The sequence below is a fragment of the Barbus barbus genome (assembly GCF_936440315.1).
Source record: "Barbus barbus genome assembly, chromosome: 3".
Taxonomy (NCBI): domain Eukaryota; kingdom Metazoa; phylum Chordata; class Actinopteri; order Cypriniformes; family Cyprinidae; genus Barbus; species Barbus barbus.
Window position 1 is genome coordinate 27,536,650 of NC_136731.1, and position 288,358 is coordinate 27,825,007.

A 288,358-nucleotide genomic window follows, 5' to 3' on the forward strand; every position below is an offset into this window, starting at 1 on the left:
CACATATTTAAGAAAATAAAGAAATTAAATAAAATTGACACATGCATATAACAACATTTAAATAATAAATATATAAATGAATAAACTCAAATAAAAAGCGCTACTTCTATCCCTTGCCGATGTCCGGTGGAGTCGCACGGTAGAGTTGATGGTCTTCACACTAAGAGGGCTTCACACGACGACTGCCGCGACCGCTGCCACGGTATAATAACCTTTTTTATACCAATCCAACAAATCACCATTTCAATTCAGCTGGACTCACTTTCCTGTTTATCAACTAAAAATGGCCAAGCAAGTGCACACACTGACAAGATACGCGATACAGTACGAGACCAAACGCGATTTCAGCACCTCTCAACACAGTAAACAAAATAAGCGTTTCCTAGCAACGGCAAATGCGCTAAACACTGAGACAAGTAAATACACTTACGAGCTGATTTTAAACTTCCGCTGATAGACTGCTTCTCTTAAAGACTATTTCATTACACTGCCTTCTTCTGGCGTTTGAACCCACTTTTCTGTTTATCAACTAAAAATGGCCAAGTAAGTGCACACACTGACAAGATACGCAGATACAGTACGAGACCAAACGCGATTTATTACAGTTATAGAATTTAACAGACCTATTTAGCAAAGCAAAAGAAGCGGAAAAAGACCAAATCGCTGCTAATCGAATGGCATTAAATATTAAATAATTATTAAATTAATAATATATTTTTTTTATTCATACATTTTTAATGTTAATTCCCTTATTTATTTATTTTTTAAATATACATTATGTTTTAGCCAGCAATGGTGGATTGGGTTGTCTTGAAGTAGGAAACACTGTGACGCTTCAACACACAATTACGATAATCTAAAAAATGTCTTAAGATAAACAAGTTTGTGTTGAAACTGGTGTGCGTAATTCAGTGGTCCATTGTCAATTATTACTTATAGGTCACATGCATTTTTACTTGATTCTGTTCAGTCATGGCCAATATTTCTGTACAATAACCACTGAACTATATTTGACTGTTGTCCATGGCAACATACCATTGCAACTTTTGCTATGTTGCTATATTATTAACAAGGTGACATTGACACAAACATACACTGGACACTAAACACAGGAAAGGATGAACTTAAATACTGAAACAAACAAGGTAAATATTGATAATAATTGATTAAGCTGATAACAAGGAACTGATAATAACTGTAACCATGACAGCCAAAGAGAAGTGGGAAAATCAAAGGAACACAGGAATGAATGAAACAAACTACAAGTACATGAAACTGAAACTAACTGAAAATATATGCGACAGTACTTTGTGTATGTGTGTGTGTGTGTATATATATATATATATATATATATATACATACAATATATATTTAGAAACAATTTACTTGTGTATATACATTTATATATTTATTATATTTTATAATATATATATATATATATATAATATATTAACATAAAACATTTTCCTTAAATCAAGTCAAGTCAAGTTGAGCTTTATTGTCATTCCGCTACATGTGGGGACATACAGTGGAACGAAATGTCGTGTCTCGCAGGACCACGGTGCTACATAAATACAGACATACAACAATGAAGTAAAAAAAAACACTATAAACCTATACACAACTAACCTACTGACAGATTTAACTATAAGTATACTATATATAAGTATTTATCAAACTAAAAGAATAAAGGATAAAAAATACAAACTATACGAATGCTTCACATAAATATTACCCTATACAAACTAACAAATAGAAGATAAAAAATACAAACTATACGAATGCTTCACAAATACTGTACATGTGCAAAGAGAGACATTTGAGTCAGCAGCTGGTTGGGGAACAGTGCAGGATGATTTGTAGTGCATGAGCATGTAAACATACATATATTGCTGAGTCTTTTGTGGGATTGTGCACACGCAGCAGTGTGTGTAAGTGTCCATAGTGCACATAGTGTAAAGTGTAAAGTGTATATACATGCATGTGTTTGTATTTATATATACATAATTAATATACACAGTACACACTCATATATTATGTAAACAAAAATATTTAGGTTGCACTTAATCTTTTGACAGCACTAATGAATAAATAAAAAAAAAAAAAAAAAATATATATATATATATATATATATATATATGGATATGCTATACAATACAATATGGATGTAATGTTCCTTTTATTCTTAGACTGTTTTCTTCACTGTACTGAAGTTTCACCGTTCAGTAGCCTTGTAAAAATCTGGAAAATATATAGTGATCTGGTCATTAAATAAACCCTTTCAGAGTGATGCAAGACCCTTGCGTGTTTCTTTCGCGATAATGACTGGCTGCCTGCACGTTATCTCTTAATTACAGAACATTATGGGATTTTCTTTGTTTGACTTTGTTTAATATGCACCTTGGTTGACTACTGTATGCGGGCTGTACGGCGTTTCCAAGGCCACCACTTCCTGTTATTTTCACCTTTGACAGTCATTGTGATCAGCATGACTCAGTGCCGCCCTCAGGTCAACTCCTCATCTGGGCATATGAACGGTTTGCTCGGTGAGACAGGATGTTGATGGGAGACAGCACAATCCGTCCTTGTGCCAGGCCGCCATTTTGCTGCGATCACAGCATCCAGCCAAGCCGCATTGGCATTCGGCTAATGGCGCCAGGCTGCCGTTTTCACATGTGTCTGAGATTCATTGATGAGCGCATAGGGCTGCATCCCGAGCTTAGCCTTGGAACGTGGCCAATTCATTAAAGCCAATTCATTAAAGACTGGCTGTCTTCCCTGCACTCAGTGCACCGGGCACACCTGTGTCACTCTGAAGAGGCCTGTGCCTTACTCAGTCGGACAGTCCGGACAGGAGGGATGGAGCCACTCTCACGGTCACTTTACATTTGCTTGTAGTTCACTTACACTGATTATCTGAGAGGATTGCTCTGACTCTTTATGCCACTAGAGTTCCTCATAATGGAGCCACAGTTCTGCTGCATAAGCAAGAATCCCGTGAGGAGGATATACAGTACCACTGACACGATGAAATGAAAAAAAAAACTTGATGGATTAAAACAAATTAAATATTGAAACAGTAATATATATATATATATATATATATATATATATATATATATATATATATATATATACTGAACAAAATTATAAATGCAACACTTTTGTTTTTCCCCCCATTTTTCATGAGCTGAACTCAAAGATCTAAGACTTTTTCTATGTACACAAAAGGACTATTTCTCTCAAATATTGTTCACAAATCTGTCTAAATCTGTGTTAGTAAGCACTTCTCCTTTGCCGAGACAAGCCATCCACCTCACAGGTGTGGCATATCAAGATGCTGATTAAACAGCATGATTATTGCACAGGTGTGCCTTAGGCTGGCCACAATAAAAGGCCACTCAAAATTGTGCAGTTTTATCACACAGCACAATGCCACAGATGTCGCAAGTTATGAGGGAGCGTGCAATTGGCATGCTGACTGCCGGAATGTCCACCAGAGCTGTTGCCCGTGAATTGTTATGTTCATTTCTCTACCATAAGCCATCTCCAAAGGCGTTTCAGAGAATTTGGCAGTACATCCAACCAGCCTCACAACCGCAGACCACGTGTAACCACACCAGCCCAGGACCTCCACATCCAGCATCTTCACCTCCAAGATCGTCTGAGACCAGCCACCCAGACAGCTGCTGCAACAATCGGTTTGCATAACCAAAGAATTTCTGCACAAACTGTCAGAAACCGTCTCAGGGAAGCTCATCTGCATGCTCGTCGTCCTCATCGGGGTCTCGACCTGAGTGCAGTTTGTCGCCGTAACCGACTTGAGGGGGCAAATGCTCACATTCGATGGCGTCTGGCACTTTGGAGAGGTGTTCTCTTCACGGATGAATCCCGGTTTTCACTGTACAGGGCAGATGGCAGACAGCGTGTATGGCGTCGTGTGGGTGAGCGGTTTGCTGATGTCAACATTGTGGATCGCGTGGCCCATAGTGGCGATGGGGTTATGGTATGGGCAGGCGTATGTTATGGACAACGAACAAAGGTGCATTTTATTGATAGCATTTTTAATGCACAGAGATACCGTGATGAGATCCTGAGGCCCATAGTTGTGCCATTCATCCACGACCATCACCTCATGTTGCAGCATGATAATGCACGGCCCCATGTTGCAAGGATCTGTACACAATCCTGGAAGCTGAAAACATCCCAGTTCTTGCACTGTATATACATGTATATATATATACAGTGCCCTCCAAAAGTATTGGAACAGTAAAGACAAAATTGGTCTGTTGGCTGTGGAGTCAAGACATTTACAATGATTAAAAGATGAATATGAGACAAAACTGCAGAATGTCACATTTTATTATTGGGTGATTCAACACATAGATGTTTTACCAGCTAAGAAGTTCAGCACTTTTAGTGTTTATCCCTCTATCTGATGTGAGCATAAGTATTGGAACAGTTACTTCACAGGTCTTTCTTAGTGATCAGCTGTGTCCTGTTGCATTAATTCTTCAAATATTAAAAGCAGGGAATGTGTGGTATCAGTTCTATCCATTACTTCTGTATTCTGAATCTTACATTCGATGATGACACATACAAACCAGGATGAAGATGAGGGAGCTGACTTTGAGAGAAAAGCAAGCAATTTGGATGTGAAAAGAAAAAAGGAAGTCAATTAGAGCTCTAGCAAAAACAAAGGGCATGGAGAAATCGAGTTTGGAAACCACCAGCGACACCAGCAGCCAACAACTACCTGATCGACTGAGAAAACAACAGTAGTTGATGACAGACAAATCATAAAAGCTGTGAAAATGAACCATAAAAGATGTGTCTGTAAAATCACCAACAACTTCCAGAAAGCTGGGGTGATGCTCTGACAATCTACTGTCCTCAGGAGACTTTGACACAGAATTACAGATGCTACACAGCAAGATGCAAACCTCTGACCAGCACCAAAAATAGAAAGGCAAGATTAGAGTTTGCAAAAAAGCACAAAGGTGAGCCAGAAGAGTTTTGGAACTATGTTTATGGACTGATGAGACAAAGATGAACCTTTATCTAAGTGATGGGAAAGACAAAATGTGGAGAAAAAAGGGAACTGCAATGATCCCAAGCATACAGCCTCATCTGTAAAGCATGGTGGAGGTGGTGTCATGGCATGGGCATGCATGGCTGTCTCTGAAACAGACCCTCTCATCTTTACTGATGACTTAATGTATGATGACAGTAGCAGAATGAATTTGGAAGGGTACAAAACCATCTTACCTACCAATATTTAAGAAAATGCCACCAGATTCATCGGGAAGTGTTTCATATTACATCAGGATAATGACCCCAAACACCCTGCCAGTTCATTCAAGGAATTTATAAGGGCAAAGAAATGGAAAGTCTTAGATTGCCCAAATCAATCTCCAGATTTAAATCCGATTGAACATGAATCTCCAGCAACAAATCTGTACTGATCCTGCAAAATGAATAACTCCAGATAAGTAAAAAATATTACATATTACAAACACAACCAGTAATGGAACATCTCACTCTTCAAATGCAAAAAGAAAATAAAACAACAACAACATTATTTCTAGAGGTGGCTCATATATGGAATATTACTGGTGGTTATACATTAAATATTACAAGTTCGGATCTTTGAATTTTGTTCAGTAGTGTTAAATTGAATTGTAAATCATTTAGTTAAAAATACAATATTGTATTTTCAGCAGTCAAATTTCTTGTTCCACGCTCGCGATTCCCGAGTCCATATAGCAAGAACTGCCGGGTGTGAAAGCCGTAGGAATGGCAAAATTAAATTAAGAATAAAGAAAGCTTATATCAAGATATACTTACTTGATTCTTTATATGCAGTACAGAAAATCTCATCTTTAATAATCCAAACGCGCCGCTCCTCTGTTATCGTTTGATCAGCTCACGCGTCGCGACTCCAGAAACATGGCACGCGGTGCATTTTTCAAACTCTGCTGAAGTAGTGCGCCATCATGACGTAATATTTTTGGCACATGCGCATAAAACAAGAGAGATACTTTGTGCATGCTTACATGTTATTTCAGGCTTTTCATTTCTGTTCAAGTTCAAGTTGTCCTAATTCATTGTGTACTGTACAAATACAGTACTCTCATAAATTACACTGTATGTCAAATGTTATGTCGAAAATTAAACTTCATAGAGTTCATAGCGCAAGAGCTGGTGATAAAATTTCAACAATAAGTTTTATTGGAGTATACTGTACAAGAAAGTATATTTAAGTTTAGAAGAAAAATGCATTAAAGTACATTAATGCACATAGACTAAATGCATTTAAAATACATTAACAAATTCAATTTTGAAGAACAAACTTAAATTGAAATTAAAATAAATTATTTTACATGTACTTTAGTATATTGATAAATATATGAAAATTGTGTACTTATTTAAAACACAATAAAATCATAATTATGTAAAATGTATGTTTAAGTAATGGTTAATAAGACATTATTATAAAGTGCAATTTTAAAAACTGCACTTAAGTATGTTAAGACCTATTGTCATTAAAGTGTACTCTTAAGTACACTTAAGTGTACTCTCTTTAAGTACACTTAAGCACAATTCTTTTTCACAAGGGCTGTCACTTCTTTACCAGCAGGTTTACTATTATGACCAGAAATGTGTCCACCTTGTTGCGAAACAACCACCTCATTGCAATTTGTTAGAATGTTATTTATCTTAAAATGACTTAAATACCCAAGATTTAACAAACCTATATTTCAAACAAATACTCAGTGTTGGGAAGGTTACTTTGGAAATGTAATAGGTTACAGATTACAAGCTACCCTATTTAAAATGTAATAAATGTAAATTTTCAATTACTTTATTAAAGTAATGTAACATCACATTTGATTACTTTTGGATTACTTTCTAAATCTCTAATGTTTTCAACTGTTAATCATTTTCAAACATGTGAACCAGGCAGGGTTAAGGTTAAAGTAGTGCTCAACACTGATTACTGTCAGACTTTCGAAATCCTTCATCACCTGATTTAAGATTATAATATTTTAATTTTAAAGGAGACATTGGATGCAAATTCACTTTTACATGGTGTTTGCATATATTATCTTAGCAGATAATATCTTAGCAGTGTGTGGACACAACCACCCTACAATAAAAATCCATTTACTCCTTTTTTTTTTTTTTTTTTTGTTTAATCCCCCAAAAACTTAAACCTAAACCTAAAGTCTCAATTATCAAGCTGTTTTGATTTTCTGAGCAGTATGATGTCATATTTGCTCTGGCCCCGCCCACAACAGCTGACGTACTGTCCAATATTAGCGTATTTTTGCCCTCAGCCAGTTATAGGAAGTCCATCATTTTCTTCGTGCTCGAGCAGCTGTAGCAACAATGTCTTGTAAGCAATGGATTTGTTTTGTAGTTTTGTAGTGTAGAAGAATATAAGAGTGTTAATTTTCTCCCGACATCAGAGCCACTGAGGATGCAGTGCATTAGTTTTGTTTTTGATGGTAATGCACCAATGAATACACCTAAATTCATTTATGTCTGCACAGCTAATTTTACTCCAGACTGCTTTCTGGACGAGGGACATTTCAAGGCAGGTTTTGCTAAAAAGTTAAAACTCAATGATAGATCAGTACCCATTGTTTGTGATCCAGCTGCACCTCCAGAAGAAGAAAGTATCACACTTTATATTTTTAATGATTATTTGCAAATTGCCTTTGCTCTTTCCGAGGAAGAGAGGGGCGAGTGAGCAGAGCTCATTAGCATTTAAAGGCGCATGCCCCAAAACGAGTCGCTGTGAACAGAGCAAGGGAAAAATGGTGTTGTTTTACGCGACCACTGAGGAATTTTAACCAAAGAATGTTGCAAACCTTTCATGAAGACCCTAAAGAATCATACCAATTTGTCGAAGTTGGGCATCCAATGTCCCCTTTGAAGCTCAGCCACCACAAATTCAGACTTACTTTGAGATCATTCTGAGGTTAAATACATGTTTAAAATCATAACAAGAAATATTTTATTGGCTATGATGCTGTTTTTGAAAACAAATCTTTGCAAAGCTATGACAGGAAGCACTGGAATCTAATAATGCCTTGGAAAAAACAGTTGAATGAAGCATCGCTATACATGAACCCATATAGGAAATAAAAGAGTTATCAAATAAGCATGTTCTAAACTCCTGAAACACTGGTGTTTCATATTTTAGAGCAGTCACTGCAATTTATGAAAGAAATACATCTGTATGTGGGAGTTAGTGTGAAAAAATCAGATGCAACCCCTTTTTCATTTTCAAGTAACTAATTTAATTACACATTTTTTCTTAGTAGCTGATTACAATTACTTTTATTTTGTAATTACATTACATAATTCCGTTACATGTAACTAGTTACTTCCCAACACTGCAAATACTGTATATTAAAATTAATTTTCTAAAGTGCCTAAATGTCAAAATTAGTACAATAATGAAAATTGTTGTAAGATGTTGTTAGATGAAGTGAGAGAAAAGTATTTATTACGTTTGAAATAGAGCCGTGTGAGGCACATTTTATTATGGATGTGCACGCTTTATTTTTCCTCTTGTGGACTATTCAACAGAAACACCCACCCCACTGCAACGATAAAGCTTGGAGTGCCAGGATAAATTTTAATATAACGCCGACTGGTTTCGTCTGAAAGAAGAAAGTCATATACTCCTAGTATTTTTGGGAGAATTAACCCTTTAAGTAGTCATCAGATGCCATGTTCATTACAGCACGCGCAAGCACGCACACACGGAGCAGTGGGCAGCCATTTATGCTACAGTGCCCAGGGAGCAGTTGGGGGTTCAGTGCCTTGCTCAAGGGACTTACCTCAGTCATGGTATTGAGGGTGGAGAGAGCGCTGTACATTCACCCCACCCACCTACAATCCCTACCGGCCCGAGACTCAAACCCGCAACCTTTGGATTGCAAGTCCGACCCTCTAACCATTAGGCTACGACCCCACTACCTGCATATGACGTCATTAAGGACTGTCCTATATTGTTGAACCAACTTGGTTCAAACAATGGAGGTGCGACCATGTTCGGGAAACAGTCAAGTTAGTTTCTACAGTGAAGCATTATTCTCTGGTGGTTAAGGAGCAGATTATGTTATTGTATAGGAAATGCACCCCAGAACGTGTTAGAAAACTGCACAACAACGACAATAGGCAGTTTGATTACACTAATATGACTGCACCTCAAGGCAGTGAGCACAGGCAGGCACCATTCACTTTTCCTGCAGAAAATGTAAATCTAGTTATTCTATTTTGTTGTGACATTAAAGGAGCATTTTTCAAAGATATCACATAGAATTTTTGCTTACTCAGAAGTGTTCACAGAGCAGAAAGAAAAAAGGTTATCTCTATTAACCAATCATTTTCAAAGCTGTGAGCTCAGAAATGGCCGGACATTAGCAGATATGTCCACCTGTATATGTTTAGTCCTGCTGAGAGTGCAACAATTCACTGGTTTGTAATTTGAGATGGTGAGCTAAGTGAGAATTTGGGCTCTTTCACTCATAAGGCCAAATGCAATGTGCAGTTGTCAGGTTCATCTGCAGAATGGATGTGACCAGCGCTAACTCCTGTATCCAGTAATTGCATTTCACTCTTAAGTAATATTTACAGCGAATGCCCGTAAGTACTTAGCACCACAGCAACAAATGTAAGAGGAAACCGTGATATATATGACGACAAAGGTGTACTTCATTTTCAAATCAATTATGAGTCAATTATGGGGAAATACATTCCTTCCAGAACCAAACAGACGTATCTGCTGCCCTAATGAATGTTTAAACAGTTGCTGACTGAACTAAAATGCCATGTCCGATATAAAAAAAAAAAAAAAAGTTCTTTTATTATTTTAGGACTTTTTTTATTTATTTTTTTTGCTGAGGATGTGAAAAAAGGTTTAAATGTTTAAAACAACTGTTTACCCCCATGGTTTATAGATGTACATTACAGGCATAGTTCACTTATTTTTTTTTTTTTAAATAAGCAAGAGTCTAAACTAAAATCACATATTTTCTGTCACTAAGTTCTGCCACATAAATCAAAATCATGACATGTCAAAAGTCATAGTAAAAAGTTGAAATTATGAAATCCTAATGACTATGTCAAAATAATCACTTAAATCATAATTGTGATTATTGAAATTTGAATTTGATATATTACAATATAAAGTTATTATGAGATAAAAATACACAGTTATGAGATTACATTTTTTCAATTTATGTTATGAATTAAACTTAATCATACTGTAATTATGTCTTTATCATTTCATAATTATGATACTGTAGTGTCATAACTTTGACTTGTGATAATAAAGATTAATCAAAGCATAATTTTCAAACAAACCAGCACCACAGATGCCGTATTTAGTTTGAGAGCTGCAGCATAGGTGAATATTATATTAATTTAGACATTTTAGCACACAAAACTAATGTATTGCTTCAGAAAACTTTGCATAGTCCTTTCAAGTACTTTTATGCATTTATAGGTGATTATATACATTTTGGATGAACTGTCATTGACCTGAAAAGTGGAGAATCTAAATTTACCTTCCTTATTAATTTTCAGACTTTAAATTTGATTTATCTCTCTGGGAAATTTGTCTGTAGCTTCAGCTCAGTTGTTCATTTAATAGTTTAACCTGTAATGGTTTCCTCCACGCTATCAGCCGTGGCCTCAGATTACCTCTTGTTCTGGTGCCAGGCAGAGATTGGGAAGTTGTGGTGAGCTGTTAAACTTTTCAGGCCATCCGTTCTTATTGAGACAGCTCGTTGCCCTCTTACTATCTAATTGATGTGTGGGTGAGCGATGACTTACAGTAGAGACTTTCGACAGACAGAGTCTCAAAGGGAATACCAAGGAAGGCAAATCAATATCGATAGCAACTGACTCAAATTAGAGGAGCTGACAGCCTCTGCTAAATAGTCTGGACGTGGTGCTGCTGGATCGCTATCACTGAGATTTTTAATAGTGGACAGTCAATATGTGCTGCATGGAAGCCATGTGGAGTTTAGGTAATGCATGAATATGATCAAAACCAAAACTTCCATACACAGTGCTGGGGGAAACTATGTTTTCTTTGCTTCAGGGGATCCATTTAACCAGAACAGAAATCTATTTTATAGGTGTCAAATGTTTATCTAGTCTTTTCTCGGTTAATGGTAGTAAGGCGACTTTTTAAGTTTTCAAACAAAATGGCATCGCTTTCAGTGTTAGTTGAAGAGTTTTCACTCTGTGCTTAACTCGGGGTTACAGCCTCTTTTCACACTTTCAGGGCACTTTTTAAGATTCACACTTGTACTTTCCAAAGAGGGTGAGTTTTGAGATGCTTTTAACGTTGTGTTTTGAAACCTTGCTAACAATGAATTGCTAAAGGTATACAGTATGAAATGATGTGATACAAGATGTTCTGTCATTGAAAATGACTGTTGGATGGTTCTTCTTTTCTGTTCCACTGAATTATGAAATTAGTACAAGTCTGGAACAACATAAGACAATTATGATAGAATTTTCTTTTTGGGTAAACTGCTCCTTTAATGGTGTGCATTAAATATTTACATACTGCAATTGAAGAAACTTCCAGTTCCCTATCGATACTCCACTCGTACTGCGTCTTGCTAAAGACGCTATGGGAAAAAGCCTTTTTTCTCCTTTACTGAAGCCTTATTCAATCACGCAGTGAAACTGCACGATCATTGGTTTGTGCAGTGTGATAAAACGAACCAATGTGTCGGCAGCGGAGCTGCACGAGCCTATGGCGACGGAGCCCGCCAGATCCCGCCAGAATGGGCGGGGTTATCTGGCTATATAATCAGCCGTCTCGCCATAGGATCCTCAGATTTCTTCTCCTTCAGCGACGACATCTCGCCTTCGCTGATCCCAAGAAGCCGCCTCGCCGTTGACACGCCTCGCAGCTGAGCCAGAGACCTCCTGCCAGCTGAGACGCCGCTTTCACCGCGCTCCAGCCCCGCAGAAGCCCCGGTCTGTTCGCTGCCGCCATCCGGTGAGTGCTATAAAAATGCATATTTATCGGCGTTGTTGCAAATGCCGCAACAGCGAGTGTGGCTCGTGCAGGGGATCCTGCACGATGCAAAAGAGCAGTGAGCGCGTGCCGCCTGTCTGGGTCTCGCCCACGCACTGACTGCGCGCTTACTGAGACAGCTCGTTCGAGTATGAGTCTCGCTCTTCCCGCTCGCTGTCCGTCTCTGTGGAGGCAGCTCCGCTCTCCCGTTTCCCCTCTCTCAGCAAAGCTCGGAGAATGAAACATCAGAGCCACGGAGCTTCCTGCAGCGCTCGGATCCGCCGGTGTTCACACGTGAGAATCAGAGCTCCTCCTTCATTGGGCGGCTCTATTCTCTTTGGCGGACCGGAGTGGAAAGTTATGTGTGTGCGTCACTGAGACTGCGCTCACACAGGCAGCCTGCTTTCACCGAAAGCCGGGCTTTACTCTGATTTGCTCGCGGTCCTCTATGTAGCAGGCCCCGCCTCCCCCCTTCTCTTCTCCCAGTCACCTCGGAGACAGGAACAGCGAGTGAGGCTGAGCAATCAGGTTGAGTGATTTTTCGCGCCGGCTTAGCCCCGTGTGTTTCACTCTGCATACAGCGCTTTGATCTGCCAGCGCGTGTGGATTAGCGCGCCTCATTACATTGAGTGGCTCAATCCTTCTGCGCGCATTGTAAAATGCTGCGCTGGGCGGCCACCCACTCACGTTTATTTTCTCCCAGTCACCTCGGAGAAAAAGACGGTAAAATCGCATGGCTGGGCGTTCAGGCTTGAGTGATTTTTCGCGCCGGCATAGCCCCGTGTGTTTCACTCTGCATACAGCGCTTTGATCTGCCAGCGCGTGTGGATTAGCGCGCCTCATTACATTGAGTGGCTCAATCCTTCTGTGCACATTGTAACATGCTGCACTGGGCGGCCCCGACTCTCGCGTTTCTCTTCTCCCAGTCACCTCGGAGAAGGAGACGGATAAATAAAAAAAAAAAAAAAAAAAGGCTTGAGTGATTTTTCGCGCCGGCATAGCCCCGCGTTTTTCACTCTGCATACAGTCTTTGATCTGCCAGTGTGTTTACACTAAGTATTAGCGCCTCTTGCAGCTCTTTGATCTGCCAGCGCTACTTTCATTATGAAAGCTTCAGTCTGTCCCTGCCGCGCTCACGGTCCCTTTCTTCAATGAAGGTGGCCACGCCTCCCCTGCTCTAGTGTTTCTACTCTCCCAGTTATCTCGGGGAAGAAACTGCAAGCTCCAGGGTTCGCGCGATCAAGCTTGAGTGAATTTACGCCAGGGCAGCCCCGCGTTTCACTCTTTGATCTCGGCTCGCCTTCTTCAGTGAAGATGGCCCCTCCCCTCGTCCGCTACGAGCGAATCTGAGAGGATGCGCGCGGCACTTTTGATCTGCTGGTGTGTTTACACAATGGTAATTAATACCCCTCTTCTAAGAGTGGTTGATCCTTTTAGGCAGATCGAAAGCAAGTTGTCACTATGATTATAACTGACAGCTTCAGACTCCTGACGCTTCTGGGCTGTGCCCACGGCCCAAATGGCCTCTGTCATGCCTCCAAACACCCCGTTTAGCTCCGGGTGCCGATGGCAATGAGTTTGTGGTAAATACTGTTGTGAACACTGGGCCCTTTCAAAAAGCGCCCACACAACTGATCGCTGTTATAGCAAGGAAATAAGACACAAACATTTTCAAAAGGGAGCACATTCCTCTCCCTCTTATCACGAGCTTCAGGTCCCCGCTTGGCGGCCTGCCACTCGAGTTTATCCAGCCCCTTGCCACGCGGGCCAAGGCCTGGAGGGCCATCCCCGGAGTGTCAGAATGGGTTATACGGATAATAGAACGAGGTTACTCACTCCAATTCGCTCGCAGACCCCCGCGCTTCAGCGGCGTGGTCTCCTCTTCTGTAGACGGCTAGAACGCTCACGTTCTACGTTCAGAAATGATGATGCTGTTGAAAAAAGGAGCCATAGAAATGGTTCCTCCAGCTCAGAGCGAATCAGGCTTTTACAGCCATTACTTCCTCGTTCCCAAGAAGGATGGCGGCCTCCGGCCCATCCTCGATCTCAGACGCCTGAATCGCGCCCTCGTGAGGAGGTCGTTCAGGATGATCACACTGAAGCAGATCCTCTCGCAAATTCGCTCAGAGGACTGGTTCTGTTCCCTGGACCTGAAAGACGCATACTTTCACGTCCAGATAGCCCCCCCATCACAGACGATTCTTGAGATTCGCCTTTGAGGGAGTGGCTTATCAGTACACGGTCCTTTCCTTTGGACTGTCCCTGGCCCCACGCACTTTTACGAAGTGCATGGACGCGGCTCTTTCCCCTCTCAGGCAGATGGGAATCCGCATTCTCAATTACCTCGACGACTGGCTCATTCTGGCCCAGTCAGAGGTACAACTACTCTCACACAGAGCCCTCCTCCTCAGCCACCTAGAATGCCTGGGGCTCAGGGTCAATTTTGCCAAGAGCGCGCTGTTTCCCAGCCGACGGGTGTCGTTTCTGGGAACAGTTTTGGACTCAGCTCAGATGAGAGCTGTGCTAGCGCCGGAACGCGCTCTGGCCATTTAAAAGCTCGCAGCCTCCTTCCAGAGCGGCACCGCTCGCCCCGTCAAAGCGTTTCAGAGGATGCTGGGCCTCATGGCCACAGCATCGCCGGTGCTACAGTTGGGCCTGCTTCGCATGCGGCCCCTTCAGCGCTGGTTGAAACCACGGGTTCCACCCCACGCATGGCGACATGATCGCCTACATATCAGGGTGAGCCAGGCCTGTGTAACAGCCCTGGTCCCCTGGAAGAACCCACGATGGTTCAGAAAGGGTGTGGCCATAGGGATGGTCTGCAGCAGGAAAGTTGTCACAACAGACGCCTCCAACATGGGTTGGGGGCGCTGTGCGAAGGCAAACCGACCTTTGGTCGAAGGCGGAGCAGAACCTCCACATCAACTGCTTAGAAATGCTAGCAGTGTGTCGAGCCTGCCAGTTTTTCCTGCCAGAGCTAAGGGGACGACATGTGCTGATCCGCTCAGACAACATGTCAGTGGTGTCCTACGTAAATCACCAGGGAGGTCTCTCCTCGAAGCGCCTCTTCCTTATGGTAGAGCGACTTCTGGAGTGGGCTCAGCTCAACTTGCGCTCGCTGAGAGCAGCACATTTGCCGGGCAGATTGAACCAAGGAGCGGATATGTTATCACGGAGCAACGTCCCCTCAGAAGAGTGGATGCTCCACCCGCAGACGGTTCGAATGATCTGGAGAATCTTTGGCAAGGCCGAGGTAGACCTTTTCGCCTCCAAAGACAACTCTCACTGCCCAGCCTATTATTCGAAGGTCAAGGACGCGTTGGCCCACGACTGGCCCAACCTCCTCCTCTATGCATTCCCTCCGATCGCTCTGATTCCTCAGGTCATCAGGCGAATCAGGGAACAACGACACAAGGTCTTGTTGGTGGCCCCCCTGTGGGAGAACCAGCCTTGGATGTCAGAGCTGACCCAGCTGCTAACCGCAGCCCCCTGGCCCGTGCCCCTGAGACGAGACCTCCTCTCTCAGGCGAACGGTTTATTGTGGCACCCTCGTCCCGAACTGTGGGCGCTTCACCTCTGGCCGCTCAACGGGAGCCTACCAGCCTCCCAGAGCGAGTGCTAAATACCATTTCTGAGGCTAGAGCCCCGTCTACGAGACGCCTCTATGCCCTTAAATGGGTGGTTTTCTCCGAATGGTGTCTAAACCGCGGTGAGGACCCCCCTACATCTGAGTTGGCGGTGATTCTGTCCTTCCTGCAGGAACTGCTGGATAAAGGACGCTCTCCCTCCACACTCAGGGTGTTCGTATCGGCTATAGCGGCCTTCCACGCCCCTATCGCGGGCCAATCAGTGGGCAGGGACAATGTTATCGTCCGCTTTCTAAGGGGTGCCAAGAGGCTGAATCCGCCTCGGCCCCTTACTGTCCCTACGTGGGACTTACCCACTGTGCTGAGGGCCCTGAGGGGCCCTCCTTTTGAGCCGCTCCAGTCTACGAACCTTCGGTCGCTGTCGCTGAAGACTGCTTTGCTACTAGCACTAGCGTCAGTCAAGCGAGTAGGAGACCTGCAGGCGCTCTCTGTGAGCCCTGCCTGCCTGGAATTTGGGCCAAACGACTCCAAGGTCGTCCTAAAACCAAGGCATGGATACGTACCTAAGGTACTTTCCACTCCGTTCAGAGCTCAGGTCATCACACTCTCCGCGCTTCCTCCCTCTGAGGAGGACCGGGAGTTCATTCTGTTATGCCCTGTTAGAGCCCTACGGATCTACTTTGAGCGTTCCGCCTCCTTCAGGCGCACGGAACAGCTCTTTGTTAGCTTCGGTAACCGCGCCAAGGGGCTTCCGGTCACGAAGCAGAGACTCTCTAAGTGGAAGGTGGATGCCGTTACGCTGGCTTACTCTTCCTTGGGCCTTCAATGCCCCATTGGAGTACGAGCCCATTCGACTAGAGGCATTGCCTCGTCGTGGGCCTGGTCTAGCGGTGTGTCCATTACAGACATTTGTGTGGCGGCCGGCTGGGCCTCGCCGTCCACATTTGCAAAGTTTTATAAGTTGGATGTACCGACCTTACAGGCCAAGGTCCTATCTGCTTAGATGAGTATGACTTATGTTGTGGGAACATCCCTAACGGAGATCTCTTGACTGCATGGGCACTCAAGCTCTCTGATGGGTTCCTTACATATCTCAGCCCTGAAAGTGCTGAGTATGCGAGGAATACATGGAATGACCCGGGCCGAGCGTGACCTCTATGAGCTCAGCTCGCTTTAGCCCGAGTATACTATTATACTTCCCTCTGAGCATGTAATGCTTATGGAGATATTTTACACAGTCGTTCCTCTACCATAGCACGGCGTGATTGAATTGTGTTCCCATAGCGTCTTTAGCAAGACGCAGTACGAGTGGAGTATCGATAGGGAACGTACTCGGTTACTATCGTAACCTCGGTTCCCTGAGATACGGAACGAGTACTGCGTACTTTGCCGTGCCAGGTAGCTGCACGACTCAGTCGTCGCTTCAGTCGAAGTAAACCTGAGGATCCTATGGCGAGACGGCTGATTATATAGCCAGATAACCCCGCCCATTCTGGCGGGATCTGGCGGGCTCCGTCGCCATAGGCTCGTGCAGCTCCGCTGCCGACACATTGGTTCGTTTTATCACACTGCACAAACCAATGATCGTGCAGTTTCACTGCGTGATTGAATAAGGCTTCAGTAAAGGAGAAAAAAGGCTTTTTCCCATAGCGTCTTTAGCAAGACGCAGTACTCGTTCCGTATCTCAGGGAACCGAGGTTACGATAGTAACCGAGTACGTTGCTGTGTTTAAAACTTAAAGGCACATTGCAAAAACAATTCGATTTTTTTTTTTTTTTTTCAATTATCTGTTAGAATTTAATTTTGCTCTCTTGTGGATGATACTGTTTAAGATGTTCCTGAAATATTGGGCTAATCTTGAGCAACAATTAACAGAACTTCTACATAAAAGTGCCCCCCCCCCCCTCTCGGAGAGAGAGAGAGAGAGAGAGAGAAAATTTATATAGAATTCAAAAAATAGGCTTAGCCTCTCATCCATAAATCTCTAGTGACGTACCTGCATGTTACTACTAAATGGAAATAATGATAGACGCTTTTTACAATGTTTTTATTTTTTATTTATTTATTTTCTTACACTTTTTTAGCACTTGTTTTAATATCCACTGCCAGAATTAAAATGTTCCATTCAGAGTATAAATCAGTTCAACTGAACCCATGACCATGGTTGCCTTTGCTAAAAGGCTGTCTGTATGCATTATTTGAGATGCAAGAGTAACTTGCAAGAGCTAACACAGATCTACATAGAGTGTTTTCAAAAATATACGTACAATTATTTAAACTGATAGCAAGTCTGTCACAAGCTGTATTTGTCCAAATTCTTTGACATCAAATAAAGCATATTATGAAGCATATTATTACAAGAACCAGTGAAATTGGTTAATTATTGTGTAGCACCTTTGGTTGTAACTTTGTGAGATGAATTTGGTGTGGGATTTACTTTTAAACAAATTCCACTCAGGAACTGCTAGTAAATTTTGCAGTGTGAAAGTATTACTAGAGAACGTATTTCTAGTAAAACATACTTTAGTAAAAACCTTTGGTCCCACTTTATATTAGGTGGCCTTAACTACTATGTACTTACATTTAAATTAAGTTAAATTAACAAATTAATCATTTGATACAATGTACGTATTGTGTACATACATGTTTTTACATTGTACTTATATTTCTAAAAATATCTATATGTAGTTACTTCTGGAATTCATTTCTGTAATTACATTTATAATTACACTGTTGACCCATCCCTTACACCTTAACCCACCCTAAAACCTACCCATACCACCAAACCGGTCCCTGAACTTACCCGTATCCCACCTCAATAGCAGCAAAAGTGTTTTGCAATACAATATGACCACAATAAGTACATTGTACTTATTTTTTTGATGTAAGTACATAGTAGTCAAGGCCACCTAATATAAAGTGTGACCAAACTTTTATTTACAACTTCTTCAATTTTTTTTTATACTGTGTAGATCAGTGTTCAGTGCTGTGAAAGTGAAAATTGTCCATTTGTGATGCTTGACAGATGGATGTGGAATCTGCCAACACATCTGATCCAGCTGTTGATGAACTTTCTAGCTCTCTCCATTTCATCGTGCCAGGTTGTTTCGGACCCTGTACACTCCAAACATCCAAGCTTCCACCCAGAAGGAATGATAGCCTGTGTCTGTTAACACCGTGCTGGGCCTGTCAGTGTTGATAAAGGGTCTGTTTAACAGTTAAACAGCTATGGCTGAGAAGAGAATGATGGATGGGGATTTGTTTGTGCCCCAGTAGGCATCCTAACAGTGACATTGCAGGCACTGCATATTTCATCTCGACATGGAAACATTCTGTGCAGCACAAGCCTGTAAGGTACTTCTTGATGCTGAATTTGTTTAAGGACTAATACTCCTGGTCTTTCTCATGGCAATTAACAGGCTTACTTGAGATGCTACACTTGTTACATAAAGGTTGGATTTTTTTTGCCTTGTTATCCGGCTCTATATCTTATCTTTGATGAGTCTTGAAGCTTCATTTAAAACACTGGCTGCCTTTAAAAAATCCCTTCCCATATCAGTTGAGTTCAAAGTGTGCAACACCACAAGATTTCCCAAAGGAAAAAGCATGCTCTATTTCATAGTAGGCCATGCATTACATTATTTCTGGGTGGTAAAATGGATACACGTGGAATGTTCTGGAGCACATGACATATGGACCTGTTTATATGTGCTGTGCTGCTATGTTTTGTTTCTTTCTCTTGGGCGAGATACATCTCAGGTAGTGACCCATTAATCTTGTGGAGAGTGGTAATAATTGCTGTCTAGCCCCCTCACAACATATCTCTGGCACTCAATACTTCTTGTTTGATGTGAAAATAATTAGTGGGGGCCTGAAGTTCACGAGGCTCTTGAGTATCTTTCTACCATGAGAGGAGCGGTTTTTGTAATCACTAATGAGATACCTAAACTCAAAACAGCAAATTGTAGGTTAGCAATGGTCAAAACAACAAATTGCAGATGCTTTTGATTGGGAAAGGATGAATTAAAGGGAGGCATGAAAGCAACTTTCTTGATTACCGTAACAATAATTAGGGGTGTCAGTTTTCAGGAATTTACAGTAATTAACTTAATGATTAATTATGATAATACCACAAAACATGTGGATGACTTTGATTATTTTTTAAAAATAAAAATATCTATCTATCTATTTATCTGTCTGTCTGTCTGTCTGTCTGTGTGTATATTATATATATATATATATATATATATATATATATATATATATATATATATTCAGTAATATACTATATACTACAGTTTTTTACAATAATTTTTGCACTAATAACAGAACCTTCATGTAATTTTTCAAAACATCTTGGAAAAATCTGCTGGCATGGCAAATACACTGCTCTGCTGTCTGTGATATCATTGCACGCATCATCCATGGCCTGGAGAAGAGTGACTTGTTCATGAGGGTGCCTATCTTCTGATATAGCCGCACATATGGTGATATTGGCTTCACGTTGTCCAGGTACTTCGACGGTTGCCCGCTGGCCAATTAAATTCCGACCTCTCCTCCTTGTCTTGGCTAGGTTAAAGCCTGCCTCATCCAAAAATATGAATTTGTGATGGTTTTCATCAGTATCCAGCTCCATAACCCACAAAAAAGACAAAACCAATTACTGATTACAATCATATAGAATGTTTGGGGATTTTTTTCTCCCCCAAAACAGGCTAATTGATCATACCTGAACATACTCAGTCCTCAGTTTCTTCACTCTATCTGTATTTCTTTCAAAAGGCACATGGTATAGTTGTTTTAAAGACACCTGATGTCTTTTCAGCACCCGTGCAATAGTCGGCAAACTTATGGCTTCCACATTGCTGAATACGCTGTCATTGTCGTGTGTTACCGATTTTCTGTAAGGCGAATAGCATTTCTGGCCCGAACCAAACTGACCACAGTCTGCTCTTGTTGGTCAGTCAGAATTTTACTTCTGCCTCCCCTATTTGGCCTAGTCTCTATTCTGCAGGGAGAAAGTCACAGTAAGAACAAATTTACAAAAATCACATCACACTCTGTGGTACACACTGCCATGCTGTAATTTTGCTGTAACAGTTTCAAGTAGCTTAAAGTTCAATGGGTTCTGAAGACTTACCGGTTCTCTTTGTGGAAACTTCTGATGATTGAGGCCACAGATGATCTTCTGAGATTTGGTTGAAACATTTGTAGCTGCTGCACTCATTGTCATGCCATGATTTATGACATAGTCTACAACTATAGCTCTGAATTCATTCGACACCCTTTGCTGTTGCTGTCGGTGTCTAGGTCTGTGGTCTCGTCCACTACCACTTTCATCCACACCTCTCAAACGAGGCCCATGACCACCTCTCTGGTGAGGCCTAAACCCTCCTCTATGATGAGGCCCACGGCCACCTCTCAAAAAGGGTGCTTGTCCCCTTCTATTCCTTTGACCACCATGTAATCCTTGCCTTTCACCTTCCACTTCTGGCTCCATGTCCTCACTATGTTGAATAGGCTATTAAGATACCCCTCATCTTACTTAAATATGCGTACAAATATGTGAAATCAATCAGCAGTAATGAGTAGCCATTAATTCATTAAAACCACAAACGCAATTACGTAAAAGTGACATCTTGCATACAGTAATGTTGAATATGAAAATGTGATCTGTAAAAGTAGTACTGTTATGGATAGCCGGACACAAAGGGAAGTGTTAACACAGTGACTTTTATTGACAGCTTGGGTGCAGGGGATTCGTGCAGCTGAGTGCGAGAGGTGAGGATTCTCAAGTTGACGTGCGTGGTATCTTGGGTAGTGATTCTGATTGTGTCTTCGTGTTTTCCAGGAGTGAGGAGCAGAGTCGATGATCTGAACGGGAACACAGGTGACACTGACCACCGCAGCAGACGATCTGGGTACAGGGGAGACAACGAGGTGGAGAACAGGAGGTAAGTACAAAAGGTAAGTATTCAGAGGTTATACTCATCGAACGGCGTCCGTAGAAGTTGAGTCCACTTGGGATTAACGAGATCAGACAACTGCAGTGACTGTGGTGAGTGCCTTTATACTGTTCTTGATGACGGTTGTGACGAGGTGCAGGTGCGGGTGATTAGAAGTCAGGTGAAGTGGATCGTGGTAGTTGACTGGGTGGAGAGCCTGGCCGTGCTGTTACAAGTACATGGGACCATAGAAACCGTATCTGATAAAGAATGAAATATGACATCCATAGATAATGTAGTCCATCTGGGTCATGTTCTGTGGTAATTGGTGTCAAATGATCTATCCTGAAACTTTCATGATCTAAACATAGAATATTGTTCATCAGTTTCCATAAAAGCTATGCATCAAGAGTAATGCAACAGTTACTTATCATTTTAAGCAGTTGTATCAGTTGATAGTTAGATCATTGTAATGAAATGAATAGACACTCCATTCAGTAATTCTGTAATGTGAATTTTGAGATAGAAATACTTTGATGTTAAGATGTGTCATTTTGAACCTGTGATTTTAGTTCAATGAACAAAAGATCTTTGGCTCATACTGTATCCAAGCATTTTGAAAAAGTGTTAAGTGTTTTTAAAAATGTGCATTTTGTGAATTGTCTAGTTTTGAAAAATTACATGAAGGTTCTGTTATTAGTGCAAAAATTTGTGTAAAAAACAGTAATAGTAAACTATTCAGAAGTTGGTAAGATTTTTTTTTCTTTTTAAGATTCACCAAGGCTGCATTTACGTTTTTTTACAATCATTTTTGCTCTAATAACATGTCATTTTTCAAGATACAAAGCTCAAAACAGTCATTATTTGTAACAAAGGCTGTCCAATGTTCAAAACTTTGCATATTGTGTTCATATCTTTAAAGAAGCCTTGCATTTGCAGAAGCATTGGTTAAAAAAGCTCATTTATTATGAAATATCATAGGAACATTACTTTAGATCACCCACACACAAGATAACCATATTTTCACTGTGTAGTTTTTAGTACAATCATTAAATATAGTTGTTCCAAACACATGATGCAGCTTTCATTACGGTTCTACACCTTCACACATCATTGTGAAAGACTAGAGAGTACAAGTACAAACACTGGAATCTTGATGAAAAATATTGATGAAATAATCAACTCACAACAGGTTTTAAAAAAAAACTTTAAATTAGAAAAAATAGATAAGAAAAAAAAAAAACTACAGCAGGCCTACAGTAAAATGTCAACTGGAGTGTTCCTTCTTGCACTTCTATGTTTTTATCAACCCTGTCTTGTGGATTTGGCCACAGGTTCTCATCCACATCATAATGGATGTTTTCATTAGCTAAACATATTGGAAAAAATCTTCTGGCATGGCAAATACAGGCCTGACATTGGTCTGACTCTGTGATGTCATTGCAGGCATCATCTATGGCCTGGAGAAGAGTGACTTGTTTGTGGGGGGGTGTATTGTGAACCTTCCACCTCCATGTGTAGAAAAACTCCTCAGTCGGGTTACAGTAAGGAAAGGAGAGTATGGGGGTAAATACAAGGTGATAAACTGTGGATGGGTCTAAAACTATGATTGCACTCGGTGGCATCGCTAGGAATTCTGGGCCCATTGCACTGATTTTGCTATGGGGCCCCCTCAAAATCACATTCAGTGGGGGGTGGTCAGGCCCCCCACAGAACATCATTCTGGGCCCCTCTCAACCGCTGGCCTCTCAACCTCCCCTCCATGTCTTGACCAAGTTAAAGCCTGCTTCATCCAAAAACATAAATATTTATATATATATATATATATATATATATATATATATATATATATGAATACCAGCAGCCATATCACCCTGTAGCCCAAGAAATTAAGCAGGGTTGAGCCTGGGCAGTACCTGAATGGGAGACCTCCTGGGAAAACTAGGTTGCTGCTGGAAGAGGTGTTAATGAGACCAGCAGGGGGTGCTCACCCTGTGGTTTGTGTGGGTCCTAACGCCCCAGTAAGTGACGGGGACTCTATACTGTAAAAAGCACCGTCCTTCGGATGAGATGTTGAACCAAGGTCCTGACTCTCTGGTCATTAAAAATCCCAGGATGTCAAATTCGCCCATTGGCCTCTGTCCATCATCATGGCCTTCTAACCATCCCCATACACTGATTGGCTTCATCACTATGTCTCCTCTCCACCAGTAAGCTGGTGTGTGGTGGGCGTTCTGGCACAATATGGCTGCCGTCGCATCATCCAGGGGGATACTGCACACTGGTGGTGGATGAGGAGATTCCCCCCTTTCATGTAAAGTGCTTTGAGTACCCAGAAAAGTGCTATATACACTCTAAAAAAATGCTGAGTTAAATACAACCCAGTGCTGGGTAAATATTGGACAGAACACATGCAGGGTTGTTTTCAACCAACAGTTGGGTTAAATGTTTAACCCAACCTTCTGGGCGGTAACCCAACCGCTTCAACATTTTTATTATTATTTATTATTATGAATGGTTTTCATCAGCTTCCAGCTCTATCACCCTCTAAAAAGACATTTACTGGATAACAATGATATAGAATTTTGGGGGATTTTTTTCTCCCAACAACAGGCATCTTGAAAATGATCATACCTGAACACACTCAGTCCTCGGTTGCTTCACTTTCATAATCTAAATGTGTAAGATTGTTCATGATTTTCAATAAAAACTATGCTTCAAGAGTAATGCAACAGTTACTTAGCATTTTGAGCAGTTGTATCAATTGATAGTTAGATCATTGCAATGAAATGAATAGACACTCAATTCAGATGTAACGTGTGAGTTGCATTTTGAAATAGTAATACTTTGATGGTGCCATAGAATGAAAAACTGTCTTTACCTTGGCATAGTTAAATAATAACATGTACATGGAAATAACATACAGTGAGCCTCAAACACCATAGTTACATCCTTCATATGTAAATCTCGTGATTAAAAAAGACCACAGAAAAACAGGCGAATCAGAAAATAACACAGACTGTGATGCAACAGTTGGGATCACTATGCCCCCAACATTTGCATATACCCACCCTTGTTCTAAGCCAGCCACCAGCTGAACCATCAGAAGTTCTGCAGGCATTGTGAAGAAACAAGCGAGGACAACAGTGAAAATGGCAGACCATGGAAATAAATGTTATGTTCCAGGCTGTGCAGGGGATGTGAAGTGCAGGGATGGGTTGGGGTCTGTATTCAGAAAGGCAAGGAAAGCAAATAACACGTTCTACTAAATTAACGCGAGCCACTAAAGGGACATGGTTAGCTGCTAGCTGTAGCCTGTTACAGTACATAAGATTTCACTTACCACACAAACAGAGTAAGGAGAGATGACTGAAGAAGATGGCGAATGATTTACAGATCCTGAGCACCACTGACAAGCATCTGATCTTGTGAAATGTGTGTTAAGTGCTGCCGCTCCATAATATAAACAGAGTTTGTGCGATTGCGTATCTTGAAAGTGAAACTATAATGTGATCGACCGATCATTCAAAAGCAGTTTCAATGCCTCGCATATTAATAACGGCTCCCTGATGCCTGCGTTTTATATACAGTATAATTACCCGACAATATAACTGCGAGAGAAAGTATTTAAATATATTTTCCTCCCTGTGTTTCCTTCTTCCTGATGAGCCGCACTGTGAAACAGCCAATCAGAGCAGAGAACATTATTATTCATGACCCTGCCAAATAAGCCAATAACAGACCGTTTCATTCTAGGAGAAATCCTAGAAAGTTGTGTCATTTTGAACCGGTGATTTTAGTTGAATGAACAAATGATTTTAGGTTTATGTGTATTGTATCCAAGCATTTGAAAAATGTGTTAAGCGCTTTGAAAAAATTGCATTTTGATCATCGGTTGTGAATTGTTTGTCTAGAGTTTTGAAAAATGACATTCCGATATTAGTGCAAAAATTATTGTAAAAAACTATTTTATCAAAATTACAGTAAATACAATAATGGTATGAAATTTTAATCCAATTTATAAATTAATATATAGTTTTCTATTTTTAAATATTTAAAAATGTAATTTATTCCTGTCCATGACAAAGATGAAACAGTCATTACTCCAGTTTTCAGTGTCACATTATCCTTCCTTTTCCTGATTTTGCTGCTCAAGAAACATTTCTTTGTATTATTATTATCAATGTTGAATACAGTTAAAAACATTTTTACAGGTTTCTTTGATGAATAAAAATGTCACAGCTAGCCAGTCACAGACCGCCCATCTAGACTCTTCCCTGCATTAATCAGTTGCAGCTCAGTTTGTCCAACACATGACCCCGGGCCTTATGGTGGCTTTAATGGTGCGCCAAAGGTTTATGAGTGGAATTCTGATGTCGGCCATCGAGCGGTGGTGGGTTTAAAACACAATACAGTTGAAGTTTACGGTTGAGACCCAGTGGAAATTGATGGTGGTGAAGCTGGGCAGTTTATAATGTAGCGTAGCTTTTATGGCAGCAAAGAAGGTCACCCCCTCAGATGCTAGTTTGAGAATGGGAGGACAACCTCAGGGGGTAATTTACAGAAAGACAGATGGTAGCCCAGCTGCTTAGTCACTTCCTCTGAGGGAATATCGGCAGGTTTGACAGGTGTCCGTGCACAGCAGGCACACCACTCCACAGCAAGCTTTTTTGATCATTCCATAATCACGAACATTGCAAATACAACGTATGTAATAACACTAGAAAAGCCGGATGCAGAAAAGATGACATGACAACACGATGCATGAACAAGCACTCTATATTTGTATCACTGGTCACCCTATATGATGCAGCATTTCATAAAACATTTGGCACAGTATAATTTGTTTTAGCAGAATTGAATGTCAAGCAGTTGACAGATCCATTAAAGATTTATTTCAGTGGTATCACACTTTGGCTTTGTATGCCTTTATTACATTTTGCAGTCAAACGATTTCTTGACGATGACGGTTTTGTCATTTATGCATACTGCAGGCTGGGATTTTAAGCATATTGTGTTTTTTTAGTTTTTTTTTTTTTTTCGCAGTCAGAGCAGACACATCCTCTTTGAAATACCTGAATAACTTTTATTCTGTGAATCTTAACCATGTATTCCCTGTTTAATGCAGTCAGATAACATCTCCTTGCATTTTGCATTATTCATTTAGGCAAAAGCAGTTGAAATTAATTATCAAATTTTGCTACTGTTTAATATTTAAAAAAAAATTATATTCAAAATCTCTTTCAGAATTTCTTCAAAACCATTCGATGCCACTGTGCGACTCCAGATCAGAAGGCAGCGCGACACAGTCCCATCCGGACACATATCTCTGATTCCTCTACACAGAGATGGTACTGAATCTAATTAAGTCTTTGAAAATCTCTAAAATTAATCAAGTCTAGCACACCTGTAGTAGGTTTTCAGGGACTTGTTAGTTGCTTGTCTAGGGATGTGCCTGAGAGTAGACTAGCTAAATGAGATGATTAAACCTCAGGGTGTAGCTGATGAAACCACGGGTGTAGGAACGATCTGAAAAGTTGGGGAGATTAATTATTAGTCTGCCTCATGAATATTAATTAGCTGATGTAACATTCACCAAGTAGTCCTGAATGATTCGATGTGAGGCAGGTAAGTGGGTGCTGACCTTATTAGGATTATCACTAACTGCTTGCTCATTTCTAAAAGGTTTCTGAAAGGGGGACACGTCCCCCCAAGATATAATGGTTGATACACCCCTGTGTAAAATGCTTGTGATCCTGTAACTTTCTCTGGAAACAGAGTGAATCAGAAAGACTCAGGAGACCAAACCACTTGCTCTACATGAGGTGTGCCTTGTATTTTAACACAACACAAATCAAAGGAAAGGGGTCCCTAAAGATACAACAAAGCAGATTTTATTGCTGTCAAGATCAGACCAGCTTTTCTACAGATATGTCACTTAAAGTCAGCTTTTTGTATACACACTTTGAGAGTTTCCTTAAAGCTTTTTTTGCATTGTTGTATTTCAAAACTGTACTAAAAATATGAATATGTGTTCTGCTCGGTTATAAATAAAATTTGTGGCCATCCAAGATGTAGATGAGTTTAATTCTTCATCAGAGAAATTAAGCATTACATCACTCATCTGCAGTGAATGGGTGCCATCAGAATGAGAGTCCAAACAGCTGATAAAAACATCACAGTAAAATATACAAGTAAGTAACTAACAGAAGTATGTTGGAAGCAATAGGTAATAGGTAAACTGATGTGGTGTACTCTGTCTGTTGGACTGTCATGAAAGTCCTAAACAGGAGTGAAGTATTGGTAGTGTTTTGGACAATTTAATTTCATTTTGCCTTTTATGTGCTTTTTTCATCTCAATGACAAATTGAGAGCTGTTAATGAGAAAAGAAAAGGGAAAAAATAGTTTAAAATAGAAATTTAATATTTAGATTCACGTTGGTTCATATGGTTTTGAAAAACTTTTATACCTTTTTCAAACCTTTCAGTCTAATGAATCATCAGACAAAACATTAAATTTTTTTCCCTTACACCTTGTATACATGTGAGTCGGCACATCTTCAATTATTAGCTACTATTATTATTGCACATCACAACATAATTATCTAAATATTTAATTCATTACAAAAATTTAATTTAGAATTTGAAACATTCAAATGTTTCAGTCAGTAAGATTTGTTTTTTTTCAGTTTGAAAAAAGAAAACGGTTTTATTCAGCAAGGGTGCATTAACTGAATAAAACATGACAGTACAGACGTATAATATCACAGATCTTTCATTTGTTTTTAAAATATACTAAAATAGATGTTATTAAAATTGATTTTAAATTGTAATATTTCATTATATTGCTGTTTTTTATGGTATTTTTTAATCAAATAAATCAGTAAACATTTGACATCTTTGCTTTGCATCAGGAAAGCTGTTAACCTTGCAAATCTAACCACTAAATCATAACATTTTTTCCCCCTCTGTCATTTTTAGGTGTATATCCCAGAGTAACGACAGAATCGGTACATGCAATTGCCCGGGAACTGATACGATTTTAACACTGTTTCACTTGGGTGATCCTTTTAAATACATTATCGCATGCTGAATCCAGTTCTCCTCGGCTGTAGTTGTAGTTGACTGATGAGCCTTGACAGATTTGGACAAACAGCCGTCCCTGGTGACATACAGTCAGGGATCAGATGCTGTTCAACAAATAGAGGCGAGACTTCAAAGAGTGTGACAGATCCAGCGTTACCTGTCATCTTGGCCTGGACAGCCATCAATTAAGTTCAAAGAGAGGCTTCTGCGAATTGTTGCACTCCGGAAGCGCTCAGGCAGGTGCTAAGGTGATGCACTTACATTATTTTGCCACTTAAACATTCACAAAATGCATTAAAGGGATTACGTATGCTTGCAGACTGTGGAGAGGAATGTGAAATGTATCTCGGTGAGCCACAGGAAGTGGACCGGAGTAATAATAGCATAATAGTTTATTAAACCAATAAGTAGGTTATAGCAGTCAACCAAATTTCAGCCCTTTACCACTCTCTAACTAACCCATGGCTTGCTCTCTGTAGTCTTGAGCAAAGGGCATCTATTATTTATTAAATAGACTCCTGGGGAGATGGGCTACATTGTAATGTGTGCTCATCTTATTAAAATTGGCCACCTGGAGTCAAAGATTTACAGGTTTCATTTCACATGAGCGTGTGGACGTCAAGCAGAGCGGACCAAATGGAATAGATTACTGGCCACTACAGCACAGACTTTTGGGTGTTTTGTATGGTGCCTTTATAGCTCCAACCATGTGATCAGAGACCTGTGAACGTGCTGTGGCGGCTGAAACTGTATGTCTGCACCAGTCTGAAGAGAAACAGACTCTGAAATATGGAGCGGGGCTTCATCAGATCACTAGATTGCTGGAAAGGTTGATTGGAAATATGGATTGAGTCCACCGGAGAGATTCGTTCAATCAAAGTTGTTAGAACGTTCCCCTCCTGTTGTTTGATTGGTGGTGTTGTTTTAAACCACTCAGCTTCAATGAAACGATCAGCACTATCAAGTCTCGCTTGGCATGTTTTATTCATCATGTGATATATTCAACTTGAGTTGTTCTGTTAATGTATCTTTCTGAGTTAGTGGGAATACAGTAAGTGTGTTCCCTTCCAGGAACTTCGAGCTGCATCCGAAGACGCTATGGGGAACGCCATCAGCATGACCATGCTCTGAATAGCCTGTGCAATCAGTCCGAAGGAGGGCGAGGCGTCACGGGCGGGGTGACGCCACGACCAGGAAGTATATAAGCACGTGCGGCGGAGCTGGCGTCAGCTTTTTGTCATTCAGCAAGCGCTCTGTGTGTTGTCAGTCCGATTTTTGTCTGGTGTGAGTCTTATTCAGTGTTGTCTGTCCTAAAAGATGCCTAAATCCAAGGCCAAGACGATGGGCAATCCCAGATCGCATTTCAGGTTGTGTGTTAGTCCCTGCCCTCGCTACATCAAGAGTGGGGACACACACAATCTGTGCGTGGTCTGCTTGGGTGCGGAGCATGCGGCAGCGGCTCTCGAGGGAGCCGATTGCCCGCACTGTGAGCAGCTCTCGTTGCGCACACTCCGCACCCGGAAGGCTCTTTTTGAGGAGGGAGCCTTTGTGAGCACCCCACGCGGTGCTGGTCCCGCTTTTTGCCAAGGCAGAGCGGCGGCTGCACTCGTGGGGCTCGCACATGGATCATCAGATCCAGCGCCCACTCTCTGTGTTCGGAAGCCGCGTTTCTTCCCCCAGAGAGAGGGCTCGACGCCCCGCTTGTCTTCCTCCGAGGAGGTGGATGTGAGGGACGTCATGAGCTTTGCAAGCTGCAGTGTTTGCACAAGCATAAAGACTTCTGCCGTAAAAAAAAAAAAGAGAGAAAAAAAGGCAGAGTGGCGGCTGCGCTCACGGGGCTCGCAGAAAAGGAAAAAAAGGCTGATCTGGCTGGCGAGAGTCAGACGGGCATGTCCCTATCTCCTCCCGTATCCGCAAGATCTGACGCCCCGTCTCTCGGTTGGAAGCGGTACTCTTCCCCCCGAGACGAGGGCTCAGTGCTTCGTCTCTCTTCCTCCGAGGAGGTTGATGCGACGAGCCTTGGCGTGGAACTGAATGAGCGCGGGTACGGGGCGGTGCCGCGGGTTGTGCAGATGCTTGCGAGCTATCTGTCTCCCTCTACGGCATCGTCTTTGAAGGCTCCTGCTCTGCTTACAACATCTTTGATGGGTAGAGGGTATGCGCGCTCTCTAACTCAGGTGGCTGCTGGGCGGGCGCAGCCTCCTCCGCAAACCAGCTCCTCGCGCAAAAGGTCCTGACGGGCGAGCCCCAGGACCGTGGAGAGCGACCCCTACTGTGGTGGAGCGGCTTACACCGCGGTACACGGTGACCGTCTCACCTCAGTGCCCTTCAGGGACTTGTCTGCCAACCCTGCCGTTGTTCCAGGGCGCAACGGGTCCCAGCGAGTATTTCTCTCAGGTTTTTCCGCCTGTGAATACAGTGGGCCTGAGAGACTCGCCTCAGCCGCCAGATCGCGCGTCTCCTTCCGGTGCGCCGCATCGAGACAGTGGTCTGGCCACTTCTCTGACACCAGAGGTCAGTCTCGAGAGACTGATTCCCCTAGTAGATCGTTTGGCAGCCTGGCAGCGACTGCCGAATGTGTCTCGCTGGGTCCTGCAAACCATTCGGCGTGCCACCGCCGCCGTTCAACGGGGTTGTTGTGACTGAGGTCCTCCCCGAGCAGGCTCTGGTTTTGGAACAAGTCGTCGATATTTTGCTGAGGAAGGAAGCCATCGAGTTGGTTCCTCCTCATGAACTCACACCGGCTTCTACAGCCGGTACTTCATTGTTCCAAAGAGGGCTGTCTTGTCGACCAAGATGTCCTCGGCAAAGAAGTCCTGACGGGCGAGCCCCAGGACTGCGGAGGGCGACCCCTACTGGGGCGGAGCGGCTTACACCGTGGTACACGGTGACCGTCTCACCTCGGTGCCCTCCGGGGACCTGTCTACCAACCCTGCCATTATTTCAGGGCCCTCCTTCGGACTGATTGCACAGGATATTCAGAGCATGGTCACGCTGATGGCGTTCCCCATAGCGTCTTCGGACGCAGCTCTCGTTCCCTTCAGGGAACCATGGTTACATACGTAACCTGAGACGTTTCTTGTGCTCGTGTTTATTTTGTTTTGGAGCATATGACCCTCACTGTGACAGTTAGGTGCTGTCCAAGAGCAGTAATTTACAGCTGACACTAATCTTTCCTCAAGGCTGTAGTGTTGCCCTCTCGAATTCAGGGTCACTTTGACTCCTCTGCTGCCTTGACTGTCATCTTTCTGTATTCTTGTTCACAGTAATAACTGATCTCTAACCTCTGTCCTGTGGCAGAAGCGATGAAAAATGTGGAGTGTATTCACCAAACCGTTGTGCACAAGAACCTGCATATTATTCATTATGCACTCAGAATACATGATTTATTAGGTAAAAATTCTCCACAATGGCCAAGACCAAAGAGCTGTCCAAGGATGTCAGGGACAAGACTGTAGACCTACACAAGGCTGGAATGGGCTACAAGACCGTCGCCAAGCAGCTTGGTGAGAAGGTGACAACAGTTGGTGCGATTATTCGCAAATGGAAGAAACACAAAATAACTGTCAATCTCCCTCGGACTGGGGCTCCATGATCATGAGAACGGTGAGGAATCAGCCCAGAACTACACGGGAGGAGCTTGTCAATGATCTCAAGGCAGCTAAGACCATAGTCACCAAGAAAACAATTGTTAAAACACTACACCGTGAAGGACTGAAATCCTGCAGCGCCCGCAAGGTCCCCCTTCTCAAGAAAGCACATATACAGGCCCGTCTGAAGTTTGCTTATGATTCAGAGGAGAACTTGGTGAAAGTGTTGTGGTCAAATAAGACCAAAATCTAGCTCTTTAGCATCAACTCAACTCGGAGTTGTTTGGAGGAGGAGGAATGCTGCCTATGACCCCAAGAACACCATCCCCACCGTCAAACATGGAGGTGGAAACATTATGCTTTGGGGGTGTTTTTCTGCTAAGGACAACTGCACCGCATCAAAGGGACGATGGACGGGGCCATGTACCGTCAGGGCCAGGGCACTGAAGCTGGCCAGGGCATTGAAAATGGGTCATGGATGGGTATCCCAGCATGACAATGACCCAAAACACACGGTCAAGGCAATGAAGGAGTGGCTCAAGAAGAAGCACATTAAGGTCCTGGAGTAGCCTAGCCAGTCTCCAGACCTTAATCCCATAGAAAATGGAAGGAGCTGAAGGTTCGAGTTGCCAAACGTCAGCCTTGAAACCTTAATGACTTGGAGATGATCTGCAAAGAGGAGTGGGACAAAATCCCTCCTGAGATGTGTGCAAACCGGGTGGCCAACTACAAGAAATGTCTGACCTCTGTGATTGCCAACAAGGGTTTTGCCACCAAGTTTTGCGAATGGGTCAAATACTTATTTCACTCATTAAAATGCAAATCAATTTATAACTTTTTTGAAATGTGTTTTTCTGGATTTTTTTGTTGTTATCCTGTCTTTCACTGTTTAATAAACCTATCATAAAAAATAGAGACTGATCATTTCTTTGTCTGTGGGCAAACATCAGCAGGGGATCAAAAAATTATAAAAAATCCCACTATTTATATAATCTATAACAAATTTTAGTGTTTAGTGTACCTTCTTTGTCACTTATTTTCATTAAAGATTTGCATTTTTGTTATTTTTCTTTCTGATAAAATCAGACAATTCAGTATTTTTATTAATCTCTAATAATATTCTTTGAACACTGGGAGTACACTGTAAATTCTTCCAGTAAATTTTAGCTGAAATTGCACATTTGTCCACTAACATGCATCTTTTTCTTGTGATGAAACTGCACTGTACTCGACATATGATAAAATAACACTGCACCTTGAGTTTTTTGAGTCACTGTCAGTCTTTACAGTGCAAACACACCTTGTTTCTAAAGTATTCAGTTAATTTTCTAGCCAGTGTAAATAATTCTTAGCCATTTTCCCTGTGTCTACCGCTACAAAAAAGGGCCAATACATAAAAAAGCCTGAAAAATAGCTAAGATCAACTGAATAATGCAACGACTTTCATAGTCAAGGCCTGGAGGGGTCTTCTGAGATAAGAAACATGACTCAGAGTCATGAGTCATGACTCAGTAAATTTGTATGAAAACGTTTAAAGGGGTCATATAATGCCATTTTTGTACACGTTAATATGATTCTTTAGGGTCTAAATGAAAAGTTTGTAATATACTTTAATTAAAAATTCTTGTTAGTATTGTAAGAAAACACTAATTTTACCTGGTCAAAAACAGCTCTCTGTTGAGCACGCCATTTCAGTGCATGTGCCTTTAAATGTTAATAAGCTCTGCTCACCCTGCCGCCTCTGCTCTGTGGGGCATGACACAACACATGTGGAGTGTTGCCTTGACAACAGTTGAGGGTATCTTTTGGCGCCATGTCCAATTCTTCTGATGTGCTAGCCTATACAAAAGCAAATAAGTGATCAGATAACATAACTTATGTTGTTATATTGGAAAACATAAATGAGAGTATTTATAGTCTTGAATCATATGCATTTGCAGGATGTAAACAGTATTTTGCAGGTATTGTGTTAAAATTACCATTCATCTTCATGCAGTTATAACTGTTACAACACGTTTTTTTTTATTACTTATTAATCAGTAACAGACACCGTTATAAACCATCTACAAAAGTAAGCTTAATGTACTGTTACCACGTCAACTTTACCACAGCGTACACAGTTTATAATAACACAATAACCATAGTTGTTACTGTTCATTACAAAAGTGGAATTATGAATTATATTGAGAACGTCGTACATATTTCATGTAATGAAAGTTAGTGTAAACTTTAGCCACATTCATGGTGAAATAGGCAAGCGATTAGCAAAGATTAATATAAAGGTTAATAAAACGTTACACTCACTTCTTCTGGAGGTGCAGCAGGAACACACATATTTGGTACCGATCCTTTTTTCAGGAGCAGCTTCTTGGCAAAACCAGCTTTAAACTGATCCTCGTTTATAAAGCAGTCTGGTGAGAAATGATTCGTGCAAACATGAAAGAATTGAGGTTGATCTGGGGGACTATTCCCTTCGAAAACAAAACTCAGCCACTGCGTCTTCAGCGGTTCTGATTTAGGAACATCAAAACGACTGCTGTGTTCGTTATTACACCCAAGAACAGAACACCACGATCGCTTAGATGCCATTCTGCTCCAGCGTATAAACAATGGCAGACTATGATGACAGCTCGCTCAGGGTGAGTCTGTGTTGAAACGCTCCTATCAATCAACAATCGTGGGAGGGGTCTCCGACCTTGTGATGTCACAAGATGAACAGCTCGATTTGAGACAAGGGAAAACATATTAGGAGATTAAAAAAAAAAAAACACTGGATGGATTTTTATCATTATAGGATGGTTGTGTACAGGCACTGCCAATACACATCTCAGTACAATCAACTTGTAAAAGTGGATATAGCATTATATGACCCCTTTAAGTGAGACTTTAATCGAATATGCTGATGATTCTGTCAATGAGTTCTGACTCCGTAATAAGCAACAGGAGTAAATTCTTAACCCGTTTACGGATTGTGGTTGCACAGCATTCAGAAGTGGTGCGTAGGAGCCTCTTGTATAGGTTAATGGATTGGATTTTTCAGTCAAGAGAAATGTCTATTCACAGATAAGGCATTTTAAATGATTTCAACCCCGGAACCCTTATTAGCATAGGCTTTACGTACAAATTATGAAATCCAATTATCAAAGTAGAAGTATATAATTTGCACATTTTCTATATAATTAGCGTGTTCTGAAATAGGTTCTAAGTGAGGAGGTCTCACTTAGTGTCTCTGGAGTGAGGAGGTTAAAGACCTTTCAGCACTACAGCAGTTTCGAAGCCATATGTGTGATTTTCATCTCAGCCAAAGTGGATTTAGTACCTTCTTTTTCGTTGCGGGACTTCACACAATCTCCCTTCACGTCTCCCAGGATCCACTTATCAAAAACTCTCCCCCTAAATCAAATCATTAGGAATTCTAACCCTTGGAAATTTTTGACGAGGCTAAGTCAATGATTCATTCGTAAGTCAAGGTCATGAATGTTTGCTGGACAAATGAACCTCGATACAATTTTCAGGGATTGTCATACACTCAAGTATTTCCATTTCACAGCTGATTTCCTCAGACCATCTCGAAGAGATTGCCAGCTCATTCACCCCCAACTATCCTCGGCATTTTTTGAGGAGGAGTCAGAATGGCTAGCTTTGTACTGCTCAATATTGTCTTCTCATTAGAACCAGCAATTTGGCAAGTGCTTACTTCCACTCTCACGTTTCCTCCCTCGAGGCCTTTTGCTCTCAAGCTATTGTATGTAATTGTCCAATGATCAATGCAGTAATCACACAAACAGGCCTGATCTATAAGGAGATCTATATGCCCGCCGAGGCCAGCGTGTCGTCCTCGGCATGGGAAAATAGAGTGAGAGTTGCCCGCCACACAGCCCGAGGAGCTTGTTTTCGCTCAGCAGGGATGGCAGCTCCTTGCAACGAAGGGGAATTTTTCTACAGTTGGTGGGGGTGTTGTTGAAGCGCAATTACTGGCGAACAGAAGCTTTGACTACCTGCTCCCCAGGTAGCTGCTCACTAGCCGAGAGATAGGAGCTCAGCCCGCCTCTCGTCAAACCTCACACGGTTGTACAGTAGTCAAGAAACGAGGAAATTGTTCTTCACTGCTATTTCTGACATGCGTCTGGTATTAAAAAAAATAACAAAAGGCTTTTTGTGGCTTTAGAAGCTGCTTTTGTTGAGGATGTCGAGCAAACGGCTCATCCGTTGAGCTGAATGGGGAAAAGCGGTGATTTCATGTAGAACATCTGAAAAGACACTCAGGTCTCTGAAGACTTGTCTCCTGACGGCGAATAAATGACTCTCGTATCTCACGCACCTGGTAAAAGGAGCGTTCCAACAGAGATGGCGACATGGCATGTGTGAAGTTGTATTAAGAATGGCAGCCGGCAGTTGCCGGTGACAAGAGAGGCTTGTTGAGGACGAAATAAACAGCTGGTGGTGTTAACCGGGGGGGGGGGGGTGTCCCAATTGAAGTCTGTTAGAAAACACCGGGATTATGTAATGGAGGATGGACTAGTGGCATGTCTGAATCTTACATGTAGTTATGTCTGTCAAGCAAGACTGTCAGGGGACAACAGATCAGCTTTGAGTCTAATGGCTTCTGACAATTTTGCTACATCTCTTCATTTGCTCTGGTGCTGAGCATATGTCAGCTGTCCCACAGCGGTAGCGGACAAGAACACTTGTCAGGGGCATTTTTTCATTTACAACCATGAAAAATTAAAGATTAAGGAAACTCTTTGCCAGAGCCTACAGGTATGATTTAGGTGAGTAGACAGATATTAACATACATTTTTCATTAGCATGTAGCTCAGCTGCTAGAGATGAATGTAGCTTACAAGCTACTTTTGTCAGCAAGTAGTAATGAACTGAGTCAATAATTGCATGAAATGCTGATCCCTTCTAATATTATGTGTGAGCATTAAGTCCACTACACTTTAGTGAATTAAGCTATTTCGGGATGTGGATGTTATTTGCAATAGGTGTTCGCTGGCTCCTGGTGATCATACCCACATGTTTTTTTTTGTTGTTTTTTTTTCTTGTGCAAAGTTGGAAGATTTTTGGTATTCCTTTTTTGACACTTTTTCTAACGTTCTGATATTTTCCTTGAACCATGCCCTTTGATTGCTATTTTTGGTGTACCGGCGGTTTTGGGTGAACTTTCAAAAAAAGTGCGCTAATGTTCTAGCTTCTGCCTCATTGAAAACTCACTGATGAATTTTATTGCACTGGAAGTCTTCTAAACCTCCTCCCACATTCTCGTGGTTGGAAGATTTGATGTCTTTTCTATATATTGAAAAAATTAAGTTTTCATTAAAAGGTTCCACTGACAACTTGACAAAATGGGACTCTACTTCATTTTAGTGTATTTTTTAATGTACTATTATTAATATTGCAGCACCCTTTGTGTATTCCAAAAAATTCCACTTCCAAATCCACCACTAATGTACAAACCCATAAACCAGGTAAAATATAAATAAATAAATAAATAAATAAATACATACATGCATACATACATACATTTTAGTCCCTGCTCAGAAATCTCTGTTTTGCTGAATTTTTTTCTTTCTAATTTTATTTGTTGCATGTAAAATTAGAAAGAAGAAAATGTAAGTTATCGCATTATGGCCTTAATTATAGAATGACCACTTTTAGATTAAAAATATATAAAATTCAGTGTTAAGCAATAAATAATAAAATTATTTATGGTAATACCTCTCTGTGTTTATATTGTTACAGTTTGAAAAATACAACACAATGATGTACACCTGAAAAAATAAGTTCATTGATCTCAATACAGTATATTGTGCGCTTATTTTCTTTTTTTTTCTCTTTTCTTTTCTTTTTGCGTATTTTGATTGACGGAAATGTAAAAGTTTCCAAAACTGTTTTAATGTGACATTCATATAACAAAAAGTTGAAATCTGTTTGAATAAGTTTTAATAAAAATCAACCCTAGGGACATAAAAGTCCCTGAATTCGAAGAAACAGCTACATACTGTATCATCTGATAGTTTAAAACGATAGTGCCCCTTCAAGAGCTTAAATGTAGTCTTTTTTTGTGTGATTTCCTTGACTTAAATTAAAAGTAGTAGATGTTCAAACTATCTTCAACAAGAAAGATTTTTACTTTGCACAAAGCCAAAATTAGGCTATAGACCATTTTCTCTACATTTTGTTTATCTGGCTCTTGCATGGTAGGATTTGTGAAATAATAAGTTAAAATAAAACTATGGAAGAGTGAGTCATGTAAAGTGAGAAGGGTTGACTGAACAAGTTAGATTAGCCACAGGGGAAAACTCACAAAATACCTCCAGCCGAAGGAGGTCATTGAAGAATTTGCAAACATTGGTGTAAGACTGATGATCCTCTGTCCTGGGTGCAGCCACTGTGAAGGGACCTGACAGTGCATTAATATCTACATGGCTGGAATCTGTTCTTGTGAGAGGCTGAGAGCTCAGGCGTGGGTGGAGAGGAGACTATATAGGCGGACTGCGGGGTAGAGAGTGGGCCAAACTTCACAAACTCCAGAAGTAATGATTTGTTACCATCATCTTGAGAGGGCACCTCTGGTCTGGCTTTGCTTCTTCAGAATAAAGGAGAGTAAACAAACTTAAGTAGAACTGAGGGTGGGGTCCAGGGTTATTACAGTTATCTAAATCGATAAGGATACATTTACATGACAACAGTTTGCTAAAAATTGAAATGTTTTTCTTTGCGTTTTTGAAAATGTTTGCATACAGTCAAAAGTGTTGTCAAAATGATCCCTGTTCACACAGACCAGCAAAAATAAAAAAGTTTACAGATTTGAAAAAACGTAACTGATTTTTTTTTTTTTTTTTTTACATTCATGGTAAATTTCAGCTTTTCACTCGAATTGTTATGCTGATGCTGAACATAATTTATAATGAACATGCATGTATTAAGTTAGAATGTTTTGAACCCCACAGTATATGAAACCTGAAGCTCCATGAAATCTGAGAGGTTTATTTTAGTCACAAACCATGCAAACTCACCTTCAGGGTTGTCAAGTTCATTTTGATTCTACTCCACCATTGTTAATGTAGTAGGAGGTGAGGAGGTGAGCTGCTATATGACAACTTGTACACCTTATGTCTCTGGAATGCATGGAGAGGGAAAAAAAACAACAACTTTGCATTGGGGTTGGTGATACAAGAAGGCTCATATTTGTTTCACAAACACAGTTGATTTGTGGTGCTTTTCCAAGAGTCTTCATGAGTCTTCAAGAGTCTTAACGAGACTTCATTCTGGGAAAGCACCACTTTGAGTAAGTTTTGCCTCATCTGGGTAAATGACATGGCAATTAACTAATGCATGTCTGGATGAGGTGAGACAGTGATGTGCAGAAGCACGATTAATTGTGATTCACAGCAGCCTGGCACTACTTAAATCTTTGAATCTGAAGGTTTTAAAGCCAGTAAATGGAGGAGATGCACCCTGAGGCTGTAGATCACAGGTGGTTGATTTGGAGGGTTGATAAGGTACCTCATCACACTTGATGGCAAAGCAAGCGTAAAATGAACTGTGCACCCAGTGCCACAAGGGCATTTCAAAGAGGCTGTCATGCGCGTTGGCGTTTGTCTCTTTTTATCTGTAAACTCGCACAGATTTCACGGCCTGGGCTCTAAGAATAATTGTGATGGTGGGGACGGGAAAGTTTGATCTTGAAGTATTAATACCTTGGATAATGATGTTGTGAGAGAAGCATGTGAAGATCAAAGGTTTTAATTTGTTTATATAGCATGATGTTATGTCTATCATGAGCTCTGATGCTGTCCTGAGTCAAAAAAAAAAAAAAGAACTGTGTTAGCAAATACTTGTAGAATATAAGAGGAACAAATGTTCTGTAACTGTTGTAAATGCATATCTGCTGAAACCATTATTAAATCAGTCTAAGATGGGTTGCTGGACTTAGCTGGTCTACTGGTCTGGGTAGACTGGTCTGTCAGCTGGTTTTATAGGAGTTTTGTGCAGCTGAAGCAACTAAGACCAGCAAACCAATTTCCTTTATTTTTCCTTTTTTTGGAAAAAAATCTGATAATTTGTTGTCAGATGTATTCATATTAAAATTCTATATTGTATTATCACACATGATTACACATGTAATTGTAATTAGATATAATTCTACATCGGTAAATGGTTTTATAGGGGTTTTGGCCACTTTTAAGCTTGTTTTGCTAGACCAGCTAAAACCAGACAACGACCCCCGACCCGTCTCGGCAGTTTATGGTGGCGGTGGATGCGTCCGAGGTGGGGGTTGGGGCAGTTTTGTCTCAGAGATCATCTTCAGATGGAAAAATACATCCCTGTGCCTTTTTTTCTCATCGTGTAACCCCCACGGAACGGAACTACGACATCGGGAATAGGGAGTTACTAGCTGTCAAGCTGGCACTGGAGGAGTGGCGTCACTGGTTAGAGGGGGCGGGGTTGCCTTTTATCGTTTGGACTGACCATAAAAATCTGGAGTATATCCGCACCTCTAAAAGAATAAATTCCAGACAGGCTCGCTGGGCATTATTTTTTGGACGTTTCAGGTTTACCATTTCGTATAGCCCAGGCTCTAAGAATGGTAAACCTGACGCGCTGTCGCGGATCTTTGAGGCTAAGGCTAGTCCCTCCCCTCCTGTGGCTATTCTGCATCCCGAACGGATTGTGGCAGCGGTCACCTGGGGGGTGGAGTCCAAGGTCCGCACTGCGCTACACGACACTACTGTTCCCGCTGGGTGCCCAGAGAGTCTGCTGTTCGTGCCCGAGTCAGTCCGAACTGCCGTCCTACAGTGGGGCCACTCCTCTAGCCTAGCGTGCCACCCTGGAGCAACTCGTACGTATAGATTAGATTAGATTAGATTCAACTTTATTGTCATTTATGCAGAGTACAAGTACAGAGCTAATGAAATGCAGTTAGCATCTAACCAGAAGTGCAAGAATATAGTGTTTTATATACATATAAGTGCAGAGTAAGTGAAGATATGATTTACAGAATGTACAGTGGAATTGCTATATACAGTATTGAGCAGAGTATATACAGAATATAAATAGGAATGCAATGTAGGGATTGTATGTACATTCCCTACATTGTATAGGTTAATCAAGCAGCGTTTTTGGTGGCCGTCCGTGGCGCGGGACACTCGACAGTTCGTGTCGGCCTGTCCGATTTGCGCTGTGGGTAAGGGCTCCAATCGACCCCCAGTAGGGCTACTCCAGCTGCTGTCGGTACTTCGCGACCCTGGTCACACAAAGCGATGGATTTTGTTACTGGCTTGCCCCCCTCAAATGGCAAGATGGTAGTTCTCACTGTGGTGGACAGGTTCTCAAAGGCAACCCACTTTATTCCCCTCCCCAAATTACCATCAGCGAGGGAGACAGCGACTATTGTCTTGGATCACGTGTTCTGTATTCATGGCCTCCCGATGGACGTGGTTTCTGACAGGGGTCCCCAGTTTGTGTCTAAATTTTGGACAGAATTCTGTCGACAGCTGGGGGTGACTGCTAGCCTATCCTCCGGATATCACCCACAGACTAATGGTCAGGCTGAGCGGGCCAACCAGGACTTGGAGAGTGTGCTGCGCTGTGTGGCGTCTGCCGAACCGTCATCTTGGAGTTCCAGGTTAACCATGGTCGAGTATGCGCATAACTCCCTCCCTGTGTCGTCTACAGGTTTATCTCCCTTCCAGTGCTATTTAGGCTACCAGCCACCATTATTCCCCTCTCAAGAATCCGATGCCGTTGTTCCTTCCGCGCATGCGTTTATTCAGAGATGCCTCCGTACTTGGAGGATCGCCAGAGAAGCCCTCACTCGGACTGGCGAGAGGAACAAGGCGTCGACGGACCGTCACGGATCAGGGTGCCTTCTTGGCTCCTCGTGCTGTCTGTGTTGTCCTGTCTGTTCGGCAGCTCATGGTCTGGGCAATCAGTGCTGATTATGCAGCGGGAGGGCACGGATCACAAGCTGACTCTCCCCCACCTGTCGCTCATTCCCCCACTCCCATATATGTTCCTGTTTTTACGTTCCTCGTCGTGAGTTGATTGTTTTTGTCCTTACTCGTGTTGTGTATGAGAATCTCACTTCTCGTTTCTCTCACCTTCTGTTCCTGTGTCCTTTAGGACTCGTAGCACGGAGATCCAGCAGCTTGTGTGGTCCGCAGACGCTGCCGGCCAGCTCTGGAATCTCCGCTTCTTTCAAGCCACAGTTATTGTTTATGTTATTTTGTGTTTTTGTGGCGAAAATAAACTTTTCTCCTGCTCCACTCTGCATCTGAGTCCTCCATCACTCACGGCATGACACTATTGTGCCACTGTATTCCTGCAGTGATGCTTCTTAACTTTCATAGTCCAAGCAGATAGGTCATGAATATCAATATTAACATAAGAGAAAGGAGCGATAACAAGCCGCAAAAGAGTGCTCTCTAAGCTCCCAGCCTACAGAATATGTTCTCATAAGCACTTTTATGCAGAATATGATTTGTATCAAGCGGGAAAGAAAACAGGCTGACAAACAACTGCTTTCAAGTCTACAGTGCAAATCCCCAGCTCCATCCCCTCCAATTGTGTGTCTGGGAAGGAGAATGATGAGGAACGGCTTCTAGTGTCGACAATGACTTAATTTCCCCTTTTATCCTCTGCTGATGTGAGCAGATCTCAAGAGGAAATGCACTGAGACCATTTAAAAGCAGCTGGCACCCAACAAGGCTTCTTGAAAGGGCTGCCAGCTAAATGTGCTCATATATATGCCTCTACTATAAATAATATTTTGGAGATGGACCACTCATTAGTGTTTATTGTTCTCGCAACTCCAAAGGAGTAGACTGCATTCAGCTGGAAAACTCAGGTTGCATCCTCACAGTCTGAATGGCTCTGACAGAGGCGAATAACCATGTAAATAACTCCTCTGTTGATTCAGTATGTCTTGGCTTTAAATGCAGATTCATTCATGCTTTTATTATTTTAATAGCATATCCATCTATAAAAAATGAGTGCTATTCATAATGAATTAGAATTATTACCTTTGGGGCCCACATATGTATTATTCAACGAGAGCTTTTCTGATACAGAGCTGTGTGGATTGATGCAGCCTGAAAGCATATTCTCTATTCTCTTACTTTTGTCTACAGCATCTCATTAGCATGTCAGTTCATGCAGCTGTGTGTGGTATTGCACTGGGGTGCATTTACTAAAGAGTTTCATTTGCATGATAAAACAAGCTCGCTGATGACATGATGTAGATATGGTAATTACACCTTTATAAGCACGAGACCCTAGTCTTACAAATGTCTGAATGTAATAATAGAGCTCTTGGATGCATTTTCAGGATTGTAGATGCTTTGGCTCTGGATCCCACTTCATTGGATTCAGTAGTCAAATACAGTCAACTGAAAGAGGCAAAAATAAATGAATACTGCTATAGATGGGGGGGGGGGGGCAATATACTATTTCCAAAATCAGCTAGTCGGTGGGTTGTCTGAATGATTATGTGACTCATTGGACAAAGGTAGTCATGTATAATTAAGCTGATTTTGAACTAATTCGGACATAGGGCATTTACATAAGCCACTTTGTATTTATTTATTTTTATTATTTAAAACCATTTAGACAAGGGAATAGAGAACAGGAGTACAGAAACATGATGTCTAGCTATTTTTTTTTAAGTTTTACTAACTATTTTTAACTTGACACAAAATTTAAAAACACGCAGCCTGCATTGGGATGGTTTAAAAACACAACACAGCCAAAAGCATCCAGTTGTTGATGGTTGAAGTGGCAGTGCTAAAATTTAAAAAAGAGAAATGGTAATATTGTGAAATATTATTAGAACTTTTAAAAAACTGTTTTCCATTTAAATGTATATATTAAAATGTAATTTATTCCTGTTATGTAAAGCTGAATTTTCAGCAGCAGTTGCGTCACATGGTCCTTCAGAAATCATTCTAAAATTATGATTTGCTGCTCAAGAAACATGTATTATGATATCTCAGTGTAGAACAGAATTGAAATACAAATCTTTTGTACAATAATTTGAAAACATTTACTTTCTTCTTTTTTTATTGTGCTTAATAAAATTATTAATTTCTTATTAATTTCCCCAAAATTTTACCTCACTAATCGATAAGACAGTTGGGTGACTAGCTGTCCATCGTGACCCAAAATGCTGTCCTTTTCTTTTTCATGTTGACATGAGTGCATTTCAAACTCACAAACAGATACAAATTTCTTGAAATAAGATGAAAATATCAAGTGCCTCCCAAAAAGCATCTTGTGAGTGTCTATAAAATGACTGTTCGATGGGTTCCTTTATTTACTTCATAATGTGCCATTCCATTAGATTAAAAAAATGTCACTTGTCTCATGAATCCTTGTCTATGTGTTTTTGAAAGAATTTCTTGCCTAGGGTGAATGAAACAAACGTTCCCCGATCATTAGCAATGATAATCAGAGGTAGCCTAGTCTTCTCAGACAGCCTGATTGAACAACGCGCACATAAGAGCAGCCACTGGCTGACACATCAAGATGGCGGCCAACTGAGGGCAAATTATACAGCGCAGCAATCACCAAATGGCTCCTCCAGGGCCAAATCAAGATGGTGATTGCAGGGCTGGATAGATTATCTCAAACATAGGCAGAGCAATAACATGCCCATACTTGCTCATTAGAATTTGTGGATTGTGCTCACCAAGCCATCGGATTGCGTCTGATTAGAAAACCAAATCTATAATTCAGGGATATTTACATTTGCTCTTGTCTGTCCTGTCTATTGACTGTAGTGTCCAGAGTTTTAAAAAGGAGGCCTGCAATACCTAAACCCTTTGCTAAATGTTGCTTGCAAATGTTTTTATTTTGTCAGACTGCATGGCTACTAATGATGCTTTTGCCCCCAAATGGAATTGTTACGGTGTTGTGAACAATTGTGTCCTTACCGGTTGGGTCGAGTCAACAAAGTAATTGTTGTAGTATAAGGCACTGAACAAAGTTGTTTTATGATATATGTAGTGTGAACTAAATTATTATGATCATTAAAACATTACATACAATAGCATACAGTAAAATCAAGTTTGTGAAATTAAACGTTTCTCATTATTTTCTTAATCGTTATTTGTATTTGTTTAAAGTGAAAATGAAGAATGAACTGATGTGATGTCATTTCAAACAAAATCAGACCAAAACGCAGTTTGCTTGGAGGTCGTTTGGGGAGTTTTGAAAAAGAAAAAAAAAACTTGCCAAAGTGAACATCCTGGAAAAGTTTGCACTTGCGTTCCGCCTTCTGTGATGTGGAAATCTTCCCGTTCATTTCTTCCATTCAGTTTGTTGAGGTCAGATGTCAGTAAAAACACTAGAGAGCTGCTTTATGGTAAAAAAAATAAAAAATCTAATTGAAAGTAACAGTACTGTAAAGCTGCTTGCTTTCAGCAATTTATTGTATAAAGCGCTGCATAAATAAATGTGACGTGACTTGATTTTACTGGAATGGCGAATTGCAAACTTGGTACAAACATATCCACATCGCTAGGATCAGATGCTTTCTTTGCTGTTATTTCACTGCTGTCATTTATGTTGTTTATTTTTTTTTATTGAGAGGAAAGTGGACTAACATTACATAGTAGCGTGGGTGGTGTCGGCATGTTCTTAAACACTAAACTGCTGCAAAGTTATTTTAACCTACTGTTTACCCCTAAGCGAAGAATAAAAAACTTCACCATGCATATATCAGGGCCTTAAGCTTACATTTTTCAAGGTAACCGTCTGTTCAGTGTTCTATTGTAGCATACTGTTAGCAGAGATGGGCACAAACACATCAAAATGTATTTAAAATACAAAATACTGTGTAGGAAAATGTATTTAAATACAAATACAGTATTTTGTATTTTGAAAATACACAAAATTCATTTGAAATTGGCCATCCAGTGAATTAACACTATTAAGGCCTGTTTACACCAAGAACGATAATTATCTACAGATGACACAACTGCATTGTATACTTAGTATACAATGCAGTTGTGTCATCTGTCACTTTAAATGCTCAAGCTCTTTAAAACAGAAATTATTCAGATTGGCTGTCAGTGTTTTTATCATTCATCATTTTTGGTGCTGTTATGGTTATAGTTGTGGTGTGCTATCTGCTATTAACTTAGATTTAGGATGTGCTCACACTTGGGGATCTGATCCATGCTTGAGCATGATTGACCCCCAAAGTCCAGTTCATTTCACAAGTATGACTGCTCTGAACCGTGTCCAGTGCGGTTCGTTTAACCATGACCTGGCCCGCTTGAAGAGGTGGCTCGGGTGCGGTACATATAATGTGATCGCTAACCGCGCCGGAGCATGGAACAGTTAATTTACTATTTTTGAATGCACTTTTGTTATCGTTATGGCAGGAAAAATTCTTTATTACTACTTGGATATCACAATTTTCAATTAATTTAATTTCGAGTACATTTCGATTTATAGTGGGTCTGGTTCTCATCCTATTGATGAGCAGGTGTAGTTTGCGAGTAAAGCTGCAAATTCCACCATTAACCTTAGTTGCCTCTGTAATAATCCTGTGATAATCCTTTAGTACATGGCAACTGTGCCTAGTGTGAGTACATTTTTTTTTTTAATTTATATGTTTATTATTAGCATTATAGTTATCTTTGTCTTGGGGTATATACACACAGAAAGATGCTTATTACTCATTTATCCAAGATTCAAGATTTTTTATTTGTCACATACACAATTATACAGAGTTTAACCAGCAGTGAAATGTAGGTAATGTGTCGTAGGTGTAGGTAATCCATGTGTCTTTATCGCTCTGACATGTCAGTATCTCCTGCCCACAAAAAGCTTCCCAGATATATTTGCATATCACAATGATATTGTCACGGTTTGGTTTCAGTTTAGTTCCTGTTTGTCCTTATTTGGTCGGTTTCCTGTCATTAGTTAATCATTGTTTATTCCTTTCACCTGTCTTGTATTAATCATCTTGTTTCCTCATTAGTTTGTGTTCTTTACAAGCCTTGAGTTCTGTAGTAGTCTTCGTTGTGTCTTAAAGTTATGTTTATGCGTTTATCTCTGTTGTGGAATATGTTCGTACTATTAAAGAACCTTATTACTCCGAATCCCTCATCTTCCTGCCTCCTAATGCAGCAACACTGTAATGAACTTGTCAGACACAGCAGGTTAGTGAAAGAACAAAGGTGTTTAATAGTGAATCTGGAATCGGAAGAACTGAGGGGTTGGTATTCTTGAGATGAGTAGACGTCAATGGAGTTACAGGAGACCCGTGAGCCGGGATAAACTCAGTCACTGTGTCTTTGACAGGGATGATGACAGCGGGAACCTCCAGCGTGCAGGGGAGTGCTCTGTGTGCCGTGATACGTGTCCAGTGAGTGGTAACCACAACAGTGTCCGTCGTCGAGCGTCTGGATCTGCGGATGGGGAAGATGAAGAGGAGCAGAACAAGAGGTAAGTTTCAACAGGTAAGTATCGTCAGGTAGTATACTCAGCTATGAGTCTTGAGAGCGTCGGTCCTTGTATGTTACAACAAGATCGGACACTGTTGTGATTGAGGAGAGTGCTTTTAAGTGTGTGGTGATTGTTCGCTGATGAGGTGCCGGTGCGGGTGATTAGAACTCTGGTGACGTGGATCGTGGCAATTGGTTGAGAGGAAAGCCTGGTCGTTCTCTGACAGTACCCCCCTCTCCACGGCCCGCTCCTGAGGGCCGACCCCGGCGTCGTGGTGGTCTACCTCGTCCTCGAGGAGCAGGGCGATCAGGATGGTTGGAATGAAATTCACTTAATAGATCCGGGTCAAGTATATCATCCCTGGGAACCCAAGCGCGTTCCTCTGGGCCGTACCCCTCCCAGTCGACTAGATATTCGAGTTGACCACCCCGACGCCGGGAATCCAAAATCTCCTGGACTTTATAGATAGCACCGTCGTCAATGATGAGAGGGAGAGGGGGTTCCTCGACCGGACCAGGCTCTGGGGAGACAGAAGGAAAATACGGCTTGAGGAGTGAGACGTGGAATGTGGGGTGGATCTTGTAGTGTGCAGGTAGTTGTAGTTTGAAGGTTACCGGATTGACCTGTTCCAGAATGGTAAAGGGGCCAACAAATCTGGGACTAAGCTTGCGGCAAGGCAGGCGCAGCCTGACGTCCCGTGTGGAGAGCCAAACCCTTTGTCCTGGATGATAATCAGGTGGGGTCGAGCGACGAGCATCGGCGGAGATCTTTTGCCTGCGCACTGCCTGCTGAAGATGGTGATGAGCCGAGTCCCAGACTCCCTCGCTCTCCCGGAACCAGTGATCTACCGAGGGTACGTCAGATGGTTCTCCTGACCATGGGAATAGGGGAGGCTGGTAACCGAGTACGCACTGGAAGGGAGTGAGACCAGTGGCGCCTTGCCGAAGGGAGTTTTGAGCGTACTCGGCCCAGCCTAGGAACTGGCTCCAGGAGTTCTGGCGGCCGTGACAGAAGGTTCTCAGGAATCTCCCTATTTCCTGGATTTTGCGTTCAGTCTGCCCGTTGGATTGAGGATGGTATCCAGAGGTCAAACTGACGGTCACACCTAGGAGAGAGAAGAATGCTTTCCATACCCGTGATATGAACTGTGGTCCTCTGTCGGAGACGATGTCCTCCGGGATTCCAAAGTAGCGGAAGACGTGGTTGAAGAGTAACTCGGCAGTTTGTATAGCGGTGGGTAGTCCAGGGAGAGGAAGGAGTCTACAGAATTTGGAGAAGCGATCAATGATGACGAAAATGCAGGTATTCTTATCTGAGAGTGGTAAATCAGTAATGAAGTCTACTCCTAGGTGTGACCATGGACGATTGGGAATGGGTAGTGGTACCAGTTTGCCAGCAGGGAGATGACGTGAGCTCTTGGATATCGCGCAGTCGGGACAGCCCTGAACGAACCTCCTCACATCCCTTGCCATGTTTGGCCACCAGAAGCGATCGCTTAGCAGCGAGAGAGTAGCGTTGGCCCCTGGGTGGCCTGTACCAATGGATGTATGCGAGGAGTGGATGAGAGGCGTGCGTTGAGTCTGGGGTACATACTGGCGATTCGGGGGACAGCCCGGCGGATTGGCCGGAGGAGGATCGGAGACAACTGGAGGAGAGGTCCATACAATGGGGCTGGCAATAATGTTGGTAGGGAGGATCCCCTCGGGCTCATCGGAGACCTCTTCTTGAGAGTGAACCCGGGACAGGGCATCAGCCTTGATGTTACGAGGACCTGGACGGTATGAAATTTTGAAATCAAATCTAGTGAAGAACAGCGCCCACCGCGCTTGACGAGGATTGAGCCTCTTGGCGTCTCGTAAGTACTCTAGATTTTTGTGATCTGTTAAGACTAGGAAGGGGTGGTTGGCTCCCTCCAACCAGTGTCTCCATTCTTCTAACGCTAGCTTGATAGCTAGCAACTCACGGTTTCCGATGTCGTAGTTCCTCTCCGCCGGGCTGAGTTTTTTAGAAAAGAAGGCACATGGATGGAGTTTCGGAGGGGTCCCCTGCTGCTGTGAGAGAACCGCACCCACTCCGGTAGTAGAGGCATCCACCTCTACGGTGAAGGGTAAATTGGGTTCGGGATGGACTAGGAGTGGTGCGGTCGTAAAGGCTTCCTTAAGGCGGTTGAAGGCGTCGGTCGCATCTTGGCCCCAATGGAGAGATTTCTTTCCTCCCTTCAGGAGGTCAGTGAGGGGACTGGTTATGGTGCTGTAGTTACTAATAAAGCGACGATAAAAGTTAGAAAATCCTAAAAATCTCTGTAGTTCCTTGATGGTAGTGGGTTGGGGCCAAGAGGTGATGGCTTCCACCTTCCCCTTGTCCATGCGAATGCCACCATGACTGATGATGTACCCCAGGAAATGAACGGTTGTTTGATGGAATTGACATTTTTCGGCCTTCAGATATAACTGGAACTTTCGTAATTGCTGGAGGACCTCCGCAACGTGTTGGCGATGTTCGGCCAGGCTCCGGGAGTAGATTAAGATGTCATCAATGTAGACCAACACAAACCGGGGAAGGAACTCCCGGAGCACCTCATGCATGAACCCCTGGAAAACGGAAGGGGCGTTGACGAGGCCATAGGGCATGACCCGATATTCGTAGTGGCCAGTAGGGGTCACAAAAGCGGTTTTCCATTCATCCCCTTCCCTGATGCGAATGAGGTTATACGCGCTGCGGAGGTCCAGTTTGGTGAAGATGGTGGCACCGCGGAGTTGTTCCAAGGCTGCTGGGACAAGAGGAAGGGGATAGCGAAATTTGACAGTTATCTGGTTGAGCTTACGGTAATCGATACACGGACGTAGACCTCCATCCTTCTTTGCCACAAAGAAAAAGCTGGAAGCAGCAGGGGACGTGGACGGTACAATATAGCCTTGATGGAGGGCTTCCTCGATGTACTCCTCCATGGCCTTCTGTTCAGGTAGTGAGAGGGGATAGATCTTTCCTCGTGGTACAGGCTCACCCGGAACCAGGTCAATTGCACAGTCCCATGGCCGATGCGGTGGAAGTCTGGCAGCTCGCTGGGGGCAGAAAACGTCACTGTAAGAAGAATACTCAGAAGGGATATCCACGGATCTTTGATCCACAGGACTCTCGATAGTGGTGGCATGTAAGGGAAGTGAAACGGTTGCCCAATGAGTAGGTCGAGGTAAGTACGGGAAACATTGAGGGAAACAGGACGAACCCCACTTTAGCACCTCGCCAGACTTCCAGGATAATATTGGATTGTGTTTCACCAGCCAGGGCAGACCCAAGATGACATCAACAGTTGCCTCTTCCAGTACCAACAGGTGAATGAATTCTTGATGGAGTTGCCCTACGCGAAGCTGCAACGGTCCAACACAATTCTCAACAAGATTGGGAGTGAGTGGCATACCGGTTATGGACTGGATCTGGTAAGTGGTCTTTGTCGCGGCGATCGGGAGGTCGAGCCTTCGACAGAGATCGCCGGAGATGAAGTTCCCGGCCGAGCCGGAGTCGAGGAGGATGGTAACTGGGAGTGGAGTAGAGTCTATTATCAGATGTGCATTGGAAGTTAAAGGGTTCATCTTGGGAAAGGTAGGTTGGATGCCACTCACCGCAAGTCGAGTAGGACGTTGTGGGCATGATGAGATTCGGTGGTTTGGGTCACCACAGTACAGACACAGGTTGTTAGCGATTCTTCTTTGTCGTTCTGAGGGGGACAAGCGAAACATGTCTGTCTGCATGGGTTCCGGTGAGGGTCTGGCCTCTGGCTGGGAAGTTGGAGGAGTAGCAATGGCAGATGGTGAGGGAGTATCAGAAAGACATGCCTTCATACGGTTCGAGCAGCGGATGGCGAGCTGTATAAACTTCTCGAGCCCATAAGTATCATCATAAGCAGCGAGATGTAACTTCAACCGGGGGTTTAAGCCTTGTCGGAAGGCAGTAAGTAGTGCAGGCTCATTCCAACCGCTCGTGGCTGCCAGGGTGCGGAACTTCAGAGCGTGTTGATGGATAGTCGATGAGCCTTGACGTAACTTAAATAATTGTTCGCCTACCGATGAGTCCCCCGGTGAGCTGCTAAACACTTCTTTGAAGTGGGCGAGAAACTGGACATAGGAATGTGTTGCGGGACCGGCTTGGCTCAGGATCGACTCGGCCCAACTGAGGGCTGGTCCCCGGAGCGAGGTGACCACAAAGGCAATTTTTGCTTGATCGGAGGTGAACATCTGAGGATGCAGATCAATAGTTAGTGAGCATTGTAACAAAAAGCCATTGCACTCCTCGGGATCACCTGAGAACGGCGCTGGTCGGGCCATGGGACTGGCGAACATGATCGGCGAAGAAGAGCTGAATGCGGAAGTGGCTGGAGAAGGTACTGGAGCTGGTGCGGGAGGAGAGGTGGAATGAGTGAGGATCCTCTTGAGTGTGTCGACAAGTTCCTGGAAGGGATCAGCTGTACTCATGATGTTGCTGTCCTGGTCCGATCTTCTGTAATGAACTTGTCAGACACAGCAGGTTAGTGAAAGAACAAAGGTGTTTAATAGTGAATCTGGAATCGGAAGAACTGAGGGGTTGGTATTCTTGAGATGAGTAGACGTCAATGGAGTTACAGGAGACCCGTGAGCCGGGATAAACTCAGTCACTGTGTCTTTGACAGGGATGATGACAGCGGGAACCTCCAGCGTGCAGGGGAGTGCTCTGTGTGCCGTGATACGTGTCCAGTGAGTGGTAACCACAACAGTGTCCGTCGTCGAGCGTCTGGATCTGCGGATGGGGAAGATGAAGAGGAGCAGAACAAGAGGTAAGTTTCAACAGGTAAGTATCGTCAGGTAGTATACTCAGCTATGAGTCTTGAGAGCGTCGGTCCTTGTATGTTACAACAAGATCGGACACTGTTGTGATTGAGGAGAGTGCTTTTAAGTGTGTGGTGATTGTTCGCTGATGAGGTGCCGGTGCGGGTGATTAGAACTCTGGTGACGTGGATCGTGGCAATTGGTTGAGAGGAAAGCCTGGTCGTTCTCTGACAAACACGTAACAGATATAGAAATAATAAAGAAAAAGTTTACACTTTATCATCACCGACATATAAATTGTCATATCGCCATAGCAAGCCGTAATGATTACAGTTTAATGAAGACATTTGACTATCTAGTTGATAAAACCAAAATCTGACCAAAAAAACCTAACAAGAATGACTAGTGCTAATGCTATGTTACCTTTGCTAGTGCTCTTTCTTACCTGCTGGGACAGGTATGCTTTTTTTCCCAAAAAAGCAAGATCACCTTGTTTTAATGTTAAAGTCAGGCACATAGTAGTGCAATGACCATTTCAAGCATTTTGCATGGTTTATACACAGCAAAACAGCATGTATTTGACTGAAAATCCAGAATCATCAACAAGCTAACTGTAAAAATAGCACTGTGAATGATGATACTTGTCAACAAATGGGATGCTACATTTTATTCAAAATTAAATATCTTTAATATCGACGATTTTGGCTTTAATAAGATTTTCCCAGGAAACCTGGCGTCCTCCATTCCTGTTCTTTCCAACAGCAAAACACTTGAATGTGACATGCTTGTAATCAGGACTTCTGGAATTGGAAATAGGACATTTTGATAGAACAAGAAGGCAGTATTATGCCTTATTTCCTTACAGGAATCCAGAAAATTTCATTACCCAATTCTAGATGAAGCCATACAGCTGCAGCTCACATGCATGAAAGTGGCATGTTTGAGGTTTGAACTAGTTGATCAGCAGTCTAATAAAAGGGTTGACTGGCAAAAAAGTATTTTATGTATTTTGAAAATACAAAAACACTAAGATTACATGTATTTATATAAAAAATACATTAGATTTTTTTCAAAGGTATTTAAATACAAAATAATATTTTGTATTTCAAATACGTATTTTAAATACATGTATTTGAAATACTGTCCATGCCTGAATGTTAGCATGTAGCCTGCTAGGTTATACATTTGTCACAAACTCAGCCTCTGTGGCTCCCGCCGATCACCACCAGAGGGAACCCTCACCTGAGTATTAACTCTGTCATTCAGACTTCATTTCCCATCACACCCCGTACCTGAGACTGATTACCTGCACAGGTGTTCCCCATTGACTGGTCTATTTAATCTGCTCCACCATTGCTCTCGTTGCGAAGTCTTGTTCTTGCCATGCAGACATTTCTGAGCGTTTATCCTGTGTTTGATTTCCTGTTGCCAACCTGGACTGTTTACCCGTTTATGAAAGAACTCTGGCTGCCTAATCTGACTCTGCCTGCCTTGCTGATCTGTTTTGTTATCTGTCTGCTGCCTGCCCAGAACTCTAACCCGAACTCTGTTTGATTCTGACCTACCTACGTGGTACCTGACGCCTGTGCTTGACTTATGCTTGGATGACCATTCTTGTGTGATAATAAAGCTGCACATGGATCTTAAAGACACTGCCTCCTCGTTACAGAAGACTTCGCCACAAATCGATCCAGCAGCGTTTTAACATTTCACCACTGAGGTAACTGCTCAAGCTACAATCTTAACCATGCAGCAGCAACAATTTAATCACCTTACCCTGGTGACCGAAGAAATGTTACAGGCATGGCGGGATCTTCGTTACCAGACACCCGTAGTCCAAACACCTCCCTCAAGCTCACCTCTCCAAGCCCTTACCCTATCTACATCCCAGTTCCCAGATAAGTTTGATGGCACACCCACGAAGTGTAAGGGTTTCCTATTGCAATGCTCGATGTTTGTTAGTCAACAACCCATGCTATATCCCACCGATGATAGCCGCATCGCATTTGTTTGCTCGCTGCTCACAGGCAGAGCACTGGAGTGGGCCACTGCTGTATGGAGTGATGATCATCCGGTCTTTCCCACTTTCATTGCCTTTATCCAGCGGTTTAAGGAGGTGTTTGAACATCCTGCTGGTGGGAAGGAGGCAGGCGAGCAACGGATTTCGCTAAAGCAGGGAGGAAGTTAGGCGGCGGATTATGCCCTCTCCTTTCGCACACTCACAGCTCAAACAGGATGGCCAGACGATCCGTTGAAACTTCACTTTCGAAAGGGTCTGAGTACGGAACTACGGTCTGAGTTAGCATGTTGGGATGATGGCAAAACCTTGGATCAGTTCATTGACCTGGCCATTCGGATTGACAATCTTATTCGTTCCTGATGTCAACCTCGTTTCTCCTCGGCCCCAGTCGGCACTCCAGTTCCGTTCTCTAACTCTGAACCCATGCAGATCGGATTCACTCACCTCTGTGAGGAGGAGAGAGACGTATGCGCAGGAATCTATGTCTGTATTGCGGACTCTCAGGACATGAGGGCTACCTGTCCCACTCGGCCATCTCGCAACCCCCCGGCGGTCAATTCTAATTTGAATCCATTCACTGTTCTAGAAATACCAGTCACTAACTTTCGACGGGCAGATCATGGAGGCTAAGGCTCTAATAGATTCTGGAGCTGCGGGAAATTTCATTGACGCTAGTTTTGCCAAAGCTCACAACATTCCTCTTGTCCCCTGTGTATCTCATCTGGCAGTGGCAGTGCTAGACGGTTGCCCGCTGGTTTCTGGCCGGGTTCAATTCATCACCGAGGACATCCAATTAAGCGTTGGAGTTCTTCACACCGAATCCATCAGCCTATTTGTTTTCTCATCACCGCAGACTCCAATCATCCTGGGATTACCCTGGCTAGAGAAACACAATCCTTCAATCTCCTGGTCCGAAAGGCAAATTACTCAGTGATCAGAATCCTGCCGACAGAATTGTCTCCCTTCTACCTCAGCCAAAAAAGTGACATGCACGCACAAATTACCACTCCTCTCAATTCCCAATCAAGAACTCCTCATTCCATCCTCGCACCCATTCAATGGGATATTATGACGGAAATCACTAACGCCCACAACACTGAACTTCCACCAGCCGAGACTCCACCTAACCTCACATATGTGCCCCAAGCTCTACGACAACGAGTCCTTAGTTTGTTCCATTCATCCCCCAGTTCAGGACATCCAGGTATCACAGCCACACTTCAACTAATGAATAACCGGTTTTGGTGGCTTTCCATTCAGCTTGAAGCGATCGCCTTCGTCAAGAACTGTTACATGCAACATCTCCAAATCACCAAATCCAAATCACAGCAAAACACTTGAATGTGACATGCTTGTAATCAGGACCCAATTCACATCACAAGTATGGACCGCATTCTGCCAGAAACTCAATATTCGTTGAGTCAATAATAGTTCGTCGTTCCACTGAACAAGCCAATCGTCGCCGACGCATCAATCCAATTTATCAACCTGGTCAGTGGGTCTGGCTGTCTACTCGGGACCTTCATCTCCAACTACCCTGCAAGAAGTTCCGTCCCAGGTACGTGGGTCCATTCAAAATCCTCAGACAAATAACTCCTGTTTCCTTTCGTTTGGCTCTACCTGCTCATTACCGTATCTCACCCACTTTTCATGTATCCCTGCTCAAGCCCGCTGGTGGTCCGAGAGGAGCGGAGGTCCAGGAGGAGGCTGGTGACCAGAGGGCTCCTCCCATGATCATAGATGGCGAGGAGGCATATCAAGTCCGAGAGATTCTGGACTCTCGTCGCCGGGGCAGGATACTTACAGTATCTAGTGGACTGGGAGGGATACGGCCCGGAGGAACAATCATGGGTCAGTGCGGAGGACATCTTGGACCCTTCTCTTACCGCAGACTTTCATCGAGACCATCCGGATAGGCCGACCCCGTGGAAGACCCCGGCGTCCTTTGCCTCTTCGCATCAGGAGCCGCTCACAGGGGAGGGGCTCTGTCAAGAACTCAGCCTCCGATCACCACCAGAGGGAACCCTCACCTGAGTATTATCTCTGTCATTCGGACTTCATTTCCCATCACACCCCGTACCTGAGACCGATTACCTGCACAGATGTTCCCTATTGACTGTTCTATTTAATCTGCTCCACCCTTGCTCTCATTGCGAAGTCTTGTTCTTGCCATGCAGACATTTCTGAGCGTTTATCCCGTGTTTGATTTCCTGTTGCCGACCTGGACTGTTTGCCCGTTTATGAAAGAACTCTGCCTGCCTAATCTGACTCTGCCTGCCTTGCTGATCTGTTTTGTTATCTGTCTGCCGCCTGCCCAGACCTCTAGCCCGAACTGTTTATGATTCTGCCCTGCCTACGTGGTACCTGACGCCTGTGCTTGAATTATGCTTGTATGACCATTCTTGTGTGATAAAGCTGCACATGGATCTTAAAGACACCGCCTCCTCGTTACAATATTACTCCGTTAAAATCTTTGGGAACAATTTGTTGGTGTTTTTAACACTATTTTGCTATTCTTTTGAACTTCCTATTTATCAAGGTCCATTTGTTTTATTTAAACTGCCGTTCAAAACTTTGGGTAAAGTTAAAGAAAGCTGTGTTGGGAAAGCGGAGTGTATTTTAAAAGACCCAACTCATCCTCTGTGTGATCAGTTTGTTTTAATGCCCTCTGGGAGACGATTTTTAGTGCCTAGAGCAAAGACAAATATTTATAAAAGGTCCTTTTGTACCTGCTGCGATCGGATTTATTAACCAAAAAGTGTGATTCAGTATGATTTTTATGTGTATTTGGTTTACGTGTGGTAACAGACAAAGTTCAACCATGGTTGACAAAGATGTATTGCATTGGAAAGAGAAAAATGTTTTTATAACATTGCATTAAACTGAGCAAAAGTGAACGTAAACATTTTGATCAAACTTCATTTTAAGGTCCAATTCTCTATCAAACCATTAACTATGACTTTTGCCTCATACTCCCAATGTGCTGCTTGTTAAAAGTTAGTAAGCTAGTTAAGTTTAGGTATTGGTTAGGATTTTAGGGATGTAGAATATGGTCATGCAGAATATGTGCTTTACAATTGCTAATAAACAGTCAATATGTTAATGAGCATCATAAGCAAATAGTAAGAATTGGTCCATATACCAAAGTGATGCCTACATTTTCAAATTGTTAATTTTTTTCTTAATATTTTTCTTAATATTGATGAACTTAATATTCATCAATCCTCAACATCAATATTCAATTTAATGTTCAGTCCTGAAAAACAATGTATTACAGTTTCCACAAAAAATAAATATATGAAATAAAAAAATTAAGCTAATTAAACTATTTTGAAATATTTTTAAAAAGAAAAGTTATTTAAAATTATAATATTTTACAATATTGCTATTTTATTTTTTTTAGTCAAACACTGTTGGTGAGCATAAACTCGTATTCATATATTTAGAAACAACTTTGAACTGTAGTGTATTATACTGTACATTTTAGTATAAACTCATCGAGCTGACTGAATTGTTCATGACAACAGCATATTCTAGCTGAGGCTAATAGCTGAGTATGCTAGCCCATGCTAATAGTCGAAAAAATGGCAGGCTATTGATGTAAAATAGAACTAAATTCTGCTCTCATCCTTTGTGTTTGAAATGTAAAGTGATGCACAGCAGATAAAGAGGGCGTGGGAGAGTGTTGCTCGTTTAGAAACGACACTAAAGTATGAGAGCTTGAACCATGTCAGATACAGGGACACTGGGTGGATCCCATTTGCTTGCACTTTGTCTCCGCTGTTTAATGCCTTTGCAAATTAACACTTTTCTACACAGATGTAGAAAGTGAAAACGTTTTATCTTTGCTGAGCATTCACTGGGAAGTTTTCACCTCTGTATCCAGTGGTAAGCAAACTCATAAAACTACAATGAGGAAATAATTAAAGCCTAAAAGTGTTTTATCTCATAAAGGAACAGAGCCATTGATTTCCTTCTCTATCTTCTTCTCTGTTGCGCCACTGTGATCAGAGGAGCCTTTGTATGGCAGCATAAGAATAAAATGAGGATAGAAGACAGCCATGCTCATTATCAGCAGAAACAAAAGTTCCTGGAACAAAAAGTCGTGTGAACTGTGTGGGAAACACTCCTTATTTTTCCGCCTTCTGCTGTGCGAGGCTTCTTTGACACACTCACGCTTTTATATCTTAATGAGCAATATGGTTAAATCCCCTTCGACCTGTTGCATGCTCAGCGGTACCCTGCACATCTCTACTGCCTCTTATGTCGATGACATACGGCGTGACCCCTGATCATCGGAAGAAGGGTGTGCTTATTCTGGCTATTCCTGGTTGTGATAATTTTCCACTTACTGTGTCGTTTCTTATGAAGAAGGTTATTCAACTTAAAGAGTTCACCCAAAAATGAAAATTCTGTCATTAATTACTCACTCTCATGTCGTTCCAAACCCATAAGACCTTCGTTCATCTTCGGAACACAAATTAAAATATTTTTCATGAATTCCGAGAGTTTTTGCATTGTACTCTCATGAAGGGCAGCAGACAGTGACTGGAAAAGAAGAACTGTTGAATAAAGTCATTATTTTTGTTTACTTTGCACAATAAAAGTATTCATGTAGCTTCATAACATTAAGGTTGAACCATGGACTATTTTATTGATGTCCTTACTACCTTTCTGGGTCTTGAACGTGTCAGTTGTGTTGCTGTATATGCAGGGTCAGAAAGCTCTCGGGTTTCATCAAAAATATCTTAATTTTTGTTCCGAAGATGAATGAAGGTCTTACGGGTTTGGAACGATAAGAGGATGAGTAGTTAATAAAATTTATTTTTGGATGAACTGTCCTTTAAGTAGGTAGAGGGTTTCAGTTAAAGGCAGGGTAAGTGATTTCTGGAAGCCAATGTTGATATTTGAAATCACCAAAACAAACACGCCCCTACCCCAAAAGGGTCTCGCCCCTATTTTGATCGATCCGCCCCACATATACGTAGCCTACGCAACCCAGGCAACGATTAGTTTTGTGAAACATAAGCCGCCCCACATATACATAGCCTACGCAACCCAGGCAATGATTAGTTTTGTGAAACATAAGCCGCTTTTCTGCTGAAATTACCTGGAACAATATGTCCCAGAAACTTTTTTCCCCAAACTTTTTTTTACCAGTTGCTGTCTGCGTTTCCATCGCAGTCTAAAGTACCAAGAAAATTAGGCAAATAGTCTGGTGACGTAACGTTGGTTCTGTGCACGTTTCTCAATACCAAGTACGCAAATTTCGGACTTGCATCCTCTGTAGTTCGGACTTCATGAGTTAGACTCGGGAGAGTGAACTCCTACGGACGGGACAACGCAAGTCCGGTAATTATGCAAATGGAACAGCAGCGTACTTGATAACGTCAGTCAGCTCGCCTTGGTTGATTCAACCTTCCTCACTGTATTTACATACGAAATATATCAAACACCACTGCCTCTTTTCGTTTTTATTTAAACATATTAATAGCCGCAGAAATGTAGTTCAGGGAACATACATACATTACAATGAAACGATATATTATATCAAACATTGCCTGTTTTCATTTTCATTTTAACATATTAATAGAATAATAGATTAAAGACCAACGATTACCTGTTAGATTTACCCAAAACAAATTATATCTTATGTTTAACCACTACAGAGACATCAGAGCCAGCGGCAAATGTCAGAAGGACTAGCCGAGGTTATGCTCCTCTCTTCGGGATACATGAGCACTGAGTGCCAGTGATCACGTGGAACTCACGTCTCCGAAATCGGCAAAGCACATTTTCAAATAGGCGCTGTTTTTATAAATAAACCGCAGATTTGAGTTTTAAACAACTACATTCTGAAATACATGTGTCTAGTGTTGCTTTCGTCAACGAAAATTATGACTAAATATCGTCGTCAACGAACCTTTATCACGTGACGAAAACGAGATGAGACGAAACGTAAATCCTGGTCATGTGACGATGACGATAACTAAATGTATAATGCAATAAATGCAATATTGTTGACAAATAAAAACGAGACTAAATGTGGTTTACAAAATAAAAACTATGCTAAAATGTCTCTTCATTTTCGTTGACTAAAACGAGACGAAACGAAATGTTATAACGTTATTTCGTCTCGTTTAGTCGCGTTATTATTATTATTTTTCAGTATTTCTGTTTCCGGTGTCTCACTTCAGGTCGCACTGCGCAGATGCAGGCGATGTCACTTCGTCAAGCCCCACTCGCGGCATTATTTAGAAGACGACAACAAAGTTAATTCTGACACAGAGAAAGGGACCGATGGCCGGCCAGCCGGGATTCGTCTTTGGGAGATGTGTGTGTACTTCTAACATGGTTGGTTGGTAAAATAAATGTTGTAAATTCAAATCAGAGCGTCTTCTGTGTCTGGAATGGATGTATTCTTGAGTCTATAAGGTAACAATACTATAATAAGATAACCTTGTTTGAAATGGGTTTGGCTAAAATAAAATTTTGGTTTTGTCTATACTACTAGGTACTTATACTATATTGAATGGGTTAAATAGAATTGTATTACTAAAAAGAGACTAAAATACAATTTTCATTGACGAAAACTAGACTAAAATGTCATCAGTTTTTGTCGACGAAAACTAGACGAAAATAGTCATGGATAATTCTGACTAAAACTAGACTAGACTAAAAAGAGTATGAACGTGACAAAAACAAAAATGACAGCTTCACACAAAGACTAGACTAAAACTAAAATTAAAACAGGCCGTCAAAAACAACACTACATGCGTCCAGTGTAGGCAGACATTAATTGTTGCGGCACGGTGTGTAGACACAGTGTTACTCACCTATGAAAAGTGAGTGAAGTAACATACTGCCAAGAGTATGGTGACCCATACTCGGAATTCGTGCTCTGCATTTAACCCATCCAACGTGCACACACACAGCAGTGAACACACACACACCGTGCGCACACACCCAGAGCAGTGGACAAAGCAACCTTGCCGTCCGATCGCAGGCCTTCCGCTCCTTGAGTTCTCTCCAGCGCTGGAAAGCTGATCCGATATTTACACGGATCCTACTTCTTGCCTTATCGTTCCGCAGACGTTTTCCTCTTTTGTTTTTTATCCGCCATTTACAGCTTTCGGTCACTCGGCTGTTCACTGAACGCTCTCTCCTCCATATCATGAGTAGACATGCCCCTTACTGCTGATTGGTGACAAGTTTGTTTTGGTACTCGTCCCCGACTCAGTTTTCTAAAACATTTTTTGAAAAATCGCTTACCCTGCATTTAAATGTTATGTAGCTCATTTTACATTTTCATCCACTTCTCTCAACACTAATAGAAATGTATACTTTGGACTGGATATTTTAAGCATCTCACTGGTTATGATTGATACAAAAAGTTTATTCATCTGCTTTCACTCCATCAGAATGTGTGCAATTGTTTTGCTGAACTTTATCCGCCATATGCCCTGCTGATTTAGGAGTCTGACACTTCAGTTACTGAGCATTATATATCCAAAAGACTTGGATGGTGTAGAGACGGCATGGAAAAGGTCATTGAAGCCTCTTAACTTAGGATTTTCAAACACCTTTAGCTTCATCCATAAAAGATCAAAATCTACAGTACATTGTCTGTCTATTTGAGAAAAAAAAAAAAAACGGCTTGATGTTACTTCCAGAAACATCATGGGCATTCAAAAAACTGTTTATTTTGGATATATATTTAGACCAGTATATGGCCAAATAAACTATTTTCACATTTGAAAAACAATTTGCATGACTGATTGGTGGGGAAAAAAAGGGTATAGATGTAATGGTGGCAGAAATAATAATTTCAGATTACTACATTCAGGTAGGTAAAATCATTTGCTTTAAACCTCTGTTTGCTCATCAATTTAAAGTTTATGATAAGGTTTTTATTTAAAAAAAAAGTCTCACCAAGGCTGAATTTATTTAATCAAACATACAGTAAAACAGTAATATTGTGAAATATTGTTATAATTTAAATTAAGCGTTTTCTGTTTTAACATATTAAAATGTAATTTATTCCTGTGATTTTCAGCATCTTACTGTAGTCTTCAGTGTCTCATAATCATTCAGAAATCGTTCTGATATGCTGATTTGCTGCTCAAGAAACACTTATTATTATTATAAATGTTGAAAACAGTTGTGCTGCTTAATATTTTCATGGGAACCATGAATGAATAGAAGGTTCAAAAGTACAGCATTTATTTGCAGTAAAATTTTGTAACATTATTAAATGTCTTTACTGTTGATCAAATAAATTTTTTTTTTTTTGGAGAATAACCCCCCGGCCCTCCCCCAAGATGCATGTTTTTCAATAGCAGTGAAAAGTGTTTTTTGTATTCAGGGCTTTAAACAATTCATTGAAGTAAAAATTGTGACAGCTAGAACCAGTCCCCTCATGTGCATGCTACTCTTTTCCAATTGAGTTTAATTTTTCTTAGCAGAACAAGTACAATACATTTCAAAGTATGTGCATACCCTTTTGCCTTTCAAAATAAGTTTTTTTTTGAAAGCAAGAAATCTGAGACTTTTGATGTAGTACTGAGAATGAAGGACACACAGTGTAATTAATTTATCATTATCACTAGCAGCATTATCATTAATGTTTCTCTCTATGTTTAGACTGGTATTAACAGCAACAAATGCTATTCAAAGATTTATAAATGGCCCTGCTTCCCTGAGAGAACGAGATAAAGTACAACCTTGTCACATGATGCACAAAGTCGACTTTGCCATCCTTAAATAATTAATCTCTAAAATACATATTTTTTCTATTAAGTGGGAGTCAGAAATATCTGCTCTCTTTGCTACCCTGTCTTTACTTGCTTACAGAACTGTCTCATTATCAACTCCCTGAATGAATATTACGGTCATTTGATTTGACCAGCTCCGTCTGAGGCCACAATTGACTGTTTTCCGTCCAGCCAATCACCCGTGTCCAATTAAACGATATGTCTCAGGAAAGTTGGGGAGCTTCTCAACCTTTCTTCTTAGGCACTTTAAGCTAGTCAGTCTCTCTGAGCTGCAGTCACGCTCTGTAGACACCTGATTAATGCTCTCCATACCATGTCCGAGCAACAGGGGAAGCTCATCGGACTCCACCTCCAAACACGGCTCCAGGAAGGACACAGGAGCTTAGAGGAGCAGAGCTTTGCAGCGACAGGCCGAAACAGAGTGATTGCGTTTACTTTTATCATCGCACCTGATATGTCTGCAGACCACTACAGCAAAATACCATAAGACCTCCCGCACAAGCGCTGTTCATTTATTCAGCATCCCTGATGTCCAAATGAAATTGGAGTGTATTGATTTTTACTTGCTTGAATCCTCCATTGTACAATTTTTTAATTCACTTAGACTGTAGGAGGGTGTTTATAATACATGTATTCCACCCACACTGGGGAGATGGAGATCCAGAGCAAGAGAAGAGTATGGTTTCAAATTAAATACACAAATACAGTGAGCTGATAAAAAAAAAAAAAATGAGGTTGGTTTTATTCAGAAATCCCTTAAATTCAATTGCTCATTACTGCTACAGCAGTAGCTATTTTTCAGTCCTTCAAATTTATTATATACGGTATTTATAATTGATTTTATATAATTTAATAGTTTATGAATTATAAGATTGAGGAAGATGCCCCCTTAAGAACAATGTGCATTTACTTTTAAATTGTAACGTATTTAGATATAAGTTTAGCCTGTGCAGGATGATGATGTATCATCCAATGTGCTTTTATAGAAAAATATATAGAAATATGTGCTAATTTAGTTGTTATAGGACAAACTGTAAAATTTTTCAAAGAGGCTACTTTTTGGTAAAATGGACCTCTGCATGGGGCAAGTAGCCCCTTGGATTAAACTTTTATGGAATTTATAAATGGATTTTTATATAATTCTTATTAATGTTTTTATATTTTTAAAGTATAGTTAATGTAAAATACTAAATTAATTATTCAGTTTAATCACTTATTATTTGTAATAATTATATATTATTTGACTAAGTTCAATAAGTAAGTTCAATAATTGAATAAACGATGACAGACAAAGCAGACTCTCAGTAATAGAGATTCATCTGAAATGTAAATGTATATACAGGCACATGAATAATTACATTGTTACGAATGAGCACAAGTAGGCAACAGGCAGCAGGTCCAAATGCAGTTTAAGATCCTTTAATGATAATCCACAGAGATATACGGCCAAAATACATGACGGAACCAAGAAAGGGTCACAAGAAACACATGAGGTAACACTTATCAACAACTCACACAGACAATAGCAAACCGGGGCTTAATATACACAAACACACAACAAAAAAAATACACAAAAAATATACAAAAAAAAAAACCCCTCACTCTTTCCCTCTCTTTCTCTCCCTCCCTTACTAGCTTGTACTTATTTGAACAATGACTGAGACTTGGTGTTACGAGCACTTCCTCTGTCTGATTGCCTCTTCAAGATGAATCGCTTTTTGTATTCCCCAATTGTAAGTCGCTTTGGATAAAAGCGTCTGCCAAATGACTAAATGAAATTAAATGATTAAACACAGGACCAAACAGGAAATGGAACACAGCTGAACCAGGTAGACACTAATGAAAACACAGCATGATGGGAAATGGAGTCCATGACCAGAACAACAGGCAGGAACACAAAACACATGAATGCCCTCTAATGCCTCACAGTGGTGCAAGCAACTGGGCGTGACACATGCAGTATGTAATGTCTAATTGCTCATATTTTAATTGAAGATTAAAATAAAATGAACCATGACATAATAGCAGGATGGTAAAAAGATGGTAAAATCTCCTAAAGGTTTGATACTTAAAAAAAAAAAATCTTGCCCTGAATTATCAAATAATATTTTTCAGGTTTGATGAGTGTTCATGATGAATCCTTGGGCTCTTCCACTGTAACCTCTTTTTTTGTTTTTGCCATCTTTGTTTAAAACGCTGGTATATTTTGTGGGATGTCCCTGCTGTCACCGTTGCTCTATTGCATTGCTGTAGGTGAAGTGAAGCCTGTGGGCCTTCTGATTGGGGTGCTAATAAAATTTATTTATTCATACATCTGTGTGCATGATTTATTCACCCAGAATAACATTCTTCCCTAATTTTGTCATAATGCTCATCCAATAATTGCCATCATTTTTTTTTAAATGTCATCTGTCTTGATTTTATGTCTCGTTTAACAAGCAAAACACTCACATCCACCCACATTCTCATTCACTTTACCTGGGTTGTGTATGTGAGACACATACATCCTCAAACCTGTTTAATTGGCCGCAGTGGTTAGTGTTAGTTAATTGATATGACTCATAAGTCCTCATGGACCTGTTCTCCTCAATACCATTTTAATGACCTTTGAAAGTTTTGCCAGAAACAACTCATTAATTTTCATAGATGGAGATCAGGAAGTGTTAATGTAGTCATGTGTCACTGCATGATTTAAAAAAATGCAGTGGTGGTGCTGTTTATTGAACGATTCGTTTAGACAAGTAGAATGTCTTGTCTTGAAAACATCCAAAGGCATAGAATGGTGACCACTTTGGACTCCTGCACCATGGTCATAAGAAGTTATTAATAACCTGCATAATAGAGTGCTGCAGGGATGATGCACTTTTGTAAGCCAAAACCCAGAAACGAGTAAGCATTTTAACGCTTCCAGTTCCATCTTTCTGAATTCAACAGCTGCGTCCCAAATGACATACTATACACTATGCACAACTTATTCACTACTCAACCATGTAGTTTATGAATTATATAAAATATATTTTTATATGTCCAACACTGTTTTTCAGTGTTGGACATATAAAAATATGTCAGTTTTCAATATTTCAATTTTCAGTTTGAACACACTACTTACGCTACAGGTGCATCTCAAAAAATTAGAATATCATGAAAAAGTAAGTTTTTCTCTTGTAACTTATTTCAAAAAGTGAAACTTTCATATATTTTAGATTCATTACATGTAAAGTACAACATTTCAAAAGTTTTTGTTTTAACTTTGATTAAGGTTTACAGCTCATGAAAGTCAAAAATCCAGTATCTCAAAATATTAGAACATTTCCTAAGATCAATCAAAAAAAGGATTTGCAAAACAGAAAGGTTCAAGTTCTTTAAAGTATGTTCATTTATGCAATACTTGGTCGGGGCTCCTTTAGCACAAACTCCAACATCAGTGAAGAATAGCATGCACGCGATCAGCCTGTGGCACTGCTGAGGCACTATTGAGCCTTCAGCTCGTCTGGATTGTTGGATTGACCGTTTCTCATCTTTCTCTTGAAAATATCCCATAGAATCCATATGGGATTCAGGTCAGGCATGTTGGTTGGCTAATCAAGCACAGTAATATCATGGTCAGCAAAGCACTTGGAAGTGGTTTTGGCACTGTGGGCAGGTGCTAAAGTCCTGCTGGAAAAGGAAATCAGCATCTCCATAAAGCTTGTCAGCAGATGGAAGCAGTGCTCTAAAGATACTTCTGATGTTGTTTCTGTTTCAGACGTGGCTTGGTAGCCCTTTTCCTGAAGATGTCTGAGCGTGGTGACTCTTGATGCGCTGACTCCAGCTTCAGTTCAGCTGACAGCTCTACAGCTCCTTGTGAAGCTCTCCCAAGTGTTTGAATTAGCTTTGCTTGACAGTATTTTCAAGCTTGCGGTCATCCCTGTTGCTTGTGCACATTTTCCTACCCAATTTCTTCCTTCCAGTCAACTTTGCATTTAATATGCTTTGATACAGCACTCTGTGAACAGCCACCCCTTTGACCCTCTGTGACGTACCCTCTTTGTGGAGGGTGTCAATGATAGTCTTCTGGACCATTGCCAAGTCAGCAGTGTTCCCCATTATTGTGGTTTCAAAGAACAAGAAATACCCAGAATTTATACTGTAGGGATGGTCATTTATTTAATCTCAAATGTAAATATTCTAATATTTTGAGATACTGACTTTTGACTTTCATTAGCTGTAAGCTCTAATCATCAAAATTAAAACAAAACATCCTTTGAAGTGTTTTACTTTACATGTAATGAATCTAAAATATATGAAAGTTTCACTTTTTGAAATAAGTTACAAGAAAAAAAAATAACTTTTTCACCATATTCTAATTTTCTGAGATGCACCTGTATTTATACTACAAAACGTCATGGAATAGTGCGCAAGTACACGATTTGGGACAAATTCGTTTTTGAATGTTTTTTGATTGAATGACTGAAATAAGATCTGTGCTTTGCACATGCTCAATATATTTTTTATGTTTACTGTACAACATAAAATACATCATCAATATCCCATTGTGATATTTTTTAAGCTTTTGCTTCTTTCTTAGGAGGTGTTTACAGGTGTTAAGTTTTCAACTAAAAAAGGAACGGCATTTTGGGCTTACGTTTACATGACAACAGGGCCTGAAAATGCAAACTACAACGTTTTATCATCTCCATGCAAACTTCAAAAATGTGAATTTGTGATGTCATTCGCATGTGTTATGTGTTCAGTCTATAGTAATGTTGCCAAAAGTACTGTTGTCGGTACTGAAATTTTAAAAATGTGATAATACCAGCACTAGTGATGGGCAGATCGATCCTAAAGTATCGATACTGATGTTGAATCGAAAGGATCGATCCTCACATAAAAATATTGATTCTAAAGTGCATTTTTTTAAACCACTAATTTTATTAAGACATTCTGTGCATAAATAAGCTTTTAAGTGTTAGTCTAATTGTGTTAGAGTGATTTCTCCTGCTCGATCAGAACGCAAATGCTGAAAGACAAAACCAATCAATCACAGACAGCGTGACTCATGGCTCAGTCACAGTGTTTGTTCAAATAGAGCTACGTTTCCCAAAAGCATCAGAAGCATAAGTAGATCTTTATAAAACATTGCCACATCATTACATTACATATCATTGTTACTACGTATAAAATTAATTCTGAAAAATACATCACGGTTTCCACACAAATATGAAGCAGCAATAATCAGAAATGTTTCTTGAGCAGCAAATGATAATTATTTCTGAAGGATCATGTGACACTGAACACTGGAGTAATGATGCTGAAAATTCAGCTTTGATCACAAAGGCATTTTAAATTACATTTTAAAATAGAAAATAGTCATTTTAATGGTTATGGTTATATTTCACAATATTGCTCTTTTTACTGTATTTTTGTTCAAATAAGTGCAACCTTGGTGAGCATGATGTTTATTTAAAAAATATTACAAAATCTTATTAACCCCAAACTTGGTTTATGTAATATTTATTTTAAATAGGCTAGTTTGTGCAAGCAAATTTATTTAAACTGGTTGTTAAAAGTTCAAATGGATTGTGTTAGGTTCTGTAATTGCTGTTAATAAAAAAAATATGCTAAAGTTTCACCTTTAGAAGTACAGCAGCCTGGGAGCCTTTTACAAAAATTAAGCATGGTTTTATTACAGTAACCACAGTATTTGTAGTAAAACTGCAGTAACCACAAATTTATCATAAAAATAATAATTTTAGTACTTATGGAACACAATGTTTATTTTTCATGAGGTACCCTCAAAGGTGCACATTTGTTATTTACCCTTAAAGCATGCATACTTGTATGGTACTAATATTCTCCCTTTTAGGGTAGGTGCACCTTTGAGGTTACTGCCCCAGTAAAGGGCTGAAATACAATTTATTTTATTTCTGAGTGTAAACAAAAAACAAAAAAAAAAGCCTATGAAATGTTAAAAAAAAACCCATCTAATATTAAGTGAGTATAATTACTGATTATATTTTTTTTAATAATTTAAAAGATCAGTGTAGTCAAGGTATCGGTATCGACGATAATGGGCTTAAAAATATCGGTATCGGATCAAAAATAAAATAAGTGGTATCGCCCATCACTAACCAGCACTTCCCATTAGCATTTTAAGCATTGTTGAGCGTATTCTTAAACACCTTTGATTGGCCAATGTGTTCAGACGTGCACTCAACAGATATGTCTGTGATTGGCTACAAAGATCATCGCTTAAAAAAAACTTGTTGGATCCCTAATAAATCTGTTCATAGACGGATCCGCTGATCGACATGTCTTTAAAATGCTCCCTTGTGTATGTTTGTGTTTGGTGAAGAGCGTGAAAGATGTGTATTTATAACAAGCTTTTGAAGCGATGTTCATTGTAGACAATCACAGACATAACTGTTGAGTGCGTCAACACAATGGCCAGTCAAAGATGTTTAAGAATCTGCTCAACAGTGCTCAAAAAAATGCTAGCGGGAAGTTCTGGTATTGTCACATTCTTTAAATTTTAGTACCAACTTCTTTACAAAGTGACATCGCAACTACTGGTCTGGCATGCATAATACAGAATTGTAGTTGTTTTGGCAGATCCGTATTAATGGGAATAGTTTTGACAACATGGTCATCTGTATGTGAAAAAAAATAAAAATAAATAAATAAATGAAAAATGTTTCTGTTTTTAGTACATTGTTGTGAAACGTACCCTTAAGCCCCGTTCACACCAAGCACGATAACGATAAAGATAACTATAAAAATAACGATATTAGCGTCCACACCAGCGAGCGATATCGTCTGTTTATTCTAAGCGCACGTGCGTCTGCCGCTTTAAATTCTCGAGCACATTATAGCAGGATGGATTCTGATTGGCTGCCAGTGTTTTTATCGTTTATCAGCTGGAAAAAAATCATTCTGGAAGTGATTCCAACTATATAGTTTCTCTGTGCCTTTATCGTTATAGTTGTGGTGTGGACGCTGCTATTCTTCAAAACTGAGAATGATTTTGGGAACTATATCTTTATCGTTATCGTGCTTGGTGTGAACGGGGCTTTAGTCTTGAAAAAGGCAGTGTTCATTGTTCTCTAACATTTAAAAAATGTTAGACAGGTCTGACAACATTTCAGAAAAATATTTCATCTATACATAATGTTTCTCTGCGTTTTGATAACATTAATAAAACAGACGCTGACCCGTCTGAACCAATCATCATCATGCTAAACTCATCTACTCATTAGTCCACATTTACAGTCTTTTTACGTATATAACTGCACTTATTTCTGAAGATTATCATGATGAACATGTCTTTCTCAAGGGACGCTTGACTTTGGGGTCGGCCGTAATAGTCATGACCGCAGCAATCAAAATCTATACGAGCCTTTTATCCCCCACCCCAACTACCCGTTTCAATAGGAAATGCATCCACACGGGAAAGAAAACTGCTCATCAAGCCTTTCATGTGGTCTTTATCCAGAACAACCAAAGAGCACATGCATTATATGAAAAGACAAGGAGGATGTTCCTAAGGACAGTCTGATTACAACATGTTTGATTTTAAGATGTCTGGAGGTCTGGCACTAACAAGCATCCAAGCAGCTGTCACTGTCTTTCTGTGGAGTTATCACAGCTTTTCTAGGTCAAGGCTGTTGGCAGAACTACGAGAAATTGAGCCAAATTCTGCATTTAAACAGAAAGAGCCTGATGACGAGTCCTAGTTTGTTTCATGTGCCAGACGTTTTCTAGTTTTGTCATTTTGTGAGATGCCAGTGCGTCTGTTCTAATGAAAAGCAATGCATCAAAGATGCCGTATGTGTAAACCGCTTGGCATTACAATGTACACATTAAACCTCTTTTGAACAGAGATTAGTTTTATCATTAACTTCTGTTCATTTTAATGAGATTCCTCCATTCCTTTACATTTCAATTTTTTTGCGGTTTAATTCAATTAACTAAATCTTTTCAAATGTTAGCTTTTAATTTCATTTGCCAGCTCAGATGTGTCATTTGCTTCATCAAAAGAGCTCTGAGAGGATATACTGTAAGAAAAAAAAAAATGGATTGCAGTAGTATGTCAGCATCTGACATCGGCAGAAATTTTACGTACAGAGGCTGCCCAAGGTCAGTCTCACAAATGTATTTTAGCATTTTTAAAATGTCATTATAGCAGTGCTCATCACCCTTCAGTCCTCCATTCTGCAGGTTCAGCTCAGTGTTCCAGCATCCTGTCAAGGCTTCTGGAGTGTGGGACATGTTTCTCCTGCCAAACGTCTGGGCTTGCCCTGGGCTTTTTCTCTTCCACTTTCCCTTAGTTCTTCTATTCCTTCAGAAAGCTCCAGTCTGTCTAGATTAAAGATGGTGTGAAATTGATGCTTGGGTGCCTTCAAAGGGTTTCTGCTTTATCTTATTTTCCGTTAAACCGCAAACCTCACTTTGCATCCTTATCAGTACTTTCCTGAGCAATCTTGGATGGCACTACCATATTTATTTTCTTTAACCAAAAATAGAATATCCAGTGTATCTCTAAAAACATTCAGACTTCAGCTTCATAGTGACTCCATGAAGTGCGCATGTATGAGTGAATGTTTTTTTTTTTTTTCTTTATTATGAAGATTCATCATTTTTATAAAAAAAAAAACTTGTTTCATGTTCTTGTTTTCATGTCATTTAATTTGTAATTTGATTCATGCTCTTAGTGTCATGCTTCCCTTGCCCTCATGTATTTCTGCCTTGTGTGTCATGTTGTAATTGATTGTTCTAGTCATGCGTCTTATTCCTCATTGGTTATTATTGTCCTGTCATGTGGTTCTCAGTTCTGTTTGCTCATTGGTTGGTTCTTGTCATGTGATCCTTAGCGTTTGCCTCTTTTTACCATTAGGCTTGTTCGAGATGGACTACACTAGCCTGCCTGGTGAGAGTAGCTGCTTGCAATCGGGGCGGAATTAAAAGCGGAGGTGTCAAGTCGGACACTTTCTGCTCCCAGTAGTGATGCTCGCATGGTGTTTCCATACTCTTATCACAGAAAAAGTGAATTAAATGCAATTTGTCAAATACACAGAAACGTTTTTATGAGCAACAGAAACACTTTTATATGTACTGCTTAATACAGCACCATATGCTCATGAATAAACTTCAACATAAACATACTATTTAAATACCAATAAAGTGGGGGTATACATGCTTTTATCAGTGTTTTTGATATACATGACTCAAGATAACAATGCGACTATACTAAAAAAAAGCTTTTACGGTTTTAAAACACAGATTTGTGAGCATTATTAGAATTGAATTGTTAGACTAAACACGCAACACACCTCATGCTTGTCACAGAAATTAACCAATGAGAATAAAGTGTGTCGTCATCAAGGCTCTCGCAGCTGATTTTGAGCAACTGCAGAGCCTGACCTATGCGGCTGGTCTCGTTTTGCTCTCGCGGTACTTTGATGGCACATGTGATCGTAAGGCAGCTGCAGCGCTGATCAAAGTCGGTCAAATGTTCTAACCAGAATACATTGCTTTTGTCAGGCGGCAGCCTATCTCTCATCATGCATAGATGTTGTAACCTGCTGCCAGTGAGTCTAGTCTGTTCATGCCAAGTCAAGTCAAGTCTCTGTTTTGATTTTGGGTTACTTTTATAAATAAAGCTGCACTTGGGTTCTCACTACGCTTGTCTCCAGTGGACTATTCGATACAGAATACACGACCGCTACCATGAACCCAGCACTTTAACACCACCTCTGTCTTCGTCAAGGTAACAGGGCTATAGAGAACTATATGGAGGACTTTTGTGGTTTGTCTCATCTTGTGGCTTTTAATGACGTGGCGCTTAAAGACATTTTTTGAGTTTGTTTAAATGAACCCCTTCGTTCAAGACTGCCGGGGGGTATGATTTGTTGGTCATTGGAATGATATATTGACTTTACTTTGTTGCTGGTTTGTTCACCTTTTACTGTGGGAGTTGTGGATGAGGAGCCCCGCAATTGTGCTATACCCTCTGCACCAGAGCATTTTCAGGTCCCGACCGTCATGTCAGGATTTGTTCACGTCATGCCTGCTATGCCAAAGCCTGCTCAAATTATTCCTGCTACTCCAAGGCCTGCTCACGTCATGCCTGCCAAGCCAGAGTCTACTCACGTCATGTCTGCTACGTCAGGGCCTGCTCACGTCATTCCTGCTACTCCAAGGCCTGCTTACATTATGCCTCTTACAAACACTCAGACATACACATATATATACACACAGGCATGGCCAAAAATATCGCCACCCTTGGTAAATATGATCCAAGAAGGCTGTGAAAATTAATCTGCATTGTTAATCCTTTTTATCTTTTATTTAAAACGATTCACAAAAATCTAACCTTTCATTGGATAATAAAAATTTAAAACGGGGGGATATGTCATTATGAAATAAATGTTTTTATCAAATACACATTGGACACAATTATTGGCACCCCTAGAAATGTGTATGAGTAAAATATATCTGAAGTATATTCCCACTCCTATTCACAATTTTGAGCACTCCAGGGCATTATGAACATGAAATTATCCAGCCATGGCTTCCTGTTTCACAGAAATATAAACAGGACGGAAAACAAAGCCCAAATTCCCTTAATCATCCATCACAATGAGAAAAAACAAAAATATATATTTCTGATGTGCAGCAAAAGATAATTGAGCTTCACAAATTAGTGAAATGGCTAGAGCAGTGAAAATTCCCATTTCCACCATCAGGGCAATAATTAAGAATTTCCAATCAACATAAAATGTTACAAAGCCTGGAAGAGGACGTGTGTCTATATTGTCCTAACGCATGGTGAGAAGGAGAGTTTGAGTGGCAAAGACTATCCAAGAACCACAGATGGAGAATTGCAGAAAATAGTTGAATCTCGGGGAAAAAAAAAAAAAAAAAAAAAAAAAAGTCAAACAGCACCTACATCACCGCATGTTGTTTGGGAGGGTTTCAAGAAAAATTCTCCTAGCTCATTCAAAAACAAACTCCAGCATATTGTAAAGGATTAGCCCTTATTTTAATTTAGCTTTTGGGGATATCTATTCTTAAGAGTCGATATTGATATTTAAATGAGTAATTGATATCAATCAAAACGTCCAACTTATACCTTGTTAACGATACCTCATTAACTTGTCCAGCAAGCATTAAAATCAGCACGTTATCTCTTAATTTAGTTTATCTTATTCACGGCCAACGATAAAACAAACCAAATAGTACTTTATCAAAATGCATGAGCGTAGGTAGCGCAATCTTTGGCAAATAGTTTCAGATTTGAGAATCACAGCAACAGACAAGTGATTTCTTAATAGAATCAAAGTTTATTTCACTACTCTAACACAATACTAAGCTAAACAACACAAAACAGAATACGTAAACACACACATTGCAGGCAATGAATTGTTTTGATCTGAAGAGAGTTTTAGGTTCTAATGTTCATTTTCAAGAATGCTCTAACTACAACCTAAGGGAAATCACACGCAAGGAACTTCACTATCTTTACTCTCAAAAGATGAATACAACCAGTTTTCCAGCAGAATTAGGAAGAATTGTTAGATTTTTTAACTTGCGTTAAGTTGAGTTTAGTTCCTTCCGGGTTAAGGGAAGACCATGCACGGATTGGCGGCTTGGTAGGTCGTCGTCACGTGAATACTCTTCAGTGGTTGGTTGGCTTCGTTCTGACTTGATGACGCTCTCAGGAAGTTGTCTCGGTTTCTGAGGCTTTAGATGTTAAAGTTTCTTGGGAATTTTGACTGAGTCCTGATCGTTGGGCACTGCTCAGCCATGATGTTAACGGCTGGGAGCGCTGAGCAAGCAGAGAGCACCCCGCAAGCAACGAGCACACTCAAGCAACGAACTAAAAACCCCAACTAAGAGACACAGTTGGGTGTCTGTCTTTAACGGGCCGATTTGGGATCCACCCACGGGCGACTGACCCAATCGGATTTTTCCTGTGGGGCGGAGACCCGCCCTGCACGGCTTTTTTTCCGTGCATACATTATCTGTTCAGTTATTTTATCACATGAAGAAATTATTGACAGCAGATTTCTATTCGTATTGTAATCATACCTTGATGAGAAAAGACAATTCTCATCCACACCAGATTACTGCTGATGAAATCAGCTTTCATTCGAAATCAAACACTAAGTATTTTGCATACCCAAATTACATATATCAATTGTATCTATTATGCGGTTAAGCCATAGATGAAATAATCCATAATTCTAAATAATCGCACCAAGCATGTGAAACTAAACAATAGTGATCGGGAAAGTTAAACATCAAAAGATTACAACAATACCATAGATGTCAATAACACAGCAAGCTTATAAATGACATGAAAACAACCTTAATATATGTTGTAAATATATTGTATATTGTTTTTGAGTATATTGCTTCAATAGCAGAAACTAGTATAATTTGTCCCTTTTAAAATGTTCTAATTCGAAGGTTTGAGTCTCTTTGTCTGTTAATATGCAGAAAAGGCGCGTTTAGTTTGGAATGTGTAGAGGGCAGAGGAGAGTTGTTCGAGGTCATGAAGATATCACATTTGGGGAGACCTGGAGATTTTCTTAGCGCGGACGTCGGTTGTAAAAACCGTCTCTCCTAGGTGATAATATCATTGAATTACTGCGTTACTGGTCAGTAACGAGGGTTTGTGCCGGAGTCTCTCCAAATGACAAGGTCTTGTCCTGTTTCTGGTTGAATTATGCTTAAGTGATAAGTAACAACCGTGAAGTCCTGTTTTAAATACATTCCAGATTTTCCACACATATGCCCCTTTGTTTTAGGGGTCTCGTGAGGCATTAAGGAGAGCAGAGCAGGATGCTTGAGCGCGGTGCTGGTCGTTAATTAACTTTATGGCCACAGATAGTGAAGGTAGTAACTTCTTCCGGAATGTTGCCGTCTTGTTAATAGACCGGTGTATGTGTTCTTGTTTTTTCGACCAAGCTCTACAATATTCAGTTATCAGACATGACTGGAACTTCAAATGGGACTGGCTTCTATGGTCAGATGAAACAAAAAAAATAAAAATATCTTTTTTAGCAGGAAACACTCAAGATGTATTTGGTGAACACGGATAAAAAGTACCCCATGTGAACAATGAAATATACTGCTGTATTTTTGATGTTGTGGGCCTATATTTCTGCTGGAGGTCCTGGACATCTTGTTTAGACACATGGCATCATGGATTCTATCAAATACCAACAGATAAAAAAAAAATCAATAAGTGACTGACTCTGTTAGAAATGTTATAATGGGCCATGTTGGATCTTTCAACCGTACAATAATCCAAACACAAACCTCAAAAACAACACAAAAATGGGTCACTGAGAACAAAACCAAGCTTCTGCTATGGCCATTCCAGTCCTCTGACCTGAACCCTATAGAAAATGAGTGGGGTGAACTGAAGAGAAGCACCAACATGGAGCTGGAAATCTAAAGGGTCTGGAGTGATTCTGGATGAAGGAATGGTCAGGTGTTCTCTAACCTCATGAGGCATTAGAAAATTTACAGCTGTTAAACTGGCAAATGGAGGTTTCAAAAAGTATTGAATAAAAGGGTGCTGTTAATTGTGGCCAATGTGTATTAGAGAAAAACATTTATTTCATAATGATATTTTCCCTATTTTAAATTCTTATTATCCAATGAAAGGTTAGATTTCTGTGAATTTCTTTTTTATAAAAGACCAAAAGGATTAACAATACATATTAATTTTCACAGCCTTCTTTGATCATATTTACCAAGGGTCCTGATATTTTTGGCCATGACTGTATACACACACACACAGAGATTCTAATGAATTTATATAAATATTACTTCAATTATTTGTTAAAAGAAAAAAAAAAAAAATTGACAAATCATGATGCTTTATAGCATCATGAAGCTTTTATCTGTGCTCTGTTGTGAATCTAAGACTGTGCCACCTTTGCATAATTCCCTCTACAATTTACTTTTAATTTGGTGTTTGCTTGTAATCATTAGACTGAGCTCAAAACACTCCATGGAGCATTCAAAACTGCCTCTTCATTATATGTTATTGACTCACTCTTACTGTTATGAAAAGCTCCATGGGGGACTACTGTACTGTCTATCAATGTTATCATTCTATGTTATACTAAAAATAGTCTAGGTTTATGCAGGGGCGTAGCCATCATTTCAAAAGTGGGGGGGACGGAATGTCTAGTGTTTTTTTTTTTTTCAGTTAACCCTTGTCTAATTGATAGGTTTTATTTTTAATCATACCTTTTTGCTTAATATGCTTTATGATTATATTATTATATACGATTATAAAACAGAAGGAAAGAAAGAGATAAAAAAGAAAGAAAGAAAGAAAGAAAGAAAGAAAGAAAGAAAGAAAGAAAGAAAGAAAGAAATACAACAGCTTGTCACTGGGACAGTACCATTAAAAGGACATCTTTGTACCTTATTTACCCCAAAAAGTTTCATAGTTGTACATATCGGTACTCTAGGGTACTAATGTGCACCTTTTTGAGTATAAGTTACAAAGATGTCCTTATAAGGCAACTATTGTTTACATATTTCAGATTGTATTTTGTGTGTGTTGTATGTAGAGTACATGGCACACAGTAATGGATACTTGCACATTCACATACTTCTTTATTCTGTTCTGTTCTATTATACATTAGTCTGATTAGTCTATGTTAAAATAAATATCTTATCATAGACAATGCTGTAAATAATCTTTACCTCTGAAGCCTCACTGAAACTCTCTGCCTCATTCACTCTCAACTCTGAATTCACTTCTGCCTCCGTCTACAGCAAATAAAGTAGTGTTTGAAACATCTACATACAGGGAATAGTGACATACAGAAGAACATAATAAATTAAGTACACTGCTGAACAATAACCAATAATTTGTATCCTAAATTATCTTTAACACTTTAGAATGGGGAACACATATTCACTATTAACTATGAATTTTACTTCAATAAACTCTTCATTTACTGCTTATTAATAGCTTGTAAGGTAGTCGTTGTAGTTGTTAAGTTTAGGATTATGGGATGCAGAATATGATCATGCAGAATTAATATGTGCTTAAGTACTAATAAACAACCAATATGCAAGCTAATAATTACCTACTGTAAAATGTTAAAAATGATAGAAGTTGTACATCATACTAATGTTATTTATTTTTCTATAGCCTATTTGACTAATTATGTGTTTTTTTTATGATCGGTCCATATATAATCATACAAACACTTGTGTATTAATAGATTTCATACAATGTAAAAACAGCCAGGTGTTAAAAGCCACTCTATCAGTTCTTCTCAGCTGTGAAGTGTGTTTTTCTTGTGTGTCGTCCTGATTCTGCTCTAACAAACCTAGGCTGACTGTTTCTTGTTCATTCTTGACAACACATAAAAACGTCAAATTAGTGCAATAATGACAGAGCACCCCTAAATGAAGATCGATCCTGTATCAGATCAGTGCTTGCATGTTTGATTGAAATACATCATGTAGAATTGGCAGAGTGTCACAATGCTGCAAACGCTGTAAAATCTCAGTTCAACATTATCTTTATTCTTATTTGAAGGGTTCTGATAACATACATACGTGTTAAAATAAAAGACGTTACAAAAGAGTTACGGAAAAATACACTGAAAATAAGTGCATGTTTGTCCAGGCAGTTTTTTTTTCCCCCTCCATATAATGAACATCAAAACTTGCTAATTATTCAACAAGAGCAATAGGCAGAGTCACTCAACATTGTGTAACACTATTCGGATCCCACATGCCAACTTACGCTGCTTGACTTCTTCCTAAAAGAGGAGTGAAGAGTTTTTTGCCGCTTTGAACTCATCTCGACTGAATGATGGATACAGCGCGGGACTGCGGGCGCGAGCCTGGGCATGTCGTGACGTCACAAACTGAGTGACTGATTGCCATGGAAACGTAAACGTCATGTATATCTTGTCTCTTTGAATTTTAAATCATTCTGCATTTATATACATTGCTCCATTAAAACCTCAACATGTGGAGAACACAACTGTCCAATGAAAAAGTGGGGGGGGACACGTCCCCCGCGTAATCTACGCCCCTGGGTTTATGCCACACTGTACGTTAAGCACAATTCATGTGCAATTCATAACATTTACCCTATGTTCAACTTATATCATATTTTAGAGTACATTTAATTATAAAAATAAAGTGAGCACAGTGATTACAAGTTTAAAAAGTCACTTTGAATTGTTTTGTTCCTTTTCACGTCATTGATCCACCTCTGACAGTGGTAGTCTCACGCTTTGAATTAAAATCATGTCCCAAAAGGTAAACGAAAACATTCCTTAATGTCGCATTCAAATTGCTACACCTCCTGATGTTAACAGCCTTTTCTAATTAAATGATTATTATTCAGATGCGCAGGGCCCTCTGCAATCATCTACTATGCAGAGTCATTAACATGAAAGTAGAGGCTGTGCATGCATGAGGTACATTCAAATAAAGACTTCAGGATGGAAGAATTGTCAGGATGAGCTCAGGTTTCAAAGTCTATAAGAAGATTATCCAACAAGTGACAAAGTTACAAAAACCTCTAACTCTGATGGACAGGGCAAATTAGACACCTGGTTATGCAAACCCAAACTCAGATCTCATCTTAGTGTACTTTATGCATCTGTTAGAAAATCCAACAGATTCAACCTTCTGTCTATGATGTTTGTATAAGAGTAGTGTTAGTATATCCATTCGAAACTGATTTTTAACATTTTCAATTTAATAATATTGCCATAGTTCATGTTGTTTTATTATATATATATATATATATATATATATATATATATATATATATATATATATTTTTTTTTTTTTTTTTTTTTTTTTTTTTAAATATTGTCATACTAACAGCTCATTTTACTGCAACATACTAGGTGGTTGTGCATCATGATTTTAGTTTATTATACATCTTCATTGTAGATTATTAATGGGATAGTTCACCCAAAAATGAAAATTCTGTCATTAATTACTCACCCTCATGTCGTTACTGTCACGGTGCACACAGCAGGGAAGAAAGAGGAACATGCGGACGAGGATGTAACTTCAAAATAACAGTCTTTACTGAAGACATCAAGGCAGGGCAAATCAAGGCAGGGCAAATCAAGGCACAGACAGGAACACCGGAGAGTAACGAGTAGACCAGATGAAATCAAACTGAATGGACAGGACTATAAATACACAGGATAATCAGAGATAATTAGACGTACATGGCTGGACAAGAATTAACTAATGATCACATTTAACAAGGACAGGAAACAAGCCAAATATGGAAACAAGAGGCGGGAACACATGACACACATCACAGAGGACTGACAGTTACAAACAGTTACAAGACTTTAGTTTATCTTCAGAACACAAATTAAGATATTATTGATGAAATCCGAGAGCTTTCTGACTCTCCATAGAGAGCAATGTTAATGACACATTCAAGCCAGTAAGGATTTCATTAAAATAGTCTATGTGACATCAATGGGTCAACCTTAATTTTATGAAGCTATGAGAATACTTTGTATGCGCAAAGACAGCAAAAATAATGAATTGATTCAACAATTTCTTCTCTGCTGCGTCAGGCTTCGACGCACTTTCGCAAGAGTATAATGATGCATGTGTGTATTGCTGCTGATGCGGGAGCCAGCGTTCTGACAGTAGAACCCAGATGTTTGTTTACAAGCAGAGGAAGGCACACAATGTACATAAAACAATCTTTGCAAACACGTCTGAAGATTTCGACTGAGAGGATGACTTGCAGCCTTACTTATTTGAACCAGAATATACAGATGATGAACTAAGAGAGATGGATGTTCTATGTCAGAACAGCAGCATGCGTCATGGTACTCTTGTGAACATGCGTTGACCAATATACAGTATTATGTTTCCAACAAAAGGGGAAGGTCATATGTGTTTGAAACAATATGAAGGGGGCGGGCAAATGACAGAACAGTTATTTTATGTGTAAACTATACCTTTAACATCTGTTTGAGCATAAGTACTTACATATATCTTAACAATAAATATGATTTTGGTAGCACTTCATTTTACAGTTCTGCTACTAATGCACATATTATGTACTTATTGTAGTAATTACAATAACTAATTGTAATAACTAGGCACTAACCCTAAGCTTACCCCATGTAGTTACCTTATATTATGAGAACTTTCTTTGGAAGGCACATTATAAGTACATTGTAAGTACATGTAAGTTCACGTACTGTAAAATGAAGTGCAACCATGATTTTTATATCTTGAAATATTCAGCAGCCTTAGAATTACAATAGTGTGATTTCTCTCTCTCCCTCTCTCTCTCTCTCTCTCTCTTTGTGCGCATGTGCGAAGCGAATGGTGAGAGTGAGTGGACAGCTGAGCGCGTGGTGAGTGCGAGGTGTTTGTGCCCGCTGTGGCTTCTCTTTTCAAAACTTTCTTTATGTTGTATGTTTTTTTGTATTTTTGTTTCAAATTGTATGAGTTGCGACTGGGTGATAAAAGGACTGTTAAAAGTTTGAGGGCGTTTTACGCCGGTGTTTTTCGTACACTATGGCGGCCCATACAGGTGGTGTTTTAGATTCCCTCACGCGTCGGCATGGAGTTAAAATCGCGGCGGCGGGCAGTGTAGAGGAATGTAGTTTAGCTGTTGGAAATGTGATTGGGCATGCATGTGTTTTGGCTGCTTCAAGGATGAACAATGCAATTGTACTTTTTTTGAGCACGGTAGAAAAGGCAAATGAGGTGGTAGAAAAGGGCATTGAGTTGAGGGGTTCATTTGTATCTGTGCTTCCACTTTCTACACCAGCTAAAAAGGTGACTTTGTCAAATGTTCCACCTTTTATCAAGGATGAGGTGTTAGCAAGAGAGCTTTTACGCTTTGGTAAACTTGTTTTACCTGTTAAAAAGATCGCAATCGGAAGTAAATCTGAACTGTTGGAACATGTCGTTTCATTTAGAAGGTTTACATACATGGTTTTAAACAATGGGGACGAACTTGATCTGAATTTAAAATTCAGAATAGATGAATTTGATTATACAGTGTTTGTGTCGACTGACTCTATGAGATGTTTTGGATGCGGAAAAACGGGTCATCAAATTCGCGCTTGTCCGACCAGCAACGCGAATGTCAATAAACCCGGGCCTTCGGGTGTACAGCGTGAAGTGGTTCTTTCTAATGATGCGGATAAATTAGTTTCAACTGATGCTGGTGTAAATCAAGAGTCTGCAGTTGAAGCAAGAAATGAAAAAATTGTCGTTGAAGAACATGGTATTGAACCGTTAGAATTGACGAAAAATAGGTCCAATGTGAATAGTAAAAAATTGGAGTTGGTTCCAGTGAGTCAGATGCTTGATGTTGATTCTGTCACTGAAAATCCAAACAATGAGGATAGTGTTTTTCAAGTAGACCTGTTTAAAACACCCCTGAAAAGGAAGAAGAGAAATGAATGCATTGTAAATAAACAAGCAAGAAAAACAAAAGTACAGGCCAATGAAATTGACCAAGGTGCTGGAAGTGAGAGCGATTCTTCTGATTCCACTGCTTCAATCTGTTCTCAGAGTGATTGGCCATGTCATGACTGCAGCACTGAAAAAATCAAGGCATTTCTAAGAGTTACAAAAAATCTAAGAGGTGTACAAGTTTTTGATTATTTTCCAAATCTTAAAAGATTTGTTGAAGTGACTAAGAGTTCAATGAATGAAGGATGCTTCTTAGATAAAGAAGTGTATCGTCTTAAAAAAATTGTCACTAAGGTTCAAAATCAACTGAGTAATAGCGACAATGAAGCTTGATTTAATGATGTATGGGGCTTGTCTCTTACCCAGTTTTTTATGGCTAATCTTATCCTGTACTATGGGTGAATTTTGCATTGCCTCATTAAATGTGAATGGAGCCAGAGATATGAGGAAAAGATTGGAAATATATGAGATAGTGAGACAGAAAAGAATTGATGTTTTATTTATGCAAGAGACCCATAGTGATGAAAAAATGCTGTTGAATGGTTTAAAGAATGGAATGGTTTATCTTTTTTAAGCCATAATACTTCCCTTAGTGGTGGAGTTGGTATTTTATTTGATAAAAAAATTGTTCCCAGTTCAGTTAAAATGAAAGAAATTATAAAAGGAAGTTTGAAAAATATGTATTAATTTTTTTATGTATTTATGCCCCAAGTCAACCAATACAAAGAATGTGTTTATTAGATACTCTTTGTAAAACTTTAGAAGAGTGTAAAGGGGAAGAATACTTGTTCTTGGGAGGTGATTTCAATTGTGCAGTAAGCAGGTTAGATAGAAATCATATTGAGCCATCATGCAGAAGGCTCATTCAAATGATTGAAACACATGATTTAAGTGATGTATGGAGAAATTTTAACAAAGATGTTAGACAATATACTTGGGTTCATGCTCGAGATAACTTGTTATCATTGGCAAGGTTAGACAAGTTATATGTCTTTAAACACCACCTTAATATTTTTAAAATATGTTTTATTTCTCCGGTTGGTATTTCAGATCATAGTTTAATAGGATATGTTATTTCTATAAATTTTGTTAAGCCGAATAGTGCTTTTTGGCATCTTAATACAACACTTTTAGACGATAGTCAGTTTAAAGAAATCTTAGAATGTTTCTGGATTAATTTTAAAGAAGAAAAAAATCATTTTCAATCTTTAAAGAACTGGTGGGATTTTGGAAAAAATTTGAATAAAACAACTATGTCAACAATACACCCTGAATGTCACCAAAGAATTGACTAGATCTGTTCAGATTTTAGAAGCTGAAGTTTTGAGACTTCAAACTTCAACACAAATTGGAAATCAAGACCTTATTGATGATTTTAAACTTAAAAAATCAACTTTATCTGATCTGTTGGGTTTAAAGGCACAAGGAGCATTAATAAGATCACGTTTTCAAAACTCAAATGAGATGGATGCTCCATCCAAATTTTTTTTTGGGTTAGAAAAGAAAAATGGACAACGAAGATTTATTAACGTTTTACAATCTGAAAGTAGGGTTTTACTTTCAGATCCAATTGAAATGCGTAAGAGAGCAGTCAGTTTTTATGAAAAGTTGTATAAAAATGAGTCCAAAGAAGATCAGTGTATAGAACAATGTTTCTTTAGAGATCTACCTCAGATTTCGAAAGAATCCAATGAAGATCTTAATAAACCCATAACATTGGAAGAATTGTATACGAATCTTCAAAATATGGAATGTGGTCGAGTTCCTGGAATAAATGGACTTCCAATTGAGTTTTATAAGTCTTATTGGAATATAATAGGTGAGGATTTATTGGAGGTTCTAAATAATAGTTTAACCGAAGGATGTCTACCTTTAAGCTGTCGAAGAGCAGTTCTCACTCTCTTACCAAAAAAAGGTGATTTAACTCATAAGTTGGCGACCTGTTTCTTTGTTATGCTGTGATTATAAAATATTTACGAAAGTGTTAGCAACAAGACTTGTAAAGGTTTTAGAAGAGGTTATACATCTAGATCAGTCTTATTGCATCCCTGGCAGGTCAATAATTGATAATATTTCATTAATTAGAGATATTTTTGAAGTAGTTAAAATATTTGGTTTAAATGCAGGCTTGATTTCCATTGATCAAGAGAAGGCTTTTGATCGTGTTGAACATGATTATTTATGGAAAGTTATGAAAGCTTTCGGTTTTAATTCAGCGTTTAGTGATAAAATCAAAACTTTATATAATGACATTGAGGGTGTGTTGAAGTTTAATGGTGGCTTATGCGCTCCTTTTAAGGTTAATCGTGGGATCAGACAAGGTTGTTCTTTGTCCGGAATGCTTTATGCACTGGCAATTGAACCTTTTTTATATAAACTGAGAAAAGAGTTGATTGGTTTAAAAATTCCAAAATGTGATAATGCAATCAAGTTATCAGCGTATGCTGATGACATTGTTGTAATGATCGAAGGCCAGAAAGATATACAAAGTTTAATAAGAGTAGCCAATGATTTTGAATTTATTTCTTCTGCAAAAATCAACTGGAAAAAAAGTGATGCAGTGTTGCTGGGAAAATGGAAAGAAAAACCGCCAGATCTACCAGGTGGTTTAATATGGAAAAAGAATGGTTTTAAATATCTGGGGGTGCATCTGGGTGATGAAGCTACTGTGCAGAAGAATTGGGAAGGAGTAATTGAGAAGATAAAAGGTCGATTGGACAGGTGGAAGTGGCTTAAATCAGCAATGTCTTATAGAGGAAGGACGATTATAATAAATAACTTGGTTGCATCTTTTTTGTGGCATCGGTTGTCTTGTGTTGATCCACCAATATATTTGTTGGCAAAGATACAAAATCTTTTTTGATAGAATTCTTTTGGGATAAGTTACATTGGGTAATACAAAATATTTTGTATTTACCAAAAGAGGAAGGTGGACAAGGACTGGTCCATCTGCAAAGCAGAACTGCTACTTTTCGACTGCAGTTTTTGCAGAGATTTTTAAAAACTTCAGAAAATGCAAGCTGGAGAACAGTAACCAGCAGTATTTTGAAATCTGTTCAAGAGATGAACCTCGACAAATCCCTGTTTTTAATGGATCCTAAAAAGATTGAAATTTCATGTTTACCTGTTTTTTATCAAAATCTTTTTAAGGTTTGGAGTTGTTTTAATGTAAAGAAGTTTGAAAATACAAACTCCTTATTTTGGTTGCTGGAAGAACCGCTGATAAATGGTGCAAGACTGGATGTAATGAGCACAAGTAGCACATGTACTGAACTTTTTATTCAAGCTGAAATCACAACTTTAAAAAAACTTGTAACTTTGGTGGGGCCTGACCTTGCTAATGCTGAAGAAGTGACTGCTTGTCTGAAGATGAAATCTGTTCGAACAATGGCTCAGATATTACAGAGGATGCGATCTGCTCTTACATCAGAGGAATCTAATATGCTCAAAGACTATTGTGAAGGACATATTTGTCCTAACGTTTTGGATCCTTTTCCTAAAATGGTTTTATCCCCCAATTTAAATGATCATTCTGGAATTTTCCTACAACTAAAGAATTTGTGTTTAGATTTTAATGATGTTAATGGAAAACAGTTGTATAAGGTATGTGTAAAGTTTTTTAACAAAAAAGGTTTACATAAAAAAGTCGACACACCTTGGCGTGATGTTTTGAGATTAAGTGAAAACGTAAGACCAGAGTGGAGAGCGTTATATAAGCCACCATTAACTAAAAAAACAGCTGACATTCATTGGAGGGTTTTACATGGAATAATTGCAGTTAATGCTTTTGTTTCTATTTTAAATTCCGAATCAAATCATGATTGCCCTTTTTGTTCTGAAAGAGAAACTGTTTTCCACTGTTTTACTTATTGTTTCAGGCTAAAGCCTTTGTTTGAAATGTTAAAAGCAATTTTCAATTGTTTTAATGAAGTATTTTCTGTACAGGTTTTAATTTGTGGCTTTAAATATACGAGAAGTAGAAGTGGGGAATGTCAGCTGTTGAATTTTGTACTTGGAAAAGCAAAAATGGCTGTATACATTAGTAGGAGAAATCATGTAGAACAAAGGCATGATAGTGATGTGGTACAGGTGTTTAAAGTAATGGTGAAATCCAGAATTGTTGTTGATTTTCGATTTTATAAAGTAATGAATAACTTAATGAAATTTGAATCTATATGGTGTTACAGAGAAGCCTTATGTTCAGTTGTGAACGGAGAGTTGTGTTTTGCTTTAAATTTGTAAAGAATTAATTGATTGTGAAAAATTGTTTTTTATGGTTGGTAACTTTTTATTGTAATAAAAGTCATTTTGAAAATCAAAATCTCTCTCTCTCTCTCTCTCTCTCTCTCTCTCTCTCTCTCTGCTTGGACTGTTGTCTTTTGGATGGCTTTCTTTAAGTAGCAGCCAAATCAGTTTTATCGGGAGGAAACAGAAGACTTTAGTTTTACCCATGCTTTATCTAGTTCAGTGGATTTAACAGGATAGATTAATAAAAAAAAAAGAAAAAGAAAATGATAGTAAATATATTCACCCTTATGGTGTTCCACTCTTTCTTTCTTCCATGTAAAACAAATGGAAATATTACACAGATTAGGCACAGTGCTCTTTTCCATATAGTGCATAAAACTGTTCTATTTTACAAGACTAAATTTAACACCTTTACGATTTATGTATGTATTTATTTATTTATGCTGTGTCTGTCTTCATATCATTTTTGCATTTGAAAAGAGATATAGCATTTTGCTGTCAGGTTTAATACACTGCAGTTTTAAGTGCCTTTTTTAAACATGTATAAGTCTTTATAAATCTATTTAATCAAACTGTTGCAATTCACAAAGGAATCTGCACTGAAATGTGCCTCACAAACAAATTAAAATGATTCTGAAATAATCAGGAATCTTTCTAAAATTAAGCTTCTGCCACTCCTTCTGATTCCTTCAAAAGGACAAGCAGAGCACTAGCTTCTCAACACACCCAGAAACAGCTCAAGGCTTTCATTTTTATCAAGCAAAATACAAATTTGATTCTATACGTTATGACCCAATTAAGTCGTTCTTGACTAAACATCTTCAAAGAAATTGTATCTCAGTCACATTTCTGCTTACTCAAAGTGGCACGTATTGATCAGTTACAACGCATTGGACAGTCAGTGGCATTTGATATCAGTGTCAAACATAGTGTGTGTTTTTGTGCCATATCTGAATGTATAAGCACAAATGAATTTTGACAGCTTATCTATCTCTTCTTTATCTCTAGGTGCGCAACCTTAAAGACATCTGAGAGCTTTAATTTAGTTCTAAAGCACAGAATAAACCTCATCTTAATTAAATTAATTGGTTACCAACCATAAATTGGTTTTTAGTGGGTATTGTCACGGGCATGTTACGCGTCAGGTGAGCTCAGGTGTGTTAGTGGTTCCATCTGCAAGGTCCAATTGTATGACAAGAACAGTTTTAGTTAGATCGTCATCTGCTTGGAATAAATTGGATTTAAGAATAAGGCATATATCCAACATATGTAATTTTAAGAAGACTCTAAAACAGATGACAATTAATAGTATTAAACCAGTTAATTTGTGACTGTTATAGGTACTGACATTTTCAAATGCTGTATGTGCGTGAATGTGTATATGTGGATAAATGAATACATGGTTATGTTATATGTATGTTATATTTATGTATGTTATATTTGTGTATTTTAACTGTATACACGTTTCAGCACTTTTATGGGCCCCAGGAAGACTAGCAACCACATTGTGGAAGCTAATGGGGATCCAAATAAATAAACAAAAAATGTCATGCCAAATATTCTTGAGGCTTGTAAGAATATGGATAGATGTTTGTTTATCTCCAAAGGTGGCAGAAGGAACACTGTGAATCTGAACACTCACATGCTCATTTGCATCTTCCAGCAGCTCTCTGGGGTTTTATAAAGCTGGCTGCATCACCTCTTCACAAGCTTCTCCAGATGAGACAGATGACAGCAGTACAAATAACTATGGCTGCAACACAAGTGGTACCTTATATAATTCAGCAATAAAACAGCCATACAACTCGTGAGTCTCTTCTGAGTGCTCCTACTCACTGTACATCCACTGATGGGAAGCAGAGTGCTTGAACTGTCCACCGAACATGACTAGATTAAATACCTCTCACAGCCTTTAGCCTTTGGTCAATTAAATTAAATCCGGGTTCAGAATTCCACAGAGACCTGCTGCAATAACAAGACCCTCCAGTGGGGAGAAGTTCTGTTGAATTATACGGTTATGACAGCCAGATGAGGTGTGTTTTTTTCCTGTATTGCATTACATACATGTCAAATAGGATGACATCTGGGGGAACAAATATAACATCCTTCTAGCGTGAGCAGTGAAATAATTGATTTTTGAGGGATGTAGTGGTTTTAAAAAATGTTAGAGATGGAAAAGGAAATGGATTTATTTATTATTTTTGTATATATAACGTAAACAGGTGTACAAAGAGTGAATGCTGTTTTTTAAATTGCCATTGGTTTGGATTTTAAATTAGATTTTTCAGTAGCAAATTGGCAATACAATTGGCAACACATCCCAGTGTATTCTCACTGTATTCTTTTTTTATGTTCAATTAGACCCAGGTTTAAATAAGAGACTACAACGTAAAAAAGATATTTGGATATCGCAAAATATAATATTTACTTATACAGTACTTGCATATGATAATAAAATTAACTTGTCATTATTGTATTGTATTCACTATTACAAAATAAGGACAAAGCAATCATAAAATCAGATGCATTTTTGCATGCTGTTTTTTTTTTCTTTTTTTTTTCTTGGCATGTATCTGCAATCAATGCCTGATGCGACTGACAGGCTACACATTATTTTGGCTTGATGAAAAACATGAAATCTTCTGGGGTTATTGGTTTGACAATCCATCTTCGAACCCCACAACTGTTAGCCTGTATTTGATTTTGGGCAAAGTGTAATTTATTTTCTGAAATATATTTTATGTGGCTATTCAGCAATTCATTTTGATGGAGGCAAAATAACTCAAATCTTGATGCATTTTTTTTTTCCTGCTTGCTATCCATTTGCAGGTGCCAGGATCTATCTGTCAAAAAGAAATGTGGGTTATTAGAGCAAGTATGAGCATTTGTGGAAGAAACCTCTGACCTTTAAGAAACTTCTTGAGATTAAAATGCCTGGAATCATTGAGAAACAAAGTAGCAAATGTTAAATGCACCCTGCTTTAGTCAGTCAGCATTCATTCATATCACAAAAGAATTCCGATATTTCACTAATACCATACATTATCTCATAATACAAGGCCAAGCAGTAAGTGGATTGGATTTTAGGATTGATCTTAAGTAAATCAGTTATTAATCAGTTTCTCAGCTTGGAACTGTGGAATTCCACACATAATGGATATAGTTATTGAATCTGCAATACTGTTTTAACAGCTCATTTTCATTCAGTAACATTACAACAAATGTTTCCTTTAGTTTGCTATGGTGTCAGGAACCTTTAAATGAGCTAGTCAACTGAATCAAGAATAAAAATGCAAATGCTGCTGTGTACTACTACAAATAGTCAGTGAAAACTTTAAAGATCATGAAGATCTTAAAAATTCATTATGTATTATCATTTCATCTAGTCAGTAGATAAATTAATCATACATAACATAGGGTGATAATATTTGGTACATGATATTCTGTGTGAATGCTCTGGTGTGATAAAATGTGTTTCACTGTGGTCTGTACTTTAAGCTAGTGATAGGCTTGTAACATCTTTTCAATGTTTTCATTTGCCACAATAATATGCCCATGCATCCTCTTTCTCCCAGACCTGTACACGTATATTTCCACTGCTTTGAGCATTCTCTGTTGATCCCACCTTTGCACATGCCACAATTTTATTATCTATGCTAAACTACTTTTCAGTCAGCAAGTGTGAAAACAAAGCCAAAACCCAGACATTTTAGGCAAATTAGAAATCCGAGCAAGGACATGTCTGAGAAAAGAATATGTATGGTCGTCCTATAGTAAAATGTATTTGAATAATCTTCCTTTAAAAGGATTTCTCAGCAAATATTGAAATATGGTCATTGTACCACATACTTATTTATCGGATTATTTCAAATTAAGTGACACTCCTTTGTAAACCTTTATTATTTTTTTGTGAATATTTTGTAAAGCAGAGGACTCCAGAGAACTGTTATCATAAGGATCATGACAATATGGGTGCACCCTTTCCTTTATTTCACAGTACTTTGTCTGAAAGCAGGTAACATAGTTTTAAGAAATACAAAATAACACTCATTGTGCTCTTGTTTGTATCTGATGCTCTCTGTTGACATATTTCCCAAAATTTCTAAGTTGAATGAGATACAGGAGTGCTACACTATGCAATATAAAAACATGTAGGCTACTTGCTAGAATACCTATAAACCTGGCAGCTGTTGAAATCTACTGAAATGTATTGTCTTTTTAAAAAATGACAACAGATGAAGACTTTTCAAAAACATCAACACTTAAAGAAAAAAGAACATTACAGTTATACAGATATTTCCAGAAGATTAAGGCGGTTTAAATAAAAAAAGAAATTGGACAACCTACAACCTTCCTGCATTTCTCTAAATAGCTGATGTAAAAATCCAATGGCAACAGTTCAGCTGAGTGATTTAGACTTTCTTACTCATGTCTCACCTTTCAGATCAGCAATGATCATCACAGGGTCCATGCAGTGGCATTCAACATTTACAAAAGCATTTTTAGCCGCCAAACAGTAGAAAAGCCTAAAACAATAACCTTAAGTTTATAAACATTTTTTTTCTGATTGGTTAAATATTGTTGACAGAAATGCCAAATGCAAGAAACTGAAAAGAAGTATGAATATCAAAACAAAGCATACAACATGAAAAATGGGGATTATGTGGTTGTAAAAAACAACAACGACAAAAATTGCAAAGAAACTGCAGCTGAAAAGGCTGCTTTATGTATGTAATACATTCATCCATAGGGCTGTTGGCTCGAGACTGGTGGAAACATCTGCAGAAAAATGTGTGATGAGCTGCCACCCAAGCACTTTGGTTCATGATCAGATAACCCCTCACTACTATTAGGCATTGTAAGGTCAAAGCAGAAGTGCATGTTTTGTGGAGTGCTGTACTGGTAAACAAATCAGACATAACTGTGTATCAAAATGTTCTACTTTTCCATTTTTCTTCCACTTTAGCACTGCAATCATGTATGCAGATGTTTCATCTACACCATCCCAACCAAACCGATTTACTTTGTGGTTATGATACACAAATGTAACATCATATCAGCCTTTGTGTAATATTGTGCGGTCTGATCAGTGGCATGGATTAAACAGAAAATTGGCAAAGCAGGGTAGCGTAAACCGTGGCCTAAAGGAAAATATGCCATTTCATTGATCAGTGCAACGTTTATCCATCAGGACGGTAAACATTCATTTAAGGACAGATAATATCACAGGAGCTAACTCCGAAATCCATGGTCTAAACCTGAATCATACACATTATAGATTTTTTTTCTCCATTTTTTAACATCAAACATTGCAAATATAGAAACAGTATCTATACATAGTTCATTTGTATTTAGAACAAACTCAAATATCGGGAGAAAAATGGTCCATAAGTTACAATGGTCCTGCAGAAGAAATACTAAGATTTCAGAAGATGTCTGTCACTGTTGGATTCTTTTTAGTCTCACAGTACACAACAGCAAATCCACTGTCACAGGACTTGGCCATGCGCGTAATCAAATACTAAAAATCCATTTCAACATATATATATTTTATATTTGCAATATATTCTCCTCTTGTTGCTTTAAATAACATCTTTTAATTTTGGTACACAAACCTTTTTCCCTAAGTTGAAATTCACTGTAGTGTAATATTTATCCATTAGAATGTGATTTCACTAGATTAAGGATTCATTCTGGTCCTGTTCATTGTGGTCCATCAAAAATGAAAAAGACACAGACAAACACTTGAGTAGATTAAGATTTATGTTGAGCTGACACTCCCTTCCAGTAATCTAGAATGTCATGCAGGTCTTCATCCTTAGCAAACTGCACTTTTTTCCTCAGAGCGTGGCCTGCAGCCATGTACTCCTCATCTTTGTGTCGCTTGCGATGGAGTTTAAAGCGCTCCCAGATGCTGTGCGACGGTTTGCAGTAGTACTCGGGACTAGACGAGTAACTGAGATTGTGGTACTGGGGAGAGAGCTGCGAGTAAGCCAAGTCTCTGGCACGAGGCCGCGTCAGGGGCTCCAAAATGGAGGTTTTCCGACTATCCGGTTCTTCCAACTCTTCGATTTGGTGGGTGTCGGGGTAAGAGTGCCGATGCTCACTATACTGTCGGATCTTCTCCGCCTCTGCCCTCAGTATCGCAGCGGCGGGCGTGATGGTCAGGATAGTCTCCCCTGTGGGTGAAGTCTTCTCTATGTACTTCGACTCTGACTTGTAGGACGCCTCTGAACGGTAAGGCCTTGGACTCCGCATTGGACCACCAGTGGCTGTACTTGGACGCTTTGGAGAGGCATCTGAAGCGTGATGCCTTTGTAAAGAGTGGTGGTAGCTGTCCTTGTAGACAGGTGACAGGAAGCCAGACTTGCTCTGAGGCTGCTCTGAGATCAGTACCAACTGAGGTTCAGCTGTTGACACGGCACCAGATTTCACCCCTTGGAAGGAGGTGGACTCTGATTTCAGAGCATCTATGCAATTGTTAATAATCTGGTTGACCTTGTCCACCTCCTTTGCGATTGTCGAGATCTCGGCAACTGAGCCTTGGCTGTTGCCAGGCATGGACATCTCACATTCTCTTCGATCTGGGTGCTCCCCTGTTCTCACTTCCATGTAATTCCCTTTGGCCATTTTCGGAGTATCACTGATTTCTTGCAGTTTGTATTGCTCCATTTCACTGCCGGAAGGTAGATAGGGCATGCGGGTCATGCTCTCTCCAGCCATCATTTGCTTTTGAGACATCCTGGATATCGTCCCTCCCTCCAGCTCACCGCCGTATTTAAGCTCAATGATGTTCTTCTTTAAGCTGCCTGCCTTTTTGTGCTTTTCATCTTGTTGTCTCTTTTTTCGCAAGCAGTAATACACAATCCCTAAAACAATTACCATACTGAAAAGACATCCTAAGATAGTCATTATGTAGTGAGTGGCTGTTGCATTACTAGCTACTTTCTCTTTTCCATTCCTAGGCCCAGTGGATAGTGTCAGACAAGTATGATTGAAACGCAGTGAGTTTCTTATGGAAGCCACACAGTAGGTGTAATCGGTGTGGGGTTTCAGGTTTTTCAGTTCAATGTCCTCCTTCTGCCTTTTCAGATTCTGTATATCCGTGAAGAAGCTATTGTTGTACAGGACAAGGATGTACATCTTCTTGTAGGGGTAAGGGATCTGAACATTGATTACTGCATTCGTGTGAGACACTTGCTTGAGTTTCATGATTGGTTTCACATCTAAGTCTATGTATGTGGGACTGATGCTGATTTCCTCCGGTTCAGTCCCTGAAGGACAGTCTTCCAGCCCACACGGCGTCGAGTCTGGAGGATAAGTGGTGGTCTCGGTAGGCACAGGGATGTACGGAGTCACATAGTCCTCCGTGCACACAGTGGACAGCATATGCAGAGCATTCCGGTATGTGGGATTGTTCGGATTCTGGCTTAGGAGACTGTAGCCTGAGACACCTGTGGGAGAATCGCACACCATCCGTTCACTTGTCCTGTTGGGAAAGACCGAGAGCCACTTGACGAACCCCAAAAGCTCACAGGAGCAGTTGAAAGGGTTGGTGTAGAGTTCACAGGTGGTCAGCTTAGTCAGGCTGGTGAAGGTGGACCCATCCAGCACCTGGATGCGGTTCATGGAAAGGTCAATGTTTTCTATGTTTGGGCACTCCCAGAAGGCATTGGGTGTCACAGTCTCAATCAGGTTGGCCTGGAGGTAGAGGTACTGCAGCTTCCCCAAACCCCTGAGAATCCCTTCAGTTAAGTTACGCAACTTATTGAAACCCAACTGGAGAACCTGCAAGTTGAACTGGGCTGAAAAAGCCCCGTCCTCAATATAATTAATCTCATTCTTGGTCAGATTCAGGTATGTGAGGTTGGTAAAGCGGCTAAGGGCAGAGTAGTGGATGCTCTTGATCTTGTTCTCATTCAATCGAAGGTCCACTATGGTGCTGTTGATATGCTGAGGGATGGCCTCATAGGGTGGCTGGTTTTGGCTGCAAATGGCCAGCCATACAAAGCCCTTTTCACCCTCTATGAGCCAACAATCCCCCCTCACTCCACCTATGTGAGTCAGATAGATTATGGCCAAAGACCAGAAGAAGGCACTCTTCACCATGCCTCCAATTCTAGCTCCTGATACCCTCCTGGAAGCCATGAGTGATGCCAGTTGGTAGCAGCTTGGGGTACCACTTGAGTTTGAACTAGGCTGGATGGAGCCTCACAGTATTTAAGTAGGGTAATAAACCCTTTCCCTTTAGCCAAGGGACAAAATGTCCAGTCTCTGGTCCAGAGAATTATTTCACATGAGTTGAGGGTTTCTGCACTGATATGTCAGCCCCTTATTAAACCCGCTGACCATAGCTTATGCATTTACAGGTTAAGTCTCCAATGGAGAAGTTTTCACACTAGTGGAGTGCTAGAGCTGGGTCTTAGTGTTTCACCAATTCAAAATGGCCTGTGCTTATTTCCCCAGGGTAGAGTATTGTTGATGGCTTTCATCCTCTTGTCTTTTCTTCTCTTCCACCATTTTAGTCTCATTTATAGACCCAGAGGTGCACCCTGGATAAGAAAAGAAAAAAAAGGAAGCATTGACTGACGCTCACAAAGTCTTTAAATTAGAAAAGCAATATTCGAAATACAGTTCTACATGCGACAGCGATGACATGGTTCATACCATACAAGAGGTCTGCAATGTATGTGTGCAATAATTCATATCGTTTCATTGTATTTATTTCCCTGACGTATTACTCATATGGACCTGTGGAAGGTAAAATAATAACTTTGTTAGCTGACCATCAATTTATTTTGCACACAATTTTCCTTCCCTTCAGTTCCTGTGACATATTGTTATTATTGGAAACCATTGGCCAATTTCCACCTGACAGATAAAAGAAAACAAAAGTGTCCCTTTTCTCCCTAAATTAACTCAGAGACCATCAAAATGAGCAGAACCAATACTTGGGGGATGAAACAGATTAATTACACTTTTAAAATGTTCAAGTGAAAACAAACAGTACCTCTTAAGACCAGTTTATCAAATTTAAATGCATCCATATTGCATAGTTTGGAAAAATTGCATCTAATCTTTAAGGCTATACATGATTTGGGCCAAAAAATTCACCTGATCAATTACTAAACACAAAACAATTTCATCACAAAAATAATAATACGGGTGATTCTATACTACACAAGCTTTTTTGCCTCCAAAGTTTTATGCAAGCTTTTACTTGATGCTCATTTATTTATGAAATACTCAGCTATGAAGCAGAAGGAAATCACACGGGAATAGTATTTCTTTGAAAGACACTGCCCTCACAGAGAGAAGTTATGTTCCCTGGGGTGGCAGAGACAAGAGGGAGCTTCAGTTCACAGTCATCCCTGGCAGGCTTTGAAACCACATTGAGACAGCTCTAAGCAATGTTGGCAGTATCGCAAATCATTTTCTGAGTTAAGAGAGGATGGGAACTGGTTTGAAAGCAAAGGCCTTTCTTTCCACTGCACTCCTTCTTCTAACCATGGACATAAAGACAATTGCTGTGTGTGTTTTGTGTGTGTGTGTGTAAATGCGAGTATGTATTTTGCAATAACCTGAGTGCTATAAATTGTCCTTATTTCACTTTACTTTTACAGTAAAGGAACAATATATTGTCCTGTAACTAAAAAACCCGTTGTCCTCTATTGGTATGTCAAGTAATGCACATTACCTACATTATCCATCTAATATGAATAAAACTAGAAAAGAACACAACAACGGCAGCACAAAATGAAAGTCATTCATTATTGCACTGTGTCTCCTTGAAGCTGGTGAAAGCTCCTTAAAGCCTCTTCACTAGATGGAGGAATTACGAGTAAAGACAATATTGAATTCTTTACAGTGTTTTCCACTGCACTAAAAGCTCATTCTAATTGCCCTGTCTGACTGATCCACTGTAAGCCATAACTTCAGCTGCTACTTGCTCTGTGAAAGCCACGATGACTGGCAGAGGGGGAGCACTCCGATTTTACACAAGTGAATTATGCAAGGAGGCTTTCACTGAAGAGGAAAAAGCGTTTCTCAAGTGCATAGATGGACATGGTTCATAAAGCTCTCTATGGAAGGCAGGGGATCAATGATGGGATTTTTCTGGGCTTTGCCTGGGTTGCTCACAAGTGATGCATTAGATTGTCTTTGTGTAAGATCACGCTATGGTGTAAACCACAAACAACATTTGATGCATCTTATTAAATCTATTTTAATCATTGTCACTTAACTAAATTCTAACACTGTCTACAGCGGACATGAGAAACAGGCATCAGTTTATTGTTGGGGTTTTGTCATGTCACGACACACAGCATCCAGTGTTGATAACATCACTGATTATAATGGGTTCTATTTATATTCCAATTTAAACCTGCATAAATTGTTTTAGGAAAAGAAAGATAATGTTAAAGAAAAATGACAGAATGAAGAAGAAATATTTATATGTCAGTAACACTGACCATGTCACTCGTTACACTGATTGCTCTTTTTCCACTGAAGCTCAACATGCTCTTTGGACCATCTCATGTTGGAAAACATGACCGATAGATTTTACACAAATTTGTGGAGTTCATGCAGCTTGATTGCTGCTGTCATTAAAACAAAATAATTAGATGCCAAATCAGCTTTTTTTCACTGAAATTGTTTTGATAATATAATATGTAATTATTATTTGTATTTATTTTATTTTAATTATATTTTTCTTTATTTCTTTTAGTTTTATCATATTCTCAGTTCTGGAAAGCGAAATAAACAAATTTTCATTTATGATCATATAAATCATATTTTCCCACATACTATTGTTGTTCACAAGAGTTGATAATATCATCGCAGTGACTAGTGAGCGACATGCAAGAGTTGGACAAGGAAACAGGCGATGCGGTTATTTATAGAAATACGTGTGTACACATGACAAATGCACCCACATTTCCCCCTTGAGATTTCAAGCTTGCAAGATTCTCTGTGTCTGTCACTGAAATATTACGTTCATGACAAACTATGAAACACTGAAGTGATTTGTTTTGATAGATATTACCAGCTTCATCAGAACAAGAAAGAGACTTTTCATAATTTGCATGTACAAAAATAAAAATGGTGAAAATGCTAAAATGTAACATTCAGACATTAATTTACTTGTACATAAACTTTATAATATTGTTTTTGTACCATTGTAACCATTTAAATGCAGTTCTTGTCAGTCAACTGACAAATGTATTGCTGTGGACTAATTTTCAATGACATGCAAATGCATACAAGATTTTGACTTCTAAAGCCACTGTTTGTTTAATCAACAGTTTAGTTGTCTTCCATTAAATATTGCAAATATTGATATAGGCGGTTAATTAATCAGCAAGCATGATGCACGTAATTTTATTCCATTTTGTTTTGTTTTATTTTATTGGTAGTCAGCTTTCATTTTAATTAATGCCAGTGAACCGAAGCCAACATTCTTTTAACTGCCACTTCCCTGGCACACTGCAATCAAAATAGGCTCCTCATGTGGTGAAAATTCAAAATTCTAGTGTCTGCCTGTGAAGAAATTTTCCCATGCAACCCCATCACAAAGAGATTGTAAATTTATTTCCCTGATGTTCCCATTCTTAAGTGTGTGAAAGGCAACTGGGCCACTGTAAAATAGTGTATTAACAGTCAGTAGGGTAATGTAATTGGAAATTTTCACAAAAAAAAACAAAACATAAGTCTTCCCCTTGAGAGCTCCTATTATTTTCTGAAGCTCAGCACCATGTACCCGCCTCACCTGCTCACGGCCCATATTTTTCTCTGGCGACTGATAGGACATTGACAGGACAGGCAGGTGACGGGCTGATAGACAGCTTCATCATGCCACACTGCTTTCTGGGTGGTTTAATCCTCGGCCCGTGCCGCTACTTGCTTTCATCTGGCCTGTCCAAACAGATATCCTGCTGCCCAGAATGGCAGCTGCTGACACAAGAGCCCTCAGTGTCACGGACATGTGCAGAGCAGGAACCTCGGCAGGTGGATATATTCTATGGTGGATGGAGATCAGAATGACAGCTCAAGGTAATGGAGGCTACAGCACTGATCAGTCGGATCCATCAATGACACTTAAAGGTCAGAGGTCATCTTAGTCAGATTACATTTCTCTGTTTGACTTGTCTTTTTTCAGACCTGCAAGCTAGTGTCTACGTTAATAAGATTGAAGTCAGACATTGAGAAGATTAACCACGGGACAAGACAGATGTGCACTGACAAACTTTTAGCATAGGATGTATGGTTCAGTATTTTTAAAAACAAAAAAGACTTTCCACAAGGGTTGTCTTTTTATTACTCAGTGAACCTTTTTACTTAGTTTCCTGTTTGCAACATAGCACACTAGGGGTGTTTTAGACAAGCAGCAGAAATCTTTTTCGGTGTGTTAGAATCAAATCTGTTTAGATGTTTGTAGTCTGAAGAGCACAAAAATGTGAAATAAAAAAAACACACATGAAACCATTTCTATTTATCTGTATCAATTTTTAAATTAGTTAAGATTCCAAGCTGTTTTTCTTCATTCAGGACAAAACATATGATGCACCAGAGATTGTGATATTGCCTGGAACTGCACTGAATACTGCCATTTTCATTCACTTACTCTTTGCTTTAAATGACTCTTACTGTATACTGAGCAGTGAATATTGATTGAGTGAACCAATGTTTGCTTCTTAGCAATATGCAGACTTACACTAGCATTCAAACATTTGAGGTTTTTAGGATTATTTAATGTTTTTGAAAGAAGAATTTTATGCTGATCAATGCATTAATTAGATTTTTTTTTAATTACAGAAAAAACAGCAATATTGTGACATATCATTACAATTAAAATATGTGCTTTCTATTTTAATATATATTCTATTGTTGTTATGGCAAAGCTGAATTTCCAGCAGCCAAATCTTCAAATGTCACATGATCCTTCAGAAACCATTGCTGATTTACTACTTAAAAAACATTTCTTATTATTAGTTGTGCTGCTTAATATTTTTGTGGAAACAGTGATACTGTCAGGATTGTGGACTGTATTGTGTGTGTTTTGCTCCCCATGTGTTCCCGGTGACCCAGTTTTTCCCTCATGTTGATTGTGTTTATTTGATTCCGGGTGTGTCTCGTCGTCTTCCCCAATTATCCTGTGTTTAAAAGCCCCAGTCCTTCTATTAGTGTTTGTCGGTTCTGAACGTCTTTCCTGGTGTTTCCTTTGTTGCCTATGTGTGTGGACTATTAAAGACCGTGTTTTAAAGTACTCCTCACTTCCTTGCTCCTAGTGAAAGTGAAAAGAAGTGAAAGTCGTGACGTATTGTCAAGTATGGTGACCCATACTCGAAATTGGTGCTCTGCGTTTAACCCATCCAAGTGCACACACACAGCAGTGAGTAGTGAACAAATGCACACACACACACACACACACACACACACCGTGAACACACACCCGGAGCAGTGGGCAGCCATGCTGCAGCGCCCGGGGAGCAGTTGGGGGTTCGGTGCCTTGCTCAAGGGCACCTCAGTCGTGGTATTGAGGGTGGAGAGAGCGCTGGACATTCCCTCCCCCCACCTACAATCCCTGCCGGCCGGGGACTCGAGCCCGCAACCTTTCGATTACGAGTCCGACTCTCTAACCATTAGGCCACGACTTCCCCACAAACTGTGAACTGTGACAGATAAATTTTTTCAGGATTATTTATTTTATGAATAGAACGTTCAAAAGAACTGTGATTATTTGAAGTAGAAAAAATTTGTGAAAGCCAAGTACTGTCATGACACTCTAGATGGTGCAGGCTGATGGCTGTTCTTAACACAAACTGAAGATATTCACAGTATTAACTACTCAACACAAGCTCATTGGTTCATGTTGCATCTGCTGGCTAGCATTCACTAGAGCAGTTTGCAGCGTCCTGTCAGATTTCCACTGAAACCCTCCACCTTCCCCAGCTTCACCTGTACAGATCTTTTTATGAGTCATTATATATGCTATTCAGCAGCAGTATGTCTTCAATACTCACAGCAGCGTATCTGCATATGTATTGGAAGTAGCAAATTCCGGTAACTGTAGCAGCAGCAATAATCTATAACAACAGCAATAACCAACAGCAGCAGCAGCAGCAGCAGCAGCAAGGTAGCAGATCTATTCCGCCAAGACCAAATAACAAACCGCATATCCATTACCATGCTTAAATTAAGTTGCCATGATAGAACTTTAAAAAGTCTTTATTGGCACTTTTTGTGTTTAATGCATCCTTGCTAAATAAAAATGTTCATTGTAAAATAATGCATGTTTTCAAGCTACTTCTTTCCCTTCAGTGCACACATGCATGTGGAGGAGGAGCCTATACTAATCAACCACAGAGTCCGGTGTGCTTCTTAAAGACACACTAACAAATGACAATACATTACATTCATCTCTTTAAAATAATCATATATCTTTTTAACTTTTGAGTGGCAGTGTGAATTCCTTTAATCTGTTGGTACACTGGATATTATCAACACTGTCATGCATATTTTCATATCATATTTTGTCACCTACACAATTCTGAAACTATCCTGAAGTTCAGATTTGAAAAACATAAAAATGTTTAGCATTTAAAAAGGGCCAATGCCTTATTTCTGCCACTAACTGTTTTGTTGGCTCTGTGTCGACTAGTTGTGAATCACATGCTGTTCACAAACTCTCCCAGTGCAGCTACATTGCATTCGTTTTGTATAGTAAACTGTAATAGCCAAATTTATTTTTGGAATTACATAAAAGTGAAAATAAAGTGATCCCAGAGGGCATTGCATTCACAAAGCAAAAACAAACTGCGGGTATCTGAGGTCATTCACATACAAGCTTCAATTCGTGCCAACCACCCTGAAACTAATGAAGAAGCATATAGAAACTATAAGTGTGTCATGGCTGTTTTTTGTATTGTAAATGACAACGCAAGCAACACATGTGACGATATCCACACTTGTTTCTCACCCATGTCATCTCAGTTGTGCAGACACTTTCCACTCACACATTCTCTGTCAATGTACAGCTTGTATAAACAGCAATGTATGTTGCACAGTATGTTGAGTCATTTACACAAAGTAAACAATGACCCACCGACTAGTAAAAAGTCACACAAACCATAAAGCAAAGTATTAATCTGAGAATTTGCAGGGGTTTTAATATAGGTTCATACATTTATGAATTAAACATAAAAGGCATAAAATTTCATAATCTACAAACATTTGTGTTTGAATAAATCCACTTTTGATCCATTTCAGAGAGCCAGTGAGAGTGAAATCTTGACAACAGGACAGAGTTATAGAGTAGCCAGTGTTAACAGTTGTTTTGTCTGAATCCGAATGAGGCCCGAGGGAGGGATTATATGGAATTGTTATTCAGTGTCGGCTGGGTTTACATTTAGAATTAACAGCAGTTTACCAACAATGCACATCTCTATCCTAAACTCAAACATTATGCCAAGCATTACCGCCTCCCTTCCCGCAAATCTTTGCACTCTCATTGGTCTGTTCTGCATGTCCATACACACATATTAATGACTCTCGCTCTGCATATGCCATTAGTGGCTGCTGGCAGGCAGGGTTACCGAAATTCACTTTGTTTTCAGGGGTGCCTAAGGAGGAGTACGGACAGCCATGTGTTGAGAGCTACTTGGCATGAGCTATTGGATGGATGTGAAATTGGTTGGACTGAAAAACCTGTCTGGATGTGTCCAGAGCCTCTCACATCAGTAATGGTGCTATGCAGTGACATGACCATAGTTTGGGTTGGAACAGCATTTGATATGGATCCTGAGTCCCTCTGAACAGATGCTTCCCATACAAACAGGAAGAATGAGGCAACTTTGGTACAGGGACTAGAATTCACTTATGGTCTTAAAGGGATCCCAGCAGGCACCGGACGTCAATATGACGTCAGATTGACGTTGGACCCCAACGTCGGAGAGACGTTGTATTTTGGTTGAAAGTGAAAATCGGGTTGACGTCAGAACCCAACGTCAGATTGACGTCGGAACCCAACGTCAGATTGACGTCGGAACCCAACGTCAGATTGACGTCGGAACCCAACGTCGGAGAGACGTTGTATTTTGGTTGAAAGTGAAAATCGGGTTGACGTCAGAACCCAACGTCAGATTGACGTCAGAACCCAACGTCGGAGAGACGTTGTATTTTGGTTGAAAGTGAAAATCGGGTTGACGTCAGAACCCAACGTCAAATTGACGTCAGAACCCAACGTCAGATTGACGTCGGAACCCAACGTCAGATTGATGTCAATCTCCAACGTTGGACAGACGTTGTATTTTGGTTGAAAATGAAAATCGGGTTGACGTCAGAACCCAACGTCAGATTGACGTCAATCTCCGACGTTGGACAGACGTTGCATTTTGGTTGAAAATGAAAATCGGGTTGACGTCAGAACCCAACGTCAGATTGACGTCAATCTCCGACGTTGGACAGACGTTGCATTTTGGTTGAAAATGAAAATCGGGTTGACGTCAGAACCCAACGTCAGATTGACGTCAATCTCCGACGTTGGACAGACGTTGCATTTTGGTTGAAAATGAAAATCGGGTTGACGTCAGAACCCAACGTCAGAATGATGTCAGAACCCAACGTCAGATTGACGTCAATCTCCAACGTTGGACAGACGTTGTATTTTGGTTGAAAATGAAAATCGGGTTGACGTCAGAACCCAACGTCAGATTGACGTCAATCTCCAACGTTGGACAGACGTTGCATTTTGGTTGAAAATGAAAATCGGGTTGACGTCAGAACCCAACGTCAGGCTGATGTCAGAACCCAACGTCAGATTGACGTCAATCTCCGACGTTGGACAGATGTTGTATTTTGGTTGAAAATGAAAATCGGGTTGACGTCAGAATCCAACGTCAGACTGATGTCAAAACCCAACGTCAAATTGACGTCAATCTCCGACGTTGGACAGACGTTGTATTTTGGTTGAAAATGAAAATCGGGTTGACGTCAGAACCCAACGTCAGATTGATGTCAGAACCCAACGTCAGAACCCAACGTTGGACAGACGTTGTATTTTGGTTGAAAATGAAAATCAGGTTGACGTCAGAACCCAACGTCAGAATGATGTCAGAACCCAACGTCAGATTGACGTCAATCTCCAACGTTGGACAGACGTTGTATTTTGGTTGAAAATGAAAATCGGGTTGACGTCAGAATCCAACGTCAGATTGACGTCAATCTCCAACGTTGGACAGACGTTGCATTTTGGTTGAAAATGAAAATCGGGTTGACGTCAGAACCCAACGTCAGGCTGATGTCAGAACCCAACGTCAGATTGACGTCAATCTCCGACGTTGGACAGACGTTGTATTTTGGTTGAAAATGAAAATCGGGTTGACGTCAGAATCCAACGTCAGACTGATGTCAAAACCCAACGTCAAATTGACGTCAATCTCCGACGTTGGACAGACGTTGTATTTTGGTTGAAAATGAAAATCGGGTTGACGTCAGAACCCAACGTCAGATTGATGTCAGAACCCAACGTTGGACAGACGTTGTATTTTGGTTGAAAATGAAAATCAGGTTGACGTCAGAACCCAACGTCAAATTGATGTCAGAACCCAACGTCAGAACCCAACGTTGGACAGATGTTGTATTTTGGGTGAAAATGAAAAATGCAACATCTATCCAACATTAGAGGTTGAGGTCAATCTTACATTAAGTTCTGATGTCAACCTGATTTTTGTCAGCCTCCAACAGTGGACAAACACTGCATTACATCCCTATCGAAACTGGCCATTACCACATTTGTTATCAACCTGTGAATACAAAAGGAAGAGGAGTTAAATGTCCAAATAATTAATTATACATAACACATTATGAACCGCTTGTTATAGTTTGTGTTAGGTTTGTCATATCTAATGTAGATGTCACATTGGTTGTACTGTGGTGCTAGATGGAAGATCATGGGCCCACCCAAATTGCTATGCTTTTATCTTCTGAAGACAAAACTGATATTGCGAAACCTAAAACCTTCCTGGTGTTAATGCTAAAAGGCAGTGAGGAAAAATCTCTAATCATTCACTTGGGTCTGTTGTATGTACACAAAAGTGAGAGAACAAACAACTGACTGAGCAAATTATGACTCTTATATGGTACCAAAAGCAATGTTTTGGGATATTTCACAGTATGAGTTCAGTAATATCAGCAGTCTGTCATTATTTTGTAAGTTGGCAATATTAGCACACATTTGCAAACAAGGCTTGACATTAACATAGAATCATCCCGTATTTAAGGCATATGAATGGTATTCCACATTACATCGATATGAGCGTGGTTTGTCCCATTTTTTTATTTACTTCAGTTTTATGTTTTTTGTTTGGCAACCGTTACTGCCAGTCATTTGACCGTTTCTTTATTTTTTTAACAGTGTAAAACTTACTTTATGGATTTTTTACTGACCAATTAAATAAAGTGATATCACTAAACCGTGTACAGAGGAACACTGTCCTTTCACAGATTTTCCTAGATTATTATGATCAAACGCATTCAATAAAGTGCTAAAAGTAAAATACTAGCCTAAACGTTCTACAGAGAAACACTTCTTATTTTACAGCTTATTAAAAAACAAAAAATTATAGTGTTAAAGGATGCTGACAATTGTAAATTAATAAAAGTTTTATTTTGAAAGACAAAATACAAAGTCTCTACATATACTGTACAAAACTGAAAATGCAATCATTCAGTTTTTGAAGTAAAACAGTGCAAATTTGAAAGGAAATACATTTCAAATACATTTCAACATTTAAAATACTGCACCAATTAACAGAACAGTTTGATGAGAAGTTAATGAGTTGAATTAAATATTCTCAGCACAAGAAATACAAAACATCTACAAGTTTCAAACGACTATTAATTCTAAAGGCTGGATTACACTACATGACTTTTCAAATCTGAACAGATTTTTAAAACACTAGGCATCATACATACAGTCAGGTCCATAAATATTGGGACATCGACACAATTCTAACATTTTTGGCTCTATACACCACCACAATGGATTTCAAATGAAACGAACAAGATGTGCTTTAACTGCACACTGTCAGCTTTAATTTGAGGGTATTTACATCCAAATCAGGTGAACGGTGTAGGAATTACAACAGTTTGCATATGTGCCTCCCACTTGTTAAGGGACCAAAAGTAATGGGACAATTGGCTTCTCAGCCGTTCCATGGCCAGGTGTGTGTTACTCCCTCACTATCCCAATTACAAGGAGCAGATAAAATGTCCAGAGTTAATTTCAAGTGTGCTATTTGCATTTGGAATCTGTTGCTGTCAACTGTCAAGATGAGATCCAAAGAGCTGTCACTATCAGTGAAGCAAGCCATCATTAGGCTGAAAAAACAAAACAAACCCATCAGAGAGATGGCAAAAACATTAGGCGTGGCCAAAACAACTGTTTGGAACATTCTTAAAAAGAAGGAACGCACCGGTGAGTTCAGCAACACCAAAAGACCCGGAAGACCACGGAAAACAACTGTGGTGGATGGCCAAAGAATTCTTTCCCTGGTGAAGAAAACACCCTTCACAACAGTTGGCCAGATCAAGAACACTCTCCAGGAGGTAGGTGTATGTGTGTCAAAGTCAACAATCAAGAGAAGACTTCACCAGAGTGAATACAGAGGGTTCACCACAAGATGTAAACCATTGGTGAGCCTCAAAAACAGGAAGGCCAGATTAGAGTTTGCCAAACGGCATCGAAAAAAGCCTTCACAGTTCTGGAACAACATCCTATGGACAGATGAGACCAAGATCAACTTGTACCAGAGTGATGGGAAGAGAAGAGTATGGAGAAGGAAAGGAACTGCTCATGATCCTAAGCATACCACCTCATCAGTGAAGCATGGTGGTGGTAGTGTCATGGCGTGGGCATGTATGGCTGCCAGTGGAACTGGTTCTCTTGTATTTATTGATGATGTGACTGCTGACAAAAGCAGCAGGATGAATTCTGAAGTGTTTCGGGCAATATTATCTGCTCATATTCAGCCAAATGCTTCAGAACTCACTGGACGGCGCTTCACAGTGCAGATGGACAATGACCCAAAGCATACTGCAAAAGCAACCAAAGAGTTTTTGAAGGGAAAGAAGTGGACTGTTATGCAATGGCCAAGTCAATCACCTGACCTGAATCCGATTGAGCATCCATTTCACTTGCTGAAGACCAAACTGAAGGGAAAATGCCCCAAGAACAAGCAGGAACTGAAGACGGTTGCAGTAGAGGCCTGGCAGAGCATCACCAGGGATGAAACCCAGCGTCTGGTGATGTCTATGCGTTCCAGACTTCAGGCTGTAATTGACTGCAAAGGATTTGCAACCAAGTATTAAAAAGTGAAAGTTTGATTTGATTATTATTCTGTCCCATTACTTTTGGTCCCTTAACAAGTGGGAGGCACATATACAAACTGTTGTAATTCCTACACCGTTCACCTGATTTGGATGTAAATACCCTCAAATTAAAGCTGACAGTCTGCAGTTAAAGCACATCTTGTTCGTTTCATTTGAAATCCATTGTGGTGGTGTATAGAGCCAAAAATGTTAGAATTGTGTTGATGTCCCAATATTTATGGACCTGGCTGTATACTGACTTTGTAAATCGTGACAAAGGAAAACTGGGCATCATACACAACATGACCGAGGATCATACACTACCAGACTTTAAAGTTGTTCCGAGCACAACAAACTCACTCAGAAACATGAGCCTTGGAGACGCGTGACAAATGGAAACAATATACGTTCTAAAATCGGCTGAAAATATCAAACATTTTTGATATCCTCCAACTGGATAGAATCTGAGTCTGAAGCTAAAAAACCGGAGTCTGTGACTATCAAATCTACAGACTGGCTCTGACTTTCGGCAACTAGTGTCAACTTCTCCAGACTGTAAATTGGCGGAAAATCAGGACAAAAAACGTGTAGTGTATTCCAGGCCTAATTATATATGATGCCCAGCTTTCCTTTGTCATTATTTACAAAATCGGTAAGTGTATGATGCCTGGTGATTTAAAAATCTGTTCAGATTTTTAAAAGTCGTGTAGTGTATTCCAGGCTTAAAGGGATACTCCACCCCAAAATGAAAATTGTCATTAATCACTTACCCCCATGTTGTTCCAAGCCTGTAAAAGCTTCATTCATCTTCGGAACACAATTTAAGATATTTTGGATGAAACCCGGGAGGCTTGTGTCTGTCCCATTGACTGCCAAGTAAATTACACTGTCAAGGTCCAGAAAAGTATGAAACACATTGTCAGAATATGTTATGTAATGTTATGAAGCGATGAGAATACTTTTTATATAGAAATACAACAAAAATAATGACTTTATTCAACAATTAGGCACCGTAACGTCTCCTCTGCATCAGCACAGCGCCATTTTGGAGATTATGCCCTGGACGCAAAACACATACACTCTTCTGTATCAGCCTTGACACAGGGATGCGCTGTTTCATCCAAAATATCTTAAATTGTATTCAGAAGACGAACAAAGCTTTTATGGGTTTGGAACGACATGGTGGTAATTGATTAATGACAAAATTTTCATTTTGGGGTGGAGTATCTCTTTAAAACTGTTTCATTATTCAGATGTAAATTTGTGTAAACAAATTTCCTGAAGAGGAATTCTTGAGAAGCAATTGAAAAAATTAGGGTTAGTATCATAATTTTTTTATTTTAAAAAGATTGTGCAGGGAACTGTACTTTAGCTTGTATTATCCCAATCAGGTTTATAGTGTTTTTATCAATATTCTATTGACCCTTTTGGGCTCCAATATAGCTCTGATAATATATGTGGAAAAAAATTACATTGTATTTTAATCCTGAATACTAGCTACACAAGTGTAATAAAAAGTAAAATCAAAACATACAAATAAAGGTCCATGATTCTGCACCAGAAGTGACAGACACAGTAGATAAAGAGCAGTCCTCCAAATCTGAAGTAATCAGCTGGATCCTTGCTGCATCTGGGGGTTAAATAAATGCAAAAAAAAAAGACAACAGATTTATTGAAAAGTCCTTAAAAAGGAGGATTCCATTTGTGTACCTTTTCTTTAAACAACATTTGACATTATGAGATATTCTGACTAATTTAATTATTTAGCTGTGACCTAATGGTTAGAGAGGCAGACTTGTAGTCTGAAGGTCATGGGTTCGAGTCTCAGTCCTGGCAGGAAACCCACTAGTGTAAACAGGGCTTGAGGTACCCTTGAGCAAGTTACAAGTTAAACCTACTTGTAATTATAAACACATTTACATTTAGCAGACGCTTTTATCCAAAGCGGCTTACATTGCATTCAAGTTACAGTTTCTACATTTTTATCAGCTCTTGCTTTCCCTGGGAATCGAACCCATGATCTTGGCGTTGCTAGCGCCATGCTCTACTATTTGAGCTACAGGAAATACAAATAAAGAAATGAGTATTCACAACAAATAACTTTTCCCAGATGTAAAAAATGGCAATTAGTACACTAAAAAAAATAAATATAATATTTTTATCAATTGCTAAAATGCTAATACCTGTATATTTATAACTAATAAAATTATTAATCTGTTTACACTGCTTTTCTATCACACGTCGGTGATGTCTAACAAATGTACTTGAGGAGATCATTAAATTACTCAAGTATCTTCATACTTCATCCACCTTATTCCTAAACGCAGAAGTAAGCCTATGGGCGAGACTTCAAGTTCATTAGCCTTAAATAACAATAACAACATGCAGTAAATAGTAAAACTGTTTGTATTACAAACCAGTGTGTTCATAATTAAGATAATACACTAAAATAATATGGTATGACAAACCAATTTGCAATATCAAGCAGCAAAACGAGCAGTTCTGTATAGCTAAAAAAGTAAAAATATCTGGAAGCAAGACCCATAAAATCTATAAATGGGCCATTTTTATGTGAAGAATAAGGTGAATATGATGTCATCATTTACTCACTTATGTCTTTTCCAACCTGCATAACTGACTTTTTTTTTCTGTGGAACACAAAAGAAGATTAAAAAAGACATGAGGGTTAGAAAATGATGAGGGAGTTTTGATTTTGAGTGAGCTAAACTCAAGAATTAAGTTTGAATCAGAGTGGTGCCTTGGTGCAGAGTTTGCCTGCTTTGCCCATGTTCACATATAACGGCACATGATCATTAAAGTATTATGAATACTCACTTTTACAGAAGATCATATGGCAGAAGATTTTCAATCCCAAAACCTCTGGACCATGAGAGGGGAAACACACACACACACACACACACACACACACACACGAATATTTAACAGGTTTAATAAAACAATAGTAATTGTTGACTTACTGACAGAGACAGACAGGCTTACAAAAAGTTTGGCTAACGTTACTCACCAGCTTTATACAAACACTTAGCAGTAAATTGGATCCGAAAGCATGGTAGTATTCTTCAGGTGGTTTCATGATCTCTCTGTTGAACACATGTCAGTTGTTCATGTTCCAGAGTGAGACATTTTATTTGACAATAAAATAACAATATTGTTATTTTTACTATTTCATTCTGTTATTAAAAATAAGATCAGCAAAAGGCGGCCTTCAGTACTTAACTCATATTAAGGTCCAGCTCCCGCTATTTATTCTGTCATTCATGTATATGTATCTATTACATAAACCTCCAGAACTTGTAGTACTAACGCTACGCGGATATATTTACATTTCGCGATATAAAAACAACAACAACGAGTCACTTTTAATCATTCCCAAGACATCGTCACACAGCCTTATCTGGACAGTATTAAAACATAATAACAAAACACAGAAACAGATTATGTCATCGCGATTATCATATCACTTTAACAGTAACAAAAAAACAATTATAAGAGGTACTTACCTTCTGTGTTTCCATTATGTGTCCATAGCCATTGTGTCTGTGTTCTCAATCGACACCGCATAACTCAAAATCGGTCAAAATAATAACTCATCTGTCAGATATGAGACAATCATGTGAAAGCCATTCCTAGAGCACTGAACGGAGCAGGACTGCAGATAAACAGAGCTGCAGTAACGACTGAGGTGAACTTTCAAATCTGAGCGGGAGGAGGCGTGCCCTGCTGTCATTGGTCAGATTCCTGGATGACATTCAGATTAACCAATCACGAACAAAGCAACATAGAGAGACGTCAAACAACTTTGTAACTGTAGAAAAAAATGTTTTAAACAAAAGATAGCAAATATGTATTGATTTTTTTTTTTTTAGGCTGTTACATGTAAGTAATTGGTAAAATTGTGTTTTCACTTATGCTCACAACCAGGGGCAGGCACATCTGTGCCATTCACTATTCACCTATAATTTCCATATGAATTTATAGTTAAAATAGGGTTAGGTTTAGGAGTACAGAGAAGGTGTGTACACGTCTGGCTATACTTGTAAATTACAGTTTCATTCACATGACCAATGATGACCCTTTTGAACTTTAACAAATCCCTTGCCTCAACTGTATAACTCTTATGCCTAAATGCAGCTGTGCCTACAACTGTGGCATTTTCTATATCTGACCCTTTGCTGTAAGTGTTACACCACCTGTTGGTTTAGGTTTATTCCTTTGTCCACAGTAACACTTACTAAAAACACTGTCATAATTGCAACATTTGTCTACAGATTACACTGTTGACTGCAGTGGCAATGCTGTTACAGCATTCGTGGTATGGGAAAATGTAAACGAAATGTTGATGTGCGACTAATTCAACAATAATTGAGGCCTATGATAATGAATGTACTCTTATTCATTTCATCACTGTATTGCTTGCAACAGCAAATGACTCCGTGGTTATGCAGTCACCTCACAGCAAGGTGTTTCCATAACGCAGACATGCACATTTGACAAATTGAGGATTCTACATTTTCCATATTTAAATGTATGTTTTCTACAAATTGCATGGAATGTATGCATTCCAGTCCTCTCAGACCCTTTTCTCTATGCTCTTGTTTTTTTCTCATTTCAAATTTCTCAGTAGATATAGGGTTTCTCTCACACAAATAACAAATGTATACTCTGATCAGATAACATACCAATATTTTTCGATGGCTGTATGACGTGATTGTGAAGTCAACATCTAATGATGTTAGAGTTTGACACTGAGTGAGCATTACCAATATGATGTCTAGGAGACGTTGGGTTTTGGTTGCCATACCTGACGACTGTATATGAGTATTTGATATCAATATGAACCTGGCTTAAGATGTTGGCTTGACGTTGGATTTTGGTTATTTTTTGCCACAACCTAATACTAACTATAGATCAACGTCAAATTATGTTATAATTTGACGTTGTGTGGACGTTACCATTATGACGTCTAGGCGACGTTGGGTTTTGGTTGCCATACCTGACGACTCTATATCAGTATTTGACGTCAATATGACGTTGGCTTAAGAAGTTGGCTCGACGTTGGATTTTGGTTAGTTAATGCCACAACCTAAAAACAACGTCAAATGATGTTAGAATCTGACGTTGTGTGGACGTTACCATTATGACGTCTAGGTGACGTTGGGTTTTGGTTGCCATACCTGATGACTGTATATCAGTATTTGACGTCAATATGACGTTGGCTTGAGACGTTGGCTCGACGTTGGATTTTGGTTAGTTAATGCCACAACCTAAAAACAACTGAAGATCAACATCAAATGATGTTAGAATCTGACGTTGTGTGGACGTTACCATTATGACGTCTAGGCGACGTTGAGTTTTGGATGCCATACCTGACGACTGTATATCAGTATTTGACGTCAATATGACGTTGGCTTAAGACGTTGGCTCGACGTTGGATTTTGGTTAGTTAATGCCACAACCTAAAAACAACTGAAGATCAACGTCAAATGATGTTAGAATCTGACGTTGTGTGGACGTTACCATTATGACGTCTAGGCGACGTTGAGTTTTGGATGCCATACCCAACGAATGTATATCAGTATTTGACGTCAATATGACGTTGGCTTTAGACGTTGGCTCGACGTTGGATTTTGGTTAGTTAATGCCACAACCTAAAAACAACGTCAAATGATGTTAGAATCTGACGTTGTGTGGACGTTACCATTATGACGTCTAGCCGACGTTGGGTTTTGGTTGCCATACCTGACCACTGTATATCAGTATTTGACGTCAATATGACGTTGGCTTAAGACGTTGGCTCGACGTTGGATTTTGGTTAGTTAATGCCACAACCTAAAAACAACGTCAAATGATGTTAGAATCTGACGTTGTGTGGACGTTACCATTATGACGTCTAGGCGACGTTGGGTTTTGGTTGCCATACCTGACCACTGTATATCAGTATTTGACGTCAATATGACGTTGGCTTTAGACGTTGGCTCGACGTTGGATTTTGGTTAGATAATGCCACAACCTAAAAACAACGTCAAATGATGTTAGAATCTGACGTTGTGTGGACGTTACCATTATGACGTCTAGCCGACGTTGGGTTTTGGTTGCCATACCTGACGACTGTATATCAGTATTTGACGTCAATATGACGTTGGCTTTAGACGTTGGCTCGACGTTGGATTTTGGTTAGTTAATGCCACAACCTAAAAACAACGTCAAATGATGTTAGAATCTGACGTTGTGTGGACGTTACCATTATGACGTCTAGGCGACGTTGGGTTTTGGTTGCCATACCTGACCACTGTATATCAGTATTTGACGTCAATATGACGTTGGCTCAAGACGTTGGCTCGACGTTGGATTTTGGTTAGTTAATGCCACGACCTAAAAACAACGTCAAATGATGTTAGAATCTGACGTTGTGTGGACGTTACATTATGACGTCTAGCCGACGTTGGGTTTTGGTTGCCATACCTGACCACTGTATATCAGTATTTGACGTCAATATGACGTTGGCTTAAGACGTTGGCTCGACGTTGGATTTTGGTTAGTTAATGCCACAACCTAAAAACAACGTCAAATGATGTTAGAATCTGACGTTGTGTGGACGTTACCATTGTGACGTCTAGGCGACGTTGGGTTTTGGTTGCCATAACCGACGACTGTATATCAGTATTTGACGTCAATATGACGTTGGCTTTAGACGTTGGCTCGACGTTGGATTTTGGTTAGTTAATGCCACAACCTAAAAACAACGTCAAATGATGTTAGAATCTGACGTTGTGTGGACGTTACCATTATGACGTCTAGCCGACGTTGGGTTTTGGTTGCCATACCTGACCACTGTATATCAGTATTTGACGTCAATATGACGTTGGCTTTAGACGTTGGCTCGACGTTGGATTTTGGTTAGTTAATGCCACAACCTAAAAACAACGTCAAATGATGTTAGAATCTGACGTTGTGTGGACGTTACCATTATGACGTCTAGGCGACGTTGGGTTTTGGTTGCCATACCTGACCACTGTATATCAGTATTTGACGTCAATATGACGTTGGCTTTAGACGTTGGCTCGACGTTGGATTTTGGTTAGTTAATGCCACAACCTAAAAACAACGTCAAATGATGTTAGAATCTGACGTTGTGTGGACGTTACCATTGTGACGTCTAGGCGACGTTGGGTTTTGGTTGCCATAACCGACGACTGTATATCAGTATTTGACGTCAATATGACGTTGGCTTTAGACGTTGGCTCGACGTTGGATTTTGGTTAGTTAATGCCACAACCTAAAAACAACGTCAAATGATGTTAGAATCTGACGTTGTGTGGACGTTACCATTATGACGTCTAGCCGACGTTGGGTTTTGGTTGCCATACCTGACCACTGTACATCAGTATTTGACGTCAATATGACGTTGGCTTTAGACGTTGGCTCGACGTTGGATTTTGGTTAGTTAATGCCACAACCTAAAAACAACGTCAAATGATGTTAGAATCTGACGTTGTGTAGACGTTACCATTATGACGTCTAGCCGACGTTGGGTTTTGGTTGCCATACCTGACCACTGTATATCAGTATTTGACGTCAATATGACGTTGGCTTTAGACGTTGGCTCGACGTTGGATTTTGGTTAGTTAATGCCACAACCTAAAAACAACGTCAAATGATGTTAGAATCTGACGTTGTGTGGACGTTACCATTATGACGTCTAGGCGACGTTGGGTTTTGGTTGCCATACCTGACCACTGTATATCAGTATTTGACGTCAATATGACGTTGGCTTTAGACGTTGGCTCGACGTTGGATTTTGGTTAGTTAATGCCACAACCTAAAAACAACGTCAAATGATGTTAGAATCTGACGTTGTGTGGACGTTACCATTGTGACGTCTAGGCGACGTTGGGTTTTGGTTGCCATAACCGACGACTGTATATCAGTATTTGACGTCAATATGACGTTGGCTTTAGACGTTGGCTCGACGTTGGATTTTGGTTAGTTAATGCCACAACCTAAAAACAACGTCAAATGATGTTAGAATCTGACGTTGTGTGGACGTTACCATTATGATGTCTAGGCGACGTTGGGTTTTGGTTGCCATACCTGACCACTGTATATCAGTATTTGACGTCAATATGACGTTGGCTTTAGACGTTGGCTCGACGTTGGATTTTGGTTAGTTAATGCCACAACCTAAAAACAACGTCAAATGATGTTAGAATCTGACGTTGTGTGGACGTTACCATTGTGACGTCTAGGCGACGTTGGGTTTTGGTTGCCATAACCGACGACTGTATATCAGTATTTGACGTCAATATGACGTTGGCTTTAGACGTTGGCTCGACGTTGGATTTTGGTTAGTTAATGCCACAACCTAAAAACAACGTCAAATGATGTTAGAATCTGACGTTGTGTGGACGTTACCATTATGACGTCTAGCCGACGTTGGGTTTTGGTTGCCATACCTGACCACTGTACATCAGTATTTGACGTCAATATGACGTTGGCTTTAGACGTTGGCTCGACGTTGGATTTTGGTTAGTTAATGCCACAACCTAAAAACAACGTCAAATGATGTTAGAATCTGACGTTGTGTAGACGTTACCATTATGACGTCTAGCCGACGTTGGGTTTTGGTTGCCATACCTGACCACTGTATATCAGTATTTGACGTCAATATGACGTTGGCTTTAGACGTTGGCTCGACGTTGGATTTTGGTTAGTTAATGCCACAACCTAAAAACAACGTCAAATGATGTTAGAATCTGACGTTGTGTGGACGTTACCATTATGACGTCTAGGCGACGTTGGGTTTTGGTTGCCATACCTGACCACTGTATATCAGTATTTGACGTCAATATGACGTTGGCTTTAGACGTTGGCTCGACGTTGGATTTTGGTTAGTTAATGCCACAACCTAAAAACAACGTCAAATGATGTTAGAATCTGACGTTGTGTGGACGTTACCATTATGACGTCTAGCCGACGTTGGGTTTTGGTTGCCATACCTGACCACTGTATATCAGTATTTGACGTCAATATGACGTTGGCTTTAGACGTTGGCTCGACGTTGGATTTTGGTTAGTTAATGCCACAACCTAAAAACAACGTCAAATGATGTTAGAATCTGGCGTTGTGTGGACGTTACCATTATGACGTCTAGCCGACGTTGGGTTTTGGTTGCCATACCTGACCACTGTATATCAGTATTTGACGTCAATATGACGTTGGCTTTAGACGTTGGCTCGACGTTGGATTTTGGTTAGTTAATGCCACAACCTAAAAACAACGTCAAATGATGTTAGAATCTGACGTTGTGTGGACGTTACCATTATGACGTCTAGGCGACGTTGGGTTTTGGTTGCCATACCCGACGACTGTATATCAGTATTTGACGTCAATATGACGTTGGCTTTAGACGTTGGCTCGACGTTGGATTTTGGTTACTTCCCAACACAACCTGAAAACAACTAAATATCAACGTCAATTGACGTCGGTCTTGGACGTCAAATCAACGTTGTCATTAGACGTTGGCTTGACATTGAATTTTGGTCACCTGACGTCGCGACCTAAATCCAACCTAATATTAACGTCATATGACGTTGTGTGCCTGCTGGGGATAGTTCACCCAAAAATGAAAACTCACCCTTGCGACCCTCACATGCTGTTATTGCCATGGAGCAGAAATATATATTTTTAAGGATCTTCACACAAATCATTGTACTGCATTCTCACATATGATGTAACCAAATTGATTGTAATAAAAAAAAAATCAAGACCTGTGGCCTATGGAACTTTTGCTTGAATTTCAAATTTGCTTTGTGTCTGCTTACGTTTCTCACACAAAGCTTTTGTATGACTCCAAAAGAAGTGGAAAAAAATAGTGCAAAAGCATTTTAGAAAATGAATATATAGAAATGCGGTCACATTTTATTTTAAGGTCCAATTCTCGCTATTAACAAACCATTAACTATGACTTTTGCCTCAATAAAATCCTAATTTGCTGCTTATTAATTGTTAGTAAGGTAGTTGTTAAATGTTTTGGGTAGGATTAGGGATGTAGAATATGGTAATGCAGAATATGTACTTTATAAGTACTAACAAACAGCCAATATATTAATAATTGGCATGCTAATAAGCAATTAGTTAATTGTGAGAATTGGTCTCTACACTAAAGTGGGTTACACTTTATTTTAAGGTGTCCTTGTTACAGTGTAATTATACAATTAAGTACTGAGCAACATTAATTAACTACATGTACTTTCTATTAGGGTTAGGATTAGTGTTTGTCTTGGGGTTAATTTCATGAAATTTTACATAATTTATTGTTATTATAATAATAAGTACATGTAACATGTAAGAAGGACACCTCAAATTAAAGTGTTACCCTAAAGTGTTACTAGAAATGCTAAACAACAATAATCAAAAAATGGTATCACTTTAGATTAGGGAACACTATTCACTCTTCACTATTAACTAGTTGCTTATAAGCATGCATATAACTAGCATATTGGCTGTTTATTAGTACTTATAAAGCACATATTAATTCCCTATTCTGCATGACCATATTGTAGATCCCTTAATCCTACTACCTAAACTTAACAACCATCTTACTAATAAGCAGCAAATAAGGAGATTATTGAGGGAAAACTCTTAGTTGATATATAAAGTATATAAATTACAGAATTACAGAAATCGATGAAACTTAATAAGCTGGTCTCATTGGTCGCTTTTAAGAGGATGTTGGCTGACTTGGAGGCAGGAACATCTAGCTGTAGATGTTTTGCCTGATGTGGTATGGATTGTGGTTGACTTTAAAGGATTTGCTTTTTTTCCCAGTTGTTTTATGTTATTATTATTTTTGTGTATTTTGTGTATGTATGGTTGTACTCTGCCTATCTTGGACAGGACACTCTTGAAAAAAAGATTTTTAATCTCAATGAGTTTCTTCCTGGTTAAATAAAGGTAATAATAAATATAAACAGTATTATCTTTTCACTGGGATAATATCAGAGTACATGTGACATTACCAAACTTATTTAAAGATGACAAACTTTCTAACTCTTTTCAAATATTCTACATCACTAGCTGTTTCAATAATAAACTATGGAATTCATAATTCTTTGAAGTAATATTGCTTATGAAACGCATCGAACCAAAGAAAACTCCATGGGCTCCAAAAACTCCAAATGTGTCACGTTTTTGTGTCAGAAAAATGTGTATATATTGACTACATTAGTGAATCTGAATTCCTGCAAAAAAAACAAAAAAAAAAACAGCTAATCTCACCATTGGGAATTTAGAGCGAGTGTCAAGAATAAATTTGTGAAAATATCTGGATTTCTGCATCGATTACTCATAAAATGCAGTCTGACCTTAATTTAACTCACAATTACAGACAAACACTATCTGCCTAAACAAATAACACAAATGAATCATTTGCAATGTTTTCATAACCTTTTTCATCCAATTTATCTGAATGTGTTTTTTTATGGTCTTGTGAAAGCCTTTGGAATAGAGGCATTGTTTACACTAACCTTCCTCGAGAAGAACAGATTTGTCAGTCACCAGGATTTGCGTGACTTTATTTAAAAGGCAGGGTCATGTGCAACCCACACTTCTAATATCATCTCCCTAATTGATTCCAATTAGCATTTGGAGAAGCACAGAGGTTCACTTACTTTTACCATCCTGTCTTGTTAATGATCACTCAATGTCTTAAAAAAAATTATTAAAAGTCTGATGTAAAAAAAAAAATGATAAAAAAAATTGTATGTTATTGTATATGTTATTTGTACTTTGTATGTTATTTATTTAGTCAGATTGTTTTTCTATAATTTTGCTTTTGATGAAGATCACTCATTTTAACGAATATCAATGTAGTCACATTTTATGAGTATCAATGCAACAATCTAGACATTTTAAATGGTTCACAAACATATTATTGCCACTTTAAGTCAAACTCACAGTTATAAATCCAGTGGGACTAGTTAAAGATCATGACCATCATCAACATCATTGCTCATATTTCTCCTCCTCATATATATATTTTTTTTATCATAACCATTTTTAAACTGTAATTTGGGATATCTACAAAAAAATAGACCAGTGGAGGGCTCACGCAGGAATACTGGGATGATCTTAAAGCAATGAAGTCTCCAACTGAGCATGAAAAGAGAACAGAGAGGCAAATTATAGAGGCACTTTCCTCTATCCTTTACAAAAACTTTAACTACCAAACTCAAATGCCCATGAAATGAATATGAGAAATCCATCAGGGCAAAATGTGAAGTGAGATGAGTGATGGCTTTAATGGGCATAAAAAAACAGACTCCATCCTGTGGCCCATTCTCCCAAGTCTGTGACCTTTAAAGCAACAAAATGGCAAAGGCCAAGAGCATGTATAACCTTAACCAGCAGGATACGGAGGCTAGACCCCCTTTAGGTAAAGTTCTGGGTAAAGCAATAGAGACTGGGCTCATTAATTAACATAGACATGCTGTTTGTCCAGCCTGACTCACTCCAGTTAGACTGATTCTACCATAAAGTGTCGGCATACATTACAGATGAACTGTATAACTTGTTAGAGCAAACATGGAGTATGTTCACAATGGACACCGATGAAAATAAACACGCATGGTGGTGGTGATGGCGCAGTGGATAAGACACATGCCTTTGGTGTGAGAGACCCGGGTTCGATTCCACTGTGAGACACCAATGTGTCCTTGAGCAAGACACTTAACCCCTAGTTGCTCCAGAGGCATGCGACCTCTGACATATATAGCAATTGTAAGTCGCTTTGGGTAAAAGCGTCAGCTAAATGAATAAATGTAAAATGTAAATGCATAAGCCATCATTTATATTCACATTTTGTTCCTCATGTTTTTGCTTGCGTTTGGCCCCAAGCTCCTTAAAAACATACTGGATCTCTTGCAAATATTAATATGAATGATTCCATTAACAACATGGGGCATGTGTTGCTGAGCAAGACTTTACTCCACACTTAAATGAGCTACATAAACAAATGGTAATAGTGTCTGTAGGGACCCTTCCTAGCTCTGCTTTCTCCTCTGTCCATTCCTCATTAATAGCCTGAGTCTCCATGGTCCAGCGGAGGCCATGTGTGCTGTAGGCCAGAACAGTCAGGGTCTTCAAGCCAGACGGAGCCTCCTCTGGGAGCGCACAGATGCTCCCTGGTCTGGGTGACATTTCGCTTTGGCGAGCATGCAGAGCAGTGATGGATTTTTCTGTTGTCCTCTATGCAAAACCTAATGAGACGGCTGTAGATAAACTCAAAGGTTTTCACCACACATTAAGTACTTGTGAAATGTTCATTGTTCTGGCAATTTAAAATGCTGCAGCAACATTTCATTATAAAGAAAATGACAAATGAGATTTCTTTAATATTTCAATTGTTTCTACAGGACTGCAGAGAAATGAAAGGCAGGGAGTTTTGAGTCCCGCTTTCTCCTGACAAAAGACAACAGGAATCTCACGTGTCTCCTCCAGAGTTTCAGAAGAGGTCTTAATGTCACACACTGTCAAAGAAACTAAAGTCTGCAATCAAGTCATGGGATTCAATTTGAACTCAAATATTTATCATTAAATAATTCCTAAAAAAAAAAAATTACCTGAGCTTTTATACTATATTGTGAGATAGATTTGCATTTACACTACTTTTCAAACATTTGGGGGATAGTAAGATTTTTTAAGTTTGTGAAAGAAGTCTCTTCTGCTCTGCACAATCTGACTTTGTTGTACCCTATAATTAAACTGCTGGTTTCATCTGGCTAGAGGAGAACAGCACACTATGTCGACACACTATTTCCCTGTTTAATACTGTAAAGCTGCTTTGACACAATCTGCATTGTAAAATGCGCTATATAAATAATGGTGACTTAACTTAACTTTACTTGACTTTCACCAGCTAAAAAAATGTGTTTTAGTCAGTTATTTCTATATTTTGCTGCAGTGTGTCAGTGGTAAATATCAGTTGTTAATTTGAATAATCCAGTGAGATTTTTGTTTGCACAAGGAGTCTGACAGCAACCAGTGCTCCACACAGAGATCTGATCTGATCATCCAGTCTGTCTGGAATGACACGAAGAAACAGAACAAACTGAGACAGACTAAATCCAGAAGAACTGTGGCAACATCTCCAAGATGCTTCAAGAGACCTACCTGCAAAGCTCCCTGAAAAACTATACGCAGGTGCACCGAGGGCAAAATCTGCTTTAAATGCAAAGGATGGTCACACCAAATGTTGATTTAATTTAGTTAATAGAAGTTAATAGATAACAAAAATCTATTTATGACATTATTTTTGACAGCATCCTCATTTTACCGCATTTTTACACAAGTGCAGTACTTTTAACAGTATTGTAGCTTTGCAGGTAGGTCTCTTGAAGCATCTTTGAGACGTTGCCATGGTGCTTTTGGATTTAGTCTGTCTCAGTTTGTTCCGCTTCTTCATGTCATTGTTATGATGGCACATTTTGAGTGCTTCTTCCACACTTAGTTTTTAATAGTGTCAAATCTCAGCTCCTACACTATCTACATTATATATTTTATACTCACTGTACTACACCCACAACAACAGTTGTATTTGCTTATCCTTTTATTTATTTATTTTTCTCTAAGAAATCTTAGAAGAAAAACTTTAGCAACACATAACTGAGAACTCATTTGAGTCTCCTCCGCTGTGAAAAAGCATCCTCTGAGCAACGATATTATCCTCTGGACTGTTTGCCAGCATGTGCTCTGACCCTAAAATACTAATAATTGCCAGTGAAAACATCTTGAGAACATCTATAAATCTTCTGGATCTGCATCATAAACTGAATTCTATAAATATAACTATTCAAAGCAGTGCTGAAGAATCTCATGTGAGTAGTGATGGCTGCTGGTGGAAATCCTGTTAGACTGAACGGAGCAGCTCTTCTATAGAGTCACGAGGGTTCAACACTCTGTGATGAGAACATCACTCTGAGCAAAGTGCAGTTGGTTGGACCTTCACGCCTCATAGAGGACACAGATACACTGACTACTGTAACTATCTCACCACCCAAGCCCCATCAGCAGAACTGTCAGACTGAACCACAGCAGCGGTGGGAAACGTTTACAATTTAAAAGGGGTCATGATATGTCAAAATGTCCTTGATATTTACCCATATAAGAGGTTATGCTACAATAAAACTGTGGAAGTTTCCTTAAAGCTAACTCTTAAGATGAGTTTTCACCTTTTAATCGAAATATTTTACACGGTGCAATGAAGTTGTTAATCACAGTAGTGGGCATTTAATTTTGCTTCTGCAAGAGGTAAGTGTTTGTGACAGAGAGTCAAAATGAGGATGGAAAATTATTTTACAAATATTTGAACTTTTTTGATACACTAAATCCAGAAACATAATACATTAATCTAAAAATGCATTTCATGAGGCAATTAAGAGATTGCTCAACTCAAAAATTTTATATATAGTGTGCCATTTTCATTCTACTAAGCTCAAATACAAATTACAGTTCTATATCCTGTTTGCTAGCTTAAATTAATTACTTTTTAATTGATTTTTGAATTCCGCACAACCTGAACCGCAGATCCTCCCCATTGTTGGCCCCTGCCTCTTTCATCTCTCTCCGCCCCTCCAATTACCCAAGTACCCCTTTTCCTCTTTGTCTTTTCCCTCAAATTTCCTTTCGTCTTCCTTCAGTGGCAATCTGCAGGTGTTTGAACTCCTCTGAGGCCGTCCCGCTATGATGTTCTCCGGCTGCTTATTTGAAGTCATTGCAAATTCATATGTGTGTCACAGGAAAACATAAAAGAGTTGTACAGAAGGGGCTCAGAGGTGCTGAAACAATTCAGTTGTAATGAAGCCAGCTCTCGTGGGAGAGGAGGACATTCGGCACATCGAACCCTCAAATTACTTTCGAGTGAGAGAAAGAATTATGAGGAGGTAGGAGTCGTGCTTCATTTGTATCAGATGGTATTAGCGCTGTATGTTAATTACCGGAGAAGAACTGGCTGGAATTGAGTGTCAGTGGTCCTGCCCCGGCCAGACCTCTCCGTGTGAAGGGAGCTGGACTTTCGCTTATGACTGTGGAGACACAGTTTCAGGTCTGGCTTTCAGGTTCGCCCCAAATGGCTCAGTCAAGAGCACAGACTGCCTAGGGGCTCCACACACTAATTATCTTTATCTAACGGTACCTTACTGATAAGTGAGCGTCATTGTGCTGATGCAGGGTACTTTGGATTCATTTGTTTGTGGGACAAAGCCTATTATTTCCTCATACCCATTGGCGTCGCCTGCAAATATAAATTGAAGGTGAAACAGATGACCAGATGACGCTCTCCATATGCTACACTTAAATGTGACCTTGCAAATTCTGTCAAGTTCAGTTTCTTTCCCAGGATCTGAATATTTCGATATGCTGTATTTAACAGCGACTTTCTGGCTGCATATAAGTGCTAAAGTGCCTCAAGGACAGATCACTAGATATTGTGTATTTGTTGGATTTTAAAATGAGCATGTTATACCGAAAAGGTTTTTAAAAACATTATTTATTTATTTATTTTTTATATATGACCTATTTAAGTGACAGCCTCTGTTATTTGATTTTACACCAAATATCTTACACATCATTATGCATATATATATTCAGATCCAACAGATATAGAAACTACAGCTGTGACGTTAAAACACGGAAGACTCATTTGTAATGGGTTCCCTCAAGATTTTATATTATAATAGGTTTTTCAGCTCTTGAGTAAAACAAGGTCTGTGGTAAATTTAAATTGACGATATTTGAAAGTTTTGTGCTACAGTGTAAATTACACACACCCCGACAACTCAAATAAAACATTTGTTTGAAATAAGAAACTACATAACATTTGTGGTGTGAGTGTGTGCAGTTTACATTGTACAACAAAAGCATTATCAAGTTATTTCCCACTGACTTGTTACTCACAAATTGAAAAACCTCATTATAAAAGGCCATATGAAAATCTTAAGAGAACCCATGGCGAGTTAATCTTCTGGGCTGTGATGTTACGGAGATAGCACTGTTGAAATATATGTAAAAAACAACAACAAAACAAAACAAAACAAAACAAAACAAAACAAAACAAAACAAAACAAAACAAAACAAAACAAAAACACTAGGATATTAGCCATACTTACTATGAAATGGATGATTTTTTATGCATGTACAGTATAGTGGAAATGTGTGACATTTTAAGAAAAACATTTAGAAATGGTTGTTAATGGGATGAACTACATATATGACTGACTTCATAAATCCACTAAAAACATATTTTTTATTGCAAAAAATTTAATTATTCGTTAAGTTACTATGGTTTAAGTGTCAAAAAGTTTATTTTATTTTTTTTTTCCATTAAAAATATTCAGTATAAAACAGGACTTGAAACATGCTTTTTGACAGGCCTAAACCATGTTTTGTTTATTCATGTACAGTTTTAACCAGCTTTTCCATGACATCTTAGAAGAAAAAAACTGTTATGTTCATGACATTAGGTGCTGTATAATTGCAATTGCTTATTCAAGTCTAAACTAATATTTTAAAATTAAAAAAGCATGCTGTTGAAGTCCTGTAGACAACTGGCCTAAGTAAACTAAAGAAAACCTCTAGGGTTTAATTTAGAGGAAAGGAGGAATATTTGAATACTGAATTAATGAAATTCACAATTTTAGAGTTTACAGCTAGAATGGATAGACAGGTCCGAGAAAAGGGAAGGAAGAATGGGATCAGAAAAATGTCAGAGGCCATTTAGCCCTTCATCCTCATGACAGCACCAAGATTCATTAAATGTGAAGTGCGTCATTTTGTTAACATACCATACTTTCCCCTAATTCACTTAGTATGCAAAGACAACATATGTAAATCAAAGAGTGTAAAACCTGTGGTGCTAAACAAAACAATGCACTGTTTGTGTAACAATCATGATCAGCTCAGCAACAACATCTGCTCAACCAGTGGCATGAGTTTGGAGCGAGACCATCAGTTTGACCAACCAATAGCAGATGGGGGAATATTTGCTTGCTTGAAAAAAATCATTATATTTGTAATGGCATTTGGTGATGCTAATGGTGCAGAAATTATACACGTTGACTTTAAGCAACACAAGAAGGTACAATAATCATTTATGTTCAGGATTCATCAATACAAGTGCTCATAAACCTTAAAATGCTTGAATACAGCCAAAAGAACAAAACATGCAATGTCCCATATTTCCTTCCCAGCAGGTAATTAAACTTACGGATATGACAATAATCAGGTTGTAAAGCATCTGTTTCTCCATAGAAATGGTGTCAATCCATACTAATTGACTAAGACTAATTTGATTCAGCACATGAAATGTGCATGATGGACGGAGGAATAAGACCTGCAGGTTTTGATGCAATTTTCCAGAACATCAACTTGTTCGCCCGGTGCTGTGGCCTTTGCGTGGAGCAGCTGCAGGCAGGAGGATGGGAGCTGACTCCTTTCCCACTGCTGACTCAGGATATGGAAGCCTACAGCATGTCATCAACCAGCTCCGAAAAACGGAAGATGGAAAGAAGATGAGACACAGTTTGATGGGTTAATGTGGCCCTGTGCACCATCCGGTTTCTCTTTCATTTTTGTCATCCAACGAAGAAGGGCTGGCCCATCAAAAAACACGATAAAAGAAATGGCCACGATTTGATTAAAGGGACAGTTCAAACTAAATTGAGAAGTGCTGCCATTTATTCACCCTCATATCGTTCCAATCCCATAAGACTTTCTTCTGTAAAAAAAAATAAAGAAATAAACTTAATATTAGGTGGCCTTAACTACTATGTACTTACATCAAAAATAATAACAATGTAATTATTGTGTTCATACTGTATTGCAAAACACTTTTCCTGCTATTGAAATGGGATACGGTTAAGGTTAGGGACAGGTTTGGTGGTATGGGTAGGTTTAAGGGTGGGTTAAGGTGTAAGGGATGGGTCAACAGTGTGTAACAGAACTGTTTGTTTAGTTTCCTTTTTGTCCTTATTTGGTTCTTCCTGTTTTAGTTTCTGACCTAGTTCTGTTAATTAGTTATATGCCTCCCGTGCGCCCTCTAAAGTCCGCGCTGCAAGAGCGCCCTCTAATGTCCGCGCTGCAAGAGCGCCCTCTAATGTCCGCGCTGCAAGCGCGCCCTCTAATGTCCGCGCTGCAAGAGCGCCCTCTAGTGTCCGCACTGCAAGAGCGCCCTCTAATGTCCGCACTACAAGAGCGTCCCTTTGAATCCGCGCTGCAAGAGCGCCCCCAAGTGTCTGTGCCGCAAGAGCGCCCTCACGAGTCCGCGCTGCAAGAGCGCCCTCCTGCATCTACGCTGGTCCCGTCCAGCTCTCCTTCATCTCCGCTGGTTCCGTCCAGCTCCGCGCCTCCAGAGCGCCCCCAAGTGCCCGCTCCTCCAGAGCGCCCTCAAGTGCCCGCTCCACCAGAGCGCCCTCAAGTGCCCGCTCCTCCAGAGCGCCCCCAAGTGCCCGCTCCTCCCGAGCGCCCCCAAGAACCCGCTCCTCCAATGTGGCCCCCAGAGGGGAACTTTCCCAAAGAAATTTTGGGGGGGGGGGGCCATATAGCCGCAGTTTGTGTGGCCAGGCCAAAGGCCAAGGCCACAAAGGACCCTGATCCATCATGGCCTCCCGAGGACCCCGATCCGCCAAGGCCGCCCGAGGACCCCGATCCGCCATGGCCGCCCAAGGATCCAGATCCGCCGAGGCCGCCCGAGGACCCCGATCCGCCAAGGCCGCCCGAGGACCCAGATCCGCCATGGTCGCCCGAGGACCCTGATCCGCCATGGACTCCCGAGTCTCCAGATCCGCCATGGTCTCCCGAATCTCCAGTCCTGCCATGGCCTCCTAAGGCTCCGGATCCACCATGGACCCCCGAGTCTCCAGATCCGCCATGACCTCCCGAATCTCCAGTCCTGACATGGTCTCCCAAGGCCCCTGATCCGTCCTGGAGGCTTCCCTGTCCTATCCTGGTCCTGCTCCAGCCTCCAGGACGCCCGCCCCCCCTCCCCGATGTTACTGTTACGGTGCAGGACGCACCTTCCGGGAGGGGGGTGATATCTGTAACAGAACTGTTTGTTTAGTTTCCTTTTTGTCCTTATTTGGTTCTTCCTGTTTTAGTTTCTGACCTAGTTCTGTTAATTAGTTATATGCATCACCTGTGTTTGATTCAATTATCTTGTTTTCTCGTTTGTTCCAGCCCCTTTATAAGTCCTAGGTTCTGCCTTTGTGTTTGTCTGATCTTGAGTTTACTTAGTGTCTTAAGTGTGTTGAAGCTATTTGATTAAAGATTCCTCTTTTGGTTTACCCTTTCGTTGATCGCCTTTTTCCTGCAACCACTGACCGTAACACAGTGTAATTATAAGTGTAATTACAGATATAACAACATGCAGGTATTTTTCAAATATAAGTACAATGTAAAAAAACATGTATGTATACAATAAGTGCATTACACCAAATTATTCATTTAAATGTAAGTACATAGTAGTTATGGCCACCTAATATTAAGAAGGATCTTTTTTTTTTTTAGTAAATACTTTTAGAATTTTATAATTCAGCAAAGGATGCATTAAATGATCAAAAACTGCTTTTCTTCAGCAGCATAATCAGCAAATTAGAACGATTTCTGAAGGATCATGTGGCATGTAGACTTGAGTAATGATGCTGAAATTCTGATTCAGTGTTGCATCCCAGGAATAAATTACATTTTAAAATAGAACAGTTATTTTAAGGGTTTCTTTTTTTTTATCATATTTCACAATAATATCTATTTTACTGTATTTTTTAGTCTAATATCAGAATAACTGATATAAAAGTCTTATGAAAACAGCATAACAACATATAGTTTTAAAACGACAGGAGGGTGAATAAATGAAGACAGAATTACATTTATGTGTGAACTATCCCTTTAAAATTTCTGCTTTCTTCTGACAATTTATAACTAAATTATGTCTCAGAAAAAAATTGGGAGTGTTATGCCATACTTTTCTGTTATAGTTATATATATTGTATTCATTTGTCTTGTATATATATATTTATATATATATATTTGTATTGGTGTCTTAGACAGTTTAAACAAGATTAATGTACTCTACTCTAAAGGATGATATGTGGTGGTTGCCAAACCATTGGACGTGCAGTAAATACATGCAGTGCACTGTAAAGTGTTCATTAGAGTGGAACCTCTTACAGCACAGAAATACTGGACACATACTGGAAGCCTGAGACTGAATAACCTCCGTAAGGAATCCCTCTTATGTAAACATGACACAGCAAAACACAAAGCAAGGGCTGCTGCCATGGAAACCTCTTACGAAGCCTCATTATTACCAAGTGAACTCATAATGGATTCTAGGCATAGCATCTGGTTATTTGGAGTCGAGCATATTGCTAGCATGCTCTAAACCCCCACAGAGATTAACCTCAAATCACCATCACGACAAATAACAGCATCAAACAGACATCGTGTTCATAAGAAAACTTGAGGAAATGTCATCGCAGGTTAGATGACTATAATAATGTAATATACAAGTGGTGATTTGGATACGTTTTTTGATTAGAATGAAACAGTGCGACTGGAAAAATAAATTTTTGAGAATAAATAAAAGACAACAATAGCAATTTCCAAAAACTAGTTAGCTGACTCAATGGTTACTAAAGTTACTACAGATGGCTTCTGCATTTTAAGATCATGGAACATCAAAATAGACTGATTTAGAATACCCTAAATACCAGCATCTTGTGAAGTAAATTTCCTGATAATTTACTCTCCCCAGTGCCATCCAAGATGTTCATGTCTTTCTTTATTCAGTCGAAAAGAGATTAAGGATTTTGAGGAAAACATTACAGGAATTTTCTCCATATAATAAAACACATGTTTTTTGAAAAAATAAAAAAACAGTTACAAATAAATTCTTCATATATATATATATATATATATAAATATATATATATATATATATATATATATATTAGAAAATGACTGATCGTTTCGCTAGATGAGAGGCTTATGCCTTGGCTGGGATCTTTTAGAGCCTTTTGAAGCTGCACTGAAACTGCAATTTGGACCTTCAACCCATTGGCCACCATTGGAGAAAAATCCTGGAATATTTTACATAAAAACCTTCTTTTCAAATTCAAGAAAGAACTTGATCATATTGGATGACATGGGGGTGAGTAAATTATCAGAAAATTTTTATTCTGGAAGTGAACTAACCCTTTAATACTTTTCCGTGTTGAATGAATTCTAAGTAATATTCTAAATAATATTTACTTGTCCCCTCCATCTATTTATTTGTCAATGAGCATATTGCAGTGCATTCTGGGATTGTATTATATGCAAAATATACATCTAGAATCTGGCCAAAATGACTTATCTTACGTTGACTTATCTAAGTTTTGGAAAAGAGCAAATGGTTTATTTTCTTAGGCCAACTATGCAATTATCAGAATGTTCCAGACCAAAAGAAAGCATTTAGAAAGGGCTGATAGTCACTCTATCTGATTGAATTAGTACAGATCTTTTCTTCTCTGCATTTTGTATTCTTGTGGAAAAGAACAAGGTACTTAATTATAGAAAACAGTTTTCTCTAGGGAATCCATCACATACAACTCCATTACCAATTATTTACCTGTGACATCCAGTAATTCAATGAAAAATGTTCTTTGTCCAAATTATTCAGGGAGTACTTCTATTAGAAAAAATACATACCAAGCAACACAGAATATAGATTCTTCCAAATTTTTAATTTAAGTGGTCTTGATCCTCTGCAGAGGTATTCCCGTACAACGTTTGTAAGTGAGCTGTGGGATGTTGTACAACCTTACAGCCCTCTCCCCATCTGTCATGTCAACGCTAAATAGAGATGATGGTTTCAGAGCTATGACTTGAAGAGTTGAAGGCGCATTAACATAAGAGCCCACACGTAAACTAATTCATGGCTTTATATTTGAAATTCTGCAGTGCTCACATTTTGTCCCCATGAAAAAAATTCAAATATCAGATACATGAGACATTTTTGGCAGCCTGGCTTCCGTCGTGAAAATATATGCACATTCAAGCAATATCAAGAGCAAGAGTGCTGTTTTACTGAGCAATAACATGGCACCCAAAGTGGGGCGCCCAATGTTCAGAACAACAGTATGATTGCAAAAGTGATATTTAGATTTAACAGAGATTTGTGTATCTTTTTAGGCAATGGAAATAGTTCCAATAGAAGCAACAACCTGTATGCACTCCTCACATACTCTGGTCTGGAACGTTGCAAACTCAGATAATCAAACTCGAGGACCAGAACTAGCAGCTGTAAAAATGGATTTGAGACAATATGGAAAAAGGAGATGCCATCACGCTTGCTCATTGTTCCATTTAACTTTACTCGATTCCATTTCCTTTCCGCTGGAAAGTAAAAGGCAGCTAAACAAGAGCTTTAAAATGCCAACACCTTAAGCACAATGTATGATCTATTTCACTTTAATTCAAGAAATAAGCGAAAAAGACAGTTTCCCCGAGCACAGGAAATATGAATAGCAAATGACAGCAGCGAGTGCAGGAATGAGGCGAAAGCTTCAAGGAGGGGGGGATGTTGGATTGAGAAATGGAATCAATCATGCAGAGAATTCGGCGGCAGCGAGGACATTGGGCCTGTCAGAATATTCCAGCTCCTGCGAGTGTGATCTATCCGCAGCGACGTAGTGACTGTGCAGTGGAGACCGGAATGGGAAATTGGATGGAGGTGGATAGAAACATTGAGAGCTGTCCTGCCAGATGGCTGTTTTGGAAAATAACATTGTCCCCCCCCCGCTTTTTGAGATGAAATCATTTGACATGGCATAATTCCGGAGGGCAGCAACCGAGAGGGAGAAGAGATGGCGACTGAAAGTTGAGAGGAAAAAGTGGAAAAAATATCTGCACACTGTTAAACCCTAAATGTTGGTCAGAAGACCTTCATCAAGCAAACACATACAAACAGAAGCAAGACTCTCAATAAATACTAAGATTTAAGGCAGAGTTCCAATTGATAACACCTGTTAGTAATCAAGGTACCGCCATAGGTAGCACCATGGCTCCAAACTGTGCAAACTTGTATGTGGGTTTCTTTGAACAGAATTTCATCTTCAATGATTTACAAAACTCTTTTCTCTCAAACATTGTACTTTGGCGTAGGTATAGTGATGATATTTTTATGTTATGGTCAGGCACTAAAAATCAGTTGCTACAATTTTATAGTTTCCTCAATACCAGTAATGAACATTTACGCTTTACTATCAATTATGATGAGTTATGTGTTAGTTTTTTGGACATTTGCATTATTAGGGATGGTAAGAAAATTATCACAGATCTTTTTAGAAAACCTACTGATCGAAACACACTTTTGCATGGACAGAGTTACCATCCTACCACGTTGAAACGTAGCCTGCCTATTGGTCAATTTAATCGGATTCGACGAATTTGTAGCTCTGAACAGTCATGTACAACAAAGTACAGATTTGATTAATAGATTTAGGGTGAGGGGTTACATGGAAGATTGGATACAGTCTGCAGCTGGGAGATTTGAAAATGAAAATCAAGAGACAACTCTATATAAAAAACGGTTAAATTCAGAAAATAAAACCATTGTATGTGCTTTTCAATATTCTCCCATCTGTCCAGATATAAAAAAAGATTATAGACAAACATTGGTATATTTTAAAATCGGATCCTCTTCTCAGTGACATCTTTGAGAAAACACCAAGATTTGTCGATAGACGTTCTTCCAATATACGTGATCTCCTTCGGGCAACTATAGCTGTGGTCGTTGTGCCCAATGTAACTTCATTACAAAAACTAGTGTTTTTTATCATCCTCATTCAGGAAGGGAGTTTAAAATTAAAGGTGTCATCACATGTACGACCAAAAATCTCATTTATATGATAAAATGTCCATGTGGGTTAGCTTATATAGGAAAGACACAACGTGCTTTAAAAACAAGGATTGCAGAACATCGAAGCAATATTTGCACTAATGATCAAAAAATCCCTGTAGCGGTACATTTCAACTTAAAAAGACACAACCTTTCTACATTGAGATATATTGGAATTGAACAGGTTAAGGCACCCAGGAGAGGTGGTGATATCAACTAGATTTTATTAAAAAGAGAAGCGTACTATATTTACACACGCAATACTCTCTCACCTAAGGGTTTGAATTCAGAACTTATGTGTGTATATATGTGTATATGTATGTGTATATATATATGTATACTCTTTGTATTGAAAGGTGTTTGTTATTGATATAGCTTTAGTGGAATCCTTAGATGTGTGTTGTGCAATTGTATCACTTTTGGGATAAAGCGGTTGTGGACCGCAAAGAGGATGGGGAAGTGTTTGGATTGTTTTGCCTTGTTTAGTCTTTTCTGATGTTGTGTTTGTATTTATGGATGTTCTGTTATGATGTGGTCATCCTCTTTTTAATTGTGATATAGCCGCTCACATGATTTACCTTGATTACCAACAGGTGTTATCAATTGGAACTCTGCCTTAAATCTTAGTATTTATTGAGAGTCTTGCTTCTGTTTGTATGTGTTTGCTTGATGAAGGTCTTCTGACCGAAACGTCGCTTTTTAAACATTTAAAATAAAGGGATTACCAGTGTGCAGATCTTTTTTCCACTTTTTCTGATCACTTTTTGATCTTGCACCTGACCGAGATACTGTTGGATGTGCGTACCTTCTTCTTTTTTTCGACTGAAAGTTGAGAGACATGGAACAGCAACAAGAACATTGGCACAGATGCACAGTGTTTGTTATGGAGCTCCTTGTAAAGATGATTTCAGCATCGCAGCAGTTAGGATTCAGGACATATTACTAAACCTTATTGTCCTTAAAGTGCTGAGGAAGAAACAAGCAGTGACTAACACATTTTGATAACGGCTGCACAAGAAACTTTTGAATTTGCATTTTTATTGCCGTTTCTTATTAATGTTTTTAAAATCAGACAGGGCGTGAGGGGGGGAAGGTCTTCAAAGCCGAGAGGAGTCAGATGAATACTGAATTTGCCATGCTCGTGCCATTCATTAAGTCCGAAATGTTTTTTGAAATGTGCCGGCCACCATCTTGCACCTGTAGGAAATCATCTCGGTAATTTCCATCAGTGAGCCCCCTAACAGGGAACCTTGGCCTGCCCACCCCCTCCTCTCCTCCACCGCCCCGCAGCCATCCCCAGGTTCCATCTTCCTGCAGAGGTGTGAGTCAGCCAACCCCCCTCGCAGACTGCAGCTGTTCCACTGCCTCCTCACTTCCCCGGGAGACCTCGGTCGCCATTCCTGCCCAGCTGAGCTCACGCTATTACCTCCACAGGCACTTCGTCTACTCGCATAACTAACATGCTGCTCTCGCTCTCACGCGCGCTCTCGCATTACCAAACACCTAATGAAAGAGGCACGGAGAATCAAAGAACTGTTCGGAATGCCTGGTTCCTGATGTAACGTAATAAAAAAAAACATAATATTAATATGTAGTTTAAAGAAATAGTTTAATTTAGCTCAAAGGGAATCATTTATGATTTTATAAGGAATTTGAACAGAATCATTGTTACGGCGATTCACTGAACGAGCCATATAACAAACTCTGCACTGGATATTAAAATCCAAAATATAGTGAAAACACTATTTAATAGCGCAGTAACAAGATCGGAAGTTTAAGACATTAACTTGTGAGCACTAAACACAAGATACTTCTCTTTTCAATATAAATAAGATTTTATTTATATAAACCTAAGTCATAAACTAATCTAACACATGAACACAAGCATTCATACATTCACACGTTGCAGAAAGAGAGAAAGTGAGGAAAGGATGAGTTTAAGAGAATGGAAATGTGAAATCCCAAGTTTATAGCAATATGTTCAATTGCATAGACCTTAACAACCATCAATCACTTATTTAACCCTCGCTTTGAGTTTCTCAATGAGACTAAAATTTATATTAACTGCACCTGATTCAGTTAGAACCTGAAGGTGTTACTTGCTTGCTTTGCTAAGGGAATCACTTTGTGTCGCCGTCGTCGTTGCAGAAAGGGGGTTCCCCGAAGTGTCTGATTAGTTGAGAGTTCAATAGTCGTGAAGTGACGTCTTGGGAAGCCAATGGAGTTGTGGCTGGTTGAAGTTTTGAGGAGGTCACAGACTCCAGTTGAACTCGGAGGCGTGGCGGCAAAACTTAACTGAGTACACGAAACTCACAACGGAAAAGAGAATAAATTAAAGTAAAAGAATAAAAGGATGTAACGAGACTATAGGTTGGTTTTCTTCTCATTGTGGTAACAGCTGGCACGCGGGCCAGAGCTGATATTTGCAGTTTTACAATATGTACAAATTTTGTCTTACAAAATTTGTACATATTATTTATTCAAAAGTCATGAAACCCTTTAAAATTATTTCACTGGAGATCAGTGAATCTTTTTGTTAGATGTTCCTACTCAGCTACAGAAACTTTAATAATTCAAGTTACAGATTTCCAGCATGGTCTCAGATGTCTGGACCCCACTGTAGTTAATATATATTTTTAATGACAGCAGATAAGATTGCAAAATTGCACTGTTTACCTAACTGTCTCACAATATTCACTTAAAATTTAATTAAGAGCACTGAAATAAAAACTAAAATTTGCAGTCTTAATTAGCTCTTCTTTGTCATATGTATGTTTTATTGTTTAGACATTATATGACTGATGAATATTAAACAATTGTTATGATTTTTATATTATTATCTTTTTAAAAATCTAAAACTTTGATCATTTTCAGAATGTACATCAAATTGCAGTTATTTTGTACCATTTTAAAATAATATTTACTTACTGGTCAGTGGGTCTTTTTGTTGTTGTCTGCTAGTAGGCATTTCTTCTCGAGTATAGAGTCTTAAATATTCCACTTCATGTAAGTTATAGATTTTCAGGGTAGTCTCAGATATACAGTGCACCTCCATAAGTATTGGAACAGTAAAGACAAAATTGCTCTGTTGGCTGTGGAGTCAAGACATTTGCAAATATGATTAAAAGATGAATATGAGACAAAACTACAGAATGTCACATTTTATTATTAGCCGTTTCAACACATACATGTTTTACCAAATAAAAAGAACAGCCCTTTTAGAGTTCATCCCACTCATTGATGTGAGCATAAGTATTGGGACAGTTGAACATAAGGCAGATATAAAACCTTAAAAGCTATTATTTAGTTGCAAATCCCTTGCACATCACAGCAGTGAGTCTGTGATCCATAGACATCACCAGACTCTTGGTCTCATCCTTTGAAATACTTTTCCCAGCCTTTAATGCAGCCAATCCCAATTGTTGCTTGTTTTGGGGAGTTTCTGCCTTTACTCTCCTCTCCAGCTGGTGAAATTCATGTTCAATCGGATTTAAATCTGGAGATTGATTTGGGCAATCTAAGACTTTCCATTTCTTTACCCTTATAAATTCCTTGACTGAATTGGCAGGGTGTTTTGGGTCATTGTCCTGATGCAATATGAAGCACTTCCCAATGAATCTGGTGGCATTTTCTTGAATATTGGTAGGCAAGATGGTTTTGTACCTTTCCAAATTCATTCTGTTACTGTCATCATACATTAAGTCATCAGTAAAGATGAGAGGGTCTGTTTCAGAGACAGGCATGCATGCCCATGCCATGACACCACCTCCACCATGCTTTACAGATGAAGCTGTATGCTTGGGATCATCGCAGTTCCCTTTTTTTCTCCACATTTTTGCTTTCCCATCACTTAGATAAAGGTTAATCTTTGTCTCATTGGTCCATAAACACAGTTCCAAAACTCTTCTGACTCACCTTTGTGCTTTTTTGCAAACTCTAATCTTGCCTTTCTATTTTTGGTGCTGGTCTCCTGAGGACAGTAGATTGTCAGAGCATCACCCCAGCTTTCTGGAAGTTGTTGGTGATTTTACAGACATGTCTTTTAGGGTTCATTTTCACAGCTTTTATTATTTGTCTGTCATCAACTACTATTGTTTTCTCAGCCGATCAGGTCGTTGTTTGTTGCTGGTGTCGCTGGTGGTTTCCAAACTCTTGATTTCTCCATGCCCTTTGTTTTTGCTATAGCTCTAATTGACTTCCTCTTTTCTTTTAGCATCCAAATTAATTGCTTTTCTCTCAGAGTCAGCTCCCTCATCTTCATCCTGGTTTGTGTGTGTCATCATCGCATGCAAGATTCAGAATGCAGAAGTAATGGATATAACTGATACCACACATTCCCTGCTTTTAATATCTGAAGAATTAATGCAACAGGACACAGCTGATCACTTAGAAAGACCTGTGAGGCAACTGTTCCAATACTTATGCTCACATCAGATAGAGGGAGGAAACTCTAAAAGTGCTGAACTTCTTAGCTGGTAAAATATCTGTGTGTTGAATCACCCAATAAAAGTACTGCTCCAATACTTTTGGAGGGCACTGTATATATGTATATATATGTATATGCAGTGCAGTGCAGTGAAAAGGTTTTTACCTTCCCTTCCCTTTTTTTTTTTTGGCATATTTGTCACACTTAAAAGATTCAGATCATCACACAAATTTTAATATTACACAAATGCGCCGATCCCCGATCTGCCTAAATGCATCTATGGTCACGCGAATCTAAAGTCGTGACGTATTGTCAAGTATGGTGACCCATACTCGAAATTGGTGCTCTGCGTTTAACCCATCCAAGTGCACACACACAGCAGTGAGTAGTGAACAAATGCACACACACACCGTGAACACACACCCGGAGCAGTGGGCAGCCATGCTGGAGCAGTTGGGGGTTCGGTGCCTTGCTCAAGGGCACCTCAGTCGTGGTATTGAGGGTGGAGAGAGCGCTGTACATTCACTCCCCCCACCTACAATCCCTGCCGGCCGGGGACTCGAACCCGCAACCTTTCGATTACAAGTCCGACTCTCTAACCATTAGGCCACGACTTCCCTACAGAAGTACATCTACAGAAGTAGTGAGTATAAGGTTTTTTTTTTTTTTAATGAATCTTTGCAAATCGCCTTTCCTAATAATGTGCTAGTTAGCCAGTTTCGCAGCTGAAGTTTACAGTCTGCTCCCACTGAAAAGAGGGGCGGGGTCAGGAGAGCTCATTAGCATTTAAAGCAACATGGACTAAACAACAGCTTCCTGAAAACTGAGCTGATTTTGGCAGGTTAAAAAGGGTGGTTTTTACACTACCATTGAGAAATTTTAAGCAAAGTATGTTATAGACTTTTCATTAAGACCCTAAAGAATCATATCAACTTGTGGAAAATGGGCATCCCTGGCCCTACGTGAAAAATGTAATTTTAAAATTGAATTTGATTAACCACATTATTTTAGAAAGCTGAGTTAAATTTCACTAGCCAAACCCAAGCCTGATTACTGCCAGACTTGTTGAATGAAGAAATCACCTGTCTGACAAAGTGAAGCTGCTTAAAGACATCATGCCGAGATCTAAAGAAATTTAAGAACAGATGATAAACAAAATAGTTGACATGTATCGGTCTGGAAAGGGTTATAAAGCCATTTCTAAGGCTTTGGGACTCCAGTGAACCACGGTCAGAGCCATTAACAAGATTCAAGATTTTTATTTGTCACATACACAATTATACAGAGTATAACCAGCAGTGAAATGTAAGTCAGGTCCGCTCCAAGGACAGTGCAATTATATAGAATACAAATATTAAGAAAAAGAAAAGTAGAAAAAAATAAAAGAATAAAATTAAATAAAAGATAAAATATAAATATAAATGTGCAGGTCAGTATGTTGGTGACTTAAATAGTAATAAGAGGATTGTGCAAAAAGAATGTGCAAAAAAGTTGTACAGGGTATTTATATAGCGGCAATATGAGGTAGAGAAAAATCATGAATAGCTTATTGATATGGTGATATTTACATGGAGTCAAGTGATGTTATGACACAGAGTTAGAGATTAGGAACCTGATGGCCTGGGGGAAGAAGCTCCTCCTAAGACTCTCAGTTTTTGCCATCAGGCTACGGAAGCGCTTACCAGATGGAAGCAAAGTGAATAGACGGTTACCAGGGTGATTAGAGTCCTTGATGATTTTGACAGCTCTATTTTTGCAGCGTTTGAGGTAGATGTCCTGCAGAGAGGGGAGAGCAGACCCTGAGATGCGCTCAGCTAAGCGCACAACTCTCTGTAGTGCTTTGCAGTCCTGATTGGAGCTGTTTCCATACCACACTGAGATGCACTGAGTCAATACACTTTCTATGGTCCCTGATTAGAAAGTTTTCATGATTGCTGATGAGACCCTGAATTTCCTCAGCTGTCACAGATAGTACAGTCTTTGCCTGGCTTTCTTAACTTGTGATTATCCACAAATGGAGACAACTTGGAACATCGGTGAACCTTCCAGGAGTGGCCGGCCAACCAAAATTAACCAAGAGAGCAATGACGACTCATCCAGGAGGTCATAAAAGAACTCAGAACAACATCTAAAGAACTGCAGGCCTCACTTGCTTCAATTAAGGTCAGTGTTAATGATTCAACAATAGGAAAGATACTGGGCAAAAACGGCATCCATGAGAGAGTTACAAAAACCAGTGCTGACCAAAAAAAAACAGAAAGGCTCGTCTCACATTTGACAAAAAAATATCTAGATTATCCCCAAGCCTTTTGGGCAAATATTCTGTGGACTGATGAGACAAAAATGTAAGTTTTTGGAAGGTGTGTGTCCCGTTACATCTGGCATAAAACCAACACAGCATTTCATAAAAAGACCATCATACCAACAGTCAAACGTGGTGGTGGTAGTGTGATGGTCTGGGGCTGCTTTGCAGCTTCAGGACCTGGACGACTTGCCATAATAGAACCATGAATTCTGCACGCTATCAGAAAATCCTGAAGGAGAATGTCCGGCCATCAGTTTGTGACCTCAAGCTCAAGAGCACTTAGTTTATGCAGCAGAACAATGATCCCAAACACACCAGCAAGTCCACCTCTGAATGGCTCAAGAAAAAACAAATTAAGGTTTTGGAGTGGCCAAGTCAAAGTCTGGACTTAATTCCAATTGAGATGCTGTGGCATGACCTTAAACAGTCCATTCATGCTCGAAAACCCTCCAATCTGGCTGAATTAAAACAATTCTGCAAAGAAGAGTGGGACAAAATTCCTCCACAGCGATGTGAAAGACTCATTGGCAGATATCGCAAACACCTGATTGCAGTTGTTGCTGCCAAGGGTGGGATTTAGTGGGCAATTACTTTTTCATGTGGGGCCAGGCAGACTTGGACAGCTTTTTTCCCTTAATAAATGAAATCATTATTTCAAAACTGCAATTTGTATTTACTTGTATTTATCTTTGTGTAATATTAAAATTTCAAATATTAAAATATTAAAATTTGTTTAATGATCTGAATCTTTTAATATAAATATACAAAAAAATATACAAAAAAAAACTGAAAACAGGAAGGGGACAAAAACCTTTTCACAGCACTGTATGTATGTATATATATATATATAGACAAGTAGACAAGAAAACTGCACTGGTTTACATAATTTTCACACAATATGCACAGAAAATTTAATGAAAAACACTGAGAACACTACAATTGCCATTTGAACTGCAATTTGGTGTGTTAAAAATATCCGACTGCAGTTGTTTATACAACATTTTTTTTATATAATATTTACTCCCAAGTCACAAAACCCCTGGAGGTCAGTGGGTCTTTGTGCGGTTGGCTGCTAGTAGGCATTTCCTTTTAAATACAGAATCATAAACAATTCAATGTCTGGATCATACTGTAATTAATATATTTTTTTTTAATGACAGTAGATACGATGTAGAAAATCACACTGGTTTTGTGCCACACAATATTCACTCAAAAAACACTGAGACAAAAACATTGCAGAACCGTAAATAGTTTTTATTTTGTTTATGTCACCTTATATTGTTTTAAAATCTTCAAAATTCTAAAACTTTCTGTTCTTTTCCATGTTTAATTATTATTATTATTATTATTTATTTTTTTTGTAAAAAAAGTTCTGTATTGTTTATACGATTGGTGTCTCACTTTCATTTTCTCATCTTCAACCTGAGGTTTGTTTTTTTCGGGGGGGGGGGGTGTTGTAACTGCAAATATCAGCAATTGTGACTAAAGAACAGGCAGACTCCATGTCAATTACAGTAAACTACATTTAAACTAAATATAATTTTATTGCTCAGCAAAGCTCTGCAAATCTTATGAGGGCAATTTATCTTGGCATCTTTATGAGAGATAAGTTAAGCTTGTGTGACAGGCTCTTTAAAGTCTGTAAGCAATTCTTTTGAGTCTTCCTCAAAAGTGTTAGTTTGCAAAACTCTTTTCTTCAGAAACAGTAAATCGACTCTAAGATGATGAGGACTCCACATCAAATGACAACATCTAATCAATCTTGACACTCTTACACTCCTACAGAAATACAGTTCATTGGCTCCTCACACTGTGTTTCCTTTGACTTCCTTTAAATACTTAGTTGCAGCAATCATTCAAAGCCCTCAATTAAAATTCTCTAAATAAATGTTGATTTTAGTTGATTATTTTAGCCTTAAAACATCTCACCAATTTTTGCCTGATCATTTGTAAGCAACTGGGATTGATTTGTTGTAGTTCTAAGTTTTTTAGTTTATTATTATTCTTTTTTTTTTCCACATTTCTTCAACTTTAGAACACAAATGCAAATTTTTGTAATATGCTATCACCACTCTTGTCAATCTGGTGAAAATAAGAGTGTTTTATATACATATATATATATATATATATATGTGTGTGTATATATATGTATATATATATATATATATATATATATATATATATATATATATATATATATATAATTGAATTATGGGATTCAATGGTTAGGCCAAAATATTACTGCACAACTAGTCATATCTTTATATATTAGTGGTTAACTAATAGGCCGTTGCAGTTTTTTAATACCTGATGTCAGTATGACATCTAGAGAACAGAATAACTGATATAATGCTGATAATTGTGACCCAGGACCACAAAACCAGTCTTAAGTCGCTGGGGTATATTTATAGCATTAGCCAAAAATACATTGTATGGGTCAAAATTATCGATTTTTATTTTATGCCTAAAATCATTAGGATATTAAGTAAAGATCATGTACCATGAAGATATTTTGTCATTTTATTAGTGTAAATATATCAAAACTTCCTTTTTTATTAGTAATATGCATTGCCAAGAACTTCATTTGGACAACTTTAAAGGTGATTTTGTCAATATTTAGATTTTTTTGCACCCTCAGATTCCAGATTTTCAAAAAGATGTATCTCGGCCGAATATTGCCTGATCCTAACAAACCATACATCAATGAAAAGCTTATTTATTCAGTATTTATACATTACAGATTATGTATAAATCTCAATTTTGGTTTTGTGATCCAGGGTCACAATTAAATAATGTTAACTACTATTTTTTTTATTTTAATTACAGTAATTATTTTAGTAGAGCATCATTCAATTAATTAATTAATTCATTCATTCATTCATTCAGAAAGCATGATATTTCTGGCCTTGCTGCAGTACTATATCCATGTCCTATATCCACATGATAGGCCCATATATCATGATATATGGGCTTATCGTTTGGATATAGTACAATATAGAATAAATATTTTCAGCGCAGAGACAGCAAAAATCTTTCTCACTGACTTTTTGTCAAAGTAGATGTTTTACATATTCAGAATTGCTGAGGACAAACTATCTAATGGCAGTGCTCTTTTTTGACAAATGCATGAGAGAAAGTCCTTTCAAGGTATAAAGACAAGCTATGATAATGTGCCAAACAAGATGAAAGAGCAGGCCTTTAATGCCACTAGATGGCACTTTCCTCACTTCACACAAAGCTTCCTTTTTCTCACACCTCTCTATCTCATGTCATCACTGAGATCACTTTAGGCATGATACAGCCATTACTACTGCATCTCATGCCTGAGAGAGAGAAAGCACTCGACGCCCGAGACGCCAAAATGCATTTCATCTTCTAATCCACATTTGCAGAATGCAGCCTGCGAATCCATTCAGCTAAAAATCTGTAGTGCCGTACCAAACCCTTTCAAGAGCACATAAAAAAGCATGCTACATGAATAAATGATAGTTCGACAAAGCATGTTTCCTCAGAGTGTAACATGAATTTGATGTGGATGCCGAGAGCTGTTTCAGTTATAAAGCAATTATGTTTCTAAGGCATTCTGCATAAATACACTTTACCTTTTCCACTATTTAGTCTTACTGGAACATCTTAAAGGGATATTTCACCCAAAATTTTAATTCTGTCATCATTTATTCACCTTCATGTCATTCCAAACCCATTGGACTTTCATTCGCCTTCAGAACACAAATGAAAAAAGAAAAGAAAAAAAAAACTATCATCACTCAATCCTCAATCCATTGAAAGTCTAAGTAGCAATAAATAATTATTTTCAAGCTCACATCATATATGGAAGCTGTATCACACACGTGGGCATCAACTTGGACATCAAGCAAGTAAGGTTGCGCTTCTGTTTATCATTATGTGTAAGCTCTGTACTCACAGTATGTGCACTGATCAATGTCTATATGTGCATTAAATTTGTTCATTATATAAAGGGACAGAGTCTCTTCAGAGGTAACACAATAGCAATAAGATTATCATAAGGGTTTCTTTTACAATATTTTTGCGAACCTTTTAAAGCCTAAATATGTTGACTACAGTATCTTCCAAATAAGAAAAAAAAAGTTATACAGGCTTGGAACAACATGAAAGTGAATAAATGACAGAATTTTCCTTTATCAGGGGAATAGACGTTCATTAAATAAATACTCTGTCAACTTTTTACTTACCCTCATGCCTTTCCAAATTTGTATGCATTTCTTTAATCAGGATCAATGCACTTTAATCAGGATCAATGCACGCAAAGCTCCGGGTCCTGACAACATTCCTGGGCGTGTACTGAGAGACTGTGCAGTGGAACTCACTGATGTCTTCACAGACATCTTCAACACCTCGCTAAATCAGGCCGTTGTCCCCACATGCTTCAAAGCTACCACCATCATTCCAGTCCCGAAGAAGTCATCTCCATCCTGTTTCAATGACTACCGTCCAATAGCACTCACTCCTATTCTCATGAAGTGCTTTGAACGGCTAGTCATGCACCACATCAAGTCTGTCCTCCCCCCCTCACTTGACCCCTTCCAGTTTGCATATAGGTCCAACCGCTCGACCGATGATGCCATCGCCACTGCCCTCCACCCAGCCCTCACACATCTGGACAAAAAAGACTCATATGTCAGGATGCTGTTCATAGACTTCAGTTCAGCATTCAACACAATCATCCCTCAACAGCTCACTCACAAACTGGCCCAGCTGGGGCTCAACACCTCTCTGTGCAACTGGCTGTTGGACTTCCTGACCGGGAGACCTCAAGCAGCACGGGTTGGCAGTAACACATCCAGCACCATCACACTGAACACTGGGGCCCCCCAAGGATGTGTGCTGAGCCCCCTCCTCTTCACTCTGCTGACCCACGACTGCACACCGTCACACAACTCTAACCTGATCATTAAGTTTGCGGATGACACAACTGTGGTGGGTCTCATCAGCAACAGAGATGAGACAAACTACAGGAGCGAGGTGAGCCGCCTGGCCGGGTGGTGCAGTGACAACAATCTCTCTCTGAATGTGGAGAAGACGAAGGAGATTGTTGTTGACTTCAGGAGAGTACACACTCAGCATGCCCCTCTGACCATCAACGGTGCGACTGTGGAGAGAGTGAGCAGCACCAAGTTCCTGGGTGTGCACATCACAGAGGACCTCTCCTGGACTAACAACACTGTAGCACTGGCCAAGAAAGCACAGCAGCGTCTCTACTTCCTCCGCAAACTCAGAAGAGCCAGAGCCCCGACCCCCATCATGTGCACCTTCTACAGAGGCACCATCGAGAGCATCCTAACCAGCTGCATCACTGTGTGGTATGGCGCTTGCAACGCATCCTGCCGCAAGTCACTTCAGCGAATAGTGAGAGCAGCTGAGAAGATCATTGGTGTCTCTCTCCCCTCCGTCCAGGACATCTACAGCACCCGTCTCACCCGCAAAGCCCTCCGCATTGCAGGTGATCCCACCCACCCGACACACAGCTTCTTCAGTCTGCTGCCATCAGGGAGGAGACTGCGGAGTCTCCAGGCGAGGAGCAGCAGACTGAAGGACAGCTTCATACATCAGGCTGTCAGGAAGCTGAACTCCCTCCCGTCCCTGCCCCCCCTCCCCTCTTTTTACCCCATACAACAATGAACTCTGACACTATGAGACACCCCCCCCCCCCCCCCCCCACGGCTCCCCACACCCCCAGGACCAGCCACCTACTTACAAACTGTGACCAGCACCTCTCACTTGTGCAGCATTGGACTGATCACTACCTCATCCAGCATAGACTGCAAACTACCTCCTCGGATAGTCTCATAAAAAGACTGTTCTCCTGTCAATTTAACAGACTGACAAGCTCTTTTTGCACTACACACATATCTGCACAGTTTTTGTTTTATTTAACTGGTTTGCACTCCATCTATTCTGCCATGTGCCTTATGTCACTTTATCTATCTTTTTTTTTTTTACTAAGTTTTTTTTTTTCTTTTTAATTTTTCTACAATGTTCTCAGATTAATAAGCTCTTTTTGCACTACAATATATCTGCACAGTTTTGTTTTTATTTAACTGGTTTGCACTATCTGCCATGCGCCTTATGCCACTTTATCTATTTCTTTATTTTTTTCTACAATGTCCTTACTTGTATAGCTATAGAGTTGTATGTACATATGTTTAAACCGTATTATCTGTATTTGAACGTGTTTAATGTTAACTGTTTACATCAAGGGTCTGAGAGTAACGCAATTTCAATTCTCTGTATGTATGTGCTGTACATGTGGAAGAATTGACAATAAAGCAGACTTGACTTGACTTGACTTAATCTGTGATTCACAAAACAGGAAGTTGCACTTTATTTTACAGTACGTCTGCTTATGTGTTCTTACATTGTACAAAAAGTAATGGTATTATAAAGTAACATCAGAGTTCAAGGTTAGTACCTAGTTATTACCCAGTTATTGTAATCATGATAATAAGTACATATACGATGCACATGTGAAACTGTAAAATAAAGTGCTACTGAAAAGAAAAATTAAATTGAATGTTTTTTGAACTATGAAAAATGTTGGGATTTGTTCATACAGTGAAAATTAACGGGGTACAAAACAAAACTGACTGTCAATTCTTGTACAAAAACAGAATAAAAAAAATCAAACAGGTTTGGAGAGACAGCAAACAGCAGATTTTCCATTCTTGGGCAAACTGTCCCTTTAAGGCCGCTAGACCTTTACAGTAACCTTTTTCACATCAACATGTTCTCCAAGTTTTAGACGGTGAGTTGAGTTGTTAAAGTACGTGTGCCAAAGAAGTTACCTGGCCCTTTAAGGATTACATAGGATTATGGTGTGAATGGCTTAAGTCTGTCTACTTTGCCTCTTAGTGTTTGTACTCAAGTCTCAGCATGCACCAACAATACTGTCTGTATACAAGTGTAGACCTTATAAAATCGCCAATTAATGCATTCAATTGAGTTAATTTATATTGTAAGCCAAAGAAATGTCTGATATACAACTTTGCACCTAAATTACTAATAAAAAGCAATGGCAGATGGTCAGACATCCCTATTTAGAGGTGAGTGGCCTCAGGTTTAAACCGTTGTTGTGCTTACAGCCTAAGACAAGGTGTTCTCTTTAGCTTTAAACCACCCCATTGTCCCGAGATTACAGCATGTATCAGCATACTTGCCTATAAATTTACATATATTTGCTATATGAAAGCTGAAGTTGAAACCGATTCCTTTCTCTCACAAAAATAGCATCTTGTGTGTATGAATACGGTGCTGCTGGCAAAAAAAAATCCAACTTTGATTTTTCTGATAAAAATTTGTGATGGCATTTTAAAATGTGATTATTTTAGTGATTATATATAGATATTACTGTTAAAAAATTAAATATTTAAAACATATTTAAATTGTTTAAAATATTTACTAAATAATAAATATTACTATTATTAAAATTATTTAAAAATAATATAATAATTTTATTGTAAAATTAAATTTCTTCATTTTCAAACTTTAAACCATCAAGCTTCTATTTTGGTGGAAAACAACAGGGAGACCATAAAGCTTCTCTTTTGTTGACAACAGCCGGTTTATAAGTACTTCTCATTACAAGTTTGAAAAGATGGTTAGTGCATGTTGACTTCCCAAATGATGAATGTTATAATCAATCCAAACTCACAGCACATGCAGGGATGAGTTTGTGCGGAGCATCATTTAATGTGAACTGAGCTGCTCTGAAAAGAAGAAGGTGCTGCACTTCACTCTGAAACACACAGCGATTTGATAATTGCACTAAACCATATCTGATTTCGGTTTTATTTTATATAATCACTCAGCTCTACGTTAAGGCGATGTGTGTAATTTTTTATGTTAAAATCACAGCATAATTTATAAAGACAGTTATAAGTAAACCATCAGAACACTCATTCTCAGAAAAGTGTAAACATTGTGTTGCGCTTTTAAAATATTGCTTAGTCCAGCACAGCAACAGTGGCTCAACCAATGGCATGGTAGTTGGGGCAGGGCTAACTGTTTGACCAATCAATAGCAAATGGAAGGTCTTTTTCAGGAAAACTTCCATGCAAACAGTCATTATTTTTGCAATTCTGCTTGATCTTGAAATTACACATTCACCTTCAAATGCCTCTTTCATCTTGGCTTCCCTAAAAATGTATGCTTATTTCCCTTTCTGAAAGCTCTCCGTTCCAATGAAATCACAATATAAATACAGTCAAATATACCTCAGATACCAGTATACATCTACTGACAAACAAGATGCAATATTAATGTTTATTTACAAATTTCGCTTGACTAAAAAAAATATTGGAATTCATAACCTCTTGCACTTAAGGCAAGAAATATTGATCAGTCACATCAGCTCATGCTCAGGTAGGGGGCTGATCCCCCCTAAAACTGAAATGCTACAACCTCCCTGTTTCACTCAATCACGTCACTGGCTAAGAAGTCAGAGAGCATTTGATGGTCACACTGAGATGAATCTTCCTGAATAAATCTGGATTTTGTCTGGAATGAAAAGGGAAAAGTAGGCCTGAACAGATTACACAATCTTTTCCACATTTTTTTTCTTTTTACCACAGAATTCTATGGAATGCATAAATATACCTCTACAAGCATTATCAAATTAACCAAAATATTAATTAGGTGAACATCAAACTTTGGAATGACGTTAAATTCTGAGCTTTTTGTGGAATCCAGCAGGCACAGATTCCATACAGACCTTGACAAGAGGACACAGATGAGAGCTCAGTGTCTATGGAAGAGCTCCATGTGCTCATCAGCATCGGCAGTGAGAGAAGTCACACTCGCTGTAATGAACATGTGACAGCTGCCTCTCGGCCTCACATTTATTTTCTTCATCATTACTTCTCTCGGCCCGAGTGAGCCTCTATTAACAAGCAAGCTCTAAGTACTCTAATTATTAATATAGCAGAAGCAGCCATTTGACACTTACATGCGGATGATCACCATCTCATAAGATCTTTGTTCTTGCAGATGTAAGGGGCAGAACAATATGTAGCGCTCACAAATAATGTCACAGTGCAAGCTGGGCATTAGCGCTTATTTTATTGTATATTGCTGTATAGTTGTATATTGTACAGTTATGCTCATAAGTTTAACATTTTTAAGTTTAGTCTTGGATAAACTGAATCCTTCAAAACAACTTGAATACGGCACTAGAAATTATTGATAACAGAATGAATTAGGCAAATGCATTCAAAAAATATGATGCCATTGTCATATTTAGTTAATGTAATTGATTAAATACAATAAAATCAACACATTAATTCCATAAATTCAACATTCTATAAATGTAAAGTAAAAAAAAATTCACAAATGTACAAGTGCAAATGCCCATTATGTATAAATACAATCATGTAAGAAATCACTTTGAGGCCCTGTTTACACTATTGCGCATTTGTTATAAAACAGTGTTTTAAAATGAAAACGATCCTCGTCTACACTGGCGTTTTCATTGCTTTTCAGAAACAATCACCATCCACACTACGCAACCGAAAATGTCACATGACCATTCATTCACACTGGGATGGCACGTAAAAGTGTAAACAGGAAGTTGGTTGCTAATCACTGGCAGGTATAACAATGAGCATGATGTAATTGTTTACACTGTCATCAAGGATATGCAGAACTAATTTGGGCAGACACGCCATCATTTTCAAAAATCTCAGTTTTGGTCCGTTTACACTAAAATGCAACCCCAGAGTTTGTAAACTAAAGCGGGGTCTGCAGTGTTTTTTTTTTGTTTTTGTTTTTTAAAGTCTCTGTTTTCAAGGATCAAAAAAGGCAGAGAAGTGTAAAAGACATAAATGTAGCAAAAATGATGCATTTTAAAACAAACACGCACTAGTGTAAACGTAGTCTGAATCATCCTATTTAGGCATGTCAGATTTACCCATGGTTGTTAATACTGTATGTTCCTCCTGAATGGCTGTTTGAAGCCTTTAAAGCTAGTTGTGTACGAGTCCCTGGTTTGTAACTTAACAAGTAAAAAAATCTTAATACTTTTAACTTACATCAAGGAAACAGTGAACCCGGATTAATACATACATATCTTCTTTATGAGATTGCCCCACAGGGGTTCCTCAGGGGTCAACCCTAGGGCCATTACTCTTTAGTTTGTATTTGAATTATCTTCCAGATGTTTGTACTGATGTACATATTCAAATGTACGCAGATGACACTGTGATTTATGTACATGACAAAACAAAAGAAAAGGTGACACAAAAATTATCTATTGCAATGACAAATATTTTAGATTGGTTTAGTCAGTGCTGCTTAACGTTAAATGTTCGTAAAAGTGCATGTATGTATTTTAAAATTGAAAAGAAGGAGGAGGTCCAACCAGCTATATTAGTTAATGGTGAAAAATTACAAAGTGTACCAGATTTTAAATATCTTGGAGTTATTTTAGATTCTCATTTAACATTTGAAAAGCATGTTCGAAAAATTGTCTGTGTAGTGTCACCTCAACTTTTATTTTAATTTTAAATTTATACTGAGTCAACTTTCAATAGAAGCTTCAAGAGTTTTTTTTTTTTTTTTTTTAATTCTTTGATCTTTTGTAATTTCTCTTATTGTATTACTTCATGGTCGCAAGCAGGAAATCTACTCTTAGACCTTTATATACGTTGTATAAATGTGCTCTAAACGTATTCGATAGGAAACCTTGCAGGTATCATCATTGTTTGATTATTGATATTCATAATTTTTATCTGTTAAATTTTGGAGGGATTTTACTGTAAATGGTATTATACTGATGTTTTTTTGTCACATAATTTGTTTTGTATTTTCCTGCCCAGGGAGAGCAAATGAAATTTAGCTCTGTAGCTAATTCTGGGGCAGTTTTCTGACTGTCTATTGTCCCTGTCGAATAATGAATAATAAAAAAAGGGGTATTTAAAAGTATAAGCTCAACTGTAGGCAGTGTTTTCATACAGTTCATGGGGCTGTCTACTCGGCCATGTCATGCCTCCAGCTCTTCCGCCGGCGCATTGTTCATTTGGACCATTTGGAAATGGCTGTTGCTGGGGAACTGGCCCACGTGAAAGCTCTGGGTCTAAAATGGATGACTTCCCTCTCTGCAAAGTGTGTTATTAATTCCTGAATGCAGTGCAGTAGGATATAAATAACAGCTTTGCTTTGTGATCAACTCCAAATTATAGCCATTTCAGAGAGGCCTTTGTTAAACCAAAAAAATGCTGATCTCAGATCTACTACAGTAATCCATTCAAATAAGTCTGAGGATCAAGTCATTAAACATTCAACAGTAAAGTGTGCTGGAATCACGGCTACAGGAACGGTTCAACATCTATATCGTGGCTGTTTTTCCCACACAGGGAGAAATACAAGAAGAAATACTTAGAAATTCTTTTAGATAATATGTTTAAACATATGTGGACTTCTTGGTCTGTTTTGATGGAGATGTTGTTGGCATTTTTGGTTGTTTTTGAAAAAGAAAAATTATAGTCTGCAAGATCCATTAATGGTCAGCACTGCTTGTTGATAAAATGTTCCTCCTTCCTTTCTCTCTGACAGGTGAAAAGGATTGATCTCTAAGTCACTAAGTAAAAGATAAATGAATTTATGTCATGAAGGCACCTCAATTAAATCAGAAGGTCATGGCTATGCCTCAGTGCCCTCTGTAAATACTCATTCATGTGTGGTACACTCACGTGTGCTCACAGACAGTTGGTGTCAGAAGCATGTGAAACTGGGCATTCTCTCTCACACTATACACTTCATAATAATGGTTCCACTAAGAAACTTTAACACTAGAATTACCAAAGCAGTCATTTTGACAGTTTTTTAATTTTGCAATGTAATAAGTTTGTTGAGTTAAAAGCCATATAACTATAATATCCTGACATTTCATAAATGTGTGTATATTTTATTTTAACATTGTTCGACTTTTTCTAGTTGTTTTTATATTCTATTGCTAAGCTAAAATACCCATTCATTAAAAAAAGGCAGGTGGACAACTCCAATTCGAAAACTGCTGCCATTCAATCTGCCACAGTTCCAGATATGTTAGGCTGAAGGAAGGAAGGCTATAGCCTGGCTGTTATCAATAATAGCCTACTTCAATGTTATGACAAAATAGCTATTATTATTATTATGTGTAATGCAATAGCAAATGCATGTAGGCTATTTTAGACTGAAATTGTGATATAATAAACTGATAGTAAAATAAACTTTTTTTTTTTTTTTGCCGACAGTGACAATATTTATTATTACGTTATGCTGTCATAACAGATCCATTTATTAATGGATTATGATTCCACTGGTGGCTGCATAGAACTGTTTTTGATTTGTGTGATCCAAACATTTCCACATCCAACAAAAGTTCAAATGTATTGAAAAAAAGATTTACAGTGGTGTGAAAAAGTGTTAGCCCCCTGCCTGATTTTTTATTTTATTGCATGTTTGTTACACTTTAATGTTTCAGATCATCAAACTAATTTAAATATTAATCAAAGATCACACAAGTAAACAACATGCAGTTTTTAAATGAAGTTTTTTATTATGAAGGGGGAAAAAACCCCCAAACCCACATGGCCCTGTGTGAAAAAGTGCTTGCCCCCTAAACCTAATAACTGGTTGGGCCACTCTTAGCAGCAACAACTGCAATCAAGCGTTTGCGATAACTTGCAATGAGTCTGTTACAGAGCTGTGGAGGAATTTTGGCCCACTCATCTTGCCAGAATTGTTGTAATTCAGCCACATTGGAGGGTTTTCGAGCATGAACCGCCTTTTTTTTTTTACTTTTTATTTTTTTATTTCTTATAACACAACTTAGAAATACAAGAAAAACATTACAAAAAAATAAAAAAATAAAAAATAAAATAAAAAAGGGAACATACAGGTCACCAGAGGCATTACATACAGTTCTTACATCCTTCTTATACAGTTATTTTTATAATATAATATGGGTTACTTTTCCTATAGTACCCCCCCCCAATGCACATACAATAGGAGGTATAATAGTTAAAAAAAAAAATTCAATAAGGGTAAATTGAAGTCTGTAAGTTTCAGTCCAATCAGTGTATTTCCATTAAGTAAATACTTCACATATATGAAGAAAAAAAAAAAGGGGGGGGGGGGGCATTCACTGTACAACACTTAACATCTAATTATGTATTATCTATTTTCATGTGTATTAACCATTTTGACCAGTTCTTATAAAATGTATCCATACTTAGTCTTAGAGAAAAGGTCATTTTCTCCATATCAAACATATCCCTTACAATTGTTATCCAGTCCTCTTTTGTTGGTGGATTCTCATTCAGCCATTTCTTGGTTATTGCTTTTTTACTAGTAACCAATAACAACCTGAGAAGGTACTTGTCTTGAGCATTAAAATCAGTTGGTATGTTTCCTAAATATATAGCACCAAAGCTATGATCAATCTCAAAACCCAGTGTTGATTCTATTTCAGTGATTACCATTAACCAGTATGATTGGATTGCCGTACAGTTCCAGAATATATGAATATAATCCGCCATTGAGTTGTTACATCGTCTCCAGCAAAGTGCAGATTCCGGATTACCATTCTGTAAATATTTTCTTTTTGGAGTAATAAAGAATCTAATAACGTTTTTCCATGAGAATTCTCTCCACTGACCAGAACTGGAGGTTGCATGTTGTGACCTACATATGTTTAACCAATCTTCTTCCGTTAGAATTATGTGCGCCTCCTTCTCCCATTTTTCTTTAACATATAAAGTAGAATGAGACTTAGAGGACTGTATACATGAATATATTTTGACACCAGTTTCTTGTGAATACCACCTTTATATGCATCAGCAAAAATGTTTATGCGATTCAATTCAGTTGCCTCATTAATAATATTTTTATTAAAGTGATTTCTAAGCTGTAAATATCTATAGAAGTCGGGTTTCTCTAAATTATAGGTATCAATAAGATGTTGGAAGCTTTCTAAACCAATGTTGGATGATACTGTACAATATGATGTGATACCATTCCATATCCATTGTTTAAACCGCACATCCATCTGTGCAGGTTTGAAGTCTCTATCAAATGCCACCCATCTTAGCAGCCGTGCTTGTTTTTCCAGTCTCAGAGTTTTGCATTCTTTGAACCAAATATTAAGAGGAACTAATGTCCAATTGCTTAGTTTGTTAGAGTACATAATCTTAGTAGTTCTGTCCCCTAATAAAGAAGGGAGAGGAAAGTCTAGCTGGTTGAATTCTACTTCTTTCCATTTTGCATCATAGTCATCAATACACCAGCAAACTAGATATTTTAATTGTGCTGCTTTATAATAATCCTCCAAACAAGGAAGAGACAGTCCTCCTCTCTCCATTGGTAATTGTAGTGTTTTGAGTCTTACCCTGGGTTTATGATTTTTCCATATAAATCTTGAGATCATTCGATTCCAGTCATTAAATTGTTTTTTTGGTATCTCTACAGGTAGTGATTGAAAGAAAAATAATAACCGTGGTAAAACATTCATCCTTATCATTTCTATTCGATTATGCAAACTAAAAGTTAGAGGTGTCCAATTATCCAAGTCTGCTTTCAGTTCCTTCGTAATAGATCCATAATTAGAAATATAAATTTTAGTTAAATTCTTTGGTATAGTAACCCCCAGGTATTTAATACTATTTGTTTTCCATTTAAAATTATAATTTTTAAGGATATTTTCCTGAGGTGAATAATTAAAAGAGAGGGTTTGGGTTTTGTGTAAATTCATTTTATATCCAGAGTACCAACCAAACAAGACATGAGTTTGGGTAAACTGGAATCTGGCTCAGAAATAGTCATAAGAATGTCATCCACATACAGGCATATTTTGTGTTCGGATTCTTTCATTGGAATTCCTAGAATTTCTGTATCTTCTCTAATTGCCTGAGCTAATGGCTCTATGAATAGTGCAAAAAGTGTAGGACTCAAGGGGCATCCCTGACGACATCCCCGCTCCAGTGTAATTGAGTTAGAAACATTACCATTTATTTTAATCTTGGCTGTTGGTAAATTATATAGTGGTTTATTGCTTCTTATAACTTCTTCATTAAAGCCAAAACGTTGCAGTACTAAATACAAAAACTCCCATCGCACCGAGTCAAAAGCTTTTTCCGCATCCAGGCTAATTGCCAAGGATTTGGAAGTATTTTTGCTCATGGTCTCGAACAAAAATAGTGCACGTCTCACATTATCATGCGTCTGCCTACTTTTAACAAATCCAGTTTGGTCAGTATCAATCAAATCAGGAATTATATTTTCTAATCTTTTAGCTATTATTGAAGTATATATTCTATAATCTATATTTAACACTGAGATAGGTCTGTATGCGCCGCATTCTGTCTTATCTTTTCCAGCCTTTGGTATTACAGATACAATCGCTTGTTTCCAGGACATTGGGGTCCCCCCTTAAGAACATGGTTAAAACATTTTAGGAGCATAGGTTTCAATAATTCCCTAAATATTTTATACCACTCTGCTGGATATCCATCCCCTCCCGGTACTTTGTTTGTTTTTAGATTTGATATTGCACTATCTATTTCTGATTCTGTGATTTCTTGTGGTACCAATTTGTTTTGTTTTGTTTCATTCCTACCGATGGTAAATCTAGAGAATCCAAAAAACTTTTTATAATTAAGGGGTTAGCTGCTTCCGGTTGGGAGTATAATTTCTTGTAATATTTTTCAAAAGACTGTGATATTTCTTCTGATTTATAACACATTACATTGGTTTCAGGGTCTCTGATTTTATAAATGGACCTCTCCATTTGTTGTTTACGGAGTTTCCAAGCTAACATTTTTTTAGCTCTGGGTCCGTTTTCATAGTAATTCTGAATGTATTTGAGTTTAATCTCCACTTGTTTGTCAAGTATCTTATTTATTTGTTGTTTTATCACTTTTATTTCATCTAAAAATGTAGGCTCATTTAATTCAATATGTTTTTGTTCCAATGTCTTTAGTGTATTTGTTAAATCAGCCAGTAACTTATGTTTTTCTTTCTTTTTTCTTGAGGACCACTTTAGGAGCTTTCCTCTCAGTACCGCTTTAGCCGCATCCCATATTACACACGGTGACATGTCCTCATTATTATTAAAGTCAATGTAATCCTTAATTTCTTTTTTAATATATTCTTCACATTGGTGATCATTTAGAAGACTTGTATTTAATCTCCAAACAGTATTCTTAGATTGAACATCAAGGTGAAGTCTCAAGTACACTCCTGCATGATCGGAAACATCTTTAGCTCCTATTTCACAATCTATAATCCTGTGCCTCTCTGAATGAAACATAAAAAAATAGTCAACCCTAGAATAGACCATGTGGGGATGGGAGAAGAAGGTGAATTTTCTTGCAGATGGGTGGAGCTCCCTCCATATGTCAAACATGCCTGCTGCTTTAAGCATTTTCCTAACATACAGCGTTTCAGAATTAATCTTTTTTGTTGGATTTGAAGAGTCTAGGGTAGGATACAACTGTACATTCCAGTCCCCAGCACAAATAAGAATACCTGATACTTCTGAAGCTATTAAATCAAATAATTTCTTAATAAATATTTTATCCTGTCCTGGTGGTCTATAAACAGTAAACAATGTTACTTCCCTAGAATCAAGGATCCCTTTTACCAAAATGTAACGTCCCTCTTTATCAGCAATTTGACTGGAAGCCTGAAAATTCACCTTATTTGAAATTAATATTGCAACTCCTCTAGTATGTCCCTTAGCATAGGATGAATAAAAGGTATTTCTAAATCCTAACCTTTTCAGTTTCTCATGTTCAGTTTGTATCAGATGGGTTTCTTGCCAAAGAATTATATGCTGGTTCTCTCGTTTCATCTTTGCTATGAGTTTACCTCGTTTGATAGGATTTTGTAACCCGTTAACATTGTAAGCCCTGATTGACCTTAACATACATTTAACACAACTTCGAAAAATATAAAATGTGCAACCAAAAAAAACTGTAGCTTCCATGATCAAAGTTTCTTCTTAAGTAACTTCTGTTTGGAAAGGAAAATCTTCGATTAACGAAGGGCCTCCCCAGTGCAATCCGATATTATAAATCGGTGCACTTAGTAGAATAATTCTTCCTAGAACGTCTTGATGAAGCTTTCAATAAATTCCTGTATGTTGTCCCCTTCAGCCTCCTTCGGAATTCCATACAGTCTTATATTGTTTCGTCGAGATCTTGCTTCGAGATCTGTCAGTTTTGCATTTTTTGCTGGATGTCAAGGGTTTGACACAGCACTTCTTTAGCTTCGGTGTTCCATTCTTCCAAATCCGTCACTCTCTGTTCGACCTCATCCATTCTACCCATTGTGTCCTTCAAATCTGTGGCGATTTCGTTCAGTTTCAGGTTGATATCTGTTCTGAAATTTGCCAAATCAGTTTTCAAGTCTCTGGAAAGAATCTCATGGAAATTGTTTAACTCTGTTTTTACGTCCGATCGGATAGCCTTAATTTCAGCGTATATGGCGCAGATACTATTTTGAAAGGTATCCTCGGCTTCGTGCTCGCCAGCGTTGTCTTCATTTTCCGCTGTTTGTTTACAATTTTTCTCGGGTTTTTGAGATGCTTTGCTTCTAGCCTTTCGTTGTTTCTCCCCTTCCATGTTTACTAGATAATTTCAAAGAATATAATAAATTGAATTCGGGGAGGATAACACGTTTGTCTGAGAGCTCTCACTCTAAGCTGCCACTCGCGCCGACGCCATACCGGAAGTCCATGAACCGCCTTTTTAAGGTCATGCCACAGCATCTCAATAGGATTCAGGTCAGGACTTTGACTAGGCCACTCCAAAGTCTTCATTTTGTTTTTCTTCAGCCATTCAGAGGTGGATTTGCTGGTGTGTTTTGGATCATTTTCCTGCTGCAGAACGCAAGTTCGCTTCAGCTTGAGGTCACGAACAGATGGCCGGACATTGTCCTTCAGGATTTTTTGGTAGACAGCTGAATTCATGGTTCCATTTATCACAGCAAGTCTTCGAGGTCCTGAAGCAGCAAAACAACCCCAGACCATCACACTACCACCACCATATTTTACTGTTGGTATGATGTTCTTTTTCTGAAATGCTGTGTTACTTTTATGCCAGATGTAATGGGACACACACCTTCCAAAAAGTTCAACTTTTGTCTCGTCAGTCCACAGAGTATTTTCCCAAAAGTCTTGGCAATGATCAAGATGTTTTCTGGCAAAACTGAGACGAGCCTTTATGTTCTTTTTGCTCCGCAGCGGTTTTCGTCTTGGAACTCTGCCATGCAGGCCATTTTTGTCCAGTCTCTTTGGTGGAGTCACGAACACTGACTTTAACTGAGGCAAGTGAGGCCTGCAGTTCTTTAGATGTTGTTGTAGGGTCTTTTGTGACCTCTTGGATGAGTCGACGTTGCACTCTTGGGGTAATTTTGGTCGGCTGGCCGGCCACTCCTGGGAAGGTTCACCACTGTTCCATGTTTTCGCCATTTGTGGATAATGGCTCTCACTGTGGTTCACTGGAGTCCCAAAGCTTTAGAAATGGCTTTATAACCTTTTCCAGACTGATAGATCTCAATTACTTTCTTTCTCATTTGTTCCTGAATTTCTTTGGATCTCAACATGATGTGTAGCTTTTGATGATCTTTTGGTCTACTTCACTTTGTCAGGCAGGTCCTATTTAAGTTATTTCTTGATTGCGAACAGGTGTGGCAGTAATCAGGCCTGAGTGTGGCTAGAGAAACTGAACTCAGGTGTGATAAACCATAGTTATGTTTTAATGGGGGGGGCACTTTTTTCACACAGGGCCATGTGGGTTTGGATTTTGTTTTCCCTTCATAAAAAAACCCTTCATTTAAAAACTGCATTTTGTGTTTACTTGTGTTATCTTTGATTAATATTTAAATTTGTTTGATGATCTGAAACATTAAAGTGTGACAATCATGCAAAAAAAAAAAAAAAAAAAAATCAGGAAGGGGGCCAACACTTTTTCACACCACTGTATGTGATCATTTTCAAAATTCACAATGTTTTATCTACTAAAACATTCAGCTTTAGTTATTTTTTTCTTTCTTTTTTTTTTTTTTTTTTTTACTTTTCTGTATTTATAAATTACTTTTCAAATACAACATTTTCACTACTGTGAAAAATCTTTGCTCTCCCACTTGCTGAACACAATTATATATTACAAAAAATATTTTTTACGCTGTTGACGTCATAAAATATGACAACAGACATTCAAAGCTTCATTGTAAAACCTCAAGAGAAATCTTCAAATGTAAATATGACATGACAAAATGGCATCCAGTTCAGACAGAACAGTATGAACGGTCAGAATGACCGCTATGGCCAATATAGAATTCTGGTGTTCCATGGAACCATTCCATTGCACAAAAGTTTTTTTGGAGCTGAAAAGGCTTTTTAGAAATGTTCTTCACACTCAAGGAAAATGGTTATTTTAAGAACTGATCACTGAATGACTTCAATGCATTCTTCTATGCTCTCAAAACCCCTTTTGGACCCTTAATTTTTACAAAAGTGTAGCATGAGGAAAAACAAAACTTTGACATTATATGCATTAACTAGCCTATTTATCTTATCGGTCTTGTTTAACAGCCACATTACAGTGAATAATTACAGAAAAAAATTCTTTCAAACTAAAAATTCCCCAGTTGTCTTATTAAATAAAATTTAGTATATTTTAAAATATAACACACACACACACAGAGAGAGAGAGAGAAAGAGAGAGGGATCAGATTTCATTTCCAAACTTTCCTTTTGCCATTAATTGTAATAATCCAGTGAGATTTTTGGCTCTAGAAGGTGTCTGACAGCAGCCAGTGCTCCATAATGTTTACCATACTGTTATGTTAAAGTTCTGGCAACCACAGTGGCGTGTATATTATAAAATTAAAAAGCAAACAAACACATTAGAGTTCACCTTCCATCGCAGGGGGCCATTGGGAGACTTGTTTCAAATACGCTGTCTGCAGTAGAGGAAGTTGAAATTGCATGCGAGCTGATAATCTATCACGTCTGCCGCTGGTTTTGGAGATGCAATTGGCTTTTATTAATCTTCTCTGCTTTCAGCTAGTATTGCAGTGAGTTTTCTAAATGTAAGTCATTAGAGATGAACAATTGATTTAAGCTGATGCAGCATGTTGTACCTCTTTTTCATGCCCCATATAGATGAAATGATTGTATGGCAGAGCTAATAGCCATGGCTGTGGGAGGGATGCCTCTTCTCAGCTGGAAATAAAAATGATGACATTTAGGAAATGCGACCGACTGATTCGTTGAGAAGAATAACATTAGCGGCGCAGCAGAAATATATTTACCTATTCCGGAGGAGATGTTAGGCTTCAGGGGTTTTAAAAAGTCACACAACACGCAAACACTGATGAACTCTTTATGTTCCATGTAGCTCCACACCAAAAAACAGTGTTTTGCATAGAAAGCAGAATGATGTGATGTGAAACAGTCTGGAGTTTCGTCTACTCGATGAGAAAGCGAGAGTGAGTGAGGGCCCAAGAGGCAAAGAAGAATATTGATGAATACTGGGATTCAGAATTACTCAGGAGTAATGCATCTAAAGAGTTAGAAAGCTTCAGAGGAGATGTCTATTAAAGCAATAAGCCACAAGAGGCCATGTGTTAGAATTATTTTACCACAGGGTGTTTTTGGGTATGATGTGAAGCCCCTTAGCTGTGGTAAAAATCACTGTAGCACATGGCCTTGAGTGGATTATTGCAGCAACAGAAATGTGAAAAATGCCATCAATGTTCGCTATGTGCTTAAATAATCCTCAAAATCTAATCTTTCTGCAGGTTACTAGGTGTCTTTAAAAGTGAATGATTTGAATAATTTATTTAACCAATTCGTTCTAATTCATTTAGAAAAAAGGGGTCATTGAATTAATTTAATAAATTGTAAAAAAAAACAAAAAAACATAGAAGTGACTGTCTTTTAAGTGAGTTACTGAATTATTTATTCAGCTGATTCACTCAAAAACAATGAACCATTCAGGAACAAATTAGAGATAAATTATTATGTATCACCATATTCATGAAGGAGGAGGAGGAGGCAGCCCAGTCTATGAGACATCAGTACAGCAGCCCACACATCGTTCAGGAGGCTGATGGTCTTCGGGAGAGCTAATGTGTCCCAGTGCCAGATAATATTGTTCAGTTTATATTGTTTATGGGTGTAGAATTCATAAATTATTGAATACATGACCAAATCATTCATTTTCACCGCTAGACAATATTATGTATATTTGGAATCAACCTGGGGCACTATAAACAGGATTCCAGACAGACAGCACATGTCAAATATCTGCCTCAGAAATTCCCCTCACAAATGCCTTGCATTATAAGCGAAAACTGTCAGTCAAATCAAGCTGTCTGACTTAACAATGCAACCTCTGAGGGCTGTCTCCCATCAGACAGTCTGGTCCTCTAGGTTCTGAAGTATCCCACAAAGTCTCACACAAAAAGCTGTCGATTGCATAGCGGGATTCAAAATCTTTTCAATGGTGAAATACTTCCTTAACGTTTGATTTAAACTGATTATCACTTTGGAGTTTTTTTTCCTCCTATTTGCTAATGTGTAAAAACACTGAGAAGCAAATTCACTGAATACCTGCAGTACTTGCAGTATTTCAGTAGAAAAACGTGTGTCTTGTTCACTAACTTCACAATCCAGACATTGAATGTGCAGAAATAGTTCTGAATATGGTCTATAGACAATATAGTATATATAGTTAGTTGTACAAATACTGTATAAACAAAACATATACAGTACATCAGCAAAAATGTTGTGATACATATAGTGGATATGTATAGAAACTACAAAAATACATTTCAAAGAAACTGATTGATTTTGTAGTTTATTTTTTTGTAAAGAAACACAGGCTGAGCCAAAATGACTTTTTGTGGTAATCAACATCACGCCACAAGGCTGTTGACTGAGCTTAACTTGTACTGAACATGGAATATTCTTTCAAGTATTTGCATTGCTCTCATTCAATTACATATTTAATGAATTGTCTCGCAGCCCTACAAAGGTTAAGCAGTATAGAGAATGGATGGCTGTTAATGAATTGGTGCATATTTGGAGGATTGTCTGCGCTCAGTTCTCTGTCCTGTGAAGACAAGCACAGTAAAGCAGCATCTAATCTTTTTGGCATTGCCCTACTGACAGTCTGGGTTGCATCAGCCAGTGTGAACTAGAATGAATGCACCAAGACTCAACGGACAGATTCACGCAAGAAGTCAACACACGGGGATGCTTCTGTAAGTGAATAGCCTTGGAGGCAAAACGGTGCAAGTGCATGGTGTCTAGAGGAATATCCATAAGAACTAAGCAAATTAAACTGCCTGGGCCATGATCAATATGAAAGGTCTTTCATTTTTGCCACTTAATGTGATTTATAAGGACACATCAAAGGATCGGCCATGGCATCGATCTCTAGACGAGGGCAGAGGCTGTCAGCTGTAGATCCAGACTGTGATGATAATTAAAGTGTAACTGACTGATGATTAAAACATGAATAAAAATAGATCTGAGACTTTCAGCGTCCTCTATGTGGCTTTGGAATACCATATCCAGGTACTCGTTTATTTTTTATTTATTTATTTATTTTAGAGGCACTAAAAGGTCCAATGATCATGCCTTTAACTTTTGGAAAATCGTGAATTTTTAAATAACATGACACATTATATGCAGATGTGTATAATTAATTTTCTTTTTGAAGCTTTCGACCAATCTAATTTAAAGTCATTATAATCAATTGTTCTTTTACCTGTCTAAACAAATTAAATGTTAATTTAACACATTAATTTGGAATGATTAATAGTATTTATTTAATCAATGACCCCTTCCCCATTAGTACATTTTGTAATAATGAATTTTCCGACTATCAGAGCAATTGAAGCATGAAGTACCACCAAAATATAAAGCAGTCAACATGATAAAAAAGAATTGCAGTAGTCTCAAGACAGGTTTTTCCAAGCTGAAGTAATTTTAACTTGACACAGCATCTGAAAAACATGGAGCCAATGGTCCTAGATTCTGAAAAACATTATGATGTGCCACAACGGTCATGTATGCATAGGCAAACAATTAAAAATGGTCCAAGAACACATCCTATGTGAACAACCTTGGAATAAACAACAAACTTGGTTGCAAAGTTGATTGCTGTGGATATAAGTTGACTGAGAGGCTATTCTTCAGTGATACAGAAATTAAACAAACAGCAGACTGCCTCTAAATCACAGACACTTGAAGGTTTGTCTATAGGCAAACACTGATTTATGCAATTAATTTGCTTATTTACTCAGCACATAATGTAACTTATTTAATTTTATCAGCTGACAGAACTAGAACTGAAGCAGAAACAAACTAGAATCATCTGTTATCACACTTCAAACATGGGTATACATTCATTCAATGTTTGAAAGCTTCTCCAGATATGGGAACGATAACTGAATGTGAAGTCTTAACGCTCACAGTGGCGATTTAAAAAGGGGCAGATCCAATCAGAGAGGAGGACACTGGAGCTTTAGAGCAGCCTCTTGCCATGCCACTATTCAGGTCATGGAGACTTTCCAAAGAGGACTTACCCTGGTTAAACTGTCTAGTGATCACATGCATGTCTGAGATCCACCATCTGTAGCTGGCCTGTTCCTGTGGGAGAAAAGGAGAAACTAATTAGAAGTTCCTTTTCACATTCGCATATGTACAGGAGAGACGTTACTTTGCGCATATAAAAGTAATGACTTCGCCTTAGACATCAAAACAAAAGCGCAAAAAAGTGAGATGGACTTTCATTATGCAAAGACATTTACTAACCTTTTTAAACTGACAATAAAGAAATTAATAATAATAATAATTAAGCAGCCATGAAAGTCCTAGCATATTAGTGCAACATCATCTGACTGTCTAAAAAGACACACATGGGACAAATACCGGTACATAGCAGCTCTTTTCAACGCTTTGACTTTTTTTCATGATGAGCGGTTTACCCATGGATAATTCCTCTATTCATATCTTGCAATACTTCATGCCTTTGGAAATTAATATTCACTGCTCAAAAGATGCAATGATATGCTATGCAAATAAGATGACACTAATGAGTTAGCAATTATTAACACTCCATTAATTCAGTACGTCTTTTTCTGTGAGCTCCATGCACATCCACACAGAGTGCTAATGAATGTTCGACACAGCAATGTAAAAAATCTAACAAAAACACAATTAACTATGGAAATGGAAAAACAGTCTACAGGTATAAGGTTTAAGTTTTAGATTTCAGGTATTACATTTGAACGGAATGAGAAAGTAGCCTGAGCTCAAGTACAATTTAAGTACATCATCAAGAAAGACAATAGACATTCTGAAATATGCAAGTATGCATTGCTAACTAAAGCTAAAACTATTCAAAATCATTTTTGATAAACCTGACATAAAATGAAAAAGAAATATTAGAAGAAAAACAAAAATAAAATAGAAATGTTGCCTTGGTATCTAACTGAAATAAATATTAAAACAAATCTTAAATAAAAATAAATCAATGGAAATAGAAATAATAAATACAACTGATTTAATCACATAATAAAATCAATAAAAATAAAAAAGTAAACTATTAAATAATATAATTAAAAATATTTTTGTAAGCCTGTATACATAAGTTTGAGTAACTAAAAGCACTAAAACAAAAACTGAAATAAAAATAAAGTTAATATATATATATATAAATCCAACTAACAAAAGCACATAGTAAAGTTACTAAAATTGATTACTAAACTACCAAAATTAAAATTAAACTGAAAATATAACAATAACATATAATTCCAAATATTGATAAATACTATAACAGCATTATAAATGCTACTAAAATAACGCTGGCATTACTGTATTTAATATACATATACACAATCTTATTAACAAATAGCTACATATGATTTCAGCGTGGAAATTTAAATATTCTTCATAGGCTATGACACTATTGATATGCAAAGTAAACATGGACGATAGAGGAGTAAGAGTTACTGTACAAATATTAATTGAGCTTGTTTTTTAATGGAAATGTGGAGCAGATAAAAGAGATGGGTGCGTTTCAGTATGTGTGAGGTGGGTTGAAAGTGCAAAGATTCAGCTGAGGGGAAATCAGTGCCTGTGACCTTTGAGGCTAATCATAATTTGCATTACACAGTTTTCGCCCTGTTTGGCTGAGAAAATTTTAACCAGTGTTTTGACTAAGAATAACAATCAGAATTTAATTCTTAATGTGATGTCAGTCTGAATGACATTATGACACAGAAAATTAAGATGGATGAATATAATATTAAGGCCATTTAAGTGTACTTAAAGAGAGCATACTTTCATGACTGTTTATTAACACACTTTAGTACACTTTTAAAAAGTGCACCTTGAAATAATGTCATATTTTAATTCAATGTTTTAATCTTTTATCATGCTTTAAAGTACACCAAAGCACATGTAAAGTACTTATATATAATTTTAACTGTAGCGAGTTATTTAATATTACCTTTAACATTTTAAATGTAGTAAATTGCAACTTCATTATAATATATATATTTCTCAATAACATGCCACTAATAAGCATAACAAAAGATGTTTGCGCTGCTTCTTATTAGGACTTTATCCTTAATAGCTAACTTGTTGCCTCACATTTAGTAGGTCTAGCATAAGGAGCTGTTATTAGCCAACAGCTTTTATTGTTGTTACACTATACAATCACTTACAATAATCACCATTATAATCACTTACTGTAAATACATACAAACAATCATTTTAAAGCATTTCTATAATTAGCTTTCATTTGCTAATATGGACCACAAAACCAGTCATAAGTGTCAATTTTCTGAAAGCTAAATAAATAATATTTCCATTGATGTATGGTTTGTTAGGATATGACAATATATGGCCGAGATACATCTATTTGAAAATCTGTAATCTGTGGATGCAAAACAATCAAAATACTGAGAAAATCAACTTTAAAGTTGTCCAAATGAAGTTCTTAGGTATGCATATTACTGATAAAATTAAGTTTTGATATATTTACGGTAGGAAATTCATTAAATATCTTCATGGAACATGACATTTACTGATTTGTGGCATAAAAGAAACATTGATAATTTTGACCCATAAAATGTATTTTTGGCTATTGGTACAAACATACCGCAGCGACTTAAGACTGGTTTTGTGGTCCAGGGTCACATATCAAGCCTGCTAGCATTCACACAGTTAGCTGTTTTTCTAGCACTAAAAGAGATCTAAGGATTTTAAGAGTACTAATACTTTTTTTTTTTTTTTTATAAATAAATAAATAAATAGGTTTCCCATGGAAATCTCCAGCACTGCAACTGTCAATAAAGCAGGGAATTGTTAATGTGGTATAATTAGCTGGTCAGGGCATCATTTGCATTCCCCTATGAAAGAGGTCTCTGGCAGCTGTAGCTCATACAGCAAAAGCTTGTGAAACCCCAAAAGCGGCGGAAACCAGAGCTCCGCAGAGACGAGGTTCATGGATTTGGGTGCTATTCTTTTAGTTACTCATCATAATGACTCCATTTAGCTGGTCAATGACCTATTTAATGGCACAGAGCAGGCTTTGGAAGCACTGCGTCCTTGGCAGGGCAGATTTTGCAGCTGCCCTGGCGTATGCTACCTTTAACGCAAACTGTGGCCCCTCTCAACAACCCCAGCATCCCTGCCATTTCCTTTATGCAGGAACCAAGAGGATCTCCAAATGCGACTTCTAAACTTGTAACATGTCAACAGCCCTGTGCACGGAATATAATATAATAATATAATTAATGGTCAGCTTATATAAAAAAATAAATAAAATAAATAAATTTACAAAAAATCAAAGAAATCAGAATTTTAGAAAGCAAAGCATCTTATTTTTGCCTCACAGGACCCTTTTTTCTTCATGGCCATCTTAAACACACACCTCATATGCATACCCGGATACGTTCAGACTGAATTGAACTGAATTGAATTGAATATTTTATTTATTTATTTTAGTTTTTATCAGGTTTTAGTTTTGTTTTGTTTTTACCTGCAGTGTAGTCAAGCTGCATGGAGAATAAGTACCTGTTTCATCGCTGACAAAGATTCAAATTTTCTAAAATGGATTATATTAACCTCATGTGGCAATTTTTTTTTTTTCATTGCGAGAAAATTCGATGTGAGAAACCACTTAATGAATTAAAGTGAATCATGAACAATTTCAGAGCTTTTCTCAAACCTGTTTGACCAATTAGATCAAAAGAGTGATTAATTCATAAATCTGGCATCATTCACTTCTTAAACACAGCTGGTAGACAACATAAAAAAAACAATTAATAGAAAACAGATCAAATGCTTGCCTTGTGAGCATAGTTGGCTATGTCTGGACTGCATTTATCAGCACATACTGATAAATCTGACACAGGTTTGTTTTGCAATGCTACTACAATTCTGCGCTGATGAGGGTCACTCCAGAGATTTGACATACCAGTAATTATTTGGTCACTAGGTGCCTATATGCAAGTCAATTCAGGACCATCACTAATTCACACTTGAATTGATACTGGCCACATTAACAACAACAACAACAAAAAACAGATCTGAGCATAAAATAAGAATTAAGTTCTGATACTTGTAGTGTGAACATAGCCCTTGTGACAAGACCCTGACCTACATGTGATGTAAGCATGGACGTGCCGGTGCCCACAGGAGATCAGACCCCATATGGTCCTGAGGAGCATATCACTGGCACACTAACCACGAGCTCCACAGCGGCCCATGCATCGTACTGCCGCTCAGCTCTGATTGATAGCCTCTGCTCAGCTGCTGACAAGTGAAGGAGGCTACACATGGGTATGTGGGCAAAAATAGCCCTGCCATGGTCCTCTTTAGTTTTGCCGCAGCTGCTTCAGTTAAAAAAAAAGCAACAACATGTTCATTGCACGTTTTCCAAGACCTGGTCTTTTGAAATGCAAAATTGGAGCACCCTCGGGTTAAATATTTGAACTGATTGCCTTCATTAGAAGAGTAAGAATGTGTTTACTGCAGACAACAGTCATTGATTTCCTTCATCAATATTGTTAATAGAAATGTTCATTAATGGCATGTTATCCAATATGCAAACTCCACAGAGCTAAATGATTTGTTTCTTAACATTTATGACATTTATCACTGACGCCAACTGTAATAAAGCACAGAAACCTGTTAAAGGGATTTTCCCTGGTGCAGAAGCATTACTCAAAGACTTTTGGATGATTTCAGTATAATCTCATTATCCTCGGCATCCTGGTGCTCCTGACCTTTGGAACTGTTCCTACGGTCTGGAACTCCCTGGGTAGATGCAAAATGACGTGTTTTATGTTAAGAAACTGCACTGGTCTAATGCCCTCTTTAGCACTTGTTCTCTGCATCAGAGCAGTTTTGGATTAAAAGTTTTGGATTCTCTATTCATCCTCACAGGTACAAACAGGGCCTTGTTTCAAGATAAAAAGAGCAAGGGACTAAAGAAGAATGAAGCAGTGTATGAACCAAAAGAGAAAAAGAGAGAGAAAAATATGAAGGACATATTTGTTTGGAGCGAACTGACAAGGCCTTTTTATTGTCAGTGTGCGTCAGTCTATTTGTTCCCAAAAGGAATCAGGCAAACCCAAACAACAGAGAGGAAATATACTGTCAGCTGGGCTTTATTGACTTCACTGCTCGTTCCAGTCATGCTGAACTCTGCATGTGGTTATTATGAAATATACAGAATGTCTGTTTTCATGTGCAACTCCAAAACAAATGAAAAAAGGAGAGAGATATTAATTATCTTGCTCGCAGTACTAATCAGTAAGAACTAGGAAAACAATGTTTTCCTGTACAAACAAAGGCAAAAAAAAAAAAAAAAAAAAAAAAACTACAAGTGCAGGGAAGTAGAAATGGTACATATGGTTATTGTCATGAAGATCATTTTATTTTATCGTTTTGTACTAAACTCTGTGCTTCTTTCATTATACATGTTATTGACCTCTGACCTTTACATAGCAACACAGAATAACTGGCTTAGAGCAATTTATGTGTTATTCACACGAAACATGTTTTTGCAATTCAGCGGCACTCCTTTCCATTGTTTTTTCTACAAAAATTCTATACATTAATTTATGCATTCTTGTCTTTTCAGTATCTCAAATATAATGGGGCACTCTGCAAATCCTAGGCAGTTAAAAGAAGTTTGTCGTCTAAAGATATTGCATTCCTTCTTTTTATTTTCATTCCACTACTCTGTCTTGTGTTTAAATGCAAAAAAGTGTACTGTGGGAATGGCCCCTAATACAAAAAAAAAAAAAAAAAAAAATTATTAAAAAAAGCCAGAGAGAGAAAGAACTGGATTAGATAGAATAATATGAAATTGGTGTCATTAATTGTTTAATTAAAGCATGTTATATTGTAATTATATTGTCTTAAAAATAAGGTAGATAGAAAAGTAGCTTGGTTTGCAGATTAATAATAATTTCTAAATTGATTTTGCCACTTTTTTTGTAGTGTTTGCTTTTCTAACAGATTGCTTTTCTACATTTATTTTTTCTTAATTAAAAGCTATTTACAAGTTAAATAAAATAAAATAATTTGAACTAATATCAATGTTTAATGTCAGTGTAAATTAGCTATTTATTTGGTAAGTACTTCTGCAATAAGAGCGATAAAATGTGCATTCTGTGCATTCAGTTGTGAAATAAACCCCTCAGAATTAAACCCCAATTATACCTCATTCCATCACCACTGAACTTCTGACATTTTTAAAGTATACATATTTCATTTGATATATAGATATATTTTAAAATATAATAAAGTAAACAGAGTTCAAATAAAAAGAACCAGCAACAATATTTGCTTAAGGGTGAAAAGCGCATGAATCCATTGCCACGAGGGCCAAGAGCAGAGAGAACAATCAGAGAAGGGTTGCGACTTTGAAGCCGCACAGCGTGTGCAAGTGTCAGAGGATGATGGGAAGGGGTTTGAATGAAAGGATGCCATTGGCGAGGACTGATGGGGCTTCCTCTAGCGGCTGCCCCTAATGCTGATTTCAGGTTATTTTAAGACTGAAAAGTCACGCAGCTCATCTCTTGAGCATTTCTGAGAATCCCTTTAATGCTCCAGGGTGGTACCTACTGATGCACGAGCCCACGTTTGAGAGGGGATTCTTTGACGTATGGCTTAAGACAACCTCCACACTGCAGATCTGCAGGGAGAACGCCACTGAAAGAGAGGCTAAAAGAAGCAATTTGTATATGACAGTGATCGAGTAACACAGGAAATATTTTGACCACATAATAAATGTGACTTTAATTGGAAAGGGGAAAAAAGGCATTGTGATATTGTGTTGTCACTCAGAGAGATATCAATCCCACACTCATGGGATCACACGCACAAAAGCCATCAAGAGAATTATTATAAAAGACGGTCTGATTACATTGCACGCTTCCTCGTGTTGTGGACTGGCAGCAGCAGGAGACGGAGACGAAGAAAAAAGCTGAAGAGACCTCTGTAAACGTGACTTCACATCTGAGTGACTCTGTCTCTGTTAGGCCTGGAGGAAGAAAAGCAAAAGCCACACTGTTCATTTCCCCCTAGTGAGATGAGGAGAGAGTAAAGCTTGAACTGTTCGACCTCCAAATAGCGAGAAAAAACTCAGACCAAAAATAAAAGCATAAAATTTGCCATTTGCCACAGAACTGTAACGGTTCTCTCCTTAAAGGAAATGCAGGAAACCAGGAGTAACTGAAAGGTTATTTTAATAGATACATGAACTGAAAACAAGGCTATACTTCATCAACCAAAGACTCTTCTCTTTCCAACTAAGGTAGCGTTAGGGTGACTGGACAAGGACTAGAGAGAAACAGAGGACTTATAAAGGAACCGGAACACACGAGAAAACGAGATAATTAATACTAAACAGGTGACAGAACTGAACAATGATTACTAATTAACAAAACCAGGACAGGAACTACCAAATAAGGTAAACACAGAACTGAACAGAAACTGACAAGTAACAAGAACTGCCTTTCTGAATAGATTTTTTTACCAGGGAGGGCCGATGGGTTCCTTTACATACCCTCAGTGCAATTTCACAAGTTCAGTCAGGGCAACATTTACTGGGGCATTTTCACATAGAGAATTCTTACCATAAAAGACTTGCACTATTCACACTAAATCTATGATTATTACATGTGAGATTTATCAGAGCATCAAGGACATTAAGTTCTTCTATAAATGTTGTAAAAATATAATCTAAAATATAGTGTTAATTAAAGAAACAGAGTTAAGATCAAAATTAAGAACTATATATTTAACAGCTCTTATTAATGTATTTATTAATTTATTTTGTTATGTATGTATTTGTTTATTTATTTATTCAGAACTATTTAAAAAAAAAAAAACTGAGAGACCATTATTAAATAATAGAAGTAGAAGTAGAAGTAGAAGAAGAAGATTGTTTGATAAAATGTACTTCTTAAAGTAATAATAGTAATAATCATAATCATACTTTATTTAAATGTATTATTATTATCATTGTTGTTATTATTACTATTATCATCATCGTTATTATTATTATTATTATTATACAACCAAAATATTTTTCATCTATGTTTTAATGTATACTGTATACCAATTATTTTGTGCTGCACCTACCTAAAAACAAGTTTTTATTTTTAAATATATATTTTTTATTTTTTTAAATGTCCTATTGATTTTTTTGTCATATTTTATTTGATTATGTTTTAAATTGTGAAAGTTTTATTAATTAATTTTATTATGCGCCATTTTGATGGTATATTTGCATTGAATCAAAAGAGAGAAAGAAAGAATTGTTTACATTCATTGTTTACAATAATTCTTGAGGTCTATACCAAACATGTAGAATGTATTTCCTTCCCCATTAATGGTATGAAATAATTATTGTGATAAATATCAATATTGCTTCAATATCAATATTGCTCCAGGAATCCTTCATGGCCTCTGGAGATTCTTCGGAACGCGGAGACGAACAACAACCCCCCGAGGCGCCGGATCAAGAAACACCACGGGAAACGCGCTGGAATTCGAGATAGACTCAGGAAAAGGGCTCACTGTCCTCCTCTCCCGAGCATTCTGCTTGCAAATGTCCAATCCTTGGAAAAAAAGATGGACGATTTTAGAGCCAGGATTAGTTTCCAACGGGACATAAGGGACTGTAACATCCTTTGTTTGTCAGAAACATGGCTTTCACATGGCTTTCGTCCATGGTCCCGGACACTGCTGTAATGCCAAGTGAGAACTTCTCTGTTTTTCGGACGGACAGAACAGCAGAGGCCGGTAAATCCAGGGGTGGAGGAGTGTGTTTCATGATTAACAAGAAATGGTGTGATCCCAGGAATATCTCCATTCTGTCGCATTCCTGCTCGCCTCATCTGGAACATCTGTCCATTATTTGCCGCCCATTTTATCTGCCCCGGGAGTTTTCATCGATCATAGTTACTGCTGTGTACATTCCACCACAGGCAGACACCGGCTTGGCTTTGTCTAAGCTTCACGATGTGCTCAGCGGCTACATCAACAAACATCCTGACGCTGCCTTTATCATCGCAGGGGACTTTAACAAAGCCAACCTCAAGCAGGTCATGCCGAACTTTCACCAACATGTATCCTGTCCAACTAGAGGACCAAACACACTGGATCACTGCTACACTCAGTTCAAGAATGCCTGTAAAGCCCGCTCACTACCGGCTTTTGGCAAATCGGACCATGCCACCATTTTTCTAACACCGGGATACAAACAAAGGCTCGTTCAGGATCCTCCGGTGCAGAGAGTAGTGACGCGCTGGTCCTCCCACTCAGAGGCTATGCTGCAGGCAGCTCTTGATGACATCGACTGGGACATGTTCCGGGCGAGTTCTTCTGACGTCAGCGAGTTCACGGATGTAGCATTAAGCTTCGTAAACACGCTAACCGAGGAAGCTACAAAAACAATAACGATAAGGACATTCTCCAACCAGAAACCGTGGGTGGACAGAAAAATCCGTGCTGTGGTTAACTCACGCACTGACGCTTACAATGAGGCTCTTCTGATCGGGAATATGAGCGAGTACAAAGCATCGTGCTATGCTCTCCGACGCGCAGTAAGAGCCGCTAAACACAGATACAAAGAGAGAATTGAGTCTCCTTTCCAGCTCAATGACTCTCGACGGATGTGGCATGGACTGAGGACCATCTGTGCCTTTGAAAACAAATCCTCCGCGGAGGTGAGAGCAGATCCGTTGCTGGCCGACGAGTTAAACATCTTCTTCGGCCGCTTCGATTGCAACGGCGGTGGCGCGTCTCTGCCGTCCAGCGCGTCAGGAAGCAGCAGGCAGAGCAGCGTTGATCCTGTAATCACCGTGTCGGAGGATGAGGTTCGGAGGGCGCTAAAGAAAGTGAACGTCAGGAAATCAGCCGGACCTGATGGGATAACCGGCCGTATTCTGAGGTCCTGCGCCGATCAGCTCGCTGGTTTGTTCACGTCTATCTTTAATGAGTCCCTTGCTACCTCCGTGGTTCCCACCACATTTAAAAAATCTGTCATTATCCCTGTGCCAAAGAACAATAAACCCTCTTGCCTGAATGACTATCACCCAGTTGCCCTCACATCAATAGTCATGAAGGTTTTTGAGAGACTTGTAAAGAGCCACATCTGCTCCTCCATCCCTGATTCTTTGGACCCTCTTCAGTTTGCCTATCGCCCAAATAGATCCACTGACGATGCCATCTCTCACGTCCTCCATTCTTCCCTCACACACTTGGACAGCAACAATGGGAATTATGTAAGGCTGCTATTCATTGACTATAGCTCAGCTTTCAACACTATAGTCCCCATCAAGCTGGCTTCTAAACTCACAGACCTCGGCCTAAACTCCTCACTCTGTGACTGGATTCAAGACTTCCTCACCAGCAGACCTCAAGTGGTGAAAGTTGGCCAGTTCACCTCAAACTCCATCACCCTCAACGTAGGAGCCCCACAGGGCTGTGTCCTGAGTTCCCTGCTCTACTCTCTCTACACGCATGACTGCGTGTCCTCTCACAGCTCCACATCTATTGTCAAATTCGCTGATGATACTGTGGTTCTGGGCCTCATCTCCAACAACGATGAGACCGCATACTTGGATGAGGTAGAGAGACTCACATCATGGTGCCAGGACAACTGTCTCTCTCTGAATGTGAGCAAAACTAAAGAGCTGATCATGGACTTTAGGAAGAGACAGCAGCAGCCCTACACTCCTCTTATGATCAGTGGGACCCCTGTGGAGAGGGTGAGCAACTTCAAGTACCTCGGTGTAAACATCTCAGAGAACCTGACTTGGACTACACACATCCAAACACAGGTTAAGAAAGCCAGGCAAAGGCTGTACCATCTGCGACAGCTGAGGAAATTCAGGCTCTCACCAGAAATCCTGAAAACTTTCTATTCAGGGACCATAGAAAGTGTATTGACTCAGTGCATCTCAGTGTGGAATGGAAACAGCTCCAATCAGGACTGCAAAGCACTACAGAGAGTTGTGCGCTTAGCTGAACGCATCTCAGGGTCTGCTCTCCCCTCTCTGCAGGACATCTACTTCAAACGCTGCAAAAATAGAGCTGTCAAAATCATCAAGGACTCAAATCACCCTGGTAACCGTCTATTCACTTTGCTTCCATCTGGTAAGCGCTTCCGTAGCCTGATGGCAAAAACTGAGAGACTTAGAAGGAGCATCTTCCCCCAGGCCATCAGGCTCCTAAACTCTAACTCTGTGTCATAACATCACATGACTCCATGTAAATATCACCATATCAATAAGCTTCAGAATTTTTTCTACCTCATACTGCTGCTATTTACATACCCTGTACAACTTTTTGCACATTCCTCTTATTATTATCTAAGTCAACAACATACTGACCTGCACATTTATATTTATATTTTTTATCCTTATTTTATTTTATTTTATTTTAATTTTTTCTACTTTTCTTTTTCTTAATATTTGTATACTTTATAATTGCACTGTCCTTGGAATGGACCTGACCTACATTTCACTGCTGGTTATACTCTGTATAATTGTGTATGTGACAAATAAAAATCTTGAATCTTGAATCTATTGAATAATATTTTTAAAAAAGTGAAAATATTTTGGACACATCGTTCATACCTATATTGTGGTCAAAACTATTTAATTCAAACCTTCCATTAAACAACACATGGAGTAAAACTAAAACTGTGACTGGTCACTTTACAGTTTGCTCAGAAATACTCTTCCTATCTAAAAGTGCGATTCTTGGCCGGAATAAGCTGCAGTGTGGACCAGACCTCTTGCTGGGGTCTGGTTCCGCAAGAGTAAGATCATTACATCATGCATTGGCTCAGAGTCATATTCATCCATCTGTATGATTTTAGGAATTACTGTTGAAAATGAAACCTGACTATACACAGAAGTGCTCATATGTTCTAATAAGAGAGAGGAGGAATGTTTCAGCACAGTGCAATCTGTCTCAAAATACTAATGATGTCTGACATCATCCTCTGGATATTCTAATTGGCCTCTGAGAGCCGGACGGAGCAGCAGCGTAATTGTGATATATCATGCAGGACATACAGCCATATGCTGCAATGGATTTCCTCTCTTGTTATTTGTAGTTCATCAGACACAAAATACAGAGGCAGACCTACTGCAGCCAGGTATTACAGCAGATGTACACATTTGATTATTGAAAATGACGTCTTATGGATGGCTATTTCCAGGCTGGCTCACCAGGTTTTCAAAATCCACAATGCTAACTGATTCATCACGGCCTATAAAGAATACAGATGGCATTTGATCTATTTCTGGCATTTTGATCTATCACCGACAACCCGGGAAATTGTTCTAAATTGCATAAAATACATACATTATAAAAGAAAACTAAAAAACTAAATCTGCTCAGGGTGGAGCCAAAAAAATAAAAAAATAAATACATCTGCTCTGGGAGTTTTCCTAAAAGTAATATATACAACATAATTTCAAAGAGAAACATGAAAGTCTGAAGATTATTTCTGCTGTAAGAGACCAAATAGCCTGGAGTACACATGAGAATAAATGAAAAGAATGATTATATCAACACCTGCTCTAACTGCTTTTTTAAGTGAGCTTTTATTGTTACACTTTGTTACCCAAAGTAATTTTCAAATAGGTTTTCCTTTTGTATCTCTTTTCAGCCTTTTTTAGATTTTCAGCTGTCATTAATCTGTGTTGCGAATTACTTTTTAGCTGCACTCCACAGTTTTATTTAAGTTTCCAACCACATTAACTTCCAGTCCATAACAAAATGTAATATAAAGACACGTGAAACATCAATTTTATCTTAAAGTTTGTCATTCCGTTATGTAAAGTTAACGCCTCCACCTGTCAATATTACAAATGCCAAACTCGACGCAACACCACTTAAAAGATGTACACTTAGCATCTGCTCTATAAAAGCACATTATAGTTTCGCAATGGCAGACACTGCATTCTTATGTCACAGTCACTTTAATGGAGAGCAAGACATGCACGTCTGTGTAAAGAAAGAGCAAGCGTTGTGTTTTGGAATGCATTACCATGCTCGTCTCGGCGGTTTTGTGTTGCACCTTGCTTGAGAGAAATCATTCATTTATCAGGGCCGCTTTTATGGGGAAGATTTGCGTCGGAATTGTAATATATTCGAAAGGATGGCCCGAATTACATCTTTGTGGAAATGAGATTAATGTACGACCCTCCTATTCTTGCTCTCACGGATTATACAACAACGGAGCTCTTATAGAGCTAACTAAAGCACTGTAATGACTTTTGTGCTTAATCTATAGAAGATATCTTGACTGACACAGACAGTAATTAGTTATTATACGGAGTATGTAGGGTGGAAGGATGAACAGGCCCATTCATCATAAGCATTTCTTGGCTTCAGGTTTGATTATGGCTGTGAGCATCATCTTTTCAGAGCATATAGAGCTATGAAATGTATTGAGTTCACGGTAAATAAGTAATCTCGGATTGTTTTCTGGAGCATGGCAAAGCAAGACTGCTCGCTCATAGTTAATATATAAAGAGATTCTTTCAGAAACGGAGGATGGTTCACTTGACATGACCACAAGGACGTTCAGCTAGCTACAGCTCTGTAAGCATGCTTTAATTCACCAGTAATACATTCACTGTTGGATGTGTACTAAATAAAGACACTCATAAAAACAGGACTTGAAAGATCAACAGTTTTCCTAATAAATGTGGGAGCGCGCACAATTTGCTGATATATCTATTTTTGGATCAAAACAACTCGATGTTCAACTAGCTATTAATTAAACATGGACTTGTATCATATTTTTGTATTTATTGTGCTATGTAGAAGATTAATTTCCTCCGTAGTCTCCCTTACGGTGCTGAAAGAGAGAAGTGCAGCACTTTGGAGTCTAATCAGGAAATAAGAGACAAAAGTGGAACTAATTATCCCGAGTCCTCAAGGAACCCGCTTTACTTGGGGAGTTTAGGTTTCTCACAGCTCAAGTAGCCAAGAACAATGAACTTACTACTGTAGTAGCCAAAAATAGACGGCCTTTTTAAACTTGTTTGTACACATGACCTACAGCTCCTGTTAAATTTAGCTACTGTTATCAGCGTAAGATTCTTTTATCAAAGGTCTAAAGTTAAACCACTGTAGTGGATAAAATACAAAATCTAAACTGAAATGTTTTCTATTGACATATTTTAAAATGTAAAGTATTTCTGTGATAGCAAAACTGAATTTACGGAATCATTACGCCAGTCTTCAGTGTCACATGATCCTTCAGAAGTCATTTTAATAGGCTGATGTGCTGCTCTAGAAATATTTCTCAGTATTATCAATATTGAAAACAGTTGTGCTGTTTAATATTTTTGTTGAAACTAACACATTTACATTCTTTGACAAAGAGAAAGTTCAAAAGAACAGCATGATTAATGATGCTTCAGAAGGGCAGTACTAAACAAATAAATATATGTAAAATTATACAAATTTACACATTTATCCTGTTAAAAAATGTTCACCCTCCGCTCTTACTGCATTGTGTTTCCTTCTGGAGCATCAGTGAATGTTAAAACATTTTGTAATAGCTGTGTATGAGTCCCTCAGTTGTCTTCAGTGTGAAAATATGGATCACAAAATCATACACTCACTTTCCCAATCGTGTCACCCTTTGGTTCTGTCTACTCACTGTCCTATCATAATAAAGGCAAATATGCTAAAAAATAAATCTTAAAATTAAAAAAAAAAAAAACCTGCTCAGGGCCAGCAAGAACAACCATCACATTGTGTATCATCTAGGTAATGACACACTATATTAAAGGGATAGGTCTGTCATTAATTACTCGCCCTCATGTCATTCCAAATCCATAAGACCTTCATTTACTCTAATAAATGAGCAGCAAAGACTAACCCAGAAGAGAAGAAATTGTTAAAGTCGTTATTTTTGCTTTCTTTGCACATAAAAGGTTTTCTCATAGCTTCATAATATTACGGTTGTACCACTGATGTCACGTGGACTTTTTTACCAATGTCCTTGCAACCTTTCTGGGCCTTGAACATGGTAGTTGTGTTGCTGTCTATGCTGGGTCAGAAAGCTCTCGAATTTGTGTTCTGAAGATGAACAATGGTCTTACAGGTTTGGAAGGGTGAGTAATTAACGACAGAATTAAAATTTTGGGGTGAACTATCCCTACAAAAACGTTTTTAAAGTTTTTACTCACTTGGTGTTTCTCAAATGTTCATTTTGGAGTCTGCACTTATTTCATTGCATTGTATGCTCTATATTTTTAAGCATTCCTCAGCTTTGGTAGCATTTATATTATCAGAGAAACATTCCGCCCTTCATCCAAAATAAAGCTATCAGTCAATAGAGGCGTTATGCCCCAGCCTTTGACTGAGGATGGAGGGTTTGGAATCCTTAATGCGTCTGTTCGTGTTGCACGGCTCTGGATCAATCGCTGTGATAATCTCTGGCTGGGAATGAAATGAAGGCCTGCGGCGTGTCCAATCAGTCGGAGAGTCCTGCCAGGAATAGATGTGGGATAAGTATTGTCATCAGGGCCATTAGGACTCTAATTTGGATGAGGTAATTCCACAGACAATGAGGAAGACCACTGGAGCTCTACTGAATAACACTGTGTTGCTGAGTTCATCTTTTTACATGATAAGATCTGAACATCCCTACTCTATCTGCTTCTAGTGCACAATGCTCAACTTCGGAGAACAATAAAAGCGTCTTTTAGCCAACCAGAAAGAATTAGCGCTGACATTTCATAATATCAACTTCCGCACAAAATGATACTGAGTGGAGTAAACGCACATTTAAAACCATTTTTTTCACTCAGCTGACAAATGGAGCATACCGCCACCAACAAAAGACTACTTTGTCATGCCATTGATGAATTTATGATTAACACCGCAGTTCATCTTGTCAATCAAATGCAATTTATGAGGGTGTTTTCTGAAAGGGAGGGATCGTGAAACGTGTAGGTTTCTAGCAAGCTGCCTGTCTGTAAATAGACTGCACAATAATGTGATCGAAGCCCTATTCTTCAGAGCCTATTTTTTAATTGAAGTGATAGTTAACCCCAAAAATACTATTCTGTCATCATTTACACACCTTTATGTGGTATCAAACCTTATAACTTTCTTTCTTCTGTGTAACATGCAGTAAAAGAGGATAATGGAAGTCAATGGTAACTAAAATAGTTTGGTTACCAACATTCTTCAAAATATGTTCCACAACAAGAAAAAAAAAGTAATATAGGTTTGGAGTTTTTAAATTATCTCTTTAAAATATTAACATGAATATTAATGAGCATTAATAGTAATTAACAACATACGAATATAAAATAATATTTTAAAATTGTATTAATAAAATACATTTTGTGGGGGAAAAGTCCATACATTTATATCCAACTGACTTTCATTGTATGGTCAAAACAGCTTAAACATTTGTCAAAATATATTCTCATGTTCTGCAGGACAAATATTTAGAAGGTGGAAAATTAAGACCGAATTTTCATCTTTGTGTGAGTGTTGGCAGCCACAGGATGGGACAGGAGGCCTAAAGATCACGTTTCTCATACAATGCCCTCTAAATGTTTATCATGCTTGTCAGCGAGGAGTAAACGATGGGATGCAGTCCAAATCTGTAAACAAACAAGTGTAGATTGCAAATTAAAAGCATTTATTGGAGGCATCCTGCATGACAGGAAGTTTAAACAGGTTTAACAGTGCCACGGAGCAGCCGCTTCCATGAAAACCTATAATAACCGAGCTTTGACATGTGCAGGGTCATCCTCTGTAGCTCACCTAAGACTTGTTCATGGGGAGAGGACACGGCCCTGGCCTGGTTTACAGGCACGGTCCATCATCAGACGTGTGTTCAGCAAGGAGCCAGCTTTCACTCTGCCCTGCAGGAGGCATGATGGGAGAGAAACTGTCGAGCAAGGCATTTCAGCATGTGCTTAACAAGCTCGTTCTCACCCTCCGTAATGTGTGCCGTACATGCTGTTGCCCCATAAGCACACCAGGCCGCTCTCTCCCATGCTCCATCTCTAAGGTTACGGGTCTGAGAGCCGAGCGTGAGAGAGCACTATATCTCAGCTCTTTCATGCTTTAATTCCTGCCCATTCCCCATTGATAAATGTGGAAAATCAATTTGCCGGTGTTGAATCTCATCCGCTGGGTGCTCATTAAACCCCTTGTGAGCCTGTTTCCATCAGAGCACATTGTGCTTGTGCAGCTAAACGGCTGATGGAAGCCCCAGTAATCACACATGCCCACATATCATGCTCTTACATGGGCCACTATCTGCTTTTAGCAGTTACAACACCGTAAAAGTTCATATTAATGATGATAAACAATAAGCTTGTGTGAAAGACTTTCACAGTCAACAATTAACACTCGGATTCAGCAAATATGGTTTCTTAAAGGTGAAGTGTGTAATTTTTAACTAAAACTGGTTAAAAAAAAATGGTAGTTTGTGTGCTTTGACAGCTAAGCAACTACTGTTCTGAATGAGAATGATACAAAGCTGAAAATATAATAGCCACCTTAAAACAGATTGTTATTGGATAGCTTGACAAACAGTTTTCTTTTGTCAGAAATCTTACAACTTCTATAAATTTTAAGTTTAAGTTTCTGTTAAGTTAATTTTCTCTTAATGTTTGGGAGTAAACTAGATCAGGTTCTCAGCCTTAGTAGATGAAGCCCTTAAGGGGCCTCAGCAAACTTCCAGGAGGGCCGCAAGTTTCTTTAAAAAGTATTTAAATGAACAAAATACTGTTAGTAAATTAAAAAATATCAAATTCTACACTCTGTGTCAGTATGGAGGACATATCTGTTTTGATTTTTTACAGGCGTTTAAATTATGCATTGCATCATGTTTTGAAGGAAATGTCTGTAATTTTAATGCCTGTAATTTTCTGCCATGGTATTATCAGATTTTTTATTACAGTAATCTACATTAAAATGCTGACAAATCATGAAACCAAAATGTAACATGCAATAATTTATTTATTTTGCCCTCTCAATAATAATTGTTCTTATTGACAAACATATGGGTCTTGAAATTTCTGAAATCTCAAAATGAATCACAGTTGATGAATTTAATATATATGAATACTACCAGTTTAAATTAATTTTAAAAAAGCCTGAAAACAAGCAGTTATGTCATAATTGTAGCAGAAATACTAGAAATACATGTTTTGGGGTGGGTCTTTGAATATGAATTTGAGTCAAAAAGGTTGAAAACCATTGATATAGATGGCCTCAAAGGTAATAGACATGGACTAACAGCCAAAACTGATTTCATGAGGTCTTTAATGCTGTCATATAAAGGCAAAACAAAGTAACTACAACAACAATGAAAGTGGGGGGGGGGGGGTCAAAAGTTTTTAGATTGAATTTTGATTGATTTGATTTCAATTTTCACACTCCATTTTCTCTGAATCTCAGCACAGCTGAGCCAAAACCGCCTGTCACAGGTCAAGTCACAGTCGAAGACACTCAACTTTGGCCATAACTCAAGACAAAACGTGAAGTTAGTGTATTTAGCTTTTGCACAGCAGAATAACCTGAAATAAAAATACAGGTAAGAGGAATCTTGAATCTTTGCATTTCCTTGAGCAAACATAAAGATTGCTTTAGCTTTGCATCTTGTCCTTAGAGGGCATGCAAACTGGCACCTAAATAAAAATATGTTACTTAAAAAAAGCAGAAAACACCCAAGTGTGATGGAATTCCTCAATCGATATTGAGATAATTGCATGCAGATCTCATGCAGTCTGTTTTGGCTGTTTACTTGGAGAACACTCAATAATGGAAAGATTCACTTTGCGGAGTGTTTGCACTCAGGGCATTAGTCAACGTCTGGGTATTGATGGGTTTTGCCACAGTTGATTCATTAAAGGGACTTAGAGGAACTAGTAAAGCACTTGTGGATCAGATAAAGCCACAATGCTGACACGCAGCCAAACATTCAGCCACAGAGAGCTCACCATGCGGTCTACCATCAGACATGCATGCCACACATACAGCAACGTTAATAACAGCACCGCTGCAGACCTCACACACTGCGTCTGTGCATATAAAACAGACTCGAACAGACACATCCCGCTTGAAATCAACTTGAATTGGGAGACCTATTTAAATGTAAATTGAAGTTCAGCTCTGTTTAAATTAATCATGCAAAACTGGATGATTTATATCACGTGGAAGACACTGAGAATGTGTCATAAGATTTTATGCTCTTCACTTTAATGTGGGCACATTTTAAAGACAAATTTCAAAGTGCTTGTTAAACAGAATTAAAGCAATACTTCACTCAAAAAAAAAAACAGTATTCATTTACATTGTTTCAAACCTATGATTTTATGTGCAAAACAAAATTATTTTTATAAGAATATCCTGGCCAAGTGAATGAGGACTGAGGCTGTCAAGCTCAAAAATGACAAAACGCCACCATAAATATATCATAAATATAGTCCATAAGATGTGTGCACTGTATTTGAAGTATTCTGAAGTTACAGTGTAATATGGTTGTGTGAAATTTACATTATTCTCTAAATATCTTGATATCTCTTTAATCAGAATTCATGAGAGAAGTAGAATGAATCAAAATTATTTTGAATGAATCTGTGAGTTCACAAAACTGGACTGAATGATTTGTCAAAGAATCAGACTGATTTGGCTCTTGAGTTCACTGACTTGAAATTCAGCACGAGACATATGGACCACTTTGTGGGAAGTCGTGGCCTAATGGTTAGAGAGTCAGACTCGTAATCCAAAGGTTGCGGGTTCAAGTCTCAGGCCGGCAGGGATTGTAGGTGGGGGGAGTGAATGTCCAGCACTCTCTCCACCCTCAACACCACGACTGAGGTGCCCTTGAGCAAGGCACCGAACCCCCAACTGCTCCCCGGGCGTTAAATGCAGAGCACGAATTCCGAGTATGGGTCACCATACTTGGCAGTATGTCACTTCACTTCACTTCACTTTAATGATACTTTTAAGGTACTTTTGCATCCATTTTGAAGCCTAAAAATCCACAGTCACCATTGCGAATAACTGAACAACGAATACATTTCTCATTTTGCATTCCACAGAGTCACACAGGTTTGGAACGCCATAAATGTTAGTATAATATGCTAATTTACTAGCCCTTTAAACATATAATTCATTACAGGGTGATGATTCCTAGATAATAAGTTATGTTTTCCTGGCATACTGCTGGCATGACTCTCACCAGTGCATTTTCTGTTTGACTTAATAAACCGTAATTGCTGGCAGCAATCAGTCTATTACGCTACTTCCTCTCATTCAAATCATTTAAATCACTTGAAATGGATTGTGGCACAATGAATATAATTTTTCAGACTTTCAAAAGGAGGATGAGCAATTAATGCTTGTCGATTAATCCTATGTCAGACAGAATACATCTCAAGAGTGACTGAAGAGAAATGGAAACACTCCCCCTGAGGTAATATCTTTAAATGAATAACCTGACATGATTAAACTTGATCAATTAAATATTTCTGAGGAGAAAATTGGACCTCTTTTCAAACACATTACCATCAAAGCGAAGGCTGTAAATAGCATAAACCATAGCGAAAGCGCTGCTAGCAAACCGTAATGCCACTCTGAAGTACGATTAAACAGGTAGGTGATTAAAATCGTATGATATTCGTTTTTCAAACTCGTCTAAAAGAAAAAAAAAATACATAATTACAGAGGAAATGAGCCTAAAAACATCAGCCAAGAAACCACATTATTTCTCAGCAGCTAGGAAGCAGCATAGCTTGTCCCCCAACAAATAGCACGACTATGCCAATATGCCCGCCGTGTCAATCACATCCACTGCTCCAACTATCTTACGGCAATTACGTGCCAATGCTTCATGACAGATTGATGAGCTGAGGCTCTCGGCTAGCAATAACGTTTGGAGGAGTCCAAGGCCCAATCCATTCGCCAGATGAGATTTAGCCTAGTATTATCAAAGTGATTCATTACATGCATCTAAACAGCGAGAATTACTCTGACTGAATGAACAGCCATCAGCCAAAGTCACATAAAATGGCTTACTCATTTACCATGTTGGTTATGCGATGTGGTGAGGAGCGCTGAAACATGGTGCATCTGTGAGTGTGAATGAAAGTGTCTTATTTCACAGCAAATGTGCTTTCTTCAAAGCTGGTAGGACAGCTGTTGCATAGAGTCACATGCGTAATATCCATCTATAGACCCCCTCCTTATCAAAAAACATTCAGCCTTTTACATGTCATTAAAACAGTCTTATCTTTTCAGTTGTCACTGACATTTATCAAACACTGGCAGATATGCAAGGATATATACTGTATATATATTTTTTTGCCAAGCATTGCATCAATAATAAAATTGCAGTAGAAACAAATAATTATTTCATATATGCACATTCAAAAGTTTTGGATTAGAAAGATTTAATTTTCTATTGTTTTTCTAAGGATTATTCTTCTTATTATTTTTTTAAATTATTTTTCCCTCGACTATCCAGGGATTTTTGGGGGCCTTAACATGCTCAAAAACTCATGAAAATTGGCACACGTTGGAATCTGCGGTCATTAGGATGCCGCAGAGGCTGGGAACAGGGCGTGGCACAGTGGCTCTACGGCACCCCCTGGAACACAGCCAGAAATCTTGATGTATAGCTCACACATACTTGCACATATTCATATGAAAGTCGGTACTCATATAGATCTCATTGAGGCGAATAACTTCCGCGCTACATGTCATAGGCTCCGCCCAACAGGAAGTCGGCTATTCAGGGCTGTGTCAAAAGTGCATGCTCTGGAATTTGATATACTCCTCTGAGGATTTCCAATTGCCACCAAACTCGGTGAACATGATCTCAAGACATTGAGGATGTTAAATTGCGAAGGGATTTTTGATATCTCGAACGGTTTGCTCATGGTGAGGCGATGAATTTATGGCGAGAAATGAGAAACAAGAAATGTCTAATGACATCTACATACATTGTCTGATTTTGATCAAACTTCAGGGGTGTGTTCGTTGTATGATGCTGATCGCATAGATGTGACTATTAGGAGTCAAAGTTATAGTGCCACCTACTGGCAGCAGGAAGTGTGTCATTTTAAAAATGCTTTGAATTCAGCATTTTATTTTTACTCGATTTCCTTCAAACTTCATCAGAATAATGTCAAAACATGGCCGATGTAAAACTGTTGAGGGGGATATTGATATCGTAAATGCTGTTGCCATGGCAACGTGTCAAACTTTAACATTTGTTTTCAGTTTTTTTGAGGGAGATAACATGATTAGAATTATATGAAACTCAATACGCATATCAGTATTAATAGTAGTTAGACAGTGGCAAAAGCTCATAAAAAGGCGTGGAAGAGACACTCTATAGCGCCACCTTTTGACAAAACTTGGGGGGTTAGTTTTAGCTACAGTCACCAAACTTGGTACAGATATTGTTCTTATCAAGCTGGACAACTTTCTAATTTACAGTTATTAGCTAGGACGAACAGGAAGTCAGCTATTTTCATTTGACAAATCAGGCTGAGAATTAATGTATACTCCTCAGAGGAGAATTAAACTACACACATCAAACTTTGTCTACGTGATGTCAAAACATTGGGGAACTTAAAATGTGAACGGAGTTTGGATATCTTAAACAGTGTTGCCGCAGCGATTTCTTAAAATAACAGTCTTTCACAGTCTTGATGGTTTGGATTAACCCTATAATTGCTGTATCTCTTAAAACCAGACTGCCAGAAGGTTACTGTAAATGCATGTGCTCGCTGTGCACCTTTTTCTCGATGCCACCGGGGTGGTGGCTGCACTGATGACTTGAAAATGATTTTTATTATTATTTTTCATTTTACTACTTGTTATATATATATATATATATATATATATATATATATATATTCCAAATAAATACTGTTCTTTTTATCAGAATTAGATTTGAATTAGAATTAGATCTGATTAGATTTCTGAAGGATCATATAACACTGAAGACTAGAGTAATGATGATAAGAAATAATTTTTGCCATCACAGGACTAAATAGCATTTTTAAATATATTCAAATAGAAAACAGTATTTTAAACTGAAATAGAAAACAGTAACATTGTGAAATATTATTAAATAAATGCAGCTTTTTATTTATCAATATTTTGTCTAAATAAATAAATAATAATAATTGATTAAATTTGATTAAATTGGCAAGAGTAAACTAAAGTTAAAAACAGGGGAAATAAGCACAATTAAAAACTAAATATTAGCCAATATATACCCACAAAAAACTTTTCAATCAAAATATCGACTGATAACCCATATAGTACCAAAATATTGTGTATTCCTATTTTATTGTTGCATCTCTTCTTTTTAATTGTTGCATTTTCTTGAATACATGCATTTTTATTTTGTCTGTGTGTGTGCAAATATAATATGTTCACTGTATTGGTATAACAAGACTAATGACACAATAAAAGCATGATTTTTGCTCCCTTGCAGGCATCCTGTGCCGAGCCTGCATTTTAAAGTTGTTTACAACACCATTTAGCAATTGTTACACTACAGACCTCATCTGTTAAATTACTGTTGAATGGATGAAAACACCCTGGTCTTGCAGGCAGGAATTAACATCCCAAACCTAGAGTATTTCAGAGATACTTACAGTAGCACAAAAGTGCACAGGCCTACCTCAGACATGTAGTTTGAATGCAACATTTGTCGGATTCTTCACGAAGCCTCCTCCTCAGATAATCAATAATTTACGTGAGCAAGTCATATCAAATGGAACTTAAAAGGTATTTGTCTTTGCTCTTGAGTAATCCAAATGTTTTCCTTTGCACAGAATGTATTATTCATCGAGCCCTTGCACACTGTGGCAGAGATTGTGTGCACCTGAGTGCGACTAAGAGTACGGCACTCAATGTTTCTGTGTTTGCGCTGGCCGACATCACACTTGCGCTCAGGGTGACAGATACCTCGTCTCTCCAACACTCCATAAAATCACCATAGACTTGGAGCGGTTTCAGATGCATGCAGTGGCGTTACCGTGTGTGGTTGCTGTGAAATATGGCACTAAGTCTCCGGCGCTATGGCTTTAGATAAGGCTTGAGTGCCAGCCAGACTGCTTGTGATGCAAGATCACAGTGAAGGATCTGTCTCTCTCTCTCACTCCGTTTCATTCCCTCTTGGTCCATCTCTAAGGATGTAATACCACTATTGATTTCTCCACTTTAAGAGAGAGCCTTTCAAATGGCATCAGCAAATGAACTTAGAAACTTTGTTCTCCAGCGTGCCTTTGAACTCTGGGATTTGATAAAGAGGTGCTGCTCATTGTACATGAAATTACTAGGACTGTCAATCGATGCAAAATGTAAACTAATTAACTACAGGATATGCAGATTAATTCATCAAATTAATTACATAGTGTTGTAGTCGAGACCAGATTCAAGTTCATTGAGTGAAGACCGACAGCAGAAAAAAAAAAAAAAGTGTTGAGTCCGAGTGAAGATCGAAACCATATGATCATGAGTCCTTGACAAGACCAAGAGCCTGAAAATATGCTATTGGATTTGACTTTGACAAATAAACTACTGGTCAAAAGTTTGGAACAATTCAGATTTTTAATATATAAATAAAATAAAAAAAATCTTATGCTCACTAAGGCTGCAATTATTTGATCACAAATACAGTAAAAAACAACAACGTGTCACGGGTGGGGAGAGACGAAGACTCAAATGCTGGCGAAAAGTGGGTCTTTTAATAAAAGAGAACAAAAAATTAACAAAAACCACCCCGAAGGGGAAAAACAGGCAGACAGAGAACTGCAGTACCTGCAAACATACCCACACATACAACTCTAAACATCAAACATGAAATAACGAAACAGCACAGGACTGCAGACACCAGGAGAATAAATAGGGAGACAAACGAGGACGACACCGGTGAAGTCACTGAAACAATAATGAGATAACAAGGAGGGCGGGGTCAGACAATAGACAGGAGAGCACATGGCACAAACAACAAGCCATGTGCTCAAACAAACACACAGTGACATCTAGTGGCCAATAAGGGCACACCAGCAGGACATGACACAACCCCCTCTCTAAGGAGCAGATTCCAGATGCTCCACAGTAAAACTGAAATAAAAAATGTCTGGAAGGGAGGTGGGCCAGAGGTGGATCAGGGGGAGGGATGGTGGGCCAGGCCCGTGTAGCGGCAGAGGGCCTGGAGACACCTCTGTGCCAGGGTGCCAGGGTGGTCCCGGCAGAGCAGAAGGCCAAGGCGGGGCAGGCAGTGCAGGAGGATCGTGAGCAGACACTGCCGCTGCCTCGGAAGCGTTGTGGGCATGCACCGCCGCCCCGGAAGCCTTGTGAGCGTGCAACGCCGCCTCGGAAGCCTTGTGAGCGGGCACCGCCACCTCGGAAGCCTTGTGAGCGGGCACCGCTGCCTCGGAAGCCTTGTGAGCAGGCACCGCCCCTTCAGGAGGATTGTGAGCGGGCACCGCCGCCTCGGAAGCCTTGCGAGCGTGCAACGCCGCCTCGGAAGCCTTGTGAGCGTGCAACGCCGCCTCGGAAGCCTTGTGAGCGTGCAACGCCGCCTCGGAAGCCTTGTGAGCGGGCACCGCCGCTTTGGGAACACAGCGAGCGGGCACTGCCGCCTCGGGAAGATCGTGAGCGGCCACCGCCACCTTGGGTGGACGGTGAGCGGCTACCGCCTCCCTCACCGACATCAGCAGAGGATCCCCCACGCTGCGTCTCAGCCCGGGACGCCCAAAGAATGAATCCGAGAATCTGGAAGCGGCCTGCATGATCCGAGGAGGTTCTGGAAGGACAGCCCAAACTGGGAGGGGGGCACCCTCCCGCAGTTCCACCTCCTTCAAATAGATGACGTGGTCGACCACCTCCCAATAGGATCATGTATCTAGCTCCCCCAGCTCCTCCCAGTTGACAGGCTCGTCCAGGCCCGCTAAAAACAGGCGGATGAGGGTGCTCTCTCCAATCCCTAGCCCCTGGCCTGCATAAAAGAGGTCTTCGCCATACCGTCCAAAGGGACGATTGTCTTGCGGGCAGGGATGCGGCCCACTGGCTGGGGTCTGGTTCCTCTGTCGTCCGGGAGCTGGGAATAAATAGATTCCCATCGCCGCGGAGTCTTCAATTGGCTGTTTCGTTCTGTCACGGGTGGGGAGAGACGAAGACTCAAATGCTGGCGAAAAGTGGGTCTTTTAATAAAAGAGAACAAAAAATTAACAAAAACCACCCCGAAGGGGAAAAACAGGCAGACAGAGAACTGCAGTACCTGCAAACATACCCACACATACAACTCTAAACATCAAATATGAAATAACGAAACAGCACAGGACTGCAGACACCAGGAGAATAAATAGGGAAACGAGGAGGACACAGGTGAAGTCACTGAAACAATAATGAGATAACAAGGAGGGCGGGGTCAGACAATAGACAGGAGAGCACATGGCACAAACCACAAACAACAAGCCATGTGCTCAAACAAACACACAGTGACATCTGGTGGCCAATAAGGGCACATCAGCAGGACATGACACAATGTTGTTAAAAAACAACACTGAAATAAGAGCGTGCGGTTTATCTGTCAATCAAATGTGCATGAAAGTTCCGTTACTACAGCAACAGCAGAGTTTTCTTTCAGAATCATCCTGGGTTGATTAATATTAAAATATAGTGATGCATGATAAAGACACCCACCGCTCTGATGCTGATGTTGTTGGTTCACAAAATCAAAATTGTGTAATTGTCTGTTAGGGTTAAACATATTAATTAAAAAACAAAACAAAACAAAACAAACTGTATATGAATTATTAATATGTTGGCTACCATAAGCTATAAATAAAGACTTTAAGTAACATGAAACTGTTGTCAAAGATCTATAAAAAACATTTTTAATTATTGGGTTGCTGGGTGCGGGTGGGGTGTTTATGTCCCCACCAATGTCAAAAGCAAACCTACGCCTTTGGTAAAGACGTTTTTAATGTTACAAAAAATTTCTATTTTAAATTAATGAATTTGATTTTCTATACATCAGAGAATCCTAAAGAAAAACATATCATGATTTTCTTAAAACTATTAATTAGCAAAAACTGTTTTCAACATTGATAAGAAAAACCTTTGTTAATAATTAAGTACAAATAATAACTGAACACCAAATCATTATATTGGAGTGATTTCTTAAGAGTCATGTGAGACTGAAAACTGAAGTAGTGATACTGAAATCCAGAATAAATTTCACTAAAATATATTCAAATAGACAACAGTTATTTTAAATTGTAATAATATTTCACTATATTACAGTTTTTATTGTATTGTAAACCAACTAAAATCAGACATGGTGAGCATAAGAAAATTATTTTAAAAATTATTTTCCCTCGAAGTAAAATAATTCAAAGACATTATTGTTGCAGATGAGCAAATACTAGAAATTACAAAAAGGGTTTTTTGAAATATCCTAATACTGCTACAATTCACAGCAATACATTTGACACATTTACACATCTCAGTTAGTGTTTATACAAGTGTTTACTTTCTGTTTATTATGTAACAGTCTGTATGTTCAATTTCTCCACCAAAACTTGTAAACTCTGCATGCTAGATCATACTCAGTAGAACTGCCACTGGGATGGAGGTGGTGATTTCACCTATGAGTGACCTCTCTCTGGGAATCCCCAAGCTGACACATACACACACACACACACACACACACACAAATACAGGCATAAATCTTGTTTGGACTGACTCCCAGATCAATTTACATCATGCAGGGACAGATTTTATATTGCAGACAGGCACCCTGGCTAGTGTTATCCCCTAGACAAACTACAGTACTTGTGTAATATTTTACTAGCCAGGCCTCTCGCCATATCATTATCTCCAGTCAACTGTCAGCCGTCATGTGAAGAAGAAATAATGTGTATTTTATTTGTATTTTTTTATATTTATTTATTTGTTTGTTTGGTAGTTCGTGTTCTTATTAGTTTGTTATTGGTTCATTTCTGTCTAGCTGTGTTTAGTTATCTTGTTTATTTTGTTTAGTACATGAGTTCCTGTCTTTCCGTTATTCTGAGTTCAGGTATTGAATGTCTGACCCCTGTATTCCCTGTTTCCTAGTCGATGTCTACATTTAAAAAATCATGTTGATTGTTCTCCTCGTCTCCTGTGTTCTCCTTGCTCCCCGCAATGCGTGAGACCTTTTTTGAAGATTAATTGTTTGTGACATATAGGACTGTGGTAAAGTACATTATCTGACTGGATGCTATAAATTTATCAAAAGTGACAGTCAAAACTGTTAATTTCAAATAAAGGTTTTTTTTTTGTTTTGATTTTTTACTTTCTACGGTTTTATGGTTTCTACAAAATATTATGGAGTACAACTGTATTAGAATGATTTCTGAAGGATCATGTGACACTGAATGGAGTAATGGTGCTGAAAATTCAGATTTGCATCAAAATATATTCAAGTAAAAAAAAAAAAACAGTTGTTTGAAATTGTAATAACATTTCACATTGTTACTGTTGTTTTTGTTTTTTTACTGTATTTTTGATCAAACAGCATACTTCTTTCAAGCATATTTAAAAATCTTACCAATGCTTTTGAACCTTAGTTTATGTGGACAATGTCAGACACTTAAGTCACAATGTCTGCATGTGATTATATTACATGCAAAATATCAAACCAAGTGAGATCATCTCATTTTTAGTGAGATGAAGGTCATTTTAAGTAGATCTACGAAGTCTGTTCTATATATTTCTTACTTGCCACTTGGATCAATTTAGACATTCAAACATTTTTAAATGTGGCTAAAGTGTCAAATTCTTACTTTTTGTGTTTTTTGTCTTCTAAAACCATAAAATCGCATCATCTAATTGACACATTCTGTCAGAAGCTCTATTCAGTAGTGAATATGCTTGACTTTTTACTGTTTGCCTTGAAAATGTCTCACTTGGTGGGAGCTCGACAGTGATTTTTCACTATACTGGCACCGGGTGGCTTTTGCCAACTTCATTAGAACAATGAATCCGCAAGCGGCCTATTCCAGTAGGAGCCAGCAGGACGCTTGCATGCACAAATGGATCGCTTGCCTAATGAGTGCCCGTTCAGTGTCTTTCACTTAATTAGTTTCCCATGCCTTGAGTCAGTAAATAAGTCTGAAATGTACACACCAGACTAATGATGCTCAAAATCTCCCCTTGAAGTGATCTTTGTTGATGCTTGGTTGAAAAGGAAAGGACTGCTACTGTTCTCCTGAACATGTAAAACAAATTAATCACTCAATTAAAATATCACTCAACAGTCTTATAATATTGCTTATGGCACTTTACCAATAAATATGGCAATTTGATGGCTTTGCCAGAGTGGTTGTCCTCCCCTGCCTCTCTGTGTGTTGTGGGTCTCTTTCTTTTTATTGGGAACAGTAGTATGTACGTGATGTAATGCAGGGGAGCCTTCGGAGAACAATAAAGGACATCTCTCTTTTCAACTGATAAGTCCTACGGCAGCATCACAGTATGAATGAAGAAAAGATTTGTCAGCTCAGCCGTTTCTTCCAAAACAAAGATGTTCAAACTCTCAAAGTCACCGCAGTTTCTTCTTCCTTTAGTCACACCTGCCAGGCATCACGAGTAACACTCTAATCTTCCTGTTGATTCGAAATGTAATTAGTTGCACAGTACACAAGATCTTAAGAGAAAATAGCTAATTATCCATTTGTTTGGGTGTTCATTTAAAGAGGCTCGGATAATTGGCTATGTTCACACAGACAAAGTGTTTGGGAGTGACAACTGTATTTACTAACAGGTGTGGCTCTCAAATGATCCTGTTCATACAACACTTTCATTAGCCGTAAATAAGCACTGCCAAAGAAAACTCTGCTTAAAGCAGCTAAACTGATTTTACATCCTGACAAAACTAGTCTTTTGCTGGTCTAGCTGGTCTCTTAGCTAAGCTGGTTTTTAGCTAATTTACCAACTGAAATGTCCCCTAAACCAGTGATTCTTAACCAAGGGACCGGAGCATATGGGTATTACAATGACTTAAAATTATTAGAAATAACATAAAGCAAGCTTTAAAATAGGTGTTTTATTTTTTAAAAAACAGGGTTCACACAGGATGACACAGCCTGGATATATAAGGAAGTTTAATTTTAAAAGTGTGATTTCCCTGAGACCTGGGAAAGTCATGTAATTTCATAATTTTTTCAAAAATGGCATGCAATTTTTTTTATAATATTCATTCATTCATTCATTCATTCATAATTAATAAAATGTTTTAGTTAGGCAAAGCTCTAAAATATTTATTGGGTAGAAATTCTGAGTAAAATATTAGTCGGTAACACTTTACTTTAAGGGGTGTGCATAAGACTGACATGACACATGTCATGAATATGAAGGAGGTTTTATGCATGTTTATGACAACTGTCATTAAGTGTCATTCGCTTAGTTATGTCATTTTTAATGCAAAGATGACATTATTTGACCTAACCCTACCCCTACCCCTACCCTTACCCCTAACCCTAGCCCATAAAAAAGACATCTCAAACAATGTCATCTTTGCATTAAAAATTACATAACTGAGCGAATGACACTTAATGACAGTTGTCCTAAACATGCATGAAAAAATGTCAGTCATGTCAGTCTTATGCACACCCCTTAAAGTAAAGTGTAACCTATTAAATTCAAATTCAAATTCAAATTCGTCTTTTATTATTTTATTAGTCTTATTATAAAAAAAATAGTAGTATTTTTCAAAATCCTTATTCAGTAAATTACAAATAACTGGAAAAGTCATTTAAATGTATTGCTTAAAAAGAGTGGGAACCTTGAAGAACATTCCACTCATAAAATGTAAATGTTTAAAAAAATAATAATTTTAATATTCTATCTGTTATATTCACAATTTTACATATGGAGACTATATGATGGTTTTCTTGAATTTGCACCTACGTATTGAAAGAAAACCTCTGCCACTGCCGTAACCATAACAACAGTGACTGAAGTAAATATCTAAGATGGTGACATCCATAACGCTAGGACGTCTTATCACAACTGACAGGATGTTATTTAATAAATGAGTCCAATCATAAGTTCATCCATCAAATCTTAATTAACCGCCAGCAGTTTTGAATTGCAAAGCGCATCATTTGGAGCGTGCCCAGACCACAAAACTGAAGGCAGCAGCTATGGTGGAAAACACCAGCTGCTTCTAAAAGCTTCAGTCGAGACACAACCTCATCTCACCCTCAAAATGCGAGCCCTGACAATTTAAGGAAGTCAGTTTGGTTACATAAAGGCTATGTCACTCTGGGTTAGAACCAAACTATGTGCGAAAGTAACTGATTTTAGCCCTGTTAAGACAGGACTGGCATTGTATTCAGCTGCTGTGTGAACGTAACCGCTCTTCACAAGCTCTTCATAGCAAGAGCCCCATCCGGACTCGGTTTAACAGGTAAAACGCAGACGGTGCCAATGAGAGAAGTCTTTCTCTCTCTTTCTCTCTGTTCTGCCTGTTAGATCTCCTGCCTTTCGAATCCATTAAGCGGCTGAGATGTAAGACAGCGAATTATCCTCGTATGTCACACCACTGACACGCACCGCCTGACATGCGTCCATCAACGTAATGCCCTCAAAGATCGATCGCGATTACCCCGAGATCTTCTGCTCCAAATGTGATTGACTGTAGCCCCCGCTGCGACTCGAGTCTTGATGGGCGATGTGGATCCAGCAGTTGTTGAATCATACATGGATGGAAGGTGCCCAGACTGCGAGGCGACTGAGTTATGGTCTTATTTGTGTACTGTGTTCAGACTCCCCCCTCCTCTTCCTCTCTTCTCTTGGTGTAAACAGCATAGGGCACAAACACTACTGTGACAGCTGTGCCACACAGTCAGACAGGAAGTCCTTTACAAGCGCGCTGACATGAGTCTGTGCCAGCGGGGACGAGAGCGGGGTGTTTGCTAACAGCACAGAGCTCATCTCCCAGCAGCCGTTGCTACTTTATGCTGTACTGTGTAAATCACACAAACCTCACACATCATCAGCGCATGCCCTCATATTATCATCTATAACACCGAGGAAACCATTCCAATGATGTATTCTAGATATACGAATCAATATCTAATTTAAAAGAACTGACGCTGGTACATGACTGTAATTTCCTCACTGCTCACTTTTTCAAGATGTCTCAGTGTGATGGAATGTCAGTCAAGTACTGATATTTTATATAAAAATGGTATTAAAAAATGTAAAACCATTTAATTATTACAAAATAAATCATTAAAATAAATAATAGTAATCAAAAATTTTAATAATTAAAATTATAGCATTATTCATATAAAACTATTTATCTAAATTATGTTATTAAATTAAACAGAATAATTATTTTATTATTTTATTAAGATGTCTCCTGATCTGTGTTTAAATTCTATTATAGAAATTCAATTTTGAAGTATTACTTTATTTTTGCAGTTTGAGTATCACACAAGGTGCGTTCTCCACTTCATAAAAAGGATGGGTGAATTACTATACAGTTGAAAGCAGTTTTCACTTAACACAGTACTGTGAAAAATACTACATTCATAGCACAAGACAATATAAGAACAGCAAGAAAACCGCCAAAGACATAAGTCTTCAAGTTAAAAAAAAAAAATAATAATAATAAAATAAAAAATAAACAAAAAAAAGACCACAGACAAAATCTCAAAAAACACATTAATATATGGCAATATAGCAGAATGGCTCTGCTTTTAAATAAAAAAGCCTATCGCCTGTAGGTAAAGTCATTGTGTCACTGAAGCTCTGGTTTCGGTGTTGTGAAATGATCATTTGGGACTGCTCATGTACGCTGGCTGGACCAGCCTGAAAAAAATAAAATAAAATTATAGGACAGTTTATGTCAGATTTTATTGCTGATTTTAAATATGCTATTTAAATATAAATTTGGCAAGCGGTTTTCAAGATTTCAGTAGCTGCCCACTGAAGTAGACAGGAGTTGGTCTTGCATGAGTAAAATAGTAATAAGTAAAATGAGTAAAAGGGAATTTGATTGTATTTTGTGTGAACGTCAACCTCAGACAGTGTGCATCTGGCTGGACTATTATAACAATGTCCTTACTACTTTTCTGGGCCTTGAACATGGTAGTTACTGTGCTGTCTATGCAGGGTCAGAAAGCACTCGAATTTCATCAAAAATATCTTAATTTGTGTTCAGAAGATGAACAAAGGTCTTACGGGTTTGGAATGGCATGAGGGTGAGCAACTGATTGTTCACAAAGACCCACACACCCAGTGTTACTGTTGCTATCTCCGACAAACAATACCGCTATCACACTAAATACATTGCGGCGCAAAGAGGAAACTGACAATGTACTGACAGACAAGACAGAGCAGGTTACTTCTGGTATGAAACAAGGTCTCAGGACTCTCAGATTTAAAATTTTGTCATTTTTAGAGAAATTCAAACAATAAATACCATTTTGTGGCTCTTTAATGACAGATCACTGTATTGCCTTTTCATATTTACTTAAAGCATGAAATGAACATGAATGAACATCAGAGCGTATTTTATTTCAACCATGGAACACCATTTTTCAAGTTTAAATCCACCGAAGTCAATCTACTCTCCTGTCTGATTTGTGGTTGGGATACAGCTGCACACATCATGGCATAATTTTTGTCACACTGTACAATGGCAATTACTGTTTTTGCATTATTGTTTAGGGTTGGGTAGGTGTAGATGTTAATAAAACTCAATCTAATAGGTAGAAAATTTAATTTATTGTTAGTTTCCGGTTGTAGCTGTAGGACAAGATGGCAGATTTGGCGCTATGACTGGTCAAATCGCCTGTCAATCAAGCTCTTTGTGAAAAGTCAATTAATGACAGAATTTTCATTTTTGGGGTCAACTATCCCTTTAATATGTTGCTAAATTTACAATAAGGTCCAATTTGTAAACAAATGAATGCATTAGCTATCTAACTAACAATGAACAACAATTATTTTCAGCATTTATTAAAGTTCACCCAAAAATTAAACTTCTGTCACCATTTATTCTCCCTGATCCTGACTCTACCTGTTATAAACCTGTATGACTTTCTTTTTGATCAATTCAATAAAATAGAATAAAATAAAAAATAAAACATAAAATATAAATAATTATGTATCTATTATGTATTTAAATATATATATAAATATAAAAGAAAAAAATAATAATAAAAAAATAATAATAATTAAAAAAAAAGTAACAAAACAGTTTTGGTTCCCATTGACTTCTATTATATGGACAAAAATACAATTAAAGAAGAAACTGTTGGGTTACCAATATTCCTCAAAATATCTTTATGCTCCACAGATAAAAGAAAATCATACAAGTTTGGAATGACATGAGGGTAAATAAATGATGACAGAATTAAAATTTTTGGGTGGACTATCCCTTTAATATAGGTTACTGTTAATTTATAAATATTGTTCAGTATTAATTCATGTTCATTCATAATATATAAACTTGTGCTAAATTATAAATATATAGGTATATGGAAAGTAGGTATATGAAGAAATTAGCTACTATTAACCAATAAATGCTGTCATCTCATGTTAGCTACTGCAATAAGTAATGACTTGAACTAACGAATTGAACCATACTGTAACGTCTTGAAGATATAAATTCAATTCATTCAGTTTAATAAATGACATATCACAAATAAATTAGTGCTTGCTTGACAGCCCTAATGCACCTACACAGGAGAAATGGCATTTCCCCCATCACATGTGCATTTATAAAGAGTCATGACTGACACAGAGGAGTCACGGTTCATGACAGCTTTTAATAGAACAGCACAAGAACATCACAGTGAGTGCCGGCAGATGTATGTTATGCATGAAGAGAGGAGCAGCGGCAGCCTCAGGGATGCGGTTCCAGCCTTATAGGTACGTGCAAAAGGTTCTGTCGCCTCTGATCAGATAAAGGCAGCTGCTGAGGCCTCTAGCACTGTTCTCAGACCTGCCCTGATCCTCTTTTCTTCCTGAACTTCCAATATGAACCCTGCACTTCAAGCATGACAAATAATGGATTATGGGGATTAGGGGTAGACGAACATGAAAAGAGGCATATGTTTTGAATCTCCTCCTGACCTAGATGTATGTGCATGCGAAGGACAGATAAAGCCGCATGTGTGCGCATGTTGCAATGATACGGCAAACCAAGAGAGGGTGGCACTGGCTACCACGCTCGCAATTGGCCATGTTTCAGCATGAGGCTAGAATTCATTTACGAAAGATAATTGTACATTTCCGGACGGAAAGGAAGAGGCAGTGAAAGGCAATAAAAGAATGAGTCGACATCGCCATGCACAAATGGTGCTAATGAGGACGGTGATCAGGACTAAATGAATCCAATTAAGAAGTTGTTATTCTCAGACCTCATGAATCTCTGTGTAGTCCTAAGGGGGTTTACGGTCACCCTGCAAAGGAAATGTGGACAATCTGACCAACCCTCTCGGTTCTAATAGAAACATGTGGCCGTCCTTCTCTAGAATGGTCTGGAGTATTAAAGGAGCCAACAAAGTGAAGTGTCTAAGGCTGCCATGCCCCTGGGATTGGCAGTAGGAAAACGATGGGATTACCCAGGGATTAAGCAACGATAAGTATGGAAACAAAACCACTTTAAGAAGACACTTTCATTTTACTGTGCCAAGTTTGAAAGCAGACAATAAAGCTCTTCAGCGCAACCCCTGTGGGAATGAATGGCTTATAAATGGAGAATAATAGCAGAAGAAGTGGCCACTGCAGGACTCTGATGAGCAGGAAGACGAGAGGAGGAAGAACAATAGCACTTGTGACTCCTCACCTCCTGACTGAATGTGAATTACAACGACAAGGCACTTCCTGCCATCGGCCTCCAGTGTCACATGCATATTCATTCACTTCCAGAGCCGATTCATTGTTATGAAATTGGAAATGTGGCGCTAGCCACCAATGGATTGTTTTGAATGAGAAAACCACAACACATCTGAAAGAAATAGCAGCTAAATCTTAAAGAACTGTAGAATGAGATTAACCGTTTTTTACTTAGAGCTGAAGTCCATTCCAACTAGCTTAAACAAACAAAATAACTCTTTTCAAACAGGTTTGTAGTCCGGCCCAAAACACATGACATAGTTTGAGGCAATGTCTAGTCAGGATGCTCATATGCTAATGCTATTGTAGGTATATTAGTGCCACAAATCTACAGGGAAATTGTCTCAAGTCTTTACCCAACATCGACAGAATTGTTTTGTCATTTATGAGACAACGCTTGCCCGCCATTGATGGAAGTTTTGGTCTTTCCATATTTTCACTGGTGTACAGTAGGAGGCACTATTACATATCTTCTGAAAGAAAAAAAACTGAACATCTGGATCAAAACATGATAAAGAAGAAGCAGAAACAAGCGATGCATATGTAAAACTATGTAATTATCAAACATAACATAAATCAAAACTGCCGTTACTGAATGAAATGTCAATCCAAGAAGTAGAAGTAATTTATTCCATCTATTGATGATCTATTTGATCATCGATCTGAATGTACTCTGGATGAACTCTTTGACAAAAAAATTATTTTCTCAGCTTTTTTGTTCAAAATGTTGCTTTTTTTATGAAACTTCTATATAGTCAAGTGTTGATAAAAAAAAAACAGAATGCATGAAGCTAGAATAAAAAGGTTTTGTTGTTGTTGTTGTTGTCGTTGTCGCCGTTTAAAAGCAGAGGCTGTCCTATCTTTTGACATATTCAGATATTCAAACAACAAAATATTTTGGAGGCCATGAATATTTTGTGAAAATGATTACAATTTTTTTTTTTTTAAACGCTGGCAGGGAAAGAGTTCAAAATGGCTTACTCATAGTTGTCTGTGTATATGGAGAAAGTATTTTAGCATCAAAGAGATTGCATGCACACTTCAGTTTTAATGGCAAATCAGCTGAATTTAAATTGTAATTTAGCTCTGAAAGTCTATTCCACTGCCTGTTGACTCTGGACTGGATGATCCTTTTGATAGAGTTCCAGATGGTGGGAGTGTGAACATACAAAGGGACGAGAGAGACGAATCCTTCCTGATGCCGCTAGGCTTCCTTTTACACCTCTCAGTGTAGGTGTACATAATAGCCGGAAAATAGTAATGGACTCGGTCATTTTTACAACTGGCTGTAGGGCCCTTCTGTTTGAGGTGGAGCGGCTCACACGAGACAGTAATGCAGCAGGTCAGGATACACAGTAAGCAAACATCTTTGATGTTTGGGGTTGCTAATATCTTTTTATGGTTTTCATTTATTAAATAAAAATGCAATAAAACAGTAATATTGTGAAATATGATTCCATTTTAAAATGTCTGTTGTCTATTTTAATATATTTTAAAATGTAAAGCTGAATTTTCATCATCATTGCTCTAGTCTTCAGTGACACACGATCCTTCAGAAATCATTCTAATATACTGATTTGCTTCTCAAGAAACATTTCTTATTGTTATCAATGTTTGCTCTACTTAGTATTTTGTGGAAACCATAAAAAAAAAATCAGGATTATTTTTCAATAGAACATTGTTTATTTGAAAGTTTTTTTTTTTTTTTTGTAACATTGAAAAATCTTTACTGTCACTTTTGCTCAATTTAATGTGTCCTTGATGAATAAAAGTATTTATCTGTAAAACAAATATATGCCGCCCCCACAATTGTTTTTTTTATTTTTTTTTTTTTTGGGGGGGGGGGGGGGGGGGGGGGGGGTGTTTTAAGCTTAAATTTGACAAAAATGTGTTCAAAAAAACTATTTGCCAGGTAGGAAAATGTAGCTAGAAGTGTCTTACTCATATTATCATATATTTTTTAGTTTATTTAGGATATTTTTACTGTAAAATATAAGACAAAAAATACTTTTTCCCCCAGTGCAGGGATGCTGGTAATGAGGGATTCTGTGAAGCAGATGAGGATTTGGGGAAGCAGTGGTTGGAAAGATACAGCCGAGTGCACAAGGTGGAGAGAAACGGGGAAAACGACAGACATGGAGCTAGTTAGTCGAACGGTTCGAGACCCTTGCTGATTTGTGAGTCTAAAAGCCCCACAGCTGCAGGTGTGTCACTCTAAAGGAGGGTCAACCGGGTGTAACTCACACAGCTATAGAGAGGCTTATCTTCATTCTGAAGGCTAGAAAATCAATAGGTATTATGTAACATAATCATCCACATGAGCCAGGGCTGAGATTACTAATAACATGACGTGATGAGCAGAACTGTGTTTAAATACCCCTATATTCACTCCCTAATTGTTCAAACCTGCCAGAGATCTTCACAGAGAAACCCCTGAGAAAACATACCCACAGCTCTTTGGCATGTAGAGCGGGAAACCGAGAATGACACAAGTGAACTGAAAGCATTTGGGGAGGATTCGTAAATGAATCCCTCCAAAAGAAAAGACAACAAGCCTATTTGTTTCTGGCTTTGGGCACACGCAGTTGAATGCCATTAGATGAGTCATGTGCATACAGTATCTCTCCATTACGGTTATCACTTGTGGACTGAGCAGGTGGTTTACTGTAGTGTGTAACGCAGTATGCAGTCCAGAGTCTGGGGTTTTTCACCTGCTGCTGGCTGCTCTCCAGCTTCTGCTGTGTCTCAATGCTCTAGTTCCCCGATCAGCTGCTGCAGAAAACACACCACTGATGGGGCTAGTTCTCACATTTTTTAACTCCAGCATCTTTATTATATCACAGAGATATTTTTATTTTTGAAAGTCAATTTCTATATTTGTACATACTTTTAACTTCAACTTCAACTTCAACTTTATTTATAAAGCACTTTCAAGACCACAATGTGGAGACCAAAGTGCTGTACAGGAAGATTAAATAAAAATATAAGAATAAAGACAAGCATAAAACATCATAAACATAAACCATAACAACAACAACAGAACAAATTACAAAACATTTTCAAATGCTAATGTAAACAAATTAGTTTTAAGCGCACTCTGAAATACAGGAAGTGTAGGAGAAGATTTTACAGACAGAGGAAGATCATTCCAAAGGCTAGGAGCAGCAACAGAAAAGGCCCGATCACCTTTGCATTTTAAACGAGATCGAGGGACCATCAGATGCAACTGATCATTAGAACGCAAAGACCTATAAGATTGATGCAAACTGATTAAATCAGAAATGCAAAGCTTTAAAAACATATAATAGCACTTTATAATGAATCCTGTATCGTACAGGAAGCCAGTGTAATTTGATAAGCACAGGAGTAATATGCTCTCTCTTCTTTTAAGTCTTAGCTAAAACAAAAAGCTACTATTGTACACTTTCATTGTTATTGTCCTTCATGGACAAATATCTTCATGGAACATGATCTTTACTTAGTATCCTGATGATTTTTGGCATAAAGAAAAATCTATCATTTTGACCCATACAATGTATTTTTGGCTATTGCCATAAGACTGGTTTAGTGGACCGCCACATATAGTCTTTGTGACAAATTTTATTCCTCTGTGACAATTAGCCCCAGTCTCCCCTACAACATGCTATGAAGGCAGCTGCGAAAGAAATCAATGGTTTGAGAAGATGCGCAACAGTTGCTTCTATATCATACTACAAAACATAGGAAATCGAGTGTGCCGCTGAGAAATATAACAGGCACAAATGGCTTAAATTCTTAAGCAGCTCTCAAAAATGCTTCTGTTCCTCTTTGCACCAAAACTTCAAATTACAGCATGTACAAATTGTAAAATCCAATGAGCCGTGGCACTGTTAAATATCCCCAGCCTCACTAAAGCAGAAGTAAAGCAGAGAGGAAGCAGTTTACTGATTTCCACAGGCATAGTCTTCTGATTTTCTCATGCTTTCCAAAACTCATAGCAGGGGTCATACGACATCTGTCTGCACGTTGTCATGAAAAGTAACATTTTGACTTTGACTTCATTATTCAGTATCAACAAAGGCGGCTATTCTCCAGGCAATTGAGCTTCCATTCAAGCCTGTTTTTTTCCCCATGATTCAAACAGACCAAGCAAGAAGAGATCAACTCCAGAGGTCATAGCAATCTGCATTTTTTTGTCTTATTGTTAATGTTACCTCTGATCAGGGCAGAGATCTGCTACAGCGTGAGCTGTTCAGAGCCCGAGAGGAGTGAACGCAGATGCATTCCAGCGCAAACATGGTCATGACAGAGGCAGCAGTAACCTCAGGGCCCACTGCTAGCGTCTTACACTAGAACTATGCACCTGCTGCCAAAATGTGTTGTCCACATACACATATACATGCAAAATATACTCCGGCAAGCACATGGAACCAAAGAAAACTGTCTGGCTTTCTTTTATTTTCAAAAACATAAACAGATGTGCTTTGCAGAATGATGATAACATAATACGACAGACACAGATTTTTAAATGCACCTAAAGGTCTTCACCAAATCCCCCCCAAAAAATGCACAAAACTGCTTAAAAGAGCATCTATCTATCTATCTATCTATCTATCTATCTATCTATCTATCTATCTATCTATCTATCTATCTATCTATCTATCTATCTATCTATCTATCTATATAGTGCCGTGAAAAGGTTCTTACCCCTTGCAAAAGCTTACATACCCCTTGCAAAATACATGCAATTTTCATGATCTGATGATATTAGTGCTGTCAAATGATTAAAATACAAAATAAAAGTGTTTTGTTTACATAATATATGTGCAGTATGTTTACTGTGTATATTTATTATGTATATAGAAATACACACACATACAGGTATATATTTCAGAAAAATATGCTATGTTTATATATGAAATCTATTTATTTATAATATAAATTATAATAATTTGAATATAGACATGTAAATACATGTAAATATATTACAAACTAAAAATTTTATTTTGTATGCGATTAATCATTTGGCAGCACTAATATATATATATATATATATATATAGATATTATCTGTTTCTAAGACAGCATGTGTGTGTGATATTGCTTTTGTACAACAGTTCAATAAACACGTTTATATTACGTTATTTGGTTTTTGGTCTGCCAATGAAAACAAACAAAGCTTTTTTTATGTAACACCAAGCAACACTGTAAATAAAATAAAATCAAATAAGTGCACTTCTCAAGAAGTTTCTTTCAACTTCTCAATTTTTTTAATATTTTTTTCAATATTTTTTTTTTTTCAATATTCTTTTTTAAACTTCTTTGTTAGTATTTGTGACATTTACTAGCAATTTATTAGTGGAAGCTGTTTCAAAGTAAATCCTGCACCTTGTTTTTTGTTTTGTTTGTGTTTTGTTCCTGCGAGGATTCTTTGCTTTGGAAAAAAAAAAGAAACGGTTGCGTAAATGATTCAATGGCTCACCTATTAATTTCTGAATTAATAAGCTTTTATTATAAGTTATATCGTTGCCATGTGTGCCTTTATTAGAATGAACAGAGTAATTACAAGTAGCGATAGGAAAAGAAAGGAAACAATATCAGGAAATGACCTCAAGCCAGGACTCAAACTTGCCTCAAAGAGCAGGGTATGGCTCTGACATGATTAAGCTTTTGAACAAAATTAAATTCAAATGTCTTATATAAACATAATACAGTCAGCTACTGACATAAAATATAAACTAGAAAAAGCTGCTTAAAAATCTCCACAACAAAAAAGTACTACAAACCAAATTGGTTTGAAATAGCGTGTTCACAAATATTCTACACTTTCATATTTCGTACTTGCACTGAATCGTTTTCTCTCCCACTGGGCATAATGCACCCAAGTCAATATGAGGCATAAGAAAAAATATAATTGTTCTAAATAAAAGTAAAAGTAAAGTCGTGACGTATTGTCAAGTATGGTGACCCATACTCGAAATTGGTGCTCTGCGTTTAACCCATCCAAGTGCACACACACAGCAGTGAGTAGTGAACAAATGCACACACACACACACACACACCGTGAACACACACCCGGAGCAGTGGGCAGCCATGCTGCGGCGCCCGGGGAGCAGTTGGGGGTTCGGTGCCTTGCTCAAGGGCACCTCAGTCGTGGTATTGAGGGTGGAGAGAGCGCTGGACATTCCCTCCCCCCACCTACAATTCCTGCCGGCCGGGGGCTCGAACTCGCAACCTTTCGATTACGAGTCCGACTCTCTAACCATTAGGCCACGACTTCCCCCCAAAATAAAAGCGAGCAGTAAAATCAAAAGTGAAATCTGCAAATACCTCCATTCTTGTATGGAGCAGCTTAATTTTCTGCCCAGCTGATTTGGTGTAAACAGAGGTGAAATGTAAGCTATGTGCCTTCAGAGAGCACATCCTTCAGAAAACACCCTTCCGCTTCTTCACAGGTTAGAGGGAGGAGCTTCTGGTCCATCTCCTGAGGGAATGTCTGACAGAAAGCTTCCTGCATATTTAACCAGGGCTGCGCTCCGCTTATGAGATGAGTTCTGCTTTCGCCATGCTCTTTTCAGCATATTCCCTCCCTGGGACGCACCACTTCATGTTGGGATACAGAAAGGCCATGTCAAGAAAGCATGTTTGTGTTTTTTTATATTTAATGTGATGAAACCAGCAATGGCTCCACCAAGGCTCATAATGCTGGAGGTTTCAGGAGCACTGTGAGTAATGAGTGGTGAAAGACACAACTGCTCTAATTAAAAGTACACAGGAAAAAAACACGAACCACCAGAAATAAGCATTTAAGCGTGAAAATACGATCAGACAGCTAGGGATACAGTTGTTTGGATAAAATATATATATTTTTTAATCCCTTTTCCACTCAGGGAGATATTCCCCACTGTTTTGAGTGTGGGTAATGTAGATTTCTATGGTGGTCAGAAGAGATTAGTGTTTTTAATCAGACCCAGATCTTATTGGAATATTAAATAGTATTAATTGAATTTTCTGCCTTTTATAACATGATTAATGTACCCAGCCCTCGTGGTTTTAAGCAGCCGGGCACCTTAGGAGGCTCTGTGCTTTACTGTATTTTCACCAGCATGCTTCACTCTCACGGGTGGAGAGGAGCAATAAAAGTAAGACTCATAACAAATAAGGTTGACAGTGTATGAACTGAGTGGGTTGATTAATTCAAAGGTCATAAATCATAGCTAATCTGGTGAATTGTGTAATGTTAATCAAATAAGATTGGGTTTGGTTTGCCTCAGGAAGTAGAGCACTTCTGTTATTGCCTGGCCGATTACCTGAGCAGATCCTTGGAGGGATTCATAGATTCAGTTATTACATTTAGGAAATTCGAATGAATGAAGGAAGGAGGTTTGGCATTGTTGGGGGTGGGGAGGATAGACAAGACAATGAATTTCTTACTGTGAAGGTAAGAGTAAGCTAAAGGCACCGTGTTTGCTTACTATGTAGGAAAATGCCACTTTCCAAAATATAGCTTGGAAAATAAAATAAAATAAAATGCTTTTAAATGTAACGTTTTAGTTTTTTTTCAAACATGGTATCAAAATTCAACATTATATAAAAATGTATAAACAATAAAGATTAGCCATTAATCATTTTAAAATTATATATACTGTATCTCTATGAAAATAAGGACAGAATCAAATCTGTTTGAATAGGTATCAGGTTTGCAAATTTAAATAAACTAATTTAGGACCTAATGCAGATTTTTAGTTTTTCATAAACATTGCATACACATTAAACATAATAAATATGAATCATTAATAAATTCAACAGGTTAGTAAAATTACATTATTGAACAATATTCATCACTGGATTTGGTGAAAAAAAGGTAAATATCTTTTATACTAGAGGTAATAATATTTTTTTTTTAAAGTTACCGAGTTGTACCTGTTTGTAGAAAACACATTTTCAAAAACTCAAAATTGTTCTAGAATTACATTTTACAAGCACAAAATGTTCAGGCTAACATATAGCATTTGCTGGCAGCTGTTTATGCATTTATGAGGGAAATGTTAGCAACAAAAAAAGGAGAATTAGAGCACTGATTCACACAATTACATTCTAAAAGCCTTTTAAGAAAGGCATAGCCTTCCCATTTCAGGCAAACAGTAACATCCATACTTGAGCCTCTTCTATCTAGTCCAAAATTGAGAGCCTTTATTTACCGACTTATTCCGTCTTTTCCTTTTTTAGACTCCAGAAAAAGTACAAATGGAAAGTTAGAGCATCAGAGCACTTCTGACTTTCATCATTTGCACATTTCATTGATTGGCCTTTATAAGAATGCATGTTAAATATTGCATTACAAATCGATCTACACTTTCAAAGCCTCATTTGAGAATGGCTTGATCATTTAGTATTTATGAAAACACTTTTCATTTTATTTCACAGCACACAAATAGCCTTTTTCTAACAATGGGCTTTCACCACAAAAAAAAGACAAAAAAAAGACATAAAATTAGGCAGGGAACATCCTGCTTTATCTCCATCTGATATATCTATAATACTGGAGTGTGCCTCTCTCCACAGCTTTAAATCTACAGGATGTGGTAACAGCATGTACACTTCCTCCACGGCTCTGTAAAAGCGATAGGATCAGGTGGAAGTAAATACCCACAGCACGGCCTGATCACGTTCTACTTTTCCATGCTTTTCTACTCAGGCAGAGCCCAGAGGAGATGTTCTCACATCTTTAACTCTCTTACTGCTTTCTGGCTCAGGTGGTCCGGTGCTGAAATGAGAAGCTGTAATTGGCACGCAGTGCTTCCGTGAATATCCATATTTATCTTCAGGATAACACCTCACGAGCACTGCAATCTCCAATCCCATGGTGAGAAAGTGCTTTTCCCGCTCTCTCTCTCACTGTGTGTATCTACAGTATCTCTCTCTCCTTCTAATCTTTTCCCGCCTTCACAATAGGTAATCAGCGGGTCATTCTGATTGGCTCAACAAGCCGGTTCTGTTTAATGAGAAGCAGAGGGCATGTGAGTAAGGAGACAACAGGTGGAGCATCAGTCTCACGAGCTGCAGCTGGGGAGGCACCTCTGTTTCTACCAGCTGTCGGGCCTGGATAATAATCATTAAAACCGCAGGCCTGCAAATCATCTTCATACAACACGAGCAAGGCTGCCGTGAAGGACTCGCATATTATCGCCTCATTTGGCGAAAACGTTTTGACACGAAAACGAGGAATGGATTTTGATCATTTTGCTGCATCGCCATTCTGGAGCGACATGGCAACGTAATTACTGAAATCCACCTGGACTTTGGCTAAGCGTGTGAACAGACGGGGGAAGAAAAGATGGTTGAATGAATGTCACGGTGTAATCTGAATTGGGATGTCGTAAAAGGTTTCTTTAAGCTTTGCATGCAGTGAGGTCGAATTTATTGCTAAGGGCACACAAATATACTGAGAGTAAATTGATTTAATTCAGTAGGTGGTGCTGTGTAAAGTTGTTGCCCGAAAGCCCAATGCTACGTCCACCTTCATTAGGCTGCAATCCATCATCATCGGATTGGCTGCTTTTGTGGAAATGACTAGGCAGATGTGTACATGGCTGGGACCACTCAAGGTAAAACAACAAGTGACAAACACAAACACTTTTTAAAAGGCTGCAAAATAATCTGTAGCTTTCTGCTGTTCTGTTTCACCTTTTCCCTCAAAAAGGGTCTAAGAAACAACGATAGGAAAGAAAAATTGCCAGTGAGATCTCTTTAATATCCCAATTGTTTCTACTAGACTACAATGATATTAAATCGAGAAGAAATGCTCAAGTCTCTCTCTTGTAAGATTTTTCTCCTGATTTTTCTCACGCATGTCTCCTCTGGAGTTTCAAAAGACAATGTCACCGTGATTAGATTTCCTGAGATATAAACTCCAACATCTTTCATCAAATTCTTCCAAGATCAAATTATCTGAGCTGTGTTATCTGCTTCATTTTGTAGTGCTATACTCTTACTCTGTCAAATGTGCCTCGTTTGTTTCTCAGAGCTTAACAACAGAGATATCCCGTGGTGGGGATAATATGAGAGAGTTGTGATGAAAAAAAGTTCAATACGTGTATATTTTAAAATTGATTAAAAAAATATGTAAACACACACATACATACAGGATAGATAGATAGATAGATAGATAGATAGATAGATAGATAGATAGATAGATAGATAGATAGATAGATAGATAGATAGATAGATAGATAGATAGATAGATAGATAGATAGATTTAGGCAAAACGTCTGAGCAACCATGATGCTTGAATGAAACAGAACTGTGATCTCAGTTAAGACTCCTGAGTTATGACGGAGCAGCCAGTGAGCAATTACTTCTTCCTCTGGGACGACCTTGGATGGACTCTCCAATAAAGTCTGTGCTTACTAAATGACCCAATCATTAATGCAATTAAGATGTCTGTCTCCAATTCAAGAGTCCCTGAGTGTCTGTAAAAATCTGGATGTGCTACTGAAGCAGATTGTCACACCAGCAGGCTTATATCAAGCCACCAGCTCATTATTGAACCACTATGGAGCTTAAATCTTTCACGAATAATGTAGTCATTTCCAGGTGCATATGAACCATGAATGAATAAAATTAACGGTAATGGAGGTCTGAGCGAACAGAGATCCTATTCACTGTGTGGTGAGAGAGTCTAATTGGAACGTTAGCATACAGCGTAGCCAACAAACTGTGTGAATATTGGCACATTTTTAATAAGTAGATGCTAGTACTGTATGTTTTCCGGCAACTTCAGAGACAGTTTCTATGGTAACTGTACTCTTTCTCTCTGCACTGTGAGAGAATATCAGTTAATTTCCCAAAGATTTCTAATGAAAGTAATGGTCTTTAATCATATGACCTCTTAAGTAGGCATCAGATAAATGTTATAAAACAATCCCCAGCCCTTAATTATAGACAGATGCTTGCTGTGAGGTAAGTACAATGCCTGTGCCAGCCAAAAGTGAAATTTATGGTCCATCATGGCAGAAATGCTCAGAGGCCCTTAAAATCTGATGCATTAAAACCCATCTTGGCAGCTGGTGCAATCTGCAGTCAATACAATTTAAAAGACATTTTACCTAATTATCTTCTGAACTTTCTGAGGTGAGACCCTTGAGCAAGGCACCGAACCCACAACTGCTCTCTGGGCGCCGCAGCATTGGCTGCCCACTGCTCCAGGTCTGTGTTCACTGCTGTGTTTGTGCACTTGGATGGGTTAAATGCAGAGCACAAATTCAGAGTATGGATCACCATACTTGGCCACATGTCACTTCACTTTCACTTTCATAATAATAATAATAATAATAATAAAACAGACATTTCTGAAAACATCTTTTATGTTACACAGAAGAAAGTAAGTTATATAGTTGTTGGAACAACATGAGGGTGAGTAAATTTTGACAGATTTTTCATTTTTGAGTGTATATCCTTTAAATTTCATATGTTGTAACAATCAAGTAACGTAAAAAAAAAAAAAGAAAAAAACTATATATGTACACACACACACACACACACACACACACACATATACATATATATATATATATATATATATTCCTTACAAATATCAAATCCTTAAACCTTAACTCAGAAATATTGTTACATTTTTAGGGAATCACTTCAAATTACTTTTTTATGAACAGAACAACAACAACAAAAAGGATCAAAAAGCTAATCAGTGAAGTGGTGCATTTAATTTGTTACATATATGAATTGTATTTTAATGTATTTGTGAATAAATACGTCATAGACCCACATGTTCATCCGGCTGACCAACATTACACATTTATTCATATGCCACCTTCTTTGTATTTGCAGTTAAATTTTGTGTAAATGCTCTGGTGCCAACCGACAAAAGAACACAACATGATGTCTCAAAGGGATGGAAAATATTTGATATCTGCTGTTAAATGTCGCCGTTTGGAAAGTGCACAGTACACACTACCAACGTGCTTGAATAAGGACCGGCGACCTGCCGGACTCTATTCTTTGTGATGTTGTCAGAGAAAAACATTCTCCCGTACACTTCTCACCACGAACAAGATAAGTCTGTCAGAAATAAAAGAAGGAGCTCTCTATGTACACGATATGGCTCTACACATGGATAAATTTCCCCGCAGATACAATTGGGGGACTGATGGGGGGCCCGATGGAACAGAGGGAAACTGGAAGAGTGGACTGTTTGAATTGTCATGTGGACATGAAGTATTATTTACTGTGATGAACAAGCCACACAGTCAGATTATAAATGAGCTTTTCCCCAGGAGAGGGTAAACAGTGACACACTTGACACAAAGACAGACGTGGTGTTTGCTTTCACAGATTTTTCCTCCTCTATAACCATATGTACGGTGCCACACGATAAATGATATCACCTTTGTTTCCCATTTCATTTCCTCAGAGGCATCCTCAGATTTTTGTCAGTTTTACAGAATATCCCAATCGGTTTGAATTGTCTTCGGTGAGCAGACGAAGACATTAATCAGATCTGCAAGTATGAGACAGTTTAATTTTTTTTTTTCTTTTTTTTTTTCTTCCTTCCAGAGGCCAGAATCATTCTCTACCAGATGGTAGTTTGGCTGTTTCCATGTACCCACACCTGTTTCTCAGTTTATTTCTACAGTTTCTTTCTCAAATCATTTCTAATATCACATCCTATTCAGTCCCACTTGGCAATAAGTCAAATTTTGAAATGTGACAATCAAACCATTTCCAGTGCAACAGTTTCCAGCTGTCTTGATTCCAGAAATATCTGACGCATTCATTTTCTCCACAGAGATTTAAAACTACTGCTTAATACATAGCTGTATTCATGAACTAATCCAACCAGCTGTGAGATGAGTCATGACATTATAAACTTTTATTTGAAGCAAAATGTATTTGGAAAAAGGTACATGGTGTACTTAACGTTTTTACAGGGCAATGAAATATGCAGCTAATAAACACTGACACTTCACAAATTGAAACAACACAAAAATATTGAACTACTGACTTTACTGAACTGCTGACACTGTCTCAAATCAAAAGTTATTAGTATATAATGCATTACATTTACATTACATTTTGTCATTTAGCAGATGCTTTTATCCAAAGCGACTTACAAATGAGGACAATAGATGCAATCAAAACCACCAAAAGAGCAATAACATGCAAGTGTTATGACAAGTCTCAATTAGCCAGTTAGCCTTTTTTTTTTCTTAAAGAAAACGAGTAGATAGAATATATAAAAAGGAAACCTAGAGTTTTTTTTTTTTGTTTTTTTTTTTTAAGAAAGAAGTAGATATAATTAAAAATAATAAAAGCTAGTGTTAGTTTTTCAAGAAAAGCTAGCAATTAGAGAATAAATATGCAGCTGATGTGTCAAGTGTGTGTGTGTTTTTGTTTGTTGTTTTAAATAAAAAGACTGATAGATAAAATACAATTAGAATAGAGAGTGCTATAGTTAGGGGGTCAAATAAAGTGTTGTGTTGCATGTTCTGAAAGAAAGGGCTTGATCTTCCTAATATTGTATAAATCAAATCTGCAGGACTGGGCAGTTTTAGCAATGTGGTCTGGGAAATTCAGCTTATCATCAATCACAACTCCAAGGTTTCTGGCTGTTTTTGAAGGAGTTATGGTTGATGACACTAACTGGAAGGTGAAATTGTGATGAAGTGATGGGTTAGCTGAAATTACAAGCAGTTCTGTCTTAGGTAGGTTGAGTTGAAGGTGATGGTCCTTCATCCAGCAAGAAATGTCTGTTAGACATGCTGAGATGCGAGCAGCTGTCATCTGATCATCAGGATGCAATGAGAGGTAGAGTTGAGTGTCATCAGCATAGCAGTGATATGAAAGCCATGTTTCTGAATGACAGAACCTGGTGATGCCATGTAGACAGAGAAGATAAGTGGTCCAAGAACTGAGCCCTGAGTATGTTCACCATAGTATGTTGTGACTTGGATACCTCACCTCTCCAAGATGCCTTGAAGGACCTATCTGAGAGGTAAGACTCAAACGTCGGTTCCTGAGATGCCCTTTCTCAATAGGGTTGACAGGAGGATCTGGTGGTTAGAGGACCATATCAAAAGCAGCTGGCAGATCCAGCAAGATAAGTAATGAAGACTTGGAAGCCACTCTTGCAAGTCTTAGGGCTTCAACAACTGAGAGCAAGGCAGTTTCGGTTCACTTCTGAAGCCCGATTGGTTGCTGTCTAGGAGGTTGTTCTGTGTGAAAAAAGCAGAGACTTGGTTGAACACAACTCGTTCAAGTGTTTTTGCAATGAAAGGTAGAAGGGAAACCAGTCTATAGTTCCCTAAAAGAGTTGGGTTAAGAGTGGGTTTCTTAAGAAGTGGGGTTATACGAGCCTGTTTAAATGCTGAGGGGAAAACTCCAGTGTGAAGGGATGTGTTAACGATGTGAGTGAGTGCAGGTACAACTGCAGAAGAAATGGCTTGAAGGAGATGAGATGGAATGGGATCAAGCGGACAAGTAGTAGGATGACTGGAAAGGATAAGTTTAGTGACTTTTGCCTCAGAGAGTGGAGAGAAGGATGTGAATGAGTGTATGTTTGCTGGTAAGATGTGTTTGACAGTTTGTGGTGTGGAGAATTGTGCAGTGAGGATTCTAATTTTATTAATGAAGAATGAGGCAAAGTTGTCAGCTGTTAGAGTTGATGAAGGAGGGGGAGGAGGAGGACAAAAGAGAGAGGAAAATGTTTTAAAGAGCATGCGAGAGTTTTGTCATGATAGTATGTCATTTTAGCAGTGGAGACATTATCAGAGAAGTTAGAGAGTAGTGATCGATATAAATTAAGGTCAGTAGGATTTTGTGATTTGCACCATACCCTTTCTGCAAAGACAGTACAATATATTTAAAAATTATTGTAAAATAATCAAATATATGTGCTTTTTGCAAAGCTTCATGGGACTGGGCAGCCACTGCTAAGCTATTTGGTAGCACCAGCTTCCCTGATTGGTGGATCAGAGGTTATAGGGAATTTGATTATTAAACACTTTTTATCAGTCACTCTGATATGTAAAATCATGTTATTAATGTCTTTATGAAAAAAATAATAGAATGGGAGTTTTCTATCAACATCAACATCGAAACTATCATTATTGCTATTATTGTAATTAGAATTTACAAACTTGTGTCTTCAGATTATTTTTATATACATATTTAACTACTAAATTCTCTCACAGAACTAAAAAACATAGTATTCACAAGCATGGAACCAGCAGGTAGTTCATTCATGGAAATAGTTGATGAAATGTAGAAATAGAAAGAGTTAGTACCCTTATATGTCACAGTGAGTGAGCCGCTGAGGATAGGAAGCTCTCTTTTCCAGCCAAAAGCCTTATTAAGCATTGCACATGGAATCTACAGGAGTGCACTACACTACTGCACTTTATACTGAGAATCCACCCTGAAAGACACTGAGCGAACTGCTGCCCAACATGTATTATTTTGGCTTTGGAACAGAATCATTGCACAGGCCTTGTATTTCCCATGTGAACTAATTACAGTGATTGCAATATGGACATTTCATTCAATGGGAAGCTATTTTACAGTGTGTGCGTGTGTGTGTGTGTGTGTGTGTGTGTGTGTGTGTGTGTGTGTGTGTGTGTGTGTGTGTGTGTGTGTGTGTGTGTGTGTGTGTGTGTGTGTGTGTGTGAAGTATATGCAAGCATCAGCTCTTGCTTGACATGCAGAGTGATCAAGAATATTGATCCAGTTAAATACAACGACACTGTGATGTCACCTTGACTCAAATTTAGTCATCATGCTAATAGGATTTTAGAAGTATTTATTTTCATCCGTGTTGACAACAGTTTTTGCTGCTTAATATTTTTGTTGAAAACATGCTATTCAAAAGTTGGGGGGCAAGGAAGATTGTTTTTAAAGAAATAAATACTTTCATTAGGTGCACTAAAACAATGAAAAGACATTTCCAATTTAGCAAATGATTTCTATTTCAAATAAATGCTGTTTTTTTTACTTTTCTTCGAAGTATCTTGAAAAAAACATGTATTACTGTTTCCACAACAATATTAAGCAGCAAAAACTGTTTTCAACATTTATAATAAAAAGAACTATCATTAATAATTAAGCACCAATAATAACTGATTATCAATGAACATAAAATCAGCATATTTGAATGATTTCTGAAGGATCGTGGCACTGAAGACTGGAATAATGATGCTGAAAATTCAGCTTTGCCATCACAGGAATACAGGTGCATCTTAAAATATTGGAATATCATGAAAAAGTAGTTTTTTATTACATTCATTACTGAAAGGGTTGGCTGTTCAGAGAGTGCTGCATCAAAGCATATTAAATGCAAAGTTGACTGGAAGGTAGAAATTGAGTAGGAAACGGTGCACAAGCAACAGGGACGACCGCAAGCTTGAGAATACTGTCAAAGCTGATTCAAACTCTTGGGAGAGCTTCTCAAGGAGTGGACTGAAGCTGGAGTCAGCGCATCAAGAGTCACCACGCTCAGACGTCTTCAGGAAAAGGGCTACCAAGCCACTTCTGAAACAGAAACAACATCAGAAGCATCTTACCTGGGCTAAGGAGAAAAAGAAACTGAACTGTTGCTCAGCGGTCCAAAGTCCTTTTTTCAGATAAAAGTAAATTTTGCATTTCATTTGGAAATCAAGGTCTGGAGTCTGGAGGAAGAGTGAAGAGGCACATAATCCAAGCTGCTTGAAGTCCAGTGTGAAGTATCTGTAGTCACTGATGATTTGGGGTGTCGTGACATCTGCTGGTGTTGGTCTACTGTGTTTTATCAAGTCCATATACCAAGAGATTTTAGAGCACTTTATGATTCCATCTGCTGACAAGCTTTATGGAGATGCTGATTTACTTTTCCAGCAGGACTTTAGCACCTGCCCACAGTGCCAAAACCACTTCCAAGCAGTTTGCTGACCATGATATTACTGTGCTTGATTGGCTAGCCAACATGCCTGACCTGAACCCCATATGGAATCTATGGAATATTTTCAAGAGAAAGATGAGAAACCGATGATCCAACAATCCAGACGAGCTGAAGGCTCAATAGTGCCTCAGCAGAGCCACAGGCTGATTGCTTCCATGCCACACTTCACTGATGCTGGAATCTGTGCTAAAGGAGCCCCAACCAAGTACTGAGTGCATAAATGAACATACTCTAAAGAACTTGAACTTTTCTGTTTTGCGTTTTTTTTTTTTTTTTCTCTCTTTTTTTTTTTTTTGCTTGATCTTAGGAAATATTCCAATATTTTGAGATGCTGGATTTATTACTTTCATGAGCTGTAAGCTCTAATCATCAAAATTAAAAAAAAAAAAAAAAAAAAAAGTTTTAAATGTTTTACTTTACATGTAATAAATCTAGAATATATGAAAGTTTCACTTTTTTCAACAAGTTACAACAAAAATTACATTTTCACGATATTCTTATTTTTTTAGATGCACCTGTATATATTCCTTATATTTTACAATATTGCTGTTTTTACTGTATTTCTGATCAAATAAATTCACCCTTGGTGAGCATAAAATACTTTTTTCTTTAAAATCTTAGCATTATGTAAGTTGACCAGCATGTATATATGTAATACACACACACACACACACACACACAATATTGTTATAAAAAATAAAAGCTTTCCTCAAATCGTTTTCATTTCATTTTAATTGGTTCCCAAAAGCACAGCTTGTCCTAGTCTTTGTTTTACGTCACATGAACCTCACATTATATCGATGCACCAATGGTTTATGATTATACTGTCCTCATAACCCCTAAAAGCACTGCATTCTGATTGATATCTCCACTAAATGCATATCCAACAGCCAAGCACACATGAGAGGATGACAGAGAGAGAGAGAACTCTTTGAGGAGAGTGCTCAAAAACTCAATCAATAAAAGAACCTCTGAAGTGAGCATTGACAAACCTGTTATGTATCACCAGCTTTAATGGATTCTCATGCATAGGATATTCAGGGTGCAGGCCTGCAGGTATACAGCCATGCTACTCTGTATCCCAACCTCTAATTACTTTGTAGGAGGGATGACGAAGACGAAAGCGGGGTAATGTTCAATATCCTTTATACTCTCAAATGTGGAGCCTGATTGCTGAAGGATTTACCCATAATAAGAGTACCAGCAGCAAACTACACAGTAATTTACAGAGATGGATATTAATATAACGTTTAACTGTATACATAATTTACACACACACACACACGCACACAAATATCTATATAGGTATAGGTATAAATATATAATGAAAAAGTAAGGTCTCTAGGGATTTCGTAGGGATAATCTAGGGATAATTTACTGCTCATGTTTTTTTTTATGTTTTTTTTTCTATTCTTTCATGTATAGTGTTACGGGGCTGACGAGGCGTGAGACGTGCGGATCCATTTGCAAAGCTTTATTACACAACATGGTCAAGACAGGCAGGGTCAGAGATCGGCAAACAGGTATGGTGGAGGCAAGACAAAGCAGTCCGTGGAGCAAGCGTGGGTCGACGATCAACAAACAGTATCCAAAGGGGCAAGGCAGAGAGATAATCCAGAGACGAGAGCAATAAGTCCAAACGGGGAGCGAACAGAGTCCAAACGGCAGAGGCTAAGGGTAAATCCAGTAAACACAGGCAGGGTCAGACACAGCAGGAAAACAAGACAAGACTAAGGCTAAGACAATGGCTAAATGGCTCTGTAAAGTTGCTATCGCTTGGGGAGTGATAAATGCTAACAATACTCGGCCCTGATGCTGAGGAAGTCCATGGTTTAAATAGTGTGTGTGATTGTGAAATGAGCATCAGGTGCGTGTGATGAGTGAATGGTGACAGCTGTGATCTGTGCAATGCATAGTGGGAAATGGAGTCCAGTGTGCTGTGTAGTGTGAGAGTCAATGTGGTGAACGGGTGACCTCTGGTGGTGGTCAAACAGGAGAGCATGGACCAGATTCGTGACATATAGGTTGCACCACATGACATTTTTAGAAAAAAAATTAATCCCTTTTTTAGAATAATTTTAGAAAATTTTTAGAAAGCAATCATTGACAGATAACAATAAATGACAAAATAACCATAAAAAATTAAACATCATAAAACTAAAATTAACAAAATATAAAAAGGGACTGTTAAAATAAAAAATTTAAATTCATTGTAATTAAAAACTGTAATATATATATATATATATATATATATATATATATATATATATATATATATATATATATATACATACAGGCAAATGTTTACATCACACATGTACTGATTCCATTATTATTGTTTGATTGATTTAGTTATATTGATTTAGTTCTATTAAAGTTACTTTATGGATTTATTTATATTAAAGTCAGCATGAAAAGGAAGTTGCGATCATATTTTCTTGGAAATTTTGAATGAAATGGCTTTTCACATGAGGGAAAAAAATTAGAGCGGGACTTGATTTGATTTTGTCCATCAGGAATTTATAAAAACAATAGTCTGTTTCGGGTTCATTGTTACTTCAAATAGTGTTCTGACTTAAGATTTTGGATCTATTAAAAAACAGAATTTGCACATACAGTCCAGAACATTATCTATCTGTCACATTAACTCTCTGTTAAGAGATTGTAATGCCAACTATTCCAAAACACTGATCCCACTTAATCAACGTTATCTTACTCTGTTAGATTTGAGAGCATTATTTGTGGTTATTACAGCTGCGACTGACAGTGACATCTACGTCGTTGAAGTTGCAATCTCCAAAGCAAACTCCGCCATGGTGCTTGCGGGGTTAGAATGGGCCATACCGCTAGGTAATCGCTAGCCACGCGGTTAATGAGTCACACAAGCTGCTGATTCAAGGTGAAGCTATTAATGCCATTTGTGTGCTTTCCAAGAGATACAATTGCAACAACTGTGCAATCTTTGCTTTGCTAAATTGAAATAAAAGGTTGTAAGGACATCGGTTTTCTAATTTCAGCCTTATCTGCAAGTTCCAGTCACTTATTTAACACACTGTTGAGGCCCTTGGATGCTCACTGAAACCTCCATGTTCTCCTTTCTGAACATTTGCTTCAGATTTTAATTACTTGTCAATTTCAAGCTGTCCCAAGGCTTAACAACAAATGCTGTCAACTTCCAGTCAGTCCCTCCCAACACACAAATGCATTGCTGCCAAAAGGTATTGTGTTCAGGATAAGAAGAGTAAAAGAGAACCTAAAAAAACAGCCGAGCCTTGAATCTCCATGTCATTTATCAAAGGCCCTCGAGCATTCAGGTATAGTAAAAACCTTTGTTTGCTACAAGACATATCCAGCTGCTAATGTGCGCTGAAGCGCAAGGGACATTGCCACAGGCTTACAACATCTCCATCAATTTAAAATCAAAAGGCTGCCATCTCAATGTGTAAACAAGAAACATCTATCAAAAGTACACACTTCATATCACAACGAATCAAAGCCCAATATGCCACTTCAGTCCAACAGCCTCTCAAGGATGTTCAGGACCACGGACAGCCCCTCCTTCTCTATTCAACCTCTGCTGCCTCACTTCTAGGATACTGGCATATTAATAAAAATAGGGTCCTTCTAGTCTCAATTAGTCATGTCACATTCCTGGATCATACTAATAGGTCTATTCGCTTTTTTATTGTGGAAACACATGTTTATGTATAATATCAGCTTAAGTTAAGCTTGTAAGTGCTTAGCTGTAAATTTCCTAAAATACAAGCACAGATGGTATCCTACTAAATGTTGCATGTCTACAACTAATTTGATGCATGCCTTAAATTAATCTGGACATAATATATATATATATATATATATATATATATACATACACTACAGCTGAAATGTACACAGCAAAAAAAAAAAAATTTTCAATAATAAAACTATAATTACAAACTGATTGCTATCAATACCTGCTTCTGCTTCACCTATGTAAGTCTTCTCTTTTATTCTCCTCTGTACTTTATTGGATCACGGTGCTCGTCTCTCAGAATGATCGGTTCTGAACTGTCCTTATCCATGATCAACACACACTCACTGGTGCTGTAAAAGCCTACCTCACATATCACCAACAATTGCACTTGTGTTTTATGAGTCTATGTATTAAGTGATCACATCGGGCAGCTACATAATTTATCATTCATTATGCCTTATGAGTGAGTGCTGCAGGCATAAAGGATGCTTTTTATAAAGCCAGATAATGAGATATTAATATGAGCATTGCTTTTCCAACCCTGGACATACATATGCACCGTCTTTTCACCCTCATCTTGCTATCTCCCTCTATGTCTGTTTATCTGTATGTCTATCCATCTCTCTCTCTCTCTCTCTCTGTATCCGCGGCACGATTGCTCTCTCCTCCACAAAGAGACTGGCTCAGACACCTTGCATACAAAACAGCTGACTCAATCTTCAAGCTGCATAATCAAGATAAGAGAGATGGAGAGAGAGAGAGAGATAGAAAGAAGGGGACAGGCGTACGCATCTAATAAATTATGTTTTAGTTTTTGAACCACCACAACTCGTCGTTGAATGTTAGGTTATGCTTAAGCACAGCTCTTGGGTAAATCCTCCTGATGAAAGTCAAGAATGATTTGTTTTGTTTTGTTTTTTTTTTTACTTTAGCTTATAGTGCAGTTCAGTCATTCAGTCATCTATATGTATGCTGTACAGCTACTGTATATAAATGATCATTCAGCAACGGCACATATTGCACAGGCACTTAAATCCGAAATAATAATATTAATAATGTTCAAGTTTATTCTGATCCAAGGTTTTCACTCAGGGGTCCCTGAAAGTACACCACTGGGTCCTTCATTAAAATATTTGAAGAAACATATAAAATGTACATTTTCTAACTGATAATCTGTTAAGCATTATATAATATCTTTTTTGTCTTAATGACAGTTATTATACATTGTTACCAAGAAAATATCGTTTTTTTATGCTGGGTGGTCCCTGGGGTTGGCTCAGAATCTGGATAGGGGGTCCTGTGGTCTATGAAAGCTGAAAATGCCTGCTTCAGATGAATAACATTCATTATTTTAGGCTTCAACAGTACTTTTCACCTGTTATTGTCAAAACAAAACCGCTGTAAGTCCAAAATGATTTAGTTCCTTTACACTTTGTAAAAATACAAAAATAAATAAACATTTGGCTTTTAAGAACTGAAAGAGTGATTTATAAGTCTCAAAATACAAATGCTTTCATTTATTGAAAAACAAAAAAGGTTTGATCTGACAAAGATCATGTTTGTCCTGCCAAATGTATTTGCATGTTTTGAGGGGGATAGGTGCTTTACTTACAAGATAAGACACCATCATTTTGTTTACTGATCCAGTTCTTACTGGAATACACTGTTCTGACAGTAACATGATGGACGAAGCTCTTTTCTTACAATTTGAACTGTGTTACTTGGATGACCTAATACGCTTAGTATCTTTCGATGTGTGAATTTAACTGTACAGTTATGTCAGTCAAGGTGAGGAAAATCAATTGCATATCCTATTGGATGCACAGATTTCACAGTTTAAAGCATGCAGCACTTACATTTCACAAATAACTGGGCATTTGCACTGAATCCAAGTCCTGTTAAATGGAGCAGGTTTGGTCATTTTGCATGTCTTCTCTTTTGAAGCTTTTTAACTTACTAAAGCTGGTCCATATATTCATGAAATCTTTGAAAAGACATAATCCCCAGTATGTCTATACGTCACACATTCAATCTTAACTCAATTATTATTTCTCTGAATAATTCATCAGACTTCCAGAGTCAAATGATTTCTTAATTTAGCAATCCTAACGCGCAGTCCTCAAAGAGACACGCATGCACTGATTTCATTCAGCACGACACACAACTGGAAATAAACGAATTACATTTTGATATACAGTAAGCAGCACACGTTCATTGCTGAAATAGACTGGAAAACTTTCAGAGCTCTGTTGGAGTAAACGGACACCGTAAGCTACTGTAAACGTATTTGCCATGTACAGATCGCACTCACGCGATTCACTAAAATCTACTGACTGAGGACTGAAAGGGACGATCAGTTGTCATTTTTATGGCTGAAGGCGAACTCTAGCGGCAAAACAAGCCTGTCTGCTGTCCAGGGTCCTGAAACGTTTGGCAACATTCTGGAGATATTAGAGAAAGCTCGAGATATATGAGCCTGTAACATCTCAAAGTGAGACGCTTTGGAGTTCAACAAGCCCTAAACTAACATGCACGAAGTGTTCACTTGCTGAATGTATCTTAGAATTCCATGTATTACAGCACAAATGCATCACGTCGGTATTTGTCAAATAATTCCATACAGAATGTCAAATGATTCCAAAAGAAACGCGCTCACAACTCGCGTGTACATCTGAACGCCGATAGACACTTAGTGCAAAACGAAGCGAATTAGTGTTCATTTAGAGTCCGTGTAGGTTTCGCTGTCAAACTCAACACATTAGACGATGCGTTTATAAGTTAGACAAGTCACGCCGAGGCATTTGTTGCAAATGCGCGGATGTAAAAAAGCCACATGGATAACTTACATGTCTCAGACTACACTTGCGCTCCTTTCATTTCTCGTCCGACAAAACCAACGTTAGAAGCGACGTAGATGCGACATTCCAAAGCATTTCTCACTTACCTCTTTCGCAGAGCGAAGCAAGAGTCTCTCCGTAACCAAACCAGGGTCCCTATGTCACCATGTACCCCCTTGACATTTTCTAAGAGGCAGTTGATATTGGACGAGGGTAAAAAAAAAATCACGCACGCACACACACGCACACACATAAGGTTCCTCTTGGCCTCGGAATACAAAGAGCTGCAGCTCCTCACTGCGTCAAGCGCGATCCTCAAAGATCCATTACAGAGCGAGTGATTAATTCAAGGCTGAGCCTTTATGTATTCAGAGATGCACAGACAGAGACATGGCAGAGTAGTTTTGTCTGTCATAACGCGAGCGACAGCGCTTTATAATTATTTCCAGGCATTTAGGCTATTAGTTGAGTTGAGGAGCGGGACTAGAGCACTGTTCATCCACAAGTCCAGTTGGGGCAAAGTTAAATCTCATAATAAGATTGTAGGTTACTGCGAGGCTATAAATGGTGTTGGGTTCGACACTGAAAAAGGCTGTGTGTCACGTGAGAGAACTGTTTAGTTCAAAATGTGAGATGTTAAAACATCTTCGCTGTACGCAGTAAGCATCTAAACTTGCGAGTTATTTTCGAATTTGTAAATCTACTTAAAACAGCACGGGGAGAGCATGTAGAATAAAACCTTTGGCAAACATTGCCAATTATATTCACGCTGCTGGTCGAGGGATGAATATTTAGCCTATTTTATTCCTTTGCAAAGTGAAAACAACAGTACCTGTTGTACAGGCTATTGGGAACCCATTTTTGAAATTCCGGTACCGGATTATTTTTACAAACAGTCGATTCTCAAACGGCAATGTATGGAGCACCCTACTAAAATATGCGCTGCTTTTCAACGGCACTTCTACTAAATAACTCTAAAGAGATACAGCGCGACATCGCTCGATTTCAGAACGAATGACTCAGAATAAGGGCTGCTTCTTTATAGCTAATGAAAAACAGCGCAGTTCAATCGCCAAAGGAATGACTCTTGGGAAACCGTCTTGTCCAATTATCGAATGAACGACTCATATGAGCTGGTTCTTTTGGTGATTCAAAAACGCCTAATGAATCAGGGCGGTTATTGAATTAATCTGACTCAGTCACTCAATCTTACTTCCGTCATTAATTGTTATGTTGTACCTAAGGCTCGTGACACTTGTGTCACAAATGCACCTGCTGACTTATTCATATCAAAACGTTCAGTTAAAAATGGTTTTGTGAATGAATGAACAGATTTTGTAGTTAGGACTAGATGTTCAACTGCATGAAACCTCATTAAAATTCAAACACACATTTTTCCATTAAATATGTTTCTATTATATCCTATTGTTCTATTAAATCTTGATTATCTCATAATTTAGCAATAGACTGCTGAAGGCAGTAAATGCAATAAGAATTGCATTACATTTTTCCTATGAAACACTATACAAGGATATAAATAAATAAATGGAACCAATGTTAATTGGTTAATCCATTAAGAAGAATCACAAATAAAATCACTAAATTCCAATCAAATGTCCACACATATAGGCAGAATTCTCAAAATATAATTTTACAGTTTCTTGCTGGAATCATGCATGGAGGGGGTAAAAAAAATGTGGAAAGAAAGAGACACAAGTCAACATTGCATATTGACTTCCTGCACTCTTGTGAACAGCACCTATCCACAACATCCTCCAAATGCACTCAGTCACAATGGTAAACATTTTGATGTTTGACAGCCATCACGATTGACAGCCATTCTTCATACTTTGTAACCTTGACTCTCTGGAGGCAGTACTTGAAGAAGGGGGCTGGAGGGAGCTGTGGGCTTCTGCCTAAGTGTCTGGCACAGGATGGATGCATTGTGGAGGCTGAAGTTCCCCAGCTCTCTGCAGCACTCATAAAGTACAGGCACTGAGTGGGCATCCATCTATAGAGAGGTGCTGGTGATCTGGTGCATTACCCACAGAGTGGCCGGGCTTTTGTGTGAGTGTGCCTGCCGAGGATCACCGGTCCGCACAGCTGCAGGGCTGGGGCTGTCAGCGCTGACTGCTCATTAGAGTGGGCTGGCTGATGTGATGTGGCGAGGTTAAATGCTTGCTATTTCTGTTGTAGGTAGCAGTCAATCGAGGGTAAGACAAGGGGTGCAAGTTGATCCCTCGGTAAGTTTTATGCAAAACTGCAAATGTTGCATAAATTAAGAAGTGTCTTGAGTCACACACATTTTTGCCTTATTTAAATGTATATTTGCTTTCACAAATCAAAACAGCTGAAGCTATGTTTATGTTAGGAGGGTTATCAGACCTGTAATTGGTGTCTGTGCTAATGAATTCCAGCTGATTAATAATGAAAGGGAGAGCTTTACTGCTAAATGCCTTCTGCTCTACATGCTAGTAAGTGTAGGTTAACTGAATATTGTTAAGTGCAAGTAAAACTTGCCAATGAGCAAGACTGGGTTGAAATAACATACACAGGTGAAGAATCGTATTTAATGATTCTGGTCCTAGTCCTGGTTCCTTTAAACGATTCCAGTATCTTAATAGAACTAAAAGAATCATTACTGGAACAGGAAGGAATGCATATTTTCAATAAATAAATATTATGTTTTAAAAAAGTGTCTGCACAGACTTTCTTAATTACTCTTTTTAAAGTCAACATCCATTACAATAATTGTTTTAAGGATTACTTCACCCCTAAATGAAAATTTGTTGAAAATTTACTCATGCTCAGGCCAAGATGCATATGAGTTTGTTTCTTTGTCAAAACAGATTTCGAGAAATTTAGCATTACGTGACATGCTCACCAATGGATCCTTTGTAGTAAATGGGTGCCGTCAGATTGAGAGTCAAAAACAGCTGATAAAAAATCACAATAATCCACACGGCTCCAGTTCATCAATTAATGTCTTGTAAAGTGAAAAGCTGCATGTTTGTAAGAAACAACTTTAAACCTTATAGCTAACCTTAAGTCCATAATCTACAATAACACTTCCTCCAGTGAAAAAAAAATCATCCCCTGTTGTTCTCTCACATTAAATAAACAGAAATATTTATTAAGAAGTGATTTTTGTTGGTTAAAAGTGCTTGCTCTCTGCATATTTCCCCCCTAATTCATATGAGATTACTTTTTCACTGGAGGAAGTGTTATTATGGATAATTGACTTATATTTTTTTATTATTTCATGTTTTTATCAGCTGTTTGGAATCTCATTCTGACGGCACCCATTCACTCCAGTTAAGACAGTAACGTGATGCTAAATTTCTCCAAATCTGTTCTAATGAAGAAACAAACTCATCTACATCTTGTACAGGCTATTGTTGTGTGGTATGTTCTGAATTCACTTAAAGGAACCAGCGCCAATTAGTCATTTGTTTAAGAGTTTGAAATACTGGTGTCACACGTATGCTCCCCTTTAGTTCCTGTTTTTCCTTATTTGGTTTAGTTCCTGTTCTCTTTATTAGTTAATCATTGTTCATTCTTATCACCTGAGTTCATTAATCATCTTGTTTACTCCTTGGTTTCCCTGTCTTTATAAGCGTTCAGTTTCTGTCTGCTTTGTCTCGGATTATTGTTGTTTCAAAAGCCAACACAGATAAGTTGTGTGAAACAAAGCAAAATCAATGTTACTCACCTATAAAGAAGAAAAAAACAACGCAACCTCGGCATCCGATTCCAGGCCTTCCCTCCCCTTGAGTTCTCTCCACCGCGGGAAAGCTGCTTCGATATTTTCGAAGTCCTACCTCTTGTCTGATCGTAACCCTTCTTTTTGATGTTTTGTTCTGCTGATATTTTCCTCTCTTTTTATCTGTCATTTCTCTAACTATAGTCCATCTGCTAATATCCGTCCTGTCCACTCAAATTGAGGACTCTCTTCTCTCTATCATTATAAGACACGCTCCTTACTGTCGATTGGCTACAAGTGTGTTTTGGGACTCGGTCCCATGCTGTGGTCAAAAGCATTTTTCAAATATTGCTTAGAGCACCTTTGTGTACCTGAAATATACTTGCAATAGTTCCACTTTAGCACAATCAAATATACTTCACTATATCTTTAGTTGGACTTCAGCACTACTTCCACAAATTTAAAGTGCAGAATTAGTTGTTCTAATTTAGCAGACTTTTAGTATAAAAGTTTAGTATACTAAAAGTACAACTTCAGAGTATTTTTATCAAGCACATAAATATGTAAATATATTTGTAGAATGCTTAGCATGAAATAAATCTATTTCAAATACATTTTAATATATTTATTTTTCACTATAGGGGCACCTCACTGGTTTTACCAAAAAACCTCAACAATTGGTTAAATATGTATTTTACAATCAAGTGATAAAAGGAGGCATTTTAGGGTATGTGCATATTACAAAGTTTGTTCTGATTGGAAACCTTGGTGAGCCTATATTTCTGTCACAGAATGGCCAGGCTCTTCCCTCAGCCAACTACCATGATCCACTTCACCTGAGTTCTAATCACGCGCGCCTGCACCCCATCACCACCATCATCAAGAACCACATAAGAGCACTCACCTCAGTTCACCCAGCTGTCCAATCTCGTTCCTGCAACGTGGACTCTCTCCCGACGGATTCCATTCGTTGAGTATTACCTCTGAATTCCTTACCTGTTGATACTTACCTCCTGTTCTCCTCATCGTTGTCTTCCCCGTCTCCAGACCGCCCTGTGCTGTGGCGGATATTCCCGCTCTCCTGTGCTCCACATCATCACCACGTCAAGCATCTGAAAATACGAAAGCCACATTAGAAGCACGACTCATCACCCGCAAGATATCTGAAGTTCACGACTCACCTCACTATCACTGGTTCCACTCATCCTGTAAATAAAACACGTGTTGGGCAGTTATTGTAACAATTTCAAAGCAGAATGGCAAAACAGATGAATCTGACTGATTAAACGTGATGCCAATCTGGAGAGAAGAAGATGCACATAGACACTGCAAATTGGCCATTCACCTACAATCAGTCTACAAAGCATGAATATGGGATTTTATTATGTTTGTGCTGAGCTGTCTAAACTGAGGCTAAATATTTTAAGTAGCTGTCAATATTATAAAGAGCGGACTCTAATGTCGGTAAATGGGTTTTGGGGAGAGGAGAAGACAGGCTGTGGGGTGAGTTATTGGTTGTGATTTATTCAAATCCTCCATTTATTTGCTAAGCCTATTAGATGGTGAGGAGAAAGAGGAGGCTAGTTATAATTCTGAAGAGGAAATGTTTAGTGGCAGTCAATATAATGGAGCATCTGCCACCCCTGAATATGGCAGATCCATTTTAACATCTGGACTATGGACAGATGCCTGCAGCAGTTCTCCTTTTGTTTGGGCAATGTCAGAAAGATGAGACACTATTAGGTATTTTTTTTTTTTTTCAAATGAATGATTGAAGTGCCGTAGTAGCAATGGCAGGCCATTTGTTTAAGTGGTTCAACATTTTTCCTTCACAGCAGATGTGGATGACTGCCGTTAGTGGTGTGAAGTGCTCATTGATTACAGATTTTCATGCCATATGGGCCCTCCATGATGTTTCTTTGTAGGGCAATTGCTAATATTTCCATATGTCGCTACTGAAAAATGGGACTTTCGATTTGAATAGGAAAACGAAATGTAATTGTTATTATTGCATTTCTTTTTTTTTTTTATTCTCTAGAATTATTGTCAAAATTGGATTATGCAAATCCATGTTTAGAGGATTACCGTGTTTAAAATATGAGATCCAAAATTACATTCCATGAATGAATGGTGAATTCTACAGACTGGTTTTCTTAGACTGTGGGGTCCCACTTTATATTAGGTGGCCTTAACTACTATGTACTTACATTTCAATTAATCATTTGATACAATGCACTTATTGTGTACATACATGTTTTTACATTGTACTTATATTTTTAAAAATACCCACACTGTAAAACCGAACAGTGAAATTAATTAAATGAAATGAGTTAATTTCACTCAAATAATAATGAAAGTTCATTGGACTTAATTGAAATAAGTTCTGTAAACTCAAAATGTTGTTGTAGTAAGCTGAACTTAAAGTGATTGAGTTTTCTAGTTCTCAGCATGCTTTGCATCAGACAACAAGGAAAATAAATGTTGAAATTAAGTGTTATTTTGTGTGTTTTGCACAAGATAGGGAGACATAAGTTGGCACTTAAATGTTGTGTTATGTTAGGATTTACATAGGTTTCGGTTATGTTGGTTTTGTAGTGTTACCATTATGTTGAAGAGTAGAGCCTGTGGTTAGGATGGACAGCAAAACTTAAAGACTATATATACTGCATGTTGTATGACTAGTTACATGCAAGTGTATGGTGAGAGTCTTTTTGATAACTACATTAGCATGTACTAGTGTGATTTTGCTAACTAGCACTTAATTATAAAGATCAGAATGAATGAGCTGTTTACGGAAGCAAGTTCTTTGTAAATATCATTGTGGAGATTGGGGTGGGATCATGGAAGAGAGGCTTGGCTTGGCTCCCATGGCCCCAATTGTAAGCTCTACTAACTTAAATAAATTGAGTTTGTTTACTCCAATATTTTGGAGGCAATAAGTTTCCTCAAATGTTTTGAGTATTCTTAACTTATCAGGTTTTACAGTGTATATGTAGTTATATCTGCAATTCATTTCTGTAATTACATGTATAATTACACTGTTGACCCTTCCCTTACACCTTAAACCACCCTTAAACCTACCCATACCACCAAACCTGTCCCCAAACTTACCCATTACCCACCTTAATAGCAGCAAAAGTGTTTTGCAATACAATATGAACACAATAAATACATTATACTTATTTTTTGATGTAAGTACAAAGTAGTACTTACTCCATGAAGACAGTACATCTTCAGCCATCTCACCTAGTATGTGAAAAAAGGTGGATTGTCTTTGATAAGTGTTTTGTCTTGCTCCTCCCTCTAAATTTCAGTATCTCACGAATAATGCAACAGTATGACAGCCTGCATAAATGTTACAAAGCAATGTAAGTTGGTGAATATGTAATGTTCCCTCTGAGTTTTAGTGGTGCAGCATTCCTCGACATCAGCAGAATTGTGAAAGCACAGCAAGAACAAGGTAACAGCAATAAAAATCAGGGCTTTTACTAACAAGAACATACAGCACAAGCCAGTGGAAGCTATTACATTGGGTTATCATGACTGCAGAGCCTTGAACCCTTGGAGTTTTTTCTTCAGAGTTGCATTTTAGTCTAACAGTAAGAAAGAAACCTTAGCAGTCTTTTGAGGTGTGTGATGTGCCATCATTTACATAAACATGCTGAGTTCACTGTCTAAGGTAACACCAGTTCATTACGTAGGAGTTATATTTGCATAGATCTGAGCATGCAGTGACACTGGACGAGGTTGGCACAGACTGTGCTTCCTTTGAGACAGTTAAGTACACATCTCTTTGTTAAATTGGTGAAGCTTATGCTTGCAGTCATTTCACAGTTGAGGCATTGCACTGTTTAATAAAAATGAACAAGTAAACTTCTGAGGAAATAAACGCAGTTTCTAGAAATTGGTTACTAGAAAGCATAGTTGGTAGAGTTGGTTCCAAACTTCCACTCTCAACTTTCAAGAGGCATTTGTACAAGCACGTAACTTAAACCACATTCACAATCAAACACACTTTCTATAAATAAATTCTCTAAAAAAAAAAAAAGGCATCTCTTTCCTTTTTCTGCATTTGTACTCCTGAACTATTGTAGCTTACTCTTGAAACTTGCCATTGTGGGAATACAAGACTTGCTTGCTCTGGTGTGATAAATTGCTTCTGATGTTCCCCATTTGTAAGTCGCTAAATGACTAAATCTAAATGTAATGTAAATGTAATGAGTTCAAATCCCTAGCCCTAAGTATGAGCAATAGTAATAATGCCTTTGTACTCATATTAGCTAACACTGACTATACGCATAAGACACAAGATATGAAGATAACATACTTTAGTTTTTAGTTTAATTTTTTTATTGTTTTTTGTTTGTTTTTTTCACAGGCTGCACAGAAACTGCACCTGAAGTTGCCCTCCATAGCTTATTTAAGAACAACGAATGTTCCTCGACAAGTGGTGGTCCTTTTGTGTCCAAAATTGATCAAAAACATCTTGGGACAAGGTTTTCACACTGACAGCTGTCAATGTAAGACAGTCAGTAACTCTGTTTGTCCAAGTGAGCAAGAATAACTAAGGAAGGCAGGGCTTACCAATAGGTCAATTGCTATTATGTAAAAAAAAAAGGATTAATAATAATAATAATAATAATAACAATATAATAAAATGTTTAAATACATTATTATTATTATTATTATTATTATTATTGTTGTTGTTGTAAATACAAATCAGAAATAATTCTAAATTCTAAAATTAATATTTTTGTTAATATGAATAATTATTATTTTAATAACAATATAACACAATCATATAAATAAAAAAATCTGAAATTAATGTTTTAAATATCAATAGTAGTAATCATGACACAAATAACACTAACAAAAAATATTATTATTATTATTATTATATTAGTATTCTTATAAGAATAATGATATTATAATAATTATATAACAATAATTATATTGTAAAAATAACAATATTTTTTATTCCACATGCAAAAAATAATTGTATGAAAATTATGACAATATTGATTTAATTTCTAACATGAAACAATGAACTAAGCATTACATGATCTAGATTAATATTAATTTTAAAATATACATATATATATACATTATTTACATTGTTTTTATATTATGAATTAAAAAAGAACAATAATATATTTAGAAGTCAGTATTAACCCAATAGATTAGTATTGAATCTATTCATAATATTTCATGCATTAAATAGTATTAACAAATTTGACCTAATTTTTACCATAAAATATATGCTTTATTATGACAATGGCAAAGTTCTGCTCTGATGATCATTATTTGTTTGTTTGTTTACTAACTCAAAATTTGTATGCATTTCAGAAATGAGACCGCCCTAAAGGAATAAATTCATCATCCTAACACCACTGCACCAGTGAGTGGGACATCTGAGAGCAGAGAAAACATCGTCAGATTTTATGTCTAGCAGCAGTCTTGACCAGAAGGCCAAGGAACTTTAAATGTAGCACTTGTATGACTTAACCAGATGCCTGCGAAGTTCCAGTACAACTCTATGCAGGAGAAAACCGGCTCTAATGTAGACCAGCCACAGTATCACATTTACTTACACTCAAGTATGTATAAACACATATACAGTCTCAAAAACATATATAGACTCGCGCAACATGCACCGTGACCTCACAGTGGCAGCTTTCGTCCCGACTGCTGGGATAAACACACCACCTACTCTAAAAGCCCTACAAAAGAGCTACATCTCCTCTGCCAGCAGTGACATGCCTCTTTTCTCCCCAGACTCCTGAATGGAGGGCTCTTATTTGCAGCAGTATGGAGGAAGAGCGCAATGCCTGACTTGTGTACTTTGAAATGACTCCAGCCATCCACAGCCCAATCCCTAAGGGCTATGGCAAGCCGTTTTGACTTTTATTCCTTCTCAGGATATGAATTCTTGATATCAACAATTTAGTTTTTACTAGTTAAGATGTTAATTCTTGATATCAGGAATTAGATTTCTACTAGTAACAATGGCTATTTTTGATATAAGCAATTACATTTCCACTAGTAACAATGCTAATTCTTGATATCAACAATTCAATTTTCAGTAGTTAAAATGCTAATTCTTGATATCAACAATTTAATTCTTGATATCAAGAATTAAATTGTTGATATCTGTAATTGTATTTTCACTAGTTAAATGTCACCATAGGCTGCCATTCAAAATCAATTGTTGATATCAAGAATTAATTTCTTACTAGTTGAAATTCCACTTTCACATATCAGAAATGCAATTCTTACTAGTAAAACTGTCTATTCTTGATATCAAAAATTTAATTGTTGATATCAACAATTTAGTTCTTGATATCAACAATTTAATTGTCACTAATGGCAATGTTAATTTCTGATATCAAGATTTAAATTGTTGATATCAGAAATTACCCTCCAAATTGTTGATATCAGAAATACATTTTCAGATATCAGAAATGAACACTAGTGACAATTAAATTGTTGATATCAAGAATAGACATTTTTACTAGTAAGAATTGCATTTCTGATATGTGAAATTGGAATTTCAACTAGTAAGAAATTCATTCTTGATATCAACAATTGATTTTGAATGGCAGCCTATGGTGACATTTAACTAGTGAAAATACAATTACAGATATCAAAAATTTAATTGTTGATATCAAGAATTAGCATTGTTACTAGTGGAAATGTAATTGCTTACATCAAAAATAGCCATTGTTACTAGTAGAAATCTAATTCCTGATATCAAGAATTAACATTTTAACTAGTAAAAATTGAATTGTTGATATCAAGAATTCATATCCTGAGAAGGAATAAAAGTCAAAACGGCTTGCCATAAAGGGCTGCCCTACTCCACGGCTGTAAATAGTGCTTGATACACTTACAAGGAACAAGCGCACAGGGTTATTTGGACAGTGGATGCATGGCATGCATAATTAAAATTGGCTAAGTGCCTATGCACAAGGCTCGGGTCAGTCTTGCTCCTTGTCCATCAGCTAAAGATGAAATTTATGGCCTACCTTTATATCTGTGAGTATTTGGCTCACAAATATAGCATGCACTTGTTTTACCTATCTATATTCAGAGCCAGATGAAAGGCGGACGCTTTTTTTATCTTCTCCTGATTGTGAATGAGTCTCCAGTCTCTGCATTGTCACTTTTGTGTCTATTGTCGCTCCTGGGAACGATTTGACGACTGGCTACTCTTAGTTGAATAGCTTATCAGGGTGTGATAGCATTTTTTGGAATCACTCTCGCTGTCTGGTCAGCGGTCGGTGGCATTATGCTCCGCACAATGAGGTTAGAGGGTTTGAGAAAACAAGAAGCACTTTGAAAGAAGGGGCTGGATTGTGTTCAGGGTATATGTGAGGCTCAAATGCATTTGAATGGCAGCAGGCCTGTTAAACCACAGACGGCTTTGACTTCTTGCCAGCGCACTCGCTTATGCAGTCAACAATCCTTTCACCTCTGCACTGGCATGCTGCTGCTATGCATCTACCTGCGGAGGAGAGAAGCGGATCTATCACTGCGCCTGTGGCACACAGTAATTTACTATCTCTGCTGCCCTAGGACAAATTTATGAATCAATATCGATAACATAAACATACAGCAGAATATGGCCTCATCTATATCATGGCCATTTTGTAACGACCTGATTTCATTGTTCATTAAACATCCTCCATGCTGTTGTGCTATTCAATTAGGCCTAAGGAATCAAGCTGGAATCGGCTGAGTGTGTCAGAGCAAACATACACATGCTTGGTTGCCTGTGTGTACAGAATGTGCTTATCAAAAAGAGCAATTGTGTAAATCATTGATGTTCACTTGCATCACTTTCTTTAGATAGATAGATAGATAGATAGATAGATAGATAGATAGATAGATAGATAGATAGATAGATAGATAGATAGATAGATAGATAGATAGATAGATAGATAGATAGATAGATAGATAGATGCAAAATTACTGTTAAATGCTACAGTGAAAACTAATTTTAATTGTTAACTGTTAATTGTTAATCTTACCATTGAAAAAGTGAAGACTGTTTAGTGTAAAATTTCAAATTTATGATTTTTGAATATGGAAAGAAAGGTATGAGTTACCATATAATTTGGAATATAATCATTTTTGGAAGAAAAACCCGTAAATTAATTTCATTTTTGGGTGAACATAACGTGTTATAGACTACCAAAGCATTTTTCGAGTCACTCAAATACCATAGTACATTAATATGATAATCGTTCATTACAATATTTTCATATGTCTTAAAGCTCACGTAGATGGTTTCAGAGCTACTAGTGTCATCTAGCGGAATTACCAAAATAAACATGTTTTCAGACATCCTTTGCAAAGCCCTATCAAACATTACAAACACAGCACTTACGGGTCTATAAAAGTGAAGGCACGTCTCAATGGTAAAAGTAAACCACTTCCAATAATAGGTCCAACATACTGTGTAAGGAATACATTTAAATTGAAGTTTAGTTTACCTGTTGAGAAGAAACTCCACAACTTCATCATGTCGATTGAAACCTAAACATTCCACCTTATTCCTCCATCTTGTAAAAACACTGCCAGTGTTTTCCCTTATTTTATCCCATTGTCTGGCTCTGTGTCATTTGGGAAGTCTTCAATCGTTGCTTGCACTGAATCTGAATTTCTGGTTAAGCACACTATGGCTCAGCCGGTTGTGGCTAGAAGGGATGCAGCAAAAACCACAAAGTTGTGTTTTATTGATGTTTACACCTACCCCAACCCTAAACCTACCCGTTACAATAATGCAAAAACAGTAATTATTGTTGTACAGTGTGAGGAAAAAATATGCTATATTGATGTGCGAATGCACAGTAGTTTTTGCTGTATTCCTTCTAGCCTTAACTGGCTCAGCCTGCAACAGTAGCCACGCCCCAAACTCTTGCTATTGGCTGCATGCAGTATGTATACAAATGCATAAGTTGGCAGGCAGGTAGGACATCCTATCATTACATTCGGACCAAATGCAATGATTGGACGAAAATTGGACGAGCCATACAAAGCAGATGTTTGTTTGTGTGTGTGGGTGTGTGTGTGTGTGTGTGTGTGTGTGTGTTTCGGAAAAAAAAAATTGCATACCCTAACTTTAAATATATTCACTTTTACCAGGTCAGACCATTTTTACCAGTCTTTTTTTTTTTTTTTGTATTTCACAAAAATTTTTGTAGACTGCTAATTTTTAATTAACTTGAATGAGCCAACTGTGAGGAGAGGGAACAGAAACACTTGATCACAATTAATGTTAACACAAACGGTTGATTAATCAGTCAGTCAATTCAATGTTAGTGCTTCTGTCTATTAAGCCAATTTGTGTACAACAGTTTGAGAATTGCTGGTACTGTAAATCAAGGTTCTAGGGTATTTTATGTTCATGTAGTTGATGCTTATTGTGTTATTTGAATGTCATGAGTGTTACATTTATGGGGTTTTGTGTTTTGTGCACCATCTGTCCATCTCTAATTGATTAATAGCCATGGGCACTAAAAAAAGAAAACACACATTTAATGATTATTAATGTTAATTATTATGGTGGTTTTTTTTTTTGGGGGGGGGGGGGTTGCTTTGTTTTTTTTTAGATTACTGTGGTTGAAGTATATCAACATTACACAAGCTATATAAAATATACAGTCTGGCTGCAATTTTTGTCATTATACAAATTCTAAATGTAACAAAATATTTTACAGTGTAAAAAGTTAAATTGATTTGATGTGAAGCCTTAAAGGAAGTGAAGTGTGCATCTGTGCATAGATCAGTTTTACTCTGTTTCACCATCCTGTTTTTTTTTTTCTCCCTTCCGTTGGCACAGGTTTAGGACACTTTCACCGGGTCACCCACTAGTCTGCAGCTGTCTGTGAAGAGCCTGCCAGCATGTTTTTCTCTCCCTCCCTCTCTCTCTCCATCTTTTCCAGCCCTCCCCAGTGCTGAGGCGGATTCCAAAACCTTCCTGACACCACGCAGGCTCTGTGAGCGCAAACACAGACACATCCACCCACATCTCACTGTCGAAGTGATCCCCTGCTCACGATGCTGTAGGGAAAACAGATTGAAAAGTTAGTGTGTGTGGAGGGAGGAGCAAAAAGAGTGAAAAATACCTGACTCATTCCCTCCTCTGCCTTTTTTCCTTTCAATTAAATATGCCTTGCAGCAAGAGATGGAGCAGATAATGGACTCCTCTGATGATACTAACTTGGCTACTTTTCAAAGTCAAGGCAGAATGTTGGCCTCTCCATGTTTAACTGGTGGGATGTTTTAGAAATGTTGCATAACTTCACAATTTACATTGCACTGAGTATGGGATTTCACATCTTACATCTCCTGTAATGCTTCAATGACACCTATGTAACATTTGGACAGTGAAAGCATTTTCAAAGGAATAGTTCATGCATTTACTCACCTCAAACTTGTAAAATTTTCTTTCTACTGTGCAGCACAAATTGAGATGTTAGGCTGGGGTTTTTTTTCAATACAAGAACAGCTACCCAGCTCCAAAAAGATGGCAAAATGGGGGGAGGGGGCACCATAAATCATGCAAGAGTCATGCAACATATTCAAAGTCTTTTGAAGTTGTATGATAGCTTTGTGTGAAAAATTTTAAATCTTTACTTTTAGAGCACATTCAATATGTGCATATTCTAATTTGGCACAAAAAGGCTTTGCATTATTTATGTCAAACTTGGTTCAACATGTTTTGACATATATTAAAAAAATACATGCCCATGAATGAGATTTGAGAGCCACAAGGACTCATTCATTATCATTATCATTAAAAAATAACCTTTTTCTTGTACTTATGAAAAGCTTTTGAATTACATCAGAATACTTACAGTAATGCACGAGTTGCATACTTTTATATGCTTTCTGTTGTTTTTTGGAGTTTGACAAACTCTGTTCATTAGTCAGTTTTATAGTGGAAGACAGCATCATGAACATTCTGCTAAATATCTAAAATACCTTTTTTGTTCTACATGAGAAAGAAAATAAGGGCTGAAATTATTCTTTTTTTTCTTTTTTTTGATGAATTATTCTTTTAACTTCCAGCCACAAAATTAAGCAACTATATTCAAGCAACTTTACCAAATTCCTGACGATTAAAGTGAGTTTTAAGGTCGGAAACCAGGTACCCATAAGCAGACGACTAATGTTAAGTTGTGATCATCGTTCCTCTTGACTACACCTACAGAGGCAATTGCCTGACCACTAGCACTATAATTATACTGTATGTTCCCCTCCGGCACGCTGCACTACCTCCATTTCCTCAGCACAGCCATTAAGCAAGCTTTACATACACCTACACACACATAGACGAGCGTGAAGACACATCTCATACAATGCTCTTGAAACACACTGAATAGAGTGCAATACTTTTGTTTTAGACCATTAATTATTTGAGAGAGCTACCACCAACTGCAGCAAGAGTTTAATCAAAATGGAATGCGTGTCCATAAATTTCAGTCTGCGAATTCCTTTTGAATCGATTAAGCCTGATGTGCTAACCACTCTACAATGCAGAACAAATTAATTCACTAAATCTTTTTGAGTGGTATGTATAACTGTTGGAAAAACAAAAAACTGAATATAAAGCTAAAAAAGTGAATAAATTAAAGGACACACTAACCTTTATTTTAACAGTTCTAAAGTGCTGAAGTGTGTAAATTTTTAGTTTTTTATCTTTTGCTTTTTTATCATTTTATTAATTTTACTGTATTACTCTGAAATGTGCCATATGCATCACTTTTATCCAACCTTAATATGCAGAGATAACAATATAGACATCATTTGTAGGTTGATTTGTCCAAAAAGTGTGGAAATATCCTAACCAGTCCAGCAACAGCAACACAACAATGTCATGAGTTTTAGGAAACCTGTTTGCAAACACTTATTATTTTTGCAATTCCATTACAGAAATGACACTACACATTTACATGTTTGTAGTATAAACTGCATGAGCAAATTCCATTTAATTTATATATAATTAATAGGCCATGTTTTAAATCCTTTAAAAAGCCATTTATGTATGTTTATCCAACAGTTACTTCTGCTCCTTGAGTCTGATTGTCTGAGAGATCTTTCCAGCCACCCAATATCCTACCAGTATCACCAAGGGAGCTACAATACAGAATGCAAAATTTAAAACTTAAAAGTAAATATAATATATTTTATAACATTTATAAAAGTAATATATTTAACATACATTTATTTCATACTAAGTATCGTTCAAATCTATTAACATATTTACTGACAGATAACTTGAGTCTAAAATATGTTTTAATGTCACTTTTGATGAGGATTGTATGATCTTTGAATGTCTTTAAATGCAAAATATATAAAGTGTACCTGAAGTATACTCGCAATAGTTCTATTTTAGCACAAGCAAATGTACTAAGTATATGTTTAATTGGACTTCAGCGCTACTTCCTTACAATCAAAGTGCATTAAGTACAAAATTAGTTGTTCAAATTTAGCAGTTTAGTATACCAAAAGTACAATTGCAAGGTATTTAATTAAGTACATAAATATGGAAATGTATTTGTAGTATTCTTAGCATGAAATAAATGTATTTCTAATACATTATAATACAGTATATATAATACAGTATATTTATTTTTCACTAGGGTATGACTTGAGTCATCATCTTGTGAGTGTATTTGAGTTTATGTGTTTAAACATTATATATTAAAAAGTAATAATTACAGATAAATGTGGACTATATTAAATGCATGTTTACATACCAGTTTTGAAAATCATCTTTACAAAATAATACCCAATAGTACCCAAACAAAGATAAGTAAAACCTGACTGACCAGCCAAGAGAGAACTGGAAGCTTTTTAGAATTTGTTTTGAGAAGTCTTCAGATCTGCATTGCCAGATAACCAAGAGAATCAGCTCATGGTTGTGTTAACCTCCCACCCATCCTCCTAAATCTCTCTCTATCTCTGTCTCTCTCTGCCTCCATTTTTTCTCAAGACTCTATGAAAGGCCTCTCTCTTGTCCAGATCCTCATCAGCTCAGAAGCTTACTTATGGACACGGTACTTGGCACGTCTTTCACAGCCACACAAGCAGAGTACCAGGAATTGAGCCCCTGCTTGACGTCTTTGAGAGATGTGAAGTCACATAAATGCTTCAGTAGTCACAGCCAAGTGCTCTCAAGAATGCATGAGTTATTTCCAGCCCAGCCAGTCTTCATGCATTTAAGGAACCTATACATGCATATGTTTCATTTAAGCAGAAGCACTTTGGTGGAATTCTTTCGATTCTCATCCCCAACAGCCATACTATTCATGTTGCTCACGGACAAATTTCATGATCGCAAGGCATGCTGGGCAAAAGGATTGTTCTAACCCCATGATACACTCTGATGTCTCTTTGATAAGAGGCCTCTTTTAGGTGCTAGGAGACTTCCAGTGTATACAGATGAGCTTGGCTTCACATTTCCTCTCCGTATCTGCATCGCTTGACATTTTCATGTTTACCCACCTGGAATTTAAGCCAACGGTGGTATAAAATTATTTGTGGACACTGTGTTGAATAGGGGCGATGAGATCTGTCAAGAGGGTGAAGATGTTTCATGATAAGCCTCTTGATGTCAAAAGACTGCATTGTTGGATGAATTTCTGAATTCAGGTTCCTTTAAAATATATGCATATTACCCATGTCATTGCCCACATACTTGTTTTTTTTTCTGGGAAACAAAAGATTCAAAAATGCCATCACAGTTTATTTGTCTGGACTGAAAACAAATTGTCATTAATTCCATACACAAAGCTGTCATTTTGCTTCATAAGACTTCTGAAGTCTATGAGTTATTATTTAGACCACGTTTTGTTTTGTTTTTTTCTGTTTTCAATCTTGATCAAGTTTATAAAAAAGAGTAACATGAAGATTTTCTAAACATTCTTCTTTCATGTTCCACAGATGAAAGAAAATCATACAGAGATTGAAACGACATGAGGGGGAGTAAATGATGATTCACTTACAGTCTGGAGAAAAAAAAGTAAACTAATATTTCCAAATTGGGACAAATGGATCACTGATAACATGACATGTTCTCAAGGATGTACTGCAAAATTGGATGGTATATTTAACTCAGCATCTGTTCATGCCATCACTTCAGCAAACATGTGACACTGCGTTGTGGATTATTGTTTCTTTGGCTTTGTCACACTTGTCATGAATTTCCGTGTGCATAAATTTGGCTGAGGATCCAAAGTTGAATATCGAATGATTATCCTATTCATATACCATGGAATTTACACGGTTCTCTTTAAGGTACTTTAAATACTATAGCATTACCATGCAAATTTTTGGGGTGTTTATTTGTTGCTGCTAATACTTAGCTTAAAGCCCTACAGTAAAGTAGCAGAAAAGTCACAATTTCTGTTTTTTAACATTAAGTTTAAGCTTCCACCTATAGTGATTAACCCATATTTTGACCAAAACAGCACACAAAAAACTTAATTATTCATCTCTGTTAATACTAGCATACTACTGAATGTGGCAAACCACAGTTAATGACATGATTTAAGGTACTGTGCATAGGCTACAAAACAGATGTCAACATAAACTGTCTAATGTCTAAGTCTAATTCAAGAGGCATGGAAGTCACATTTGTTATTCTGTTTGTTTTTTTACCTCACAAAAACATTTCACTGCATCTTGACCCAGATAAAAAAATGTTTGCTGTACTTAAAATATTACTTAGCTTGAAATGCATTTACAGCGTGACTTAAAAATCTGAGTGATTAAATTGCAGAGTCTTTGTGAAAACTAAAGAGGCCTGCAGCAAAAACAAGAAAACAACGATAGGAAATCTCAGCAAAGTTGGTGTCTGGCATGTTTGCTGGTACATTTGTAAATTTCAGTGATGTACCGGATATGCTAGCTGTTAGAACAGATTTCATGTGGCGTATTTAAAACAGCATGATGCACAAATCAAAGGTAAAGTAGTTTATTTGTCTCCTGCATGGAGAAGAAACAGTATATCACTTTCATGAAGAATGGACTCCTGTGTCATGGACAAAAAATACAAACAATTAACAATAAATACTGACAAAGCTGCAAGTATGGGCTTTGTAATGAGGTATCTTGCAGTGAAAAATGACTAAGAGTCATTCTCTGTATGTGATGCTTTTCCCACTCCTACGGAAAATCATTTTATATCATATTCCATCTAAATACATATTGCATTCATCATACTACATGGACTGAAGAACTTTCTCCCAAAATTATTTTTTTTATATATACAGACTGATTTAACTAATTCCCAGAATACTATTTGTTACCTTAGTTAATGAAGTTCTGTCAGAGTACATATGTATATGTGTGTGTGTGTAACATTGGTTAGTGAGTCCCCTTACACACTAACCAAAAGAAGAAGAAGAAAACAGTGAGTTTATGTACTTCTTGACTATTCGGTCCTACTATTATAAGGAGAGCTATGAAAATCAAGTGAGCCGGCACTTGTGCCCAGTGTATTAGATGATACAATCCAGAACTCGGTGACTCAACCAGGTTTGTTTTCTTAACAATAAACACATCCTTCTCATGATGCAATGTTAAAAAATCATATCCAAACAACTTTTCTTCAACATGTCATGAAGTTGAAAAGGTACCGCACTGAGAAATTGACCCAGGTGATATGCTAGCCTCAAACAGCATTAAACATAGCTGTAGGAGTTTTTTTGCGGAGTTTAGTGGTTTGAAGCATCTGCTCAAAGATACGCAGACTGTTTCAGGCTACACGGCATTGTTTTCAACTCAGAAGCAAAGCAGACACGATTACGTGATTCCAACACAAGTGCATTTATTCTTCAGAGTTTTTCATGATTTCTGCCTGGAGAATGTTACCTTAATAACACGATGAGTCACTTTGTGAGATCAGCCCGTCAATCAGAAAATCTTGGAATGCAAAAACTTCATTATTAGCCAACTATTATCCACTGAAATTATGTGACCAACATCAATGAAGATTATATGTAACAGCAAAATATAGACACAGAATATTGATATGCTCTAAAGTGCTTAATAACCATGTTGTTAAGATATGAAACACTTGAGAGAATCACTGGTGTTTATTGTAATTGACATTCAACACAATTAACATTTTAAAGAAAATGCACTACTGTTCCAAAAATGTGAGTCGGTAAGGATGTGATATTCAGCAAGGATGCATTAAATTGATCAAAAATTACAGTAAAGACTTTTATATTGTTATAAAAAAAACATCATATGAACATCATCGGTTTCCATAAAAAAATATTAAGCAGCACAACTGTTTTCAACATTGATAAAAATAATAAACAATTGTGTCTAGAGCATCAAATCTGCATATTAGATTGATTTCTGAAGGAGGATGTGACACTGAAGACTGGAATAATGATGCTGAAAATTCAGCTTTTGCCATCAAATTAATAAATTACATTTTAAATATATTATATATGTATGTATATTAAAACAGAAAACAGTTATTTTAAATGTGTAATACATTTGTAATAACATTTTACAATATTACTGTTTTACTGTATTTTTAATCAAATCAATGCAGCATATATATAAATAATGATCACTGATTTATTTTATGGGCAAACTACTCTTTTAAGGGTGACAGCAAGATTCCATAAAATAAATGAACTGCAAAATGAACACATAAAATAAAAATTATTCTATGCTGACTGTGACGACCCATGTGTTATGCGTGTCATCCCTGGGCGACTTGTGTGACCGCTCCGCCTCTCAGCTAATTGTTCTCTGATGGGTTCATCGAGGACACCTGCTGTTGGTTTCCTGTCTCGTCCTTTTAAAAGCTGCATGATCACTGGCCTGGGTGTCTGCACTCTGGACCTGGTCTTGTTTGGTTTTGGTTTAATGTTATTTGACTTTATGCATCCAACATTACTTCAGCTCATTACATTTCATGCATTCACTTAACTTTACACAACTGATTTCTGACTGCTTCATGTTACATTGTTTTTTTATGTAAAGTTCTGTTTTGTTAATAAATCTTATATAATATCCGCACTTTCCTGTGTGTCCCCGTTTTTGTTACGTCCTTTTCGAGCCATGGGGCGTAACAAATGGGGGCTCGTCCTCTTCATAGTAGAATTAGTTCGGTAGTGTAAGAATGATTGAAATGTTTGATAAATTTGTTAGTTTTGTCATGTGTTGTTTTGGATTTCATTCATTCGTTTGAACACAGTTTGAAACGTTTATTTGCTCGTGACGTTTTGAGGGAAATTCGATTTGAATAGTTTGGCGTCACGTTGCAATTTAGTCGTGTTAGGGGACACCTGAAAGTGATCGCCGTTTGAAGTCATGAACAGACGGGTAAGTGACTCTTGTGCAAATTTGTTTATTTAACTTGGAGTTTTTCCCAGTTAGGCTTAGCGACGTGTTTCTTTTGAGACATGTCGTTTTGTTTTTGTAGTGTTGTGGTGAAAGCGGGTAGTAGCGGTTGTCTCGGGAGCACTTCCATGGTGTTGTGATTGTCGCTGGTTTAACTGGTTGCAATTTCACCCATTGGGTTCATGTGCTTAATTTCCCCCCGCCGGTAACTGCATGAAGATTAGGTTTTAGTAAGTTAGATAGGTTGCTTATTTGAAAGAGGTAGATAGGGGGAAAATTCCAAGTGTTTGATTGCGCAATTAGTTGCTTACGGTCTGTGAAGGGTTTTATGGCTAGTGTTGAAAAGTTTGCTAAATCGCCGTCACATGTATTGTTGAATAAATGCACAAAAGAGCAACTCTTAAGAATCGCGGAGTTTTATGAAATTAAAATTAGTGATAAGAGATTAAAAGAAAATACTATTAAAAGTGAGTTGAAAAATAAGTTGATGGAAAAAGGAATTTTATCAATTGAAATGGAGCAGACTGAAGACGTGCAGGCACAAAGCGTATCTGCTTTACAGTCAGTTTTAACCTTTGATCAACAAAAGGAGTTATTATTATTGCAAATGGATCATGAGAGAATGAAGCAAAAATCTGAACAGGGTAAACTTGAGTTAGAAAAGGCAAAAATGGAGCTGGAGTATTTAAAACTCAAACTGATACAGGAAAGTAAGTTGAATACTGATAGTTCAGTGGAATCTGCTGCTTGTGGAAGTTTTCCGCTCCATCAAAATTTAAAACTTGTTCCTAAATTCAATGAACATGATCCGGATGTTTTTTTTTCTCTTTTTGAACGTGTCGCTGAAATTCAGGGTTGGTCCAAGACAAACTGTGTGTTGTTACAGTGCGTGTTAGTTGGTAAGGCACAGTTAGCTTTTTCTGCTTTAACTACTGATGAGTGTAAAGAGTATGATACGGTTAAGTCGGCAGTGTTAAAAGTGTATGAGTGTGTGCCTGAAACCTATCGTCAACGATTTAGGTCATGCACGATGGTTTCAGGCCAGACCCATTTGGAGTTTGTACGAGATTTAAAGCGACATGTTACACGTTGGTGCGTATCTCTTGATGTGAAAACATTTGATAAATTGCTTGAGTTGATTATAGTTGAACAGTTTAAAACATCTGTTTCGGATCAAATTGCGACGTATGTCAATGAACACAATGTTCAGTCTCCAGAGGAGGCTGCTGAATTGGCTGATAACTTTGTACTTATTCACAGGACTACTGCGGCTGTTTGGCAGACACGGGAGGAAGCGAGTGCAGCTCGTTTGATAAATACCACGTCCCAGTCCGGTCGCATTTTTTCCAACAAATTTGATTCATCAAAAATATGTAACTATTGTCATGGAAAAGGACATTGGAAAGCGGACTGTTTGGTACTTAAAAGTAAAAATAAACGTGTTGAAACCAGTAAATTTAAGCCTGCTGCCATCGCCAATTCTGTTCATTTAGGTGATTTTGAGCCTGAGACTAAATTTTCTAATGATTATTTGTCTACTTATGCTCCTTTCATTACAGAAGGTCGAGTGTCATTGTTGGATGGATCTGTGGAAGTTCCTATTAAAATTTTGCGTGACACTGGAGCTGTGGATAGTTTCATTTTAGAGTCCATTTTGCCATTTTCCTCGCAATCTGAAACTGGAGAGAGTATGTTAGTTCGGGGAATGGGTTTGAATACACTATCAGTTCCTTTACATAAAGTAAAGCTTCATTCCGATTTGGTGACTGGTGAGGTAGTGGTAGGACTGCGTCCTGTTTTACCAATTGAAGGTGTTCACCTTATTTTAGGTAATAAATTGGCAGGAGACCGTGTTTGGCCTAATGTACCTTTGTCTCCTGTGGTTTTGTCTGAGGGGGATGTTATCCAGGTAGTTGTAAAGGGAGACCCTGTGGCTGTTGCAACTCGGTCTATGACTAAAAATGCTGAGCGTGTGCTGACCGGTGAAGCCAAAAGAGTGCCGAAGGCAGCTGTTTCTCTTTCAATGCCTGATTTGTCTGCTCTGTCTTTTTCTTTCTCCTCAGATGAATGGAGTAAGGAACAACATTCAGATTCTTCATTGGCTGAATTATTTGCTCTTGTTTTTTCTGACAGTGATGTACCTGATGTTGCCAGAGCATACTTTGTTCAGGACGGACTTTTGCTGAGGAAGTGGAGTCCTCATGGTGAGGATTTTGTTGGTGATCCTGTTGTTCAGGTGGTTGTTCCCACAAAGTTTCGTTCTATTGTTTTGGAAGTTGCTCATGATAAATCTGGTCACTCTGGGGTCAAGAAAACCTATGATCGGGTTTTGCGTTATTTTTTTTTGGCCACGGTTAAAGCGTGATATTTCAAGTTACATTAAAAAGTGTCACACTTGTCAAGTTAGTGGTAAGCCAAATCAGAATTTAAAACCGGTCCCGTTGAATCCCATTCCAGCAGACTGTGAACCCTTTGAACATGTTGTTGTGGATTGCGTGGGTCCTCTACCCTGTTCAAAGTCAGGAAGCAAATATTTGCTTACCATTATGTGTCTAGCTACCCGTTTCCCTTCTGCCTACCCTTTGCGCACAATTACATCACGGTCAATTGTAAGAGCTTTGTCACAGTTTATGTCAATTTTTGGTATTCCTAGAATCATTCAGAGTGATCAAGGTGCAAATTTTACATCTCATCTTTTCCAACAAGTTTTGAAACAGCTAAGAATTAAGCATAATCTTGCTAGTGCATATCATCCACAAAGTCAAGGAGCGTTGGAGAGGTTTCATCAAACTTTGAAATCTCTCCTTCGTGCTTATTGTGTGCAGTTGGATAGAGATTGGGAAGAGGGATTGCCCTGGTTATTACTGGCTGCACGTGAGGTTGTACAAGAAAGCATTGGATTTAGCCCTAACGACTTAATTTTTGGTCACAAGGTTCGTGGCCTTTTGGCTGTTCTTCAGAATTCAGTTAAAAGTTCAGATTCACCAAAAAATTTACTTTCATATGTTGATGGATTTCGTCAGAGATTGATTCAAGCAAGACAGTTGGCCAGTGTTAAGCTTGAAAAGCAACAGGAAAATATGAAACGTCTGTATGATCGTAAAACTGAACGTCGTGTTTTTGAACCAGGAGACCAGGTTCTTGTGTCACGTCTTTTGCGGTCTTCTCCTTTTGAAGCAAAATTTGAGGGCCCATATGTGGTAAAACGTAGACTGAGTGATGAAAATTATATAGTGGCAACCCCGCATCGGAGGAGATCTACTCAGTTATATCACGTGAATTTGTTGAAACCATACTATGAGAGGTTTAAGTCGAATAGTGAAAGTTCTATTCATTCAGTACTATTTGCGGTGTCTGATAGTAAGTTTTGTTCAGGTGAGAAAGAGTTGGCGAAAGAGGGTTATGAACCTGATGATAGTGTTTTGCGTGGACGACTAAATAATACTGATTCTTTGGAAAATCTTGCCGCTGCTCTTGTTCACTTGCCACCCTCACAGTCTGTGGATTTGATTTCTTTGTTGCAGAGTTTTCCAGAATTGTTTGGAGATACACCAACACGAACCGATTGGGCGGAACATGATATTGATGTGGGTAACGCTTCTCCTATTAAACAACGTTATTATAGAGTTTCACCAGAGAAACGAAAGTTGATGGAAGCAGAGATCAAGTATATGGTGGGAAACGACATAGCAATTCCTTCGAATTCAGACTGGGCATCTCCTTGCCTGCTGGTTGCAAAGTCTGATGGTTCGGTAAGGTTTTGCACAGACTTCCGTAAACTTAATGGTATAACAAAGCCTGATTGTTTCCCACTTCCACGAGTGGATGATTGCGTTGACCAGGTTGGGTCTGCCAAATTTGTAACCAAGCTTGACCTGCTGAGAGGGTATTGGCAGGTGCCTTTGAGTCAAAGAGCTCAGGAAATTTCCTCGTTTGTAATTCCATCAGGCCTCTTTTCGTACCGGGTCATGAGTTTTGGGCTAAGAAATGCACCTGCCACCTTTCAGCGGCTGATGAACCGAGTAGTTTCAGGCCTCGAGGGGTGTGCGGTGTATTTAGATGACCTTGTAGTGTTCAGTGATAGTTGGGATTCCCATTTAAAACGCTTGTGTGCTGTTTTGAGGCGTTTGTCAGAGGCCAAACTGACCGTGAATTTGGCAAAATGTAGCTTTGCTCAGGCTATTTGTGACTATCCTGTTCCTACTACAAAAAAGGAGCTTATGCGTTTTTTAGGATTGGTAGGCTACTACCGTTCCTTTTGCCGTAATTTCTCTTCAGTTGTCGCACCGCTCACTGATCTTTTAAAGGCCAAGGCAAAATTTGTTTGGTCATCACATTGTGTACTGGCTTTTGACAATGTTAAATCTCTGTTGTGTTCTTCTGCTGTGCTCGCTGCCCCTTGTTTTGAGCGGCCTTTTTCGTTACAGGTGGATGCAAGCCAAGTTGGTGCAGGGGCTGTCCTCCAACAGGACGATAAGGAAGGCATGGTCCGCCCTGTCAGTTTCTTCTCTCGCAAGTTTAACTCGTATCAACTGAATTATTCTGTGATAGAAAAGGAAGCTTTGGCTTTGATTTGGGCATTACAACACTTTGATGTGTATGTTGGTTTGGGTCAACCTGTTGTGGTTCATACGGACCACAATCCGTTGACGTTTTTGAATTCTTTTCATTGCCCGAACCAAAGGCTTATTCGATGGTCTTTGTTTCTGCAGGCTTACTCCCTTGATATTCGACATGTTAGAGGATCTGAAAATATTGTTGCTGATGCACTGTCGCGTGCTCCTTTGGGTAACTGAAGTGCAGTTAAAAATTATTTTTTTTTTGTTATTACAGGGATTCTTGACAGACCCCTGTCTTAAGGGGTGGGGTGTGACGACCCATGTGTTATGCGTGTCATCCCTGGGCGACTTGTGTGACCGCTCCGCCTCTCAGCTAATTGTTCTCTGATGGGTTCATCGAGGACACCTGCTGTTGGTTTCCTGTCTCGTCCTTTTAAAAGCTGCATGATCACTGGCCTGGGTGTCTGCACTCTGGACCTGGTCTTGTTTGGTTTTGGTTTAATGTTATTTGACTTTATGCATCCAACATTACTTCAGCTCATTACATTTCATGCATTCACTTAACTTTACACCACTGATTTCTGACTGCTTCATGTTACATTGTTTTTTTTATGTAAAGTTCTGTTTTGTTAATAAATCTTATATAATATCCGCACTTTCCTGTGTGTCCCCGTTTTTGTTACGTCCTTTTCGAGCCATGGGGCGTAACACTGACCAGAATCCCAAATATGATGCATAAAGGACATATAACACCGGCACAAGATGATAGTGTTTATGTTGTATTTAACTAACCAGATAAGTAGTGGTGAAGCTAGGCTTCTTCTCCAGCAAGATCTGGAGCAATTACACTTACACATACTGCAGAACTTTCCGTTTACTGTAAACAATATGGTCTACATAATGACATCTTAATGGCCTGGTCGTTCTTATCGATCTTCTCTTGGATGAAATTCAAAAGGATACAACCTCCTGGGTGGAAAGCAGGCCAAGCTGTGAGGGAAATCTGGAAAGGTATACATATAGTTTGATCCAATGCCAAATAAACAACACAGATCAGTTTATCTTCACCAGGTGGAGAGAATAAGAGGGTTTTGTGAATACATATGAGCGGTCATCAGACTCTACAGACCTTTGGTTCCCCTAAACATCTCAGCCTACATCTGACATAAGTGCTCTGGCAATTAAAAGCAGACCTTGAATGGATAACTCAAGGGGGTAGATGACAAAAGTGTGTCATCCTCAATGAATAAAAGGTGACGAAACACTGCTGTGTGGAGCACTTTTCATGCGAATGACTCAGCAGCTGCATAGAGTCAATAAAAACTCCTCAAGAACAGGATGCTTTTATACTCCTCCTCACCTGATCACATGAGATCTAGATGGTGAAGGGTCTTTTTGTCAAATTACATGACCTTTAGGGAGAACAACTGATGAAGACTCTTAGATGAAAGCCACTTCAGATCAGATTGATGAGCTACATGGGCTGATATTTTATAATCTATAGAATCAATAGATTAACAGCATTACAAGAGCTCTCATTATACGGGGTTGTCAGCACTGTTTGCCGAATGTGCTGGCGAAAAACAAATTCATATGAAGGTTGTTTAAAGCTGATTACCATGGCCATGCTAGCAAGATGCTAGTTGTGATAACTACACCATCTGACTGCAAAAAGAAACGTGATGGTGCTCTCTGACAGAATAAAATTTCAGTCAGTTAGAAGTAGGCTATACTTAATGTAATAAATCAATGTGCTAGTAGTATGCTTCTAAGTGTACTGCTATTTTAACACTTCTTAAGACTAAATTGGCTTTTCAGCTTATAAAATGTGTAATAGTAGTAAAACTGTAAAACTTATAAGTATACTGTTAGTTTACTAGCTATACACTTCTATCCCACTTTTACATAAAGTCCAAATAGGCTTAAACTTTATACTTAAGTATAATTTTGTTAAAGTATATCTCTGATAAGTACATAAAAAGACAAAGCATAATTTTATTTTTAGTTTAATATAAGTATATTCTTTTCCCGAATGCGGAAGTCTTGCCAGAAAACTAGTTTACATTTCCGGTTTCCAGTGTTTTCAGTCAAATTGTATTTTCCTAGGTGATCATTTCATGTTAAACCTATGAAAATGGCTAAAAATAAGCATATGGCTCAATAGTGACAACACTTTACAGTGTCGTAATGACAGTCTTTTGGCAGTGCCTGACCTGTTAAAGTTTAACTAGTGGGTAGATGACATGAAGCAGCCCGATTTAACTTCACTGATAACAGGTGGGCATTCATATCCTACAGCTCTGAATTGTGGTGAAGTTTGGATGACTTTATGCCCACAACATGATGAGAGCACTAAAATACCTTATTTGTGGGGTCATGACATGAGAAATCAAAATTTCTCTGATGCAAATACCTTTTAATATAAGGTATTTGCATCATTAAAGCCTCTCTCATAGCTTTAAACATCCTTATTATAAACAGAGCATTTAACCAAGCTCTAAAATGGCTCATTTGGATATTGTGGGATTTGTGACATCACAGGGGAAAACAGTTGCATATGAGTGGCATTAGAGCAAGACATTGACAAATTGCGATCCACCTGATTTTTCCCATAAGAGTGGGTGATGCCATTTATACATTTAATGCATCTAGCTTCTGGTCTAATCTGCTTCCAGCTATTTTTAGCTGTACAAAACAGCTCATTTTGCTGCTTGATGTTGCAAACTGGTGTTTCTCACCATATTATTTTAATGTATTATCTTAATTATGAACACACTGGTTTGAAGTGCAAACAGTTTTACTGTTTACCACACTTTGTTATTCTTCTCGTTACACAGCAGCTAATGAACCGGGAGTCGAAAACAATTTACTTCTGCGTTGAAAAATAAGGTGGATGCATGAATGCAACATCGACCCTGCCGACAGGCATTCAGTCGCTTAAAGTTCTCAATGACAATGGAAGTTGCGATAATCTTTTCTTCCCTATTGTAGAAAATAGTCATAGTCAAGTGAAACAGATTCTTGAAAAAAAAAAAAGCTGGGCGGAATTTATTTTGTAAATGAGGCACAGTGAAATAGAGTGATCACCAAGAAACTTGTTAAACGTTGAAGCAACCAAATAGTTTTACAGCAACTATATCACTCTCATCATATGGACGGGGCATTGATACTATTTCCTATGTAATGACAGTAACCAATCATAAACATGGCTATTTACTGATAAGCCATAAAGGAACCACCCTTAAAAACAGAGGGTTTATTTTAAGTGAACATCAAGAAGCATGTTAAAATAATAAAACCCCAGTCAAGACGCCTATAAACATTGTTTTTTTTTTCATCAGCCTTGAGAATGCAAAGCATACAGATACAGACATTCTATTTGGGTATCCTGATTCTCAAAACAAGTTTTATTCTCAGTAGTACTCAAGGTTTCTGTTTAGTTAATTAAATTGCTTGTTTTACCAAGTAGGTTCCTGGAAACCAGAATAGGACAACAGTTCAACAAAAGTTAGACTATCATGTTTATTTATTTTTGTTGTTGTTGTTGCTGTGGTTCTTAGGACTGCTATTAAAACTGATATCTTTTTCCAGTTATTATAGACATCCTTACCTAGACGTGTACATTTTAATTGACAGCAACAAACTCCACTGCTGGGCATGGCTGTATAATGTCATGCTGCAAAGGATTTCTTCTCACCCATTGGCATGATTGTATCTTTGATTTCTCTGCGTATGATTTGTGCTACAATGTGCCGTCGTGATGTGACACGGATCAACTCCTGTGTGCTGTTGGGGAGGTGCTCTTTCAAGCTGCCCTTCAGCAAACATTTGCATTACCAGACAAGGCAAGTGATTAACATAAAACAGAGAATATGGGCTGCATGAACTGGTGTTATACTTTCAAACAAATGACATAATGTATCTCCATATAATCAGAATTTTTGGAACATCAGGGACCTGCTGAACAAACTAAGTTCAAATTGGGCACTGAAAAGTATGCACACTATTTCTCATTAGATGATTTTACTGAAAAACGTTTTCAATTTCAATTCAATTTTCCCATTCTAGTACCGTTAAATACTGTGATATGTGTCTGGGTGTAAATATATATGTGTAAATTTACGGAGTGTCTATTTACACTTAGTGTAAATAGCCCACCGTGTTGGCAAAGGCTATTTACACTAACTGATTTGGCATCAGTTTTAGTGGTGTAGATGGTAAGGCATGTGTGTTTTGACGCCATCGACCGAAGTTCGAACCTGCCTTTTGCCAAACTTTTTTCTCTCTTTTCAAATCTCATATTATATCAGAAAGGCATTAATTTTCAATAAAAATGAAGGAAATAATCAAAAAGTTGAAAATAAAAGTATTTGGTAAGGTGGCATTCATTTAATAATTTGAATTAAAACTATAATTTACACTCAGTACGTTATTATTGCATACTGTTTAATAATGCACTACAATACTGAGGTGCAGATAATTGCCACTATTTGCAATAAGTAGTATAACTAGCTGTTTTAACATAGTGTAAATAGAATCTATAGCTATTTGCACTCAGTGTAAATAGCATATCATTAAAAATGCTGCTATTTTCACTGAGTGTAAATAGAATCCATTGCTATTTGCACTTACTTAGTGTAAATATTATCTATCGCAAAAAAATATGCCATTTACACTTAGCCGCTAACTTAGGCAAATAGCCGCTGCCATTTATTGCATATGAGGTTGTGCATAAGTATTCCACTAACAAGAATTTCTAAAGTGAATTTTTTTGCAGGTTGTGGTATAACTCTGGCCTTTTTTTGTAGTTTGAAACGTTTCTTCTTGGCTGAGAAGAGACAGTAAGTTTTTGCTGCAGAAACCATGCAAATGGAAGAGTATAATGAGAAGTGGGCTGAAGATTTTACAGTATTTATCGGGATAGACTGAGGGCACAGGTTCAGACACTTCACCACACACCTTAATACAAAGCTCTGGAGCAAAAAGCAAAGTCCAGTTATGGAAAAGTTTTCAGCAAATGGAGCGATGATATACAAGCATTCCCAACAAAAAACTGGAATCTAAAACTATTATACATAATATATCATATACAGTGTTGCATCCCAGGCTGACTCAGAATGGTTGGCAAAACAATTAACAAGGTTATCTACTTTTTTCTCTCTCAATTTTTTTGTTTTAGCTTATTGCTCATATTATATAAGATAAGAAGTGTACAAAATGTTATTTTAAGCATATTAATTTTTAAGCATATTAATTGGGGAAGTCGTGGCCTAATGGTTAGCGAGTCGGACTCGTAATCCAAAGGTTGTGGGTTTGAGTCTCGGGCCGGCAGGGATTGTAAGTGGGGGGAGTGAATGTCCAGTGCTCTCTCCACCCTCAATACCACGACTGAGGTGCCCTTGAGCAAGGCACCGAACCCCCAACTGCTCCCCGGGTGCCGCAGCATAAATGGCTGCCCACTGCTCCGGGTGTGTGTTCACGGTGTGTGTGTGTGTGTTCACTGCTGTGTGTGTGCACGTTGGATGGGTTAAATGCAGAGCACGAATTCCAAGTATGGGTCACCATACTTGGGCGTATGTCACTTCACTTTTTCTTTCTAATAGTTTTTATATTTTGAAATATTTTTAATTGACTTTATTTTTATAATTTCAGTTTTTCATTTTGCTTTCAGTTTAAGTTTTACAAATTTTTATATGCTTTTGTACTTTTTTATTCGCTTTTTACATTACTGTTTAGAATTTTTTTTATCTAATATTTATTTATTTATTTATTCATTCATTCATTCATTTACTTGAATTATCAAAATCTTGCTCTGAACTCATCAATGAGTATGGTCAACCAAATTATACCAAGTAATATATTAATAGTTTTTGGTCTCTATTGACTTCCATAGTATTTATTTATTTACATGCTATGGAAGTCAATCACCTGTTTGGTTACCCACATTATTCAAAATATCTTCTTTTATGTTCAGCAAAAGAAAGTAACTCATAGGTTTGCAGTGACATGAGGGTGAGTAAATGATGACAGAATTATGATTTTGTGGTGAACTACCCCTTTAAATATTTTTAGTACTAGTACTTTAAAGGGAATAAAAAAAGAGACACAGCTAACAATGTCCAATGACGAGTCATTCTTTGAAGTCTATTCGTTTCCACTTGTTTTACATAACAACATACTGATTTGTTCATTAATGGCTATAACTGACATGGCTACTTGATTTTGGAAATATATGTCTGTGCATCGTTAGTTACTTGTTTCAATGCCACCTTTTACACGTGATGTACTGTGTTATATCACATTGTCTGTCGCAAATGACTCATGCGGCCTGGCAGAATCTATCACAAATAAAACCACATGTAAAACCTCTCTTCTCACACAATACTTGTTATCCATGGTCTGTTCTTTTCCAGGTGTGTGTCATTCCAGAGACAGATTACAGACCATATGTAGAAGAAAGGTTCAGTGCTCCGTGTGGATGAAGTCTCACACATGTACCTGCCGGAAGCTCTAGAGACAGAGTGAGTGTGGGGACATGTCTACTGAGAGCTGCTCCTGTCCTATCTCATGCCCCCATAGCTCTCATGTGTGAAGAATGCAGCATATGGAAGCAGTAGAGTGAAAAGCTTACCGGGCACCTAAGCAAAGATGACACACTGAGTACAACTCTGTTTGCACCATGGTAACATGGGAGTGGATCAGCGCTCATCATTCTTTTATAGCCACATCAGCCCACCCTGTTCTAACAGACGTCATTCTGTTTCATGCGTATGTGAGCGTGTTCGGAAAGTGAAGACAACTGGGCGTTGTATTATTTATGGCGTTAAAGCATGTTTTTATAATCAAAACAAGGCAAGTTCATGTGAAGAACTCTTTTTTTCAGTTCAGAAAGCCTTGATCTTTCATGTCAGGATAACTTCTTCCTATTTAACTGTGACTGGAAAGTTCAGGGTGACTCATGGTGATGTGTTGGATTGCTGTTGCTGTTGCGGTCAGCCTTATCTAGTCAGTAAATTGCTGCTGCTCAACCTACAAGAGAAGAGAAATGCAGAGGCTGAGAAACACGCGGTCAGTGGAGATCATCACAGACCATATGGGAGGAGGCAGTTAGTTAAAGGAATAGATCACCTAAAAAAATGTGTTTTTTTATTTACTCATCCTCATGTCCGTCCAAACCTGTATGACCTTATATTCTTTTGTGGATTTTAAGGGGGATTTAGATTTCAGCTTTCAAAAAGCACCAAATACTGAAGCTTTGTGTGAAAAATAAACAGAAAATGTTAGCTGAAAAGCTACCATAGCTGTCTTTAGCAATGTTTGATACATGAAAGAATCAGTTTTTTGAGTCAGATCTTTTCAATGAATGGTTGATTCGGTTCACAAAACTAAGTGATTTGTACATTGAACTGATCTGATTCCTTTCACAAGAGCCCCCCACAAAAACATCTAATGGCTCAACTTTCTGTGAACACAACCGTTCAAAAGTTTGGGAGCGGTAAGAGTTTTAATGTTTTTGAAAGACGTTTACTCTTAATTTGATCGAAAAGACTGTAAATACAATGTATGTGATTAAATATTCTTTCAATTTAAAATAACTGTTTTCTATTTTTAAATATTTTAAGATGTGATTTATTCCTGTGATGCAAAGCTAAATTTTCAACATCATTACTTTAGTCCTCAGTGTTACGTGATCCTTCAGAAATCATTCTAATATGCTGATTTGCTGCTCAGGAAACATTTCTGATTATTATCAATGTTGAAAGCAGTTGTACTGCTTCAACTTTTGGTGGAAACTTAGGTTTTTGTTGTTGTTGTTTCCAATGTGTTATTTTTGTACCTTGAATCACTTAGTCCCATTTAATGCATGTTGCAATCTTATCAGCTGAGAGCGTTTTTTTTTCCATTTTCTGATCAAAGTTTTCATGTGATTTTTTATCAGCTTTCTCTGTGCTTCTCCTAATTGGCTGGAATACATTAAAAAGGCACAGAAAATAGCAAGTCATTAAAAGTCTACTTGAAATATACTGTGGATTTGTGTACCCTGTGGCCCTCTGGCTTGCGATGATACAAGCATGGAAATGGTACAGGTTTCCTCTTTTTGAGTCCATTAAAAAAACAATAAGAGGAGGCAGTTCACTTCATAGACATATTGCTCAGTGTCAGGGGTCAAGCCTTGTGGTGTCTGATGAAAAGAAAGAGGCCAAGAAGTGGTCAATCCTTTTCAGATATGCCCATCAGTTCAGACCAATACTGACCCCACGACCTGCTAGTGTGAGATAGATTTGATCACAGAAAGCCTGAAGCTATTGCCCAATGTACATGCACCGACCTTCAATGCTGCCAGGTAGCTGGAGGTGTGTTTGCCTCTTACTAAATATTGCAAATGTTCAAGGGTGAACAGTTCCTCCATGAACTGAAATGTGTCTGTTCCTTGATAATCAACCAAAAAGGTGTTTGTGAAAGGCCAAGGTGTTCTATGAAAACTGGAGAATGCAAGTGTAGCATTCCCATTAATCTCAACTACACACTTATTCATCTTCTGATGCAGAAGCACACAATTTAAAATCTTCCATCTTTGCTCATGGACACTTAGTTCTGCAGTCAGACTGTTTTGAGACAATCACCTAGGTATTGTAGTACTATTATAATAATACTATCATTAATATGTATGTATCTATCGTTTATAAAACCCTTAAAATAATAATAAGACAAACTATAAAATCTATCTATAAAATCTAAAAAAAAACTTGGTGGAGTTGCTGATACTGACCAAAAAGATACAATTCCAATAGTTTGTAATGCCATACAGTATAGCAAACTATTTAAATAAAATTTAAACATGCCTGATGTATCATATTTGATACTCACATTTAATATGCTTTTTTTTTTTTAAATAAATAAGATTAACTGTTTTCAACTGTAATTTTATGAAGCTACAAGCATGCATCGTGGTACTCTTGTGAACGTATGTTTAAGACTGACACAAAAGAGAGGAAATTGTTGAATAAAGTCATTATTTTTGTTTAGTTTGCACACAAAAAGTATTCAAAAAGTAAAGGTTCATACATTTAAGGTTGAACTACTGATGTCACATGGACTATTTTAACAATATCACTACTACCTTTCTGTGTCTTGAATGTGTCAGTTGTGTTGCTGTCTATGCAGGGTAAGAAAGCTCTCAGATTTCAGCAAAAATATCTTAATTTGTGTTCCAAATGTGAACAAAGATCTCACGGGTTTGGGACGACATGAGGGTGAGTAATTATAGACAGAATTTTGATGTATGAGCCTATTTCACACTTTTAAGATCTATACATATAAATATTTGTGATTTAGATTACTAAAACTTTAATTTTATCAAAATATATGGGTGTCAACTGAGAAAGAAACTTCTACCAACAGGGACTAATGGGGCAATGTTAATCAAACAAATCTTGACCCCTTGATGCAGACAGTGTCACTGTGAAGTGCTCACAGGAAATCTCCAGATTTAGGTTTCCTGTCTTATGCTTTATTCATTTTCTGAATTGGAAAATGACCTTCACTTTCTCATCCATTGCATATGTATATGCTCTGACTGTGTATAAAAGTATGCATATTCAACACAATGGCGTAGTCATTATTCTGTGCTGTCGGTTTTCTTACTATTAAAATGCAACGCATTAACTATGAGTCTTCATGTTTAGTTTGTTACAAGCCACTACACCACACACCACAGCTACAATCCTTAAAACCCTCTGATGGTTTTCATTTCTGTCCACACTTGTTTTTTGGGGGGTCTCCAGAGACCCCAGACAATAACATTTAATTTTGTAACAAGATAATAGGTTTTTTATTTTTACAAATGTAATTTTACTCTGTTTGTTAATGTTTTTACTCAACATTTGTGCAGTTTTTGGAGGATTTATGATATCTTTTAAATTTATATAAATAAATAAATAAACATTTATTTAAATAGGCTTTTTACAAAAAAACAGCATTTGATGTAAAATTCACTTTATAAAAGGCCCAGATTTCTAACTTTCATTCATGGGGATAACATGGATCATTTTAAATGATTTAATGTAACATTTATACCCATTTTTTGGAAAATGCAGTTTTAAAATAAAAAAAAAATCACTTTAACCACTAGATGGCCATAGAGCTCCACTATATGCTATTTGCTATTTGACTACCTGAAAGATATCTTTTCACAAGTTGGATTCAGTTGGATTCATATCTAAATATTATAAAATCACAATTATAACAAAAATTAAATATTTTTTGTCAAAGTTTAGTATTTTTTGTACTGAAAAACCCCCAGTTTTTCAATAATGTTACATTATGATTAGAATCAAACCTGAACAAAATGTTACAAAGAGAAATGTTGGAGTCTTAAGATTTTATCATGTATTTCAATTATCTATTTTTAATATAATTCTACAATTTTAATCAACATTTCAGTTACTAACTGTAACAGAACAAAAATGAACAGAAATGAACAGTTATATTACATATGAACACATGAACTGAACAGCAATAACAAGTGAGCAAATAAAGCAGTAAAAAGATAAAATTTAGTAAAAGAAATCAGTAAATGGGGAAAAATCAAACAACGAGGAACAAGTGTGTGTGTGTGTGTGTGTGTGTGTGTGAGTGTGCACATTTTCAATGTGTCAGTGTCACCAATTTATTTTTGCGGTGGTACTGCATTTTGATGATTTTATTTGACAAATGATAAGAGAACAGTTTTTATAGTCTCAAAAATGTGTTCCTCTATATGTGTGTGTGTGTGTGTTGTGAGCAATATAATTTAGCATTGTGGATGTTTTTTGCATTGGTGGAAGTGTGCCACTTTATTTGTGCCATTTCTGTCGATGTGTTCTGCGTTGTTTCTGATTTTGATGATGGATTTTGTCTATTTTGATTGCGGGATCTCCAGAGACCCCGAAAACCACGAGTGTCACAAATTTTGTCACGCTAACATAAAAACAGATATCATTCCAATTTATTTATTTATTTTGTAGATCTAGAAAGTGTTGAGACAAAGGGAACATTTTTTTAAAATTTAGCAAAAGTCATTTGCGGGTCAAAAAGACCCCGCAAACCATCAGGTTAATGGGAAGTAGCTTGTTCAAATAAATTAAAACAGGGCCATGCACAGGAAGGCTGGCTTTCATTATGTCCCTGACATCCTGGTCAATACAAAGTCATTCTCTATGATTAAAATGCATATGGTGAAGGTAACAAAGAACAAGTGCTATTCATTTCAAATACACATTAATCTTAGAATATTGTGCACAAGTCCATGAAACATTAGCATTCATTAATATGCAAATGTACATCACATGTGCTGTCTGTGGTGTACGTGCATATGTAATGACAGTGATTTAGTATCTCCGCCCACCCCAAATACCAAACGACCATTCAAACTCTTTATCATTGTTTCAACATGCCTCAATCAACACTTCTCTGTCAATACAGTAATTGTTAGTGCTCTGATGGCCTCAAGTGTTATTGTCACTCTGCAGTGGCCATCGGTGCTGTTACCCCCCACGGATTCGCAGATATTGAGATTTGTGTAAACAGCTCCATGTAAATTTAAATCCAATAATCCAAATAAATATGAGGTAAATCTCCTTCCAAAGAAGCAGGGCCAATTTTGAAGCTTTTTTATATTATTGTTTCTCTTGTTTTCATTTGCAGGGCAGGTGAAGAATATAAATAAAATCAAAAGGGGAAGGTGTATTTCTATCCTCCTTTTGAAACTGGAGTGAATTTACTAAACAGTTGTGGTAATTAAGTACTGAGACCTGTCATTGGGCCTTATTCACTAATAATATGCATAGCTTCAACAGGTATGTATGCACATAAATTTGCTCTTACAAAAAGACAACAGAACCCATTATAGGGTGAGTTCCAAATGGCGTTTTTGCACACTTAAAGGTCATGTCAGGAAGGGGATGCCATTTGTAGGAGTGTTCCAAACGATAGTGAACACACGAATCCTTTTACAAAGACCCTTCTATAAGTCCGTTAGTAAAGGGTACATGTGATGGTCACTTAATCATTTATGGTCACGTGACCCAATGTGATGAGTCCTTGTGATTAATTTTAAAGACAGATATGGCAGTAGAGTTCAAGTTAATGAATAAACAGAATACTTGACGTTGTTTGGTTTTGTTTTGATGTAAGAAATGGATTTGCCATAGTCATTTTGTTGCGTCCAGTGTAGACAGCCTCAAGTTATTGCAACATGATGTTGTTGCAACAATTACAATGTGTAGACCCGGTATTAGGAGCCATCTTGCATCATTTGCAGTGTCATGCTGTTACGGTCTCAGGTAGAACCAACTTCACAGAGAGAAGGGAATCCAAAATAAAGTCTTTTAATAATATAATCCACACAAATAGAAGGGAATAACTCAGGGTAGTCTCAACACATGTAACGTCAAATAATAACTGGCAAAGAACTGGGGAGAACTCAGGACTTGAGAACACAGGGGCTAATGGGATAATTAATAAACAACAGGTGATAACGATGAACTAAACGAGACAGGCAAAAACTAGCTCAAAACAGAAATTCAACATACAGACATGTGACAGATCGCCCCCTCCCGGGAAGGCGCGTCCTCGTGCCGTAAAGAGTTCAAACTGAGGAGGGAGGGAGGGGACTCTGGAGGAGGGAGTGGAGCAGGAGAGAGGGCAAACCAAACACAAAACAAAATAAGAGTCCATGGGAGTGTGGAAGGTGGGAGGAACCAATGGGAAGCCAGGAGCAGGAGGAGCCAGGTTTTAAGCCAGAGACCAACCAGGACGAGGCTCCAGGGCAGAGTTGAAGGCGGGAGGAGCCAAGGTGGGAATAACGCCTTGACAGTCGTGGACACCCTGGGGACGACCGACGGAGATGCAGCCCTCGCAGATGGAGACCCAGATGGAGCCGAAAGGCCGATGAGTCCACGCTCAGCCGATGGTCCTGGAGACCGAGGAGGAGCCGCGACGATGAGCATCTGAGGAGGAACCGGAAATCCAGAGGTCAGAGGCTGAGCCGGTGGGACCAAGACGAAGGCAGAGTGGAAGGAAGGAGGAGCCAGCCGAAGCCGTAGGTGCAGGCAGGTTGACAACTGACCAAGGCGGAGCCAGATGGACGAGGGAGCCCGGAGAAGCCATATGGCCGATGGTTTCCGGTGGAGCCGAGGGAGGGAGGAGCCAAGGTGAAGCCGAAGTGTCGACGGACCGAGGTGGAGCAGGGGGCGCAGAGGTCTGAGGCGGAGACAGGGGATCCTCTGTGTAGGATTGAGCTGATGGTCCGAAGACACTCGACATGTCCAGCTGACCAGTAGGAGGTTTAGAGGGGCTGAAGGACATCAGCGATGTTGGGGCTGAAGGACTGGTTGAGTGAGGAGGCGGGAGAGGGAGGCTGGGCTGGAATTCAGGACACACAGGAAACACAGGAGATTCAGGGCTGGGCGGGATCAGCGGAAACACAGGAGATTCAGGGCTGGACGGGACCATCGGAGACACAGGAGTATTTGGGAGAACAGGGGGCTTAGGGTTCACTTCTCCAAAAAAGTCAATCAGGTCCTTGAAAAAATGTCCTTCAGTTCCTCATAATATCCACCAGAGGCCAGTTCGTGCTCACTCATAGCGGTGGGAGTGTGGGCGGGGCAATCCTCCATATCCCCGAACTCCACTAATACTCCCTCAGTGCTTAGCGGTGTAGCCGGCTCACACACCTGGTCAGACCATTGCGGGGAAATAGGCTTCGGGGCGATGGTAACTTCCGACCTTGTCCTCGGTCCAAGTTCCTCCATCGCGGCGTGCCGAACTCCTCGGTCTGCGGTGGACTCGTGCGACACCTCCGTCGCATCTTCCGCTGGTGGTGGGCTGGTCTCTGGCAGTTGTGGAGTGGGACTGGTGGCGAAATCATCCTCCACAGGGACAATAGTGAACACAGAGTCGTTGTGTACCAGCACCCACTCCACAAAGGCGGCGAAATCCTCTTTAGGACCGCCTGCTGGAACGCGTGCCTTTGACCGCTCGCTCAGGCTAATGTAATAAAAAACACAGAGCGAGCGGTCCGGATAGTGAGTGAGGCACGCGAGCTGAATGAAGTTCAGGGTGTGAGCTTCTAGCAGGCGATCTCCCTGCTCCAGGCAGAGAAGTTTTACAGGGGGAATGTCCATGGAAAAATTTTAACAAAACAAAAAGGGGAAAAACGCCGCTCAAACAGTTTCGGACAGTTATTCTGTTACGGTCTCAGGTAGAACAAACTTCACAGAGAGAAGGGAATCCAAAATAAAGTATTTTAATAATATAATCCACACGAATAGAAGGGAATAACTCAGGGTAGTCTCAATACATGTAACGTCAAACAATAACTGGCAAAGAACTGGGGAGAACTCAGGACTTAAGAACACAGGAGCTAATGGGATAATTAATAAACAACAGGTGATAATGATTAACTAAACGAGACAGGCAAAAACTAGGTCAAAACAGAAATTCAACATACAGACATGTGACACATGTGCATTAAGGGTGGATTTTCTGGAGAAGTTGATGCTAGTTGCCAAAAACCAGAGCCAGTCAGTGAGTTGACAGATTTCATCCTGTAGTGTATGATATGATTACTCAGATTTTTCAGCTTCAGACTTTGATCCCATCCAGTCGGAGGATGTCAATCATGTTTGATTTTAGAACACATACTGTTTTCATTTGTCATGAGTCTCGCAAAAATGCACACGTTAATGTGAGGTTGTTGTGACTGAAAGAACTTTAAAGTCTGATAGTGATTGGTGTCTCCTTTTCAAACTGCACTGTAAAAAAAAAAAAGTTTGGCAAACTTAAAAGTTTAAGGCAACTTCTTGTTTTAAGTTTATACAACAAAAAGTTTAGAGATTTCCTAACAAATAAGTTTTTACAGTGTGCTGTCTGTAGTGTAAGCTCCGCCTACTGACGTCATCGGTTCCCTTGTTTGAGACCAGCAAGATTTCGGGGGCGGTTCAGAACCAGGAAAAGCACAGCCCAGTTCCCAATTGGGCTCCGCCTCCAGCACCAGCCCTGGTGGAAAAGTGGTATATGGCACATTTGGAATTCTGGCTTGCCTGCAGCACTCATAACATATGTCAGGCCCAAAACCACTACATACAGGCTTTTTGTACATCATCTGAGTTTTTATATATAGATACATTAAATTGGCAGCCGTACAAGCCATTTAAAAAATCTCAAACAGTTGTCAGTAGGCTTATGTAATTTTTGCGTACATATGTGTAGGCCTAGCAGGTCCTAAATTTGAGAAACTATGTAGAAAAAAAATTGATGCATCATGATCTCTGTCAGATTTGAAACAAATGTATGAACGGTTAGTGAATGAAGCCCGTTCTTTTCAGCGCAAACACACTTCCTGTCAACGTTGTAGCCTACATTTTCTATGGCAGTAGTTATTTATCAATTGATGATCAAATTATGCAGAAGAGCGTTAAGCAGCTATATATCCAGACATGCTGTGCAGACAAGTGCACTTTTTGCATGTTAAAGAAGAGCCGATTTAGGTGCTCAATGGATCGCAGTGGTGGAGTGATGCTGTAAAGTCCCAGGGAAAGTATGTCAGATCAGTAGCTTGCATCCTCCACAACCTATACGCAGAACCAGCCCACAAGATTGGGTATCGTGGAAATTGCTGCCAGCACAGATTTTTTGTGGATGTGTTTGCATTGTTACCTTATTTACATAATTCCTTTAGTGAATCGGTAACTAAAACAACCCAGACAGCACGTGTGCAGAGACGGCGCCATCAGTAGGCACAATTCACTCTTATTATTGAATTCCCTCCTTCGTCTCGCACTTTGTGAAACAAGAGCTGCTTTCACACAGATCATTAATATGTGAGACTCAAGCGGCAGAAGGCCAGCGGTTATGCGTATGCCCATAATGACTTTATCAGGTTCCTTCATCTGCATACCATCATACGGTGCAGCCAGCCATTAAGAGGTGTAGGGATTAGAACAACCTGCAAGACTGATGAGGAGTCGTCACCCATCGGAACATCCAAATGGGAATTTATCAGTCAATCAGTAGCGCTTATCAAAGATAACCTCTCAAAGCAGATGAAATCAACTCACTGCCATAATGGTTCTGTGATTTATTACAGCCAATATTTTGGCGTTTTGCATAACTTGAGCACACTCTGCTGGGATTGAATGAATATATATATATCAGCCTCTGAACATTTTGCACGAAAATGCCAACACAATAGTTCTCATTATTCAATCTAGAAACAGATGGTGAGGGGCCAATTAGTTAGTGAATTTATATTATTAGTATTTGGGATTTTGCTGCTGGCCTCAGTGCAGTTTCTACTTATGCTTCTTGTTTTGCTACTCGGCAAATGATGTTCTTACCAAGCAGGATGTCCGTACATGCATCATAAGCCCTCATCTGGGGGAGGATGATATTCTCCCTGCAGCTTGTTTTTCAAAAGCCTTCATACCTTATTCTTCAAAAAGTACAGTTGTTTTATGAAATAGTACTTGCTTTTGTGGCAGAAGGTGAATCCTGTGAATTCTTGTAACTTTTAACAGTTGATTTTGGTCATTTTTGGTCAAGAATGTTAAAATATATATATATATTAGCTTTTTTTATTATTCAAAACAGTTGGCTTAGTGGCAGTGTTATTATTGTTAACAAAAATCCAAAAAATTAAAAACATTTTTGTTTAGTAAAATAAAAATAGCTTGCATGCCTGGGGGAAAAAATTCAAAAAGGCAACAAATTATATTTACATTCTGAAAATGTGTACAACCTGCCTGTATTAAAAAGAAAACAAAGAGAGACTAATTTAATGGGCTAAGACATTGAATGCTGTTGGACATTATAAATGATGCTTCCAGAAACTGGAAATCTCTGGAAAAAAAAAAAAAACAACATCTAACAATAGAGTGAAAACTGAAGTCTAAACTGAAAAGTGAAATTAAAAGCAATGTAAAAGTCATTATCATACTGCTAGGGTGGTGTGGGTGGTTGCCAATGCATTGCTATATGTTGCTAAAATGTTCTGAGTTCTTTGTATTGTGTTGCTATGTGATTGCTTAGGTGTTCTGGATGCTTGCTGGGTGGTTGTTAACTGGCCCAATTCAAAAGAGCCCATTCCAAAGCATCTATTCTATATGGTCCTTGTATGCCTCATATCCCTATAGCTCCACTCTAGCCTGGATTTTTTTCTTTACCCGTTTTATCATTCATCAGGTCAAAATTGCAAGTCAGATTGCTTAGAAATGTAATAGCCACTTGATTTGAGGTATCATTCATGTCTGCAGCATAAACGTTGCAGGATAAGTGACACAGCAGTTTAATACTAACTGCTTGGAGATAGTTCAAATCTCTACGTTATGAGTAATACTGACAGTGATACATGCTTTAGCCACTAGATCCAAAATACCTATTCTTCTTCTGAGATCCCTGGGTCACAGTAATTTGTAATATATCAGGTGGGGATTGACGTCCATGTCTGTCACATTTTACCGTCCACACTAATCCAGTGACTGAGGATTCAGAGGTAAAACCCTGCTCCTTCCTGCCCATTAAACCAGATGAGTAGACTGGACAGAAAGCTTTGATTTAATGAAAAATGACACACCCAGCAGCCTTGAACATGCTCTTCCTCTGCTGCTGCATATTTGTTGCGCGACCGACAATATCCCTTCAAGAATAGCTAAATAATTAGAATATCCCCAGCTCTCTTGCTATAATTGCAAAATTAAAATTCTCTGCATGTTGGCACCTGACCTGTAGAACTGACTTCGGCTGCTGTTTGTCAGCTTGCCTGTCCTTGAATAAAGCCACACAGAGTTGTGAAAGAAAGTTAGTGATAAAAGATTAAACTGGTTTATTGTACTCCTCCATCACAGTGATTCCTAAACAGAAGTATGTGTTTCAGCATGATTAGAGGGAAACTTGGAAATATTTGATTTTGTTTTATAGGTTTAATAAAGCAAACATTAACTGTCAAAAGATGAAAGCATATCTGGCAACATTTGGAGTCAATGAAGGCATACTGGAGTCATAAGACAAAAAAGTCTGGCAAAAACTGTTCTTTTAGTTTGGCTCACAGGTGATCTTAAACACAACAAAATAAAAAATATTGAAACTAACTCTATCCAGATATTAAATAAGTAGTTCACTTTCAGAATGAAAATTTCCTGATAATTTACTAACCCCCATGTCATTCTTTAGTCGCAAAGAAATTAAGTTTTTGAGGAAAACATTCCAATAATTTCTTCCATATAATTTCAATGGTAGCCAATGGGTTAATGGTCAAAATTGCAGTTTCAAAGCAGCTTCAAAGGGCTCTACATGATCCCAGTCGTGGACTAACATTTACATTAACATTTAATCATTTAGCAGACACTTTTATCCAAAGCAAGTTGCAAATGAGAATAAGGGTCTTAACTAGTGTAACGATTGGTCACTTTAAAAAAAAAAATTATTTATAAAATTTGTATAAAATGTACTTTTTGATTATCAATTAATAAAGATTTATTTTTGCCCAGTTCTTTGAAAAATATATTATGTTATGACCCTAAAACATTTTACCACAGTGCATGATTTGAAAGCTACTACATTTTGATGTTGGCATCACATAATCAGGTATATGTCTATGACTTTTCTGATGTAGTAAACTTGCTCTGTAGCTCACCCGAAGTACAACACTTCCTTTGTGTAGTGCTCAAGTTCTGTGAAACACAAGTCACAATAAAAGATCTTAAAGACTTGTAAAATCAAGCTAAGCATTGGATTGGTCTGCTTGACCAGTCAGAAGCCAGAATTAGTAAACGTGTCTCCAAGATGCCTGTTAAAGGGCACTTCATCTGAATAAATAAATAAATAAATAAACAATTCTGCTGTGAACAAACATCTGAAGAGCTTCTTTTAAAAAGCAGTTTTTTTCTATACCATAAACATGTTAAAGACATTATATGACAGTTAATGTCTTACAGACATATTGCAGATAAGCAAACACTCCAAGGATAGATATTCCAGATGAAAATTTGCACATTAAATGTTTCCATGATGTACATCTGCTATCAGGGAACTGGATCTGTTTTAAAATACAAAACAAACAGGCTACCATCTTGAAGTATAGTCAGTATGACAAGTTTGAAAGGTGAAACCTTTCAAACTTGGTGAAACCCATTATCAAGAATAAAGATAATGAATTGTTGTTGCTCAAAGCTTACAAAACAATATTTTAGGATGTCAGCTTCATTATGGTTGTAATAAAATTGGCATTGCACCAACAAATTTTAAAAGGACAATGTGAGGGTGTCTCAATGTGAAATGTAAGTTTGCCAAATGTGAGTCATGCATCAAAGCAATATTACAAAAGAAAAAGGAAAGTTGCAAATAAAAATTTCTAGGCAAGTTAAGAGTGAGGAATTCATGCAAGCAAGCATAAAAATATCACTGAAGTCATTGCAGTTTACCAGTCAGTACATCAAAAGTTCAAAATATTAAGATATCGAGCTGAAGATCAATTTGTTATACAAGTCTCATTCTCGTGTCATTTTAGCTGAATCATCTCTTTTATCTACGACTTTGGGGTCTAATAATGTTTCATAGCTGTGGGTGAATACGTCTAGATTCTTCATCTAAGATTCATACTCGAGAGCTTCAATGAATTCAATTCTGGTTTCATCTAGCAACTGACATCACCACAGACGCAGACTTATGAAATCTCCGAAAGTAAATAAATTGTCTGTCAAAATGACATTGGTTATTTTTAAGGCTGTGTTATGTGAAAGTCTAAAATGTGTTACGCAACTGGACCACAAAAAAAAAAAAAAAAAAAAAAAAAAGAGTAGTTTGCTACTTCTGCTGAGGATGAAAATGAAACAGATTCTCCACAGTCAGACATTTTCAAACAATGAACAAGCCCTTCTTGAAATACAAAAGATAAGAATTGATTCCAAAATCATTCACAAGTGTTCATGTGTCGCAAGATATTTCTCATGTGCTTTCATCAATATTGTATAAATATCATCAAAATACATTTTTAATAGATTCCTGAGGTGAATGATTCAGAAGTCATGAAAATGATCATACAGCTTTCATTGCTAATTTTATGTCTAAATAATAGCTCATGGCAGAAAACCTTGTCAATCCTGAAAGCTGACTCGTGGTTTTGGGCACATTTCTCACATAAATCCCATTTGTACTTTGATTATATGTCACCATAAAGTGAGATAGCTGTATCATGACAAACCAGCAATTGATTGCTGCCATAATGGTTAAATTAAGAAAAGGACCTTCTAACCTCGCCACAAAAAGATCTTATTACTACCACTTTAAAATTCCATGGACATTTATGCTCTTTGAGAGGGTCATAAGTTGAATTTGTCGGTGAATATGAAGCATTCTGAATGGAAATTTTATGAGCAAAATATGGACTTGAATAAATGACGACAATAAACTTGTGTGCTTTTCGCATAACTAGGAAAAGTACTCAGAGTAAGTAAATTTTCCCTCCAGAAAATCATTAAAATTACCCTCAAAGAGCATATCATGAATCACCAAACAGTTTTATAGTGACAGATTTATAGTCACATTTATACAGTATGTCCCACAAGTCAATTCCTTGACCGCGCTGTGGCACGGCCTCAGAAAATGAACACGTAAACGGTTTGACCAATATACTGTACTTCTGAACAAGTAATGTATTTGACAAGCTCTTTTCAATGTTCCTGTCTGAAGCGAATATAAAAGGGTTGAACTTAAATGAAATGCACAAAGTCTTAGTTAGTTTTTCCCTCCACTCACACTCACACATGAAACACATCACAGACATAATAGTGTACATTTGAAAATTAAAGACATGCAAGAGCCATTTTGGGGCTTTGATGTGGGCTTGTACATGAGTTAATTTAATTTCAACCGGTAAACATGAAATCCTCACTTTGAACCATATGCTGCTTTGAGATTAGAGCCATGCTTTCGTATTTCATGAGCAAGAGGCTGCCATAAAAATAAGCTTTGAACTTTCACCTCAGATTATGTTCAATGACCATCCATTGAAGAGTTCAGCTCGTAGTGTAGCGATTCTGAAAATTGGATTTGTGACACAACATTGTTAACACTCATGGTTCATAAACAGCAAAAATGCCCTCTAAACTGATAATGCTTGAAACTTCCAGTGCTGTTGCTTTGCATGTTCTTGCTTTCCGCTGCACGATTCGGTAAACCGCTCATCTGTGTAAAAGAAATCTACTGAGGAAATGCAAGATTGCCTCTCAGTAAATTTTGTCATCTCTAGTTCTTTGGCAGATCTATAATGTTCCCCTTGATTTGGTGGAGCATCAATCCCAATTAAGGGGAGACTGAAGAACACAACGCGGCTTGTAAACCGTATACATCAGCGGCAGCATCTACTGCTACGGGATCCTTCGGCTTTCTTAAGATGCATTAAGCTTTCACTTCTGTTTTTGAGAGTGTCCCACGTAATGGATTCAGACTGTTCAAACTGTCAATATTTACTCACTCGTAATGAATGAAATGTTTGTTTGAGATGTACTGCATTTTCTTACAGATGCTAATTGGCGGTAATGTACAATCCTCAAGTCGAGCGGCATTTTTTACGGTTTCGGCTGTTTGTGATCATTTAAAACTTAGAGGATTTGATGTTAAATTTCATTGGAGTTACTCTCAGGCCAATTGTCACGTGTCTGTTTCTTTTCAGTTCTGTTTTGCCCTTATTTGGTAGTTCCTGTCCTTGTTTAGTTAATGATTCATCATCGTTTATTACATTCACCTGTCTTGTATTAATCATCTTGTTTCCTCATTAGTTTGTTCTTTATAAGCCTTCAGTTCAGTAGTAGTCTTTGTCATGTCTTAAAGTTTCATTAAAGTTATGTTCATGCTGTTTATCCTGTTGTTAATATGTTTACTTCATTAAAGTACCTGATTATTCTGCATGCCTCGTCGTCCTGCTTCCTTCTCCAGCAACTCGTAACACCAATATGGGTGATTTAAATAATTAAACAAAAACAATACCACAAAAAAATATTGTAGATCATTATTTAAAAGCTCACTCAATCATGGCACAATAGTCTGTGCTGTAATTGAAAAGTTGGACACATCTGATGTTTTGAAAGGCATTTTTAAGATTTATGTTCACTGTCTTGTAAAGGCAACTGTTAAAGGGCTCTATGAACTAAACTACTCATTGGCAGATGAAAGGAGCAGTGAATTGGTGGAATGATGCTGTGTACAATTAGATTCTGCTCCAGTGTAGCACAGATAAAACTAAATTTCATCATTGCCCAGATCTGTAATTATTTAAGATCTGACTGCAAGCAATGATTATGGAATTTACAGAAGATACTGTATAAGTTGATATCCAATTTATAAATCCTATTATACAACAGTAACCAATCAAAACGCTGAATCTGCCATTTTAGTTTGATAAACAAACCAGACAGGAAAGTAGATTGACATCAGTGGACTTGAAAAACTGTGTTTTGACGTCTTTCCACGGTTAAAACAATACGTTCTGATGTTCGTTCATGTTTATTTCATGCTGTAAAGAGATGATTGGTTCAACATGCCGCTTGAACTGAGGCACTACATCAGTGATCTGTCATGACACATTAAAGAGCCACAAAACGGTATTTAATGTTTGAATTAATTTTTTTTTTAGAAAGGACAAGTGGCACGTGTACTGATCATCTCTTCCTTTTCACTAGTTTTAGTAAGAAATAAACATGAATGAACATCAGAAGGTTTCTTATTTCAACAGCATTTTTCACGTACAAACGTTAATCTATTTGTCTCTTTTGTTTGTTGGACAGAATGGCAGATTCGGCATTATGATTGGACAGATCGCCTGTCAATAAAACTGCATATGAATGGTCAACTGCCTTTCATTGTTTAAACAAACAAACACACACACACACATTTTTTTTTTTCAAAGCATCTCAATTTATGTTCCACGAAAGAAAATAAGTCATACAGGTTTGAAACAACATGAGGGTGAGTGAATGATGGCAGACTCTTCATTTTTGACTTTCGATGCTCCATGTACCCATTCTTGATTTATCTTCACTAACCTTACCAATCACATAAGGTTAGAGTAGCAGAGAACGGTTTGCAAGAACGACCAAGAGCTTGGAGGATTAGTTGTTTGCTTGGTACTTCACTGAAGATGTCCAGCTCTGACATGTCCAGTTCCTCTGGGGGTACTTTCATGTTTTTTAAGTAGCCATTCTACCCGGGGTCTCCCTCATGAGTTTGGCCAGCTCATCTCATTCTCACAGCTAAACCAAAGAGCTGCACTTGTGACACTTTGAGTTAAGATCAGCTTGTCCTACAAGGACAATTTTCCTTAGCGCCCCTCAGTACCAGCGGCTGGATCACCAGGGAACCGCCTGCCGCTTCCTCAGTCACTTCAAAGGCAGAGATGCCTCAATCCAACACTGATTTGTTGAAAAGAATGTGCAGTGCATTTGCATAGATGCTGCATTACTAGCAGGTGCGTGGGAGAAAATAATAATCATGAGGGGAGTGGGGGGAGGGGGATCTATTAAAGGAAACCTCCACCACATGCCTCCTTTCAACATGAGTTTTCAACTTTTCAGCCCAGCATTTTGATTGAAAGAAACTTTGAGCAAGCCTGGATCCAAACCAAAAAGCAGTTTTGTTATTGTCAATGATTTAATATGTTTTGTATTTTTCACAAAAAAGCAATAAAAGATATTGAAAAATATGAAAGGTAAACCAAACACAAAAATGTGGTCTATGGGCTTCAAGGGACAAGGTCAGTTTTATGTTGGCTAAACACAGAAACAAACACTGAAAGGCATCCCACAAAGCAATTCCCTCATGCATTGTGACATATGAAATAATAGTAAAAAATAAATTCATTAAAGAAAAAGACACAATAAAAATATTTTTGTTTGAAATGGAAAAATTGAACCTTTAGACTAATATTTTTTTAAAGAAAATGAAATTAAGATAGCTTGTAATGCTATAACAGTATAGCAAACTACTTGCATATACATATCACTTGTGTATCTTGTTATAATGTCTTTGAAGGATATTTAAATATGTAGTTTTATGATCAAAGCTCTATAGTTGTAATTGTGGGGAGCAAAACATGTGCAATATAATGATAATTGTTCATTCTTCAACAGCCTGATATATCACATTTGATACTGCCATATTACCTTTTTTTTAATGACATATGGAAAATCAAGTAAACCTTCTTTCAGTCCGGTAAATGTTCATTACATTTACATTATAAAAATCATTAAATATTTGGGCAACAAAGTATATTATACATAATTCTGTAGGTATGTGTTTTTGTAGTGTTTCTCAGGACTCCTTTTACATTTTCAACTTTATGTATTTTATGAATGTCTTGTCCTCTGGGTTTTATGAGCACTCAACTTTTGAGTAGCATATTCTATATGCAGTTTATTTTATATATAAAATAAAATAAGCTGAAAAAGATCAATCTAATGCCATAAATGTTTTATTATATATCCAATGCATGTACATATGAGGTTTCAATTCTTTGGCACTGATGTTTGGTATGTGCTCTCATGTCTCAATGCATTTTGTGTCGCTCATTACCCTGAGTACAGGAATGAGATCATTACCAAGATGCAACAGAATGATGCTGTGAATGTTAATTTGGAATCTCTTTTTATTGTTCTCAGCCATGAGAGTCAATACTGCCATTCCTAGAGCATTTTATTACATTACAGCAGGTTTAGATACTCATTATTTCATAACGTACTTGGCATCAGCACAATGAGTCTACATGTCACCAACATTTTTAAAACCATCAGCGTGGGGCAAAAATGAACACAGTGAAAAGATCTCCTCAACCTCACATAAGATATGGACACCAATAGAAAAGGTAATGACAGTTCTTTTGTGTCTTATCACTTCATGCTACACACAGGTGAGGCACTGATTTTCTGCTCATTTTAATGACACGTTGCTTCAGCTTTCACGGATTGAACAGTGATGTTGACAACTTAATGTGCTTTCCATAATTCTCCTAAATTGTTCTTTTGGATTACGGCCCAAGAAACCCGCCGAGGCACATTAATGTATGTATTACATTAAAACTGGACTTTAACCCTTTGGCACTGTTAAAGGTTATGCAACAGCTAATCATTCTAAGTGCTGGGGGTGGAGGTTATGGTGGATGTTTTCTCTCCTGAAATAACCAAAGCACAAAGAACTGTCCAGGGTCATGAGGCAATGTAGAGGTCTAAGATGTTTCTTCTGGTGCTTTTAAAGAAAAAGGCCAGCCAAAAATGAAAATTTGTTGAAAATATTCACCCTCAGGCCATCCAAGATAAATTTGTTTCTTCTTAGGAATGGGAGCCGTCAGAATGAGAGTCCAACCAGCCGATAAAAACATCACAATAGTGAAATACTGTGTGTTTGTGTGAAACAAATCCCTCATTAAGATGTTTTTAACTTCAAACTGTTGCTTCTGGCTAAAACACAAGTACTCTAACCATTATATTGCTTTCTCCAGTGAAAAATAAATAATAATCTGAATCAGGAGAGAAATATGCAGAAATCAAGCACTGTTTACAACGAAAGCAGTCCAAAACCGTTCAAAATAAATATATCTGTTGATTTTGATGTGAGAGGACAACAGGGGATAGACTTTTGTATTTTGGAAGTTATTTTGGGTTATAGACTGGTATTTTGCCTTAATGATGGATTTGTTTCTTAAAAACATGCAGCTTTATTTTCATTTCACAAGACATTAATTGATGGGAATGGAGTCGTGTGGATGGAGTATTTTATATTTTTCTCAGCTGTTTTGACTCTCTGATGGCACCCATTCACTGAGGATCTATTAGTGAGCACATGATGTAGTGATAAATTTCTCCAAATCTGTACATCTTGGATGGCCTGAGGGTGAGTACATTTTCAGCTAATATTAATTTTTAGGTGAACTATTCCTTAATTAGACTCACCATGTGTAAACATGTCACTCATCTGTGGCCCTGGTTACTCTTGTTATCTGAAATACAAATGTCACCGAGCAAGACTGCAAAAGCATTTAACAACATCCACAGACAATAACAATCCCATTCAATCGGTCAAACCCGGCACCCAGAAACTGACACCTTCTGTCAAAATGCACATTGATTAATGTTGCATACAGATTATAGCCCTGAATAATACATGTTGTCTTTAGATATGTTACAAGTGCCATAGAGAGTGTTAAACAGCAGGCCTCCATTTGTGTGGGCTACTAAATCTCTGTACATATCAGAAATCTCCCTCTCCCTATGATTCTCTGTTTTCGACTCCATCCACATGGTTTGTGAATAAATATGCAGCTATTATAACAATAATAATAATACAGCACAGAATAAATCATAAAGAGATGCTTTAACAGATGTCTGAAACAACAAAAACCCACCCTGCATGAGTCAGCTGTTAAGCAAAAATCCATAAAACATGTTTTTCCAACACTGTATGAAATTTATTCATGTGGTATCTGGCAAATACTTCTGTGGTCATAATGATATCCTTTTTGACATACAAATTAATCAAGTGATTAATAAAGCATCACGGTATGTTCAACCTGATGCATAATCGCCACAAAGAATCGTAAATAATGCAATAAATATTTCAGACGTTTGATATCAGTTTTGGCTGAGCTGCATGACTGAAATCTTTTCAAATAAAGTTTCAGATGATTATTGCATAACCAAAGCTTATCAGGGGAATAATTAGTTCAGAAATATGCTAGTTGAAGGTGAAACGTCTGGTTTAATGCTAACGCTAAGACAGGTACCATGTTTATTCGTGCAGAGAAACCATCTTTGTTTGATTAGTAAATGGAGCTCGAGGTGCTTCCACACAGAACAATGATCATATGAGGAATGATCAATGAGGAATTGCAATACCTGAAAGATGTTTACATGCCTAGGCTTTTAGTGCTGTAGCACTAAGCAATTGGCTAATGGAAACGCGTTAAGTCAATCCTGACAAGTTATAAATGCAACTATTAATTTGCCTTGCTCCTTTCAACCTGGCATTACATTTGCATCTCATCTGATTTTGATTTTCAGGATTTTGACTGTAACATGAAATCCTTTCCACAAATGAACGAAAACATTGATTTGTATGATGCTTTCGGATCCCAGCATTTGGAATCTGGCATTCAGAATACAAACAGAAAAACGGAAAGATTATGGCATGCCATGATTTCTAAAAAGGAAGCGAGGAAGGGAGAGAGATGCTTCAATGCACAGGCTCCAACTTGTCTCCCTTATTTGTAGTGACAAGTTACCTCATGCTAACACATCAGTCTCCTGAGCCCTCAGAAAGAAAGAAAGAAAAAAAGCATCCATTACCAGTGGGCAAGTTTTATTAGAAGGTGGAGAGCAGTAGATGATGTGCAGACGTTGAGAAATATAATAAACATTACTGATGGACTTTTCTCGGCTATGTTGTCTTTTCAGTTACAGATGAGGACTGCAGCTGAAGAATTTAATGCTCACTAGCATTAAAAGTTACTTTACAAAAAGTTCAGACAGTGATCACAATATCAGACATTCTTTAATGAAGTGCTAATAACTAATATGTACTTACATTTCAATTAATCGTTTGATACAATGTACTTATTGTGTACATACATGTTTTTACATTGTACTTATAATTTAAAAAATACCTATATGTAGTTACATCTGTAATTAATTTTTGTAAATACATTTATAATTACACTGTTGACCCATCCCTTACACCTTAACCCACCCTTAAACCTACCCATACCACCAAACCTGTCCCTAACCTTACCGGTATCCCACCTCAATAGCAGCAAAAGTGTTTTGCAATACAATATGACCACAATAAGTTCATTGTACTTATTTTTACATGTAATCATTTATGTGTATGATTTCTTTTTCTTTTGCAGAAAGTTTACACACAATTTCCCTTATGGCTCATAACCGGTCATGATGCTCCTAGTTATGGGTTTGGAAAACATAATGACAGAATTTTCCATGTGGAGTGAACAATCCTTTTTATTACTCATTCACTCACTCAAAAAAAAATCTGTTATTTAAAATGAATTAAATTGAGGATTTTTTGAAAAAACAGACAACTACTGGGGTTTACTAACTGTCATGATATTCGAATGCATTACAAAATGGATAAATACTGTAAATGAAATCTGAAAGTATTTACTCTGAGCAGTATGCCAGGATCCTGGCATAGGCTGTATGTGCGCTGCCTCCGCACACATCAGAACCAAGCTCCATAATCGGGACAGTTTCACAGGATTGCGCCCGCTCTCTGTTTTACTCGGCCCTCTCATAGAAAATGAATTGTGAACTATCAAGCAACTTTCTCCGAGCAGCTCCCTGTGCTTTACTTTTCCGCCCCCTCTCACTTCGGCTGCTATCTGTCTGTACCATAGAAATAGGATAAACGGTCTGCTCATGAAAAACAGTCTCTTTACCTGCTAGAAGCCAAAAATGTGGGAGGGATGATATTAGTGCTGTACAGATCAGATCAAATTTTTCAAATCCCAAAATAAAATGCATCTCCACTTCTAATATACATCCACTAACATGCAGCCCAAACACGCATTTTCTATCTACTATATAGGTCTGTACATAAAATCTTGCATGAATAGTCAGGTTGTTTATGGGCACAATGGTGATAATTGCAAGATTTGGAGATGTTACCTCTATGGGTCAAATGCAATTTTCTTGCCATATGAGTGAAATGGAATTCCATAATTATGACAATACAGTTACTGGCTCTGAGATTGAGGGCTCATAATAACAATGATGAACGAAACATGAGAGATGCAAGTCTGCACTATGTCATCCAATAATGTATCTTATACACACACAAAATGAACATCAGGGATTTGCAGTTGAGGTTTACTAGATAAATGCATAGTCATACAACATGTGGGAGTTTCTTCAACTGCAGGCACTTTAACGTCCCAAGGGTTGATTTTTATTCAAACTAACAGATTTCATTTTTTTCTCTCTGTTATATGAATGTCACATTAAAATAATTGTCACGAATTCAGCCTCTGTGGCTCCCTCCGCTTACCACCAGAGGGCACCGTCACCTGAGTACTAACTATCATTGGACTTCATTTCCCATATACCCCGTACCTGTGGCTGATTATACTCACAGGTGTTTCCCATTGACTCTGAACTATTTAAACTGTTCTCCCAGCTTCCTCATTGCAAAGTCTTGTCTTGCCATGCAAACATTTCCGAGCGTTTATTCCGTGTGTGACTCCCCGTATATGACCTGGGGGCTGTTCCATAAAAGACGCTAAGAAAAGCGGGAATTAAAGTCCAAAACCTGACTTGAAATAACCTAACAAATCAATCGGGACTAAAGCGGTTCCATAAACGACAATTCAAGTTCACGCAATCTGACTAATGCTATCCAGGTTCAGTGAGTCAGGATAATGTGACGTACACGCTTATTCTGAAGCAGCCCTTAATGTCGATCATGGATCAAATCGATCCACCGTAGCAAACAGCGAATATTTGTGCTGTTTAACGCATTTGAAACATTGTGTTTTCCTCAGTGCATAACTGATACGTCACAGGTATATTTTTTACATCTGTAAATGTCAGAAAGCCATGCAAATATATCCATTTAGCTGTCAGGAGTGGGCGAGGCTTATGCGAGAGAACGAGCGCTGCGGCGCGCATGCGCGCTACACAGACAGAGCAGAATAAAATACTAGCGCAAGAATTCTGAATAAAATATACATTCTGCTAAAATATTTGTTGTTGGACATTAAATGTGACACATAGAATTTTACTACATATAAGTGTATTTTTATGATAGCAGCAACTGTTAATCACTAGCTCAAATGAGTTGTGTGTTCCTCTTATCAGTTAAAATGTACTCTGATTTCTATTATAAATTTACATTTTTAATTCAGTGATTTTAACTTTTGATTGTGTTTTTATGCTTTAATGCTTTAAAGAGCCATTTTAGATTGTAATGTTTTAATGTTCTAATAACCATAAAAGGTACAGCTGTCATAAATTCAGAGAGAAATGCTGCATGGCTAGAAACTTCTGATCAACTGCATGCACAAGTAGCAACTATGCTAAAATGTCATTCGCCTACATTTTGGGCACAATACATTAAATACAGTTGGTTGTAGCCTATTTTTTATTTATTTGATTATTTAAGGTGTATTTTCTGTATACTTTTATTTTTGGACCGATAATAAATTAAACTGACTGTATGTGAGAGAGTCAGTGGTAATATCGATGCGTTCCTATTGGTCAGTGTTAGAGGAGCTCAGCTTAGCCTGACAGTTAGCCTGCTCCGGACCAGGTTAGTTTGCCAGCATAAGTTGCCGGGGTAACTGAGTTTGAACTTTTTTAAGTTTGATTTATGAAACCGAATCTACCAAAAATAAGCCTGACTAACCGAAATAAGCCTGGCTTATACTCTAATCTTGGTTTATGGAACAGCCCCCTGGACTGTTTACTGGACTCTGATTCTCTGCCGCCTGCCTAATCTGCCTTGTCATTTGATTATCCTGTGTGTTTGCTGCCTGCCCTGATCTTCAGCCTGAACTCTGACTTTGATTCTGCCTTATCTACGTTGTGTTTGAAGCCCATGATTGAACTCTGCCTGTTTGACTTGCATTCTGTTTTAATAAAGGTGCACATGGATCCTAACGTCACTGATTCACCGTTACAATAATATTGTAAAGTTTAAAACCTAACTTTTTTTTTTCTGAAAATGTTTTATGAATAGAGAGTTTTGTATAGATTGCCCTGTGCCACAAACTTAGACTTTAAATCTGGGTGTATATACATTTAAATAAATATCAATACATATTTTGTGAAATTTATTTATGTTTAAATGTTTTAACACAAATTCTGACTACCCTGCAGTGCGACAACATCGCTAATGGTCACCGATTTTTACACAATTTTTACAACTTCTATCAAAAGTTATTGTGCTTCCATACAAGATGTATGAATAAAGTACCAATGTTTTTTTTTTTTTTAATCAACATGAATATGAACAGAATATTTGTCTATTTTCCAGTAAAGCTTTAATTAATTGTGCAAAGATCGTATAAAACGAATTTATGACCAAAATACTAGCAGTGAATTTATCACAAAATGCCATTAAACACAATTAGTGCTGTCAAACGATTAATCGTATCCAAAATAAAAGTTTTTGTTTACACAATATATGTGTGTGTGCTGTGTATATTTATTTTGTGTTTATATAAAGACACACACATACAGTATATATTTTGAAAATATTTACATGTTTATATTTATAGTCATATAATTTATATTATATCAAAATATATTTAATATATGAATATAACATATCTTTCTTAAATATACACATGCATGTGTTTGTATTCATTTATACAGTACATAATAAATATACACGGTACACACACATTTAATATGTAAACAAAAATTTTATTTTGGATACAATTAATCGCGAATGTCATGAAAATGTAACTTGAATAATTCTTCACTTCTAGGAAAATAAATGGGACAAAAACAGTTCTTAAGTCATGCATATACATCCATATACATTGGACTTTTTTTTTTTTTAAATCCACATGCTAAAAGTGACACTTAATTCGAGAATCATCCATGTACAAGTGCACGCTGTGGGAATTATAATGCATATTATTCTTCTCTGAGAAGAAAAAAGATAAAAGCTGCTAATTTTTGATAAAGATAAGGATATACTTGTCCGCAGGCAAACAAAACGAAAAAAGACAGAGATTGAGACAGCAAGTCATACAACAGCAACGCACTGACAGAATTTCAAGCTGGAAAACGATAGCCTTGCCTTTCAGTGGGTGTTGTCTGGAGCCAAACGTGATTCTTTAGCCAGAGGCCACAGGGGTTCCCAGCAGGGAGAGAATCCAGTAAACAGAAATAATGGAAGACTGATAGTGGAGGTGGAACATTTATAGTGAAATCTCTGTGGCCCGCTGGAAAGATTTATTGCATTTTAAAAAATGGCATAAAGGACGCACCCGAAATTCATTGACTTTTTACATGTCTGTCTAAAGTGGCACGTAACGCTAAACTTCTGTTTGCGGTTTTCTTCATTCGAGAAATGTGACTACATTCGAGCCACCTTTGAGAGGAAGTAAATTAGAGCCTGAAAAATCGTGATGGCTCTGTGGACCAGATAAGAACAGGTGAAGTCAAACATAATGTTCCTGCTCAGTGAGCACATTAAATTGACAGATTTATCCTCCTTCTGTCAGACATGCCTTAGACACTAAGTACACTTGAGAAAACCACAGCTCGCTGTGTTCAGCTTAGCAGAGAATCTTTCCAAAACAGACCCCTGACTAAAGCAAACACGGCACAGGTCTGCCACACGGACCCCGGCGGCCCATCAAACACGCTCACGTACAGAGATCCCGATCCTTTTGTGCTTCACGACAAGCCTTTTCACTCCCGCTCTGAACTGATGTTGTGTTGTTAATTTACTCCAGCTGCTGGATGGAGAGACTGATTTGCTGAGTCACACAAATTTACACCGGCCCAATGGAAAGATTGTGCTCTTTCAATGAGTTCATATATGGAAATGATACTACATCTGGAATATGGGATTTCAGGGCACTCGGCTGTAAATAATTTACCGTTAGAAAAACATGGGCCAAGCAAATCCAAAACACTGTTTAACATCCAAAAACCCGTCTCCTACACCTTCATAGATGTCGTCTGAACACGAGTGATTAGACTGTGGTGCTCAACCAGGCTTTTGGTAGAGCATGACATCTGTGAAATGTCTTTATGGAGCATGATAAATGGCGAGCCTTTATTCCGACACTCGCTCTTAAGATTTCACGGATATATGTATATATGGAAGTTACTGAATCAGCAGTTGACTGAGTCAATTTGAATGAAGGAATAAATGAGAATGGACTTGAGGCGTTCCATTAGCAGGTTCATCAACGGCGTGCGGCGTGGTTGGTGAAATTAATTTCTGTCAAGTCATTAAGGCTCTCACAGGGTCGGATTTAAAGTTAGTCACAGTCTTTTGTCAGACGGTGCCTGCGGTGAAATCCCACAGTTTCCGACATCTCCAATGTTTCTGAATATTTCTCTGTAATGTCACTAAGAACTTAGACGCGCTATGGATCTTGATCTCTGGCAGCAAATGAGGACGGGTCATTCATCTCTGAAATTACATGTCCTGGGAAAACATTCCCTGCACTTTATTTCAATCAGGACCCAAGGATTGTAAACAATGGACATAAAAGCCAGCGGTGATAAATCGCTCTGCTCGGTTACATATGACTCCAGGCCCTTTTAGGGACTTACTCTATCAAATTTTCAATTGATTCTGTCATCTCTCTCCATTCTGTTGTATGAGAGTATTTCAGGTGATATAATTTGGGAATGTATCCAGATGGGTTTTAATTAGGGCTGTTAATTGATACAAAATGATAATCAAATGATATGCAGATTCATTAACAGAATTAATTACATAAATCAATCTTTACTAAGAAAAGCCACAAAATTATTACATAAGGATAATAAAAGACATTATATTGTTTTATATTAAATACAACAATAAAATAATTACAAATATATTTTATAAATAAAATAATCAACACATTTCATTTTAGATACTCTTTCATTTTAATTAATATAATTGCATATATTTCTATTTTTAAAAAAACAATTAAGATGACATCACATTATTTTAGAAACACAACTATAAAAATCAATACAAATATTTTATGAATGAATAAGAAATAATACTGTATATTGGATTTCAAAGAGAGTTTAATTTGAATTAATTAATAGATTGTATATCGATATTTGCTTAGAAAACCAAATTAAGATTAAAGGACATGATAAATTGAATAATACAGACTCTCTAATGTTTATCAGTTAATAGAATTGCAAATATCAATATATGTGAATCAAAAAAAAAGATAATTTAAGACATTACATTATTGTGACAGATGAGCATTTAACAGACATGAATGACTAGACATTTATATGTAGACATTGTCCAAAAACAGGCAAATATTGATGAATCAGATTATTTTTTCTTAATTCAAATTAAAAGGTGGATTTAGAAGACTTTATTCATTTTATAATGAACAACACAAGCCTTAGTTTTAATATGCAAAACCAGCATTCATTAAATCCAGATTTGTTTAACAGAAAGAAACACAGGAACTAAAGAAATACTAGAGCAAATGATCTCAGATAAATTGGCTTCCATGAAGTCTCATCTCTTGTCATTAGGCTTTTGGATTTCACGTATCAGACATTCAGGCTAATGTTATAGTGTACAGAATAACCAGTCAGGTCAGGGCCCTTCGTGTGCCAGCATGACTGACTTGGCAATATGAAAGCCCAATAATGTGATGAGAGGCAATTTACTGTGGCTCTCCATCTTTCTCTATGACCTTTCCTCAGATGTCTGTAATGTATGTGTGTGTGTCTCCCACCACGGTAAATAATGCTGTGCTAGAATCTGGGACCTTTCAGCTAACCTGTGCTCAGCATCCGCCTTTCACCTCCCATCATCAGCAGGGAGAGGGAAAGATTGATGCCCAAATTCAGCTCAGTCCGCCCACAAAAACATCACTGTTGCTGCAAAATGCAGAAGCCATTATTTTTTCCCAAAATAAACAGATATTGCAACTGTCACGGTGCACACAGCGAGGATGATACAGGAACACGAGATGAGGTCTTTAATCAAATCCAAACAAGGCAGGGCAAGACAAGGTAAGGCTGACACAGACAGGAACACCGGGGAGTAACGAGTAGACCAGACCAAATCAAACTCAACAGACAGGACTATAAATACACAGGATAATCATAGATAATGAGACAAACACAGCTGGACAAAATTAACAAATAATCACATTAAACAAGGACAGGAAACAAACCAAATATGGACACAAGAGGCGGGAACACATGACACACACACAACAGAGGACTGACAGCAACAAATTCATCAGGTGGTATGATGAATGACAGGAACATTAATGCGAATGCATTACACTGTGAGCATACGGATGAAAGCCACAGGATGGTTTAGGAAAGAAACTTTACGAGCAAATGAGCCTGATGCATAAATCAATTATCATTTTAAAGGGTTTGACCCGTGTCGCACTTTGAGACTTGATCTTTTTCTGAGCGTCATGAATTCTCCAAGAAGATGAATTTGCTTATAGAACAAATCCATCTTTTGACTCATCCCTCGGTAAAGACCAAAATCTGATGAATATTTGATGCGACCTCTGCGTGGGAACTTAAAACTCGGGAATCATAAGATGTGTTCTCAGGTGTTGAAATGATCAAATGGAATGTGCTATATTTCTGTGTTTGGACGTTTCCTCGAATTCATCTCAAATTTCTCTGTCCTTGTTCTGCAGTCACCCACTTCCTCACAATGTGCAAAAAAAAAAAATAATAACCACTGAGTCACACCACTTAACGTGCGGAAAGAATAATTTCTTTGGCTCGTTCGGCAAGTGCCCATCCGGCCTCCTCTTTATTTTCTAAGAATAGCCTGCACAGGAGATGAGGAGCTGCAGCTGTTCTTCCTGAATCTCATTTACCTGCTGTCATGTCCCTGTTCTGAGACCACATCAGTAATTAATAGGGGCCTTTTTTCCACAGGCATCATCAGGAGAAACCCCTCCAGCCACTTTCTCAATAGGTGGAGGGACGAGCGAGGCAATAGCAGCGGCTCTCTGGAGACATGCTGCCGAAGCTGCAACTTTGAGGGATCGCTAAAAAATTTAAAAGAGCATGGAGGCTGGTTTGGGCTAGAAATTAAAAGCAGCCCGCCACCGAGAAGCCAGCAGTGTTGTTTTAATCATTGATTGATTTAGAGCTTTACTTTTATTGGCTGAGCTTACCCTGCCATTAAAATCTCTGTGCGAACTGTAGCTTCCATAATGGGATCCTGAAGAAATGCATTCTTCACGGGATGCAATCCAAAAGCTCTACTCCTCTTAATAGCAGCAGATTTTGGAGGATACGCCCTATGAAGTATGCATGATGCGGTGATCTCTGGTCTCGCATGAGCTGGCTGATGTGCCGCATTTGCATTAGAGAGGAAGTCAATGCAAGTCAGTAACAACTTCTGTGCAATTAGGGAACCCATCCTAATTATCGTGAGAGGGGGAATGAAGGCATTTGCATAGCGTTACGTATTCCCACTCACCTCGACCGTGGATTCTCCTGGGCCTTGTGAATGTCTCAGCATGTTCAATTAAAAATCAGAAGTCATTCAAAATGTAGTCACCTTGAGACTACCGAACAGTGAGTTATATTGGATTCCTCATGCGTTTTGGATTGGTCTTGGAGACAAAGATAAAGCTTTAATTGTCTCCTTGTGAAATTATCAGTCAAAAAAGTCAACCTAGACAGAGCCACCTTATTGGTACAATAAAGCTCTCCCTACACCTACCCAATACTTTATTTTCAACTTTTGGATTATTTCCTTAATTTTGAATGAAAATAAATGCCTTTCCGATCCGATACGAGATTTGAAAAGGAAGAAAAAAAAACTTGGCAAAAGACGGACTCAAACTCTGGTGGATCGCGTCCAAAATTACAATGACACACGCTCTACCAACTGCACCACTGGAGCTGACAATATACATGATTGACTTCATGTTCTTCTTCTTCTTCCTGTACACCTTGATTCACAGATATCTTGTCCAATCAGCGATGAGTAATCTATTCCCAAACCAATGGTGCTGTCTCAAACTATACCTACCTCTTCCGTTTTGTCTGATTTGTTAATTTGTTTTCTGATTTGTTAATTTGTTTTCTGATTTGTTAATTTGTTTTCTGATTTGTTAATTTGTTTTCTGATTTGTTCATTTGTTTTCGGATTTGTTCATTTGTTTTCTGACTTGTTAATTTGTTTTCTGATTTGTTCATTTGTTTTCGGATTTGTTAATTTGTTTTCGGATTTGTTAATTTGTTTTCGGATTTGTTAATTTGTTTTCGGATTTGTCATTGTGTTTTCTGACTTGTTAATTTGTTTTCGGATTTGTTCATTTGTTTTCTGATTTGTTCATTTGTTTTCGGATTTGTTCATTTGTTTTCGGATTTGTTCATTTGTTTTCGGATTTGTTCATTTGTTTTCGGATTTGTTCATTTGTTTTCGGATTTGTCATTGTGTTTTCTGACTTGTTAATTTGTTTTCTGATTTGTTCATTTGTTTTCTGACTTGTTCATTTGTTTTCGGATTTGTTCATTTGTTTTCGGATTTGTTCATTTGTTTTCGGATTTGTCATTGTGTTTTCTGACTTGTTAATTTGTTTTCTGATTTGTTAATTTGTTTTCTGATTTGTTCATTTGTTTTCTGACTTGTTCATTTGTTTTCTGATTTGTTCATTTGTTTTCTGATTTGTTCATTTGTTTTCTGATTTGTTCATTTGTTTTCGGATTTGTTCATTTGTTTTCTGATTTGTTCATTTGTTTTCTGATTTGTTCATTTGTTTTCTGATTTGTTCATTTGTTTTCGGATTTGTTCATTTGTTTTCGGATTTGTTCATTTGTTTTCGGATTTGTTAATTTGTTTTCTGATTTGTTCATTTGTTTTCTGATTTGTTCATTTGTTTTCTGATTTGTTCATTTGTTTTCTGATTTGTTCATTTGTTTTCTGATTTGTTCATTTGTTTTCGGATTTGTTCATTTGTTTTCTGATTTGTTCATTTGTTTTCTGATTTGTTCATTTGTTTTCGGATTTGTTCATTTGTTTTCTGATTTGTTCATTTGTTTTCGGATTTGTTCATTTGTTTTCTGATTTGTTCATTTGTTTTCTGATTTGTTCATTTGTTTTCTGATTTGTTCATTTGTTTTCTGATTTGTTCATTTGTTTTCTGATTTGTTCATTTGTTTTCTGATTTGTTCATTTGTTTTCTGATTTGTTCATTTGTTTTCGGATTTGTTCATTTGTTTTCTGATTTGTTCATTTGTTTTCTGATTTGTTCATTTGTTTTCGGATTTGTTAATTTGTTTTCTGATTTGTTCATTTGTTTTCGGATTTGTTCATTTGTTTTCTGATTTGTTCATTTGTTTTCTGATTTGTTCATTTGTTTTCTGATTTGTTCATTTGTTTTCGGATTTGTTAATTTGTTTTCTGATTTGTTCATTTGTTTTCGGATTTGTTAATTTGTTTTCTGATTTGTTCATTTGTTTTCTGATTTGTTCATTTGTTTTCTGATTTGTTCATTTGTTTTCTGATTTGTTCATTTGTTTTCGGATTTGTTCATTTGTTTTCGGATTTGTTCATTTGTTTTCGGATTTGTCATTGTGTTTTCTGACTTGTTAATTTGTTTTCTGACTTGTTAATTTGTTTTCGGATTTGTTCATTTGTTTTCGGATTTGTTCATTTGTTTTCGGATTTGTCATTGTGTTTTCTTATTGTTATAATGTTTTCTAAATTGTTGTTGTGTTTTCTGACTTGTTAATTTGTTTTTTAGATTTGCATTTGCGTTTGTAATTTGTTATTTTGTTTTCAGAATCGTGATTTGTTTTGCACTTCTCGGCCACCGTAGATAGCACAAGTTTGCACCGGTTTGTGTTCAGCCTCTTATGAAGACTCCAGATGACACCTGTGAAGAGATGATGCCAAGCCCTGCAAAGCCCTCAGATGACGCAAATTCTGAATAAATACACAAAACTGCCAAATTGTCCACACATTGTAATCATTATGATCACAACATGTAATCAGTGCCTTAATCATTTTCATCGTTTCTGTTAGAATACATGTCATTAACTAACAGAGCTGGGTAGTAACTGATTACATGTAATCTGGATTACATAATCAGATTCCAAAAACTGAGAATTTGAAATTAGATTAAATTAGGCTACATTTTAAAATACTTGTAAACAGACTAGAGTTACTTTTTTAATTAAATTATTACATACTATTCACACAATAGCAATATTTTATTCACAATTTATTGATTCTCCAAAATTCCTCTTTTTCATCTTTTAAATGTTCCTTTCTAAAATAGCCACTGGCCCGGGTTTACGAAAATCATTTCAGGTTTAAGAAGTGCTTCAACACAGCATTAAGATGATGAACACATTAATTTGTATTTGGATTATCACTGAGTAGGTTATTTATCTTTCAAACACATTAAAATGCACAAATTCACATTTCTCTTATTTAGATGTAACGCAGGCATTCCCCAACTTTTTTGTCATCTGAACATTTCACCTAATATATTTACGCATGTTTATAGTGCTCTGGTGTTGGTTAATGGTCATGCAGGTAAATATAAAAAAAAAAAAAAAAAAAAAAAAAAAAAATATATATATATATATATATATATATATATATTTTTTTTTTTTTTTAGTAAGTTTTATTTTGTTTGATTTTATTGTAAAATTATTAATTTTAATATTACATTTTTATGATTTAATTAGCTCTTCATTAAACTCATGAATCCCCTAATGATTTATTATTATTTATTTTTTTTAAACCTAGTTTGGGAAACGCTGACGTAATGTTTAATGCACTTCATGTTGTCAATACCTATAATGGAATATATTTTATTATTCTTTGTATTTTGTATATGAATATGGTACAAGATTGTCCTCTTTAAATCAATGTGATAAACGAGTTAGGTCAAAAGTAATCAAAAGGTAGTCTGATTATATGTGACCCTAGACCACAAAACCAGTTAGAAGGGTCCATTTTTTTAACTGAGATTTATACATCATCTGAAAGCTGAATAAATAAGCTTTCCATTGATGTATGGTTGGTTAGGATGATATTTGGCTAGGAGACAACTATTTGAAAATCTGGAATCTGAGGGTTCAAAATATTGAGAAAATTGCCTTTAAAGTTGTCCAAATGATGTTCTTAGCCATGCACATTACAAATCAATAATTAAGTTTTGATATATTTATGGTAGGAAATTCACAAAATATCTTCATGGAACATGATCTTTACTTAATATCCTAATGATTTTTGGTATAAAAGAAAAATCGATACTTTTGCCCCATAGTGTATTGTTGGCTATTGCTACAAATATACCAGTGCTTATGACTGGTCCAGGGTCACATATTACCTAAAATATGTAATGTAATGGATTAATTTACTAAATACAGTTTCTGTCATTTAGTGGACTATAATTTGTAAGTAATCTACTCGGCACCTGGATGATTTGTATTGGAACTGTACATTTCTGTACAAGGACTTTGCTTTGTCATCTCTGATAAAAAAAATACTCTAAATTGTAATGTACAAACATACATCTAAAGCTGCTTAGAATTGAAATGTATTGTAAAAAAAAAAAAAAAAAAAAATCGAATTGAACTGAATATTAGTTTAAAAATGATATATTATGGTTAAAGTGTTTTGAGGTCAAGTGGCTTAATCATTAATAAGCCTTTGTAAGCATAATTTGTATGAAAAGGAATAAAATATGTAGATGTTTTACTGCTACAGGTGTTCATGTCAACTGGAAACTAAAGTGAATTGTAGGTCGAGGTACATTTTTTTATAATGAGCCTAGGTTGAAAAGAAAAGTAGTTGCACACGCTATACAGTGGAGAAACAAATGTAGCGGGTTAAATACTTCATGAGGTTGCTTTCTCCGAACAACTGAGCACGAATAAAACAAGAAGC

The 288,358-nt window shown here is 38.2% G+C and overlaps 1 protein-coding gene across 2 annotated transcripts; it reads right to left on the minus strand.

The window, feature by feature from the left end:
- Nucleotides 1–90,997: 90,997 nt before the first annotated feature.
- LOC306844800 (protein ELFN1-like) lies at nucleotides 90,998–222,408 on the minus strand. Of its 2 annotated transcripts, none has more exons than XM_079377174.1 (3): nucleotides 222,181–222,405; nucleotides 162,694–162,757; nucleotides 90,998–95,579 (listed from the first exon to the last, which is right to left on the minus strand). In XM_079377174.1, the coding sequence occupies exon 3, from the start codon at nucleotides 95,173–95,175 to the stop codon at nucleotides 92,782–92,784; it is 2,394 nt and encodes a 797-aa protein (XP_079233300.1). In that variant the 5' UTR covers nucleotides 95,176–95,579; nucleotides 162,694–162,757; nucleotides 222,181–222,405; the 3' UTR covers nucleotides 90,998–92,781. The 2 variants fall into 2 exon arrangements, 1 of the variants encoding a protein (XP_079233300.1); XR_013781939.1 differs by lacking the exon at nucleotides 90,998–95,579 and adding an exon at nucleotides 124,723–126,187 and having other exon boundaries at nucleotides 222,181–222,408.
- Between the last annotated feature and the right edge of the window lie 65,950 nt (nucleotides 222,409–288,358).

What these genes read in the sequence shown, in the direction of transcription:
- LOC306844800 (XM_079377174.1), bottom strand. Translation starts at nt 95,175, where the DNA reads ATGGCTTCCAGGAGGGTATCAGGAGCTAGAATTGGAGGCATGGTGAAG.